The sequence below is a fragment of the Agelaius phoeniceus genome, chromosome 19, assembly GCF_051311805.1.
Source record: "Agelaius phoeniceus isolate bAgePho1 chromosome 19, bAgePho1.hap1, whole genome shotgun sequence".
NCBI classification, from domain to species: Eukaryota; Metazoa; Chordata; class Aves; order Passeriformes; family Icteridae; genus Agelaius; species Agelaius phoeniceus.
This window is the reverse complement of record NC_135283.1, coordinates 10,799,886-11,051,686: the sequence shown is the minus strand read 5'-3', so window position 1 is coordinate 11,051,686 and position 251,801 is coordinate 10,799,886. Positions and strand designations below refer to the sequence as shown.

Sequence of the window (251,801 nt, the reverse complement as noted above, 5' to 3'; positions counted from 1 at the left end):
AAATTATAAGAATTATAAGAATTATAAGAAGTTATAAGAATTATAATGATATCATAGGAAAATTTAAAGAATGATTAAATTAAAAGAATTATTAAATTAAAAGAATGATTAAATTAAAAGAACATATGCTGATGTGAGACCCCACCATGAGCAGAAAGGAAGGAATTCCCAGCCTGCCACTCTGGCCATGCCCAGCCCTTCCTCCCCAGCACCACCACCTCCCAGCAGCTCCTGAGCACCAACAGGGCTGTGGCCAAGCCCAGAGCTATTTCTGCACTGCTGAAGCCCCTTGGGGCCTGTGCCAGCTCCCACAGGAACATCCAGAATATCACAGGACAAGCTCAGGCCAGGCAAGGAAAGAGCTCAGCTGTCACCTTGCTCTCAAGGGCATTTTGCAGCTTTCCCCTACTTAACTGTGTCTCCAGAGCCAACAATGCCAGCCCTCAGGAGATGTGGATCCTCAGGGATCCAGCAGAGTGACAGCAACCTCAGCTGTAATTATGGCCCTGCAATCTGCATGTCATGAATAAATTGGGAGTTCAGCAATAGCTGCAATCACCACCCACAGTTTGATGGGGAAAATGGGCAGCAATTGGGTAAATATTCATTTTTGATCTTTCCCATTTGTCCTGTGGCGGCCCCACACAACAAAAAGAGGGATGGAGTGCAGGGCCTGTCCCCTGCACCCCCAAATCTTCTGCACACATTAGCTGGGCTGGGAAGAAAAGTGGGTAATTTAAAAAATGAGAAAAAACTTCAACCACAGCTAAAATCGAGGCTTTTGTCCTCCTGTTCTTTGAGCCATTTGGTTCACAGATGTTTTTAGGAGCTCTCAGAGTGTGGCAGAGCCAACAGGGCACCCACACCATGACAAAGGGGAAAACTTGCTGGTCTGAGCTCATTTTGGGTGCATGGACTGAATTTTGTGCAGTGAAAACCACCAGAAATGGTGATTTGGAAACTGCAAGGGGCCCCATCCAACCCACACAGTGCAGTGCCAGGCTGGAGGAGGAGAATGAACACCCCTGGCATCCCCAGATCTGATGGAGAAGGCAATCACTTCCAGCTATCCCACAGATTCCTGCTCACCAGCTCCTTCCCTCTGTAATTTATTTTTGATTCTGGAAGTGCTGGAGCCAGCTGGTGCCTCCCCTGAGCTTGGTGCCTTGAGGAGGCTGAGCTGGAGCAGAGGCTGGGCAGAGCTACAGAATAAAGCAGGGATTTATTCAAAGCATCTCCTCCATGGATCCACCTTGGGCAGCACCAGAGCCCAGCCAGGGCTGCACCCAAAATGAACCAAAATGGTCCCAAATTGAACCCAAAATGGTCACAAAATGAACCCAAGAGGGACCAAAATGGTCCCAAAGTACACGACTTCTAAAGTAAGATTATTTTAAAGTTTAATTTTAATTAAAGTGAGTCAAAAAATGAACAATTAAGCCCCTGGAGATGTTTGTTTCAGGTTGGTTCTAAGGCTGGAAGCAGAAAAAGGAGAATTGCCTTTTAAAGTAAGATTAATTTATGTAAAAAAAGGAACAAGTTGGAGATGTTTGTCTCAGGTTTGTTCCATAAGGTGGGAAACAGGAGGAAATCTGGTTTTTGATGCCACGGGGTCTCTCCCTGGGATCAGTTCTGCTCCATTTGCATCTTGCAGTTCATTGTCCCATTCCAGCTTTAGCCCCTGCAGTCCCATCCTTGTTTTTCTCTCTCCAGCCCACGGGGTTTGTGCTCCTGGGCTGAGATTTGGATCATTTGTCCTTGGTGCCCAGCTGGAGCTTGGCAGCAGAGAGCCAAGAGACCATTCCAGCAGCGTGCAGGAGCAGCTGGGCCTTCTCCCACTGCCAATTAAAGAGTTTTCCTGACAGTTTCTTATATAAATATTATATCTAATATTCGATATTAAATAAACATTAATAATATTAAATATCATAATATAATGTAACATCATAAAAATAATATTATGTAATATAATGTAATATAATGTAATATAATGTAATATAATGTAATATAATATAATATAATATAATATAATATAATATAATGTAATATAATATAATATAATGTAATATAATATAATATAATGTAATGTAATATAATATAATATAATATAATATGATAATATCATAAATATAATATAATATAATGTAATGTAATATAATGTAATATAATGTAATGTAATGTAATATAATATAATATAATATAATATAATATGATAATATCATAAATATAATATAATATAATATAATATAATATAATATAATATAATATAATATAATATAATATAATATAATATAATACAATGTAATATAATGTAATATAATTTAATATGATACAATATGATATGATATAATATAATATAATATGTATGATATTATATTATATTAACATAAATATTAAATTTTAAATACACATCCCCACACAGCAGCAGCTCCGCCAGGCAGGACACAAATGACTCCAAGGGCTCCTCAGCTTTGCTTCCCACCATCACAGGAGCCAAGGGCAGCAGGAACAAATCCTCCTCTGTGGTTATTGCACCCAGCAAATGAACAAAGGCACCTCCCTGGCGTTGCCTCTGGATGAGCAGCAGGGGCAGGGGGATGAAAAACCCAAGGACAAGCACAGAACCCCCCCAGAGCCCTTGGAGCTCACTGCAGAAATGGGATCCTCTGGAAATGGCTCGAGCTGCAGCTGAATCCATGTGTGAACAGGAACTGAGTGGAATAATTCACTGTGCACTGACTTTCACCACAGGGCCTGGGACTCAAACCCATGTTCTTTCCAAATGTCTGTAATTTCCAGCCCATCTCCTGTGATGAGGAACACAGCCAGCCTGAAATGCCCCCACGGCGCTTGAAGAAATACTTTAACCTGAGATATAATTTGCTAAGATTTCAATGTGAGCTCGGCAAAATCTATTTCTGCTGCAGGAACTTGTGCTAAAATTGGCACCAGCTCTCTCCAAGGCTTTCTCCATCCAGCACGCTGGGCCTGGGGGGAGAAATCCACCTGTGTCCTTCTGCATGGACTGCAGAGGCTTGAAAATGTGGAGAGAAACAAGGTCAGAGGTGTTTCCAACTCCTGGAGGTGTCAGGAGAGGAGAACAGGGATGAAACACCCCCTGGTCTCTCTTGTTGGTGGCAAAGGGTCAATGAGGAAGGACAGAGCTGAAAAACAGCTGAGTTTTCTGCTGGTAAGAGACCCCTCCTTCTGAGCCCCATTAAAACTATCCTATTTTATTGCTTCAAAAGGAGTTTCCTGGTGTGAAATGAGATGAACCAAGCAGAACTGACCCCTCCAGGAGGGGCAGCTTCAGCCCAAGATCATTGCTCTGGCACAGGAATTCGTGTTTAAAATGCTGGGGGGTGGATTTTACACAGAGATATTTGAACCTCCATGGGGTCCTAGTGCCATAATTCCATTTAAACTTGATCTGGACATAAGCCTGTGCTGAAAACAGATAGAGAACAGCCCCAGGCTTGGCAGGAATTCTGTTACTGCAAGGGATTCATGGATTCTCCTTGGCTTATGTTCTACTGGTGATAAAAACCTCAACATTGGTGCTGCTTCCCAATGAAGTGAGAAAATAGGAAGCAAAGCTGCTGAGCAGTTAAAATCTAAACAGCTTGGTGGTCAGAAGGCCACAGGAGGTGGCAGGTGACCAGGCTGGTGTGAGCAGCCCCATCCTGCACCACATCCAGCCCAGCACCCTCAGGAATGGAGCTGTGGCTCTCTCAAGGCCCTTCCCAGCTCCTCCTTTTATTTTTATTATTTTTTTTTATTGTTCTCTTTCTTAGTCAATGCCACATTTATTGCAGAATCAGCTGCTGGACAAACCCCGACATGAGCACTGTGTTCCAAAATCGTTGCTTTCATTACCCAACCCTGTGTGCACAGAGACACCCCCCCAGAAGAGTTATTGCCACCCCTTCTGTGGCCAGCACTGAGCCAAGGCCAAGGTGACCCTGCTGGCAGCAGAGATTGATAGGGGCAGGAAAGGGAAAAACAAACACTCACATTATATAAAAATACCTCTGGAAAAGCTGAGCAGGGCAGTGGCATCCCAAAATCCCAAAAGCTGCCTGGGAAGTGGAAGGATCTTCCCCCCTGGCTGAGATTGTGCTCACACACACCTGCAGCTTGCTTTTGACCATCCCAATTTATGTGTTAATTAACAATTTCCACTCTGGATTGAGGATGAAAGGGCTTTCCCATCTCCCCTGAGTGCAACAAACACTGGAAAACAATTTGGGATTGACGCATTCACTCCCTTTCCTTTTCTTCCCCTGGCAGTTCTGATCAGGAGGGCCTTTCCCAAAAATCAAGGTGCAGAGAGGTGCTGGAATAAAACAGCAGAGGAGGAGGAGGAGGAGGAAGGGAAAGGGAAAGGGAAAGTGAAAGGGAAAGGGAAAGGGAAAGGGAAAGGGAAAGGGAAAGGGAAAGGGAAAGGGAAAGGGAAAGGGAAAGGGAAAGGGAAAGGGAAAGGGAAAGGGAAAGGGGAGGAAGAGGAAGGTGCTTCCTCCTTCATCCCTATCCAACCCCTTGGCACTTCCAGTGCCATCCAAGGTTCTTCCCAAACCCTGATCTCACCCACAGCGTGCCCCCAGGATACACAACATCCATCCCCACCTCCTTGAGCAGTTCCACTTTATCCTCCCACCAAAACCCTCATTTCCCAGCCTGGGTGTGCCTGTGCTTTCCCCTGGGATGAGATGGGGCATTGTAGGAGCAAACAGCACCCAGGATTGTAGAATTTCCCCCTCTAAATAGTTGAAATCAGTGTTCCTGCAGACACAGAGGGGTCAGGCAGCCTCCTCCATGGAGGGACACAATGTTCAATTCACTCCTGAGGCAACTCATTAGCTACTGGAAATTAATGCTGCTCTTCTCTTTAGAGGATTTGCTTTTGAGGACAAAGGTGTCCCAAGGTCCATCACAGCCTGCCCTGCCCCAGAACTGGAGCTTGGCTGTTTTCTTTTGTGGTCTGGGTGAACTGGGGCTGGGCTGAGAGCTGGAAGTTTGGGATCCATCTGTGATCTCCCCGTCACTGGAAGGAAGCACAAAGCCCTTCATTTTGGTTTGTACACAATCCTTGTCTCTTCCACTGTCCAGATTTTAAATTATTATACAGGGAGTCCCACCCCAGCCCTCAGTGGTTTTACTGAGAAAGTGCTGGGCAGAGGAGCCCAAGATTTGGAAAATGTTACAGCAGCTTCAGAGAGAGGTTCAAACCCTCTGCCCTGGGTTTGGGGACCGGCCCAGCCAACAGCAAAGGAACATCTGTGCCTCTTCCCAGCCCTTCTGCCTGCTAACAATAGACAAATAAAACAATAAAAGCTCCTCTCTTCAAAAGCCATTAAAATAAAATAAAAACCCTCTGCAAACAATCTGCGTTTTATCTTCTTAATGGCCCCAAAGCCTCCACTTGTCTACAAAAACAATTTCACTCAGCAAGGGTTGAGGAATATTCCTTTCAAATGGTGCACCAGCTGTCCCACAGAGACCACTATGCAGTTAACTACCAATAAAAGCAATTCCACAAAGTAAATACTCATTAAATAACGCGTGCGCAGAGCCCGGCAGACGAGGGACGGGATTTGCTGTGATTTAACCTTTAATGGCACCAGCAGGCTGTTCCCATCTCCATGGCAGGAGTCCATTGGAGAGGGACTGTTTTGTTTGTGCTATCTTGGAAATCAGATCCCATAAGCTGAGCACAGGCTGAGCCCCTGCCCTGCCGGCCAAACCCCCGGCGTTGCTCAAGAGGTCGGCGCCGCTTTCCGGCCAATCCCGGCGTGTCCAAGACAAACAGCCCTGTGGCATCTGGGCTCCACGTCACCCCAGCCCTTCAGGGACGTGCAGGTCACCCTTCTCCACCAGCTCTGCCTGCACAGAGCTTCTCCAGGCTCCCAGGCTCGGTGTCCACCCATTGATTTCGGAGAGGAGCACTGAGAGCCTTCCCAGCCCCACACACCACACAAGGGCTCATGGCTCACCCCACCCTCCTGGAAAAGGATGGTTTGGTGTTGGGATTGACCATGGAAAATCCAGCTCCCCAGGATTTTGGTCTAAGCCAGCTGCAGGGATGCTCAGAGGGAAGGAGGGAGGGGGGAAGAAAGCTGTGCTGGAGGCCCCGGCACACAAGAGCAGCTTGCTCGGACCACGGAGGTGCTTTCCTCTTGTTTGTGCTTAGCTGTGCAAGTTCACTGCCAAGAGGGAGAGGATCCACCCAGATTCCCCAGCCCTGAGCAGCTGGGAGCTCGCTGAGGCCAAGGGATGAGCGTGGAGCAGCAGCCAGGAGAGGTGGATGGGAGGAGGGAAATGAAACCACTGATGGGAGCTGCTGCCAGGGATGGGGAAGTGTTAGAGAAGTGTTAGAGGTGTCATGTCTGGGGCACCTCTTCCCTTCTGCCTTCCCTGTCCTGTGGTGAAGGATGCTCCTGACTCATTCCTGCTTTCTGTGTTTCTAAACATTTCCTTTTATACCCTATAATTGCATTTTTGTACCAAAAACCCTCTGGAGGGAACACGCTTCTTCTCTCCAGACTCCTCTCCAATGAGAGCAGAGAGGCACTAATTGCCCTGTCAGGGTCTCCAGGGCTCTCCTCAGTGTTGTTAGCTATCAAAAATGTGTTCTTAATTTGAGCACTTGGCCCAAATATTTCATTTTTAATTACAAGCTGAGACAGAGCGTGAGACAGCCCAGAGCAAAGCGAGGGCTCCTCCCAGCAAACCAGCAGAGGCTGGAAGGGCTCCCACCCCATCCTGGGGGGAAACCCCAGCCCGGGGGGCTCAGGCAGAGGGGAGCCCCCTGTGAGAGGCACCGCCCTCCTGGGAAACAAAAACCCAGCCCCGGTGTGAGGCTGTGCCAGGGTGGGAGGTGCTCTCTGGGGACCATGAGGACAACCAAAACAAACACCGCCATCACCACTTCCATCACCATCACCATCACATCCCCATCACCACCACCATCACCACCAGCACCACCATCATCACCACCACCATCATCATCATCATCACCACCATCACCATCACCACTATCACCATCATCACCACCACCATCATCATCACCATCATCATCACCATCATCATCACCATCATCACCACCATCACCACTACCATCACCACCATCATCATCATCACCATCATCATCATCACCACCATCACCATCACCACCATCATCACCACCATCATCATCACCATCACCACCACCATCATCATCATCATCACCACCATCACCATCACCACCATCATCATCATCACCACCATCACCATCACCACCATCACCACCATCATCACCACCACCATCATCACCACCATCATCATCATCATCACTATCACCTATCATAAAAGCAGGGCAATGCTGACAAAGGCAGGAAATGTCAAGGAGGACTTTATTTTATTAAAAGGTTAATTAGTTACTTTATTATACTATATTATTTTATATTGCATTTAAACTGAATCTGTACAAATATTTAATTTAACTCAACTGCTCAGAATTTTGTGACTCTCTGCTGACCCACAGTCTGCACACACACCTGGCCCTGACAGGCCAAGGAAATTAAACACCATCACTTTGGGTAAGCAATCTCCATTTGCATTTTAATTGGCACAACACAGGAGCAGAGAATGAGATAAGAATTGCTTTGACCATTCTTTTCTCTGCTTCTCTCATGTTCAGAAAATGTGAATCCCACAATCAACACCACCACCACCATCATCACCACCACCACCACCACCATCATCACCATCATCATCGCCATCACCATCACCATCATCACCATAATCACCATCACCACCACGACCATCATCACCACCACCATCACACCCATAACCACCACCACCACTATCACCACCATCACCACCACCATTGCCACCACCACCATCAGCACCATTGCCATCACCAACATCACCATCACCATTACCACCATCATCACAATCACATCACCACCATCACCACCACCACCACCATCACCACCACATCACCATCACCACCATCACCACCATTGCAACATCACTACCACCACCACCATCACATCACCACCATCACCACCATCACCATCACATCACCACCACCACCATCACCACCACCATCACCACCACCACCATCACCACCATCACCACCATCACAACATCACCACCACCACCATCACCATCACAACATCACCACCACCACCATTACCACCACCATCACCATCACATCACCACCACCACCACCATCACCATCACATCACCACCATCACCATCATCACCACCATCACCACCATCACCACCATCACCATCACAACATCACCACCACCTCCACCACCACCATCATCATCACCACCCCACCACCACCACTGCCACCATCACACTACCACCACCATTGCCACCACCATCATCACCATCACACCTTCACCATCATCAACATCACCACCACCAGCACCACCATCACCATCATCACCATCACCAGTATTCCCACCACCACCACGCCAGGAGAAGATGGCCCTGCTGCTCTGAGTCCCAGCTGGAGCAGGAGCAGGAGCAGAGCTGCAGGATTGCTCCTGGCACGTCTGTGCTCTTGGCAGTGAAGCAGCAAATTCAGAACTTGGCTCCCCCAGCTGATCTTTTCCTCTCCTTTGTGATACTGTGTAGCTGCCTTGGTGCTTAATCCTCCCAATTAAGGGCAGTGAGAAAGATAATTCTCATCTCCTCCCTTTTGCAAACATGACAATCTGCAGGGTGGGACCAGACAGCTCTGCAGCATTTCAAGTTAAAAAGACAAAAAGCAGCAGACAGAGGCATTTACCTTTTGGCAAGCCAAAGGCATCTCTAAGGAAGATGGGTTTTAAATCCATACTGTGTGAAAGAATTTAAATTACATACTTAAAACTCCAAATATTGTAAGCTGTTTGTCTGGAAAAACAAGAGGAATATCCTTTGTTTATTAAAAAATGACTTTGAAAAGGACCTGGCTGGCTCCTATCGGAAATACAAAGGAAGTATTTCTTACTCTGAGATGTCATCATACATTTATTTAAAGCTTTAATTATATGTTTTGGGACATCATCTACGCCTGAACATTTATCCACTGCAGTTGTCTGGAAGAAGGAGCTTTTTTTCCCCCCCATCTTTAAATAGTAAATGAGGCAAATTATCTCATGGTAATTCCAAATGGTAATTTGGTTCCTCTGGAGCTGTCAGTGGCCTATCAAAATAGTATTTCCAGGTTAATTTTAGGAACACATCCACCCTTTCCAGAGGGCTGGGATGAGTTCTGCTGAGCCCTGGGGTGGGAAGTGATGCTCACCTTCAGCCCAGGGACCCTGGCTGGGCAGGAAGAGCCACGAGCCAAGAAAGCAGAACATGAGGAGATGAGTGTGGGACAAGCTCCAGCAGGATCCCCCTTGCTCCAAGGGACCCCAAGCCATGGACGAGCAGGGAAGCACCACTGTGGCATTATGGAAGCACCACTGTGGCATTATGGAGCACCACTGAGTTGTTCTAAATAACACCAACAGTGATTTTGCATTGCAGCCAGCTGGGAGCTGGCAGTCCCAACCGCTTTGGGAAGGATTGTAGCACTTCAGTTTATTACACATTAATGGGATTGATTTATTATTTTTTTGTTTCTTTTTAATTAGCCTCATTAAAAGCCAAACAATCTTCCTGCAGAGCATGCAAACAACAGGGGCACGGGCCCAGGCACTGCTGGTTCCTGGTGCCTTTGTCCAGAATTAGCGTTGCAAACCAGGGAAGATTTATTAATGGCCCCTGGGAGAGATTAGCAGTGGGGAAAGAGCTCAGGGAGGATTAGGAGCCAAACAGGTATCAGCCAGTTTTTGGTGGAGTGTTTGTCACAAGTTGTTCTTGGAGCTTGAAGTGGGTGTCCTTCAACAGGCTGGTAGCCACGGAGCAGGGCTGGGGATTCATCTGGGTTTGCTGAATCCTGAGGCAATCTTTTTAAAAATAAGTTTAAAAAATAGAAGAAGAAGAATCCTATTGTCAGTCCCAGGCTGTTGCTCCATCTGGGGTTTATGATGTCACTGTCTGGGGGAGCTGCCAGGTCACCTGGCCCTGGAGGGGCTGAGGAGCAGGGTGTCCCCAGGCAGAGCGTGCAGCTGCACACACCCTTTGCTCTCCCCTGAGCCACCTGGCAGTGAGCTGGCACTCATTTCCCCCTGTTCACATCCAGCTTCATGTCCTGGAAGCTCCTTCTCTCCTCCTGAGAAGGATCAGCTCTGTGGCTTCCCATCCCTCAGACCCCAACCCAGCACCTCTGAGCAGAGCCCCTGCCTGCCCCACACCTTCCCAGTACAGCACCCTAAAATTTCCCCTCTCAACATCTCATGTCTGGTCTGGAGCCTGAAGGCATCCAAGTGCAATCATTTTACCAATTTTGTCCCCAAAGGGCATGGAAGGGGGGCACAGCTGCTGTCCCCAAAAGCCAAGCAGTGTGGGGAGCACATCCTCTCCTCCCACTGAGCCTTGCTGGCCACAGCAGCACCAGCTGCACTTTGTGCTTACAAATCTTCTGTGGAAAACACATAAAATTTGGTATTACGAAAAATAATAAAAAGAAAAAGAAGTTCAGAGCAAAACCCTTCAAACCTGAAACCCAAACTCTTCAAATATCAAAAGACTGCGCAGTTTTGAAATTGTGTTTCTAAAGGAGAGTAAGAACTGTCTGCCAAACACCAGAAGACCGAGAGGACAGGTCTGTCTGAGGTCCCTGCAGCCACCACGCAGCCCAGGGGATTGTTTTATCCCTCCTTCTGGATCAGAGGAGCATCTCAGACACCAGGACATGCTCTGCCAGCAGCCCCTGCCATGTTTTGCTCAGTCCAACCCCCGGCACTTCCCAGAGCCTCCCCTCGCCGTGCTGCTCGGGCCGGCTGAAAACGAAACCTTCTCGCTCTTTGTGCAGTTTATTTTCTGTTCTCCCTTCAGCACAGAGCCGGAGCCAGCCCAGTCTGGTCACGCTCCTCCAGTTTCTCCGGCTCTCCCCTCCTTGGCCGCTGCCTCAGCCTGTCCCTGGCCGGGCTGCACTCCCTGCTCTCCATCCCGCAGGATGCTCCCAGCCCAAGCTCGTCCCCACGGCCCAGCCGCTCCCAGCAAACTGCAGGGAGGAGTTCCCTCAACTATAGGGGTTTTTTTTAAAGAAATTAAAAATATTTTTTATAATTTAAATAATTATATATTTTTATATAATTATTATTATATAAAAATATATAATTTTATAATAATTATAATATATTATGATATATAATTAATCTATTATATTATTATATAAATAGTAATTTATAGTTATTTTTAAATAATTATATCTATATTATATAATATATGTAATATATATTATATACATATTTTATAAATATATATATTATGTATATAATATATATTTTAATTTATATATAAATCTATAAATAAATGAATATATACATACATACATACATATATATATAAATATATATATATATATATTATATATATATATATAAAATGCCCGGGCACCCCGCACGGCGCACAATAATAGATATAATTAATACATTATGTTATTATATAAATAGTAATTTATAGTTATTTTTAAATAATATTATTTATATTTATTTTTAAATAAAAGCGGCCTCTGAACCATCTGCCAGCCCCAGTACGGGGAGGTCAGAGCCCACCCGAGCCCTGCCCGCAGACACCAGAGGGGTTCCAGCACCCCCTCTATCCTCCCCGTTCCACAGAGCCCCCGGCGCCCCAGCAACACCCAGCACCCTCCAGCTGCTGCCAAAGCTCTCCGGGGCTGATTTTCCCCCTTCGGGAGAGGGGACGAGATCCCCGAAGGAGCTGGCGGGGGCCGCGCCACCTGCGCGGGGGCTGCGCTGGGCGGGCGGGCGGCAGAGCCCGGGGCCGTTCGGCTCGGTCCCCTCCGGCACCGGCACCGGCACCGGGCCCGTGTCCGGGGGAGGCTCCCCGGCCGCCGTGCCCCCACCCCCGCTCCCCCTTGCCGGGCCCCGAGCGCCCTGCCCGGTCCCCGCCCCGAGGTGCCCGCACCCCCCGGCTCCGCCGCTCGAGCTCCCCCGTGCGCTCTGCCCCGGGAGCCGCCGCCGCTGTCCCCATCCCCGTCCCCGTCCCCGTGCCCGTCCCCGTCCCCAGCCCGCACCGGCCATGCCGGGCCCGCGGCGGGACCGCCCGGCCGTGCTGCTGCTGCTCGGGGCTCTGCTGGCCGCCGATCTTTACTTCCACCTCTGGCCGCGGGCGCGCCGGGAGCTGGGCAGGGTCTCCCCGGGCTGCCCGTGCCCCGCGGCCCCCGCCGCGCCGCGCCCGCCGCTCTCCCGCGCCGCCCCCGCGCTGCGCCGCCTCTTCGCCCACCCGCTGTACCGCGCCGCCCCGCCGGGCCCCGCCGAGCCGCTGCTGGGCGCCCGCGAAGCTCTGCGCTACTACCGGCGGAAGGCGGCCCGATGGAACAGGTGCGTCCCGCAGCCGCGGATCCCCCGCGCCCGGCACCGCGCAGCGCCCGCGCGGCCGGCTCCAGGGCACCGCGCACCGCGCAGCGCCTCGATACCCCCTTCCCGGGCATCTCCTGGGCACCTCCTTGCTGGGCATCTCCTGGGCACCCCCTTGCTGGGCATCTCCTGGGCACCCCCTTGCTGGGCATCTCCTCCGTGCCCGACACCCCCTTCCCGGGCATCTCCTGGGCACCTCCTTGCTGGGCATCTCCTGGGCACCCCCTTCCCGGGCATCTCCTGGGCACCCCCTTGCTGGGCATCTCCTGGGCACCCCCTTCCCGGGCATCTCCTCCTTCCCCGGCACCCCTTTCCTGGCTGTTTCCTGGGCACCTTCTTGCCCGACACCCCTTTCCTGGGCATCTCCTGCACGCCTCCTTCCCCAGCACCCCCTTCCCGGGTATCTCCTGGGCACCTCCTTGCCAGGCACCCCTTTCCTGGCTATTTTCTGGGCATCCCTTTCTTGAGCACTCCATGCACCAGCGGCTGCTGGCACTGCCTTCCCTTCCCGGACATCTCCTGGGCACTCTTTTTCTGGTCATCTCTTGGGCACCCCCTTCCCGGGTATCTCCTGGGCACCTCCTCCTTCTCCAGCACCCCCTTCCCAAATATCTCTTGGGCACCTCCTCCTTCCCCAGCACCCCCTTCCCAAATATCCCCTGACCACTCTGTTCCTGGGCACTCCCTGCCTGGACAATCCCTGTCCTCGCAGCTTCTGGGCACCCCTTGCATGATCCCTCGCTCCCTGGGCACCTCCTGGGCACCCCATTCTTGAGCACCCACTGCAGGAGAATCTCCTGGCCACCCCCTTGGGTGGGGTTCTCCTGGCACCATCTCCGTGCACCCCAGGGGTGTCTTCTGAGCACCCCTGCATGGGCACCCATGTCCTGGATATCTCCTGAATACCCCTTTCTTTCCTGGGTGCCCCTTGCATGGGCACCCCCTTCTCTGGTATCATTTGAGCACCCCCTGCATGGTCACCCCCTTCCCTGGCATCTCCTGGGCACCCCCTGCATGGTCAGCCCCCCTTCCCTGGCATCTCCTGGGCACCTCTTTTTTGGACTCCCTCATGCATTGGGATCTCTTGAGCACCCCCTTCCCAGGCATCCTCTGTGAGTGCACCTGCTGCATGGGCACCCCCTTTCTGGGCACCCCCTTTCTGGGTACCCCTGCCCTGGCATCCCCTGGGCACCCCCTTTCTGGGCACCACCTTTAAGGGCACCTCCTGCCCTGGCATCCCCTGGGCACCCCCTTTATGGGCACCCCCTTTCTGGGTACCCCTACCCTGGCATCCCCTGGGCACCCCCTTTCTGGGCACCACCTTTAAGGGCACCTCCTGCCCTGGCATCCCCTGGGCACACTCTGGCCAGGCACTCCCTGTATGGGCACCCCCAGGCACCCCCTCTCTGGACACCCCCTCTCAGGTACCCCTCCCTTTCTGGGCAGCTCTCCTGGGCACCTCTGTCCCTTGGGTGTCCCTTGGGTGTCCCTTGTGTGTCCCGTGGGTGTCCCCTGGCATCCCCAGTCCAGCTTGGCCCCCCCAGTCTGGCTCTGTGCGCTCACCCCTCCAGCCCCCCACGGGCTGGGTGAGGGGCTCTGCTGGGATGCTCCTTCCTGGGGTGTCTCCCAGAGCCCCAGAAAAGGGGATCCCCAGCTCAGAGCCCTCTTCCTGCTGCCTCTCCCAGCCCAGCAAGGAGGAAACTCCCTCATCCCCTGCTCCTGGGGTGGCACTGTCCCTGCCCTGTGGTCACTGCCTGGTGGGGACAGTGACCCTCAGTGCCAGCTCCAAGCATTGGTTTTCTGTACCTGGAATCCCTGATCTCACCCCCCTCCCACGAGCATGCAGCACCCCACAGCTGCTCCCTGCACCCCCAGAACTCCTGCACAAACCTGGATGCAGCAGAGCACAGAGCTCCTCATGGCATCACCTCACCCACTGGCCCCTCTGTGGGACAGGACACCTGCCAGGGGGTGACAACCTGTCCTGGGGCCCCCAGGAACCCCTGTCCTGGCACCTCCCCACTGCCCAGGTTTGGTTTCCCCCACTCCTCCCATCCCCTGTGGCTGCCCAGGCAGGATTCCCAAGTGCTCTCTCCACCTCCATCCCTGTTCCTCCTGCTCCTCTGGGACTCTCCCAGCGCTGGTTCCACGTGAGATTTGCTGCAGGAGGTGATGGGAAGCAATAATGGAAGGAACAGGGAATGACCTTCATGGCCTGAGCAGCACCAGGGTCTGGAACCCCCTCAGTGCTCAGCCAGGGCCACCCCTGCCAGGCTCTTCCCTGTGTCCAGTCTGGATCCTGTTGAATCCTTTGTCACAGCCCTTGAAATCCATGGCTGGTGGGTTTGAGTAGCCCTGGCTGTGCCACAGACCCACCCTGGGTGCATCTCAGAGCTGAGCACTGCCTGCTGAAGCCACCAGCATTTGGATACCAAGGTGGATATTTCCCCAGCAAAACCCTGGTGAGAATTGGGGATTTCAACCAAAGCAGCTCACAGCTTGAGGGCACCATCAGAAACCCTGGGCACTTGCTGCAGCCTCCCTTGCACCATCAGAAACCCTGGGCACTTGCTGCAGCCTCCCTTGCACCATCAGAAACCCTGGGCACTTGCTGCAGCCTCCCTTGCAGGAGAGTGAGAAGTCTGCACTCTCCAGTTTTAAAAGATGTTAAAAGATGGGATTTGTGCTGCAGCCATGGCTGCACTTTGCCTCCTGCCCCAAGGTTTGGCTGTGCTGTGACTGTGAGGAGCACTGTGATGCCTTTTGTCCTTGATTGGCTTCACTCTGCACCTCCAGGAAGGAAAGAAGGCAGAGAATTGATTATTCCTCACTCTGAAGTAAAATATTTGATGCTCATAAGTGGGTGAAACCTCCAGAGAGCGCAGGCTGAGGTGACACAACTGCTCCTGCAAAAACCTGCCAAGAACCACCAGTGCTGCAAATTGAACACATAATCAGGGGGCACTCGCCAGAGCTGCTGGATTTTTTAATATTGTTCATTTGCTGTGGGCACAGAGGAATTCCTGCCTCACCTGCAGAGCCCGGGTCCTCTCTGATGTGGCCACAGGGTCCTGGTGGGTCTCAGGAATCACCCATGGCTTTCTCTCCCACTGCATGGGTTCGACCAAGCTGCTGCTGAGGACTGAAGAGCAAAAACTCCACAGCAGCTCCTCGTGCAGAGCCAGGCAGCAGAGACTCAGGGCTGGGTGTGCATGGGGTCCTCTCCTCACCATGACAGGATGGCAGCACATTTCTCCATCAGCCCTGCATGTGGGTGTTGGCAGAGCAGCTCTGGGAGCAGCAGGACTCTGCCCTGAGTGCAACAAGCTGCAGTTTCACCCTGTTCCTCCAGCACAGCCTTCATTTCTGCAGGCAGACGGACATCAGCTGGAGCTCTGTCCATCTGCTCTGTCCAGGGGCTCTGCCAGCTGGAGCAGCCCCAGCACATCCTGTTGGGACACCCATGGCCAGAGCGTGTCCCCCTCCAAACCAGCCCTGTCTGCTCCCAGCACCTCAGGATGCAGAACCAGCTGGGGGTGCAGGAAGGAAACAGAAAAACAAGAAAACATCCACACTTCTTCAACCCCCCCCCCCCCAAAAAAAATCCCTCAAAACTCCAGAGCTTATTTTCATCCTTGAAGGAGCAGCTCCAAAACCCCAGACTCAGGATGCTGGTGGCCTGAGCAGCGTCACCCCACGCTGTGCCTCCCTCCCAGCCCAGCAGAGAGCTGAAAGCCAGGGCAACCCCAGAGCTATTTATGGCAGGCTGGAAATGAACCCTGCTTTTGTATCATTATGCCTTTTGCAGAGATCTGGCTTTTTCCAGGGAAATATTTCAGGAATCCTGAAGGAAGCTGAGAGAGCTGTATTTTGGGTTGAAAGGCTGGGAAAGGACTGGCTCAGCCTGGGCAGCGACCATGTGGATGCAGGGCTGGGATCTGCCTCCCCTTGCATAACCACTGCATTTTTTTCCCCCTCAGTAATGCCTTGCTCACCCTGGGGGAGCAGCCTGTGTGTGTGGCAGGCAGGAGAGCAAATATGGTAAAATATTTGGGCAGCTTCCCTAGGGAAAAATCCTGAGTCACTCCTGTCCATGGCACTGGGTTTGTCATCCCTGGCTGTGCCTGGGTTAACACCTCATTTATTAATTCAGGCTTTATTAATGCCTCACCATTCATTAAGGTTGTGCCTCACTTAGCCATGGGAAGGGCAGCAGGCTGGGGGTCAAGGCATTTCTGCTGGAGCTGATGGCACTCCAGGGCCATTTCCAGGTGCACAGGGAATTTTCTGCTTCCTGTGCATGGTAGTGCTGATGGCATTCCAGGGCCATTTCCAGGTGCACAGGGAATGTTCTGCCTCCTGAGCAGGAGGAGGAGCTGATGGCACTCCAGGGCATTTCCATGTGCACAGGGAATGTTCTGCCTCCTGTACATGGTAGTGCTGATGGCATTCCAGGGCCATTTCCAGGTGCACTGGGAATGTTCTGCCTCCTCTGCAGGCTGGAGCTGGTGGCACTCCAGGGCATTTCCATGTGCACAGGGAATGTTCTGCCTCCTGTACATGGTAGTGCTGATGGCACTCCAGGGCTATTTCCATGTGCACAGGGAATGTTCTGCCTCCTGTACATGGTAGTGCTGATGGCACTCCAGGGCCCTTTCCAGGTGCACAGGGAATTTTCTGCCTCCTGTACATGGTAGTGCTGATGGCATTCCAGGGCCCTTTCCTTGTGCACAGGGAATGTTCTGCCTCCTGTGCATGGTGGTGCTGATGGCACCCCAGGGCTATTTCCAGGTGCACAGGGAATTTTCTGCCTCCTGTGCATGGTAGAGCTGATGGCACTCCAGGGCCCTTTCCAGGTGCACAGGGAATGTTCTGCCTCCTGTGCATGGTAGTACTGATGGCACTCCAGGGCCCTTTCCTTGTGCACAGGGAATTTTCTGCCTCCTGAGCAAAGAGTTGGTCAGGGAGGGCAGTGCTCCAGCTCCCTCTGACCATGCACACGTGGATTTTTCATGCTGGGGCTGGCCCAGTCCAATGGAAAGACAAACAGACTGGGAGAGGGAACAGGCACATCCAGCCTGTCTCTCCAGCTCTGAGAGGTCTCCCAGGATACCACTGTGTAGGAAATGAATTTGTGGAAAACCCTCAAAGCCTGACAGAAGGCTCACATAGTGTGTGTGTGTGTATGTAAGCCTTGAGATAAGAAATGCTGACTTAGAAATTCTGTGGAATAAGACATAATCGAGAGAAAAATACAACTAAAAACAATTTTCAAAGGATAGTATTGATACATTGTGTTATAAATGTTTTAAAGCTAATCATCTAAAATTACTCTTCACAAGTCTTACTACAATGTACCTTTCATATTTCTATTTTTCTAAACTATCTACTTTCATTTGCAAGGCTATCCTTTAAAACTTCTTTTGAGTTCAATTTTTCTCTCAATCATGTCTGTCTTATTCCACAATATTTCTAACATTTCTTATCTCAAGGTTTACATACACACACACACACTACATAAACCTTCTATCAAACTTTAAGAATTTTCTACAAATTCATTTCCTACACCACTGGAACACTTCTGGGAGGGTTCAAGCCTTGCTCACAGCCAGATTAACCCCCCTGCTCAGCCTGCTTGGATGGAGAAGGGTGATGGAAAATTGATGGAAAAATCCCAACCAAGCCCCAGCTGCTGGGCTGAGCAGGGAAATAAAGAAACCCCCAGGAGCCCTTTGCATCCCCAGAGCCATTCCTTGGCTGGTAAATGTCCTGGCCATGGCCAGACCTCTCTGCTCAGGCTCTGATGGGGCCTGGCCAGGCATGTGGCACTTCCCCCTGTCCATCCAGCCTTGGTTAATGTCCTACTCCTTATCAGCCCCCAGCTCCTGTTTGCTTTCCTGCATGGATCCTGGCACTTTCAGTGCAAACTGAGCTTCATTTTCCCTTTATCAGGACTGGCTGCTCCACACACATGGGCTGGACACTGTTCATGAGAAACCAAAGCTCTGTCCTCTCTGCTGGCTGCAATCAGGGACCTTTCAGTTGCCAGCCTTGGAGTCTCTGTCACTGCTGAGCAAGAAATGACACAAATTCACCCCGAGGCTGGTTAGCAGGAGGAGAGCATTTAACACCAAAAATCCTCTCTTTTACAGACAGATTCAACACATTCTACTTGACTGGCTAACTAATAAAACCATCTTTCTCACAAGCAGCCCTTTAGAAGAACAGAAAAGCAGAGGAGGAAGACACCACCTGCAGGTCGTTTATACTAACAAGTTACCATCGTTTTTCTACAACTCCCTAAAAAAGTCTCACAAGCCCACTGTGAGAAAACAAAGCCCATTCTCTCCCTTTCTGGCCAGGCTGTGGCATCCACAGGTCTCCAGGCTGAGGGAAATGCTGATCCAGTGGGGAGATGGTTTTGGGTTATTCCTGAACTTGAGAGGCCCCTTCAGCTCCACCTGCCAAAAAAGGGTGGGGTTGAACCTTGGTTTTTAGAGATCATGGGCAGGATGCTGCCACATGAGCTCATAGCATCCCCGCTCTCTGGGAATTTGGTCACAGAGGCAATTTGCAGCTTTTAGTGATTTTTTTTCCCCCCAAATTCTGGGAAAACCTCTCCCAGAGATGGTCAGAGACTCAGACCATCTCAGCCATTTTTAAGCCCTGCTCACAACCAGATTAACTCCACTTCTCAGCCTGCTTGGGTGGAGAAGGGGGATGGAAAAATCCCAACCAAGCCCCAGCTGCTGGGCTGAGCAGGGAAATAAAGAACCCCCCAGGAGCCCTTTGCAGCCCTCAGTGCCATTCCTTGGCTGATAAAGTTTGATAGGAGGTTTCCAATATATGTGTGTGTATGTAAAGCTTGAGATAAGAAATGTTGACTTCGAAATATTATGGAATAAGACAGACATGATTGAGAGAAAAATTGAACTAAGTTTTAAAGGATAGCCTTGCAAATAAAAGTAGATAGTTTAGAAAAATAGAAATATGAAAGATACATTGTAGTAAGACTTGTGAAGAGTAATTTTAGATGATTAGCTTTAAATACTATCTTTTGAAACTCGTTTTTAGTGATTTTTTCCCCCAGCTTCAGGGAAAAATCTCTCTCAGAGATGGTCAGAGATTCAGTTTCCCCTTCCCCATCCTGTGCTCTGCTCCTGGCATCCCCCAGGCTCAGAGAAGGGAGCCTTTCCACATCCCCATCCCAGCACGCCTCTCTTGCAGGAGTAAGACTTCTGAAGAGTAATTTTAGATTATTAGCTTTAAAATATTTATAACATATCAACACTATCCTTTGAAACGTGTTTTTAGTGATTTCTTCCCTCATCTTCAGGGAAAAAACTCTGTCAGAGATGGTCAGAGACTCAGTTCCCCCTTACCCACCCCAAGCTCTGCTCCTGGCACCCTCCAGGGAGCTTTTCCATCCCCATCCCCATCCCCATCCCTCCTCTCTTGCAGGAAACACAAGCTGTACGAGGAGGAACTGAAACTCTCCCATTTCCACATCTTCATCCTCATCCTCAGAATGTCTCTCTTGCAGGAGGCACAAGCTGTACCAGGAGGAGCTGAACCTCTCCCTTATCCTCATCCCCATCCCTCCTCTCTTGCAGGAGGCACAAACTGTACTGAGAGGAGCTGAACCTCTCCCTTTTCCACATCCTCATCCCCATCCCTTCTCTCTTGGAGGCAGCAGGAGCTGTACCAGGAGGAGCTGAAACTCTCCCATTTCCCCATGCCCATATCCAGAATTCTTCTCTTGCAGAAGGCACAAACTGTACCAGGAGGAGCTGAACCTCTCCCTTATCCTCATCCCCATCCCTCCTCTCTTGCAGAAGGCACAAACTGTACCAGGAGGAGCTGAACCTCTCCCTTATCCACATCCTCATCCCAAGAACATTTCTCTTGCAAGAGGCACAAACTGTACCGGGAGGAGCTGAACCTCTCCCTTTTCCCCATCCCATCCCCATCCCTCCTCTGTTGCAGGAGGCACAGCTGTACTGAGAGGAGCTGAACCTCTCCTTATCCTCATCTCCATCCCTCCTCTCTTGCAGGAGGCACAAGCTGCTCCCATTTCCACATCCCCATCCCCAGAATGTCTCTCTTGCAGGACACCCCAGCTATACTGAGAGGAGCTGAATCTCTCCCATTTTCACATGCCCATCCCTCCTCTCTTGCAGGACACCCAAGCTGTACCGGGAAGAACCAAACCTCTCCCATTTTCACATCCCCATTGCTCCTCTCTTGCAGGACACCCAAGCTGTACTGAGAGGAGCTGAATCTCTCCCATTTCCACATGCCCATCTCTCCTCTCTTGCAGGACACCCAAGCTGTACCAGGAAGAACCGAACCTCTCCCATTTTCACATGCCCATCCCTCCTCTCTTGCAGGAGGCACAAGCTGTACCAGGAAGTACCGAACCTCTCCCATTTTCACATCCCCATCGCTCCTCTCTTGCAGGAGGCACAAGCTGTACCGGGAGGAGCTGAACCTGACGCTGCCAGCCCCTCTCCCTCTGCGTCCCGAGGCCGCCTGGCTGCAGTTCCAGCTGGGAATCAGCCGGGATGGGCTCTACCCCCGCTCCAGCGCTGCCGTCAGCCGGCTGCTGCGGGACCTGCGGGACCTGCCCACCATCAGCGCCGGTGAGAACACAGGGCTGGGGATGGGGATTGGCTCCTTGGAGCCTGCCAGGGTGGCAGCAAAAGATTTTAAAGTCATAGACAATAGAACAATGGTCTGTGTATTAATGCTTGTCTAGAATAACTCCCTAAGCTACAGAAAAGTTTATCTAGTGAGATATTAGGAAGTTTGAAGGTTAATAACGGAGCTCTGTGCATTATGTTTGAAGGCTCACAAGCAGGTATTGTATTTGAAATAAGCAAGCATTGTTTAACCAAAGGCACCTGTGCTTACAGTGGTTGGATAGAACTACTGTCAATGTGCTTCTGCTTTGTGTGATTGGTCAAAACACTCATAAAGTGAGTTGTGACATTAAGTTCTTGCTCTGCTGCCTGAGATGTGAGCTGATGGCACCTTCCCATTGCCATAACCATGGAATGGGGCTGATGCTGGAAAATAAACCAGCTCAAGGCTGTTCCCAGCAGTCCCATCCCATTTGTGATTTGTACAGAGCCCCCAGCCAGGGATGTGTTGGGACTGTGGGCTGACAGTCATGAGATCCTGTGCAGTTGTGTGCAGAGCTGAGTGCTTGGCAGATTCAGTTTAGATGGAATGTAACAGAGTGTAATATAATATAGAATAATATAGTCTATTAAAGTAATTAATTACCCTTCTGATAAGAGGGACTCAGGTGCATCATTCTCTCCCCTCACTGGGGATGCCTGTGGATGCTGGTGGGGTCTCACTGCTCCTCCTGCCTTGCAGACTACAGCCAGGATGAGAAGGCCCTGCTGGGAGCCTGTGACTGCAGCCAGGGTGAGTGTGCCACCTGAGGTCCCCACCTGCCATGCCCAATGCTCCATCCTCAGCTCGGCCGGGGAAACGCCAAGCCAGGCTCTGCTCCCTCCCATTAACCCAGCAGAGGCTGGGACCACAGAGCATGGAATTATTCCAGCTGGAAAAGCCCTCTGAAACCATGGAGTCCAACCCGGGGCCACGTCCAGGCTTTTTTTAACACCCAGGGGTGATAATTGCACCACCTCCATGAGCAGCCTGTTCAATGTGGGTGTCAGGACACCAGGACAGCACTGGTTTCTGCTGGGGAGGGAGGGAAAAGTCCCCAAGGGGATGTGACAGAGGGGCTGAAGGGAAATCTGCTCTGTGGCACAAGGGGGAGAGGAAAATAAATGGGAGAGGAGAGAGGAATAGCTGGAAGGAGTGAGGGGATGCACCCATGGGGTTGGAAAGATGGGTTGTGCTGGGGGTGTGACTGGGGTGTCACCAGGAGTTAACACCCCATTTCCAGGAGTTAACATCTCATTTCCCAGGAGTTAACACCCCATTTCCCAGGAATTAACACCCCCATTTCCCAGGAGTTAACAGCCCATTTCCCAGGAATTAACAGCTCAATTCCCAGGAATTAACAGCTCAATTCCCAGGAATTAACATCCCCTTTCCCAAAAGTTAACACCCCCTTTTCAGGATTTAACATCCCATTTCCAGGAGTTAACACCTTATTTCCCAGGCAGTTATTATCCCATTTCCCAGGAGTTAATACCCCCTTTCCAAGAGTTAATACCCCCTTTCCTAAGTGTTAACATCCCATTTCCCAGGAGTTAACACCCCCTTTCCCAAAAGTTAACACCCCATTTTCCTGGAGCTAACACCCCATTTTCCAGCAGCTAACACCCCATTTTCCTGGAGCTAACATCCCATTTCCAGGATTTAACCCCCATTTCCAGGAGCTAACACCCCTTTTCCCCCCCAAGTGGTCAAGCCCAGCGGTGTGCACCTGAAGCTGGTCCTCAGGTTCCAGGATTTTGGGAAAGCCATGTTCAAGCCCATGAGGTAAGGCCAGCAGAGCCCCCCTGAGCCCCTGCAGGGTGGGCTGGGACCCTCCTTGGCACGGGAAGGTCCCAGCCACACCTTCCCTCTCCTGCTCTCCCTACCTGGGGAGTGAAAAGGTTCCATTATTTTTCATTTTTCTTGGCTGCTCACACCACCCCAGGAGCACACATGGGTAAACACCAACATTCCCACACTGCTGTTGGTGTTGGAAATGTCTCAGTTCATGGGTGCCAGGTGGAGAAGGACCTTGGCACCCTTGTTCTCCTGAGATCTTTGCCATGAGGGACTGCTGCTCCTCCTCAGCAGACTTTGGGGCTTGCCTTGTTTTTCCTTGGATTCCCCAGGGTGTTTCCAAGAAGCAGCCACCAAACAGGGGATTTAAATGCTTTATTTGCAGCTTTATTTGCAGCAAATAAATGCTTTATTTGCAGCCCCTTGGGACTCTTGACACCAATTCCCTCTCACTTTACTGTCCATGTGTGACAGGGCAGCTGGCAGCACGTGGGCTGGGATAATAAATGCTCACCCAGGAGGAGCCAGCTCCTCTCCCCTGGGCTTCCACCCACCTCTGCCCAGGTCCTGGAGGGGAAGGAGAGCACCCATGGCCTGCTGAGCCAGGAGGGATTTCCTGTGTCCTGACCCATTTCCCAGAGTTAACACCCCATTCCCAGGAATTAACATCCCATTTCCCAGGAGTTAACATCCCCATTCCCAGGAGTTAACATCCCCATTTCCCAGGAATTAACATCCCATTTCCAGCAGTTAACACCCCCTTTCCCAGAGGTTAACATCCCATTTCCCAGAGGTTAACATCCCATTTCCCAGGAGTTAACATCCCATTTCCCAGAATTAACCCCCATTTCCCAGGAGTTAACACCCCCATTCCCAGGAGTTAACATCCCATTTCCCAGCAATTAACACCCCCATTTCCCAGCAGTTAACACCCCCATTTCCCAGCAGTTAACACCCCCATTTCCAGCAGTTATCATCCCATTTCCCAGGAGTTATCATCCCATTTTCCAGGAATTAACACCCCATTTTCCCAGGAGTTAAGGCTGAGCATCAAATCCCTGTGCTGCACCAACTGGGGCACTGTGTGCCAGCCAGAAAATGGAATTAAATGGAGCTCCCACCTCAGGGATAGGAGAGCGTCAGACCTGAGCCCTCCTCTGCCTCCAGGGGGATGTGACAAACACCACCTGAAACTTCATCCTAGGAGGGTCTAAGCCCGTGTCCTGTCCCATTTCCCAGGAATTAACCCCCCTCTTTCCCAGGAGTTAACACCCATTTCCCTGGAATTAACACCTCCTATTCCCAGGAGTTAATATTCCATTTCTCAAGAGTTAACACCCCATTCCAAGGAGTTAACCCCCACTTTCCCAGGAGTTAACACCCCCTTTCCCACTGTGTGCCAGCCAAAAAATGGAATTAAATGGAACTCCCACCTCAGGGATAGGAGAGCATCAGACCTGAGCCCTCCTCTGCTTCCAGGGGGAAGTGACAAACACCACCTGAAACTTTGTCCTAAGGGGGTCTAAGCTCTTGCTGAAGCAGATTTAAAGCCCCAGTCAGCTCTTCTGCCTACCCCAGGGTGCCAGTGCTGCCTCCTGGCTCCAGCTGGGCACTGAGCCCTTGGGCTCTGACCCTGTCCCCAATGTGGCCACACAGGGGCTGTCCCTGTGCCACCCCTCAGTGTCCAGGCTGCCCAGGGCTCACCCCCTGCTTTCTCCCAGGCAGAAACGTGAGGAGGAGACTCCTGAGGATTTCTTCTACTTTGTGGATTTCCAGCGGCACAACGCGGAGATCGCTGCCTTCCACCTGGACAGGTAGGGCTGGCACTGCCCTGGCACTGCCCTGGCACTGCTGCTGCTCCTTTGGCCACCAGGGCTCTGGGGAAAGCCCTGCAGAGAAAGAGACAGGGAAAGGAAATTTCCAGGAAATGAAATTTCAAGGAAATTTAAAGGAAAGGAAATGAAATTTCAAGGAAATTTCAAGGAAAGGAAAGGCAAGGCAAGGTGGGGGAAAGGAAAAGGGGGAAAGGAAAGGAAAAGGAAGAAGAAAAGGAAAATGGAAAATGGAAAAAAGAAAATGAAAAAAGAAAAGGAAAAGGGAAAAGGAAAAGGGAAAAGGAAAAGGGAAAGGGAAAGGGAAAAGGAAAAGGGAAAGGGAAAAGGGAAAAGGGAAAAGGGAAAAGGGAAAAAGGAAAAGGGAAAAGGAAAAGGGAAAAGGGAAAAGAATCCTCCAGCAGATCCTCCTGGCTCTCATCTGACACCCCAGAGTCTGCTTTGCCTTGGCCACTGCAAGAGCAGGTGCAGTCCAGGCTGGAACAGGTCAGATTCTCACCTGGCTGTCACACATTGTCCCCCCCCTGCATCCAGGTCCAGTGTGAGCCTGGGCACAGCCTGGGTGTCCTGCTGCTGGGGAGGCACACACTCCATCAGCAATCAAGGTGTGCTTTGGGTTGATAACCTGCAGCAATGCGGTTTTAAGCCCTCAGATAATGAGCAATTAACCTGGCACCTCTTCCCAGCAGGGTGTGTGTTTAATAAAATAAAAAATTTCCTTCTGAAAAGATGAGGGCAGCAGCCTTTCTCTCCTCTGAGCACCAGCTCTCTGATGGTCAGGGTGGGTGGAGATCTCCAGTTTCCATAGGACAAGCAGGACTAAATTAAGTCCTGCAGCTCACACTCTGAGAAAGGGAACAAAGGGAGCTGAATTCCCTTCCCAGCTCTGCCCCAACATCCTCTCAGTGACTCTGCTTGACTCAGCCACCACCACCTCGCCCCCGCAGCTCCACTGCCACAAAAATGAGGCCAGACTGCTTTTGTGAAGTGCTTTGTGGTTTTTAGAGCTGAAAGATGCTGGATAAAAGCAAATATTTTCTTCTCTCTGAACATTGCTCAATAAGTAGCAGGCTAAATCCTGTTCTGTGCCCAATTCCCAGGGCAGGGGGCATTACCCAAGGAGCCAAGCAGAGCATTAGCCAGCTCTCCCCATTTACTGACTCAGCAATCAGCAGCAGCTTCCCATTGACTGCCAGGAATGCTTTCCTGCCCCAGGCTCTGAGGTTTTTAAGAGTATTTTTGAGGAATTAGCTGGGCATGAGTGCCTCTGGAGGAGGGGGTGCCTCCTCAGCCACATTGTACCAGGATCAACATCTTTGCTCTGTGTCAAACCAGCATTGTAGAGGGGCCTGAAGGGCTGCTTTGGCCCTTGGAGCCAAAGTTTGTGTGCAAAGGGTGGGAGAAACCAAGGCAATGTTAGGGAAAGAGACAGGAATGCTGGAGAACATCCAGACTGTTCCAGACAGCAGCTATTAAAATACCAAAATCCAAACAGAGCCACATTACATTTTGGCCCAGGGGGGGTTTTTGCTGGAAAGACTCTGGGTGCAGCAATCCAAAGGCTCCTGGGTCACTGGTGGAAGGGGCAGGGGCAGCACCTGCCACCCCACAGTGCAGCAGCAGCAGCATCCCTGTCCCCTCTGTGCAGGATCCTGGACTTCAGGAGGGTGCCACCCACAGTGGGGAGGCTGATCAACGTCACCAAGGACATCCTGGAGGTCACCAAGAACGAGGTCCTGCAGAGCGTCTTCTTCGTGTCACCAGGTGGGCAAAGGCCGGCTCAGGATGGGGAAAATTATGGCCCCAGTTGGCTTCAGGGTCCCTTCACAGCTGACCCAAAGCTGTGGTGTTCAGCTGTGGGAGGAAGGGCAGGGGCTGCAGGACTTGTGCTGTGGTGCAGAAATTTCTTGGGTTAATTTCTTGGTGAATTTCTTGGGTTAAACGTGGACAAAGACTTGGTTGAAGCAGAGGTTCCCTCCATCTGAAATCACCTACCAGATCTACTCATTTGGCCTTTTTTTCTTAACCTTTCCCTACATTTGGCCTTTTTTTCTTAACCTTTCCCTTAGCACAGGACCCAGATTTGTGATTTGGCAGCTTGACATCCACGCCATGGATGCTTTGGGGCTTACCTTCTTTTTCCTTGGATTCCCCAGAGTGTTTCCATGAAACAGCCATCAAACAGGGGGTTCTAAATTGCTCTGCCTTCATTTGTAGCCCCTTGAGACTCTTCCCATCTGCTCCTCCTCACTCCATCCCTGCCACAAGAAACAATCACTGTCCCATGGTGGGGAAATGTGGCAGCAGCTCTGTGGGCACAGAGAGAAACACAACTTGCCCAAGCATTGTCCTGGGAGAGGCTGTGAGAAGATCAGAGAAAAGAATGGGAAACAATTCTCATCTTAACCTGCTGCACCTGGTATTGTGATCATGTAGGATGTGTTACAGAGATTTGTTTACCAAAGGGTGGTTTCTTAATTAGCCAATGGTGATGGTGTTTTTAGTAAAGGACCAATCAAATACATCTGTAGTGAACTAGTCTATAAAATCAATGGGTTTCTTAATAAAAGATCATCAACCTTCTGTGACACACAGAGTCTATACAACTTCTTACCCAACCAGAGACCTGCTACAAGAGAGGGAAAGACTCAGCCCTGGCCAGCTTGCACCCTGTGGTATCCTCTGAACAGAGAGAGACACACAGACTTTCCCAGGATTTTCCTGAGGAAGGCTGTGAGAATGCTCAGAGAAAGAATTAAAGAAGAATTGAATTAAATTAAAGAATTAAAACAATTCTTCTCTTCATTTGCTGCACCTGTTGTTGTGCACACACAGAATGTGTTATGGAGATTGTTTACCAAAGAGAGGTTTCTTAATTGGACTCTGATGATGGTGTTGTGATTGACAATTAGATTGACAATTAGGTCAAAGCTGTACTGAGCTGTCTGGTGAGGGCAGTGGGTTTTTCTTAGGGGTCAAGTGTAGTATAAAATAATAAAGAATCAATTGCAAGAAAGCAATTGATCAGCCTTCTGCAATCATGGAGTCAATGCAGGTTATTCCCCTTTTAGGGTTTGCTGCCACAATAGCACCTTCCTGAAGACTACAGCCCCTTTTCCCTGTGTCTTGGTTTGGAAAGACAGGTCCTTGCTAAGGAAGGCAGGAGCCTCTCCTGAAATGGAGAATGTGAAAACACTCTCTCCAAATTGCTATAAATTTTAAATTAAGGGGCTCTCAGGTAAAAAATATGAGAGCAGGAATAACAGTTCTTTAATAGGGAAGAAAATAAAAGGATAAAATGAACAATGCAGTAAACTAAAACAGCACTGACAGAGTCAGAACACAGCCTGACACCCTGTGGGTCAGGGTGCTGGCAGCAGAACCATTGGAATTGTGGCTGCAGCCCTCCTGGAGCAGGGATCCTGTAGAAAAGGGTGCAGTCTCTTCCTCTGATGATCCAGTGGAAGAAGAGGCAGCTGCTGTTCCTCTGGAAATCCAGTGCAGAAGCTGTGCTGGTGTTCCAGAATCTCAGATTATATCCAGGTAGGAATGCTTGGCTGCTGTTCCAGAACCTCCAGATTATATCCAGGCAGGAATGCTTGGCTGGTGTTCCAGAACCTCCAGATTATATCCAGGCAGGAATGCTTGGCTGGTGTTCCAGGATCTCCAGATTATATCCAGGCAGGAATGCTTGGCTGGTGTTCCAGAATCCCCAGATTATATCCAGGCAGGAATGCTTGGTTGATATTCCAGAATCTCAGATTATATCCAGGCAGGAATGCTTGGCTGCTGTTCCAGAACCTCCAGATTCTATCCAGGCAGGAATGCTTGGCTGGTGTTCCAGAATCTCCAGATTATATCCAGGCAGGAATGCTTGGCTGGTGTTCCAGAACCCCAGATTATATCCAGGCAGGAATGCTTGGCTGGTGTTCCAGAATCTCCAGATTCTATCCAGGCAGGAATGCTTGGCTCCTCCCTCTGGGCTCACATCTCCCAATGGGATGCTGCAGTTCTTATCAGCCATGCAGGGACATTCAATGGCCTCTTATCAGCAGATGTTCCGCCCCAGAGGGAGGAGTGAGTGTGGAAGAGATAAGGAAACTGCCCTATGAACAGAAGACAACTGCCAGACAGAATAGAATAGAATAGAATAGAATAGAATAGAATAGAATAGAATAGAATAGAACACATCTTGCCTTGCAATCTGGTTCACCCTGTTTTCTGCTCTCCTCCCAGCCAGCAACGTCTGCTTCTTCGCCAAGTGCCCGTACATGTGCAAGACGGAGTACGCCGTGTGTGGGAGCCCCCACCTCCTGGAGGGCTCCCTCTCTGCCTTCCTGCCCTCCCTCAACCTGGCCCCACGCCTCTCCATCCCCAACCCCTGGATCCGTTCCTACTCCTTCGAGGGAAAAGAGGAGTAAGTGGGTAAATGAGGCTGCTCCCCATGTCTGCACTGCAGGGCACGGACATACGGACAGAGCTGCAGAAATAACCCAGGCCAGGGTTCAGGGAGCCCATAATTAGTGTAAGAATTAGTGTAATAACCCTTAAAGCCATTTGCTGTGAGAAGATCAGAGAAAAGAATGAGAAACAATTCTTATCTTCACTTGCTGTGCCTGGTATTGTGAGCATGTAGAATGTGTTATGGAGATTTGTTTACCAAAGGGTGGTTTCTTAATTAGCCAGTGGTGATGGTGTTTTAAGTAAAGGACCCATCAAATACAGCCATGAAAAACATCCACTGGCACACCAGGAGGCACTGTCCAATGGATCAAACCCCTCTAGAAAGTTCTAACAGCTTTTCCCACATTTTTTGCTGCTCCATTGGCTGTGTTTCAAATCCAGTCTCCTGCATGCACAAGGGGAGATTTATTTCCTCCTCCTGTACATCTTCACATGGAAGATGGGGTTTGGGGTATTTCTGGGACGTGGCAGAAGCAGCTGAGGGTGCCTCCTTTTCTCCATCTCCTGCAGGTGGGAAGTGAACCCACTCTACTGCAACACAGTGAGGGAGATCTACCCCTACAGCAACAGCAACCGGCTGCTCAACATCGTGGACATGGCCATATTTGATTTCCTGATAGGTAATGATGGAGGGAAAGTCTTTCCTTTTCCTTTCCTTTTCCTTTCCTTTTCCTTTCCTTTTCCTTTCCTTTTCCTTTCCTTTTCCTTTCCTTCTCCTTTCCTTCTCCTTTCCTTCTCCTCTCCTTTTCCTCTCCTTTTCCTCTCCTTTTCCTCTCCTTTTCCTCTGCTTCTCCTCTCCTCTCCTCTCCTCTCCTCTCCTCTCCTCTCCTCTCCTCTCCTCTCCTCTCCTCTCCTCTCCTCTCCTCTCCTCTCCTCTCCTCTCCTCTCCTCTCCTCTCCTCTCCTCTCCTCTCCTCTCCTCCACTGTGGGGGCACAGGGGAGCCCCCAGACCCACCCCAACAAAGGGAAAGCAGCACCTTGGGCACCTCCAGCATGGCAACAAATACTCCATGCAGAACTGAAAGAAATCTTGGGATAATTTAGCCAATTCCCTGCAAGGAAGGCAAGCTGTGTCCCTCTGTGTGGCCTTTGCAGGGAACATGGACAGGCACCACTACGAGATGTTCACCAAGTTTGGGGATGATGGCTTCCTCCTGCACCTGGACAACGCCAGAGGGTGAGGCAGGGGGAGGTGGGGAGGAGGAGGAGGAGGAGGAGGAGGAGGAGGAGGAGGAGGGCAGGCTCTGAACTCTGCTTCACCCCCCAGGTTTGGGCGGCATTCCCACGATGAAATCTCCATCCTGGCCCCGCTCTCCCAGTGCTGTGTGTAAGTTCCAGCTGCAGATTCCATCCCAGGAATGTCCGGGCTCCTGCTGTCACTGGGGAGGTCACCCTGGCCTGGCTCCCCCCAGCAGCTCAAGAAGGACCCTGCCAGTCCCAGCCAAGGGGGGCTGGATGCTGGAGCAGGGGAATCACAAGTGGATAAACATCCACTGGCACACCAGGAGATGCTGTCCAATGGATCAAACCCTTCCAGAAAGTTCTAACAGCCTTCCCCAGCCCATCAGCATGAGGGGCTCTCAGGAAGCACAGAAATCTCCATCCAGAATCCTGGTGGAACTTTGATGCACTTCATCAAGCTTCCTCTTCTCATGGCATGAAGGAGAAGCTCATAATTTTAACCCTGTGTTCTCCTTTCATTAGTTCACATAAACCAGCAGCTGCAAGTTAAATTTAAGAGGCAGAAGCAGCTGCTCTTTCCTAGAGTTTGTCTTCAGGAGATGTGGAGCCTTTTTCCTTGCTCTACCTGCTCCTTCTCCCCCTCAGGGTGGTAACTGCACTCTCCCCACACACCTTTAATTTCAAGAACTGTTATTTGCACTCAGCAAGTACTTTCATTTCTAATTGCAGGCTTGCAGGGAATCCTTCTCTTGAAATTTTGTGCAGTTTGAAATTAACTCTGCCTCTTAATTTGACCTTTATACCATAGTATCCACAGGTCACAGCATTCCTATTCTTCCAGATCCACCTCCCAGAAGCTCCTCTTAATTTAATAATTGTAAAAGGCAGGACTTGAACACCTTGTCATAAGCAAATAAGGGCCAGGAACAGCATAAAAACAACTTGTGCTGCCTGAGGGAGACACACAAACCCTCATTTCCCACAAGAGCTGACCCATTTGGAGAGGGAGAGCATCTAAAACCACTTGGGAAGGAAGGGAAGAGGTTTTGCTTGAGTAAGCACACAAAGGCCACAAATTTCAGCCTGCCCTGACTGCCAACCTGGACTCAGCCCACCGAGTTTCCTCCTTGCTCTGACACCAAGCTGAGCCATGAGAGCAGGAAAGCTCCTCCAGCCAGGAGCACTGGGAGCACAGGGGTGCTGAGAGCAGGCTGTTAAACCCATCCACCTCATTCCCAGCTGAGTTCTGCTCCCAGCCTGGCTTCCAGCAGATTTGGGTCTGTTTTATCTGCCTCTCCCAGCTCCCAGCCTGTCCCACACGTTGAAGCCTGCACGTCTCCTCTCCCAGACCACGAGTGGCACAAATACACCATGCCATGAGGTGACCCTTTCCCTGAAAGCATCCAAACCCTGCTGCAGGCACAGCCAGGCCTGCAAGCAGCCCCAGGCAGGCTGCTGGAGTCCCTGGAAGGGCTTGGGGTGAAAGGTTCAGCAGTGCAACCCAGCCACAGGGTCACAGCCCCCGCGGGAGCGCAGCGGGGCTGGCGGCAGCGTTTCCATCTCAGCCCCGTCTGTGCTCTGTTTGTTTGTTGTGTAACTGTTCCAGCACTCCATCAGCTGCTCCTCACGGGTCACAGCAGCCCTCTCTCCACCTCCAAGCACTGCTGGGACCAGAGCAAACACAGCTGGTGTTTACCCACAGCAGCTCCCGGGCCGAAGGACAGCGCACAGATCCTCGTTCACATCTGCTCTGGGCACAGCTTCCCCTGGCAGCAGCAGCAGCAGCAGCAGCACCTCACAGCTGGGGTTTAAAGCTTCCTTGTCAGCCCTCACACTTGATCAATTGATTCTTTTACGTTTTTCAGGGATGTTAATGCAGGAAGGGGATGCCTGGCCCTGTGGGAGCAGCATCCTCCTTCCCTTGTGCCGCTGCCCACACACACCTTGCTCCACACACACTCCTGATTTAGATTGGATATCAGGAAAAAAAATTCCTGGAAAGGGTAGTAAAACATACTAGTAGGGTAGTAAAACATTGGCAGAGGCTGCCCAGGGAAATCATGGAGTCACCATCCCTGGAATTCTTCAGGTGATGTGTGGATGTGGCACCTGGGGACGTGGTTTGGTGGTGCTGGGACAGCAGCTGGACTTGATGATCCTAAAGGTCCTTTCCAACCTTAGTGATTGTCCCCAGCACCTGGAACAGCCACAACCCTTTCCCAAACAGCACATGGCCTGTTGGAGCTGCAGAGATCCAGATCAACATTCCCAATGGATGCCCTGCATAAACAACAGCCTAAAAATACAAATTCTTGGGCTGCCTAAAATGGATCTGACTTCACCTTTTTCCACCTGAAAATTCTGATTGGGCTGAATCCAAATGGCTCCATAAACACGGACCACTTTGTTTCCAAGATTCAAAGGGCAATAACTACAGCCACTGATTTATTTCAGTATTATACATGCTGAAGTCAACACATTTCTGCTGAGGATTAAACAAATGATTTCAGAACACTTCATTTCATGCCCAGAAGCATTCCAAGATTGCAGCTTTTCATCCCATTTTCTGTCAAAGCAAATCACATTTGAACCTCAGTACCCCCTAAGGTGAAAAGTCACAGTTACATCAGCTCAGGGAAATATTCCCTCTTTTTGCTCAGAGTTTTGACAGAAGATATTTTCTCATTCATGTCTTTTCATTTACCTCCCCCTCTGCTCCCATCTCATCAATGTCATCCTTGGGGAGATGGTACCACCCTGCAGGAACCTGGGGAACTGGGTCATCTCTGACTCACTCACTACTGAGAACTTCAATCATGTTTTTCCTCTCTGCTGACAGAGATTTGCAGAACAAATACTCTGGGAAAACAAAGGGAGAAGTAGAGGTTGCTGTAAAAAAAAAAAAAAAGAATTCGTGAATTCGTTACCTTCCAAAATTAAAATTACAGAACTTCTGTTCCAAAATTCTTTCAATTCCTTCACCCATCCCTGCCCTGCTGCTGTCAAGGAGCTCAGCTGCTCTTGCTGGGAGGCATTAAATTGTTGATTTGTTGTTGTTGTTTTTTTTTCCAGAATAAAGAGGACGACGTGGCTGCGCCTGCAGCTCTTGGCGGAGCCCGAGTACCGGCTCAGCGAGGTGATGAGGGAATCCCTCCTGCAGGACCCCCTGGCCCCTGTGCTCACCGAGCCCCACCTGCTGGCCCTGGACAGGCGCCTCCAGCTCATCCTGGAGGCCGTGGGGAAGTGCATCCACACCTTTGGAGAGGCCACGGTGGTGGCCAACGACACCACGCAGCCCCAGAGCCCTGCAGTGCACAGAGCCAAGCTGGACACTTAGGGCCAGGAGAACCCTGCCAGGCCAGTGGCAGCTCCAGCACTGCTCATTTCCACCCACAAACACTCCCAGAGACTCAGAGGGGAGATGGCAGAAGATCAAGAGTCACCCGGGCTCCTCTGCTGGTGTTTAAGCAGAGCTCCTGTGCTCAGGCAGTGCCTGTGGCTTCGGCTGATCTCTACACCCCAAACACAGCTCTGGGATGGAAAAGCTGGGATCTCCAGGTCTGGAGCTGGCCATGCCCTTGGGAGGCTGAAGGAACACCTGACCTTGGTTTGCTCAACCTCCACAGGGGTCTGAGAAGGACATGAACTTGAGCTGAGGGTGAGGGTTGAATAAAGAGATGCCAAGAGCATTTTCCTCTTAGTCAGTTTTGTTCTGTGGTCAGAAGTGTATATTTGAGAAATACCTGCCCCTGGCACAAGACAGGGCATTGGTCCATTCTGACTCTGTCAGTGTTGTTTTGGTTTACTGCATTGTTTATTTTATCCTGCTCAGACCAGGGGGCTTTGTGAGAAGCACAGTGAAGGTCAGAAGACTTTCAGAAAGATGTGACAGCAGGCTCAGAAACACAAAGAGCAGAGAACTCAGAGCTGGCTGCAGCTGCAGAGTCTGAAAGCAAAAAAGTTACAACAGTACAGCAAGCAAGGACATGAAACAATAGTTTGAATTTTAGGCTTGGCCAGGATGGATCTTAAGGCACTGCACGTGCTCACTGTCAGGAGCAGTGACACCCCAGGCCACACCGACATGTGCATGTCTCACAAAGCCTCACTGGCACTGAAACCACTTCTCTGCCCTGCCTGAAGGGCCAGTTTGGATATAGAACACAGGCAGGTGCTGCCTTGGATCCCAAGGGAGAAAACCTAAACTAAAAAATCCATGCTGAAAATCAAACCATTCTGAGACACAGGACTGTATTTACAATTCAGGAACCCATTTCTGGGGAAAACATTTTGTCAGAGTAATCTATCTCTATTTTGTCACAGGAATCTATCTCAGGTCATCTCCTCATATCTTTTAAAATAATTTACTCCTCATAGCTTTTAAAATCGTTTAGGTTGTCATAATTAGCTGGAAAATAGAAATGGTATCCCCATCTCTGCCCCTCTCCAGGTCTGTGCAATTTGAGGAGATGCAACAGAAACTGGGGACCAAAACAAAGCATGGGGAGGGAATTTTCATGGGTGTTTCAGTTCCCAGCTGACCCTTCACCTCCCAGCAAGAAGGCTGAAGAATAACTGGATTAGTGAAGCTCTCTTTAATAGCTTTTTCCTTTAACTATTAGGAATTACTACACTGAGCCTTTTGGCAGCCTGGGGGAAATAGTTGAAGAGTTTGTTGATAATTTATCATCCTTAAGGGGGAAAAGGAAGCCAACAAAAAACCCCACACCATAACCAACCTACCAGAAACTCGTTCTGAAGTAACCTTTAAGTTAAACAAAAGTCAACCTACAGCACTGCAAACCTTCCAGAGGATCCCAAATCCCTGCACAAAAGCTGCCAGGCAGGATTTGGACAGGATCCAGCACCACCAGCTCATTGTCCCATGGGCTGGAGCTTTGCCTGACCTAAAGGGAGCTCAGTCAGTGACACCAACAAGTGCCTGGATGATGCAAGGAAGGGACAAAGCTCATCTGGCCACGGCTGTTTGTCCAGGGGATTATGCTGGTGGCTTCATTTAACTCCAAAATATTCTGATAATGCACCTGGCTCCAAACTGCAAAGCCACAGGAGAGGTGCAGCTCTGCTCTGTGTCCTACAGGTGCCCATTTGTGTGTTTGAGGGAGGTTGGAGTGTTTCATAGTGAAGAAATTCCTCCAGTATTCTGAGGCCACAAAGGTGAGCAAAAACCCCACAGAAACCCACCAAAAAACCCCATATAAACCCTACCAAAAAACCCCATATAAGCCCCACCAAAATCCCACATAAACCCCACCAAAAACCCCACATAAACCCCACCAAAAAACCCCACATAAGCCCCACCAAAAAACCCCATATAAACCCACCAAAATCCCACATAAACCCCACCAAAACCCCCACATAAACCCCACCAAAAAAACCCATATAAACCCACCAAAAACCCCATATAAACCCTACCAAAAAACCCCACATAAACCCCACCAAAAAACCCCACATAAACCCCCACCAAAAAACCCCATATAAACCCCACCAAAACCCCACAGAAACCCACCAAAAACCCCATATAAACCCTACCAAAAAACCCCATATAAACCCACCAAAACCCCACACAAACCCTCCAAAAACCCCACATAAACCCCACCAAAAAACCCCATATAAACCCACCAAAATCCCATATAAACCCCCACCAAAAAACCCCATATAAACCCCACCAAAACCCCATATAAACCCACCAAAATCCCACATAAATCCCACCAAAACCCCACACAAACCCTCCAAAAACCCCACATAAACCCCACCAAAATCCCACATAAACCCCCACCAAAAACCCCATATAAACCCACCAAAACCCCACACAAACCCTCCAAAAACCCCACATAAACCCCACCAAAAAACCCCATATAAACCCACCAAAATCCCATATAAACCCCCACCAAAAAACCCCATATAAACCCCACCAAAACCCCATATAAACCCACCAAAATCCCATATAAACCCCCACCAAAAAACCCCATATAAACCCCACCAAAACCCCATATAAACCCACCAAAATCCCACATAAATCCCACCAAAACCCCACACAAACCCTCCAAAAACCCCACATAAACCCCACCAAAATCCCACATAAACCCCCACCAAAAACCCCATATAAACCCACCAAAATCCCACATAAACCCCACCAAAAACCCCATATAAACCCCACCAAAACCCCACCAAAAACCCCACTCCAGGCTCCTTTAGTCTCTCCCAAATTGTGGTTCAGACAAATCCTTGTATTTCCAACTTTTCAACAGTCTCAAGCAGATTCTTGACCTTTTTACTCTTGGGACATACAGACGTTTTTACTCTCGTGGACAGAGAATGATGAAAATAAGAGGATTTGTCTCCTTCTCAGCACGTTTGCTCTGTTGGTTATTTCTGTCAAGAACAGTGAATTCCCAAAGTTTTATCTCCCTCTACCGGTTGCTTTTTGTGCTCTCCCCACAAAGGACAAACCCAGAATTAATTCCATCTTTTGCCATGGAATGGTGACTGCTGCTTCAACAGGAAGCACATGGCAACAGAAGATAAGCTTAAATTTAAAGTTGTAATTATAAAGTGTGTATTTATAGCTATAAGGCTGGAAGTGGAGGGTTTAAAGTTTCATTTTAGGTAATAAAAGTTCTGGTTTCAGCCTGTTTTTTTCAGTGGAGGGGATTGGGAAAGGGAAGGCAGGTGAGGGAAATACCCATGGATATTTAAATGGCTGGTACAGGGTTCTTCTTACTTTTATTCTCCTTTACATGACAAATACATTTTTACTGCTGGGTGACTCAGCTTTCTTGGAGCTGGCTGGAAAACACATCCAAGTCTGAGGTGCTTCAGGTCACTCTTCAAATTGTTTTCCTGCTTTGGAAACCCCCTTTTTTCCATTTCCCACCGCAACTTATTCATGATTATCCATCACATGCTCGTGAAAGGGTTGCAGAGATGGGAGCAGCCAACTTAGAAACCCAAAAATCATGGCTGGGCTGGGAATGAACACCTTGGGAGAGATCAAACAGGACCCAGGTCCAAGTGCAGAGGAATTCCCAGGCTGGCACGTGGAGGCTGAACTCTCCCCAGGCTCCAGGGGGAAGCCAGGACCTGAACTCACCCCTCTGGAGTTTACACCAAGCTTAATCCATTAAGCTGCTTATTTTCTGCTGCCTCATTCATAACACATCCTCTAAAGCCAAAGGAAAACACCATGTAGGGGCAGGGAATAAAATAAAAGAGGCTGATTGCATTTAAGAATTTAAATCATTTTATTGCTTTACCTGCCATTAGGACAATCTATAACAAAAGGAATATAATATAATATATTAGCACATACAGTAAATCAGACTTATAGAGTCAGGTAACAATACAAAAATGGTCCTCTGGTTGACTATAGCTTCCTAGGGCAATAGACTTCATCAATTTGCTGAAGATAGACTAGCAAAAAATTACTTCTAAAGCCCTGAATGTTAGCTAAGGCAAAACTATGCCAATTGTGGTTTCAAACATATTGAAATTGCACACAAAGGTAAAGCTATAACTGTGTTTAATATTTAACTCAGACTTAGCTGATTTATCTTAAAATCTTGTAGGTAAAACTACAAAAGGGAGTAAACAGCAAGCTAAAAAGATGCAGTAGTGAAACTTGATTAGAAAGCCTTATATAAAAAAAATGTGCATTTTTTTTGTGGAGCTCTAACTGGTTTACACAGTTTTTGGTGCTTTAATGTAACACAAAACACATATGAAGAAAAAACCTGCAGAGTCAAAACTTAAGAAAAAAGTTTTACCAAAAAAAAAAAAAGGAGGAAAAAAGAAGAACCAAAAAAAGGTAGCATTTACTTATTCCTTAAGGACTCTGGCAGAAATCCTCTATTCAACATCTCTTGAATAGAGAACTCAAACCACAAGCATTGCAATCCCCTTCCTGGGATTTTAGTTTCAGAAATACCCTGAAACCTTTTGTAAAGGCTTGATACCTTCAGTATTATTCTGCATGAATTAGCAGACTCTTCCTGATTCTGTCCATGCCTGGAAAAACGTTGGACTTGCATCCACTCCACCTCAGAAAGGAAATAAAACAAGGGCTCCATCGCTAAAGTAGTTGCACAACAAATGCCAAACTGCTTGCTGTCACTCCCAAATACAAACCTATGCTACTTGATATAAATTACAGTTTAAAGGAAACCTTAAAAATTGCCTACAATTATTGAACCGTGGAATTCAGTAAAAACTTCTGGGAAGTCTTGGTGAGCACAGAGTAATGGAACACAAAGCTGGGAAATACTGAAATACATTTAAGACTCCGCAACAGATTGAACTTGGGGGGAAAAAAAAAAAGGGATTAAATAAGTGTGGTGGAAATTCCATAAGCAAGAAAAGAGAATGCACCTTTTGGCTTTGAACTAGATTTATAGTGAGCCATTTTTAAAATGATGAATTGACAGCTCTAAAAACTTAAAACAACTGAGTGTTGCAGGAAAGTTCAAACATTCAGTTTTTTGCCTCACATTCTCTACTAATAATGGAGCTCTACAGACCAGCAATCTTGTCACCTGCAACTGATACTGGCCAAAACACTCAGCTTTTATTTTCCCTGGTAACAAAGGGTCACTTGAACTGATGGTGATTCTTTAAAAGTCAACTGAGGATTAACAAAACAATTCACAGGGAAAATCAAATGTTTGCTTTCGACTTCTACGCCAATCTAAGCACTCAAACAGTACTAACAGCTGGACAGCTGCACCATTCTTACACCAATCTATGTACTACAGACCACAGTCAGGCATTTCATGGAGCATTTGGTTCTTGCCACTTGGAACAGGAAGAGTTTTAAATGGCAAATCTATGGCTAGAGAAAGAACAAGTGGAAAAGATCAGTTGCGGCAAGTCAGCAAATGGATCACCAGCTGAAGTAGTTCACCAGGACTATTAACCTGGAAAGCTTTTGATTTACACTTGACAAGAACAGAACTAAGCAATCTTAAACCAGCAGACACAGGAACAATGATACTGGTAAATTCCAGCTGTGGCTTTCTTAGCAGCTGATGCCTCACGATTGAACCTAGGATTACAGTACCCAGAAAATGAAAACGAAACCCAGGAAACCCCAAGCCCCAAGAAGCTCAATTACAAGGGTAGCTCTCATGTGAAAAGAAATACAGCAGGTGATGACCACAGCCTAAAAATCTGTCCAATAATTTGAGAAACACCTTTAAAAGAACTTTTTCCCCCCCTTTACTGTCACCTCCTCACTCTATGGCAATGGCGTGGTGCCAGGAGGTCTCTGAGCACTGGCCTGAGTTGGACACTGGTGCACAGAGAGAAGCAAACGTCTCCACTGAACTTTTTCTATTAATTTAATGGGACAGAGAGCACAGAAATAATATGCTCTAAATTAATGACAGTGCCATGATAAGCAGTTTATTTTTTTTTCCTTTTTTTTTTCTTTTTTTCTTTTTTTTTTTCTTTTTTTTTTGGTTTTTTTTTGTTGTTTTTAACCGGACAGGAAGCTGCAAATGCCAGTGGCGATGTGGCTGTGCACAAGGGGAAGGAAGCAGTCTGCATTCGTGAAGCATGGCTTGGACAGGGAGGAAGGTTTCAGACAGACAGTGATACAAAACTGTTGTACTGCTGGATGTTCCTCTTGAGGATATCCGAGCAGGGGCCCAGCACGCGCTCGAACCGGGGCCGGTCCAGCTTCACACATTTCAAGGGGCCACGAGCCACGACGGTGGCAGCACGAGGACGGTTCATCAGCAGAGCAATCTCACCTGGGACAGCAGAAACAGACAGCAGAGTTAGCAATCAGTGGGAAAAAGAGGCAGAGAAATGACCCTTCTCTGTGCTATTCGCATTTTTTGAAAAATTCCTTCGCCTGGGATTTTTCTCCTGGGAAGCTGAGAAGCCTCAGAGAAAAATGGAAACAATTTTGATCTCATTTGCTTCTCCTGTGTTGTGCTCACGTGGAATGTGTTTGGATTGTTTCACTGGTTTTTGTTTTCACTCTTTGGCCAATCAGTGCCAAGCTGTGTCAGGACTCTGCAGAGAGTCACAAGTTTTTATTATTATCTTTTTAGCCTTCTGTAAGTATCCTTTCTGTGTTCTTTAGTATAGTTTAGTTCATTTCACACAGAATCAGCTGCTTTGCACAAATAACTGTTAGGATGCCTCAGTTCAAAAGCCACTTCACAGTCCTTGCACAGTTCACCCAATTGTAAGAACAACTGCTCCTCTCCTCTCTAAGCATTAAACATCTTGAACATTTACATATCTACAGCATTCTTTAATTATTATAGCATCATAAAATAATAAATTAACCTTCTGAGAACATGGACTCAGATTCATCATTCCTCCCTGCCATGGGAGGACCTGCAAATATATGTATTTATATGTATATACTTGTATATATATGTGTGTAATATATATATAACCTGCAATAACAACATTCTCCACTTGAAATTGCAGAGAAGGTAATTCAGGCTTTAGCACTGCTCAGAACAAGTACCTAAGTAATTACAATAAAAGCAACTGTGAAGGTAGTTTAAAAAAACCTGCTTATGGATTGTTATTAAAAAGCCTGTTCACATTCAAGTCTCTCTGAAAAAAGCCTAAAAAATTTTCAATATGTGTCTCTTTGAGGACAGGTCATGTTTCAATTCACAGTGTAATTTTCCTAGCCAACAAATAGTTATTTTTCTAATAGTACTGCTCAATTCTGGTGTTTCTAGGAAACTCAGGACAACAAGAGCATGGTTTTGAAGTAAACAAACAAATAAAACATTCATGCACCAGACAGAAGCCTTTGACCCATTGCTGGCCAGAATCAAAACTCTGACTTTGTCATGGGGCTGTGGAAAAGGAGCATTTTGAAGTCCCACTGGATCCCATTTCTTAAGTTTTGCCCAAACATGCCAAAAGCTTTGTTTCAACTGCTGAACAACATGTTTGGAAATGAAGTTTTCAACAAGCCTCTGTTATCAGAAACAGAAACAGCCCCTAACATTCCTACAACAAGCATGGAAGAAACCAGAGCAGCAACTCTGGGGTTTTGTTTGCTTGGTTTTGGACTTGAGTTCTTTCCACATTCAGGACTGAGAAACGAACTCTGTGTTCCTTGGAGAACACTTGCCTGCATTATCAGAAGGGATGTTCCAAAGAAATGAGGAAAACTTTTCCTCTGTGCCCAATTAAAACTCCTGAACTCAGCAGCCTCCAAAAGAGAGGCTTGCTAAAGAATGAGGGTCTAAGGGAGAGTTAAACCCCTGAAGGAAAGGTGTCAAAGTCACCTAACACAATGACTGTGACAATATTTAGTTTCAGAGTGGGAAACTCAAGAGAACACAGAGGGAATTATTAGAAAATATGAAATGAGACAGAATGAAGTCTAGTCCTAGATCCTGAGCCAAGCAGGCCTTTGGGCAGAGCCCATGCACTCAAGCCCATCCCAATTCAGGCCTTGCAACAGAGGATTTGCTGCTTACATCATCTACAGAGCTGAAAACCTGGACAACCAAAAGGTTTGAGCAAGAGGAAAGAGAGGAACTACCCAAAACATGAGAAAACTGTTAGGAGTTTTGAGAGGGAGAGGGCTGTGTTCAACCATTGAAGAGCAGGTTCTGACCAGGTTCCTGTCTGACCTGGAGAACAGAAGACCAAGGAAGGAATTTTCTTATTTTACTGCTGTCTTCAGCTGTGTAATGAGTGACTACAAAGACAAACCCAGGCTGCACAGGGAAAGACAGAGAGAAAGCAACAGGCTGCAGAACAGGAAATTCTTGTCAGGCACGAAGGAAAGAACCTCTGCACAACAAGGCTGGTTAGACAGAGAATGAAACTGCCCAGAGAGGCTGTGGGATCTCCATCCCTGGAGACACAGCAAACTCAACTGGACACATCCCTGAGGAATACAATGTCATTTAAAAATTTAGCTCTGCTCAGGGCAGGGAGGTCAGGCCAAATATTCTTTTACAGTAAAGCAGTGTGGAACAATCACATCCTGTGTGCACACCTGAGTGCCAAGTGACTGATACTCACCCAACACTGAGAGCAACCACAGGAGCCCAAAACAGTAATTAAGCAAATCCATCTCATCTCCACATTGACACAGCACAGACAAAATGGTGACAGTGGTGTCTGCAGCCACAGTTGTCACAACATAACTCACCAAAGTAATCAGAAGGTCCCAGTCTGCCCACTTCAACAAATTCCTCATTTTCTGACCGGCGCTGTAACACTGCAGCTGTGCCCTTCAATAAATGACAGCAGTCAAACAACTGCAATTTCCAGCATCACTCCAAACACTGAATTTCACACAGAATCAGCTGCTTTGCACAAATAACTGTTAGGATGCCTCAGTTCAAAAGCCACTGCACAGTCCACCTAACTGCAATTCAAGAACAACTGCTCCTCTCCTCTCTAAGCATTAAACATCTTGAACATTTACATATCTACAGCAGTGACTTCTTCCTGGTTTTCCTCAGAACAGTACATATATTATAGTATGACTAGCAAAAAGCCAGAAAAACCACAAACCACCAGACAGAACACTAGGAAGGCATTACCAGCTATCTAGAACAGGTCTCTACTCTCAGAAAGATAAACTGCTTTCAGTCAGAAACTTGTTACTTTTTTCCTGGAAGTACCATTTGTGAAAACAGCAAAACTAAATCCAAGTTACTGCATGTTCAGCAAGATGATGTTTCTTTAGTGACTCTCTGGAAGTACATTCTTATGTTTTGTTCTTCTCCAAGTGCCTGCTTAGGGACACAACCAAAAAACAGTCAAGTTCTGAGCTCGTAATTTTGAGCTTGCTTACCTCCAAGATAATGAAGAATTCATCTCCTGGCTCTCCCTGGACTACAATCTTCTGCCCATCCTCAAATTGTACCGGTTCCAAGGCATCAGCCACAGTGAGACGCTCCCACTTGTCCAGAGATTCTGGAGAGTTTAGAGTTCATTACTGGAGTGTCTTCCCAAGGCACAAATTACACCTTTTGCTCTGTATTTATACAGAGGTCAGTGTATTTCTGCCTGCATTTGTGCAGCAGTGATCAAGACCTGAATTAGAGCTGTTTTGGATTGATGCAGAGAAGCAGTTGTGATGAGTTACCACAACAGCCTGTAATCATCATAATGCTGGGTTAACAGCTTCATTACAATGTGCCAACTGATTCCACTCCAGAACAAAATCTGCTCACTTACCCAATATAGATACTTTACTAAGGAATTTCTCATACATATTTCTCTTTCTCAAAGTATTTCCCTGTAAAAAAAAAGGAAAGGACACAAAGTAAGTTTTCTGTCTACTCTAAAACTCCAGACACAAACAAATTTAACCAGACACACAGTGTTCTGTCTCACAGACCCCAAACCCACAAGATGAAATGTTTTGAAATTGAGTTCTCTCAGTAATATTCCAGTTGAGCAACATTCCTTAAGTACTCAGCAGTTACTGCAGCCTTATTTCACCCTCAGCTCAGTTTAATACTGGCATTGTTTTGCTCACTAATGCAAGATTCCCCCTTGCCCTGTGCCTGAGAGATGCACGTTGAGTAATCAGCTTTCTGATTACTGAAGAGACAGCAGGATTTGAAATAAATAACTCCAGCAAAGGACAGGCAGAAGGACAGACACCCAGGATACATAACCCCCAAAGCATAAATCCAGGTTTTGAGGGCTACTTGCCATCAGGATCCTTCTGTAGCTGTCCCTGTCAATGCCCCACAACTTGACGTTGGTCTTGGCTTTGACGGTGGCAGCTCGGGGGGTGCCGTAGATGAGGGCGAGCTCTCCAAAGCTGCCACCCTCACCCACGCTGGTGGCCCACTCACTGTTCACATAAACCTGCAAGGCAGAGCATGGTCAGGCACCCCTCAGCTTCCTGCTGCCCTCTACTCCCTTGGGAGTACAAGGGAATTCTCACATCTCTACTAAGGTTGATCATTTCAGGCTTTTATCAACGTTCCCAACCCCAGCACAATTTGAATTTTTGTTGACAAAGGGATTCTCTTCTACATCTCATTCACAGGCTCTACACACAGACTCCTGAGAAACAACACCTCAAAAAGGTCTGTCAGCTATGAATGAGCTGGGCTAGAAAATAAAAGTCTGGTTGTTCTTAAAGCCTGCCCCACACTTCAACTCCACCCTGCATGCTTAACACATTTGTATTGTGTCCAAATAATTTGTTTTTAAACTCAGTCTGTGCAGCCAGACTGAGCTCTTAAGGGGCAAAACAAACTTCTGCAAGTAAGAACTTAAAATGAGCAAAGCTGCTAAAGGCAGGGTCTGTAGAAGAGGCCTATAAATATCAGAGTATTCTTCTTCTAGGAATGAACAGATCATTAATAAACTACCAGGAATGCTTACATCCATTTCTCCTTGATCAACAACATAGAAGTTATCACCTTCATCACCTAAAGAAGAGGAAAAAAAATTGAATATACACTAAACTGAATATACAAAGGAAGTTGGCATCTCTGCCAAATTTGATGTTTAGACTCCAACACGGTTGGCAAATTTTTGCACAGTTTGCAGGGTGAAACATCACATTTTGCTGATTCCACACTCCTCTCAGCCCCATGAAAGGGGACATCTACTGGTGCCCAGGAGATCAGCAGCAATGCCAGGATTACTGGAAAGGCCAACCAGATCCATAAATTGACACAACACTTCTACAGAGTCATCAAGGGACAATATTCCCAACAGATAATCTCTGCAAGGAAGCCTCATCCTCCTCCAGTGGCTCTGACTCCTCACTTCAGTATGAAGTGCTTCAGGGAACACAAGAAGTCGTGTGGCTGCAGTGAGCCTGCTTTAATATGAAAAACTAAACACAAACTAAGAGCCCTAGGCCAGCTGCCCACCCCCAAATGCCTGCCCAGAGCACACAGTGTCACTTGCCTTGCTGGATGACAGTCTCTCCTGCGATGTAAGTGACGGGGAACATCGCATCGAAGATGTCACTGAAGGAGAGGAGAGGACACCAAAATCAGCCAGAAACCTGCACAACTCCACACATCTGTACCCCTAAGCCATCCCCACTGCTCCTGGAGCTCTGTGTGTCCCACTGACCACTGCAGATTTGTGACACATTTAGCTCTTCTGAACTCTGCCCTTCCACAAAGCTTAACCCCACCAAGACTTCCTCCTACCTCCTCTCATTATCATCAAGATGGGTAAACAGCACATTCTTCTCAATTGCTTTTGCCAAAGCAGCCATGGTTTTATAATCTTTTGGAATAACCTAGGAGAGGATCAGAGAAAGCAAATGGTTAATTTTTCTCATGAAAAATTTCTGCATTTCCCATGGTAAATAAACAACTTAAATTGCTACAAAACACTGGCTGAGTTTTTCCATTTTCTTTCAAGCACTATAAATACAACCCCAAATATAGTAAATGTTTACAGACAGTTTGAAAACAAGGAAAATATAATCTTGTATTATTTTATGCAACCAAAAAGCATAATTCCATGCTCAGTTTGTAAGTTTTTTTGCAGGAGGACAAATATCTGTTCAACCTGTGTTTTCCTGGGAACAGCAGCAAGCCTGCTCTGCCATTAGGCCAAATGTTGTTGCAGCTGCCAAATAACTGGAAGCACATTCTATATATCTAAATATATGCACATCTAAATATACATGACTTCAAAGGGAACAGGTCTAAGTAATGCATGAATGGTTTAATTGCATGATGGGTTATTTTGTCCTCCAGTTAAACAGCCACACACACAGGTCTGCTTTTTACAGCAATTAGGAATTAACAGGCTCCAGGAGCTTGGTGCTATTTAATGCCCTGGACAGAAGGTGGGTTCAGATAAACCCTTGGATTGTGGGTGGAATTTTGAGCAAGGTTGAAGAGTCAGAGCACCTTTCTAACATAAGAGGCAGCATCCTCTTCTGTGTAGACTTCTGCACTGATGGCCCCACGTCGTGATCGGTATTTAACCACAGGGTTCAGGGGGGGAGGAGGGGAGATCTCGTCCTCCCGGGAGTCGGAGCGAGAACCAGACTTCAGCTGATTCAACAACTGCTTTGTTTCCTCCTAAACAGGAAGGAAGACATGTTTGTGTCACATAATCCAAAGGGGGGGGGAAAGAAAAAAAAAGCAGTGATGTCTCATGTTCCAGCCCAGCCTGCCAACACCAGGGAGCTTCCTGTGTACCATTATTCCCACATGAAGGCAAACAGGAGACTGCAGCATCTGAGATCAAAGCCCTTTCACAAACACGTGGTGGATGTGCCTTTCATTCCTACCACTCACATCACAATGGTGTTTATTTTATTGAGTTATTCTTCATTTATTCAACTATTGGTGTGAACAAGTTGATTCTGGTTTCTGCCAGTGTGTTCAACAGGTGATGAGGAGATTCCTCAAATGCTGAAGGCACTTCCCCAGCTGCAAACCCCCAGTTCCTCCCCTCAGCTGCGAGGTGTTAAAGCCTTTTTGGAGTTGAAAGACAGAGAAGCAATTCCTCAGAAATCCATGCTACATGAGAAGCTTTTGAAAGAGGTTGAGTCATGGACCAACTTGATACTCATTAACCAGCATTTATTTTGGGAGAAAGAAACATGAACACTGCTTTCAAAAGAGCTGGAGGAAGGATGCTGGAGGCCAAAGTGGGATTTTTTTATGCAAACCACATGCAAACCTTGCATAAGGTTACTTGTTTTCCTCATTTCCTTCAGTTACTTATTGTGTTGGAGTGATACTGTAGAAGAGCAGGGTACTTACAATAACACAAATTCTAACTACCTTGCCACACAGAAATTTGATTCTTCAGAAGATTCACCTCAATCAACTAAAATCAGATTAAAACCAAACCAGCCAACCCTGGAGTCAGAGCACTGACATCACTACAGCTCAAATGACTTTCCCAGCGTTAGGAAACAGGGGTTTGGGACATTCTGGAAAAGAACAAGGACTCATCTGTTCTGCCAGAGCTCCAGCCCTTGTGAAAGCTGGGTTTGTCCCAGTGTCCTTGATCCCAGCTGGGCAGAGGCTCTGGGTAACAGCACCAGCCTGAGGGAAGGGCCATGGGATCCCCATTCCTGGGAGGTTCCACTGCCCCTCTCCCAGAGCCAAGGAGCTCCACAGCCTCACATTTCACTTCCTGCTCTTTGCCCATTGATCAAATGGTGCCACATTTCCCAACCATGGGAGCAAAATGTATTTAAAACTCATTTCTGTCCTCTGATTTTAGAGGAAGGAGTCTCAACAGAGATGAAATTAAAAATAGCCTGAGCAGTAATAAGTGTTTGGTGCAAACTGCCTCACCATCAACCACAGAACATGTTTGTTCACATACAAAATACTTAAACCATTAAAAAAGACACTTTTTAAATAAGTGAACACCAGCTGCTGGGTTTTTTCCAGTATCACATAAAATATTCAATATTGTGATCAGAGATTGAAGCACTCAGCAGCATTCAGTGAGGGAGTTGTTATCAAAACACTCTTCAAGAGACTCCTCAGGGCAATGCCCCACTCAGGGAGAAGGAAACTGCATTAACACAAAAAAATATAAATGGTAACTTCTGTCTGACCCAAAATTTAATATTAACATTTTTTTTAGAATAGTAAGTAGGGGATGGACACAGAAACAAGTTACATATGGGTAAAATAATGTATTAATTTAAAATAGATCAGTTACTCTAAACAGTCCATACACACATTCTCCAATAAGATTCTCCCTGAGATAAATCATAGAATAGAACCATAGAATGAGGTCAAAAAAGACCTCCAAGATCAGCCCCAAACATCACTGTATCAACTAAACTATAAATCTCCAGATATTCATATTGCACTGACAGACAACCCTGTGCCACAACATCCTATAACCTCAGTTTCATCTTTAATACACACCTTTTACAATTTCTGACACTAACCCCCATTTATTACACCAATAGATCAGAGAACAATTACAGAAACAGGACCTAAAGAAAGGGTAGCAGTTGTTATTCCCAGATACCTTTGGATTTAGCCAGGGTTTGTGAGGAAAACTTGTGTGTTCAAGTCTAGAAGTTCCTCACATTAAACAAATCATGGATAAGGACACTCAGTTTGCTCTGTACTCATCACTATAAACATTCCCAGGATCTGAGAAAGATTTAGGGATAATTTATTTATTACATCCAAGTGTTGGCCTGGTCTTTCAGCTGATGAGGCAGTTCACAATTTTCAGTGTCAGTCATGAACTGCAAGCCTTATTTTTTCTGACAAATAACCAATGTTTTTTAATTCCATTTCAATTATTCCACGTAATACTGAAGTGATGACACTTCACATACTCAGATTTAGGTCTATCAGCTACTGAAGACCTTCACAATTTCAGAATTATGCACACTGTAAAACCTGCTAATTGTCATTGCACCAGATACAGTCTCAACTCCTTCTGATAATGAGTATTTCATTTATATCATATTTAAAAAACCCCAAACATTCAGAAGCTATAAAAGCATTTTTAAAAAAGCTCTGCCAGAAATTCACAACTGCACAGGATATCCTCCTAAAGTAGCTTGTTTTGCAAAAGAAACACTGAGGAAAATGGGAAAATATTCAGATATCTGAGCAGGGCAGGTGGTGGGGAACAGGGGCAGTGACTACATGTCCATCACACTTCCTAATTCCAGCTCTCTGTAAAGCCTGATGTGCACATAACTGCATCACACAGAGTATTTCAATGCACTTATTCCAGAGGACAGGCATGCCCACGAGCCAGGATTCACCTGGCAGGCTGCAATAATGATCTCTGCATTCAACTTCCAGAGCTCCAGCTGCACTACACAGCCCAGCCCAGCACTGAAGAGCTATTACAGCTTTTAGCAGGTATTGCTATTACCACACATGTTTGCACAGCAAGGAGAACAGAGGCCTTAGCACACCACAAACAGATCAAATAAACCATTTATACAATCAATGAGTAGTAATTAGATTCATCTAACAGCTTTCATAACCCAGAGGAGGACATTTGAATTCCTATAGTAGCTGTAACCATCTTGGAGGCAGCAATTTTAATGTTTCTGAACAGAAATTCTAAAGCATGTTTAAATTTCTTCAACATATTTTAATAACATGACAGTGAATCAGCTCTGTTTGTGTGCAGTGCAAGAGATGACTTGTCAAGAGAATGAGAGAGAAAATAGCAAGCTCACTTCAGTCTTCAATGGTGCTCCTTCAAAAATCAATCTTATTAAAAAAACCTCAGGTTGAGATTCAGTCAGAGAGAGGAAAATTCAGCAAGCACATTGAAAAGTTGCTCTGCTTTATCACAGGTGTAACAGACATGATTTGGGAGGTGCAGCAGAGTGAGCTTCAGGCACTTTTGCTGTAGCAGAGCTGAGGGCTGGGGTGGAGGTGGTTAATAACATGACTGAGCATTGGTGCTCTCCAGCCAGGGATGTCAGGAGTTCCCTGCCCAGCACAGGATGCTCACTGCTCTGTTCCTGAGAGCTGGGCAGGTACCCCAGCTCCTGGGGACCCTGAGAGCTGGGCAGGTACCACAGCACCTGGGGACCCTGAGAGCTGGGCAGGTATCACAGCACCTGGGGACTCAGAGCTGGGCAGGTACCACAGCCCTGGGGATCCTGAGATTTGGGCAGGTACCACAGCACCTGGGGACCCTGAGAGCTGGGCAGGGACCCCAGCCCCTGGGGACCCTGAGAGCTGGGCAGGGACCACAGCCCCTGGGGATCCTGAGAGCTGGGCAGGTACCACAGCACCCAGGGACCCTGAGAGCTGGGCAGGGACCACAACACCCAGGGACCCTGAGAGCTGGGCAGGTACCACAGCACCTGGGGACCCTGAGAGCTGGGCAGGTACCACAGCACCTGGGGACCCTGAGAGCTGGGCAGGTACCACAGCACCTGGGGACCCTGAGAGCTGGGTGGATATCACAACACCTGGGGACCCTGAGAGCTGGGCAGGTATCACAGCACCTGGGGACTCAGAGCTGGGCAGGTACCACAGCCCTGGGGATCCTGAGATTTGGGCAGGTACCACAGCACCTGGGGACCCTGAGAGCTGGGCAGGTACCCCAGCACCTGGGGATCCTGAGAGCTGGGCAGGTACCCCAGCACCTGGGGACCCTGAGAGCTGGGCAGGTACCCCAGCACCTGGGGATCCTGAGAGCTGGGCAGGTACCACAGCACCTGGGGACTCAGAGCTGGGCAGGTACCCCAGCACCTGGGGACCCTGAGAGCTGGGCAGGGACCACAGCCCCTGGGGACCCTGAGAGCTGGGCAGGTACCCCAGCACCTGGGGATCCTGAGAGCTGGGCAGGTACCCCAGCACCTGGGGACCCTGAGAGCTGGGCAGGGACCACAGCCCCTGGGGAAACTCAGCCCAGCCCAGCCCAGCTGAGTGGGGAAACCACCCAGAGGAAGCTGCAGCAACTTTTAAATCAAAGGAAGCAACAAAAAAATGCTCCACTTTCACTTGTAGCTACAGCTGCACTAGAGGGCACTTGGAAACCATGAGAAAAGACCCTGACCAAAATTGTGAGAGCAATTTGAGGGGAAAAGACATTACCTAACCAGTTTTGTTTTCAGCTTCAGTGTAGGCTGACCATGTACACAAACAGCCAATGTGCACCAGGATAAAATCATCAACTTATTCCATTCCAACATTCATGTCATTAAATTCAGAGCTGGACTTGTTAACTTGTTAAAAAATAAATTAAGTTCCCAAATACTGCGTGTTGACCATAAATCCACTGCACAAAAGCACCCAAATAATCCCATTTTACATCCCCACATATGGACTGGTTTAGGATTTATGCTAAGCACAGTAATGTGGTTTACTTGGTAAAATTTTGTGTATAGATACCTGTGGTGATGCTTTAAAATTCCCAGCCTAGCAGTACCTCAAAACTCAAGAATCCAAGGAGGGGAAGGAGTCATTGTAACAAGCAGGGACAAGGGATTTTTAAGAACCTCATTATTCACTGGTTTGTTGCTGATACACACAACCAAACAAAGTCAGAGCTCTTAATTTCATAAGCAAAATGTTCCCCAAATAAATTAAGAGTTATAGCAGGTAGCCTGCACCCCTTGGTCATTTTCTAGTATTTATCCTGAACACTTCCATTAAAATACAATTTCCATCAGACATATTTGTGATTTCCAATGTTAATTTCCTTCTTCTTTATAGCAGCAATTAGTAACTCACTAGGAAAAAAAAAGATAAATATTTAAGTGCCCTATATAAGTACTGAGAGCAGCACCTGCAAACAAGTTCTGCACAAGGTCACAGCTGCATTATTTACTAATTCCATGTCCTGAGTACAGTTGCATCCAACCTTTCCTCTGCACAAGCCTTTAATCTTCCCATTTCCACTGCAACTCCTTTTCCTACCTGCTTAGTGATCAATAGACACCATTAACAGGTCAGAAGAGTGTGAAATCACTGTTTCAACTCTGAATGCTTTCCATTCCCAAGATCCCAGAATGCTTCCAGCAACAACAAAAGCACCAAAGGGACCTCAGGGCAAACACAAGAGGGACAGCAATACTGAACTCCCAAGAGAAGGCACAAACAGGCTTGCTCTTCCAGAGATCTGCAATGCAAATATTTCATTTATCTTCACTAGGCCTGGATAATACCACTGGCACCACTTCTGTGCTCTGCCCACATTACTGGAAATCAATATAAGAATCCAAATGCCCTCAGCAGCATCCAGCAAGGTCAGCCTCCAGACACACCCATGTATGCTGTGTATCCTCCATGAGTAAGCACTGGGCTGGGATCACACCTGGGTAAGTCTCCTTGTCACCTTATGGTCAGTCCTATAGGCTTTGGTATGACAGAGGTGCACAAACTACTGGGAAACAGGATCTGTTTTCCAAAAGCACCACTTCCAATTTCAAACAGTCAGCACAACTGGTGAAATCTGCAGCTCAGCCCCTAAATGACAAAGATACATTTCAATCTAATTTGTTCCAGCCTGTGTGTTTTTACCTTCTCCAGTCTCTCAAAGTACTCTCTGATGAATCCCATGGGTCGTTCAGGTCTCACTGTGCACAACTGCACAATGCAATCCTTCAGCAGCTGCTGGATGTTGTGTTTCTGGATGTAAAGCTCACACTCCCGAAGGCTCCGCTCCTCCTCGCTGCTGCTGCTGCTGGAAGCTGCCATGGCTGAAGGGAACAAAAAGAGAAGGTTAAATAATACATAACTACTGGAAACTACTTTGGAAACAAAGATGGTGCAGCCTAAAACAAAGTTATGCTGCATTATCTTACTGACACCACAGCAGAAAAACACCTTTACCTAGCAGAGCAGTAACTAAGCTAAAGAAAATGCTGGAAACTTATTTAGCACCTGGAAAGAAATCAGAAATCAAAACTCTGGGGGCTCTACAGCCACAGGCAGAAAAGGAAAAGCTGAGAAAGCTTCAGCAACTCAAGCCCTGTGAGAGCTCCAAGCCAGGGAAGATTCCACCTGAATTTCCTGCTGCTTGAACTGAGGGTTTTGTAGGACTGGAGGCTCCTGTCAGGAGCTGTGTGGGGTCATGGGGATGGACGAGGGCCAGGAGAGAGGTGGGTGGGAGCTGGAAATGTGAGAGGCCAGGCACGAGCAGCATTCGGAAGTGAAACATGCTCAGGTTGAAGGCAAAGCCAAAATGTCAGGGCAGGGTTTGCTATCGGAAGTTATGGATTACAGACATGGCTCCTAAAAAGCTCCTGTGTAATTGAAACCTGCTCATAGCTCATCACTTCTTTCATGGATACACTGCAATCCCAAAATACCTCTGCAACTGTAAATAATGAAGAGTACAGCTTTAAACTTCTGTTATGAGGCCAGGTTTTCTAAAGACTTCAGCTATGACACTTTCAAAAATGTTCTTAAGCAGATTTTTCTCCCCTTTCAAGTTTGTACTGGGTTTCCACTCCAGATTTTGGGGCACAGGGGGGTTCTGTGAGAAGCTGCTGGCTGCTTCCTCCATGCCCAACAGAGCCAATGCCAGTCAGCTCCAACATGAAACTGCCACTGGCTGAGGCTGAGCCATCAGTGACAGTGACACAGCCTTTGGGACAATGGATCTAAGGAGGGAGGAGAAATGGCTACTTCAGCCAGACAGAGTGGGAATAAATGGGAACAACAGGGCAGGAGGTGCTCCAGGCCCTGGAGAATGGATTCCCTGGCAGCCTGTGATACAGCCCATGGTGAGGCAGCTGTGCCCTGCAGCCCAGGGAGCAGAGATCCACCTGCAGCCCCTGGAGATCCATGGGGGAGCAGAGATCCACCCACAGCCCCTGGAGATCCATGGGGGAGCAGAGATCCACCCAGAACCCCTGGAGATCCATGGAGATCAGAGATCCACCCAGAACCCCTGGAGATCCATGGGGGAACAGAGATCCACCCAGAACCCCTGGAGATCCATGGGGGAGCAGAGATCCACCCACAGACCCTGGAGATCCATGGGGGAACAGAGATCCACCCAGAACCCCTGGAGATCCATGGGGGAACAGAGATCCACCCAGAACCCCTGGAGATCCATGGGGGAGCAGAGATCCACCCACAGACCCTGGAGATCCATGGGGGAACAGAGATCCACCCAGAACCCCTGGAGATCCATGGGGGGAGCAGAGATCCACCCAGAACCCCTGGAGATCCATGGGGGAGCAGAGATCCACCCACAGACCCTGGGGATCCATGGGGGAACAGAGATCCACCTGCAGCCCCTGGAGATCCATGGGGGGAGCAGAGATCCACCCAGAACCCCTGGAGATCCAGGGGGGAGCACAGATCCACCCCCAGCCCTGTGGAGGACCCCACACTGGAGCAGGGGAATGCACAGAGTGAGTTCCCCAGGAATCCTGTGCTGGGGTGGTTTTTTGGCAGGAGCATGGACCATGGAGAGCAGCCTGCAGGAAGGACTCACACTGGAGAAGTCCATGGAGGACTGTGTGCCACGGGGAAGGTGTGAGGACCTTCCCTGAGCAGGATGGAGCAGCAGAGACAGCGTGCAAGGAACTGACTGCAATCCCCATCCTCTGAGGGGAGGGGAGGCAGGGAACATCAGGAGTAAAGTTAAGGCTGGAAAGAAGGGAGAGGGCCAGGAAGATGTTTGTAAGATTTGGCTTTATTTCTCATTATCCTACTCAAATTTAATTAGTTTAATTTATTACCAATTTCCCCCAGTGGAGTCTGTTTTGCCCATGATGGCAAGGGCTGAGTGATCTCTCCCTTATCTCAGTCCAGGAACCTTTCCTTATATTTTCCTTCTGTTGTTGAGTTAAAGAGGGCAGTGATGGAGCAGTTTTGGTGGGTGCTTAACATCTAGCCTAGCTCAGCCCACCACAAGGTTTTAAAACCATTTTAAAATACATTTTTTACATATACATGGAAATAGACACACATTTCATGTCATTTTTTTCATAAGAAAATTAACACTGTGAGAGTTAAAGAAACAGGAAAGAATTTCTCAGGGCATTTTTGGATGAAATATAAAGAAAAGTTACCTGGTACAGGGAGTGTGGCAACAGCTTATTTATATGCAGTAAGATATGTTGATCCCGGGATCAGCTTTTGAAAGGGAAAAAACGGATTCAGTCAAAATAATTTTGAGAAATGACAAGTCACTGAAGTCACATCATGGGGTTTATCCTGCTGATGCAGCAGCAAGAAAACCCAGGGCACAGCGGCAACACAACAACGTGCCCCTATGAATTCTGCCGCTGGAGATTACAGAAGGCTTCGAGTTAATACGGAATTACCAACACTTCACCCAGGTGTCGTGACTGTCACACTTAATCCCTGCTCAAGGACACACACACACACACACGTGTATTGTGCGTTGCATAAACACAAAGCGTGGCCTTCCCACGGGCTGACAAAGCGCCCAGAAGTTCTCCAGTCCCTCCTTTTGTTCTGCCAGCCCGCACGGTGAAGGTCAGCGCTAACGGAGCGGCTCCGTGAGGGGACACGGGCCACGCGAGAAGGGCAAGAGCGGGGCAGGAAATGCGGTATCACGGGCAAAATGAAAACTCCGCTATTTATTTCTACAAGCCATTTTTTCGGCACCATCCCAAAGCTTCCCCGAGCTGCCCAAGGCGTGGCTGCCCCGCCCAGCCCAGCCCCTCACGCAGAGCGGGGCTGCGGCCGCTTCAGACCCGGAGCCACCGGGGCGGCACCGAGCCGGTACCCCCGGGGCGGGGGACTCGGAGCCGCGGGGGCAAACCGACCCAAAGCGCGGAAGCGCCGCCGGGCCCGGCCCCAGAGCCCGCGGGGCCTCCTCGGACACCGGCCCGAGAAGGCGCCGCTGCCCCCGCAGCAGCCCCGGAGCCGCGGCCCCGGCCCCGCTCCCTCAGCCGGGCCGGGCCGGCCCCGCCCCAAGGCCGCAGCCTCCCGCTCCGCGCGGTTCTCGCCGCCCCCAGCTCCGCCGCCGCCCCGGGGCCGCCCAGCCGCTACCCCCGCCCCGCTCACCTGCGGCGGCTCCGCCGGGACCCCCCCGCCCGTCCCGGCCCGGCCCGGCCGCGGCCTCGCTGCAGCGGCGGCACCGGAAACCGACCGGCCGGACGGGCCCCGCCCGCCCTGACGTCAATGCGCCTCGCTCTCGCCCGGGCTCGTCGCCGCGGTAACCTTAAAGGGGCAACGGTGGGCGCGGCGCGGGCATCGGCCGGGGAGCGGCGCGGAAGGAGCCTGCGGCTTTAAGGCGCGCAGGGCTGGCGGGAACGGGATGGGGGGGTGGGGTCCGCTAAGGGGTGCGGGATCCCCTGAGGGGAGCGGGAATGGCGAGAGGAGTGGGGAACCCTGAGGGGAACGGGAAGGGGGGGAGGAGTGGGAAAAGCTGAGGGGCACGGGAATGGCGAGAGGAGCAGGATGCCCTGAGAGGAGAGGGAATAGCGAGATGGGAATGGGAAACCCTGAGGGGAGCGGGAATGGCGAGAGAAGCGGGTTCCCCTGAGGAGAGTGGGATCCGCCGGGGCATCAACTCCACACCGACGCGGCCGCAGCAGTCCCCGGTCTGGAAAGGCTTGGTTAAAAGATCAGAGATTGTTATAGGTGGAGGAAAATAAATGATATTCAAGTTTGGCAAAGATTTCACTATAATCGATGTAAATCCACGTGGGAATTATTTCACGTGTCTTTATAGCTGAGATGAGCCCTTTGTCTCCATTCACTTTGTCTCCAAGCTATAAGAAATTATTTACATTGTTTCTATATCCAGGCTGTGCTGGCATGGGCAGAGCTTGGGGAGGAGAAGTGAGCCCTAAAAATGAACCCTGAACTGTGCATCTGCTGATCTTGCAACACAAAACATAACTCAGCTTTTACCTCTAATGTTATGTCATTTCAGCCAGCACTGACTTGTGCTTAACCCACATGGGAAAATCACATAATGTACAATGAAAATTACTCTCAACAGCAACAGTTTAATGTATATTTTGTATAAGAAGATAGTGGTGTTTGTGCAGTGACACACAAGCCATCAGGAACTACCTGCTGAGGGGTTTCTTGTTTATTAGTTCTTTAAAGAAATAAAGGGTAATAACTTGGGTGTAGATCTTGGACCTGCAACTCTTACAGACCCAGTCCAGCTGGGCCAAAGATTTGAGCTGGACTCAAATCTTTGATAATTTCTATCTGATCTGGGTTAATTAGAACCCAGGGTCCAGGATTTTCTGACATTCTGTTCAAAGCTGGTACTTTTATGAAAAATATAAATAAGATGTAATTAATATTTGTGAAACAGTGTCAGAGTACAGCATCAAAATACCAAATTACTTGCTCACCTGGTTATAGAACAGTTCCTTCTGTAACTCAAAACTGCTGGAAGTTTCTGAACACCACAAAAAGTCATCTGCATTCCCACCTACACATTTCTTTCTCAGCTTTTTGCCTCCCCTTTTTTCTTTACGAGCTGCCTGCTAGTGTCACATCTCACTCCTTGTTTGGACAAGTCCCGGTGCTGTTTTGGGATAGATCCCATCTGGAACAAAGCTCTGCCCCTGTGTAAAACCCGTTCTGCAACGTCCTCTTTCTCAGGGAAACAAATATTCCCTTGTGCTTGATGCAATCCCTGCTGGAGTCCTGGAGCCAGGAGAAGGGGAACAGAACCAGCTTCCAGGAGGAGTTTTGTGAAGCCACTGGACACAGTGAGTGAGTCAGCACTGGGTATCTCTCAAAGTTAAATCTCCTGCGTCCCCACGTGTTAATTCTCACACTGCTAAAGACGTAAGGGAAATTAAAAACAAACAATGCCCTCTTCCATTTGGTCTGGTCTGAATTAAAGTCACATCCTGGTCTTAACCATCTAATTAAACATTCCTGAGTAAATAACTGGCATTACCGTCAGCGCTATTCCCACAACTTTGATTTCAAACTTCTTCATGCATCAGTTTCTCATGGAGCAATCTGCTGCCCAGGGCTGTGGCTGCTGGAGAGCAAAGGAGAGCTCAGGGGGAGGGAAGGAGTGTGTGAGCCAAGGTGGGAAATAAGAGCACAGACGTCACCCAGCCCTGCTGTGTGCGTGGAACAGAAAGAGCTGCTGGAAAGGTCAGTGACAGCCCAATTAACAGTGACAGCCCAATTAACAGTGACAGCCCAATCAACAGTGACAGCCAAATCAACAGTGGGGAGCTGGGGTGCTGCACAGTCCCAGGGGCTTCTACTGGAGGTACCACCCAACTCAGGACCATGTTCTGTGAGCAGAGAGTCCTGGAGCAGCCTCTGGGGTTGAAACCAAATGAATCAAACGAGTGGAAGATTGAAGCAGCCAGTGGGTTTGTCACTCACACGCAGATTTAGGTGTTAAATCAGGCACACCCATCACCCATGAGGTACAAAGGGGGTTTCAAAGGGGCAGAGCACAACCTGGAACACTCCTGGTCAGGGAGTGCAGCATGTGTGCTGTCTTGAGGTGGAGTGAATGGGGAAAGAAGAAGTTTTAGTGGTACAAAAAGGTTTCATCCACAAACAGAAGCTGCCATTATCCCAAACAGCCCTGAAATCTACATCAGAAAATCAGGAATTAAAACCTGGGAGCTCTCTGTGGACCACGAGGTGCCAGAGGTAGAGTTCACACTGTATCCTTTGGCCATGGCTCCTTGTATTTTGTTTAAGCTTTAACTAGCACTGAAAAAAACCCTCTCTTACTGCTGCACACCTTGGCTCACAGCACCACACAGTGATTCCTAGGAAGATCCATAGATTAGAAACCCAAACACACAAAAATATATTCTCTTTTAACAATAATGAGGATGTCTGGGTTCCAGGTCAAACTCTGGATGTTGACAGCTTTCGGTGTGACACTTCAGTGTCCCTGCATGCAGGGACAGAAGGACACTCGTCCCTCAGCAATGCAGTGTTTGCCAGGGAGTCTCGGCCTCTGGATGAGTTTTATAGTGTAAAATCTGTGATTTTGCCACATGAAAGTGATAAAGAAACAGAGCAAGGAATTGGTATGATCCAAAAAGAGTCTGAAAGACAGTGCTTGAACTTCCTGCTGCGAGCCCAGCATGAGTCATGGGCTCAGAACCCCCGTGGACCCTGAGAGGTGCTGTGTGCTTCGCTCTGCCTGACGTCAGCTCTGTGGAACAGTCCCCAGTGCAGAACCAGTTTGCTATGGGCAGATCCCAAACCATTTCCATATGTTACTTTGAAGAAGAAAATGACTGCTAAGACTCTAAACAGAGGAAGCAAGCGCTAAGAAAAAAATGCCCTGAAGTGGCCAGATCTAACAGAGAGACCAGTGGGGGAACCCATCTCCATCTGCCAGACGTGCCTGCTGCAGCACAGCCCTTCAGACTCCCAGCTGGAAGGCTCCCAACACCCACGGGGCAACACGGGGAACATTTCACCTCCTGAGTCAGTGCTGACGAGCTCAGCATGAGGGAGGCTGTGATTAGCAGAGCTCTGTCCCACAGCTCTCCTGTGTTGGCTGAACCACAGGCTCCACATTTTGAAAAAGCCAGGATACCCTGGTTAAATTCTGACATTGATAGTGGTGCTCTTCCTGCCACCCAGCCAGGCTGAACTTGAACTCATCGTTCTCTTTGCTAGCCTAGGGAGTTCTGTCCTAGATCAGTGATTAACCTCCACCTCAACAGCAGGCCAAGAAGTCTTTAGGCACCCTCCTGACAATATTTATTGGGAACTCCTTGCTCAGGTGTCTCTGCACTTCAAGGGCTCTCCCTCTCCTCAGCTCCAATGAGGACAGGCATAAATGCAGTGGAAAATAGTTCTAGGTCTGCCCCACAAGACCTGGGAGATAGAGAACAGCACCTGAAGTGGGGCAAAAAAAGGCTCATGGCTCCAGAGAGAAGGAAGGAGATGGGAGAGCAGCAGGTCTGTGCCTCCTGCAGTTTGGATGTCAGCAGGCTTTGTTCTGCATCATTAACTTCAGACAACCTCTGGGCAGCCTCAGCAGTTCATGAACTGCCCAAGCATCTGCAAATGTGATTCTTGACTTTGAGATCTCCCTGACACAAACCAAATTAAAGAGCACTGAGATATTGTGCAGCTACTGCCCACTTCTTTTCCGGGAATGCCTGTGAAATACTCCCAGTGTTTCTTTTGTAACAGAATGTAAATACCCCCATTGAAAAGAATGCTCAGTTCTTGTGCTTTTTACACAGTCTGGGAGAGCTCCCTCTCTGAGTATCATCTGGGACACAGTTCTCCTGCAAGATAAATGCACACATAAAAGCATTCAAAACATTTGAATTTGCTTACGTGCTTTTCTCTGAAAGCAGGTGGCAAAGTAAACACATTGGTCAGCTCCACTCTCCTTGGTCTGGACTGACATCCAAACAATGTCTGGCCTGACATCTAACAAACTGGCTACAGAATCGAGCCATTTCTGCAAGTTGCTGCCTCCCTCCCCCCAAGATAATAGAGCATTTTCCCAGATGGAAGGAACCCACTTGAAAAACAAAAGGTCTTTGAAATGTCAGCTCAGGCTTGCTTGGCCCGCGCTGTGTGCCCACAGGAGAACGATAGAGCCTTTTGTCATTCTCCAGCTGTAACACTTACATCTGAAGCAGCAAGATGGTTAAGAATTGCAGCTCTAGATTCCTGCTCTCCTACTGCTCTCCAGCCTCTCCTGTGGAAGTCATTTAGCCCCACTCTATCTCCAGCACAATGAGGATAAAAGCACTTTCTGGGCTGAGCATGGATCCAGGCTCATGAGAGGTTTGCATGCTGCAGTCATGGGGATCAGTAATTGAACTGCTTGAACAAGCTTCAAGCCAGTCACAGGAGAACTGATCCAATGTGGTTGGCAAAAGAAGTCAGGGCATGGCATCCACATGGATGGGTTGGCAAAAGAAGTCAGGGCATGGCATCCACGTGGATGGGTTGGCAAAAGAAGTCAGGGCATGGCATCCACGTGGATGGGTTGGTAAAAGAAGTCAGGGCATGGCATCCACGTGGATGGAGGCCCCCTTGGCTCTGTGGGCACCACAGTGTAGGTGCTGCCCTGCATTCTCTGTTTGAACTCTGCTATTGATGTATTTATTACACCAACATTTTGTGCCACTTCTCCTCCAAACCCCTCCTTGTCTCCTCTAGCATGGACCAAGAGGAGAAAGTCCCCCAGGTGATAAATCTTCTGTTCTAAGAGCTTGGGCAGTGCCTCACCCAAAGTTCTCCCTCCCAGCTGCTCCCTGCTCTGCTCCCTCCAGGCTGTGTGGGAACCCAACGTTCCTCTGGCTGTTGGGACCTCTGTGTGTTCCCAGTCTCCCTCTCACAATGCAGCTTGTTCTGATCTCTCACGTCAGAACATTTCTTGATCTTTAGATAATTACAGAGGAGTTACAATTCGTGCTGTATCCGAGAGTTAAAAGGAAGGAAAAAGTTTCTCTCTCCCAGTTTTAACTCCTTTGCTCTCTGTGGTACAAGTCTCATGATTCTCAGCTGAAAACACTCCAAGACTCAAGGGTCCAGTGTGCACCCCAGAGAGCCAGGAACATGAGCCACCCTTGGCCTGTGTCACTCCTGTGAGCAGGGTCAGGCCCCCAGGGAGATAACCCATGACCAGGGCAAGTGTGATGTCCTAATGCTACTTAGGGAATGGAGCATTTCCAGAGTGAGGACAAGATAAGGAACATTAATCCAACTTATAAGGAAATGCAACATCCAGTTGTGAGCTCTCCCCTGACCCCATCAAGCACATCTGCAAGGGCTGCTCCCAAGCACAGCTCCCTCCCTGGCAGGATCAGGGACAGGCTCAGCACCTAAAACGGAGAAGGAACAAGCAGCAAAAGCAAAGCTCACAAAGCCTTGGTGACTCCAGACTGGCTGTGGAGTCTGCCATGACTGCTCCTGTTCCTCCCTCACCCTGGCTGGTGCCAGTGCCAGCACATGGCTCTCAGGGTCCCCATGAATCTTCCCAATTTCTGTACCTTAAACAGAGGGCAATGAATTCCCTGTGCTCATGGCACACACATCTCCCCTGTGTCCCCCTTCCCCTCCCCACTCCACATTAGAACCTGTCCAGACAATTTAGCAAGTTAGTCTGCTGGTGACTCTTAGGAATGTGTTCTGTCCATTGTTTTGTACTTTCCCACATTTTTATATTTAATACAGGAATCACAATATTTAAAAAAGGCTTTGAAGTGATGACTTCTGTGGTACCTGCATCTTGTAATCAGGATTCTTCCAAACTCAGAATGGCCTCTGACAACCAATCCAGCTCTCTGCTTTCTTCTCCTTTTTTCATTGCATAAGAGGAAAAATCTCCTTACCTGCCTGACAGAAACAATGAGTAAACTCATCAAAGCATGAGGAGAGTGCAGGTGGAAATTCCACTTTCCCTTCTCTAGCACTCCATTAGCAGGGCTGCTCAACTCTGATGTCAGTGCTTCTTCCTGCAGTGGAGGAAGATAATTGGATTGGATACTCCAAAGAGCAGGATTGAACAATCCCAGTGTAACCCACTGGATACTCCAAGGAGCAATTTAACAAACCCGGTGTAACCCACTGGATGCTCCAAGGAGCAGATTGAACAATCCCAGTGTAACCCATTGGATGCTCCAAGGAGCAATTCAACAAACCCGGTGTAACCCATTGGATACTCCAAGGAGCAGATTGAACAAACCCGGTGTAACCCATTGGATGCTCCAAGGAGCAGATTGAACAATCCCAGTGTAACCGATTGGATGCTCCAAGGAGCAGATTTAACAAACCTGGTGTAACCCATTGGATGCTCCAAGGAGCAGATTGAACAAACGCAGTGTAACCCACTGGATACTCCAAGGAGCAATTTAACAAACCTGGTGTAACCCACTGGATGCTCCAAAGAGCAGGATTGAACAAACCCGGTGTAACCCACTGGATACTCCAAGGAGCAGGATTGAACAAACCTGGTGTAACCCATTGGATAATCCAAGGAGCAGATTGAACAAACCCAGTGTAACCCACTGGATGCTCCAAGGAGCAGGATTGAACAAACCCAGTGTAACCCACTGGATACTCCAAGGAGCAGGATTGACAAACCTGGTGTAACCCATTGGATACTCCAAGGAGCAGATTGAACAAACCCAGTGTAACCCATTGGATACTCCAAGGAGCAGGATTGACAAACCCGGTGTAACCCACTGGATGCTCCAAGGAGCAGGATTGAACAAACCCGGTGTAACCCATTGGATGCTCCAAGGAGCAGGATTGAACAAACCCGGTGTAACCCATTGGATGCTCCAAGGAGGAGGATTGAACAAACCCAGTGTAACCCACTGGATACTCCAAGGAGCAGATTGAACAAACCCAGTGTAACCCATTGGATACTCCAAGGAGCAGGATTGACAAACCCGGTGTAACCCACTGGATGCTCCAAGGAGCAGGATTGAACAAACCCGGTGTAACCCATTGGATGCTCCAAGGAGCAGATTGAACAAACCCGGTGTAACCCACTGGATGCTCCAAGGAGCAGATTTAACAAACCCAGTGTAACCCATTGGATACTCCAAGGAGCAGATTGAACAAACCCGGTGTAACCCACTGGATGCTCCAAGGAGCAGATTGAACAAACCCAGTGTAACCCACTGGATGCTCCAAGGAGCAGATTGAACAAACCCGGTGTAACCTGTAACCCATTGAATGCTCCAAGGAGATTGAACAAACCCGGTGTAACCCACTGGATGCTCCAAGGAGCAGATTTAAGGAGCCCGGTGTGGAGGCGCTGCCGGGTGCGATGCAGTGCTGGCCCGGCTGTGTGCAGCCTGCTCGGGGCACCAGGTGGCAGCATTTATTGTCTGTCTGAGAGCCTAAAGCAGCCGCCACTGGCACTGCAGTGCTCCACACTTTGTGTATTCAAGCTCCTAGAGGTCGGGATGCAGCCCCTTCTTCGTCCTCTACTTGCTCGACACACTCGGGAAGGGTGACAAAAAAGAGCAAAGCAAAGTGTGCCACCTCTTCCTGCTCCTTCCACAGGGAAAAGTGGTTTCCTTGCCCTTACAAACACTTGCTCACCTTATTACACATTCACCTTTTGCCTGTTTTTTCCCTGCAAGGCTGTAGTGCCTGAACAGGCTTCTGGTTATCAGGAATTTCAGTGAAGGATGTAAAGATATTTAACAGATTTAGCTCTGCCAAGACCTTTTTATTTTCCTGCAGCAGATTTAAAATACCAGACCTATCAGTGGGAGCAGGCTTTATCTGAGAGGGAAGAACTGAGCTGGAATTTAAACTCTGAGCCAGGGAAAAGCCTAAAAGCTCTCAAAACCCTTCCCATGTGGAATGGCAGCACACGGGATGCCATGGCTGGGAGAGGCCCTTCTGGGCATAGCACTGGTTTCCCAGCTTCTTCACCTCTGTTTCCTCTTTAAGGCTTCAGTACAAACACCCAGGGTGGAGATCACAAACCAACATCCCTCACACCATGCTTTCTGCACTGGAAAACATTTAAGATCAAATGGTCACACTCTGCACTGGGTTTGGAGTTAATGACTGAGTTGAGGTTGTTACTGTCAATAGTTACTGCAGTCACAGGATTGTCAGGAAAGGGAGGCCAATTCCTGATATATTCTTCCCAGCAAACACATGCATCAGCACAAGGACTGTCCCTCTGGTGCCTGGCAGGGCTCTCTGCTGGCCTTGGCAGACCATTTTCCCCAGGTGTGACATATACTCAGATCCCAGGAAATATCTTGGGATTTAACTACGACCCTAATTATCACCTCCCTCCAATGCTGTATTCCTGAAAAATCCCTTCAGCTATTTCTTTGTGTTTGGGCACCTGACACACCTCATCTCTTACCAGAAATGCCTTGTGAAGGCTGCCCTAGGACAGAGGCTGGGCAGAGTTCCAGAATAAAGCAGGGATTTATTCAAAGCATCTCCTCCATGGATCCACCTTGGGCAGCACCAGAGCCCAGCCAGGGCTGCACCCAAGATGAACCAAAATGGTCCCAAAATGCACGGCCGGGCACGGGGTCTCTCCCTGGGATCAGTTCTGCTCCATTTGCACCTTGCAGTTCATTGTCCCATTCCAGCTTTAGCCCCTGCAGTCCCATCCTTGTTTTTCTCTCTCCAGCCCACGGGGTTTGTGCTCCTGGGCTGAGATTTGGATCATTTGTCCTTGGTGCCCAGCTGGAGCAGGAATTGTTTTGTGTCCCTGCTCTGTGCACAGAGCTCACCACCCCATAATGTGAAGCTCAGACCCACACACTAAAGCAGCACAGAACCTGAAAAATAGAAAATAGGCATCAAACTCAGTTTCCACCCAGAGCATCCCAGCTTCTATTTCACACCCAGCACCCAACTGCTCCAACATTCCAGAGCACAGAACCTGAGATTTACAAGGGTTTCACCACCACACAGCAGCTCTTCCAGCCCAAGGAGCAGCTTGTCCTGACCTCACCCCCATCATGGTGACACAGCTGTACCCAACCTGCTCCAAAGGCCACCCACACTATTTTAATGCTGCAGCAGAGGACAAGAACTCCCTGTTTCTCCCACTTCTGCTGATCAAACAGCCTTTGCAGGCAATGAGCTCAAAGGAGGATTGACCAACATGGTTGCATCAGTCAAACTGCAAAAATAATTGTGTTACCCAAGTCTCGGGTGCTTTATCAAGGTTTCATTTTAAAACCATGGTGATTGCCCAAGCAGCAAACATCCAGCTGTTGCTGTTGCTCAGGAACTGTTTTTTTTTTTTGAAACACAAGGCAATGTCTCCCTGGTTTTGTTTATTGGAGGGCTCTGTTTTGTTTTTAAATTTTTTCCTGCTCCACAACCCCACTTCCTGTCTGACATCCCTGTTTCAAAATCAAACTTTGCTGATCCACAGGGACAGTTTCAGGACATTCAAAAACAGCTTTTCTAGTTCCTGTTTGGGTTTTATTAGAACTTCCCACTAGGCCCCTTCAAAAAGAAGATGTTTTCCCTCCAAACATGATGTCTTGAAAATTATTCCCCTGCAGTGTCACTCATGTGTTTTGAGTCCTAGGGATGACCCACCATCCACCTCCCTCCAAAATGGTGTTTTGAAGATGTGTCTTTTCCTACTTCCTCCCCAAAATCAATCTATCTTCACTGCTGCAGGCTTCCAGCTCCCTCACAGGGGAATATTACGGGCACTCCAAGGCCCCCATGCAGCAGAGGGGGATTAATCCAGGCAGATAAATGTGTCCACATGGAATCTGCCTCACAGGGATGGTATTGCATGTGGCTCTTTTTCCAGAAGTCCTGCGGTGCACACATCAAGTGATCTGGGCCCAATGACTTCAGCACTCACATGAGGATTACTCATCTAATTAGGGGGTTTGCAGGCTCTGCCCCGGCAGAGTTTCTGTGCGCCGGTAATGTCATTGCACTGACTGCTGGAATATCTGTATCTGACTCGGAGGTTTGGTTTCCTTTGTGCTTTCCCCGGTAGATCTGACCCCCCACGGCAGCAGCGGTGTTAAGCACAGGAACGATGCACAAATGCCGTTAGCTTTAAGATAGCAATGCTGTAAAAAGACAAAAACAACTCTTCAAAGCGCTCTTTAGCCAAGGAAGCGGAGAGGCGGACTGGCTTGTTTTCCGGTCAGTGGTGCCACCATCACTTTTCCCCGCCCCATCCCCTTGCCCACCCCTTCCTTAGGGCCACCCCCGGCCCCTCCAGCAGCCCCTTGTCGCCGTGTCCCCCTCGCAGCACCGCCGCAGCCGCGCTCCGCCAGATGCGCTCCCAACATCTGCCCGCGCCCGTCTGATGCAACCACAACATCACCACGTGGCCACGCGCAGCTGTTCCGCGCCGCCAGCCAATGGCAGCCCGTTCCGCCACTCCGGGGGGCGGGCCCGCCCCGCCTGCTCCTCATTCCATAGGTCATCCCGCGCGTCCATCAGCGGCGAGCGAGCCAATGGGCGGCGGCACCGCCCGTGCGGCGGCGGAGCGGGGCCGGGGCGGGCGCGGGGGCCGCAGCGGCCGAGGCGCCGCGCCCGCTCCATGGAGGCCGCGGCCGAGGCCCCGGGGGCGCCCGCGGCGCTCAGCTGCTTCTCCTACAACCAGGACTGCACGTAAGCGGGGCGGCCGCCGCGGGGCGGGGGGGACGGTGGCCGGGCCGCGCCGGGCGGGGTCAGTCCGGCCCCGCGGCCCGGAGCGCTGCGGGTCCCCACGGGGATGGCCCGGCGGAGCCCCCCCTTCACCGCGCACTCACGGGCCAGGATCGGGCTGCTCCAGCCCGGCGGAACCCCCCCTCCCCGCGCACTGACGGGCCGGGGTCGGGCTGCTCCAGCCCGGGGGAGCGGCCCCGGTGGAGGGGGAATTGAGAGCGATGGGCGGACTTTGCCTCCCCCGCAGCCCGGGGAGCGCCTGGGGACGGGCAGGGCAGCGGCGCTCCCCGGGCTTTGTCTGCGGGCGCTGTGTGGGCACTGGGAGGTGGCGGCGTTGCCCAGGGCCACCGGCACCTCCCGGAGGCTCCCGGTGAGCAGCGGTGCCAGAGCACCGCCCCAGCTCGGGATAAATTACAGCCGCGCTCCTCGCAGCCTTCCTGCCCTCCTGGGCTTTAACCTGATCCCATTTAAGAACTGTTCCCAACCGGGACAGCAAATCCCGCCCGGAGCAGCGAGGCACACACGGATGTGGCAGCCCGGAGCCAGCATCGGCCCAGAGATAAGAATCAGAGATATCGGCCTCACTCACACCTGGAAATGCCCTTTCCTTTGCCTTGGTGTGCCCGAACAAAGGGTGCTTTGAGGGATGTGGATGTGCTGCTGACGTGATCCTGCTGGTCGCTGTCCTCAGTGCAAACGCTGTGCGTTGCTGTTACGGGCTGGCTGCTGGTTTAAGACCAAGGTCTCGCTGCTTACCGCATCTGGAACTGGGCAGAGACAGTGTTTGGCAAGACTCTGCCCACCACCCTAAACAGTGAGAGCAGAGCTTCCCCAGCCTGTGTCAGCACAGGTGGATCAGCCCCAGCTGAGGAACCAGCCCCTTCTGTGACCCACAGCTCCTGTCTGCGTCCTCCCAGGTGGATCGGGACCTGTTTGTTCCTCCGGCAGCCACAGGGCTGTAGGAGAGGATGAGTTTGCTCTCTCAGAGGGATGCTTGCCTTCTGTAGGCTGCAAGAGGCTCAGATGGAGAGCTGGATTCCTGAGTTTGTTACTCTGTATTATTTAGGTTGGAATCTGAAGTTGTGCCTTCACAGACCACTGTGCCAGGAACTACTCATTTCCTCAATGTCAGGGTTTAACCCCAGCCAACTCCTCGCTCAGTGAGGTGGAAAGGGAACCAAAAGGGTGAAAGTGAGAAAACTTACAGGCTGAGATAAAGACAGATTAATAATTAGAGCAAAAGCCACACATGCAAACAAAGCAGAACAAGGAATTCCTTCCCCACTTCCCATGACAGGCAGGGGCTCAGCCATCCCCAGGACAGCAGGGAGGACAAAGGCCACCACTCCAAATGTCCTCCCTTTCCTCCTCCTTTGTCCCCTGAGCCTGACATGGGTGGCCTGGGGTATCCCTGGGGTCACTTGGGGTCAGCTGTCCTGGCTGTGTCCCTTCCCAGCTCCTTGTGCCCTCACTGGAGGGGTTTGGAGCAGAAAAAGCCTTGACTGTGCAAGCACAGCTCAACAATAACAAAAACATCCCCAGGTTGTCAACCCTGTGTTCAGCACAAACCCCAAACACAGCCCTGTATGAGCTAATGTGGCAAAAAATCCCCATCCCAGTCAAAACCAGTACACCATCCCTGCAGGGATTCAGCTCTGAACCAACAGGTTTTTGCTTTGTCTCTGCAGCTCCCTGGCCATTGGAACCACAACTGGATACAGACTCTTCTCCTTAAGTTCTGTGGAGCAGCTGGACCAGGTCCATGAAAGCAGTAAGTCTCCTGTTTCCCTGGGAGGAACATTGACCAGCAGCACCTTAAATTTGTGGGAGTCCTTCACCTTTGTTAGAGCCCAGTTCTTTTCCCCTGCTGCCATCCTGACAGCAGCAGTCTGTGCTGCAGCCCAGCACTCAGAGGCAGTTTCCCACTGGAATGTTTCAGGTACATGAGCAGCAGCCCACAGGCTTCCAGCACAGCTGCTGGAGAGCTCCCAGGCCTTTAATCCAGTGTGGTATTTACAAGCAAGATGTTTTTAACAGGTTTTCCATGTAGAGAAGGTCACTCCCAGCAGGCCTGCAGCTCTTAGCTGTGCTCACAGCAGCATGCAGCACACACTGAGCAGCCCAAAACAAGCCTGGCCTCATGGAGCAGGGACTCCAGGCTGCTTCAGCTGAGCTGCACTGAGGATAACACTTCCCAGCTGGGTCTGTTCATCACTGGATTTATTCTCAGTGGCTGCAGGAGGAGCCTCAGCAATCAGACACAGCTGCCTCATCTGGAGCAGGGTCCAGGCAAGGGGAAACAGGTCCCTGCTGGTGACACACTCAGGGTGATGAGCTGAGGCACAGCCAGGCCCACATGACAGTTGTAGGGCAGCAGTTGTTCCTCCAGTGCAGCCCAGCCCAGCCCAAACTGAGCATCACTCAGGGCTGGGTACACTGGAAATTGCAGTCCCTGGGGATTTGGGTGCAGGGCCACCAGCACCATTGCCTGTGTCTTCTCCACACAGCAGCAGCCATCCCAAACACAGTCACTGCAGCCACTGCTTGCTTCCCCAGGGAGGCTGGGAGAAAACAGACCAAGCCACAGCCAGCTCCTGCCTCACCTCAATAAACCCCTCACACGCCCAGGAAACTCCTCTGACCAAAGGGAGGGAGCTCCTCCCTTTATATCCCCTTCCCAAGGATCTAGTGCAGCTGGAGGGCCTGAGGATTGGCTTCAGCTGGGCCCTGCCCAGCAGAGAGAGGCACAGCAGCCCTGTCAAACTGGGCATGTTTATCCAGTGGATATGTTCTCTGGTGCTTCATTTCTGCCTTCAAGGGAAGGTCCTTTTACCCCTTCCTCCTCCCACCTACTTGCTTTGTGCCAGGCATGGGAAGTTGTTCACAGAAGTGATGTTAACACCTTAGCACAGAGCTCCCAACCCCATTCCCTCGTGGGTCCTGTTGCTGCAGTGCAGCCCAGCTGAAGGCTCTGCCTTGCTCTCCTTGTGTGCCCAGATGAAATCCCAGATGTTTACATCGTGGAGCGTCTGTTCTCCAGCAGCCTTGTGGTTGTGGTCAGCCATGCCAAGCCACAGCAAATGAATGTCTACCACTTCAAGAAAGGGACAGAGATCTGCAACTACAGCTATTCCAGTAAAATCCTGTCCATCCGCCTGAACCGGCAGGTGAGAGGGGTTACCCACGCTCAGCCCACTCTGCCTCTCTGCTGCTTTTGCCTTTCCAGCTGGGAGCAGCCTGGGAGGTTTGTGAGTGGGATTGCAGGGGTGGATGCCTGTGCTCTCCTCCCAGCCCCACATGAGAGGCCTCTGGCAGGAGCTGCAGGGCTGTGCTATCAGCTGCCCCCACTGTTCCCTTCAGGAAAATGAAGCCAAGACCTTGCTTTGGTGGCAGTTACACAAAGGCTTTTTGTCATCTGCCTTCTTGCCTGTTCAGGACATAGCTCTGCCAAAAAAACACCTTTTCATGTTGCTCCCTCCCTTGAATTCCACATCCTGACTTCAGGCCCACCTCTGCCATCTTGGTTGAAAATGAGACCTTCAAAGTTGGTTACAAAAATCCAGGAGTAACTTATCTGCAACCCAGGAGTAACTTTTCCACACTTATCTGTGGGTAAGGCAAAAAGCTGCTTTCCAACTGCTGCCAGCAGCCTTGGTTTTGTTTTAAAGGTACAAAACCCACTCAGGCCACTTACAAAGAGAGTTTTAGAGTGTTATTCTCTACAATGAGAGTTTTAGAGTGTTATTCTCTACAAAGAGAGTTTTAGAGTGTTATTCTCTGATGTGACACAGCCTCGTGCAGCCCTGAGCTCTTTTGGAGGATTTTAAGTCATCTTTTCTTTTTGTCCATAATTATTTTCCAAGTATATGCCCTAAGAAGCAGAGGACATTTGACAATGAAGAAATAAGCAGTCTGGGTAATTGTATATAATCAGCCTCTCCTCAGTTAGCAACAGTGAGACCTGCAGTGAGCTCTCTGGGCTGAGCTTCCAGTAAAGCTGTCTTTGACCAGGAGTTCCTGCACTACAATAAATCTGTCCTAAATTGATTTTTTTCACTTAAGCTTACAGTGAAACTGGCAAAAGAGAGACTTCCTTTGAATTGCAGATAGATGTGTGTGTATAAAAATAAACTGGGAGGTTCTGCTGAGCAGCTCCAGGAGATTGGTGTGAATAAAATACATTCAGGCTACTCCCCTTGTGGTGCCTGAAGGTGATGCACAGTCCCAGCCTTGAATCCACATTTCTTGGCTGCATTATAAGCTGGGGTTCAAATTCCTGGGCTGAGCTCATCCTCTGGCTGTGCCACAGACACACCTGAAGGGATTTGGAGATGCCACTGATGTTTAGAAACACAGAATCACAGAGTCATTTAGGTTGGAAAAGACCAGTAAAACATCAAATCCAACCATTCCCCAGCACTGCCAAGGCCCCCACTAAACCCTGTTCCAAAGTGCCACATCCACATTTTTTAAATCCCTCCAGGGATGGTGACCCCACCACTGCCCTGAACATGTTCAATGCTTAATAACCCTTTTCACAAGGAATTTTTTCCTCAAATCCCATCTAAACCTTCCCAATTTGGTAGGTTGGAGGGGAATCATTATTTCAGTCTGCATTCAGGAGTTAAACTGGTGCCCATCAGATCCTGCATGTGACACTTGAACTCTTGCCTGAGCTTCTGTAGGAGAGCTGCACTCCCCTGGAAGTTCACAGAAGGACAAACCCCAGACAAGGCATTAACTCAGGGAAATGGTGACAAATTAACCAGGAGCAGGTCTCAAACAAAAGGTGCATGTTTCAATCTGTTCTCTCTGTGGAAAAGTCCTCATTGTGCAAACAAGCAAACCCCTCAGTTGTTGTTGTGGGAATTCTTAGTTCAAGCTCCATGATAACTCTGAATGTGTGGAGATGAATGCTGATTTGTCTCAGAGTGGGCAATCAGGCTGTGCTCTGGGACTGCTGGGAAGCTCCTGGGTTTTCATTCCCTGCTGAAACCCTGCTGAGCTCTTTGGAGAGGTTTGAGGTGTTTATTTGGCTGTGTCCAAACCCATTTCAGCCCCCAAACACAGCTCAGCTATCTGACCTGATCCATCCAAACTCCAGAACGAGCTGGTGAGCAGTGACATTTTGGACAATTAGCAGTGCCTTGACCCCGTGTACCAATCACAGCACCTTCTCTGAGGCTCTGTCTGTGTGCACAGTGAGGATAAACCCCATCCCAGTGCCCCTCACAGGGCTGCATGGAGGCCAGGAGGGGTCAACCAGCGCTCTCCAGCTCCTGCTGAGCTTGTCCAGACCTCCTCTGCCTCTTCACATCCCAAATTTTCCTGGATTTTGTCCCTGTGGGTGCCAGCATCTCTGGAAACATCTGGAAACCTCCCTTCCTTCACCTGGACATCAAGAGCAGCCCATTCTGGGAAAGCACATGGTGGCTTTGCCCAAATCAGCTGTATAAATATTCCTCTGCTTGCAAGTGGATGGCTCTTACTGTAGAAAAGGCAAAGTCTTCCTGGAAATGCAAAATGGCTCTGACACAGCCCCAGATGCTGTGGTTAGCAGGAATAGAAGTGGGAAAGAGTTTGATCTGAGAGTAATGGTGGAGCAAAGCAGAGATTTTTAATGTGGGTGTTTCAAGTTAGTGACTAAGCTCCACATTTAGATACTAAATAAGTGGCCTCATTTCTGAAGAGGTGGAGGCTTCCTGGACATGGATTTAGGTGCTCCAGGATGGATGGGGTCTGGGCTTAGGCTTTTATTGGGATGTTTGTCGTGCTTCTGGACTCTTGGCACCAAGGGAGGTGAAGCTGTGCACTTGCTGGACTTACAAAGCTCAGCCCTTCAGCCAGACCCAAAGCCTGGTCCCAAAAAAAGCCTCTGTGTAAAAAGCCTCTGTGGTGACACAAAGCTGAGTGGCCACAGAGGTGGGGGCCCAGGGCTAAGGTCACAGCATCAGGCTTCCCTTTGCCTTTCTGCCCTGCCTCCTCCTGGCTGGGTGGATGTTCCTGGCAGGGTCAGCAGGAGAGGCACAAGCACCTGAACTTGGGAAATCCCAGCTCCTCAGCCAAGATGGTGCAAGGGTGACTGTCCCTAACAAATGAGTCTCAGCTCTGTGTCTGTGCAGTTCTGCAGGGCACAGAAAGCAGAGTTTTCCCTGTTGACACCAAAGGGGAAAAGAAACATTGATGTGCTGGGCAGGTGCATTAAGTTTAGCAGCAGTGGCAGAGCCAGCAGCTCCATTTGTGTCCCAAATGAGGAAGCAGTCAGGGCAAAGGGCCTGCATTCCCATCTGGAGGCACCCTGACAAGCAGGACTGCAGCCTCTCTGCTGCCAGGTCTTGGTGATCAAAAAGTAATTTGTTAAGAACTGCAGAGAAAAGTTGGGGTAGGGATGGATGGGATGTAACCCTGGTGGGTCCTTCCTGTTGCTGGGGGTGTGGAAGGTGCAGAGGAGCACAGAAGTCATGGTGTTTGTCTTCTCTCTGAAGCAAGACTGGATGCAAAAACTCTCAAAACAAGAGTTGTACAAACCCAACTGTGAGAGGGGATGGAGAAGCAGAAGAGGTCACGTTGCTGTTCCATTTCAGTGTGTGGGAAATTCCTGTTGGGTTTGTCTGACAGCAAAGGTTTGGGTTTGGGAGGTGTGGGAGCAGCAGCCAGAGGCACTGCTGGTTCTGTGCATGTCCCCTGTGTCCTTGCAGAGGCTGGTGGTGTGCCTGGAAGAGTCCATCTACATCCATAACATCAAGGACATGAAGCTTCTGAAGACTATTATGGATACACCTCCCAACACAACAGGTGAGCATGGCAGAACTGTGTGACAGGGAGCTTTGGAGAGCCACAGCTTTGTTTGAATTTAAGCCAGCCTGTGGCCTGTGCATGCTCAGCCAGCACTGGGAAGTCAGAAATGGATGGAGCAGAGTGTGAAGAGACCCACAAGGATCACTGAATCCAACTCCTTGCCCTGCACAGCAGCATCCCAACATCCCAGCCTGAGCCCAGAGCATTGTCCAGACTCTCCTTGAGCTCTGTCAGGCCTGGGGTGTGACCCAGCTCTGTCCTGAGCAAAACCCTGCCCTGTCTGGAGCAGACCCCTGCTCTGGCCAGAGCAGATGCATCAAAGGAGAGCAGAGATGGGCAGAAGGGTCTGATTTCCTTTTGGGGTGAGCTCCCAAAGTGATCACTGGGGACAGAACACACAGCCAGGCCCAGCCCCAGTCCCTGCCACCTGCTGTTGCTGCAAAGCCCAGGGGCAGGGCAGGTGGCTGCAGCACAGATCCCGTGGGTGTGGCACAGGGGGAATCCGGCTTTCCTGCTGCTGGCAGAGGCTATTTTTAGCAGCAGAGAGGGAAGCTTGGCTGGGTGCCCACGATGCTGTGCTGTCCTGCAGCATCCTTTCATGGCTGGGTGCTCTGCTGATGTGCTCACGCTTGGCCTCGGGGCTTTCAAGGGATGCTCTGCCAGCAGCTCCCCTGACCTACTTCAGGTCTCACCAGATGGGCTCTCTGTGTGGATTAAACATGCTGAATGCTTCAAATATAATTAAAGTTTAAAACCTTCCTGAGAAGGCCCAGCTGCAGGATGGGCAGGGATACCCAGGCCTGGAGCTGTTCTGCAGAAGGGCTGAAGGATCAGGTCATGGTTTAAGAGCAGCAGGGCAGGACTGGGATGCTGCAGATCACAGGCTTCACATGGGCTTAGTGTTTTAAACCCCTTTTACTGCAGCAGCTGTTATTGAAATGAGCTGAGTGACAAGTGCAGTGTCTCTGTTGTCCCTGGGCCACCTGCTTTGGTCCCAAGCTTGACCCCAGGGATGTTGTGTGCAGTAGGTCAGGGCAATCCAGCCTCAGGACAGCTTGTTTAGGCATGGGAATCTGTGCTGGGGGGTTTAGGAGCACATGGGAAATGTGCCACCCCCCTAAAGTGTGTGCCCTGGGCACGGTGACAGCAGCACAGGCAGGACCAGGGTTTGCCAGCCACACTGGCCAGTCACAGTGAGATCTCTGCCTGTTCCTGGCCAGCACCTGGCTCCTGATCCAGCCTCCTCCACGTAGGAGAGGAAAATGCCCACGGTGTCCAAGACAGTTGTTTTTCATGTGATTCACATCAGGGGCAGGATTTGAACCAAGGAGGTCACAGTGCTTGGAGTGACTTGTGTGCTGTGTGGGCACATCTTGGGAGTGACTGCAGCTTTGGAAACCTTGTGGCTCCCCCCAAGCCCTTGATGTGCCTGGACCTGCTGGCCTGATGGCATGGCCAGGCTTCCTGGGCACAGTAGCATTTTTCCCTGCTGCTTGAGGAAGCCACCTGTGACGTGGCACTCTCAGAGATGCCATCTGAGCAGTGCCAGCCTTCCTGAGCCCCATGGCTGAGGGGCTGCTGCTGAGGGGAGAGGAGCATCTTCAAAGGCTGCCCGTGGCCCTGTGATCTTGTTCTTTGTGTGTCCCCGAGGTCAGCCCAGTACACTCACATCTGTGTTTTCCCCTGGCCTGGTTTTCCGGCTGCTCTGCCGGCCAGAGGAGCAGAGGGAGCGGGTGACTCACCCGGCTCAGAGCTCGCTTTGTTCAGCCCCAGCCTTCCCTGATCCTGTCTGAAAGGGCTCTGCTGATCTCCCTGGGCTGGGGGATCACCATCCAGAGGGGGCAGGATGCTCATCAGAGCCGCAGTGTCTGGGCTAGCTTTGCCTTCCTCCCATCCCTCCCCCCTTAATTGCCTTTTACTGGCCCGCCTTTGCTGCTGCCCTGCGTGCTCCTCATGCTCCTCGTGCCTCTCCCGGTGCGCCATTCCTGGATGATGTGCACGCCTCTGGATGGATGGGGAGCGGATCCCTGGGGCCTCTGGCTGATCCTGCAGCTCCTGGCTGTGCTGTGCTCTCTTTGTTTGGTTATAAACAATGACCTAAAACGAGAGCTCCGGCCGATCCTTCCCCGCTGCTGCTGGGCGGGGGCCAGGGCCGTGTCCTGACACGGGGCTTGCACGGCACAGCACGGTACGTCCTGTCCCACTACGTGCTGTGTGGCTGTCCTGCTGTCCCCTTCACTCCCATCCCATCCCATCTACGTGCTGTGTGTGGCTGTCTGCTGTCCCCTTCAGTCCTGTCCCACTACGTGCTGTGTGGCTGTCCTGCTGTCCCCTTCACTCCCATCCCATCCCATCTACGTGCTGTGTGTGGCTGTCTGCTGTCCCCTTCAGTCCTGTCCCACTACGTGCTGTGTGGCTGTCCTGCTGTCCCCTTCACTCCCATCCCATCCCATCTACGTGCTGTGTGTGGCTGTCTGCTGGCCCCTTCACTCCCATCCCATCCCATCTACGTGCTGTGTGTGGCTGTCCTGCTGTCCCCTTCAGTCCTGTCCCATCTACGTGCTGTGTGTGGCTGTCCTGCTGTCCCCTTCAGTCCTGTCCCATCTACGTGCTGTGTGTGGCTGTCCTGCTGTCCCCTTCACTCCCATCCCATCCCATCTACGTGCTGTGTGTGGCTGTCCTGCTGTCCCCTTCAGTCCTGTCCCACTACGTGCTGTGTGTGGCTGTCCTGCTGTCCCCTTCAGTCCTGTTCCATCTACATGCTGTGTGTGGCTGTCTGCTGGCCCCTTCACTCCCATCCCATCCCATCTACGTGCTGTGTGTGGCTGTCCTGCTGGCCCCTTCAGTCCCATCCCATCCCATCTACATGCTGTGTGGCTGTCCTGCTGGCCCCTTCAGTCCCATCCCATCCCATCTACGTGCAGTGTGTGGCTGTCCTGCTGGTCCCTTCCGGGTGTCCCCACTGCCTTTAACCCCACAGTTTCCTCTGCACGTGGGATTAGGTGGGATTCCCGCCACAGGTCAGGAAGCTCAGGTCGTGCTGGAGCCTGGAGTTGGGTTTGGGAGGGCTGTGAGCGCACGGATGTGGGGCAGGAAGCGAGTGAGGCACGCTTGGTGTGTGACAGGATTCACTGGGCTGCATGCTCAGCCAGCAGCGGGAAGGAGGCAGGAAGAGATGCTCTTTTCCGAGGTCACCTGGGGGACAGCGGATGGATGTACCCACACACGTATCCATCCGTCCCTGTCTCATCCTGGAATTCCTGCCCACTTTGAAAGGAGCATTTGGGAACCTTTGTGCTCATGTTGGCACAAAACCAGATGGTGCTTATGGGGAAGAATTCCCCCTGTGCTTGAGATTTCACTACGTTCAAGTTCAAGTTGTTCAAGTTCCTTTTCGGTTGGAAACTCCCAGCACAGCTGGCGCATTTCCTTTGTCTTTCTCTGCCTCCCTTTTCCATTCAGAGCAGGAGGAAATGGCACTGCCTTCAGCTAGGCTGCACCAGAGCTGCACCCACACTGGGCTGCTCCTCTGAGCTTCCAGCCCGGCACCTACACCCTGTGCACATCTGGACATGTCCAGATGTGGCTGGACAGGAGTGCTGTCAGCCCTCAGACCCACATGTGCCGTTCCATGCACCTATTCCTGCCTTCTCCAGGGAGATAATGCAGGAGGAGGAGAGCCCGGAGCGTGCTGAAAAGCCGGATCTGGGTTCCCTGTGCTCAGGGAGGGTGGCAGAGCCCAGCCGCCGTTCTGTCCCGTACCAGCAGATGTCCCCACGGCCGAGGTGTTCCCAGCGCCGGGGCCGAGCGGTGCCAGAAGGAGCCGGAGCCCGAACCCCCGCCGTGCCCCGTGCTGTGCTCCCCCCAGCCACAGCCTCAGCCGTGTCCCTGTCCCCCTGCCAGGTCTGTGTGCTCTCTCCATCAACCACGCCAACTCCTACTTGGCTTATCCCGGCAGCGCGACCAGCGGAGAGATCGCGCTTTACGACGGAAATACTTTGGTAAGTGCGAGGCTCAGCCTTTGGATACCGGCAGGAGCTGAAAACAAACAGAGCCACAGCAAAGCCAACGGGGCCCTTGGGAGGGATGAATAAATCCACTCCACCGAGCTGGAGTGCGAGGGAATTGCCTGGCAGGCACATCTGGACGTATCCCCCTTGCTCGGAGCTGACAGCTCTGAGATCAGGACGTGCATCTCCCAGCACAGGATATTCAGGGAAACGTGACCCACTGCCCTGCAGCCCCAGGGCCACTGCCAGGCTCACGCTGGGGCTGCTGTGGGAGCGTCAGCAGCAGATCCCATGGGAATGATGTGGCCAGCGTGGGTCAGGGGGGTTGGAGCTGCTCCAGGCACAGCACAGGACCTGGAGCAGCTTTGCTGCACCATGGGCTGGAAGGGATGCCTGACCCAAAGTCACAGAGAGGGCAAAGTGTCCAAAGTCCCCTTAGGAAATCTGTCCCTGGCTGGATGTAGGGTCATGATTATCTGCTGTTTATGCCAGGGCTTTGAGTTACATAAGGCTGGTGGCTCCGTACGTGCAGCCAGAGCTGAGGATCTGCAGCAGGGGAGGAGCAGAGCACAGGGAAAATGCTGCTGCTCTAAGAGGTGCTGCAAGGGCTGGGGCTCCCTGCAGGTACCAGGGTGGTCCCATTGCAGCAGGACTTGCTGTACAGCACAGGGAATTGCAGGGAAGGGCCAGGCTTTGGAGAGGGTGCAGGCACAATCCTGAACTCTGGAGAGCTGAGGTTCTCTGCCCCTGGGGTGAGTGTCCTGTAATCACAATGGCCATAATAGCAGAGGAATGAACTCAAGGCAGGGCAGAGGTGAAGTGCTGAGGATGTTGAAGGGATCCCATCAGCACACGATGATCCCATGAATCCATATCAGCAGGTGTGGATAGGCTGCAAGGCAGGAACTTTGCCCTGCTTTCACACAGTCCAAGGACCAGCGTGTCCCTTTGCCCATGCAGTCCAAGGACCAGCGTGTGCCTTTGCTCTCACGTTCCCTTGTGCCCTACAGAAAACAGCCTGCACCATTCCTGCCCATGATGGGCCTCTGGCTGCTCTCACCTTCAACTCCACCGGCTCCAAGCTGGCCAGTGCTTCTGAAAAAGTGAGTGAGTGTGCCTGCAAGTCCCCTCCCTCTGCCCAGGGCTGCATCAGCACCCCTGAGCTGCCCCTTCTTAATCACAGCCAGCAGAGAAGGGCCGCTGACTGGTCATTGTATGGGATCAGATTGAGCCCAGCTGGCAAACAGGAGGAGCCTTTGCACATCCTGAGTTTCCTGGGTGTGTCAGGGAAAGGGCTTGGGCTCCTTGGCCTGCTCCTACGTGGTATTTCCATTTGCATTTTTTGCAGGGCACAGTCATTCGTGTATTTTCCATTCCTGGGGGGCAAAAACTCTATGAATTCCGGCGAGGGATGAAAAGGTCAGTTCATTCTTCTGGCAGTGACAAGTACACAGAGGGCTCCCAGAGCCAAAGTGTAAACACAGGGACACAGGGCAGCGTCAGATCCTGGTGGCTTTGACATCTTTTGCAGAAGGAAAACAAGAGCAAACGTATCAGCTCAAAATGTCACTGTGCCAGGCTGTGCCCAGCTCATTGATTCCTTCCTTCAGTGTGTCACAGAACAGGGACCAGACATGGAGTCACTCAATTTACTCTGTCCTTTCTTTTTTCTTATTTGAAATCATGGAAGTCCCCAAGATTGTCAGAGACCTCATTCTTGCTGAACCTGTGCAGGAGATGCTGTTTGTGTCCCACTGTTCAGCACTTTGGCTATCCTCCCTGGTCTCTGCAGCAGCAGAAGCTGCAATGAGGCTGGCACAGATGTTCCCTCCACAGGCAGCTCTGTGAGCAAGGACATTTCCACCTCTCTGGCTGTTTGTCACTAGCTGGAGGCTACCCCCAGCCCTGCTGAGCAAAGGGATTAGGGAATGGCTCATCAGTGAGCCCACAGGCTCAGCAGCAGCTGTGCAGGGTGATCCTCACCATGGATGGGTCTCCTTCCTGTCCATGGGCTCCTCTGTGAGGCAAACCCAGCAGTTCCCTTTGAGTGGGTTGCAGTGGGAGTGACAGTGCTGTCCTTGGCTCTAGGTATGTGAACATCAGCTCCCTGGTGTTCAGCATGGATTCCCAGTTCCTCTGTGCTTCCAGCAACACTGAAACCGTGCATATCTTCAAACTGGAGCATCTCACAGACAGGTGAGGGCTTAGCTTGGCTTAACCTGCCTGCCCCAGGGCTGGTCTGCTTCAAAGCTCTGTGTTTACACAGCTGCTCTCCACGTCCTCACCATGTACTCTCCATGAGCAATTCCAGGTGCACAGTGTCCTTGTGTCCTGAGGGACTCTCTTTGGAAAGCCACACACTGCACCCCTGCTGTCAGCCCCTCCAGGCCTCTCTGGCTTTATTAGGTGCCACTGATCCCTGTGATCTCCAGCCAGGCTGGTGCACAATGTGAAGGTGCTCCAGAAAACCCCTCACCCGTGTGAGATCAGGTCTGCTCCTGACATTTTGTCCTGCTGATCATGCTAACCCCACTGACCCTGCTTTGTGACCCCCTCAGCCGGCCAGAGGAGCCTCCAACCTGGAGTGGTTACATGGGGAAGATGTTCCAGGCTGCCACCAACTACCTCCCTGCCCAGGTGTCAGGCATGATGAGCCAGGACCGAGCCTTTGCCACCGTCCGGCTGAACATCTCCGGGCAGAGGAACATCTGTGCCCTGTCCACGTACGTACTGACCCTGCTGAGCCCTGGCCAGGCCAGCCTGACCCCATGCCCTGCCTGCAGAGCAGTGGGGTGGGTGCTGCTGTGTCTGTGTGGATGAGGTTTTTGGCCTCAGGATGCTTTTCCCAGCAGGATTCAGAAGCTGCCTCGGCTGTTGGTGACGACGTCGGATGGACATCTCTACATCTACAACCTGGACCCCCAGGATGGAGGGGAGTGTGTCCTAATTAAAAATCACAGGTAACTCTACCTCCACTCACACCTCATACAGAAGCTGATATTTTAAGACATGAAGGGAAATCTCACCTGGCAGCACAAAATGGAGCTGTAGGAGCAAGAAAGTTCGAACTGAGTTTGTGATTGGAGCTGCCTGATCTGACAGGCGTGGCTGGGAAGCACAGCAGCAGGCAGGGACACAGGGCTTCTTGCAGGAGAAACCTGAGACGTCTCAGATGCCATGGCAGCTGTGGGATACCCCAGCTTAGACTGGGCAGGGCTGTGCTTTAGGAGATGCCCCAGCAGCAGAGCTCTGACCATCATGGTGGCACAAAAGCAGAGCACCTTCTCCAGCTTGGAGTGGGTGCTGGAGAGCTGACTGGGGGTGGGATGGTGTGGAGTGACACTGTGAGCTTCTGTGAACAAAGCCCAGTGCCAAAGCAGAGGGATTTCTTTGTGGAAGGGGTTGTTAAGCACTGGAAGGGGTGCCCAGGCAGGTGGTGGGGAGCCCCAGAGCACTGAGGGCCACATGCAGTCATTCCTTGAACGACTCATCCTTCCTGGAGTTGTTCAAGGAGTGACTGGATGTGGCCCTCAGTGCCCTGGTCTGGTGACAGGCTGGTGGTGATCACTCAAAGGTTGGCCTTGATGATCTCAGAGGTCTTTTCCAACCAAAATCACTCTGGGATCCTGTGAAAACAGAGCCTCCCCCGCCGCTCTTCAGGCCATATGCAAATCCCATTAAGCACGTAACCCCCCCGCACACATCTGGGCTGCTTGGCTCCAGATGTGAAGCCTTTGGGGTGGGGTGAGATGTAACATGTGCTCCAGGCCGGGAGGTGGCTGCCAGCCAGGAAAGTGCCAGCAGCTTTTGGAAAAGCCACAAAACAAAAGCACTTCAAAGCTGCGCTGTCCAGCGCGCGCCGCCCGCAGCCCCCAGCCTTGTCATGTGGGCTCCTCTGAGCATCAGAGGGCTGAAAAGGGCCCTTGGGTCATGAGTTACATTACATCATACGATATCTCTGCTCAAACTCCATCCTAAACTAGCCAGGGCTGCTTTTCCCATCTAGTCTGCTCCTGTTGGAAGCCCTTCGGAGCCCCCTCTGTGATTAGAAGCACTGTTTGCCTTTGTAACCTAAAGCTTTTGTGGTCAGTCTGTTCCCTTCTGTTCCCATGCCAGCATTGTCCTCCAGTTGAAGTGGTGCTTCCCCTATCTCCTTCTTCACCCCCTGCTTTCCTTGTGGAGCACAATGCTCCCCTGTCCACAGCACTGCTGGGGCTGCTGCATGCAGTGATGGGGATGGGTGATATGCTTCGAGGAGATGTGGATGCATGGGCTTGTCTTAGCTGGAGCTGGGGAGGAACAGCCAGGGTCAGAACTAACTCTTCTCCCCTCTTTGATCTGTACAATTAGTCTGCTTGGCTCAGGAAAGATGGAGGAGAACAAAGAAAACGACCTTCAGCCTCCAGTACCTCAATCTTATGCAGCAACTGTAGCCAGACAAAGTACAGTGCCTTCAACTTCGACCATGCCAGGTGAGCACCACATGTGCCCTTCCTCAGGAGCCACAAAACCACCTGGGGTAAAGTGGAAAGTGTCCCACATTCCAAGGGCTCATCCAGGATCACCACAGCTGCACTGCACTCTGGGGCAGCAGGACTTTGGATCTCACTGAGTTCATCCCGGGCCACAAAAACAGGGCACGAGTTTTCTGCTCTGCTTCCTGTGCCAGCTCTGCTCCCTGTGCCACAGACAGGCCCAGGGCAGAGCAGGAACCACTCTTTGGCAGACAGCAGCTGCTGCCAGGTGGTTTCCAGGGGTTGTGACCATGGGTGTAGGAGTCAGGGCTCACTGGTTTTGTGTCAGTCACTGACACAGTCAGTCACTGTTTTTATGGTGAGATTGCCACAGTCTCTGAAGCTGGTACACCTTGCACTAAACTGCTGCAGGAAAAGAGTGAGTGACTGTCTCTTTATATCCCCAAGTGTAAGATCCACATCCAAATGCAGATCTTACTCTGAAATTGGTGCTTGGGTTCATGGCTGAGGAGGAAAGCTGCTGCCACAGGAGCTGGCCATGGAGTTTATCCATGGAGACACCTTCCTCTTCCTCAGTCCATGAAGCCAGAGGAAGCAGCTCAGTGCCAAAGAGGTGGTAACAGAGTGTGCTGCTGTGTGCAGCCTCCTGCCATCCCTTGCTGCAGTAACCCTTGGTGTTTTCCCCTGGCCAGGTTACTCGGAGGACGGCGGAGCCCTGCGCGGGGAGGTTATCCCAGAGCACGAGTTTGCAACTGGACCAGTCTGTCTGGATGATGAGAATGAGTTTCCTCCTGTGAGCATTCGGGACCCCTAAACCTGCAGTGCAGTCCTTATGCTGAGAAGGAAGTAGTAACCTCTCCCAGAAGAGATTCCATGTCCCTCTCCTTGTCCCAACTCACTGGGAAGCCTAAAATAACTGGATGGGTTCTAGGGACAGTGGCAGGAAAATGACACCCCCACTAAACAGCAGCTGGGGATGGGGCAAAAGTGATCAAACCTAAGCAGAGATAGATCTGAACAAACCTGCTGAATGGTGTTCAGATCCAGACCTAACCTTTGTGCCTTGAGCACAATTCTTCTTCTAATATTACCAGGAATAGTTTTAATTGGAACAATTTAGAAATAAAAACTTAATACCCTGTTGCATTTTCAGTCAGTTGTGTTAGTTCATGGAATGCAACTGGAACATACCTGAACCTCACCAGTCTCTTCATTTCCAAGGTAACTGAGAAGGAAACTCCTTTTCCAAGTACAAAGATGAAAGGAATAACAGAGTTTTAAACCATTTTATGATTTTTATGTGGCACTTTCTCAGTTACCATTGGAAGGAGCTAGTGGATTTTTCAATCTAACTTCAGCCTGGCAGTGTCTTTCTGGCTCCTTTTCCTATTCCACACTCATTAATTAAGTATCTAACCCCTAATTGGACAAATGTTGGTCTGTGCTATGATCTGGTTGTAATCAGTGGTGTCTTCATAGCAGTAATGCAGCAGAATACTGTAATGGATTTCAGGTTGCAGCCTTGGCAGGCTTCTGGAATTCCTTACTTCATTTTTACATATCCTGCTGTTGGAGTTTTGCCTGAAAAGGAGGAAGTACAAACCTTATTCCAGGATTCATTCCATGTGCTGAGCTGACCTCTGTGAGGCACCTTCCTCTGAGCTGAGGCAAAGTGTTACTTAGATAAAAGGAGGCAGGCCCGTGACTCCCTTTGAGCCAGCACCACCTAAACCCAGCTCAACTCACACAACCCTCAGATTATTTCTTTCCTTACCTGCACCATTCCCTGCTGCAAACTGGGAGCAGGAATTTCCCACTTGTCCAACTCCATTACTCAAGAAGGATATTTAAAATGTCTCCCTTGCTGTGCCCACAGAGAAGGTGATGGCCCAGGCCCCTGGAAGGAGCAGCAGGGACAGACAGAAATCCTTTGTTTCCTTCTGCTAAACCTGCTCTTGAACTCATGGTTTGGGGACAAGCAAATGCCAGCAGGCAGGGATCACGCTGCTCCTGAATGAGGCTTCCTGCTGGGACTGTGCTGGATGAAAGCAGCCCCAAACCCCTGCTGGAGCACAGCAGGTGCTTTATGAAATGAACTTTGATCCCTCCAGATCCTGTCATTAACCTGACAGAGCAGTGGCATGTGTATTGTTAGGGAGGAGGAGGTGTGGCAAGGGAAGGTGCTTTCCAAAAATACTCCCTGATAACGGTGCCTGAGCAAATGGAGCTTCCAGATAAAGCCCTCGCTCCTGGCTTTGGGGTTTGCCCTCTCAGTGGGAGCACTCAGGATGTTTGGATGCTCTGGATTTCACTGAACTTGGCTGTTTTCTCAGCACTTGAGATCTCCAGTCTCAGTGAAGGGGCTTTCAGGCATCGCTCACTCCTGTGCAGAGGAGGAGGGGGAGAAAACCTGACCTTATCCAACAAAAATGTTTTGACAGCGCTCGGCTTTGCGGAAACATGGGAAGGGTTTTGTTTGTTTTCCAGTGTGCAACAAAAAGACTTTTCAAAACCTCAAAACTTGTGACAAAATGGAATATTCACCCGCAGCCCACGGTATGGCTTTGAACTCAGACATGGTTCTGGAGAAACAGCAGTGCTCAAACCCCACAGTTTCTCCCCATTTTGAAACCTCTTGTCTTCCCTTGACCTCAAGCAAGACTTCAGAGGCTCTGCTGTTAAAGACTGAGGAAAACCAGCCTCAGCCTGACATAAAATCTGTCAAACACTGCCTGTTCATTAAGTGGAAGGAGGGACAGATCAGAGAGGAGATGAGGAGCCCAAGGAGGACTCGTAAAAAGTGGCCTCACAAGAGGGGACGTGGATGTTGCTGCTGGTGGTGTCAGGATTGCAGAAGGAGGTTAAACCAGTTCAGTGACAATCCCTGCATGGATGGGGTGGATTCAGCACTCCCAAGTCACTGCTGGTCCTGGGCAGGAAGGACTCAGGTGTCACTGAGGAGGACAGGGGGCTGGAGCCATGGCTGCTGTGCTGGATGTGCAGGGAGGAGGCTGCAGAGCCCTCACCCTGCAGCATAGAAGATCTTAGAGGGTGGGAAAAGCCAAACCAGCTCTGGCTGCAAAATTCTGGCAATTTGGGCTGTTTTCTGCTCACCTGCCTGAGCAGCCACCCCTGTTCTGTGGGTGGAGCAGGGAGTGAGGCTTCCAGTGGTGCAGGGAGATGCTGGGATGTGTTATGGGCCAGGCAGGGCACTGCAGTGGTGCTGTGAGGTTTGGCAAAAGAAATCCTCCATGGTTCTGCAAGCAGCACAGCCTGTGTGCAGCTGGGGAGTGCAACCAGGGGACCTGCCCAGAGCTCCTGGGATTCAGTAGGAAGGAGGATTCCTTTCTGCAGATTGGTCAGTACTTTCCAGACATAGGTGATCCATCCTGCATTTGGCTGCAGGGCCCAGAGGTGAAGCTTTTATCAGGAGGGCCATTTCATTAAGTCAAGTGAGACTGCAATCAGCTCTTCAAAGGCAGCTTTCCCTCACTGATACTCCATCACTCTTAAAAACCATCTCTTTCCCATCAGTTTTTGGCTGCTCCAAAACAGTTTGGGCACTTTCCTGGGCTGCCAAAGGATGCTGCTGCCTGTTGGAGGGAAAAAATCTACAACAGGGCAGAAATCAGTGCCCTATCATGGGGTCCCCACACTCCTCTGCTGCTCCAGACCTCGATGTTGATGTAACAAACACGGCTGCAGATCCATCTCTGGCTCTGTGGAAGCACTATTGGCCCAGATTCCTCCTGGCTCTCTGCTGGATGGTGTTTCCCTCATTCTGTTGCATGGATATGGACACTTAATTATTTTAAGTGATTATTTTTTAACAGCTGGCTGGCAGCAGAGGAAAGGCCACAGACTTTCCACTGAGGCTCTACTTGTAATTATGTGTCATAGGGGATAAGGGAGTTCGGCAGAACCTGGCTCCTGCCCTTGTAGCTCAGAGTGGCATTTTGGGCAGCTGGGGCTTGCAGGATTAAGCCCAGCTTATCAGTACATTATCTGAGGCCCCCTGGGAGCTGTGCCATCCAGTGTCAATGCTTGTGCCTGGAAACCTGGCCACTGATGGTCCTGCAGCTCGTGGAGAGGCAGCCCTGGGAGGAGGAGCTGGCAGAGAGCCTCTGCAGCAGGAATGTGGGGTTCTCATCCCTCCCAGGTCACACCTGGCAAGGCTGGAGCTGGGACAGACCTGTGCCAGCCCTGCCCAGGCCTCATCAGGAGCAGGGGCACATTTCACCCAGCATCTCTGTGGCAGGAGTAGCTGATGGAGGTGAATCAGGCTCTGCTGCTGCCTCTTCTTCTCTGCTCCTGCCTTACTCTTTCACTCAGAGGCTTTGCTGGTGCTTAGGATGAGCTTTCCCTCCCCTAATCCTGTCTGACATGTTGGAGTTGAACTCTGGGATCCATCCAGAGAGCCCAGAGCAATTCAGGGATGCCCAGCACAAACCCTTCCCTCCGGCCACGCCAGAGCTGAGCTTTTTGGGAGCACTGAGTGAGGCAAATGCACTTCATCCCCAGGAACTGCACTCCCCAAAGCCTGGCTCTGCTGAGCCCAGTGCCAGCCAGAGGCCAGACCCACTTATCACTGCTCCAGATGGTTCCTGTTCCCAGGACTGTCCATTTGGGGAGGGGGAGAGCAAATAAATAAACCTCTCCCCAATCTGCCTTTGAATGGAAAGTAAAACACTGCGGGACATCCCTCCCCCTGCTCCTCCCATGTGCGTAAAACCAACTGGAAAAGCTCCCTGGTGCTGGGAAAAGTAAGGCCCTTGTGTTTTGATTTTGGTAGATAATCTTGTGCCGTGGAGGTCAGCCGGGCAAGGCGAAGAGGTCGTGAGGAGAAGCAAAACAGCCACGCTTGGGACAGCTGCTGGGAGGTGCTCTGGAAAAGCCAGGAGTTTCGAAGAACAGATCTGTGAGTCCCCAAGATGAGAAAAAAAAATATATAAATTAAGGTTGGGCCAGGATTTCTCCACTGTGTAAGTGAAGACCTGGCCCTGTTAGCCCCTGTTTTAATTTGTGTCTGGGTGGGGTGTCAATGTACTGTATGCACATGGCTCTATTTAACAAACTCTATGTTAGAACCACAGTGTAAATGCTAATTTAATCAGATTTGTATGTAACCAGAATTTTATATACCCATTTGTCCCTTTTCTAATTTATGCTGTTTTATGTGTATAAATGTACTTATAGGAAGAGATATTAAACTTATGTCTTTGTACAGTATATACAGACTATTTTAACCCAGGCAAAGTATTTTTGCAGTGATATTAGAGAAGATGCCATTTGCTATGTTGAAAGACAGAATAAAGTCACAGTCTGTCCCTGGCAGCTCCTGCTGTTCTTTTTGGGGCCCTAAAGGTGTCAGTCTGGATTAAGTTTGGGGAGTAGAGGGGTTTTGGGGGCTGGGGTGAGGGCAGCACACCTGGGTGAATCCACACAAGTCCTTACAGCCAAAGAAAGATCTGGGTGTGTAAATCAGAATCCAGAATAGTTTCAGAACACCCTCACTCAGCTGCTGAGAAATCCCAGTGGTTTCTCAGGTTTCAGTTGCGCCTTCATTTCTGCCTTTGCAGCTCCCCAGGCCTTTGCACCTGCCCAGGAATGGCCCCACAGGAGCTGTTCCACTCCATTTGTGCCTGCACTGGGATCAGCAGGAGCAGCTCCTCTGCCTGGAGCCCTGATCTGCTGGGAGACCCCAGGGCAGGAGCCCTGACCTCCCAAAACCCCCCAGTGACACCCTTCTGTTTTCTGAGAGCTGCTGGGGAGCAGCCCCAGTTCTCTCCCAACCCCTTGGATGTCCCAGCACAGTCCTGAGCTCCCCCCTGGCAGGACAAGCTGAGCATCCTTCCCACGTGGATGGCAGCCCCCAGGGCCCCTTCCTTCCTTCTTTCCTTCCTTCCTTCCTTCCTTCCTTCCTTCCTTCCTTCCTTCCTTCCTTCCTTCCTTCCTTCCTTCCTTCCTTCCTTCCTTCCTTCCTTCCTTCCTTCCTTCCTTCCTTCCTTCCTTCCTTCCTTCCTTCCTTCCTTCCTTCCTTCCTTCCTTCCTTCCTTCCTTCCTTCCTTCCTCCCTCCCTCCCTCCCTCCCTTCCTCCCTCCCTCCCTCCCTGCCTCCCTCAGCAGCTGTGTCCCACCATGACCCCTCTGAAGCAGCTCAGCAGGCAGCTGAGGGCCAGGTGCTCCCTTTCCCAGAGCACTCCCCTCGTGCCAGCCAGGAATGTTCCCCCTGCAGCCACCAAACTTGCAGGGTCTGTGCAGCAGAAGGGCTGATTGCCCGAGGCTGTGAGCCCCATCCTCCCCTGCCTTGTGCTCCCACAGCTGCTGCTGTAAGGTTTCTGTTTAGGAGAAAACCAAGCAAATGTCCCAGAGGAATCCTCTCCCAAAGCCAACTCTCACAGAAGGTAGTTTTAATCCAAGAGCTGTCTCTTTCCTACAAAGAGCTTTCCTATAAAGAGCCCTACAAAAAGCCATCCACATGCCCAAGGTCCAAAGGGGACCCTCTGTGTGCTCCCCCAAACCCACACCCATCTCACCTCCCTCCTCCCAGCATGGAGCAAAGGGAACTCATCCCTCTCCATGGCCACCTCCAGCCTGCAATTCACAGACACCACCCTTGGGAAAGGAGCAGCCTGAGCAATTATTTGCTTAAAGACAAAGCCAGGGTGTTCTGCTTTCCACATGGGGGTCCCGTGTGGCTCCGTGGGCCCCGTGGCACCGGCAGCCCACGTGCTGCACGTTGCAGCAGGGAATTGCAGCTGGGTCCTGGGAATAATCTGCAACTGAGACATTGTCTGCTGCAATGTCCTGCAGGGCTTGGGCATAAGCCCTGCTGATGGCAGGCAGCACTGCCTGGTACTCCCTGGAGGCCACATCCAGAGGCTCCTGCTCCTGGATGTCACGGTCCAGGTTGAAAATGAGGGGTGGGTGGTGCTGCAGTGCCGGCCCAGTGCTGCCATCACAGGCCATGGCCCCTCCTAGGGAGGAAATGGGAGAAAAACCCTGGAGTCACAGAGGTGCAGGGATCACCTCTGTATTCCTCACCCACCCAGGAAGGCCATTCCCACCCCATCCCAGCTCTTATTCCTGAGACCAACCCCAGGCTGCAGCACCACCCTGCAGACACAGCTCAGCACATCCTTGGGTCTGCTCTTGGCTGAATTAACCTGAGCTGCTTTTCACCTGCATCTGCAGGGATCTAAGAATTCCAGAAGGCTTTTCCTAGACTTTAGACCCTCTGGTAGGGATGCAGTACCTGTGGTGTAGAAGGCCTTGTACTGGGCCAGCCGCAGCGCCTCGACCTCGCCCGCCTTCCCCGCTGCGCCGCTGTTGGGGTGCAGCAGAACCTGCAGGGAGGACAGGACAGTTCCTGTCAGCCCAAGGCAGGGGAAACCTGCTCCATGAAATCCACTCCCTCCCCACATGAGCCACATCCCACCCCTGAACACATTCACAGCCATCATTCAGGCCCTGGACTCTGAGCAACAGCAGAGCTGTGAGTGCTGAAGGTGCTTTGCCTTCTCCTGATTCTGTCTCACAGCAAGAAAATGAGTAAATAATTCTGAAGGGTAGGTGAGCATTTAGCCAACACTGAACCCACCACATGAATTCATTCTTTGGCTGGGAAATCTCAAATTGGTGAACAGAAACCACTACACGAAATTGGTGTTTCTGCCCAGTTTCAATCTGAAACCACCACAGTGGGATGATGGCAGAAGGGCCCCAGGAATCACCAACACCTCCCTTTCCTGGCCCTGCAGGACCCTCTGAATTTACCTCCCAGTTCTATGGCAGGAAAGGCATCACAAAGGCTCTGGGGCTTTCAGCAGAGCAGGGCAGATTATCATAAAATCCCAGAATGGTTTGGGTTGGAAGGGACCCCAAAGCCCATGGGCAGGGACACCTTCCACTGTCCTGGGTTACTCCAAGCTCCATCCAACCCGGCCCTGGACACTTCCAGGGATGGGGCAGCCACAGCTTCTTGGGATAACTTGTGCCAGGGCCACCCTTAAAATTAAGAATTTCTTCCTAACATCCAATCTAAATCTCCCATCTTTTACTCTAAAACCATTCCCCCTTGTCCTGTCACTAAATTATTTGGGAACCAGGGTGGTCCCAGGTGCACCCAGCACCTCTCTGGGTGCTCACAGCTCAGCCAGCAGTGGGGACATCCAAGGGAGCCGAGCCCCAGGCTGGAGCCAGCAGCCAGCCACGAGCTGAGGGTGAGCTCATGGAGCAGAGGGGAAGGTGAGGTGCTGGAACATCACTCCCACATCCCTCCCGTCCGTCTGACTCACCCCGCTGTGCGAGGGCTCCCTTCCCTGACAACAGCCAGGAACGGGGTGAGCAGCGAGGGAGGGAGGGAGGGGTGGCTCAAATCTCTCCCTTTTGGTATTTAGGACACTTGATCCACACAGGATGGCTGCTCTGGCACTGGGGAGTGAGGAGACAAGTGAGCTGGACACTCCAGCAGCTCCTCTCTCCGATAACATCTGCCGCGGAGCCAGTGCCTTCGCTGAGGGATGAGTCACTTGAGGTTTCCTCCCTGGGATTTGAGTTTAAAAGTGATTCAAGAAATTTCCACTGTGCTAAAAAATTAGAAACATCTGCTGGAGTTGTAGGCAGCTGCAGTGCCAAGTTTAGTAACAGCACTCACAGCTGATGAGTGCAGCAGTGCCTGAGCAGGTGCCCGGCACGGAGCCCTGGCCCTCAGGGAGCACCCTGGGCACCCCGAGGTGTGCATCCCACCCTGCCTGGCTCAGGGAATTCCAGGCACCCCGAGGTGTGCATCCCACCCTGCCTGGCACAGGGAATTCCAGGCACCCTGGGCACCCCGAGGTGTGCATCCCACCCTGCCTGGCACAGGGAATTCCAGGCACCCCAAGGTGTCCATCCCACCCTGCCTGGCTCAGGGAATTCTAGGCACCCCAAGATGTCAATCCACACTGCCTGGCACAGGGAATTCCTGTCCATCCACACTGCCTGGTACAGAGAGTTCCAGGCACCTTGGGCACCCCAAAATGTCCATCCCACATTGCCTGGCAGAGTATTCCAGGCACCCTGGGCACCCCAAGGTGTGCATCCCATGTTGTCCAGAATGGAGCACCAATGGGCACCCCAAATTGTCCATCCTACACTGCCTGGCAGAGCATTCCAGGCACCCTGGGCACCCCAAAATGTCCATCCTACATTGCCTGGCAGAGCATTCCAGGCACCCCAAGATGTCCATTCCACCCTGCCTGGCAGAGCATTCCAGGGATCCCAGGCACCCAGAGGTGTCCATCCCACACTGCCTGGTCTGGATGTAGCCACTGTCTCACATGGGACTGGTTGGAAACTCATGCAAGAAATGCCAGGGTTCAGGGTAGGGGGTGATCTCCAAATGCTCACACTTTCTTTTATTGCTCTCTGTTGTAAGGCAAATTATTTGTTTAAAAATCATCTTTTGTAATTTGGTTGTATCTTTTTGTGGTTTTGGGGAAGTAAGAAGGGTGTGAAGTGGGAGAGGTGGTGCAGTGTGAGCCTGGTGCAAGGAGGAAGCTCTGCTGCAGAGTGCCCTTCTGCTGACACTCCTCGGGCAGCATAAAAGAGCTCCAAAGCAGGAATCAGCAAATATTCAAGGCCCTGTGAAGCCAAGGGACCAGGAACTGAACCAATTAATCTGTCTGCAGCCTTAAAGCTTTGCCTACACCTTTAACAGCACAGCTGGGATGCTGCCAAGGGCACTCAAATCTCCCTTCCTACAAACAACCACGTTCCTAAACCTCTTAAAACCCCACACTTAGAAAATCTGTTATAATTTACTGCATAATTAAGGAGCTTGTTTTGATTCAAGAAACATTCCCAGATCTGGAACTCTTCCATTAATCCATGGCTATTATTTTAATAAATAAAAAATAGGGGAGCAGAGGGGTGGGAAAGCCTTTTCCCTGCTGAAAATTCATTGCTTGAACTTGGTGCTCTGGGCTATTCACATTGAGCTGATGGACAGAGGGATTTACAGCCCCTGGTACCCTCGGTGCTCCTTGGAGGATGTGGTTTGTTTTTCCTGCCAACAGCCCTTGCTCTCAGCAGGACCTCGGTGTCACCCCAGCCCCGTTCCCGCCTGTGCCAGCAGCGAGCACAGGCTGGGACACTGGGACAGCCCACACTGGGAGCTCCAGCCACCCCAATTAGGAAAGTGTGGAAATTGGGCATTGGAGTGAGCAAGGAGCTGCTTTCAGGAGGATTTGTGTCAAGGGAAACCCTGCACGGGGTCACTGTCGGCCGCTCACGGGCAGGGGCTGGGAGTGAGGAGCCAGGAGGGAAGGGAGGGAGGGAGGGGGACAGGAGGGGGACAGGAGGGGGACAGGAGGGGGACACGGCTGCTGCCCCCACCCCACGGCGCTGTGGGGCCCTCCAAGGGCAGCCCACCCCATGGCAGGGTGATCCCAGCCCTTGGGGGGAATCCACACAGGAATGAATGGCTGCACCCTGACACCCAGAAAACCACTGCTCCCAGCAAACCAACCATCATTCCCAAAAAAACACCACTACCAGCAAACCATTGCTCCCAGCAAACCATCATTCCCAAAAAAAACACCACTACCACCAAACCATTGCTCCCAGCAAACCATTGCTCCCAGCAAACCATCATTCCCAAAAAAACACCACTACCAGCAAACCATCATTCCCAAAAACCACCATTCCCAAAAAACCATCACTCCCAGTAAACCATTGTTCCCAGCAAACCATCATTCCCAGCAAACCATTGCTCCCAGCAAACCATCATTCCCAAAAAAACACCACTATCAGCAAACCATTGCTCCCAGCAAACCATTGCTCCCAGGAAAACCATCATTCCCAAGAAAACACCACTCTCAGCAAACCATCATTCCCAAAAAACCACCACTACCAGCAAACCATTGCTCCCAGGAAAACCTCATTGCCTGTAAACCATCATTCCCAAAGAACCACCACTATCAGCAAACCATCATTCCCAAAGAACCACCACTATCACCAAGCCATCATTCCCCAAAAAACACCATTCCCAGCAAACCATCACTCCCAGCAAACCATTGCTCCCAGCAAACCATCATTCCCATCAAACCACTGCTCCCAGGAAAATCTCATTCCCAGCAAACCATCGTTCCCAGCAAACCATTGCTCCCAGCAGCCCCCAGTGCCCTGCTCCCAGCAGGGTTAATCTGAGGAGCAGAGCAGAGCAGAGCAGAGCGTGCTGGCCACATCCCATCCCTTTCCCTGCTCCATCTCCCAGTTCAGCAGAGGGTTCCATAAATACAAAGCAAATACCAAACCCCTGATGGACACCGAAACAAATCCAGGATCCCGCTGGGAGCTGGCTCACAGTGCTTGCAGAGGGTGTACTTTAAAAGCAAAATCAGGATTTATCCATGGGGGCTGCTATTAAAGCCACTTTGCTTTTTTTTTTTTTTTAAATCCCATGAACTCCGAGACAAACGTGTGGTCACCCTGCTTGTCCTGCAAACTCTGTTTTTTGGGGTGAAAGGAGCTGTGGGATATGGAGTGGGCTGTCCCAGTGGAACACTTTTTGTGTTTGTTTGTGTTTGATCTGTTTGACCAAGACACGAGTTTGTTGTGTCGTGATGTGGTGCAATAAATAAATGGGCATAAGCAGGTCTGAAGCGCTGGGAGCTGCCCTTGCCCACACTGCTGCTCCCTTTGGGGTCAGGCAGGTGCTGTGCTGGGCACTGCAGCCTGAGCACCCCCAGCTGGGGTCCCTGGGGTCACAGGCACAGCTCTGAGGCACAGCAAGGTGCCAAGCTGCAGGCACAGCCATTTCCACCTCAGGTTTGGGAACAAAGCACAAAACAATCTTCATTAACCCAAAGCCCTTTTGGGCCAGTGAGTGTCCCTGCAGCGCTGATTCAATCCCAGCATCCCATGGGGAGATGCTCCGCCCAGGGGAGGAGCCAAGCATTCCTACCTGGATCCAATCTGAGCTTTGGGACAGCCCAGCAGCCTTTGCCCCCTGCATTGCCAGAGGAGCAGCTTCTGCTGCCCTGCATGGCCAGAGGGAGCCCAGGCCCATCTCCAGCAGCCCTGGAGCTGCAGAGGAAAACTCCCCCCTTGTGCAGGATCCCTGCTCCAGCAGAGCCACAGCTGGCACTGCAGGAGGGCTGAGCCCCCATGGGATGGGGCTGTGCCACCCCTGACACACAGGGGACAGGGACTGCTCTGACTCTGGCAGGGTTTGTGTTCTTGTTTTTGTACTATTACATTTGTATTTTTAATTTCCCTAATAAAGAACTGTTATTCCTGCTCCCACATCTTTGCTGGAGAGCCCCTTAATTTCAAAATTATAATAATTGGGAGGGAGAAGGTTTGCATTTTCCATTTCAAGGAAGTGGAAATTTCCATTTCTGCCTTCCTCAGCTGACACCTGGCTGTTCAAACCAAGGCACCACTCACCTGTTTCACCTCCTGTCAGGAGGGGGATGGCACCGGGGGTGGCTCTGCCTTACCTTGTGCCCCACATCCGACCAGCCAAAGAGAACTGGGGACACATCCAAGCCATCAAAGCGCCTGTTTGGGGGCAGTGCTGCCCCAGCCAGGGCCACCAGCGTGGGGAAGATGTCCAGGATGCTGGGGAAAGAGGAACAGTCACCAGAGCAAGGAGTGAGGATCCCTGGAGGGTCTCCCCAACCTCACCTGTGCCCCACATCCCTCCCAAGAGAGCTGAAAAGGCTGAACCCAGCTCTGGCTCTGGCTTCACAGCCCTGCCACCCCCAGATTCAGCCAGGATGTGCCTCTCCCTGGGGCAGGGGCAGCAGGGCACCGATGCCTGGGCAGTAGGAAGGCAGCAGCTCAGTCACCCTCTGCAGAAAGTGCCAGCCAGGGGTTTCCAGGCCAGTGCCAGCAGCTCCTGGTGCCCAGGAAATGCAGAGTGGCTGTTCCAGGGCACAGCAGGAGCTGCCAGGATGGAACAGCCCCCTCGGCCTCCCCAGTGCCAGCCCCAGCCTGAGCACCCAGGGCTCCCCTCGGTCCCTCCAGGGGCACAGGGACATGGGGAAGGTGACCCAAAGTCCCTCTGGCTCCCTGGGCATGCAGAGAGGGACAGTCCCAGCTTTGTCACCTGCTGCCTGTGCCCTGGGACGGGACTGTCCCCACCTGGCACACCCTGAGGCGTGAGGAGCTGCATGGGGTGGGATGGGGATCCCCCAGCCCTTCACAGCCTGGGCTCCCCCTCTTCTGCCCACGTGTCCCAGAGGGGTCCAGACTCAACTCCAGTGGGATGGGAACATCCTGCTCCCAGCCCCCATGTCCAATCCTCACCCTCCACACCCTGTGGGGCACAGCTTTCTGTCCCCCAGTGCCACCAACAGCATCTGTCCCTCACAGATGCAGTCACAGGGTGACCCCAGACCTCTAAAAGGAACCACCCACACCAGGGTGGGACAGTGGCCAAGTGACACATCTCAGCTGTGCCCTGGGGACCAGGCTGTGACAGCGACAGCTGGCACTGCTGCCAGGGCTCAGCCCAGCACCTCTGGCTACAAAACCCCGTGCCAGCAGCTCAGGGGGCTTGGCTGGGACAAGGAAATTGCTACAGGAGGCAAAAGCACCGGGAATTGGGGTCACCAGGGTGCTGCCACTGTGGCCTTGTCACCATGGCCATGCCACCACCATGGTCCTGCCACTGTCACCATGGCCGTGCCACCACCACAGTCCTGCCACTGTCACCACGCTCCTGCCACTGTCACCATGGTCCTGCCACTGTCACCATGGTCCTGCCACCACCACGGTCCTGCCACTGTCACCATGGTCCTGCCACCACCACGCTCCTGCCCCTGGGTGCCTCCTGCCTGGGCTGTGGTGGCAGCTGAGTGAGCAGAGAAAGGAAAGAGCCCTGGGCTCAGCAGCCCCTGCTCTCCCACTGAAGGAGGTTTCATTCAGCTGCTAAGAGACAGAGAGAACAAATAAGAACAAACATTGCTGGGAGCCAGGAGGCGCCCAGCAAATCCTGGCTCTGCCCTGAAACCCCTGCAGGCACCTTGCTGGGGGCACAGCAGCTGCCCCAGAACAGCAGCATCACCTGGGCAGCCTGGCCCTGGTGCCAGGGGTGCCCAGCACTCCCTGGATCCAGCTCAGTGCTGGGTGTGGATGGTGCCAGGCAGCCCTGCCCCGGTGGATGGGACCTCTGGGGAGCACAGCTGGGCTGGGAGAGCAACATGACTGAGGGCAGGGGTGCTCCCCAGCCATGGGCAGGTGTAACCCATGGACAAAAGCAGGAAAAATAGGATTTTGGTCAAAGTTGGCATCAAAGCAAAGGCACCAGTGGGCACATCCTGGCACCTGCAACTGAGGGAAAGAGAAAGCCACGCTGCCAACCCCTGCCCTGGCAAGAGAGATCTGACACATGAAGCCACTCCAGCATCCTGGTGCCACCTGAACACCAGGAAAAGGGAAAAGGGCCTGGCAGTGCCCAGGGACAGCAGCTCCTGCCTGTGGGACAATGGGCATCCTGATCCCCTGGGCACCAAGGGGCACAGAGCCCTGCCCTGCCATGGTGCTGGGCACCAAGGGGCACCAAGGGGCACAGAACCCTGCCCTGCCATGGTGCTGGGCACCAAGGGGCACAGAGCCCTGCCCTGCCATGGTGCTGGGAACCCTGGGGCACAGAGCCCTGCCCTGCCATGGTGCTGGGGACCAAGGGGCACAGAGCCCTGCCCTGCCATGGTGCTGGGCACCAAGGGGCACAGAACCCTGCCCTGCCATGGTGCTGGGCACCAAGGGCACCAAGGGGCACAGAGCCCTGCCCCTGCCATGGTGCTGGGCACCAAGGGGCACCAAGGGGCACAGAACCCTGCCCTGCCATGGTGCTGGGCACCAAGGGCACCAAGGGGCACAGAGCCCTGCCCTGCCATGGTGCTGGGCACCAAGGGGCACCAAGGGGCACAGAGCCCTGCCCTGCCATGGTGCTGGGCACCAAGGGGCACAGAGCCCTGGCCTGCCTGGCCTGCAGCAGCTCTGCCCACACCCCCAGCCCAGCCCAGCCCAGCCCAGCCCAGGATGGTGCAATCTCCTCCCTCAGCACCCTCCTGACCTAATTCTTCCCTGCCCTACTTCGGGTTGGGGCAGGGAAGGGCAGGAGCACAGCGTGTGGCTCTGACCATAATTAGCCGTAATTAAGAAGAGCAGACGAGGCAGTTTTGAGGCAGTTCTGTGCAGAGCCCAGCGTGCAGGTGCTGGTCTGGGGTGAGGCATCAGCGTTCCTGGGCTGGCTGTAGCTCCCTGGCCCCGGGGCAGGCTCACCCTGCCTCACCCCTGTGCTCACAGGTCCTGAGCAGCTCCGGCGGCCTCTGTGCCCCTGCCAGGTGTTTCCATAACCCCAGGGGAGGAGGAGATCCCTGCAGAGGGGAGAGGCCCTGCCCTGCCCAGCCCTGGCTCTCCCCGGGGATCCCTCAGGGCTCCCAGCCCCTCCTGCTTCACTCCCTCCCCATCCCCTGGGGGGCTTCAATGTCCCCGTGGGGCTGTCCCCGAGGGGGCAGAGGCACAGAGAGAAGCCACCAGTCCTGTGAGCACCCCCGTGTCCCTCTGTGTCCCTCCACACTCCCTGTCCCACCTCAGGCCAGGGCTGGTGACACTTTCCTGAGCTTGACCCATCCCTCTCACCCCCAGGCTGGTTCTGTGCTGCTGCCAAAGAGGGGGTGCCCCCTCCTGATGCCAGAGCACCACCCTGCACAGCTGACATGGCCCTGTGTCAGTGCCAGGGCACCACCCTGCACAGCTGGAATGGGTCTGTGTCAGTGCCAGAGCACCATCCTGCACAGCTGGCATGGCCCTGTGTCAGTGCCAGGGCACCACCCTGCACAGCTGGCATGGCTCAGTGTCAGTGCCAGGGCACCACCCTGCACAGCTGGAATGGGTCTGTGTCAGTGCCAGAGCACCACCCTGCACAGCTGGCATGGCTCTGTGTCAGTGCCAGGGCACCACCCTGCACAGCTGGAATGGCCCCGTGTCAGTGCCAGGGCACCACCCTGCACAGCTGGAATGGCCCCATGGCAGTGCCAGAGCACCACCCTGCACAGCTGGCATGGCCCTGTGTCAGTGCCAGAGCACCATCCTGCACAGCTGGCATGGCCCTGTGTCAGTGCCAGAGCACCATCCTGCACAGCTGGAATGGGTCTGTGTCAGTGCCAGAGCACCATCCTGCACAGCTGGCATGGCCCTGTGTCAGTGCCAGGGCACCACCCTGCACAGCTGGCATGGCTCAGTGTCAGTGCCAGGGCACCACCCTGCACAGCTGGCATGGCCCCATGGCAGAGCACCATCCTGCACAGCTGGAATGAGTCTGTGTCAGTGCCAGGGCACCACCCTGCACAGCTGGCATGGCTCTGTGTCAGTGCCAGAGCACCATCCTGCACAGCTGGCATGGCCCCATGGCAGTGCCAGGGCACCACCCTGCACAGCTGGCATGGCCCTGTGTCAGTGCCAGAGCACCATCCTGCACAGCTGGCATGGCCCCATGGCAGTGCCAGGGCACCACCCTGCACAGCTGGCATGCCCTGTGTCAGTGCCAGGGCACCACCCTGCACAGCTGTCATGGCTCTGTGTCAGTGCCAGGGCACCACCCTGCACAGCTGGCATGGCCCCATGGCAGTGCCAGAGCACCACCCTGCACAGCTGGCATGGCTCAGTGTCAGTGCCAGGGCACCATCCTGCACAGCTGGCATGGCCCTGTGTCAGTGCCAGGGCACCACCCTGCACAGCTGGCATGGCCCCATGGCAGTGCCAGGGCACCATCCTGCACAGCTGGCATGGCTCTGTGTCAGTGCCAGAGCACCACCCTGCACAGCTGGCATGGCCCTGTGTCAGTGCCAGGGCACCATCCTGCACAGCTGGCATGGCCCTGTGTCAGTGCCAGGGCACCACCCTGCACAGCTGGCATGGCCCCATGGCAGTGCCAGAGCACCACCCTGCACAGCTGGCATGGCCCTGTGTCAGTGCCAGGGCACCACCTTGCACAGCTGGCATGGCCCTGTGTCAGTGCCAGGGCACCACCCTGCACAGCTGGCATGGCTCTGTGTCAGTGCCAGGGCACCACCCTGCACAGCTGGCATGGCCCTGTGTCAGTGCCAGCCTCTGCTGGGGGGGACAGAAGTGACTCCTGTTTCTCCTGTGACTCCTGTGACTCCCACAGAGCCACTCCCCAAAGCACCTGGAGTGCTGCACCTGCCTCTGCTGCATTTCCAGATTCCCAGCTGTCCAGCCTGCCAGACTGGAGCTGGGAAAGGCAGGAGATAAGATCTCGGAGGAGATAATCAGAATTCCTGGGCTTGGAGGCAGGGCCAGGGGGATGGGACAGGCACTGATCCTGCACATGCTGCCCCAGCTGCCCGAGGGGGTGGCAGCTCTGCCCCAGAGCCCAGGGATGATTTGGGGGTGAGGCCATGGGGTGCTACGTGCTCCCCATCCCCTCCCCCAGACACCAGTGACTCAGTTATGGCTCAGACCTTCCCCTGCCTGCAAACACCCAGCTCCCAGAGCTGCCCTGGGGCTGTGGAACGAGTGAGTGTCTCCAGCTCATCCCAGGGACCTTGGGAACACCCAGCACTGCCCCAGGGCCCACCAGTCAGGACCTGCTCCCAGCAGCTGGGACATTCTTTCCCAGCACCCAGCAACCCCTCAGCCCCACCACCCTGTGTGCCTCAGGGATGAACGGGGACAGGGCATCCCAAGATCCAACAACCCCCCAGCCCCCCCAGCCTGGCCCCAGCACCCTGGGGACCCATCAGGGATGAACAGGGACAGGATATCCCAATTCCCAACAACCCCAACCCCCCCCAGCACTGTGGGGACCCATCAGGGATGAACAGGGACAGGATATCCCAATTCCCAACAACCCCAACCCCCCCCAGCACTGCGGGGACCCATCAGGGATGAACAGGGACAGGGCATCCCAATTCCCAGTAACCCCCCAGCCCCACCACTCTGTGATTCAGGGATGAAAGGGGACAGGACATCCCAATGTCCAGTAACCCCAAACTCCCCCAGCACTGTGGGGACCCATCAGGGATGAACAGGGACAGGGCATCCCAATTCCCAACAACCCCAAACCCCCCCAGCACTGCGGGGACCCATCAGGGATGAATGGGGACAGGATATCCCAATTCCCAACAACCCCAAACCCCCCCAGCACTGTGGGGACCCATCAGGGATGAATGGGGACAGGGCATCCCAACACCCACCAACCCCAAACTCCCCCAGCCTGACTCCCAGCATCATGAAGATCCATCAGGGATGAAAGGGGACAGGATATCCCAATTCCCAGTAACCCCCAAACCCTCCCAGTGTGACCCTAGCCCCATGGGGACAGGGTATCCCAATTCCCAGTGACCCCAGACCCCCCCAGCCTGACCCCAGCACCGTGTGGACCCATCAGGGATGAACAGGGACAGGATATCCCAATTCCCAACAACCCCAGACCCCCCCAGCCTGACCCCAGCACCATGGGAACCCATCAGGGATGAACGGGGACAGGGCATCCCAATTCCCAGTGACCCCTCAGCCCCACCACCCTGTGTGCCTCAGGGATGAAAGGGGGACAAGGCATCCCAACATCCAACAACCCATCAGCCTGACCTCAGCACCGTGTGGACCCATCAGGGATGAACAGGGACAGGATATCCCAATTCCCAGTGACCCCAGACCCCCCCAGCCTGACCCCAGCACTGTGGGTATCCATCAGGGATGAATGGGGACAGGACATCCCAATTCCCAGTAACCCCCAAACCCTCCCAGTGTGACCCCAGCCCCATGGGGACAGGACATCCCAATTCCCAGTGACCCCAGCACCGTGGGGACCCATCAGGGGTGCACAGGGACATTCCCCCCGCCCTGCTGCCCAGGAGGGCTGTGAGGATGGGTGCAGCTGGCACACGGAGGGGTGCAGGTGCTGCAGGCAGAGGGGCAGTGCAGACCCTCCCCTTGCCCTCCTGCAGGGACTCCTCTCCTCACAACCGCACCCTCCTCCGCAGAAAGGCATTCACAGACCGCAGAGCCGTCCCCTGCTCCGTGCTGGGCAGGGAGAACATCATCATCATCATCATCACCATCATCATCACCATCACCATCATCATCGTCTGTTAATTACCGGCAGCCCTCGGCCACCGCGGCCAGCAGCGCACGGAGCCCGGTGGTGGCTGCGAGCCCCAGCCCTCCAGCCTCACAAAAAGCCCTTTCAGCTCCTCTCAGCTGAAGCATTCAGCCTTGGAGAGGACAAAAGTACAGCCTGGCACGAGGCAGGGCACAACCACAGCTGCCAAAATGCAGGTGATGGCCGGGGTGGCAGCGTGGGGATGGGGGCTCCTTCCAGAGGGGCCAGCCCTGTTCCCAGAGCGGCTCTTACCTGAGGAGAGCCTGGCTCGTCCTCCCGGCAGGGACACGGCCAGGCCAGTACACCAGGGCTGGCACTCGGTGCCCTCCTTCCCAGGTTGTTTGCTTGGCCGAGCTCCCACCTGCAGGAGAACGGGGCAGTGCTCAGCATCCTGCGGATGCTGGGAAACTCCTGAGCCTGGAGCTCTGCTGGGAAAGGAACTGTTCCGAGGCAGAGGTGTGTGCATGACCCCAAAGGAGCGTGGTTCCACCGGGCCAGGGGAGGGAGAGGCACTGCAGGAGCTGCTCACGGGGGTCTCAGCTGGGCACTGGGTTGTGTTTGCTCCAGTGAGTGATGAGAAATGCAGCAGCTGCCAGAGCCATCGCATTTCCATCCCCTTCTGATGCCAGGTGAGAGAATGGAGCAGGCGGGAAATGGAGGAATTCATTCCAGGGGCTCCTGTCCCTTACAGGGCTCAGCACCAACAGCTCCCCCTCCCCTGACCGCTGGAAACCTCATTAAAAATACCATCCTGCTAATAACCCTCCTGCCAGTTAATGAACCTGATCCATCCTTCCCCTGACAGCACCCAAAGCACTGCCCTGCCCTTGGGTTTGAGAGGCTGCCCAGTCCCTGCCTCCACCTGCAGGGCTCAGCACCGAAATCGGGGTGCTGAGCACAAAAATTGGGGTGCTGAGCACCTAATTCGGGATGCTGAGCCCCAAAATCGGGGTGCTAAGCCCCAAAATTGGGATGCTGAGCACCTAAATCGGGATGCTGAGCATCAAAATCGGGGTTCTGAGCACCTAATTCGGGATGCTGAGCCCCAAAATCGGGGTGCTGAGCGCCAAAATTGGGGTGCTGAGCATCAAAATTGGGGTGCTGAGCGCCAAAACTGGGGTGCTGAGCACCAAAATCGGGGTGCTGAGCACCAAAATTGGGATGCTGAGCGCCAAAACTGGGGTGCTGAGTACCAAAATTGGGGTGCTGAGCGCCAAAACTGGGGTGCTGAGCATCAAAATCGGGATGCTGAGCGCCAAAACCGGGGTGCTGAGCATCAAAATCGGGGTGCTGAGCGCCAAAATTGGGGTGCAGAGGCCAAAATGAGAGCCCCAAAATCAAAAGGGCTGGAGGGCGGTTGGAGAGCCTCAGCCTTGGCCGCAGCCCAAAGGGCCCCAGGCAGCTGGAGGGGGAAGGGGTTGGGAATGGGGCAAAGAGAAAATCCCAAGGCGATTCACAAAGTTCCCCGGAGCAGCCTTTGTGCGCTGCCTTTCAGCGTGCACATGGCAACGGCGGCGCTCGCCCTGAGCCATTTCCTGGGGGCACGGCCAAGAGAGCCCCTGCGCTGTCCCCTGCGCTGTCCCCAGCCCTGCCCCAGCTGATCCAGGCCCCCAGGCAATGCTGCCGTGCCCACAAGGACACCCGCGGCACAGCTGCCACAGGGAGCAGCCCAGGGAAAAGGTTTCTGACCCTGGCACACCCAAATCTCTCCCATTCCCCACCCAAAGTTTTGGTGTTTCCCCCAGACCCCCCAGGAAAACACAGCAATTAATATCAAGCCCCATCTCTGCACGTAAATGAAAGAACTCATGCTCCTGGATGCATTTGCAGGGTTTTTCCAGGCATGGTCAGGGCTCTCTGGAAGGACATCAGACGGATATTTCCTGACCAAGCCACCCCAGCACCTCTGGTCAGGTCAGAGCAGCCTGGGATGAGGTCACATTAACACTTTGGGAAGTAAACAGGGCTCAAACACCCAAACCCAAGCAGGGGATTTTGTCCAGAGTGGGGATGATGCAGCCCTGCTGCTGTGGGGACTTTCCAGGCTTTCCAGGAAAGCTGAACTGTGCATTCCCGTGGTGGGATGAAAACCTTGGTCCCACCACACACACAGCAGGTCCTCAGCACAGGGACACCAGCTCTGGAACTTCCCCAACCTGCCTCAAAACATGCCCAGCATCACATCCCCCAAATGTTTTTCTCTCTCCCAGTATCCCTCCCCTTGCTGCACTTTTGACCCCAAGGCGGGAGAGGAATTTTTGGGGGCTGTGAAAGGGAAAAGGGCAGAGAAAGGGGCAGCACACACGGATCTGCTGCTCTCTCCCAGCTCCAGTGACCACCTGAAACCAGAGAAAAACATCCCTGGGATTTAGGGTTGGACCCTAAAACAAAAGATGGAGCTACAGGAAACATATAGGAACACGTAGAAACATAAAAACATGTAGAAACATAGAGGAACATGTAGAAACATATAGGAACATGTTGGAAATGTATAGAAACATGTTAGAAACACATAGGAACATGTTAGAAACATATAGAAACGTTGGAAATTTATAGAAACCTGTTAGAAACACATAGAAATATGTTATATAGAAACCTGTAGGAACATATAGAAAAATGCAGAAATATACAAAAGTATGTGGAAACATATAAAAACACGTGGAAACATATAAAAACCTGTGGAAACATATAGAAACATGCAGGAACATGTTGGAAATGTATAGAAACATGTTAGAAACACATAGAAACACGTTAGAAACATACAGAAGCATGCAGAAACTTATAAAAACGTAGAAACAGAAACATGTTAGAAACATATAGAAACACATAGAAACATAAACATGTTGGAAACATAGAAACATGTAGCAACATGTTGGAAATGTATAGAAACATGCTGGAAATTAATGGAAACATGTTGGAAATGTATAGAAACATGTTGGAAATTAATAGAAACATGTTGGAAATGTATAGAAACATGTTAGAAAATATAGATACATGTTAGAAAAATATAGAAACATGTAGGAACATGTAGGAATGTATAGGAATATATAGAAACATAGAAACATATAGAGACATATAGAAACATATGGAAACATGTGAAAACATATATAAATAAATAGATTTTTTTTTTTTTTTTTTTTTTTAGACAGGGAGAACTGTCTACCCCTGCTCTCCCATGCCTTGGGGGCTTTTCCCTGCCCAGGAACAACAACCCCGGGCTGGGAGGGCCGAGCATCCCAGCCTGGCACCCCTGGGCCAGCTCTGCGAGCATCCTGCAGCCACCAGAGCAGGGATTCCAGCCCACCCTGGCCCCGGGGTGTTTGCAGCCAGCTCAGAGGCTCTGCCAGCCCCATACTTGCATGTAGATACCCAGCAGAAACCAACAGTGAGGTTAGGATAAGTCTTTTGTCCCTTGGGTGTGCGTGGCAGCCATCTTGACATCCTCAGTGCCACGCTTTTTGTAAGCTACAAGAATGTAAAATGTGGTGGGTGACTGGTTGATGATTTATCATCATGGTTTGTATTTTTGTTTGGGTTTTTTTAGGGTGGGGGTGAGTTCTGGGGTTAATTCTATGTTTGTTTGGGGGTGGTTGTGGAGTGATGATGACAGTTGGTTATTGGTTTTGATACTAGGAAATTTAGAGGAACATTAATTCAAAGCATTGATGACAAATGATTTGGATAATGTAGGGATATATGGTTTAATTATTTGACCCAAAAAAATTTTTTTAAAAAATGTCAAGATAAAAAGAAATGGATGCATAAAATGGAATTTAAATACTGGTTCCTCCCTCCCCGCCGGGGGCTCTGCAGGGCACAGGGGCTGGAAGGAGCCGTGGTTTGTGTTCTGTGTTCTGCTCACCCTGTTCTGCACCATCTGCTCGGGCTTGTGACCGGGGGTTGCTCAAGAGCAACAACCCGGGGCCGGCAGCGGGGTTTGTTTACTAGAAAATGAAGGTTACGATTCCATCCCCGGGGCCAGGAGAAGGAAGGGCTCTGGGAATGGGACAGAGCCAGCGCTGTTTGCACGGTGGCGTGGCCAGGGTGTCAGGAAGAGGAGGAGGATGAGCCTCAGCCCTGACCCCGGGACTGGCACGTTAACACCGCGTAATACAAGCAGAAGTGGGAAACGCCTGACTCATGGATGTTTCTGGCTGCCCCGGCCGAAATAAACCCACCAAGCAGATGGCTTGGCCGGAAAAGGAGGAAAGAGTGAAAAAAAATAAGAAACAAAACAAAACAAAACAAAGTTAAAACCCAACAAAACGGTGGAGAGAAAGAAAAGCAAAGTCCCGGGGTGTGGGGAGGGTGGTGGGTGCTCTGCTCTGGGGGCTGTGAGACCCTGATGGGGCAGATCCCAACATCCCATCTGCAAACCAGCACACTCACCCCAAGCTCCGGGGTAATGGGGACCCAAACACACCCCCACAGCAGTTTTGGGGGGAATTTGACTGTTTGGAAGAAAAAAAATAGCACTGGGGTGCATTCAAGCCCAGGGCAGCAGCCAGGGAGAGGTTGGGGTGCATGGAATGATGCCCGTGTCCCCTCGGTGGGCAGTCAGGGCTTTGGGGAGCAGCCAGGGAGAGGCTGGGATGGATGGAATGATGCCAGTGTCCCTTAGGTGGGCAGTGAGGGCTCTGGGGAGCAGCTGGGCAGAGGCTGGGGTGGATGGAATGATGCCAGTGTCCTCTCGGTGGGCAGTCAGGGCTTTGTGGAGCAGCCAGGGAGAGGCTGGGGTGCATGGAATGATGCCAGTGTCCTCTCGGTGGGCAGTCAGGGCTTTGTGGAGCAGCCCCCCCTGTGTCCCCCGGGACAGGGACCCCCCCACGCTGCCAGGTTACCTCTCTGCCTCTGCCAGGCACCCACGAATGGCCCGAGGCGTCCTGCCAGCTCACACTTCTGTGCCCAGGGGCCATTGTCACCTGCAAGAGAAAGAAATGTCCCCATGAGGGACACCAGGAGCACAAGGGACACCCACAGTGGGGGGCAGGCAAGGACAAGTGACCCTTCCATCCCTCTCTGCCCCCCCTGCGATGCCTCCCCACGGGGAGTTGATGGGTTTTGGTTTTTAGCAGTTTGTTTGCAGGGGCTGGAGGGCAGCCAGGGCAGGGCAGGGGGGGCTCGGTGCCACCAGCTCCGGGTGTTAATGAGCGGCCGAGCGGTTCCTGTCATCAGGAGCAAGACATCCTCATTAGGGAGGCTGCTGGGAGACACAGAGCGGATTTGGGCTTCTTAACGAACGAGGATTTGTGGCTTAATTAGTCACGGCCCCACCGCTTCAGCCCCGCAGCCGGAGGGGGGTGGCAGGGTGGGCACCACGGCAGGGTGGGCACCACGGCAGGGTGGGCACCATGGCAGGGTGGGACCCCCATCCAGCCCCGTGGTGGGACCACTCCCCACCCACAGAGCAGTGAGAGCATCCAGGCAGGGACAACGAGGGCAGGGGACACTGAGGGTGGGGGACATCGAGGGCAGGGGACACTGAGGGTGGGGGACATTGAGGGCAGGGGACATGGAGGGCAGGGGACACTGAGGACAGGGGACACTGAGGGCAGGGGACATGGAGGGCAGGGGACATGGAGGGCAGGGGACACTGAGAGCAGGGGACATTGAGGGCAGGGGACACTGGGGGCAGGGGACAAGCACAGATCCTGCCCCCACCTCCAGGTGCAGCCTCCCCAGTGTCACCCCCCCTCTTTGGCACAACACGGGAGCAGCGAGTGAGATCAGAATCGTTTCCATCGTTCTTTTCTCTGCCTCTCTCGTTGCTCCTCTCGGGTTCAGAGGATCCCACAGCCCCGCAGTGTCCCTGTAGTGTCCCTGCAGTGTCCCTGCAGTGTCCCTGCAGTGTCCCTGCAGTACCTGTGAACCAGAGCAGCGTGCTGCCCCTGCCCAGGCTGTCGGCCGCCTCCTTCACCCGTGCCACCAGCGCATCCATCTCCCCCAGGGAGGCTCCATAGATGCCCCTGCCCGGGCCAGGGGGCAGCGGGGGCACCAGCGGGACGTGCATATGGGCCAGGGCCAGGTACAGGAAGAAGGGCTGTCCTTTGTCACTGCACGGGGGACAGACAGAGAGCGTTCAGCCTCCAGCAGGTCACTGGGGTGGTGGCACTGCTGAGCCTGGGGACACAAACCCTTCCAGTCTGCCGCAGCTCCCTGGGGGAAAACACCCCAGGTACATCCCCCAGCTCCAGGCACCCCTCTCCTTACAGGGAGGAGGCTGAGCTGAGCCACTTCTCCCCTGCTGCTGCTTAAACCTCTCCCCACTGTCCCCCTGTTGTCACCTGTGCCCCCATTTGGGATGGATTTGCCCCTTCCTCTATCTCCAGCAGCCAAACTCTCCATGCTGCTGCAGCCACGCACCTCCCTCCCCTCTCTCAGAGGGCCCATTTTGCCCCTTTTCCCCCCTCCCCAGCAGGTGCCCGGCCTGGTGGTGCTGTGGGCAGGGGATGTGGCACAGCAGGGCACCCACAGAGCCCGGCACAGCCCGGGCAGTGCCACCCGCCCCGCGGCACATTCACCACTGCGCGCTGCCCTGGCCAGCACGGACACGTCCTGTTTGCTTGTTTACAGCTATATTTATCTGCCCCAACGAGCTGCTCTTCCTCAGGGAGCTCGGAGGGGAAGGGTGGGATGGCCAGCGGCGAGGAGGGGCCGGATCCTGGGCCGTGTCCCGGCTGTGCACGCGCCCGGCCCCATCTCTGCCTCCTGCCAGCTCTGGGGCCCTTCCCAGTGCGTGTCTGCACTTCCTTCCTCTGCCCGGCACCCACCTGGCCTGGAAAATGAGTAAAAAACCCCATCCTGCCCGGAGCTGCTGGGGGCTGGAGCCCCATGAAGGGTTTTCTCAAAACCCTCGCTCCGACTTTGCTCAAAAACAATGGTTTAAAAACACACAACCCCTTCAGAGGCCACCAGAAGAGCCTCAGTGCCTCCTCCAGCAGGAAGCCAAGCCATGGACACCCCAAATCTGAGCCATGGGGCAGCACCCAAGCACCCATCTCCCCTGGCATCTCCCCTGGCACCCTGCCCATCCCTGCAGGACATGGGGGTCAGGAGGGCTCATGTGCCCCTTGCAAACAGCTGCTGTGAGACCTCTTCCCAAGGGATGCCACAGCCCCTGGAGCAGGGAAAGCTGCTTCCCCTGGCTCCAGCATCCAGATGGACTCGTGGCTGTGATGCTCAGCTGAACATCCCTCCCGTTTGCCACACAGACACCTCGGAATTGTTCTGAAGATCAGGCAAACGTTTAATCAATAACTGAAGACAGCAGTCCCTGACTTTTGCTCCCACGCTCGCCTGTGCTGAGCAGTGCCACGTCTCACTGTCACAAATTGCTCAACCTTGGCTGGTTAAAAAAACACCGAGATGGCAAATCCGGTGTTCTTTTGTTGCCCTGTAATGAATGAGTCAGGCAGGGAAAAACTGGAATAAGCCATCAAAGGGAAGGGAAGAAAAGGCAGGCACCTGCCTAATCCTGTTCTCCATGAACACAGATAACCCCAGCACATTTCTGGGAGTTTAAAGGTTTTTTCTATTAACCCAGAGTTTACACACTCGGTTTCTCAGTCACAGAGCACCCAGGCAGCCCGGAGGGCTGGGGGTTTGGCAGGAGAAAGGGTTGGTGCTACCCCACAGCCCAGAGCCTGGGTACCCTCAGCATCCCAAACGCGGCCAAGCCACCCCACGGCCAATCCTTGGTACCCAAAGGGACAAACTGCAGGTTTTATGCAACAAAACAGCGCCCAGTTTTATAGAGAGCCATTTCCCCATGTGCTGCTCCCTACCCAGCCCTTCTTTCACCTGTGTTACACAAACCTCACCCCAGGAGCCGCCTTCCCCGTGCCTGCGTTATCCCGGGATGCAGGCGGGGATGGGCTCGGGCAGGGCTGCCCGGCAGCGCTTCCTCTGCTCGCTCTGCAGGGAGGCGTTTTGCAAAGTCACAGCTCGTAATCCGCCAATAATGGGGATTAAAATTACACAACCCGTCAGCAGGGCTCGGGGGCCTCGTCCGGAGGAGCCGCTTTGCTCCTCGGGGACAAACGGAGCCGGGCACCTCCCGTGCTCTGAGCCTGGGGGAGGCAGATCCCGGAGCCCAGCGAGCTCCGGGTGCTTTATCCCCAAAATGGATCCAATCTCACACACGGGGCGTGTTCAAACACCTCTGGGTGCTGTTCTGGTCCCACCCTGACACCACTCAGCGCCTGTTGACAGCCCCTGCCGGCACTTCACACCCATGGAGGCACCATTGCCACCCCATTGCCACCCCATCCACAGGGATACAGGCATGGACCGACCTTGATATTGTGCACATTCCCCAGGAAGGAGGGAGGAACAGCCCCACACCCATGGAGGCACCATTGCCACCCCATTGCCACCCCATCCACAGGGATGCAGGCATGGACAGACCTTGACATCGTGCACATTCCCCCCAGGAAGAAGGAGGCACAGCCCCACTCAAAGGCTTTGGCTTTCCCCAAAAAACGATGGTTTTAAAAACACACAACCCCTTTAGAGGACACCAGAAGAGTCTCAGTGCCTCCTCCAGCAGGAAGCCAAGCCATGGACACCCCAAATCTGAACCATGGGGCAACACCCATCTCCCCTGGCACTGCACCAGCATGATGCAAAGGAGTCCTGCAGTGCCCCAGGAGCTGTCCTAGCTAAGGGGACAGACAGGGGACAGTGGGTGGCCCTCACCTGGCCTTCTGGATGAACCTCTCTGCCTCCTCTGCGTAGCGCCTGGCCAGGCTGCCGAGCTCCACGGGCTGCTGGATGATGGTGGTGTTCTCCAAGAGAGGCAGGGCAACCTCTGTGTAACAGTCCTTCCTCACCAGCCTGCTGGGAAAAGCCACCCCAGGCTGGTCACAGAGCAGGCACAGAGCCTGGCTGATCCAGGATTCCAGAAAGCCAAGGGAGGGAGAACAAAGGGAGCGGTGCCAATGTCCCCATGGCACAGGGGGCTGCCAGCCCATGCCCTGCAGGGGGAAACTGGGTGCACAGAGCATGAGGGGAGGTGAGCACAGCCCAGGGCAGCCCTCGGGGCTGGGGACACTCTGCAGACACAGACACAGCCCAGGGCAGCCCTCAGGGCTGGGGACACTGCTGCACACACCCAGCTCCCCGTGCCCATACCTGGCAGTGGTGCTGTGCTGTGGGCAGGGCGGGCAGGGTGGCAGGTTGTAGCCAGGGGTGTCTGTGCAGCCCATGTCGTGGCTGTAGGGGATCCCAAAGTAGTAGTCAAAGCCTGAGAGGAAGGTGAGGGGGTCAGAAGGGTCAAGGTGGCCACAGGGCCCTGAGCCCCTTTCCCCTGGCACAGCCCTTACCACGGGAGCTGGGGTGATGGTGGCCGTGGTGTCCCAGGTGCCACTTGCCTGCATGGAAGCCACAGAACATCATTTCAGAGGTGACACAGCTCTGGCCACCAGCAGCCCTCACCCACAAGGTGCCCACAGTGCTGGGGGCTTTAATCAAGCTACAAGAAAGGTTCCTTGTTTGTGCTGGCTGCCATTCCAGAACGCCGTCTATTTTTGCAGAAAACCCAGAAAAAATGCATAAGGTATCTCATGGCTGTGCAAAGCAAATGTTTCCAGCCTTAAAAGGCTCTTTCATGTGTTTGTGCTCTGAGCAGACAGCTCCCTAAGCCCTCCCTAAACCCAGCTTCATCCTCTGACCTCCAGCACACGCTTGCTCCCACCCAACACTCCAGTCCAAGAGGGAAAACTGCAAAAATGGAGAAACAGAGGGAATTTCTGCCAGCACAACAGCAGGAGCTGCAGATGCAAAGGGTTTGTGCAGGCTGAGGGGGACCCACAGTGACAGGAGGGTGCCCAAAGCCACCTGGCCAGCAGCACCGCCTGTGGTGCAGGATGCAGGATGGCAGAGCCAGCCCTGTTTGCTAAGGAACACCCAGCACATTCCTCAGGAGATAAAGCAATGAGAGATTAAATGGAGAAGTCTGGATTTCCGGCAGCACCCTTGAAAAGGAAGATTTTAAGCTTGGCGTTGCAAAATGCAAGGGGGATGTGTGAAATGTCTCTCACGTGGTCCTTTAGATTTCCCTTTCACTGCCAGCATTTCACCCAGGCACCCCCTGGCACCTCCCCAGCTGCCCCTGGCACTCTGGGCATTACCTATGGCCCCTGTACTGTAGCCAGCCTCCCTCAGCACCTCGGCCAGGGTGGTCTCGTTGCGGGGGAGGCCCCCAAGAGAGGAGATGGCGAAGTTGTGGGTGACCCCATTGCGCAGCCCCAGGCGCCCCGTGAGCAGCGAGGCGCGGGACGGGGAGCACGTGGAGGCAGCTGAGTGGAAATCCACGAACCTGCAACGTGAAAAACCCTTCAGCTCATGACATCCCGTGTGCTCCAACGCTGCCCTGCCCCTCCCTGCTCCCCTGGACACTCCCCCTTTTGCTCTGGGGATGAGGGTGAGGAGTGGCAGATGAAGGCTCCAGCAGGGATGGATGGAGCTGCACCCCAAGGTGCCAGGCTCTGGCTGCCCTCCCCATGCAGCAAAACCCACACCAACAAAATTCCCTCACCTGCCAGTCCCACAGGGCTGAATTCCCCTGTGCAGCAGGGCAGAGTAACCAGGGGTGCAGGGTGAGGGCAGGGAGGGGGACAGACATTACCTTGTTCCCTCAGCAGCCAGCTGGTTCAAATGCGGGGTCTCCTTCGTCTCTGCCCAGTTGGCGCCCAGATCCCCCCAGCCCACATCATCAGCCAGGATGACAATGAAGTTGGGCTGCCTGCTCACCACACAGGGAGCCCAGAGCCCCACCAGCACCAGGGTGGGCACCAGCAGAGCCCACGGGGACAGGGGTGGGGTCCCCATGGTGCCACACGTCCCCTCCTGCCCGCGGTGCAGCTCTGCTGGGCTTCCCCAAACTGCCCCTGCTGTGTCCCTGTGGATGCAGCAGAGCTTTCCAGGGGCTCTGTCCCTTCCTCAGCTGGTCCTGTGGGGCTGGGGCAGGGCTGGGGTCTGGGTTTGGAGCGGGGCTGGGGTCTGGGTTTGCTCCCTTGGCTGCCGACCGAGCTGCGACACCTCCTCCGCCTTTCACACCCAGGCACAGCCGATATTCCCGAAACCAGCGCCAGCAAAGGTGTTATTCTTAGAAGTCAAAAAACACCCTTTGAAGTCACTGTCACCCTATTTATATCTTTCCTTCCTTCCTGGTAAATATCTAATTAGACACCAAACTGAAGTGGTATTTTCCCCTCCAGGAGCGGGTTCGATCCGCGGCAGCTCCTCTCAGCTCCTCTCCCCTCGCCGCAGCCAGAGCGATGTTTGTGTCCAAAACTGGCTCCTTCCCTGCAGGCTGAGCCCCTCAGCCTTGGGTGGGGCCTGCTGGGGGTCTGTCAGTCCATCCTTCCCCTGGTTACAGCATCCCCTGTGCAAGGGAAATGAAATGGTCAGGACAGGGGAGTGCTCCTGCACCCCAGCCCGGGGCAGAGCAGCTTCTGCAGAGATCAGGGCAGAGCAGCTTCTGCAGAGATCAGGGCAAAACACCTCCAGAGACCAGGACAAAACAGCCTCTTCAGACAACAAGACTTTGCCTTTGAAGTTGTTCTGCTGCCTGGTTCACAATGGCTCAACTGGAAAGGATTGGGATGCAGAGAGCCCCTTTCCTGCACCCACTGCTCAGGCTGGGATGGTTTCCTCTGCTCCTGCCATCCCCAGCTCCTGCCATCCCTGCTCCTGCCATCCTCTGCTCCTGTCATCCTCTGTTCCTGCCATCCCTGCTCCTGCCATCCCTGCTCCTGCCATCCCCTGCTCCTGCCATCCCTGCTCCTGCCATTCCTGCTCCTGCTATCCCCAGCTCCTGCCATCCCCTGCTCCCTCCTGCTTGCCAAGGGCTTTCTCCCAAGTGCTGCAGCCCCACAAGGGGTTCATACAGGGCCCTGCCCTCGTTTGTCACAACTGGCAAGTGTCTGAAGCTCATTGTCTCAATTTAGTTCTGCTCCCTCTGCCCCACAGCTGCCAGGGCAGGAGCTGCTGGAGGGAGCTGCCCCAGAGGTGAGGAGGCAGGAATCCAGATCCAGAAGGCAAAAACGCCCAGGAACAGCCAGGATTAAGCACATCCAGCTGCTTAGAGCAGGATTTGGCCTCCAGAGATGGAAAGGGTCAAGGACAAAGGCTCCAAGGAGTGATGGCAGAGAGGGAGCTGTGGCAGAGCTCCATGGAGCAGATGGAGATGTGGAATACGATGTCTTGAACACCAAGTTATGGCCAAAGGGAGATGGAGCTGTGCCAAAAACCTGCTGAGTCCTGCAGCAGGAGCTCTGCACTGGCTGTGGGGATCTGTGCTGGGCTGGGATGGCCAGGACCAGCTGTCCCCAGAGGTGCCAGGAACGTGGCAGGAGGGATGCAGCTCCCATGGGATGGCCAAGCAGGACAACACCCATGAACACAGAGAAGGAGAGCAGAGAAGACAATACTGGGAACAAAAGAGAAGAACAGGACAGGAGGAGGCAGGAGAGGGAATAGGATGAGCCCCATCTGTAGGCCAAGCTGTTTGTAGCTTGCAAAGTGAATTATTCCCAGGTTTTGCTGTTCACTTCTTTAAAAGCTTTGGGCTGTCACTTGGATCAGCAGCTCCTGGGCTGTCAGCAGAGCATTGCAGTGATCAGAGATGTGGCTCCATTCATAATTCATAGCCCAGAGTGTTAATTTATGAAGGCTGGAGGCTCTCAGTACATCAGCTAATGGGGGTGGGTGCTGGGGCTGAGCTGTGGGAGGGGGCTCAGCTCTGGCAAAGGCTGCTCAGCCCTGCCCCAACAAAGCCCACGAGCTCAGGTCCTGCTCTGCACCCTCTGCATCCCCACAGCTCCAACAATCCAGCTCAGGTCTCTGGACATGTTTGATGGCAGCTAATTTGCCTTTACTTTCAAAACAAAAATTCCTTTGCAATTTCTTTGGATTTCCTCATGGATGGGGACTTGAAAGGAGCAGCAGCTCTGCCTGGGTCTGAGACCCCATGCCCAGGGGCTGAGCCCAGCTGGGCCAAGGACAGCACAGAACTGAGCCACCAACACCACAGTGGTCAGGGAGACCTCAGCCCATCCCAACCCCATCCCAACCCCTTCCCAATCCCTTCCCAATCCCATCCCAGCCCCATCCCAGCCCCATCCCAGCCCCATCCCAACCCCTTCCCAGCCCCATCCCAGCCCCATCCCAGCCCCATCCCAGCCCCATCCCAACCCCATCCCAGCCCCTTCCCATCTCCTTCCCAGCCACATCCCTTCCCCTTCCCAGCCCCATCCCAGCCCTATCCCAGCCCTATCCCAGCCCCATCCCAACCCCTTCCCAATCCCTTCCCAGCCCCATCCCAGCCCCATCCCAGCTCCTTCCCATCTCCTTCCCAGCCACATCCCTTCCCCTTCCCAGCCCCATCCCAGCCCTATCCCAGCCCTATCCCAGCCCCATCCCAGCCCTATCCCAGCCCTATCCCAGCCCCATCCCAGCCCTATCCCAGCCCCATCCCAGCCCCATCCCAGCCCTATCCCAGCCCTATCCCAGCCCCACCCCAGCCCCTTCCCAGCCCCATCCCAGCCCCATCCCAGCCCCTTCCCAGCCCCATCCCAGCCCCATCCCAGTTCCCTGTCTGGGACTCTCCACAATGGAGCAAGGTATCACCCTGTGCCAGATCTGGGGTTTGGGAGAAAACAAAGCCCCAGAAGTGGAGCTGATCTCCTCAGGCAGGGGTGTTCAGGCTTTCTGGGAAGACACACCAGCTAATCCTGCCCTCTGGCACCTGCCCTGGCATCCAGCAGCTCCCAGCCCCTCCCAGGCTGAGCTGCTCTCTGTGCCAAATCCCAGCCTCTCCAAGCACCCTCCCAGCAGCACCATCCCAGTCCCAGCTCCTGAGGGGCTGCCCTGAGCCCCCAGAGTGCTCCAGGGCTCCCCCCAGCTGCACCTGCAGCCCCACAGAAAAACCCAGCCCACCTCAAAGCAGCCGAACCCACAAACCTCTGTCCCTTCCATTTACTCTGGGGAGGGATGCCAGGATGACACAGCTAACAAAAACAACCCAAACCATTTTCAAAGGACACTCTCTCCTCCCTAAATTACAGGGAAGGTCTTTCAGGGCTCAAATTCATGCATTAGCATCAAACAAAACTTGCTGATCCCTGATGCTCAGAGCTGTTTGAAGGCGAGGTGGAACACAGCTTGTGGAGTGCCCACATCCAGCCCACATCCATGAGTGTGAGGCCATCCCTGGCACCAACTCTGCACTCTGAGCCCTCTCTGACCCTTTCCAGCTCAAATTCCCGGGGAGTCCAGGCTGTGCACATCCCCCTGGAGGGGGTGGGAGCCCCCCTGGGATCCCCTCTGCAGCCAGCCCCACCCAGAGCCGACCCCACCAGCTTCCAGCTCTTTCTGCAAACATCAAAATGACTCAGGAGAGATTCCCCAGGCTGGCAGGAACACTGTGGCACCTGTGCCAAGCAGGAAATGCTGCCCAGGTGGCTGCAGCTGCAGGAGTGGCTGGGAGGGATCACTGGCCTGGGGATGAGCGGCGTTGGCGGCGCTGGACGTGGCACACCTGGTGGCACAGCACGCACCTGGGACCAGGGCAGCCCTGAACAAACAAATAACCTGCCTTCTGCAGGCCAGGCACACGGCTCACAGGAGCCTGGAGAGGTCCAAACCAGACAAACCAGTTTAGAAAAGCCCCAGAGCCTCTCCAAGCTGTGTAGATGCCTCTCTGGGATGTCACCCCTAGCAGTGCCACCACAGAGGGGTCACCCTCACTGTGCTGGCATTATCTGTCATGTATTTATTACACATTAACCAGAAAGTTTACAAATCTTGGGGCCAGCATGATCATTTTCACATTTTTCACATTCTTTCACATTTTCACGCCTGCCTGGAGAGCAAAGCAGTGGCTGGAGCCCAGAAAAACCTGAGCCCTTTGAAGCACACCCGGCTGTGCTGAGCCACCCCCTGCCAGCTCCTGGGGCTCACAACCCACCCAGGGGCTCCCAGCTCTGATCTCCAGCCCAAACCCCCCCGTGGTCCTGCTGAAAGTCCCAGCAGGATTCAGGATCCCAGTGATCCCCAGCAGGATCCCCCACCCCAGCCACGAGGAGCAGGGAGAAAAGGACACAGCAAAGGATGAGAAATTCAAACTGAAGTGGGTACCTGCTGTTATCCAGGAGCTCCCAGTGTCCCCCCTTGTGCCAGCAGGGGAAACTGAGGCAGGCAAGCAGGAGTGATGGCTCAGCTGTGCTGGCCCCACAGCTGCTGAGTGATGTGGGATGGGGACATAGCCCCAGGGTGCTGACCCCACTGGGAGATGTCCAGCCACAGCCTGGGGGGCATGGATGGCAAGGCAGAAAAACAAATCTATGGGTTTTTTGCAACAATCTATGGGGTTTTTTTGCAATTTAAGATTCCAGAGATTTTGATTTGAGCAGAGAAGGGCAGCAGGTACCTGGTGAGGAGTGGGGCAGAGGGGCATGAGCTCTGTGTTTGCCCCCCTGGGCCTCCCCAGGGCTGACATGTTTACCAGCAGAGCTCCATTCCCAGCACAACTGTGCTGACAATGCTCTGAACACAGTCAGGACTTCATTCCAGGAAAAAAGGTTTTCTGCTGGCATAGTTTATACTCGTTCTCCTCACAGAACAAGCAGCACCGACAAAAACATACTTCTGCAGATTTACCAGGATTTCTGCCAGCTCCTGGGACAGGAGAATGTTTTTCACCCATCTCACTGCTGGGTCTTTCAGAGAAAACATTTCACATGCCGAGCAGGGCTGGGCAAACCCCGGCAGAATAACTGAACTGGAAGTGCCGGAGCCACCCGGCCAGGGGCCCGCGCTCCCCTGCCTGCCCAGCCCGCCCTCTTTCCCAGCTCCTGGCTGATTTATCTGATTCATGCCCACAGCCAGCACTCCTGCTCTGCTTCCCTGTGCATTTCAGAGCCCCCAGCCCCCAGCCCTGCTGCTGGAGTTGCTGGGATGATGGAGAGGCACGTCCCACTGCAAGCGCTGCCAGGCACGGGACTGACCCAGGATGGATGTGCCAGGGAAAAGGATCCCAGCCAGGCCAAGCAGCAAACTGGGAAATTTGGGAAATTACCCCAAAAATATGGGGGAAAAAGGGTTTTACCCCAGCCCTGCTGCTGGAGTTGCTGGGATGAGGGAGAGGCACATCCTGCTGCAAGAGCTGCCAGGCACGGGATGGACCCAGGATGGATGTGCCAGGGAAAAGGATCCAAATCAAGCCAAGCAGCAAATTGGGAAATTTGGGAAATTCCCCCAAAAATATGGGGAGAAAAGGGTTTACCCCAGCCCTGCTGCTGGAGTTGCTGGGATGATGGAGAGGCACGTCCTGCTGCAAGCACTGCCAGGCATGGGATGAAGCAAGGATGGAAAAGGATCCCAGCCAGGCCAGCAGCAGGGAAATTCCCCCAAAAACATGGGGGACAAAGGGTTTTACAGTTGGGCTGGAGAGGCTGCAGCCACCATCCCTGTCCCCCCACAGAGCCCCCAGGGCTCAGCCCTGCTGCTGGAGTTGCTGGGATGATGGAGAGACACAATCCCACTGTGAGCACTGCCAGGCATGGGACTGACCTAGGATGGATGTGCCAGGGAAAAGGATCCCAGCCAAGCCAAACAGCAAAGTGGGAAATTTGGGAAATTACCCCAAGAATATGGGGGAAAAAGGGTTTACCCCAGCCCTGCTGCTGGAGTTGCTGGGATGATGGAGGGACACATCCCACTGTGAGCGCTGCCAGGCACGGGACTGACCCAGGATGGATGTGCCAGGGAAAAGGATCCCAGCCAGGCCAAGCAGCAAACTGGGAAATTTGGGAAATTACCCCAAAAATATGGAGGGAAAAGGGTTTTACAGTGAGGCTGGAGAGGCTGCAGCCACCATCCCTGTCCCCCCACAGGGCCCCTGCAGCCCCCTTGGCTCCCCAGAGCCTTATTGCTCTTGGAAAGCCCAAAGGAAAGGAATGGGAAGGTGAGGCAGAGACAGATGCAGAGCACTGACAAGAAATACCGAGGAGCAAATCGCTTTGGGGTTTTTCATGCCAAAGATATTTGCGTTCCTTTTTCTCCCCTGGAGGCACAAAACTCTTTTGTTGTCCCACAAGCACTTGCACTGTGGTTACCAGGAAGAATTTCAGCATGGGGAGGGTGCCCCATTCCCAAGGAAAAGCTTGGATAACGGGATTTTGGCTCTGCAGGGCCAGAGAAAGGGTGGTCACCCTTTATCTGCACCTCTAAAAGGCAGGGCATGAGTACAGGACAGCCACCTCCAAGGCCCCCTCAAAGGAAGGGGTTTCCTGTGGGACAGGGAGACAGGAGGCTCTCAAGGACACACAGGGTCCTCCCATGGCTGAGGACCCAGATTTCTGATGGATTTCTGATGGATTTCTGATGGATTTCAGAAGGATTTCAGCTGGTTCAGGAGGGGACTGCAGAAACCTCCCTGAGAGCCCCAGCACTTGCTGGAGGCAGCAGCTGTTGGGCCAGCATTGCCAAGAGAAACCAGCAGCAGCTTTCCCAAAGTTCCCAAAAACAAAAAAAAAGCAACAATTCGCCTCATTTTGAGCAATCTGGAGAATTTTGCCCCAGCTACCTGCTGCCCTGGCTGTGTTGTCCCACTGGGATAAAGGAAGGGAAAAGCAGCAGAAGGGACCGTGGCCAAGCCAAGCACAGCAGCCCTTGCAGTGCAGGGACATTTCAGCCTGGCTGCTTTTTGCAGGGGTGTGAAGCAGGAGCAGCAGGTGCCACATCAACCCAGCACACTGTGCTGGGCTCCTGGGCCAGCCCAGGGGCAGAACCCAGGGGAGCAGAGGTGAGGAGTGTGGCCACTGTTCCCTGCAGGCAGAAGCCAGAGGCCCACAGGGAATGGTGCAAACCCTCCTGGCAGCACCCATCTGTGCCCAGCACACCCAGAGCAGGAGCAGCAGCAGAGAGCTGAGGCTGCCAGAGCTCCAAGAGAGCTTGGGCAACACTCTCAAGGACAATGTGGGATTTTGGGGTGTCTCTGCACAGCCAGGGGTTGGGCTCAAGGATCCCTGTGGGTCCCTTCCAGCTCAGGATGTTCTGTGATTTTAGGATGACGGAACCCCTGCTCCCTCCCTCCTAATGCCTCTAAGTGGTGAGTTGGTCTCTCCTGCTTTGCTTGACTCACAAATCCCTACTTTTTAAGCTTCCTACATAAAGGACATGTTTTCCCTTAAAACTCCAACTAAGGAGTTGGTTTTCCCTAGGAAATGCAACCAATGGAAATGTTTTCCTCTTATAATTTAACCAAGGGACATGTTTTTCCCTTATAATTCAACCAAGGGACATGCTTTTCCCTAAAAAAAATGCAACTAAATGAGATGTTTTTCCCTAAAAATGCAACAAAAGAGCATGTTTTATAATTCAACCAAGGGACATGTTTTTCCCTAAAAAAAATGCAACTAAATGAGATGTTTTTCCCTAAAAATGCAACAAAAGAGCATGTTTTTCCCTAAAAGTCCAACTAAAGGAGATGATTTCCCCAAAAAAATACAGGTAAGGGAGATGTTTCCCAAAAAATGCAAGTGACAGAGACATCTCCCCCTAAAAATTTAACTGAGGGAGATGTTTTTCCCTAGGAATACAACTAAAGGAAACGTATTCCACAAAAATACAACTGAGGGATGCGTTTTTCCCTAAGAAAAAAGAAAAAGGCAACTAAGGGAGATGTTTTCCCCTAAAAATACAACCAAGAGAGATGGTTCTCCCTAAAATTGCAACAAAATGAGATTTTCCCTAAAGAAAAGGAGGTTTTCCCTAAAGATGCAACTGAAGGAAGTGGCTTCCCCTAAAAACACAACCAAGGGAGATGTTTTTCCCCTAAAATTGCAACAAAATGAGATTTTCCCTAAAGGAAAGGAGGTTTTCCCTAAAGATGCAACTAAAGGAAGTGGCTACCCCTAAAAATACAATGCTTTTCCCTAGAAACACAACTAAAGGAGATGTTTTGTCCTGGAAAATCCAAACAAGGGGCATATCATCCCCTTAGGGAAAATATGGGCAGCACCCAAACCTCGAAGGGGACAAAAACACCGGCGGGCAGGGGGAGGCTCCGGCATGTGCTCCCTGCATCCCACCCGCACAAAGGGGGTGCTCCGGACCCCGAATCGTGGGGATGATGCGGACCCCGAATCGTGGGGATGATGCGGACCCCGAATCGTGGGGATGATGCGGACCCCGAATTGCGGGGATGCTCCAGACCCCGAATCGTGGGGATGATGTGGACCCCGAATCATGGGGATGATGCGGATCCCGAATCGTGGGGATGATGCGGACCCCGAATCGTGGGGATGATGCGGACCCCACACCCAGGGGATGCTCCGGACCCCGGGAATACCCTGGACCCCGCACCCGGGGATGCTCCAGACCCCGAATCGCGGGGATGCTCCAGACCCGAGGGATGCTCCGGACCCCACACCCGGGGATGCTCCGGACCCCGGGAATACCCCGGACCCCGAATTGCGGGGACGCTCCGGACCCCGAATCGCGGGGATGCTCCGGACCCCGCACCCGGGGACGCTCCGGACCCCGCACCCGGGGATGCTCCAGACCCCGAATCGCGGAATACCCCGGCCCCCGCACCTGCCGGAGCGCCCCGTGCGGGGCAGGTGCGGGCCGGGGGCTGCGGGGGCTGCGGGGCTGCCGGGGATGCTCCGGACCCCGCGGGGCCGCCCCTGCACCGCCCCTCCCGCACACGCGGTGCCGCCGCTGGGCGAGCCGGGCCCGGCGCCGCGCACATGGGCGCTGCGGAGCCGCCGGCGGAGACCGGCTCCAGCCGGTATAAAAGGGCTGCGAGCGAGCACCGAGCAGCAGCAGCCGCCGCCGCGGGCAGCGGGAGCAGCAGCGGCCGGAGGCCGGCGGGCAGCGGGGCCGCCTCCTCGCCGAGGGTCGCCCGCTCGCCCTCCCGGGCCATGGGCAGCCCCTGACCCCGCCGCAGCACCGGGTGAGTGGGGCTCCCGCCCGGGGATTCCGGGGGAGCTGGGTGGGGGAGGGCTTTGTTTCCCTTTTTTTTTTTTTTTTTTAATTTTTTCCCCTTCTTTTGGGGCGCTTTTTAACGTCATTTTTTCGTTTTTTCCAGCGTTTTCCTTCCCCACCTCCCCTCGCCCGCATCCCTGTATTTTTAGCCCGCGGCCCCGGCGATGCAGGAATCAGGGCTGAAATGTTGGGAAAGTGATGCAGGGAAGGGGGGGCTACGCCGGGCCCCTGCGCTCCGGCTTCTTCATTTTCAATTTTTTCCCCGGCCATCATTATTTCTTTTAATCTTTAAATGTACAAAAAACACGCCCAGGTTTGCGGTTTCGCTGGGTTGTTTTTCCTTCCCTTATCATTTTTTTTTTTTTTTTCTGTTCCCTAAGCGTGCTTCCTCCCGATCAGCTTTTCCCCCCCTTGCAGTGACACAGGAATTCGTGGCAGCCCCGTCCCCTCCCTCGGGGGGTCTCCAGGCACTTCCCGCAAAGTTCGGGGGTCCCGCCCGTGCCCCTCGCCCTGCCCGGCTGCGGCAGAGCCCGGCGCGGGCAGCGGCAGCGCAGGGAGGGATGCGGGAGCCCCCGCCTCGCTCCATCCCCGCCGGAGCGGATCCCCCGGGAGCCCTGCGGCACCGCAGGAGGGGCTGCGGGCCTGGGGACCCCCACCCTGCCCCGCTCGGGGACCCCCGGCGTGGGCTCGCAGCCCGGCCGGGCTCCCGTGCACTCGCCTGCTCCGCCGGGCGAAGTTCCGCGGTGGGCTCGGAGCGCGGGGCCGAGGAGCCGAGTCTAAAATGGAGGAGGGAAATGCCGGGGACGGCGGCGCGGGGGGAGCCGCAGGTCCGGGCGGGACGGGGCGGCCACCGCGGCCACCGCTCCGTGCCCGGCCGGGAGCCAGCGCCGGGGCTGAGCTGCGCTGTGTCCCACGGTGCTGACTCCGGCACTGGCACCGCCGCGCGGGTGGGGCGCTGACCCCGGCACTGTCCCCCCGCAGCGCACGTGCGGCGGTGACCCCGGCACTGTGCCCTGCACAGGTGTGGCGGTGATCCCAGGACTGTCCCCTGCACAGGTGTTGCAGTGACTCCGGCACTGTGCCCTGTACAGGTGTGGCGGTGACCCCCGGCACTGTCCCCGTGTGGCAGTGTCCCCCTTTACAGGTGTGGCTGTGACCCCGGCACTGTCCCCCCGCACAGGTGCGGCGGTGACCCCAGCACTGTCCCCTGTACAGGTGTGGCAGTGTCCCCCGGCACTGTGCCCTGTACAGGTGTGGCAGTGACCCCAGCACTGTCCCCCCGTATAGATGTGGCAGTGACCCCAGGACTGTCCCCCATACAGGTGTGGCAGTGACCCCAGGACTGTCCCCTGTACAGGTGTGGCAGTGACCCCAGCACTGTACCCCCGTATAGGTGTGGCAGTGACTCCAGGACTGTCTCCCTGTACACATGTGGCACTGTCCCCCCGTACAGGTGTGGCAGTGACCCCAGGACTGTCCCCTGTACAGGTGTGGCAGTGACCCCAGCACAGCAGACCCCCCTGCAGGTGTGGCGGTGACCCCTGGCAGTGTCCCCTGTCCAGGTGTGGCGGTGACCATGGCATAGCAGACCCCCCTGCAGGTGTGGCGGTGAGCCCAGGGCTGACCCCCACACTGCAGGTGATCCTGTCGCTGTCCCCTTGCCCCGGTGTGGTGCTGCAGTGGCCTCAGCTCAGTGCTCCCCCCCTGCAGGTGTGGCACTGACCTGGCACTTGTCCCCCTGCCCAGGTGTGGTGCTGGCCCCGGCACAGTGGGACCCCCTGCAGGTGTGGCAGTGAGCCCAGGACTGTAACCCTGACATTGTCCCCCCTGGGTGGCTGTGGCAGTGACCCCAGCACAGTGTCCTCCCCCTGACTGTGACACTGGTGCTGTCCCCCTGTGCAGTGCCGGGGTTCCATGGGGAGCTCCATGTGGGACCCACAGCCCCAGGTGACACGGGGCAGGGCTGAGGACACCCCATGTCTTATGGGGTGATCCCATCCAGCCCCCCTTGCCCCGGGGGCTGACAGAGGTGCCAAGGGCTGCAGAGGACCTGGTGGTAGCGGGGGTGTCCCCACCCCCTGTTTTGAGGCGTGGGCAGCCCTGAGCTGCTGTTTTGGGGCCAGCCAGGCTGGGGACGATGGGTGCCCGGGGGCTCCTGCGGCTCCACCAGCCCGCGGTGGATCTTTCACGAACTGCATCCATCCGCCCCCGTGCACCGACAGACAGATGACAGCTCCCAGCTCCCGGGCTTGGCTGCTGGGAACAGCTCGCCCGGGTGCTGAGCTGGGAGTTTCTGGTGCTGGGCTCACAGGGCAGCAGCAGGAAGGAGCCCACGGAGGGACAGAGGCAGAAACACCAGCCCAGCTCCCGCACTTGGCAGCACAGGGTCCGGCTCACGGTGCCTTAGGGGTGCTACAGCTCCCAGGCTGTGCCTCTTCCAGCAAGATTCAGCTTAAACTGATGCCTGGCTGCCTGTCCCCTCTTTTCCCAGATCCAAAATGACGGTCAAAGCTGTAAAGATGCCGTGCACCTCTGCAAACGTTTATACTAAAGTGCCTGACGGAGGATGGGGCTGGACGGTCGCCTTTGCGTTCTTTGTTGTGGAAGCCCTGACATACGGCATCATAAAATCCTTTGGAGTCTTCTTCAACGACCTGATGGAAAGCTTTGACGAAACCAACAGCAGGATATCCTGGATAATATCCATATGTGTGTTTGTACAGACCTTCACAGGTAAGAGGAGCGGGCGCTGGGCCCAGGTGCAAGGGGCAGTCCTGCTGCTGACTCAGCACACAAGGACCTGGCACCTGTGACTTTTGTGCCTCTAATGGCTCCATTATAAATTAAATCACAGCCATAAAGCTCAGAGGCTGCTCCTCAAATGCCAAGAAATGTCTGTCTCATCCTGGCAGTCCCTTTGAGCCCTAAACCATGTCTGTGGGTGGTGCAGGGACAGGGTCCGTGTCACTGAGCCTGACCCAGTTGTTCAGGTCTCACCAGCAAGGGGCAAAACCCAGAGTGTTCAAACCAAACTCTGCAGTGAAAAGGATTAGAAATAATTTGATCCTTGCTGAAATCCAGTGGTATTGCTGAAATCCAGTGGTATCCAGGCACGTGGCTGGAGATTTGTCCCAGGCTGCCATGTGCATTCTGGTGACTTTGTAGCACGTCCTAAACCCTGTGAGATGTTATAGGGTAGTTATAGGGTATTTACATCGACTCCTGAGTCTATGGACTCTATTGAGGTGCATGTTTGTTCATTTTCAAGCACGTACTCTGTCTCTGTGCTCTCCTCTGGAGGCTGTGCTTTCCCTTCTTCCTGCTCTCTGATGACGATGGGGCGCAGCAGCGAGCCGCAGGCGGTGATGCCCAGCTGCAGCACCCCGACAGCACGGGGGTGGCTCCAGGGTGACGCTGTGCTGTGCAGGGAGGTGGCACCTCAGGGAACCCGGGCAGGAGGAGCATGAGGAGAGCCTCTGCAGGAGGTGGTGGCTGTGCAGTTCTGAGGTGGGTGCTGACCACGTCTCTCTCCCTCTGCAGCTCCTCTGTCGACGGTCCTGAGCAACCGCTTCGGCCACCGCCTGGTGGTGATGGCCGGGGGACTGCTGGTCAGCGCTGGCATGGTCATCGCCTCCTTCGCCCGCAGCGTGGTGCACATGTACGTCACCATCGGCATCGTCTCCGGTGAGCCACCCTCCTGTCCCCTGCTCCGTGTGCTGCCCCTCCTGAGCTGATCCCGCGGCGAGGATGGGCCCCAGGCTTGGCTTTGTGCCTGCGCCACCCCGGGCACCGCCCTGGGCTCGGCCCTGAGCTCGTGCAGCAGCACCGGTGGCTTCTGATGAGCTGAACAAAGCTCAGAGAAGAGCAAAGCTGCACCTGGGATCAAATACTCTAATGCTCCCTCTGTCCCTGGTTTCTTCTCCTGATGCTTTTCCCTCTCCAGCCTGGCCTGGGTGTCCTGTTCATGTCCATGGCCAGGATCTTGCCTTGCTTAGGGGAACAGTTGCTACAGGCTCAAATACTTTAAGCAGATGAGGTCCTCAAAGTGGACCCCACTGGCTGTTTGGGAGCAGAAGGCATTATCTAGCAGGTTCGGGAGGCTGGGTCTCTTGGTTTGGGTTTCTACTCTCCTTTTTCTCTTTTTTTTTTTTTTTCTTTTCTTTTCCCCCTTCCAATTTACAAAAAAAAATAACATTCTGGTTTCCCCAATGATTTTCTTCCAGGGTGACTTGCTGAGTTGGCCGAAATGATACTGTAATGACCACCGGGAAAGCCGACTTAACGTGTTCTTGCATCGGTGTTTCCCCCTCCTTTACTTGTTGTTATGGCAATTTTTGGCATTTATTCACAGGCCTCGGATACTGCCTCTCCTTCCTCCCGACTGTCACCATTTTATCACAGTATTTTGACAAAAGGCGCTCGCTGGTCACAGCGGTGGCATCCACAGGGGAATGTTTCGCCGTCTTCTCCTTCGCACCAGGTACGGTGCCCACGTGCTGGGAGGGCCAAAGGCACAAATCCTTTCCCAAGCAAACAGCCAGAGGCCAAGTCAGTGCCCACAAGTGGTTGCCCACACGCCTGTGGCACCCAGCAGGCAGAGTGACAGCAGTGCCAGGGACGGGTGTGACACTGCTGAGCCCCCCCGGTGCCATGTGCCAGTGCAGGACATGCCTGGCTGATATGCAGCCCGCCAGGCTCCCTATATAGATCTGGCAGGCTAAAAATAAGCCCGAGAAACTTCAGCTATTTAAAACACACAGTGCCCAGAACTGCTCCTAAAGGTTACTGGGCTTGTGCTCAGCATGGGCTGCCAAAGTGCTCCAGCCCTTTGGGGAGCTGTGCTCAGGCTGTCACAGCCCTGTCACCTCTGCCCTTGGAGGTTTATGTGGTCTGCTATGCTGGTGTGCTCTGGGCTAATCCCCACTGCAAAGCTGCTTTGGGTGCAAAGGAAGGCTGGTAATTAGGCAGTGACGTGCACCTTTGAGCAGAGCTGAGAGACTTCCTCTGCTGGCTGGTTTCAGGGTGGGGGCAGCTGAGAGAGGACACTCAAGCACTGAGTTTGCCCTCCTTCACTTCCTTTGTCTCCAGACCTGCTGAGACCTCGAAAGAGGCTACCATGAGGGTGGCATCTGCTAGCAGATGGTAAAAGCCACAGCTTTTAGCTTCTGTCTGCTGCAGCAGAGGGGAGGAATTTGGGTGCCAGACCCCAGGGACCCCTGCTCAGCCTTTTCAAGAGGCGCCTGGAACCCTCCAGTGCAGAATCTCCGCTCCCTTCCCTGGCTGTAAATTCAATTCCTTGGTGTGCCCACAGGCTTTCCCAGTTACACTTCTCCTCTTCCCTCAGCAATCACGGCCCTGAAGGAGCAGATTGGCTGGAGGTACAGCATGCTTTCTGTCGGGGTGCTGCAGCTGGGCATCACCGCCTGCGGCTCGCTGCTGCGCCCCATCGTCATCAGAGAGCAGGAAGAAGTGAAAGCACAGCCTCCAGAGGAGTCCACAGAGACAAAGTACATGCTTGAAAACGAACAAACATGCACCTCAATAGAGTCCATAGACTCAGGAGTCGATATAACTACCTCACCCAGCAATGTGCCTGGAAAAACCAAAGCAGAGCCGAAAAGTGAAGAACCAAAGCAACACGGACAGAACCCCATTGACAATAACAGCACCCCTCCAGAACCAAAAACCAAACTACTGGACTTCTCTGTGATGAGAGACTATAGCTTTATCTGTTATGCATTCTTTGGCCTGTTTGCAACCCTGGGCTTCTTCGCTCCCTCCCTCTACATCATCCCCCTGAGCCGCAGCCTGGGCATCGGCAAGGACCACTCTGCCTACATCCTGTCGGCCATGGCCATCGCCGAGGTCTTCGGGAGGATTTTTGCAGGCTGGCTCCTCAACAAGAAGCCCATCCGCAAGATCTACATCGAGCTCATCTGTGTCATCCTGCTGTCTGTAGCCTTGGTTGCCTTCCCTTTTGCCTCTGGATTCTGGGGCTTGATGATATGTAGCGTTTATTTTGGGTTCATGCTCGGCACGGTGGCGGGCACACATATTCCTCTCCTGGCTGAAGACGACGTGGTTGGCATTGAGAGGATGTCCTCTGCAGCTGGAGTCTATGTCTTCATTCAAAGCTTAGCTGGGTTGGCTGGACCACCCCTTGCAGGTAACACAAACTTTGGTCTTGGTTTTGTTTCGGAGATGTTTGACAGCTGTGGGTGCTGATCTCTGTCTGGAAGGTATTCTGGCAGCACTAATCACAGCCCTGCAACCACTACTGGGAGTCTCCCAGAGCCAGAAGACTGCAATGCAGCTCTGCAGAGTCCCACGGATGAGGCACTGAGGAACCTCAGAGGGAAGGGAAATACTGCAGTGCTCCCCTGATCCTGTTAGAAACCCAAAGCTGGCACCACTTCAGGCACAAGCAGAGGCGAGTCCCTCTCGCTGTGCCTGTGCCACGCACTGCAGATAGGTGAAGGCTGGCAGAACAAACAGATGCCTGCTGCATCTCGGGCTCAGCATCCCTGCAGTGCCCAGGGGAGCACTGGAGATGACACTGTGTACCCCAGAACACAATGGGGTTTGTTTTTTAACCTGGCATCCAATTGTCACCAAGTTTTGGCTGCAGATAAAATGCAGATTAAAGCCCTACAGGAGGGCAGGGCAGGGGAGGAGTGGGCTGTGGCTAACTGCTGTAAATGTGTTTTTTTCCAGGTGTCTTAGTGGATACGACAAAGAACTACAGCTCAGCCTTCTACTCCTGTGCTGCTGGCATGGTCCTGGGGGCCGTGTTCCTGGCCCTGGTGAGGCCGTGCAAGACTGGGCTGTGCCACCACCACCAGCAGCAGCAGCAACAGCAGCAGCAGGTGGAGGAGAGCACGGCAGGGCCACCACCAGAACTACCAGATGACTTTATAGACATGGATATTGGAAAAGCAGAAAATTCAGGAAAAGGCTCTGACAGCGTGGTATAAAAAACCCTGTTCCTTCTCCATCTAATGTACTCAGTGTAAGGCTGGGGGAAATGTCAGCTCTGCTCCACGTTTTAAAACTCCATTCTAAAGGGAATGTGAAATTTTAAATGTGAACAGTTGCTACCAACAATTATTTTTTTTTTTTAAATATTAGACAGAATTTTTTTAACCAACAATGGAAAGCTCCATAGAAAATACGGATAGTCACATAAGAATAACTTCTGTCTAGCATGAAGATGTGATGCACACTTGCTTTCCTGATAACAAGCATAGGTAAAGGTCCAACTGATCCATAAATACTGACAACAGCAACAGCAGAAGCAGCTCAGCCTCTGACTGTCACCCATCCCTTACCACAAATTCCACACAGACCCGATGATACGAACTGGAGCATTTCATACACCACCAGTAGCCAACTGAATCTTCTTCTGGAGGGACACAGACTCACTTTTTAGCTTGGAGGAGGAGGAGGCCAGGCTAGATAGCTGACAATTAGAAACCATTGCTAATGATCTTAACTTGAATGTCACATAATGCTGGGAAATCAAAGGCTCCGTGTGTCTTTATGGCCAGTTATTACTGCACATATTTCATAAGATCATTTTTCTTCTCCCAACTGGGATCCTTAGAACTGTTTTCTGTTGATAGTCAGACCTGATGTACTGTTTCTAATTTAACTAGTATTTATTAATTTATTCTGAGATTGTTAAAGGAGGTTAGCTTAAATAACTGGAGAGGAAAAATGATCTTCTACATAACGGAAAGCTGTCTTTACATCAATCTCTCCAATGCCTATCTTGTATTGCTTGTGAAATTGTTGGGAAAATTACTCTTACAGCATAAAGTGTAGCTGTTTTTAATAGGTAAGTCTTAAGTAACCCAGTTATTTAAAAAGGAAAAAAAGAAACAAACAAACAAAAAAAAAAAGAATTACAGATCCAGCCTCTCTTTCCATGGAAAAGGCTCAGCTGGTGCCCACGGCTGCTGGAACCAGCCCACCCCACAGGGAGGATTTGGCCCAGGATGTCTTAATGTACCCAAGACCTCGGCTCCCAGGTGCACAGGGAATCTCTGCTGCAGCCCCAGCTGCCCCCCAGGCCCTTCCCCTGTCTGTGCCCCCCAGCCCTGCCAGCACGGGGTGCTGGGGGGCCGGGCTGAGCTGCACCCCCTCCCCAGCTCTGCCCTCAAGTCAGCAAGGGGCTTTCATTTTTTGCTGCTGACTTCAGTGAGAAATGAAGTGGAGCCTGTGCATGAAGGGAAGAAGACAGCACTGGAGCTGTTCATTCAGTCTGAATGGGAGAGATTCCTGCTCACAGTGACACGAGCTTGCTTACCCCACCTATATGCATCTTCTCGCCTCTAGGCAACTCAGGGGGACAAATCAAACAAGTCTGTTCTGGTTTGGGGGGAAAAATAAACCCCAAACCACCATTTCTGTGTACTTAAGTGGAAGTGGCATCATCCATTAACTGCTACACTGACCTGTCTGTGTTTTACCAGCCATAGAAATGTGGGACAATCTGTAAAAGAAAAAAAAAAAAAAAGAAAAGAAAAAAAAAATAGAACAACCTCTTTTTGGGAAGGTGCTTGGTTTGTTTTTTCTGTCTTAGATGTCCAAAAAAAAAAAAGAGAAAAATTTTAAAAAGAAAAAAAAAAAGAAGAAAAAAGAAGGAAAAATAATAATAATAATAAAAAAAAAAGAAACGGGCACTCTTGCAACCAAGTGGCTGGAGCAAAAATTCATCCTCACTGCCCGGGACCTGCGGTCTCGTGTCCTTCCTCTGCCTCAGCACTTTATCACGGCCAGCAGAACCTCGCTGTGTTGCACCCAGGACTGGAAGATCCCTACAGAGAACCAGAGTTGTGTGAATCGGTGATCAGTGAACAAATAGCCACGTTGCATTACGATGTACCTTTAATTTATTGTTAATTTATGATACTTCAAGCGTTCTGGTAAATGTTCTGTAGCCTATCCTTGTCAGGTTGTTGAAGTCTTTGTGATTGATACAAGACCTCACTACAGCACTTTGCTATTACAACTGCTTGGAAGTGGAATTAAGGCCTCCAGGTTTTGCGTGTGTGTGGAAGCTCCCTGTTCTGCAGATTTGCGAGGTTCTACTGTATTTAGTTTGGGGTTTTTTTCTCTTTTTTTTTTTTTTTTTTTAATTTTAATGACCAAGTTTCCAATCCAGATCAAATGCTCTGTTTGTCACTGACCTCACAGTCCATTGTTTCTGTTCCTGTCGTGGCACGAGCAGGGGAGCGAGTGGTGAGTGTGTGTGTGTGAGGGCACAGCACAAGCAGGATTTACTGATTTGTTTGTAACAAAGTGGACTCTGGAAATACTCTTAAACACTGAGATTTGCAATAAACTTTTTCCTTTGTTTTTGGGGTTTTCTTTTTTCCTTCTTTTTTTTTTTTTTTTCCCTTTATTTTTAAATAATAACCACAGGGAAGGAACTTCTCCTCTCGCTGGGTTGCAGTGGGAGCTGTCAGATGCCATTCCTGCAGCCTGGAGTGGCTTTCCCTGGAGCTGGGCAATCCCAGCTCTCTGAGGAGCTGCCTGCAGGCTGTGGCTTGGTGTTGAGCTCCAGGGTGCTCCTGTGAGCCCTCAGCCCTGATTACAGGGAGCCTTTTCCTCTCCTGCTGCCTGAATTGTGGCACCTGGGAGCGTTCCCCTCGTGTCTTCACGGGGCACACAATCATGGAATTATTTTATCATGGCTGAATTGCTGAATACTTTCTCCATGCCAGGCTGAACAACTCGTGTATCAGAAAAATTTACTTTAAATTACTTTAACACCCCCCCCCCCCCAAAAAAGCAAGCCACTAAATAGCAGATTAGTCATGCTAAAGAGCAATTTTCAGTCCCTCCAACCTAATTTATTGATTTGCCTTTCCCTGCTCACCCTGTCCAGCATGCCCAGACCCTAGCAGGAGCAGTGCTGCCACGTCCCAAATCCCTCTGCGTGCATTAGGTTTGCAAATGCTGAGGGAATCATCACCACACTGATGTGCATTAGGTACAAGCTGTTTCCATTCTGCCTGCAGGAGTGAGCCCTGCATGCCAGCAGCCTGGAACACCAACACCAAAGTCCAGGGAAGATAATCTGTCTCCAAATTCGACTCTGGCTCACTTTCAGCAGTGAACAAACATTATTTGCAGCAGTTTCCTCAAAAACAACCCCCCCAAAAAAGGCATTGCAAAGCCTGCACACAGTTCACGTAAATAAAAGCACATTTAACTGGAGCTCTATCAGATGTCTCCCTGCACAGAAAGATTTTTAAGAGTCATTTTTCCCACCTGGTTTGAATTAATTGCCTGTGACCTTCTCTGTTATCCTGGCACAAAGGCATTAAAGCAAGAACAAAATAGGATAAGGAGATATTTATTCAGCAGCACTGTACATCTATTTAGCAGCCCAGTAAATAGGGGAATGTGGGCAGGACGTGCCTCAGCAATCCCTGGTATTCCTCTCCAAAGGGGTTGTATAAACCCTTGCAGTCAATGAGGCCAGTGCTGGCCAAACGTAAATAGAGGAAATTGCACAAGGTCAGCTTGCAAGAGGCCAGGAGCCCTCAGATCATAGGTATCTGTCCTTGAAGCAGAAAGGAAGTTGGACTGGGGGGTTCTGTTTGCTGTTTTGGGGCCTTTAAAAAAAACAAAAACAAAACAAAAACCAAAAAACCCTCAAACAAACAAACAAAAAACCCCAAAACAAACAAACAAAAAACCAAAAAAACCCAAACAAACAAAAAAACCTCCCACAAATCCAGCCAAACAAAAAAAAGACAAAACCATTTTTCCATTTGAAATCAAAAGGAAGGGAAAAGCTCTTTTTCACTTATTTCAGCAAGATGACACCAGGTTCTTAAGGGGACAAATGAATCCTTTGCAAATAGCCAAACTGGGCTTGGAAAGAAAGCAAAGTAGGTGCTTACAAAACAGCTTGAATGTTTTAACTCGTCCCCTCAGATGTTACTTGTTACCATCTGAGATCATCGTGTTCCAGCTGCCTGTAGTAAACATGACCTGAATTCTCACAGTGATGCAGGCCCGGCTGCAGCCTGCCCTCCTCACCTCCTTCCTCCCCAAAACCTTCCTAAAGATGCTGCACAGGCTGGAATTCAGGAAAAGGCTCGGGTTTAGGAAAAGTCTGGGGCTTAGGAAAAGTCTCAGGGTTTAGGAAAAGTCTCGGGTTTAGGAAAAGGCTCAGGTTTAGGAAAAGTCTGGGATTTAGGAAAAGGCTCAGGTTTAAGAAAAGTCTGGGATTTAGGAAAAGTCTGGGATTTAGGAAAAGGCTCAGGTTTAGGAAAAGTCTGGGATTTAGGAAAAGTCTGGGATTTAGGAAAAGGCTCAGGTTTAGGAAAAGTCTGGGATTTAGGAAAAGTCTCGGATTTAGGAAAAGTCGCAGGTTTAGGAAAATTCTCAGGTTTAGGAAAAGGCTCAGGTTTAGGAAAAGTCTCGGATTTAGGAAAAGGCTCAGGTTTAGGAAAAGGCTCAGGTTTAGGAAAAGTCTCGGATTTAGGAAAAGGCTCAGGTTTAGGAAAAGGCTCAGGTTTAGGAGAAGGCTCAGGTTTAAGAAAAGTCTTGGATTTTTTAGGAAAAGTCTTGAGTTTAGGAAAAGTCTCGGATTTAGGAAAAGGCTCAGATTTAGGAAAAGGCTCAGATTTAGGAAAAGTCTCGGGTTTAGGAAAAGTCTCGGATTTAGGAAAAGGCTCAGATTTAGGAAAAGTCTCAGATTTAGGAAAAGTCTCAGGTTTAGGAAAAGTCTTGGGTTTAGGAAAGCATCCCTTGGATTGTGGCTGGGTTTGAAGGCTGAGGGAACAAGCAGTGCTGTTTTACACCTGATGCTAAAAGGCAGGAAGAAGCTCAGGATGGATTTCTCCATGGAAAGGGTGCTCAGGCATGGGAAGGGGCTGCCCAGGAGGGTTTGCAGTCCCTGCAGGTGTCCAAGGAGCAGCAGGATGGGGCACTCAGTGCTCTGTTCAGCTGATAAGGTGGTGTTTGAGTAAAGGTTGGGCTCAATTTTGGACTTTTTCCAACCTTAATGGTTCCATTCTGTGATTCCATGGGCACACACACAGGGAGGGCTCCAGGCCATGCCCAGCTGATGCTGGTGCCCAAATCTGGCTGGCAGCCCCTGTGCCCCCTGCAGGTCCAGGCCTCCTCCTCTGGACACAGTGACAGCAAACCATGGAGATTTTCCCTCCCCAGCCCCTTTCCCATGGACTTTTACTTGCTGGATTTGCACATCCACGGCCACACCAGCACAAAGCTCACTCTGCAAATGGCACTAAATCATCCAATAAATCAAATGCAACCCCTCCCACTCCTTCCCAGTGCAGTCGTCGAGCTCCAGTTACAACAATTTGTGGTAAAATATTACTCAGCAGCACTTTGGGCTGTGTGAGCAGCTCTGCCTCGGAGCAGACAGCCCTTAAATCACAGCTTTGTCACAGAAGCCACAAGCATAACCAAAAGTCTCATTACACGCAGACGCTGCGAGGAGAAGGCCAAGGAGACAATGGTTCCCCTCGTTCCCTTTGTCAGAGCTTTCATTCACGTTGTGAAGGCTTTTTCTGCTGCATCCATTGCTGGGGGCTGGCAGAGGAGCAGCCCCAAGCACCCCAAAGAGCCTGGGAGCAGCAAAATGGGGCAAGAGCATCACCCTGTGCTGCTGCTGCTGCTGTCCCAGCACAGCTGGTGCCTCCCCTCTGCCCCTCTGCTTTATTTTAATCCTCAGCAATGTAGGAAATTGTCACAGTTTGGGGTTTCAAACACTTCTGGGCTCTTGCCTTTTGCTGTGATAGGACAGGTGGTTTTATTTTTCATGTGCTGCAAAATGAGACAAAGACCCAAATCCTGCAATGATGAGCAAAGGACTTTTGTGAAGCTACACCTGAGGATGGCAGGGGACAGGCATTGCTGGGGATGGGGGGTTTTCCATTCCATTTCCATTTCCATTTCCATTTCCATTTCCATTTCCATTTCCATTCCACATGCACAGGGCAGAGGGATGGGGGGACCTCCCCTCTGCTCCTCTGCTTCACTTTAATCCCCACCAGTTTGGGCTTGGGCCATAGGAAATTATCACAATTAGGGGTTTTAAACACTTCTGGGCTCTTGCCTTTTGCTGTGTTTCTATTTTCCAAGTGCTGCAAAATGAGACAAAGACCCAAATTCTGCAATGAAGAGCAAAGGGGTTTAGTGAAGGGACACCTGAGGATGGCAGGGGACAGGCACTGCTGGGGATGGGGGGTTTTCCATTCCATTTCCATTTCCATTTCCATTCCATTTCCATTTCCATTTCCATTTCCATTTCCATTTCCATTTCCATTTCCATTTCCATTTCCATTCCACATGCACAGGGCAGGGGGATGGGGGGTTTTCCACTCCCACCATTCCCATTCCATCTCCATTTCCATTCCCCCATGCACAGGGCAGGGGGATGCTCCTCCTAAACCCTGCTGGGCACCCTCCCAACCCCTGTCCTGGGGATGGAGGGAACAGCCCAGCTCCCCTCACTGTGCTGGTGGGAGGGGAGGCCTCCCTCAGTGGCTATAAACTGGAAATTAATGGCATGGACTGGAAATTAATGGAATGAACTCGAAATTAATGGAATTAACTAGAAATTAATGGAATTAATTGGGAATTAATTGAATGGACTGGAAATTAATGGAATAAACTGGAAATTAATGGCATGAACTGGAAATTAATGAAATGAACTGGAAATTAATGGCATAATCTGGAAATCAATGGAATGGACTGGAAATTAATGGAATGGACTGGAAATAATGGAATGGACTGGAAATTAATGGAATTAACTGGAAATTAATGCAATTAACTGGAAATTAATGGCATGAACTGGAAATTAATGGAATTAACTGGAAATTATTGGAATGAACTGGAAATTAATGCAATTAACTGGAAATTAATGACCAAACAAAGCAGTGATGGATGAGCATTCACAGAAAGGTCTCCAGTTCTGCCCCTGGGACACTCCTGCCACTGGAGCCCTTTCTCACCCATCCCTCTGGCTGCCCAAACCCTCACAGGTCCCTGGAGCCTTCCCCTGCTGGCTGTGACCTTCCCATGGCTCTGGGTCCTGGCCAGGGCAGGGTGGGATGAAGCCCTGGGGGTGCAGGAAGGGATGAATCCCTGTGGATACAGGATAGGATGAATCCCTGTGGATACAGGAAGGGATGAATTCCTGGGGATGCAGGATAGGATGAAGCTCTGGGAATGCAGGAAGGGATGCAGCCCTGTGGATGCAGGATGGGATGAATCCTTCAGGGTGCAGGATGGGGTGAATCCCTGGGAATGCAGGGTGGGATGAATCCCTGTGGATACAGGAAAGAATGAAATCATGTGGGTGCAGGAAAGGATGAATCCCTGTGGTTGAATGATGGGATGAATTCCTGACCCTCAGCACATCCCCAGCCCTGTGGATGCAAGATGAGATCAATTCCTGTGGGTGCAGGAAGAGATGAATTCCTGTGGATACAGGGTGGGATGAATCCCTGGGAATGCAGGAAGGGATGAAGCCCTGTGGGTGCAGGATGGGATGAATCCCTCAGGGTGCAGGATGGGGTGAATCCCTGACCCTCAGCACATCCCCAGCCCTAGAGATGCAGGACGGGATGAATCCCTGGGAATTCAGGATGGGTGAATCCCTGGGAATTCAGGATGGGATGAATCCCTGTAAATGCAGGATGGGGTTAATCCCTGGGAATGCAGGGTGGGATGAATCCCTGGGAAGGCAGGGTGGGATGAATCCCTGGGAATTCAGGATGGGATGAATCCCTGGGAATGCAGGGTGGGATGAATCCCTGGGAAGGCAGGGTGGGATGAATCCCTGGGAAGGCAGGGTGGGATGAATCCCTGGGAAGGCAGGGTGGGATGAAACCCTGTAAATGCAGGATGGGTGAATCCCTGGGAATGCAGGGTGGGATGAATCCCTGTGGGTGCAGGATGGGTGAATCCCTGTGGACAGAGGATGGGATGTGCCTCTGCTGCTCCTACAAAAGCAGTGCAGGGGGACAAACCAGCCTTTTCCAAGGACTGCAGCACTGGGAGCAGGGAGCAGGGAGCAGCAGCTTGGAGAGCAGCCCCAGCAGAGCCATCTCCTGCCCACAGGCTGCGCCTCCCTGCCTGCCCTGGAATCACTCCCGTGCCCTGGTGGTGCTGCCAGCCCCGAGCTCACCCTCCCTGCACCCAGCACAGCCCCAGAACCTCCCTGGGCCGGCGTCATCCTCACCCCCAGGGCTGCTGCCACAGCCTTATCAGCCTTATCAGCCTTATCAGCCTTATCAGCCCCAGGCAGGCACAGCCCTGCCCGGCCTGGGGCTATCAGGGCCACAAACCCTGCGGGGCTGGCCCCACCAGGGTGACACTGGGTGGCACTGGGGACAAACTCTCTTTATTGGCCCTTTTCTGCCCAATTCCAGCTGCTCAGAGCCCAGCCAGGGCTTTGCTCTGCCCACAGAGACTCACTGGCCCTGCACAGCTCCCCCTTCTCAGCAACTCCCCACCCAGATGAAAAATATATTAAATAAACTGTACCTGTAAAAGGAATTTCTCTGTTTCTTCTCCCTTTTGCTGCCTCCAGTGACAGAGGTCAGAGCTTTTCCCAGCTTTGGCCAATATAATATAAATAATATATTAATAATAAATATATATAAAAATAATAATACATATATCATTTATATAAAAATAATATATAATATAATATATTCATAACATATAATATATATTATATATGATATATTTATAATATATAATATATAATATAATATATAATACATAACATATTTATATATTATATTATATAGTATTATATATGTTGTATATATTATATTAATATTTATAATATAATATATTTATAATATATAATATATTTATATATAATATATAATATATTATATATTATACATATTATATTTTAATATATATTATAAATATAATATATAATATAAATATATATTATATTATATAGTATTATATATGTTGTATATATTATATTTATATATATTTATAATATATAATATGTTTATATTATAATATATATATAATATAAATATAAAGTTGGACTCGATGATCTTAGAGGTCCCTTCCAACCTCATTATTCTGTGATTCTGTGAACATCACAAAGAACCCAGCAGGTGAATCCACCCCCCCATCAGCACTTACAGCAAACCCAGGTGCAAACCCAAATAATCAAACCCAGATCACCCAAATAATTAAACCCAGATCACCCAAATAATTAAACACAACCCCCTCCTCAAGCTTTAGCTCACAAAGTGTTTTCATGGAGACCCCCCCAGAGCTACACAGGCAGTGTCACATCTCAAAGGGTTTTATTCACCTTTTCTATTTATTTCATTTCTTTGCAAAGCTCTGAGTGAGTCAAGAATCCCAACCCCTGTGTTTGTCTTCAAGGATGAGAATCTGACCCTGCAGCTGACCCACCTGTGGAGCTCTACCTGGTTCAAAGCCCCTGGAGCACAGCAGAGAGGCCAAACTGCTCAGTGTGCAAGTGGGAACTGCACACAAACCTTGTCAAATTCTACTCTGTGGACCAAGGAAACAATTCCAGTAAATATTAAAATGCATAAGAGGTTCCATTTCAAAGGAGTGATTTTTAAAATGCATCTAGATGTGCTCTGGTGTGGACTTTTAATAGCGAAATTCGGGTGTTTTAGAGGAGTTAATTGCTCACAGTGTGTGAGGGCAGGAAGGGAGAACAAAAGCTGATCTGTAAAGCTGAGAGCAAAAATTAGCCCTGAAAATTGTGCACAGTGGGAAATGTGCCCTGTCAGCCTGAGCTGGGGCCCAGGTACAGGGGAGACAATTTGCCAGCACAGAGCAGGAAATGTCCTACCTGGGAGAGGTAAAGAACAAAACCTGCCCAAATCCTGGCTACAGGAGTTACAGGTGAGGTAAAGAACAGAAACCTGCCCAAATCCTGGTTACAGGAATTACAAATAAGGTAAAGAACAAAAACCTGCCCAAATCCTGGCTACAGGAGTTACAAATAAGGTAAAGAACAGAAACCTGCCCAAATCCTGGTTACAGGAGTTACAGGTAAAGTAAAGAACAGAAACCTGCCCAAATCCTGGTTACAGTAATTACAAATAAGGTAAAGAACAGAAACCTGCCCAAATCCTGGTTACAGGTGAGGTAAAGAACAGAAAACTGCCCAAATCCTGGTTACAGGAATTACAAATAAGGTAAAGAACAAAAACCTGCCCAAATCCTGGTTACAGGAGTTACAGGTAAAGTAAAGAACAAGAACCTGCCCAAATCCTGGCTACATGAATTACAAGTAATGTAAAAAACAAAAACCTGCCCAAATCCTGGCTACAGTAATTACAAACAACATGCTGACACAGGAAATTAAACCTCTCACACAAAGCACCCACTAAAAATGTGAACCTGATTTTAATTATTTAAATAATTATATTTATATAATATTTATATAAATTATTTATATATAAATATAAAAAATAATTTATATACAATATATTATATTTATAATATATTATAATATAAATTATTTATATAATATTTATATATTTATATAACATTTACATAAAATTACTGGTTGCAATAATTACATAAATAAAATACATTAAATTAAAAAAGAGAAACCTGCCCAAATCCTGGTTGCTGTAATTACAAACAACATCCCGACACAGGAAATTAAACCTCTCACACAAAGCACCCACTAAAAATGTGAACCTGATTTAAAAAAAAAAAAAAAATTAAAAAGAGAGAGGAACTATGTAAATAACCTGGATTAAATTCAAGGCATTTTCTCCAGAACATCATGAAATATCTGAGATGCAGCCAGACTTGTCTGCTCTCCCTGGGCAGATCCCAGAGCACTCCCCAGCCTGGATTTGGGAGCGTTCAAGAGTGATGAAGACAAAGATTCCTGGATCCAGGCAGCTTCAGCACACACCAAACACTGAGCATCATGCTAGCAACCAGTGGCAGCCAAGGGATACAAACATTAGCTTTCCAGAGAAGAATTTTTAGTGCACTGGTAGTTCCCTGTCAGACAGCAAATTTTAAAATAGTCCATAGTCAATGGCAGAGAGTAACCCTTGGAATGCACAAATCTTCCTGCAGCAATTGTGCTTCAAGCACCCCAAGGCACTTTAATAACCTCTCATGGTTCTCCTTGAGCACTTTAGGGGTTTTGGTGAGCACATTTGGGGTTTCTGCCACTGCTTCACTCTCACCTCTGGGCAGTCCTTGATAATAAGGTTCTCAAGTTGTGACACACAAAGTGAAAATGAAAGGAGAATGCTGAAAGGTTTTTAATCTTTGTGTTGAAAGACTGAAGGAAAATCCTTCTCTCTTTTGCCTGCATTCTGCTGCTTGTGTCTGAAAACAACAGCTAACACTGGTGAGAAGGTTTTCAAGCCTCTGAGCAGCACAGCCCTTCTCCTCTTTCCCCAAATACCCTCTGTGACACCTGCTTCTACTTAGCAAAACAAATAAACAGTCACTAACCACAAGTGTAACTCTCCACCACTGACATTTCTTTGCACGTCTCAGACCACAGCTTCCTTTGGAAACCCTGAACTTGTGTGCTTCTACAGTTTTTGTGCCTGCAAGGCCGTACAAAGATGAGAAAAACAAGCAAACACACCGAGGCAGAAGCTGCTGGTATCTACAGCAACAGAGACACAAACCAGGCAGGGGTTGTGAAACACATCCTGCCAGGAGCTCAGAGCCCAGGGCCAGCTCAGGGGCTGAAATGCAGGTGAGAGGGGGTGGTTTGAGGCACAGGTGACACCAGCAGGGGCCAGGAAACTGCTCCCAGGGCCAGCAGGTCTGGGCTCAGCACACACCCAGCCAGGCACGAGGTTGCACAGTGGCCAAAAACCTGCCCAGAGCATCCTGCTGGTCCCAGTGTGCTGCAGGATGTCCCCAGGACAGCTCAGATGTGGCACTGGTGGCACTGGTTCCTGCAGGGGCTGGGCTCTGCCCTGGCTGTGCCCAGCACGGCCCCAGCACTGCAGAAGGGAGGAAGGAAGAGGTTGGTGCAGCTTCTGTCACTGCCCAGGCTCCCTGCCCTGGGCTCTCTGTCACCTTGGGGCCACGGGCAGCCTCAAGCTGGCTGTGTCAGCAGAGCTCAGGATGGATTTCAGGAATGGTTCTACCCCCAAGGGTACCCAGGTATCCAGGGAACAGCCCCGAGGCTGCCAGAGCTCCAGGAGGGTTTGGACAGCGCTGCCAGGGTGGGATTGTTGGCTCTGGGCTGGACTTGAATGATCCTTGTGGTTCCCTTCCCACTGAGGATCTCTTTTCTCTTCTCTTCTCTTCTCTTCTCTTCTCTTCTCTTCTCTTCTCTTCTCTTCTCTTCTCTTCTCTTCTCTTCTCTTCTCTTCTCTTCTCTTCTCTTCTCTTCTCTTCTCTTCTCTTCTCTTCTCTTCTCTTCTCTTCTCTTCTCTCTTCTCTTCTCTTCTCTTCTCTCCCATCCCATCCCATCCCACCCCACCCCATTCCCCCTGGGCAGGCTCCAGGGGTGTCAGTCCCACTCCCGGGGGTGGCTGCACCCCGGTTTGGATCCTGTGCCGAGCCCCAGCCCCGTTCCAGGTCCCCAAAGGAGGGGATGAGGAGCCGGCTCTGGGGGAGCCACCGCCCCCCGCCCGCATCGCCCCCACCCTGCTGGGCTCGCACCTGGAGCCACCGGGGGCGTTCGGAGGTGACAGCGGCGGAGGGACCGGGGAGAGGGGGCAGGCAGGGGGAACGTGCCCGTGTCCCTCCCCTTGGCCCCTGTCTCTGTCCCCTCCGTGTGTCCTCTGCCCGTGTCCCTGCCCGTGTCCCCTGTCCCTGTCCCCTCCCTGTGTCCCCTCCGTGTCCCTGCCCTGTATCCCCTGTCTCTCCATGTGTCCCCTGTCCCTGTCCCCTCTCTGTGTCCCCTCCATGTCCCTGCCCGTGTCCGCTGCTCCATGTCCCCTCCCTGTGTCCCCTCCATGTGTCCCCTGCCCCATGTCCCCTCCCTGTGTCCTCTCCGTGTCCCTGCCCTGTATCCCCTGTCCCTCCATGTGTCCCCTGTCCCTGTCCCTACCGCCCTCGTCCCCTCCGTGTCCCCCCCGTTCCCTCAGCACCCCCCGGCTGCGCGGCCCGCGCGCGCCCCCTGCCGGCCCCCCTGGGGACTGCGGGACCGGACACACGGACAGGGACAGGAGGGACATGGGGACACACGGACAGGGACAGGGACACACGGACAGGGACAGGAGGGACATGGGGACACACGGACAGGGACAGGAGGGACATGGGGACACATGGACAGGGACAGGGACACACGGACAGGGACAGGAGGGACATGGGGACACACGGACAGGGACACACGGACAGGGACAGGAGGGACATGGGGACAAACGGACAGGGACAGGAGGGACATGGGGACACACGGACAGGGACACACGGACAGGGACAGGAGGGACATGGGGACACACGGACAGGGACAGGAGGGACATGGGGACACATGGACAGGGACAGGGACACACGGACAGGGACAGGAGGGACATGGGGACACACGGACAGGGACACACGGACAGGGACAGGAGGGACATGGGGACAAACGGACAGGGACAGGAGGGACATGGGGACACACGGACAGGGACAGGGACACACGGACAGGGACAGGAGGGACATGGGGACACACGGACAGGGACAGGGACACAGGGACAGGAGGGACATGGGGACACACGGACAGGGACAGGAGGGACACGGGGACACACGGACAGGGACAGGGACACACGGACAGGGACAGGAGGGACATGGGGACAAACGGACAGGGACAGGAGGGACATGGGGACACATGGACAGGGACAGCCGGGTCATGGGGACGGACGGGACAGGGACAGGCGGGATGGGGACACAAGGGACAGGGACAAGGACAGGGACGGGGACAGGCGGGGCATAGGGACACAGGGGACAGGGATGGGCGGGACAGGGACAGGCGGGATGGGGACACAAGGGACAGGGACATGCAAGACAGGGACAGGGACACATGGGGACATACGGGATGGGACACAGGGGCTGGGGACAGGCTGGAAGGGGACACACGGGCTGGGGACACATGGGGCAGGGACATGCAAGACAGGGACAGGGACACATGGGGACATACAGGATGGGACACACGGGCTGGGGACACGGGGACTGGGTGTGCTGCACTGGTTCATTCCAGCGTGAACTGACAGCAGGATTGCCATGATTAATTTAAAATGTGGGCACGAGAGAGATGGAGCATATTTTATTAATCCAGCTCATTTAAAAGCTTTAAGAGACCTGCAGGAAAGCAGCAGTGAGGGAAGGAGAACTTTGAGGTCTTGGTAATGAGAGCATCACCCTTTCTGGAGGAGATTTTGGGTAGAATTTGCAAAAAGAAAAAAAGCATTGTGAGTGACAATGCACCATGACCACACTGTGAACCCCGAGCTGAAACCCCTCAGGGATTTTCCTGCCTCCTTGCATTTTTCCCAGGAACATTTTCCCTCTCTTTTCCTTCTGACCAGAGGCATTCTGGCTTTACTGGTTTGTACAGGTGTCCCAGGAGCAGCATTTCCTCCACACACCCAACAGCTCTTTGGGGTTTTTATTGAATCCAAGCGAATAAAAGCTCCAATATTTACACTTGTGTGATGCTTTTTGTGTTTGGGAGCTTTTACAAGCACTGGTGAGGTTTGCTGGGAGGCAGGGAAGGAGTTTAGCCCATGGTTCCTATATTTATATATTAGCCATGTATTAATGTTCTATTTTCCCCCCTGATAATTTCATTACTTTCTCCAGAATTTCAGAGACATAAACCAGGGAAAAGAGGGATCCTGGAATTCTCAGGAGGTGTTGCTAATGTGATGATTGAGGCTGAATTTCACACCTCCCCTTAGGCCTGCTGAGCAAGCACAGCTGCTGCATTTAGTGCTCTGTTGTTCCTGGGGTCCACCCTGTGCTCAGATCATGGCACAGAACCACCAGCATCAGTCCTGGTCCTCCCTCTGCCCCTCCAGCTCCTCCACAAAGCCTTGGTGTGAACTTCAAACTGAGCTGGCTGCAGACAATGATCTTGCCATGTCAGTTAAGCCAAGATCTGTTTCTCCCACTGACACATGCAGCTCTGAAGTCTTTCTCACAAACATTGCATGAGCAGCTCTTCCCAAACTGCCTGGCACAAAAGGATGGGGGGACATTCACGTCCCATCAACAGGAATCCCATCTGAGCAGAAGATGGAGGAAAAAATCAGCCTGTGCTAAAGAAATGTGAGATCCAAAGAGCCGTGGAAATGGGGAATTAGGTTCAGTTTTTAGTTTCATTTCAGATGTTTCAGTTGTTCTTTTGCTTTACAGGAACTGTAAATATCTGGGGTTATGTCCCCCACCACGGCCAGGAGCTGTTCAAAGGAGGAGGAGCTCTTTCAATGCAAACAAAGAGCAAGGTTTAGGTTTAAATGCAAAGGTTTAAATTTGGGTTTAAATGCAAAGGTTTAAATGCAAAGATTTAAGTTTGGGTTTAAATGCAAAGGTTTAAATTTGGGTTTAAATACAAAGGTTTGTGAGTGTTACAAATGTGAAAATGGAGATGGGACAGGTGAAATCCTGCCACAAATGGGAGAGTCCAGCCCTGAAACCCCCTCAGCAAGAAGCCAACCTGGACCTTCCCTGCAAGGATCTCCAGCCCCTGCACTCCCACACTCACAGCAGCCTGCTCTGCCAGGGCTGGGGCACAAAGGAGAGGGGAACAAAGGTGTGGGCACAAAGTGGGGCACAAAGCTGTGGGACAGAAAGGAGTTGGGCACAAAGTGGGGCACAAAGGAGAGGGGCAAAAAGCTGTGGGACACAAATGAGTGGGGCACAAAGGAGTAGGGCACAAAGTGGGTAAAAAATATGCAGGGCACAAAGGAGAAGGGTACAAAGGAATGGGACACAAAGGAGTGGGGCACAGAGTGGGGCACAGAGTGGGGCACAGAGTGGGGCACAGAGGTGTGGGGCACAGAGTGGGGCACAGAGTGGGGCACAGAGGTGTGGGGCACAGAGGTGTGGGGCACAGAGTGGGGCACAGAGGTGTGGGGCACAGAGTGGAGCACAGAGTGGAGCACAGAGTGGAGCACAGAGTGGGGCACAGAGGTGTGGGGCACAGAGGTGTGGGGCACAGAGTGGGGCACAGAGTGGAGCACAGAGGTGTTGGGCACAGAGTGGGGCACAGAGTGGGGCACAGAGGTGTGGGGCACAGAGTGGGGCACAGAGTGGGGCACAGAGGTGTGGGGCACAGAGTGGGGCACAGAGAGGGGCACAGAGGTGTGGGGCACAGAGGTGTGGGGCACAGAGGTGTTGGGCACAGAGTGGGGCACAGAGGTGTGGAGCACAGAGGTGTGGGGCACAGAGGTGTGGGGCACAGAGGTGTGGGGCACACAGCTGTGGGCTGGAGCTGGTCTCACTCCCCTGGCAGTGCAGCCAGGTGCTGACACACCTGGCAGTGACCCCTCCCACCAGCCTGGGACACCTCTCCAGGCTGGGCACGGCTCTCTGCAGGTGCTTCTCTCTCCCTGCTGCTGCCCCTGAAGCTGCCAGTTCCCAGAACGTCTCCTCCATGTGATTCCCAGCCCAGGCTCCCCTGGCAGGGAGGGGATGTGCCAGGCTGTGTTTCCCTCCTCTGCCCTCTTCCCTTGGCATCATCCCAGGTGTTGGTTGTGCTAGGGGGAGGAGGAGTGGGAAGCCTGGTTCCAGGGGAAGGCTGCAGGGCTGCCAGGTGCTCTCCTATCCCATCCCTGCTGCTGTGCAGAGGGGAGAACAACAATTCACCCTCCAGCCTTTAGGAGAGGAGCTCCCTCTGGCAATTCATTTGAATAATAAATGGCTAAATACTCTCCATGTATCAAACCTTCCTGTTCAGCCAGCTGGGGTTATGTTCTTAAAGGGAGAAATCGTGGAATGCTTTGGGTTGGAGGGACCTTGAAGCTCATCCAGTGCCACCCCTGCCATGGCAGGGACACTTCCCCTGTCCCAGGCTGCTCCCAGCCCTGTCCAGCCTGGCCTTGGGCACTGCCAGGGGTCCAGGGTGGGCACCCTGAGGGCCTCCCCACCCTCCCAGGGAAGGATTTCTTCCTGACATCCCATCTAACCCTGCGCTCTGTCACTTTAGTTCCCCCTTGTCCTTTCACTCCAGGCCCTTGTAAATGGTTTTTTTCCATCTTTCTTTCAGGCTCCCTGCAGGGACTGGAGAGCACAATTAGTCCTTGCAGTGGTGTCAGTCAGCTGAGCAAGGCTGTGATTCACTCAATCACAGAATCACAGAACTCAGAGAATTCACAGAATCACAGAATCCACAGCAGCAGCCACAGACCTGCTGCTTTTGCACGTGCAGAAATGTCCCTTTGCCCAGTGACACCCCCAGAGAACACCAGGGGTGACTCCCCAGTGCTTCACTCCAGCACAGTGAGAGCCAAATTTCACTGGAAAAGAGAGGAAGATTTAGGATTTGCCACAAGGGAAAAAAAAAGTGTTTAATAATATTTCACCCTGAGCACTGCAGAGGTGAGAGGAGCAGCAGCAGAAGGGTTTCCTGCTGGGGGAGAAGATGCAACACCATCAACAGGGAGGCCTCAGGCTGCTGCTCCTTCCCCAGGCAGCTTGTGGAGCACAGCAGGGGATAAAATGAGAAATAAAATAAATAAAAAGAGAAATAAAATAAAAGAAGAGAGAAATATCCCCTCTTCTCCTCAAGTTTTGTAAGTGGGCATGGGAGAGAAAGGGTAGGAGAGTCTGTGTGGGTCGTCTGCAAGGACAAAAGAGGAAGTTTTGCCCTTAATTTTAGACAATTTTTCAGCAAATGCCAGACATGATGTAAGAAGGCTGGTGCTGCTGAAGCCTTGCTCAACTTGTACCCCTGCAAATCCTGGTGTTAGTAACACTTTGGAAATGCTGATTTCACTGAAGTTCTTTCGTTTGCTTCCCTTTTCTTCAGGGAAAATGGAGGCTACAGCAGGAACCAGTCATCAATTCCCAGCTGCTGCCACTCTTGGATTCTGGATCAATAAAAGAGAATCAGCTCATCCAGCAAAAATGCAAAATATTCTGCCTAGGCAACCCAAGAAAGATCTGTATCACTGATAGATGCTGGCTTTTCTTCCAAGAAAAGCTGAAAACAACAACCAGGCACAGACTGGGGGTGCACAGAGGGGCCGAAGCTCCTGTGGGGTGGTGGTGGCACTGCAGGGACAGTTTGGGGGGCCAGTCCCTGGAGGTGAGTTATTCACAGCTGCTGTCACCCCCCAGACTTCACTGGCTGGAATATGGTGAGCTTGGAAGCAGTCACTCAGCCCCTGAGCAGCACAAAGGCTGCCTGGGGCAATGGGGATGTTAAATTCCATGTCCTTCTCCCTTTTTCCCCCTCTGGATCTGATAGAGGTGGCTTTTTGCCATGTCAGAGAAGTTGGTTGTGTTCCAGGCTGCAGGTGACAACAGAGAGGACAGGACAGCACCTGCAGCCTGGCCAAGAGCCACCAAAGCTGGCCTGGTGCTGGGCAGGACAGAGATTTGGACATCAGCAGATTTGGGCTCCATGATGCTGCCTGTCAATGGGCAGGACCCTGGGAAGGGCATCAGCATCTTTTATACAGGCAAGATCCACTAATGAATACTGGGAATGGGAAAAACTCACTTTGGGTGCTGCTGGATGCACAGGATCCCGTGCTTCCTCCTGCTCTGCAAGTCCTAAATTAATAAAAACCACTCTGCACTGATCAGCATTGTCTTGGTTTGGAAAGACAGGAGTCTGCTAAGGAAGGCAGGAGCCTCCCCTGAAATGGAGAATGTAAACCCTCCCCACCCCTCCCAATTGCTATGAATTTTAAATTAAGGGCTCTCAGGCAAAAGTATGGGAGCAGGAATAACAGTTCTTTAATAGGGAAAGGAAAAAAACAAAAGGATAAAATAAACAATGCAGTGAACTTGAACAACACTGCCAGAGTCAGAGCCCAGCCTGACACTCTGTGGGTCAGGAGCAAGGGGGGCCTGTAGAGAAGGATGGATTCTTCCTCTGAAGATCCAGTGGAAGGAGAGGCAGCTGCTGTTCCTCTGGGGAATCCAGTGCAGAAGCTGTGCTGGTGTCTCCAAACCTCTGGATTATATCCGGGTAGGAATGCTTGGCTCCTCCCTCTGGGCAGAGCATCTCACACTGGGATGCTGCAGCTCTTATCAGCCATGCAGGGACATTCAATAGCTGTTATCAGCAGATGTCTCCTCCCCAGGGAGGTGTGATTGTGGTCACTCAAAGGCAAACTGCCCACTTGACAAAGGTAATCTGCCATACAGATGGTAATGGAAAACATCCTGCATTGCAATCTTCAACAAGAATCATCTTGGTGGGTCACTTCATTTCCAGCCATCCAGGCAGGGAAATGGGATTGATTCAGGTCCTGGATCTGCTGACAAACATCTTCCTGCCTCCCCCTGCAGGCCTGGGAGCCCTCCCTGCCCCAGGAGCAGCAAACACAACCTGCTGCTCACAGCTTGGGACTGCTCAGCCTTTCAATATGAACTGTGTGCAGCTGCAAGCAGAGCCCCAAGCCCAGGTTTGTCAGATCCAGTGCTCAGAATTCATCAAAGCCAGAGCTGGGCAGAGGCAGCAGCTCAGGGCAGGGGCTGCTCTCCCCTGCTCTCACTGGGGATGTTTGGATTCCTTATTTTAGAGCCATCTGATGCCTGTTTATGAGCCCAGGCCGAGCACTGCTCTGCCATGGAGCCCTGCACAGCCTGCAGCGTGGGAATGGCAGGAGCTGCTCTGAGCAGGGCACTGAGCAGGAACCCAGAGCCCAGGGAAACGCTGCTTGTGGGAGCTGCACTCCAGCAATGCCCTGCTCCTCATGGGCAGAAAAGAAAGCAGAGAAAGGCAATCCAAGAGCATCTGAAATTAGGCACAAATGAAACACTGCTGCAAAACTTGTGGGACTCTATCCACGTGGGTGACAGAATAACAGAATCACAGAACTCACAAAAGTCACAGAGTCACAGAATCACAGAACTCAGAGAATCCACAGAATCACAGAACTCACAAAAATCACAGTCACAGAATCACAGAACTCAGAGAATCCACAGAATCACAGAACTCACAAAAATCACAGAGTCACAGAATTTACAGAATCACAGAATCCACAGAATCACAGAACTCACAAAAGTCACAGTCACAGAATCCACAGAATCACAGAATCACAGAACTCACAAAAGTCACAGAATCACAGAACTCAGAGAATCCACAGAATCACAGAACTCACAAAAGTCACAGAATCACAGAATTTACAGAATCACAGAATCCACAGAATCACAGAACTCACAAAAGTCACAGTCACAGAATCCACAGAATCACAGAATCACAGAACTCACAAAAGTCACAGTCACAGAATCACAGAACTCAGAGAATTCACAGAATCACAGAACTCACAAAAGTCAACAGAATCACAGAATTTACAGAATCACAGAATCTACAGAATCACAGAAATCACAGATTCACAGAATTCACAGAATTCACAGAATCCACAGAATCACAGAATCCCAGAATCCCCAGGTTGTCAGAGACCTCCAAGGCCATCGAGTCCAGCCCAGCCCCAGCCCCTGACCCAAACCCTGGCCCCCAGTGCCACATCCAGGCTTTGTTAAACACCCCCAGGGATGGGGACTCCCCCACCTCCCCGGGCAGAACATTCCAGAACTTTATCCCCCTTTGTGTCAAACACTTTTCCCTGCTATCCAGCCTGGATTTCCCTTGGTGCAGCTCGGGGCTGTGTGCTCTGGTAGTGTCAGAGCCCAGCCCCAGCTGAGCACAGGCACCTTTCAGGGCATGTAGAGAGTGATAAGGTCCTTCTTATCAATTTAATCAAGTAATTCCCATTTCACACACACTGAGAACAGTTCAGCTGGTGTCAAGACAAGTGGACAGTCAGGTGGAGGGGCCAGAAGCACCTCCTGCCATCACCTGTCCTGTTTTAGAGGGCAAACCCAGCAGGGGCTGTGCCAGAGAAGATTCCTGCCCCATTTCCAAACAGAACAGATTCCTGTCCCACTTCCAGCCCAAACAGATTCCTGTCCCATTTCCAGCCAGAGCAGATTCCTGCCCCATTTCCTGCTGGATTCCCCATGGGATCTCTCTCCTGGCAGCTGCTCCTCAGCACTTTGCCCTCCATGGGCACCTCTGCTCCCCAGGAAAGGGCCCAAGGTCAGCTCTGAACTCGGCTCCTGCTGCCAGGGGACAGCCAGGGACACTTTGGGCACAGCCCCAGTGCATTTTTAATCCCTCCTGTCAGTTATTGTGCAATCACTGAGTTACTTTAACAGGAAGGAAGAGGCTTGAACACCCAACCTACATTCAGGACTGCAACGAGGTGTTTTGGTAAATCAAAAGTGTTGCAAACGTGAAGAAACTTCATTTCCTCCTGGAAATAAATCCTGGAATGTGCTTTCTTTTCCACTTCTGCTCTTCCCAGCACTTCAGTGTGGGGAGGTGACCAGAGCCCAGGATGGTCCAACATCACTGACCCATTCCTAAGAAGAAATGATTAGTTATTAATAGGTTATTAATTATTTAATAGAATTATCATGTAATCACGGAGTGGTTGGAGTCAGAAGGGACCTTAAAGCTCACCCAGCTCCAGCCCCCTGCCATGGGCAGGGACACCTTCCACTAGAGCAGTTTGCTCCAGGCTTGAGTCCCCAAAAGCTTCACCAGCAGCCCAGGTGAAGGCAATGCAATCACACCTGAGATATTTGCATTATAAACCCCAACAAACGTCACTTGTTAAGCTGAGTTCTGGATGGGCTTGGTTTTACTCCTCAGGAGGCATCTCAGGAAACAGGATGCAAAAAACAAAAAGGAAAAAAAAGGCTTTAAAAAAACCTGGATTTCAAAGTCAGAGGAACATCACAGCATTCAGCTGGAGTGACTTTTCCAGAGTGAAAAAGGGACAGGCAGGACCTGGAAACCACAGAGAGCTGAGTCCCAGGACATCCAGAGGGTTTGGAACTGGTTTCAGTGCTCAGAGGTGGCTCTGGGAGCCTCCAGGCCCCAGCTCAGCCAGGAATTCTGCACTCCTGGTGCCTGTCAGCAGTGCTGAGCTCCAGCTCTGCAAACAGGGATGGCCTGGGCTCAGCATTGCTGGGGATTTCTTGCCAGAGCGTGCCAGCCAAACCCAAGGGCTCCTGTGGAAAATGAAGCATTTCAGGCCTATAAAAACTGATGAGAAATCAATGTTCTGCTGCAAAATCCTGCTTCATACTGCAGCCAGTGAGCCTCTTCTCCAGGAGGCAGAGGCTGGCTTAGTCAAAAAGAGCTAAAAAAAAAAAATAAATCAACTCTGCTATATCAAGATCCATAATTCATAGAGCTTTGTCGCAGAACACACCCAAGTGCCATCAATATTTTAAATATTGAGCACAAAACTGGCTGTCAAGTGCAAGTCAGCAATTCCTGGTGCCTCCCTGCTGGGGACAAAGCCCTGAGCAGAGTTTGTTTGACTCTGTTACATATTTTATTTGAAACACAAGATGTGTTTGCAGGAGCAAATCAGCCAGGCTCTGCCAACCAACAAAAAGAGTCAGCTGGCTGCCTGTGCTCATTAATAAACAGAAAAAATGATTTCATCACACCAACATGAGGCTGTATATGTTTATTCATCGTCAGTACTTTTGTACACAAGGCAAATATTAATAGCTGAAAGGCAACACTTTTGGGGAGTATGTACAGAGCAATGTACAGGCAAGTGTAAGAGGCTTGAAACTATGAATTGATTTAACTGTTTTATAAAAAAGAAGTGATGCTTTTTCTTCTATGACCTCCCTTAGAAATAATTTATTGCCAATCTCAAACTAAAGCAAGGAGAGAAAAAAAAAATTTACAATAAAAAGTAGTCCCTGGAAAGTTTATAAAAAGTTAAACATATAAAATTGTAAGCCACAAACATTTATACAAAGCTAATACAAATCTTGGTTTTGTTAAAGATCTATGAGGTTGTTATAAAATATATTTTTACATAAAGGCTTCACATAAGGTAAGCTCTCACTGCTACTGAAAGCGCAGGAAAGCAGTTTTAAATAGTCTGCAATTCAACTTATTTTCAAGTACAACGCAAAGAAATTGCAAAATGGCACTGTATTGCAATGCTGTGTAATTAAAAACTACATTAATGGTACCATCAGAGAGACAAGAGCTGTAAAGTGAACTGGTGAACCATTTGCAGGAGACTTCCCCAGGGTGTGGAACAGGAGTGGGGCTGGAAAATGAAAATGATGAGAATGAACCTTCTGCAGGAGGAACTGCCAGGGGTGCTCTGGGGCATGGGCATGAGAGACTGCTCAGATCCACCAGGAACACCCAGAGTGTGGAAGAGGAGTGGGGCTGGAAAATGAACATGATGAGAATGAACCTTCTGCAGGAGGAACTGCCAGGGTGCTCTGGAGCATGGGGACAGCTCAGATCCACCAGGAACCCCAGGGTGTGGAACACGAGCGGGGCTGGAAAATGAAAATTATAAAAATGAACCTTCTGCAATCTCTGCAGGAGGAACTGCCAGGGTGCTCTGGGGCATGGGGACAGCTCAGATCCACTGGGAACCCCCAGGGTGTGGAACACGAGTGGGGCTGGAAAATGAAAATGATGAAAATGAACCTTCTGCAATGTCTGCAGGAGGAACTGCCAGGGGTGCCCTGGAGCATGGGGACAGCTCAGATCCACCAGGAACCCCCAGAGTGTGGAACACGAGTGGGGCTGGAAAATGAAAATTATGAAAATGAACCTTCTGCAGGAGGAACTGCCAGGGTGCTCTGGGGCATGGGCATGAGAGACTGCTCAGATCCACCAGAACACCCACCCACCCACCCCATCATCTGCTGGATAATGCTGAATTTAAAGCTACTCACAAACAAGCCCCATGAACACCTTTGAGATCAATTTGACTTTTTTTTTAAGAGCAGTTATTCTAGAAGAAAGCTGAAGTTTCACACAAACTGATGGCTTATGCTCCCACATACAATATATATTAAAAAAAGTAACATTTTTAAAGCCCTGATGAACAGCCACAGTTTTTAGGTATCAATCATCTCAGCTGAACACTCTGCAGCAGGGAACAGTTGCTAAAACACCAATTTCACCTTCAAGTACAGCTTGTGCAGGACAGTGGTTTATCTCCATAGGGTCAGTGATCTTTAGAACACAGCTCACTCCAGCAAAGAGAACTGAAGAATTTTGGGAAATTTGATTTTCTGGGACATTTCACTTTCTATCTGCTTTCCCACCTTCACTAGGAATACATCCCAACCTTGTACCACAGACTGGTTTCCACGAGGAAGCTTCACTCTCACCCAGCAAACTGCAATTCTGGTTGTTTCAGGACAAAACTCAGCCTGCTCAGAGCATCAACCCTTCAGCTCTTGTACCAGATTTATGTCCTGCAACAAAGAAATGCTTTGTAGGAACAAATCTAACAGGAAATACAACAGCCCAAGGTGTGAACCAATGAGGCAGGGCATGAAGAGTGAGCCTGAAGATGGGCAAGGCTGCTGCTTTGGGGTTTTTGGCTGTAGGGTAACACAGGAACCATGTAAACAGAACATCCAGGTGCATCCCCTCACCCCTGTCAGCACTGGGAGTGGGAACCCCGAGTGATTGGACTCAGTTATTTCATTAAAATAATTCATTTCTGCCTGAGATTCATGGAGTGCTTTATCCACCAGGGCCCACCAGGGACCCAGCACTGGGGTCCCCCTTGCTCTCTCACAGGCCCTGGGCTTCACAGGGAGAGGCTCTGGAAGGATTCAGAACAGGGTTTTTTGTGGTGGTTCTGGGCAATTTCCCCCACTTTAGTCAAGGTCAGAAGTGCCCAGTGCCTTGGTGACCCTGGTGCATCCTCAGACTGACATCAGTTTGGAGGATCTTCAGTAAATTAACAGGTTCCATTGACAAAAAATTCATCAGTACTTCACATAAATTAGTTCAGACAAATCCCTGGTACTCACCCTATCATCCACTACCAGTCTTTAGTCTTTTCTGCCATCATCTGGTCTGACACCCTCCAAAGCACCTACTGCAGACCTCTCCAAATCAATTGTTTTAATCAGATGCAAGTCTCTGTTTTGAAAAGACACTTGTTCAGACAGCAAAGCAAAAACCAACCCAACTCCTCCTCCTGTTGACAACCAAGGGCAGGAATTTATTTTCTGCTTTCCAAGACTGGACTTGGAGGCCAGCAGAGGTTTGAGTCTGTTCTTGGAGCATTTAGAGCCCAAAGGAGAACTTCTGCTCCCATCACAGGTGTGTTGCTCTGTCCTTGAAAGAGCCTCACCAGCCTTTCCTGAGGTCTCTGCTTCATTCTCCTTCCTGAACTGCTCACATATAACCTGAACACACCAAATCAGAAATAATCCGTGTCCAGTAGAGGCAAAATCTACATTAAATATCCCCATCCAAGATTCTTTTAACCCTCCTGACATCAGTGCTGCATCCAGACTTTAGGATTATGTTTAGATTCTGCACTGTGACTTCTCCCAAGCTCTTTTCAGAATTCTTTCCTCCCCAAACAGTGCCTGATGGCCAGAATCACAGACTAACCTATGACTATTCACTGGATAATATAAAAAAATAGAGGTCTTTCCAAGCACCTAACTAAATAAAAATACACTATTCCCCTTCTACTGCCAGGAGAACGAGGTACAGAGATGTTAATAAACTTACAGTCACAGTAAGTAAAGGCTAAGTTCAGGAGACAGGCAGCTTTCCTATGTCCTGGCAGGGCCACTGCTCCCAGCAGTGACACCACCACGTCACCCCTGGCTCGTGGGATGAGAACAAAGAAGCATTCAAGGATTGGCCACCAGCATGATCCACAGGAATTGGCCAATTCCATGGGGCAGAGTGGCAGCTGAGCTGCCCACACCACTACAGCCTGGGGGAAACCTGGTAGGGACACTGATTTTTGTATCACAATCTCACTCTCTTTTTGCAGTGTGCTGTGGGGTACATCAGGATTGCTTTATTTTCACTATTTTTCATTATTATTATTATTATAATAATTTCTTCTTTTAATCACATGGCAACGCTAACAACTCCCCATAAGAAATGAAACAAAACTGCAAAAGGACTTTGGGTAAAATAGTCACAAGCAGCACTCTGGAAGATGCTGTGCAACATATTTGGCTCAAGTACACTTAGGATTGCTTAGACCCAACTGGAAAGTCTCAGAAAGAACCTCATCAGCTCAAGCACATTTTGCTGGGACAAGGTCTTTAATTTTTTCAGAAGAAAACATTCATCTGCATGGTGTCAGCTACACAAGGCCTCTGCTGGGAATTCATAAGGCCACTGAAAATACCAGAGGAGGACAGAACACAAGGAGGCACTTAGGTTTGCAAGTCCTTCTCTCCATCAGCAAATGCTCCTGACTCAGAGGAGGCACCTGGCAAGGAGGCAGGGAGTTCAAATAAAGCAGTGCTAAGTTAAAGAGCTTCCAGAACAGGTGACCCACAGGTAACATCTGCTCAGTGAAGGTAAAAAACACAAGCTGGGCTTGCTCCCCCCTTCCCACACCAGAGTGCCAAGAGGATTGATCAGAGTGCTCTGTGCTTTGCCATGGCTCCAGGACACCTCTGGAGAGAATCTGTGTACTGTGCCAACCATGAATCCCTCATCACTGCACTCAGCACTTCCTGATAGATATGTCTGAAACTCCTGATTTTCCATATTTTTGAAGCATCTCCTATTCCATCCCAATGCCATGATTTATACTTAAGCAGGGAGTACGTTACACCCAGGAATGGGCTGCAAAGAGATGATTCCAGCAAGGGATCTGATGGGATTTCTAACCAAAAACAGACCTGAGAAATCATAAGTCAGCTATGGTATCACAGTCTTCACAATGAAATCAGATGTGAGAAGTTTCTCTCTCTCCCCCCCACCTTAAATTACTGCCACAGTCTAATAATTGCAACAATTTCATTGACGTTTTGACTTGGAATTCTGGATTTTCTAGGATAATACATATGTTGGTAAAAGGTCAAATTTACCACCTTACAGGTAACTTAGATATAGGTCTGCTATGAAATTACAACTTGAGTCAACTTGAAGCTACACTGGAAGAGATTAAGCCTGAATTTCTGCAGAAATTGGCAATAACGTGTTCAGCAGCAGCTTTCAGCCACATATCAAGAAGTCTGACAGGATCTGGATTTCTCTACTCCTGCTGTAAACTTCTAGTTAAAAAAACAACACACAAGAGTTACTGAAGTAAAGCAGTCTTTTTGCACATCACTGTAACATCAGCTGCTTGAGGTTGTCGTGCAGGATGGTATCTTTAACATCACGGAAAACTAGCCGGATGTTCTCTGTGTTAATAGCAGTGGTGAAGTGGTGGTACAGGGGCTTCTGCTGCTGGTCCCGGCGTTTCGTGCGAAAACAATCCACCAGGAATTTTTGGACATCTGTTAAGCAGTGGGGATCCCCTTCAAATTCTGGGAAATAGTCTTTGATGCTGACTTTCTGTACTTTTTCCTCAAGCAAGTCCGTTTTGTTCAAGAAGAGGATGATGGAGACGTTGCTGAACACCCGGTTGTTGACTATCGTTTCAAAAATGTTCAGGGACTCCGTGAGGCGATTCGTCTGCCTGTCCTCCATCAGCACTTGGTCAAACTCACTGGAGGACACCAGGAACAAAATTGATGTGACACTGTCAAAGCACTCGAACCACCGCTTCCGTTCCGACCTCTGCCCGCCCACGTCCACCATCTTGAAAGGGACATTCTTGATTTCAAAGTCGTACTCGTGAATCCCTTTGGTGGGCCTTCGTGCCAGCAGGATGTCTTGCTGGGAGGGAAGGTAATCCTAGAAAAATAAGGAGAGTTTTGTGATTAGGATGTGATGATGGGTATGGGCACAGCTGAGCTGCAGTGGAGAGAGCAGCTTGCAAGGGAACAGGACAAAGTTTGCAATAAGAAGACACGGATGTGGATTTTCCATGGTAACGTTGGAGCTTTTGGGAAAGAGCTGGAGGCCAAAGCAGGAAACACATCCAATATTAAACCAGAACATGTACCCCAAAGAACTTCAGCTTTCCTTCTGGCACGTGACAAGGATCCATAACCAATTTCAGAGGTGAACCAGCAATTCCTCCTGCCAGTTTCCCTCATCTGGATCACCTCATGCTTCCTTCACTCCCTTCCCACACCAATGGCTGCCAATAGTTTGTGATTAGGATGTGATGATGGGTATGGGCACAGCTGAGCTGCAGTGGAGAGAGCAGCTTGCAAGGGAACAGGACAAGGTTTGCAATAAGAAGACATGGATGTGGATTTTCCATGCTTTTGGCAAAGAGCTGGAGGCCAAAGCAGGAAACACAGCCAGTATTAAACCAGAACATGTACCCCAAAGAACTTCAGCTTTCCCTTTGCCATGTGAAAAGGATCCATAACCAATTTCAGAGGTTAACCAGCAATTCCTCCAGCCAGTTTCCCTCATCTGGATCACCTCATGCTTCCTTCACTCCCTTCCCACAACATTGGCTGCCAACAGTTTGTGATTAGGATGTGATAATGGGTATGGGCACAGCTGAGCTGCAGTGGAGAGAGCAGCTTGCAAGGGAACAGGACAAGGTTTGCAATAAAAAGACATGGATGTGGATTTCCATGCTAGGAAACACACTCAGTATTAAAGTAGAACATGTACCCCAAAGAACTTCAGCTTTCCTTCTGGCACGTGACAAGGATCCATAACCAATTTCAGAGGTGAACCAGCAATTCCTCCTGCCAGTTTCCCTCATCTGGATCACCTCATGCTTCCTTCACTCCCTTCCCACACCAATGGCTGCCAACTCTACCATGGGTTCTAAACCAGCTTTCTCCAACCAGTAACTATGGGATGGATATCCCATGCCAGCTGTGGGTTCTCCATTCCTCCCATGCTCTCCTGCAAAGTGCATGACTGCTTCCAGAAACAAACCAGCTGCTCCACTAAGTAACTCTGAAGCAATCAATTATGCCTGAAAACTAAAACCTAAGTTAACTTCCTGTGTTTGTGCCATGCATCTTTGCATCCTGCTGGATCAGTGCACACTGGTGAGCTCACACTGCCTGACCTTGCCCAGAATTTACTGTGCAGTGAGTAGAACAGGGGAAGAAACTGAGATCTGGGTACAGCTCTTTCCAGTTCAGTTCTTTCCAGCCTGGGGGGCACAGAGAGCTGTATCCTGAAGTTCTCCAGCCCACCTCTCCCCAGAATTTAAGAGGCATTCAAGAGACTATTTTTTTTTAGATTGTTATATGAACATCATCAATGGATGCAGATGAAGAGGAATTCTTATTAGTCAGCTTTTAACAGCATGAATTCAACATTCAGATTGGGGATTTCTTCATTCCTAGAATTACACTTTGGTCTATGGTCCAAGTCCTTCTGTTATCTGCAAAGTGCATCTCTACCACAGCTGCCTGTGCTGGACTTTAAAACCTTGTTGTTCCCTTGTTATGGAAACTCTTCCTCATATTTTTCCAGCATTTCTCACCCTTTCAGAGAGCGCTATTTAGGTTTTGGAATTTCAGTCTCTTGTTAAAAAGTGAATGATCTATGATCTTCCTTTGACAGTGCCAGTTCCCACACTTGGAGCTTTTCTAAAGACATGTAAGAGCAAGGTTCAGAAAGTCTGATTCAACCAGTCAGCTGGGTGGGGGAACAGGCACACCATGGCTATTGCAGTAGCTGTATCCAAGCTTAAGGCAACTGGGCAAGCTCAAACCACAAAAATAAAATTTAAAAATCATGAAGTGAGCGCAACATTTCAAAAGCTCAAGGATCACTTTGCTTTACCCTGTTAAGTTCCAAAGTGAAACCAGAGAGGGAGGGAGGGCTTTGTGTGAACTCTGGCTTCCTCTTCACAAGCTGCCCATGACTAAGGCACTGATTTTTATCGTGGCACAAATTACAAAGCAGCTCTGAAGCACAGGCTCCCCACCCTGCAGCCTCTGCTGCAGCACTGTACACAGCCAAACCCCACAGCACCAAAGTCTGGAGGGCAGGAGAATTCCTAAAGCAACATCAAGCTCCCTCCAAACTGACCAAAAGAGCTGCTGTCACCCCCTTGTCTGATTAATAGACAACTTGAAAGGGTGATAAGACTCTTCCCTTGGTTAAATCTTGGGTCTTTTCTACTGAAATTAGAGAGAGGAGAACAATCAGCAAATCAGTGCAGGGACTGTATGAAATGTCACTGGGCACATGTGAAGGGATTTTGAGCAAAGCTGACTGTCAACATGTAGGCAAGAGTGTCACAGGTTCAGCACTCATGCCAGCTTCCAAATGGGAATGTATATTCTGTTGTTTTTCAGGAAGTTTGTCTCAGCTTCTCAGAACAAAAGCAACAAGTCTTAGGAAAGCTCAGGAGTGAGTGAAATTATTAAATTATGTAAATAAATAAAACCAACTGATATAGTAGGCAAAACCACATGCACCTTCAATATTGAAACAAGGGCACAAAGCAAACTCTCCTGGGAGCTGGCCTGTAATGTTTATTCAGTAAAGCTTTCAGGAACAAGCTTCTCCCCAGAATTCCTGACAAATTCCCTCTCGAGCACTATTACTCATTGAAAATTCCTTCCACACTTGCAGTCACAAAGAGAATCCTTTCCAGTGCTTTCTACTTCTACATTCTGCCACAGAACTGGGTATCTTTAAGGTCCCTTCCAACCCAAACACTCCATGTTTTATCCTGGCTATTGCCTACTCTGATCCAACAGGCAGCACATGAGGGTTCTGTGAGTTCAGTGCTGGTATCCAGCCACCTTCTGGCTACAGGAGACCAAACACAACAACTCCCAGGAACTCTCCCAGTATTTTAGTTCTCTTTCTGAAGGACAATTATGTTTTCTCCCTCATGCTCAGGTCCTTGGAATACAAGCAGCTTGTCCCTGTCTCAGTGCTGATCCCATTCTCCACGTGTGAAGACAGCAGCACCAGGTGAGTATTTTCCTTGAATGACACTGAGTATTATTTTCCAAGTTCTTTCAATGCTTTGCCATTGCCAATAAGTGTTTTCTTCCCCTCAAGCATCCTCACATTGATACTGATTTGGAACACGTGCTTTCTTCCTGATTTTCATATCTCCTTTCCTCAAATTCACTGCAGTCTGCTTCTTCTAAAGGAGTTCCTTTGCTTATCAGCAGCACTTTTGGCTATCACATCACTGTTTGCCTAGCTCAAATTACAATTTAAGGCATGACTAAGATCCAATCACAAGATGGAAAGCCAAGTCTCTCTGGGAGGTATTTTGGATACACAGAGTCTGCACTGGCAGTTGAAATAGCAACACAGAGCTGCAAGGAATCCAGGAGATCCCACGCACGTCTGCCTGTCAGACACTCTTATTCTGCTGATCTGATTCAATCTGAACATTAAGTTCTTTTCTCTCTTATCAGCTCCCTTTTGGCAAGGGGCACGTGAATTGCAGATCTATGTGTTTATAAGCAATTTAGTTGCAAGTCAGCCCAGTTGCATCAGATAAGAACAAACACTTTTATTTACAATTTGGGGAAAACAATCATGAGATAATCTTGCATATAGATAAGAATAAACCAGAAGAACCTATCAAATCTTTCACTAACAAAACCTAGCTAGTGCTCTTTCCCTCACAGATTTAACATTTTTTACAACAGCAGATCCTGATGAGTCTCTGATTCTCAACACCAGAAAAGCTGTAATTCACAGCACTGCCACAGAAACATCAGACCTGCAGTGTGTTTATGTCTAAAAATATTTAAAAAACCCAACTGCTGACCAAGTTTCACACTTTAATCAAAGAATAAACCAACGTTTCTCTGTTAAGAACTTTGAAATGGAGCTACAAGACTCTATCCAATATTGTTGGGGAAAAATCCAAGTCCTTTGAAACTGAAAGGCACTGGATGCAAAGACCATGAGAAATCCCCCACTGGCAGAGAGTTCAGCAGCTCATTACAGCAAGTGCAGACCCCCTAAGTGAGATATAGCTCATTACAGCAAGTGCAGACCCCCTAAGTGAGATATTAGGGGATATAATGCACTAAGTGCAAGTTTCATATCTCAATACCAAATCCAAATTCAGAGATCAGGTGCTGGAGTTCTCAAGCCAGAGATCTGGGAAGCACAATGCCCACCAGTGCTTTAGTTACAACAATGACAGTTCAAAGCAGAAAAGTAGTCTGGTTTAAAATTTAATCTGTTAAAAACAAAAATGAAATTATGCATGATGTAACAGGGTTTCACTGAAGTGGTTTGGATTCCTTCATTTGTTACCATCAGCTGGGAATGACCATGGACAAACTGCCTTCCCACAGAGCTCAAGCACCATATTAGAACTCCTGCTTTAAAGGCAATTTTTCCACATGCCATTGCTGCAATCCACAACTGATGAACATCAGCAGATACCTTCATTATTCAAGTGCTAATTAACAGTTCTATAAAAAAGTATTCTACAGAAATGTCAGGGTTTTCTCCAGAGAAAACAAGACTTTATTCTTTATTGGGTTTATGTTCAAGTAGATATTCCTGGAAGGTACCACTGACCTGGGACTGATTTAACTCAAGAGTTCCTAACTGGACATGTAACCCCAAACCCAGTTGTTTTCAGATGTCATTTAGTCTTGAAAAGCTACTCTAACAGTCTCCTGCCTGGCCAAGTATTTGTAACTTGTTTTTTGTTGGATTTTGACAGATGGTTTATTTCCAGAAAGTCTCCTGGCCCTTGCATTGCCCTGTGTTTTTGACATGTCAGTGATGAACTGCTGAGATAATGTGACAGTCTGAGTTAACTAAAGATAAAGTCATTGGAGTAGACACTAATTACATTTCATCTATTTAAAACCCAGAGATCACAAAGACTACTTCAAACTCAAGACTGGAAAGAAAAATAAAAAAGGACTTACTTGTTCTCCAAGTTTATCCAAGTTGTCCAAGAAATACTTTACAGATTCCCCCTAAAAACAAATCAAACAGTTATTTAAATAAGCGACATCCTTGATCCCAACAGTTTACATTCTGAAGTCCAGATAATTTATCAGAAACCTACATTTAAGCATTGTAAGCTTTAATCACTGCCCTTTTTAAAAGCAGCTATCCTAAGAACACAACTGATGATTTATTCTCAGGCCAGTTAATATTTAAGCTTAAAAGCATAAAAGGCACATTTATAATAGTCACATTCTTTCCAAGTTTAGACTTGATAAATAAATCCAAGTGTTATCCACAGGGAACATCAATGAAGCAGCCACACCTTCGTTATGAAAAGAAACATTCAATTCCTCTGAGGCTTAGCAGTGTGCACACACAGGCATTCAGGTGCAGGGATTAACCACCAGAGAAAGTTCATTTCTACTGCAGTGCCACAGGACTTGTGCCCACAGGGATGAGCAGAGCAAGGATGAGAAACCACAGCACACAAAGCATTTTACTCAAGCTTCCCATCACACACCAAGCTGGACCAGAACATCTTACTCTGAGTGATGAGCAGAGCTGCTGTGCATGATATCACATTTATAATCCAGGTTTATCTTCTGGGTTCAACTCATCCCTGTCCTGGCAAAGGGTAACTGCAGCTTTTAATCCCTCCAGTAATGCAGAACTGAAGGTTTTTTCATGGTAAACCTGAACCACAGTCAATCCTGCAGAGCTCCATCAGGGTGCTGGGATTAAGGAGGAATTCTGCCATGGATACTGCTGCACCTGAGTTCATTTGCAATAGGAGTGTACTGATGGAATTCCCTGCAGAGGAAAACACCTTTTTAAGGTTCTCAACATCCTCACAGAAACACAAATCTGCTTCCTTTTGGAAACTCTTAATTACCAGCTGTAACTTGCTCATTTTACAGTAAGTGCAGAAGAGAAACCACCTGTGTTTTCACTCTGCAGGTGGAAGAGCAGGAATTCTGAGTGAGCTTTCTTGATGAGAGAATCAAACAGCATCTGAGGCTGGGGTGACTCCACCTAATCCAGACAAGTGAATTAGGACAGGAGCTACACCCTGATAGTGACTTCCCCTCACTTCAATCTGAGCTCTGCAAGCTCATCTAGGGAGAATATGAACCTCACAATTCAACTGTGCCATCTAAGCATGTACCCTGAGCAGAGCAGGGTAAATAAAGGCCAAAAAGGGTTCTGGCAGACACATCAGCAAGGTACCTCTGCAAGGTTTTCAGGCACTAAAATAAGTTACATAATACAAGTAGATGCCACACCTTTAAGTGTGCAATTTGAACATCAACATTTAATGAGGCAAAACTGGGTTCTGGTTGGAACATGCCTCCTGCTCAACACATCTGCAGGAGAGAGCCTAACACACCTCTATGCCTTATTTTACCTCCTGTTTGCCTCAGCTGTCCTGATTTTCTCTGGGGTGACAAACTGCAGCAGGAACAGCATTTTAAGTAGTACACAGCAGCAACTGCTTGCAATGACAGCAGTATTGTGTCTTTTCCATCATCTGTTCTAGCCTCAATCCTCTAAGGAAGGTACACAGGGAAGAGCATTCCTATTTCACAGAAAATAAACAACCCTGATGCATGAATCCATCAAGCTTCCCAAGAAGGAGTAACAGGATCAGAATTCAGGCCTTCCAAGTGCTAAAGCCACTGTCTGTAGCTGAATACTAAGGCAAAATAAATTTTAAGGTCAGATTTAATTTCTTTTTTAGGTGCCAATAGGAGCTGGCAAGCTTCCCTTCCCCACAGGGCTGGCTACATACCAATCAGGCAGATTTCAGACTCACTAAGTGCAGGCATTTACTCTGGAATACCTGGGCCTCAGAGGCTGAACTTGTGTGTGTGTGTGTGCATACAAACATGCATTTTAATCTTAGACAGCTTTTTATACAACTTGCAGCAATACCTACTCCCTAAAGAAGCATTAACTCTGCAGTTAATGTGGAAGTTACTACCTCTCCCTCTCCTTTAAATCCCAGGGCTTGCAGCTACTGCAATGCACGGAGCAGTTGGAGCAGACAAGCAAACCACAGCCTGGAAAGGTCACAAAACATCCCCACAGGCAGCTTTCCAAAAGAGGGGATTTCCTGAAATCACAAATGCAAAATGCACAGGCCTGCAGCGACAGCAGCGCTCCAGAGCCACCCATCCAACAGCAAAGTCACCCAGGGAGCACTGAGATGCCAGCTCCACTCCTGGGCTGGCACCTATCAGAGTCAATGGCACACAAGCATCAAGGTGGCCAGAAACTGAACTATTAAATCCATCAGTTCCAACATAACCCAGCTCATTAAGCTGAGACATTCCAGCTTCCCTCCTCCACACCGTGGGCTCAGCTGCTTGGGCTCTCCCCTCATAAAAATCTGTTCAGACAGCAAGTGCTGAGGATATGACTCAGCTCTGTAACCAAGGACAGAAGTTGTTCATTCACTGTTTTTTACCTGCATACCAATTAAAAACCTAGAACAGCTTCAAACTCATCATCTCTTCTCCCATCCCACTCCAGCCACAAACCCTGACCAGTGGTAATTTTCTGTCTGCCCTGGACATGTTGCTATCAGCAGGATGAGCTCTGCTAACTACAGACACTCCTGAACAGATCTTTATCAGAATGCACTACTGGAGAACCAGAGAGTTTTGACCCATTTAAACAAGCTTCAAAGAGGCAGCATTACAAAGCAGCCAAGCTTCAATCCCTTCCCAAAGTGTGAAGTTTTTTATTTCAGCCAATAATGAAGAGAAACACATTGAAAAACTCAGCACACAACAACTGAGGAAAGCCTTAATGCCACCTATTTTTAAAAATCAGTTAGAAAAGGACCCATTCACATCCCTGCAGCCCCAAAGGCAGCTTCTGTGTTAGGCTGCTTTTCCTTGGTAGATAGAGAACCAGATCCCACTCAGTAAATCCATGACAGGGACCAGATTGAAACAGCTGTATTCAACAGCTGTCACCTAAAATTTCCTTTCTGACAAACTGCAAACTCTCTGGTTTACCCAAGATGACTAGAAAAAAGAAACTGGGTTTCCCCACTGTGTGCCACTAATGCCTGTGTGGCTCACCATGTCCAGCCCTGCCACGAGGCTGCTCAGCAATCAGTCTGTGGTGTCACACCACAAAGGAGCCACACCAAGGGCAAAATCTAGACAGGAATGAGACAACTGAAGGATCTGCCCCCATTAAAACCCCCACAGTTCTCCATTACACTCCTGATGTCTTCACACCCACGTTCTGTGAGTACATAGGACGGAAATTTAAAGATTAGCTAAAAATACAGAGATGGCCCCAGGACAGGAAGGACCTTGACCTGTTGGACAGAGTCCAGAGGAGGCCACCAAGTTGATTACAGAGATGGAGCACCTCTCCTACGAGGAAAGGCTGAGAGAACTGGGAATGTGCAGCCTGGAAAAGGGAAGACTTTGGGGTCACCTAACTGTGGCCTTCAGTACCAAAAGGAAAGATGGAAAAACTATATACAAGGGTCTGGAGTGAGAGGACAAGGGGGAATGGCTTCACACTGACAGAAAGTAGGTTTAGATTGGTTATTAGGAAGAAATTCTTTACTTTGAGGATTCTGTGGCACTGGCACAAGTTGCCCAGAGCTGTGGATGCTGCATCCCTGGGAATGTTCAAGGCCAGGCTGGACAGGGCTTGGAGCAAGTGGGATAGTGGCAGGTGGCCCTCCACAGCATTCCATGGCTCTGTGTGACACTCTCACTTCAGTCCCATGTGAACCTTCTCTTTTAAATGCAGATGAACCCTCTGAAGTCACTTGCACAGTTGAGCAGTTTGGAAATGCAAATCTCTGAAGGCTGCAGTGACACTGCAGGAACCAGCCATGCCATGGAGCCCAACTCATCCCCTGCACTTCAAGTACAGCCCAAAGATGCCAATACAAGGACAAAACCCAGCACAGGCTTGGGCACACATCTCACATGAATATTGAGGTACTGCAATAAAGCAAATTTCTTGAGCACACCCCAATATAGCAGAATGAACAACCTACACATCAGCTCCAAAGGCCTTCTGGGGTTACAGGAGGGGGCTCTGGCTGTTTTAAACTTTGTTAAATTATATCAGGGTATTGGATTTTTAGGCAGTGCCTTTTGAAGCTTGAGAAAGATGCCCTTTTTTGTTCAGATGGACTATACATGTCTCAGCTGTGGCCCTTCAGCCTCCTCCTGATTCAGAAATGCATGTAAACCACAGGAAGTTGACTGTTAAGTAACTTTATTCATAACTGTCAACTATTCCATTTTCAGCAAGGTTTGAGTCAAACCAGCCTGTGTCTCCTGGAGCCCTGTGATGCTCCCTGAGAGAGCCAAGCCACTTCACCATGAATGTACAAGAAAACACACCAATCTTACTCCTATCAAGGTGACTGACACTACAGCTTTGCATTAAACTACTTGTTAAATGAAATATCTCCAGTTCTAGAATTCATTCTTTTTACTAAGACATTTTACAAATTTCTTTTTACAAAGCAGAGGTGGTCATTTAGTTGTAGGCCAACACCTGCTGGTGTGGTCATCTGCAGTAAACCAGAGCAAGTCTCTTTTCTAAGCAAAACACAGCACAAAGATCACTGTCAGCTTACTGCCTAAAGCAAAGTAACCACAAAAATATTTTGGGGGAGGGAAGAAAAAAAAAAACCTACATGAAATACACACTAGATGAACACATCTTTTAAACCCAGGAAGCACCAATTTATTTGGTTTCCATGAAAACAATGTCAGCAATCTAAATATGATTTGTTGAAACCTTAGCACAGCCAAATGGCTTTTTAGCTCTTCAAGGGGATCAGGGCCATTGCATTTTTTCCACTAGCAATTGCTTAAAAAAGAAAAAAGAGATAGAGAAAAAAGCATCAAATAAAAATTTAGTCATCACAAGGTTTAAAGAAAGAAACAATTTATCAAACCATCTAGGTTTGGCTGCAAGTTCAGTGGAACATACTGAACTGACAGGGCTTATTAAGTGTCTGAAATAATAAATGTGATACTTTAGGAAAATAGGAGATATAACTTAGTAGCTCTATATTAGAACTCTAAGAACCATCAAACATTTTCTCTTCCTGACCTTACTTGAATTTCTTGAAATAGAGAAACAAATATTTCCTATTTTATTTAATTAAAAACCCACAGAAACACTAGAAACAAAAACACCACCAAAAATAAGCTTTTTTACAAGCCTAGTTTAGAATAAGAACAGGTAATTGCAGTGTTGTTAGGCTGGTGTGTACATGCCTAAATATGCAAACCAAACCATCCATAACTCTGGAGAATCAGCTTGAAGGAAGATGATAGAGACATAAGCAGAGTCTGAAAATTCTGCATTTTACAGCAGCCTTGTAATGCTTATGGCACACACTTCATTATGCACAGGGTGTTTTTCTGTTAGGGGCTTAATCCAGGAAAATCCATATCTGAGGATTTTGGCAAAGGAAAGAATCTGTAGCAACCTTTTTTCCTTGCCACCCCACCCTAAGCTGATTTAAAAGAAGACTGAGTACAAATCAATGGTGCTGCCACTGCAGGTTTAGCAGATGTCTCCTGACATGACAGTAATAAACAGAGGGATAATGAATGGAGAAACATTTCAATCAAATCAATCAATGCAGATTCCCAGAGGAAGGGAGATTACAGGGCACAACCTCCTCCACCCAAACAGGGAACATCCTCAGCACTGCACAAAGGAGGAGATGATCCAGATGATACATTTATGCCATGAATGCAGATCCTAATTACATTAATGAGCTCAAAGCCACAACTGGCTTGACTGTTAGAGCAGCAGGTTTAACCAAGTCTCATGTCCTGACATTCAGCTGGTTTGGGCTCTTTTGCTGGTCTCACACTTGGAGGTAAATAAAACAATCTTGGGCCCTTCACAGCTTTCAGGTTTCTACAATTTCTCTTTGCAGTCACTTCTCTCAGTGCTTTTTGAAGAGGATTCGTCTTTTAAAGATGCCCCAGTCAATAGACTGGGACAAAACTTCCTCAAATCATACCTATAACCTGTTTACTCAAGGAACTAAACTTTAAAAATACACTTCCCCTGTTTTACAGCAGCAATCCAGCAACTTGATTGGTCTCTCCTAAACTGAAGGAAACAGTTTCTGAATTGCCACTCCATACTCTAATATTGATTTAACACTCATTCTTCAAGCAGTATTAGCAGCATTCTGCTAATACTAGTAATTTAGTATTATTATTAGTATTAATATAGTAATACTAGTATATTATATACAATATAATAATACTAGTATTATACTATATAGTATATATATACACTATATATTATATATAGTATATATATTATATATATTATAATAATATATATATTCTATGTAATATATATAATATATAATATGTATAATAGATATAATAGTATTATATAATACTAGTATTATATTATATACTATATAATAATACTAGTATATTATATACGATATAATAATTACTAGTATTAATATTCTGATAATACTAGTAAATTAGTAATTTTACTAATGGTGCTGCTGAAGGTATTTGGGGAAAAAAGCCCAGGTAAGCAGTAGTATATTTACTTCCCAAACTGAAAACTGGGGTCAAAATATTTGAGTGCGCACTAACACAAAGCACATTTCCCTGTGAGAGGTTTCCTTTCCTTAAGTGTTAATTATGGCCCAAGTACAGCAGTCTCCATTTATGCCCACATGAGCATTGCTGTGGCCATGTGCAGAGCAGCCAAGTGTTCCATGTGAAATTAATCCTAAACTCTCCAAAACCAAAGGGCAAACTGGTGGGAAATGGCACCATGAATGGAGCAGCCTTACAAGGGCTGGGGTCAGGATCTGCTAGTACAAGCTGGGCTCATGGTGGTTCATTAACTGATCTCAGAGTGCAAAAAGGGAAACTGATTTTTGTATATGTGTGAGTTTGGACTGCCTGGGAAGGAAGGGACAAGTTGAAATAACTAAGAAGAACCTCCCAGGCAGATTTTGTCTCTTCACCCACCCAGGGAAGCAAAGGGACACACAGCAGCAGTGTCTCTTAGAGGCTGAAGCACAGACTGTGTGTCAAGAGCAGACATCTCACATCTCCCAGCTTCTCTCTCCAGCATGAATGGAGCAGCCTTACAAGGGCTGGGTCAGGATCTGCTAGTACAAGCTGGGGTCATGGTGCTTCATTAATTGATCTCAGAGTGCAAAAAGGGAAACTGATTTTTGTTTAAAGTGTGAATTTGGACTGCCTGGGAAGGAAGGGACAAGTTGAAATAACTAAGAAGAACCTCCCAGGCAGGGAAACACAGCAGCAGTGTCTCTTAGAGGCTGAAGCACAGACAGTGTGTGTCAAGAGCAGACATCTCACATCTCCCAGTTTCTTTCTCTCCAGCTCAACCATTTGAATAGTCACTAAAACCTGATCTGCCCATTTCCAGAGATAAAATTCAGCACATTGGGGAGGGATCAATTCCTGTTTCTCTGCAAGAACAGCGAGTTCAGACACAGTTGCTGATACAGGGTACAAAATAATGCTGCTGCTGATCAATCCACATCACAAATGCGTCACAGCTCAGCCCAGCTCTCAGAGCTCAGCCCCATTTCCCCTTTTCAGTGCTTGCTGTGTGCAGCTCGAGCTGGGTTTGCCTTTTCTCAGAGCCATCAGAACTGTGTCATGCGGGGTAGAAGTGAAACCTGCCTGGTGTTTGGTCCCACAAACTCAGTACCTGGCCTAAAAAAAGGAAAGGTTCAAGTCCTGACTCATAGAAGGCATCTTTTGTAAAACCTGTTGGTGGCAGAGCAGAATCTATGTTTGCAACACCTGGATCACTTTGGCTGGAGGGTGCTCAACTCCAAAAGCACCACGAGAGGAGTCAGCCCAAGTTTAATTCATGAGTGACATTTTTATCTTGCATAACAGCATTAACAAAGAAAGGTGAAGGGGTTTAAGAAGGGCTTTAACCCAATAATATCCCTTTAATCTATTATCCCCTATTTAGTGTAATCCAATTAATCCATAATTCTCAAAATGTGGATAACAAATGGAGGCAGACAGAGCACGCCAAGCTGGGGCCTGCACTGTGACACCCTGGCAGCACCTGCAAGCTGGGGACATCTGCCATGTCCTGACAGTGACAGAAGGATGTCACCAAGCCAGCCTGGAATTAAATACTCCAAACAAGGCTCCAGCATCAGCTGCTGCTCCTTCCTGCACCCAGTTCAGCAGTGCTCTCCCTTCCAAGTGCCAGACTCACAACTCACACAGATTGTCTCCCATCAGCAGAGCATTTACACAGTCTCATATATACCATGCCACACCAATTAAATTAATTAAAACATGATTGAACTCTAAAAAGAAGTTAATCTGCATACCAGTATACCACAGAGCAAACTGTTCCAGTTTTCAATTGCTTTCCTAAGAGGGAAGAAATCCATTTCAGTTTTCTTAGTTAGGTATCCCTCCCCTCTCCTGGTGGAATTTAATTGCTGAATTCTTAATTGCTCAAAAATATGCAAAGTCACTACAGCTTTTAGGTAGGAAACAGCATTCCACTAAAGCCTAGAAAAATACAATTTCTCCACACCAGGCATTCTGCTATTGTATTTCTAATTCTGAAAGACTGCTTGGAAACCAGGATGTGACATATTCTAGAGACAGCTGAGACTCCTTCCAACAATTAAAAACCCTCAGAGTCCACAGCATCAATCCTGGAGTGGAGAAATTTTTCTCTGTGAGGTCCTGGCACAGGCTGGCCCAGCCCTGGAATGTCCAAGGCCAGGCTGGACAGAGCTTGGGGCACTCTGGGAGAGTGGAAGGCTGGGAGAGGAACAAGTTGAGCTTTAAGGTCCCTCCATCCCAAAGCATTCTGTGATTCCATGATTTCCTTAGGATCACCATCAAATAGGAAGCAAACTCAAGGTTGTTCAGCCCCTTCTGAAGATCAGAGCCAGGTTGAGGAACACATGAAGTGGCACATGGGACAAGCACAGACCCAGAGCATCCAACCAAAAGGCTGCTGCTTGCCAGAACCTGAACAGAAATTAATCCATGAAAGCAAGGATTAGGTGAACTTTGTTTCTTCAAAAGTATTTTTACTCCCTCCCTAAGTATTTACAATCCAAACTCTTCTTCCACAAAGTTGACTTTAGGAAAGACACCAATACCTTGCAGAAGATTTTCAAATTTCATTGATGAAACCAATCCTCCAAGGCCCAGAACACACAGCCCTAGAAATCCTATGAAAACATGCACTGAGCAAGGAGAAACTGCCACCTCCCAGTTCCTATTTACACTCTGGGCAGCATCTCTATAAACCTCAGATGTTTTGCACACAAAACAGATTGGAACCAGACTGTAAACATTTGCTCTTCTTTCAGAGCACTGACCCACTGGCTCCATGACTTCATGTGTTTGCAACTCCAAGTGCATTTCATCTAATGCTGGAGCACTGGTGAGTCTGCAAATCTGCCATCCATCATTTCCAGCTTTACTTGCTTCCAAGTTGTACGAGACCAGCAAAGGCTCCCAAAAACATGACAAATATTTGGCATGTGGAAATGGATCAGCACTAAAACTGGCCATACTCAACTTGAAGATGCTTGAAAAGTCCATTATTGCATAAACTCTGCACTAAATCACAACATTTCAAAATCAGAGCCCTGAACTGGATCCCAATGCACTTCTCTAGGATTCAGTTTTAAAGTACATTTGGTTCCTATTTCAGCCTCATGAGAAATCCAGATGACCAAATGCTTTTTAGTTCCTTCCTCTGTCTCAATTAGAAGAATCCATTTCAATTAAGTTCTGGTATTTCTGTTTGCAGCCAGTGATGCACTCACAACCAGCTCTCCTTCCAAGCTGACAAGATCCTGTGATAATTTACTGGGTCTAGTGAAAGATCTACCTGCATCATTAGCTGAATATTGGTTTTAAAAACTACTAAAAGTTGTGTCTAAAAGAGCTCAAAGTACCAGTGAAGTACACAAGACTCCCTAAACAGCAGCAAGAGGCAGAAAACATCTCATGTCACTTGTAGAATTTCATACTATGAATTAACTAAAACTGGAAAGAAATAGAAATTAATTACTAGAGCAACTATATTTAAGAGTCCCAATAGCAGCCACTTCTAAAATTTTAATAATCACCCTGCATTACTTTTTTCCCCCATAACTTTGTGTAGATATTTTGAAATACAAGTGGTACCAGTGCACTGTTTCCAGCCCTGGAAATTCTGCATCCTCTTGATTTGGTCACCAGTGGGTGATAAAATATCATCATGTGCCCAAAGAGAGAAGTGCTCCCAGGCTGGCTGCAGAGATCCCAGCATTTTGTTTAAAATTATTTCCCCAGCATCTTTAAACAAAGGAAAAAGAAACAAAAACTCTTGTGGTATTGCACATTCCTGTACCCTTGAGCCATAAAAAGAATTTGGGGTCTTTTCATTTCCTTGGTTAAGTCTCTGAAGAGGAGAATGATATTTCACTTATGAACTCTGAAGGAAAAGAAATGTAAGGCAGGAATGACTATGATGGAAAGGTGTGCAACATGGTACAGTGAATTGAGTGCTGTAAAATACAGCTCACTCCTCATTACTGTTCAGAAATTTTCTTTTCTGAAGTAGCTGTTGTCAGTTGCTGTGATGATAATTCAGGCTGTTTTCTGTATTTAAAATTCCTCAGCTTTTCCAGCTGTATTGCCTGATGTTTGTTGTTAATGCAGACATGCAAGTTAAAAAGATACAGGAAGTAATTTAGGACTTTCTCAGCTGCTGATGTACTCTTTAAACATTTTCTTTATCACTATTTAAATTCAACCCATCAGGCAACTCTGGGATAAAATGGAAGTGTTAAGTCTCTGGGACTATTCAGATTTTTATTTGAATGAAACACATTTTATTTACAGTTTGAGGCTGCCAAATTAACTAATATCATGTTCTATGACTCATTCATTCACCTTTAAGATATAAATAAAGGTTTCATATTCCAGAGTAATACAAGATGCTATTTGGTATCCAGCAGCCTCCATCAGCACTGTGAGCACACATCTTGTTGTTCTGTACAAGGGCAGGTTCTGCAGCCTCAAACTTCTCAACTGAATTTGATAATTCAGATCCTTAGCAAAGGAAAGTGCCAGCAGACACAATGCTGGCACAGAGATTATCTTGCTTTCCCACAACTACAGTTATTCTACTGCTTTTCTGACGCAGTGAGTGAGGTCAGCTGCACTTGGTTTTCTCACATTTTCTTAAGCAACTTCCTCAGCCACCACAAGCTGAAGTTTCCTACTCCTTTGCTAGTTCTGTGTAAGAGGTGCAGCCTGAGCCCTGAATATATCAATGCATTCAAGAACTGAAATCTGGGACAATAAACAGCCAAAACAGTCACCCAGTACAACCTAGGTACAATAAATATGTGCTTGGTGAGAGCAGACTTCACCAGCCTCTAAGGCTGAAGCCTTGCTACAGCAAACTCAAATTAGGGAAGAGCAGCACAGATCTGCAGTGCCTCTGGCAGGGCAGCTCAGTGCTGAAGGATCCCACATTTACACATTTACACATGAAAAGATCCCTCTCTGCTGCTTGCCCCAGGTGCAGAGCACAGGCATGGAAGCTGACACTGCATTTACCCCACAGGATCTGCTGACAGCCACCAGCCCAGGGACTGTGCAGGGTTTGTGTTCAGGAAGTCAGTTCTAAATGGACCCAGAAGGGGAGCAGCCAGTGCTGTTTAAATTCCAAAGGTTGTAAGGAGACAGCTCTGCAGGTACCAACATGCAACACCTTGCAGGTGAGTAGAGAGCACGGAAATGAGGGTGCAATAAATGCCTGTACAAGGGCTCCATTTACACTGCACAGCACAAGCAGCAAAAGCTCCTCTAACACATTTGCAGGGATTCAAAACAACCTGCTGAGAAAAAGTTCACACACTCAAGATGTGAATATTCATATTCAGAAGGGCACTTGTATTTTATATTTATTTCACCATGGCTTGGTTAGAGAAATTCCCTTTTCTCTCAAGAAGTAGGTCACCTTCCAGTCTCCTGCAATAAAATGTTTAGGAAACTAAGGCACATGACTATCAACAGGACACAGCTTGCTGGAGATGGCATATGAATAAGAACACATCCCTCTGCTCCCACACTGCATTGTACCAGTCTGCATGTTAAAAGCAGTGGTTCCCCATAAACAATCACAGAACCCCAGAATGGTTTGGGTTGGAAAGGACCTTAAAGATGCCCTTGTTCCAACCAGGCCCCCTTCCACTGGACCAGGTTAGTCAGTGTCTGGATTGGGTTGAATTAAGAATTCCATCCTGAGAGATTGCACTGAAACCATGCAGAAAATATAGGCTTGAACAAGCCAAGTGTAGCACACAGGACTCCAGCTGGTGGGAAGACAACTCATCTGCTTCAGTCTGGCATAACCTGTCCACATCAACACAGCTCCTCCTGAAAGACCTCTCAAGTCCAGAACCATATTTGTGCTTAACAGCCACAAAAAATAAAAAATATAAAAAAATAAAAATATATAAAAAAGAAATATAGCAACATTCTGAAAAAAATACAGCAAAGAGGTTCTGCATTAAAACCAGACCAGCACCAACTGGAAATAAAGACCAGTCCACTCTCCAAATGCTCCAAGATTTTGCTGCTAATAAGAAAAGTTAGCAGGCAAGAAAGGAAGAGTGGTGGGAAGGGAAGAAGGCAGTCCCAGAAACAGCATTTCAGCTCTCAGAGGCTGAAACAGAAACCCTAATCCCAATTTGGAAAAGGATAAAAAATGGCACTTTGTGCCATTTTAGTATAATTCACCTGGAGATCACTCAGCTTGACTGAAATATTACAGTCAATCCCCAGTACCAAAGCACTGGCATACAATGAAGGGGTTTTGGCCACAAATCTGGAGTAAGGACACTCAAGCCTCTGCTGCTGGACTCTAGAGTTAATCCCTATAAGGAGTCTTATTAATGCCAACTCAAAACCAGCATTATCTTCTCATTGGGGCTGGAAAAACAGCAAATCTTCAAAAAATCCAAGTCTCTTTTGAGGATCTGAATAGCTCATTTTAAAGTATAAATTTGTAAATCACTTTTCTTTCCATATTTATAGCAACAATCTTGGATAACTCTTTTCACCTGAAGACCATGAGATGGAAAGTAGCCTTTTCCAAGGGCTTTTTAAGGAGTCATGCTCACTGTACACAGGCCATCCTTAAATCTGATCTTTGGCAGAGTACTGATTAGAGAAAGGGGAAAAAAATGTTCATACTTCAACATTTATAAAGCAGCAGCTTTTTGGGTTTCCACTCAGAAATTTAAGCAATAGTCAATGTAATTGCAGCACTGTGTTTCAATAAACTCTGAATTATGTGATTAAATGCCCAAATAGTCAATGTTTAGAGGAATGCTGGGTGAGTGGATCTCATGTCTGTAATGAAGATTCTCCTGCCAGTGTCAGAAACCTCCTCCCAACAGTTCATGCACTCAGTCATGTCCCAATAGGAGCAGCTCCTGCACCCTTCAGGCAGAGTGGGAGCACTGAACAGCCAATCCCAGGTGCAAGAGGAGATCCAAGGGGAAAGCCATGACTACTTGCTAAGGTAGGGGGGTGGGAAGGTTAAAGAGATGAACATGGGAGGAAAACCAACACAGTGCAGAAGCTGCTGAAAGGCCTCTGAAAGCACTGGCACAAACACAATGTGCACACTCCCATGAATGACAGTAATACACTCTTTTTCTACTCTTGTGACTTCAGGGGGACTTTGTGCACTGACCTCACAGCTGTTCCATAAGATGGGAATCCACCCTCCTAACGGGGAAAACCTCAACATCTGGCAACTTAGCCTGGCTCCACACACAACTGACCTCTGCAGGATCAGGATCTATCATCAGGCACATTTCAGGATGTGTTGAAATAACAATAAACTTTCCTAATATTCTGCAGTGTCTATTTGAGGACTCATCCTCTCAGTAGAGCTTAATTAATATTCTTGTGTGTTCAACAGCCCCACTAATATTCAGACAGAACTCTGAAAAGTCCAAGGACAATAAGGAAAATACAATACAATCTTCCAGTAAACTGATCAATACTTGCCAAAAATACTTGTCTGCAAAAGAAAAATGCTACATGGAAGCTGCTGCAAAGCTATCAGTGTAACTTCAAGCAGAACACGCCTTTTCCTGTCTTCTATAATCTGATCTAGCAGACATGTCACAGAAAAAGCTGTGATCCAGAGGTGAGGGCATATCCTATAATCCTTATTGTGTCATCTGTGCCTGCAGCTCTATGCAAATATGGACAAAAAGAAAGTGTCATCTCACATCTCTGCAGCTTTCTGGCTTTAAAATACCCAACAACATTCCCTTAAACTGCAAGTAGGGCATTAAGTATCTGTCTGAAGATCAACAGCTGCTGGTAACAAAGATCAAAACCCACCCAAAAGTTACCTTCAACAAGAACAAACCCTGAACACATTCAAAGCTTATCACACATCTGAGCAAGTTGGCTCTCATCACACTCTTCCATTCTCAGAGAACAATGAGACTCCTGGAAAATACTTCAAAATGCTTCTCTGTTAACAGCTCTCACAGCAAGTTCAAGAAATGACTGACATGAGAGGAGGTACAAGGCTACTCTTACTCACAAGGGCCCTGCTCAGTGTTCCACAGCACCAAAGGCTGCTCCAGGAGAACAGCAAATCCTTAGAGCACACACTGCAAGCTCAGCAGCACAAACAGAACAAGCAGGAAATGCTCAGGTAAGTGTGCTGCAGAGCTGACAGAATGGCTGTGTTTATCTAAGTCACTTCAGATTTTTACCGGAAACCAAGCACTGAGGGGAAATGTGAAATGTTAATGAGGTGCCAGGTGCTGGGCTGATTCAGACTCAATGTGTAACTCAGCCCTGCAGCCTCCTGAGAGGCCAGAGGAGGAACCAGCCTGGGGGATGCAGGAGAGGAGCCTGAGATGACCAGAACCTCCAGTGTGAGTTACAGAACTGCCTCAGCTGCAGAGCCAGCAGCTGCCTGTGCTAGCAGAGCACCTGAATGAGGCTGGTTTGCAAGAAAATGTAATAAAATTATAACATCAACCACCTGGGAAGCACTGAAGTGGCACATATTGCACTAAGCTGTAATTAGCTGTTTCCAGGTTTAAAGCAGTACACAAGCATGACCTAATGAATTTTCATAAATGCTGCTGCTAGTGGCCAGAAGGCCCCTATTTTTATACCAAGGAAAATAAATCATATTGGCTATCCCATGACCACTTGAGTTAACAAAATGAGGAAGGACACTCCAGTGAACTAGACATGGAAATGCTGATTCCTAATTCCATTAAAATACAACCAAGCTCTTTTTTTTTTTTTTTTTTGCTGCTATAAAAAGATCTCATTGTTTCCTTAGGCTCCCAACATCATCAGTAAAAGATCCTGGAGAAAAACAAAAAAGCAAGAGCAGCTTTACAAGCCCTCACAAACGTACATATGCATTGAAGTTTTAACCATAATCTTGCAGAAATCTCAATTTTAAACCCTTTTTCTCTGTACTTCCTACCTGCCCAAGTTACAAATGGCTTCTACACTACACATTCTTGCTGCCTTTCCTCCAGAATTTAGATGTAAATTTTGACATTTTCACTGCTTACCCATCACTGCTCCATTTTCCATTTGCTCACCTCTCCCTCTGTCCCAAAGTGGCCTATTCCCATGGCAAACACTTCCCCACTGTTTCTGCCTGTGCTCTCTTAGTATGAGCCATGGTTTTCAGTCCAGTGAAAAGTTAAACTCACTCAACAGTCTGAAAAGAAGTTAGAGCAGATACAGCCCAATAATGCTCATCTTCCACATCACTCCAGACTTTACACTATTTATTTTTGTGCCACTTTTCCCTCTCTCCTACTCATCTAATCACTGCTGCTATCCCTCATCATATTTTTTTTTTTTGCCACAAGCAGCTAAACTGGAAGCAGAACAGTATTTTCCTCTTTTTCCCCATTCTACAGTGTTAGAAGTTTTTAGTCTGGAGCCTTCACTCAAGAGTCAGTCGTTGACACGCCTGAACTGTCTGTGTCCCTCCCAACTTCCCCCTGCTCTACCTCCTGACAGGGACACGCCTGTCACTCCCTCCTTAACCATTTGTGTCCTCCTCTCCTGTCACAGCACAGGAACTCCCTGAGCACTCTCCTGCAGGTACAGCAAGAATCCACATTGCTCCAGGAGCTTCCCTCTGCTCTGCTGCCCACATGGAGCTCTGGCAGAAGTTAAGCTGAAGCTTACTGGGGTAAAACTGAGACTTCATGCTTGGCCAGCACAGATCACAGTGCCTGCACTCAATACAATGACATCATTCAGCTGCCTTTTTTTTTTTTTTCTTTCATGTTTATAACTTGGCATAAATATGTCCAGCTGAGATTTTGAAAGGATTTAGGAAATAAAGTAATATAAGAATAAATGAAGCAGTTACCTTGCTTTCAAAAATTATTAGGATAGTACTGAACTATTAAGAGCAGCTAAAAATATTCCTGAGTTTTACCTAAAGCACAAAATGATAAATATATATTTTTGCAGATAATTACACAGATGTAGGGATTTACAGAAGAAAGCAATAGCTTTCTTTCTGTAAGGTTCAGAGGAACAAATTCTTCACTACTCTCTTCACAACCCACTCAAAGTGAAACTCTGCACATGTTTCAGTTATGGAAAGAACCCACTTCCCAGGGCCTCAAGATGACAGAACAGTAATTGCTCCCTTCCCTTTGCTACACAGCCTCAAGTCACTAAACATGTTTAATCGAAGACAAAACTGCTTTATTGAACAGATTTTAAGCAGATCCCTCCAGCACAGCAATTACACCAGTAGAAGTCACATCTGCACCAGAATCTTGACTACAGAAGAGCAATTACTCTTTTATGATCACTTGAAGGTGAAACTCAAGGAGCAAGAGGTCTCCTTAGGAACTTATTTACAGAGCTCAGCCCAGGGCTGGGCAGGTGATAGGCCACTGCAGCACCTGCCCATTCTGCAATCTGCAGAAGACATTCCATGATCAGGGCAATACATATTTATAGAATATTTACACAACCTCTTTAAGTCAGGCTATGATTACACAACCATTCATAATAGCTCAACAGGAGACATCATGAGCTATTGTTTGGATTCACACTAACACAAAGGTTATTTTTAAGACATAAAAACACAAAGCCACTTATGTTTGAGAGACCTACCAGAACAGATCTTATCTATTTTAAGGTTCTCAACCCCTACCCCCACAAAACCCTATGCCACTGGTATACACAAGTCTATGAACCAACAATCAAATTTAACTCAAAATTTTTCATTTCTTTTTGCAGCATTTGCACGGGAATGGAGCAAAGGGAGTTCAGCTGTCACACACAGTTCGAGCTGCTGCTCAAGAATCAAGAGGTTTCTTTTTCCTTTCCAACCCCACTACTGAATTGTGTACTCCATCTCTACCCCACTAAAATAAAATTGTGTATCCCATTGTATTTCCATTCCATTTTGTTACATTGAAGCTGAGAACTTCAATGCAACAAAAATCTCATTACATGAGAATTAACACAGACATTCAAAATTAAACAGGAAGTATACAGAGGGAATGTTTGCTAGATTGCTCAAACTGGAATAGAGAAGGGAGTGGTTTTTAAATTCTTCCCATTAACCCATGCATATCTTTTCTTAAAAAATCACATTACTATTAAGCCTGTCTTTTTTTGACAAACCATTTTTTTTTGCTTGGCTTGTTTAAGTTGATGCACCAGTTAATAAAAGGGTGGTAATAATCATACAGTAAAAATACTGTGCAGGTACCAGCTTTGTTACAAAACTTTAAAGCCCTCAATACCTCAGCTTTCCCACATATGAAATGAGGACGATTACGTCAGAATCTCTTTTATTACTATTAAAAAAAGTGGGGAAGTAGCTAAATGCAGCTGTGTGCAACACCACAGAGTAACAGCCAAGCACTCAGAAAAGCATAGGGAAGCGGCTGCTCAGCGTTTCACAGAGAAGCAAGGCAGGAACAAAATCCCACAGGGCCACTTGAAGACACTGAAAGGCAAATCTTACCAGCTGGAACTCCCTGCGCCTGTCATAGGCGTGCTGGATGCCACTGTCTGCCCACAGGGCTCGGATGGCAGGCAGGTAGTCCAAAAAGACCCCGGTCTCCACCATGCCCTGCGCCACGGTGACGGCGCGCGTGTCGAAAGCCATCACCTTGTCACCGTTGCTCTGGTTGGCAGGATCCCCCCAAGGGATGTGCAGCTTCTCTCTGGCATCCACCAGGACTCGCACACCTGCAATGACAAGGAAAGGCACTGTGAGCATTTCTCAGCATCTCCTGTTTCACCAGCCCACAGAGGAACAATGCACCTACTCTGCACAAAGATCAATAGGAACATCCACCCGTAGTGTCCCAAAAACTGACCCAAGCCACTACACTCACAGGTAATAGCAAACCCCAGATTTGCTACCTCAAGAGCATCATAACATCAACAGGATTATCCCCACAGTGTCAATTCAATTCCTGAAAAAGCCTTATTTTTAATTACTAACTTTATCCAACCTGTACTCTCTTGGCTTGAGTACAAAGTACACTTAAAAGTTGATTTCAAAATATGTTAAACCTCCTCATTTCTTGAAGGTTCTCTATGTTTTTTGTTCTTATCAACTTGGTATCCAGTTCTACCAAATTATACAAAGAATCTCTATCACTGACAGTATTTCTATCACTGCCCTTAATACTTTAAGAAAGACTAAAACATGTATTAAAGTCATTGCACTTGCTAAAAGTATGTTTCTTTAGCTCAAGTGCAGAGGAATTGTATCATCTAAAGGCTTTCCTGTACTTCTGTGGCTGTTTTGGTAAATATTCTCTAGAAGAAAAAGAGTATTTTAAACTTCTTTTTAAAGTCCTTGTGAAAAATATGAAAACTCACTGTGCTCATATTGATAAGGTAAACGCAGGGGAATTATTTCTAGTACTAAATTTACTGATGAAAAAATAAAAAGAAAATTTCAGAAAGAATAAGCAACTATAATGTCATAGGAAGAGATATAAGGAAATTAAGATGTGGCAACAAATGACTGTTCAGTAACACACTCATTCAGTGCCAAGGTGTTTTGTCAAGGTTCACCCCCTTTCCATGGTTTTTCTCTCTGTCAAAGGCAGGTATCTGTCAGATCTATCTGTGACTGCAGGAAAACAGCCTCCCAGACAGATGTGCAGTTCCTACGTGTATACCTTCACAGAGTAGCAAGTAGCTTTAACGATAAACTTTAACCTGGCTGAGATACATGCAAACTTTAACCTGGTTGAGATACATGTGTGTGATTTCTCCTGCCTTCTACTGCTATCAGTAGTTTTTCCAGGCTTGATTCATCAGCAGGTTTGTAAAACAACTCTCCTTGAGAATTGCTGGATTTTCAGGGGCTGAGTCTGGCAACACTTTGCTGTTTTGAGAAACCACATTAAGATTTTGTCCAACTATTACACAGTCCAAACTGAAAATCCAAGGAGCAATTTAGATAAGAGAGAAAATGAGAGAGGATGACCAATGAAGTCAGGATGACAGCAGTGAAATCAAGCATCCACTACTCCCCTAAACCATGTGTGGAGGTTTTGGCAAAGCATCTGTGAGAGAGGCTCTGCTTGCGGGTTGCAGTTAATTGATGTGTCAGCCGAGTTTCCAACACTACGGCAGCGATTCCTCCACTGCAGTGAAATACTGAAAGCACAGGGCTGAGCTCCTCCTCACGCACTTCCAGGTGCATCTTCCCCCCATCCATTACCGCTCATTACTGCACTCGCATTACCAGGAAATCACAGAATCACGGAATCAATTAGATTGGAAAAGACCTCTGAGATCATTCAGTCCAACCTATGACCGAACACCACCTTGTCAACCAGACTTGCCATTAAGCGCCACGTCCATTCTCAAACACCTCCAGCGACAGCGACTCCACCACCTCCCTAGACAGCCCATTCCCGTGTCCGAAGTGAAGAAATTCTTCCTAATGTCCGGCATAAAGCAGCTTTAACATTGTCCCCTCATCCTATCTCTGACTCCCTGGGAGCAGAGCCCGACCCCACCTGGCTACCACGTCCTTTCAATAGTTGTAGAGAGCGATAAGATCACCCCTGAGCGTCCTGTCCTTCAGGCTGAGCCCCCCCAGCTCCCTCAGCCGCCCCTTGCGCTCCAGCCCCTTCCCCAGCTCCGCTGCCCTTCTCTGGCCTCACTCCAGAGGCAGAACCCGGCACCTCCGGGGCTCAAACCGCTGCTCCCAGGGCCGGGCGCCGGAGCCGCCCCGCGGGCCGCACCCGGGCGGCGCGGTGACAGCCCCGCGGGCGCGGAGCGGCTGCGCGCCGGCCCCGGGGGAGGCTGAGGCGCCGGGACAGTGCGGGAGGAGGCGGCGGCAGCCCCGCGGCTCCCCCGGCCCGCGGGACCCGCCCGAGCCGCCTCTCCCCGCCCCGGCCCGGCCGGGCCCGGCGCTCGCAGGGCGGCCCGTGCCCGCCGCCCTCACCCACCCTTGATCACGTTGCTGTAGATGGTGGCGCGGAACTCCTCGCGGGCGGCGCGGTCCCAGTCCTGCCCGTGGATGATCCGCATCTGCTTGAGGAAGGTGGACTTGCCGCTCTCGCCCGCGCCCAGCAGCAGGATCTTGACGAGGCGCTTCACGTAGGTCTTCTCGCGGTTGAGGCACTTGTCGATCTCCTTGGACTTGCGCTGCTGCTCGGCCTCGCCGCTGGTGAGGAGGCAGCCGGGGAAGCAGCCGGACAGCGCGGAGCGGGACGGCAGGAAATCCGCCATCTTAGCGAGCGCTGCCAGCGAGGGGAGCGCCCGCCCGCCCGCCGCCCAGCGCCGCGCGCGCCCCGCACCGCGCCTGCGCGCCCCGCCACGCCCGGCGCGTGACGGGAGCGTGCCCCGCCCACAGCGCCGACTCCGCCCCCTCTCCGGCCCCTCACAGGAAATGGCGGGAGCGGAGGGCGGCGGGTCGGTGACAGGGACCCTGGGGGTCGGTGACAGGGACCCTGGGAGTCACCGAGCCGGGACCCCCGGCCCTGCACACCCCACCCCATCCCTCAGGAGGTGCCTCACAGCCTTGTCCGAACGCTCCTTGATGTCTGGCGGGCAGGGCGCTTTTTAACCAGACTGATGATTTACTTGTAATACTCTGCCTTTTCCTCAAGAAATGCCCCGAGCTGCTTTGAACTTGAGCTTGAAATTGGGATTTTTCAGCACCGTTTGGAGGACATCCAGGTTGTGCCTTTCTGGGGCGTTTCTGAATCCTTTCTGTACCCCTGTGGCTGCTCACCAGGAAACAGTGAAAGAACATTCAGGAACAGGGTGCTGCTGTGTAATGGAGTTAAAGGTTTATAGATGCACATGATTATAATTTTAACGTGCTTTGTAATGGGAAATAAAGTTAAGGTGGAGAATGACTTCATGGAGTCATAAAGGTTTGGAAGAGACCTTTAAGACCAAATCCAGCCATCCACCCAGCATCCACAAACCCACACCACCCACCCAGCACCAGGTCCAGATGTTTCTCAAACACCTTCAGGGATGGTGACTCCACCACCTTCCTGGGCAGCCTCTTCCAATGCCAGACCACCCTAACAGTAATTTTTTTTTTTCCCTAATCTAATCTGGATCCCCCATATCTCATCTTGAGGCCGTGTCCACTGGTCCTCTCACTATAGACAGGCAGAAGAAACTAAATCATAGAAACACCGAATCAATTAGGTTGGAAAAGATCTCTCAGATCTTTTCCAATCTGTGACTAATCACCTTTGTCAACTGGACCATGGCATCAATTGCCACATCCAGGCTTTCCTTGAGCACCTCCAGGGTGTCTCCACCACATCTCTGGGCAGTCCATTCCAATGTCTAATTACCTTTCTATGAAGAAATTTTCCATAATATCCAACCCCAACCTCCCCTGGAGCAGCTCGAGGTTGTTCCCTCGTGTCCTGTCCCTTGTTCCCTGGAGCAGAGCCTGACCCCCAGCTGGCTGCACTCTCCTCTCTGGGGTTATAGAGTGAGAAGGTCCCTCCTGAACCTTCTTTTCTCCAGGCTGAGCCCCCAGAGTTCCCTCAGCAGCTCCTGGTGCTCCAGCCCCTTCCCAGCTCCATTCCCTTCTCCAGACACGCTCCAGCCCTTGATCTTCTTCCTGAACTGAGGGGCCCAGAACTGGACACAGGAACTGACACTCCTGTCCCTGTCCCTGTCCTTGTCCTTGTCCCTGTGCCTGGCTTCTCATGGGTATGTTCAGGAGAGAAGACTGAGAGGAGATCTCATTAATGCATATAAATATCTCCAAGGTGAATGCCAAGATGAAGGTCCCAGACTCTTCAGTGGTACCCAGTGACAGGATGAGGAGCAATGACCAAACTAAAACATGAGAAGTTCCACCTCACCATGAGGAAGAACTTTCCGTGGAGTGGGCAGAGCCTTGGAACAGCTGCCCAGGGAGATTGTGGAGTTTCCCTCTCTGGAGACATTCCAAACACACCTGGACCTGTTCCTGGATGACTCTGCTCAGGCAGGGGGGTCGGACTGGATAATTTTGGGAGGTCCCTTCCAATTTTCACCAATCTGGATCCCACGGAGACGAGCCCCAGGCTCAGCTGGCCCATGGCTGCGGGGAAGCTGCAGGGCAGGCGGCCTGGGGAGGTCAGCCCCGGGTCAGGGGGGCAGGATGGTGCTTGCCAGCTAAGCAGGTTTTGTCCTGGCTGCAGAAAGAGACTCGTTTTATTAAAACACTTGGAAAAATCGGCACGTCCTTCCTCTCTGCCGGGCTGAGAAGAGCTCCCCGGTGCTGCAGGGCTGAGCAAACAGCCTGGGGCCGAGCTCTCCCAGGCACAGTGAGCTGAAGAGAGTGGGACTCTTTATCTGACACCGGGTTAAAAGGAGCAAAGACTTATTTTCAATGGTAACCCTTTATGTAAGGGGTAGAACAACTCATGGGCTGAGGGACCTGACCAAGGACTGAAAATCCCACACTTCATTCAACCCAGCCCTAAGCACAGATGTTCTTTTAGTCATTTGCTTAATAAATTAGCTACCATCAGTTACACCATCACAGTGCAGCATAAAGCTCCTCTGGTGCAGCTTAACACTGTCCCCTCATCCTATCTCTGGTTCTGGTTTCAAAGACTGCATTAAACACTTGTGTCTCCTTACATCTCTAGTCTTTATCTGCTGAGTTTTCCTCTCAGTTTTTTTTTCTGCTTTTTTCCCCAACATTAATCATAACTTAGAAAAAGGAAGAAATAAATGTGAAAACTGTGAGGTGAGTTTAGAACAAAGAAATGTCACTTGGCCCCAACTGGAAGGACCTTCAAAATCTGAAATGGGTAGCAGTGTTCTGAAATGGGTAGCAGTGTTCTGAAATGGGTAGCAGTGTTCTCACCTTAGGTTGGTCCCACACAGTGGTAAACTGTGTGGGAATTATTTCACAGGGCCTTACCAGAAATAAAAAAAAAAAAAAAAAAAGAAAAGAATTTCTTGTAGGAGAACAGGATGTGGTGTAAAATTAATATAAAATTAATACAAGGAGCACATCCTGGTGTTCTTGGTACAGATGTGGAAGCCAATCATTCCTGAGCTCTGGTCTCAGTTTTAAAATGAAGTTTTAAGATATTTGACTCAACCCTCATCTCACCTCCCTAGCTGCAAAGGACTCCTGAGTTTCTACAATCGAGTCAGTTAAGTGGGGAGTCCTTGACCTCCCTTTTGCTCTCCCCTTCACTGGGGAGCTCTCCAAAGCTCCATTTCTGTGTGCTGGCCCAGCAGCCTGGATCTCTCTCAGCATGCTGCCTTGCACAGGGGCTGTTCCTGCCCTGTGGAAGGGTTGTTCCTGTCCTATGGAAGGGGCTGTTCCTGCCCTGCCCAGGGGCTGTTCCTGCCCTATGGAAGGGGCTGTTCCTGCCCTGCACAGGGGCTGTTCCTGCACTGCCCAGGGGCTGTTCCTGCCTTGCACAGGGGCTGTTCCTGCCCTATGGAAGGGGCTGTTCCTGCCCTGTGCAAGGGCTGTTCCTGCCCTGCACAGGGGCTGTTCCTGTCCTGTGCAGGGGCTGTTCCTGCCTTGCACAGGGGCTGTTCCTGCCCTGCACAGGGGCTGTTCCTGCCTTGCACAGGGGCTGTTCCTGCCCTGCCCAGGGGCTGTTCCTGCCCTATGGAAGGGCTGTTCCTGTCCTGTGCAGGGACTGTTCCTGCCCTGTGCAGGGGCTGTTCCTGCCCTGTGGAAGGGCTGTTTCTGCCCTGCCCAGGGGCTGTTCCTGCCCTGCAGAGGGGCTGTTCCTGCACTGCCCAGGGGCTGTTCCTGCACTGCCCACGGGCTGTTCCTGCCCTATGGAAGGGCTGTTCCTGCCCTATGGAAGGGGCTGTTCCTGCCCTGCCCAGGGGCTGTTCCTGCCCTATGGAAGGGTTGTTCCTGCCCTGCACAGGGGCTGTTCCTGTCCTGTGCAGGGGCTGTTCCTGCCCTGTGGAAGGGCTGTTCCTGCCCTATGGAAGGGCTGTTTCTGCCCTGCCCAAGGGCTGTTCCTGCCCTGCATGTCGGTGTTTCCTGGAGAGGCTCAGCACCACCCAGCTCAGCTGTGAGGCCAGCTGCATCCTCCCACCCCATAGCCAGGCTTCAGCTCTGAGGCAGGGTGCATAAGGTCTTTCTCTGCTTGGCTTTTTTCCTTCCTCTTCGCCACTGCTTTCCTCGGCTTTCCTGGAAAGCCCGGGAATGACGGGAAACAAATGCTGCCCGTTTGTGCTCGCAGCTCTTCCCATGAGGCTGCTGAGGAAACTTCTCATTTTGAGTGCTTGTGCCCCACCAGGCAGGACAATGGACTCTGGAGATATTCCTTTAACCATTGCCGTGCTGGCAGAGCTGAGCTTAAGTCACGCCTCTCTGTATGCCACAGTTCACACATTTTTATTTTTATTTTTGGCAAACTGCTTTGAAATCTTCCTGGAAGGAACTGCGTGCTAAAACGGAGCCCCCACTTGTCACTTGCTTCACTTACGTTACCCCTTCCTTCCCCTCAGGGCGTCCCCAGCTTCCTTACATAGAAAGGTGGCTTACTCACCACATGCCTTTTGTGTTGGATGATTCAACTTTCTGATGTGTGAAAAAGGGGCAACCACGTAGGAAATGTGACCTTTTAAAGACAAGGGGGGATTCCCTCGGCAGTGCTTTCCACAAGAGAAACTCTGGAGAATTGAGAGTGGATCTGCTGAGAACAATCACAGCTTGTGGGGCTGCGCAAGGAGACCAGAGGGGTAAAATGCAGCTTTCAGCAGACTTTCCCCAGCCTGGACACGCTCTGTGTGAGAGGCTGGCAGGGATCTGTGGGCTCTGGGGAGCCCATGGACACTCAGCATTGATGTGATTGATGTGATTGATGTGATGTGATGTTTGTATTTCCACTACAGCATCATTCACCCTCTGTGTGGGGTAGAACACCCGTGGAAACTTGCAGCTACAGAAATACCACTGCATTTACCATGCAAAACAGGAGGTCAAGGGGACTACCCAGGGAATGTCTTTCTGCGTTATCTGGGGGGCAGAAAGGCCAGGGTGAATGTGGGGACTCAGAAATCTGGAGGGAGCCTGCATGGCTGCTGCTGGTGCTCTCCACCACTCTTCCTGCTGTTCAAGTCCCTTGTTTTCTTCACCAACAAATTCACACATCAGCCAGCCAGGCTGTGTCAAGGACTGGAGAATTCTTTGCTTTCCACAAGTGTGGGTTTCGTGATTAGAGGCCCAGGAGTGTCTGCCCTAGACAAGCCTCTATAATCTGATTTAAATGCCTCGTGCTTCATGTGGCAGATCTGCCAAGAGCATTAACTGCTGGGGTGGTTCACCTGGGCACAGGTGAAATCTCAGTTCATGTGTGTTTGGTGCTGTGGGTCACTCACTGATGTTAATAAAGCTGAATTTACCTTGGACATCTTGTGGAAATTACACAAAGTAGCTTTATAATACAGGAATATCCATAAGCTTCATCATAGCTTGTAAGAGAAGACTAGAAATAGAAAAACCCCACACCTGACCTGTGAGGGGGTGTTTGGGGGATCGGAAGGATTTAAAATTATCGGAATCTTTGGAGCTCAGCGAGGCTGAAGAGCTCACACCTCAGTGTGAGCTTCTCAGAGCTATTTTTCCTGGATCTCCTGCAAGACCATTTTATTTTTGAACTCACTTGAAGACCCAGATTTCAAATGTGTCTCTTATATTCCTCAGTGGAACTGTTAAAGTCAGCATTTTGGGATGAAATGACCATTTTTATTCCTTTAAGTATGTGGGACATGGGAAGTTGTTGATAGTTATCCTTTACTTAGACCAGTGTTAGCACCACACCTGGAGAATTTCTGAGTCCTTTTACCACCACTTGTGTAACGGACCAAGTTTGGTTTTAAACTGGAAATGGTTCAGAGGAATCATTGTAGACTATGACAAGTTTTCCCATCAAACCAAGAAAATGAGCTACATCTTTTTATGTGTTCCTTATGCTGATATTAACTCCCAAAGAATTCCTTGCATGTACTCCTGCCAGTGTCTGTCTGTCTAAGAGATGGAGACACTTTAGTTCACTATCATCATCAAAATGCTTGCTTGCCTTTGCTGTCCTTTCTCTTGCTTCCTAACTGCCCTCTGAACTCTCTTTTTCCTCCCTTTTGCCTCCAGGACCATCTGTGCTACTGGAGTTTGTCACCCTTGGCCTTTCAGAGGGGCACCAGGATCTGAACTTGCTTTGGCAGAACAAAACAGCACTTCAGACCCTGAATCATGAGACACTGCAAACATGAGGAGCTCCCCTTCTGCTTATTTGGCCATCAGCTGATGCCTTGGAGCATGAGGAAGAATAACTTGGGTACCAGTGAGGGATGACAGGTTACTCATCTGAGAGGAGCAGAGTGTCTGATCAGCAGCTGCTGTGACTTTCAGGGGAATTCCACATGGGAAGAGCTGAGGGGAAAGGCCTTCCAAAGCACTGGCTTGTCTGGGTGCCATGAAAGAACAGAGCTAAAGATAAAACATTTCCACAGAACAGCAAAGCAATTGGGAAAGCAGCCTGTGCCTTCAGGGCATCACTGTTCATGGAAAAAGCTCTGCTCCAGCTCAGAGCCAGCCTGTTCCCCTCAAGTGTGAGAACCACAGATCCCAAATCCAGAGCAGTCACAAACACCCTGGTGGGGAAGGCACTGCCCTGAGAAACAGCTGCACACGTGTGGGGTGTGAGTGCTCCCCATGTGACACAGCAACGTGGGTGTGAGGTGTGTGAGGCACACAGGGCTGGGGGTACAAATGTGCCTGTGCAATCTGTTCCTGTACATACACACATGGCTGGGGGTACAAATGTGCCTGTGCAATCTGTTCCTGTACATACACACAGGGCTGGGGGTACAAATGTGCCTGTGCAATCTGTTCCTGTACATACACACATGGCTGGGGGTACAAATGTGCCTGTGCAATCTGTTCCTGTACATACACACAGGGCTGGGGGTACAAATGTGCCTGTGCAATCTGTTCCTGTACATACACACATGGCTGGGGGTACAAATGTGCCTGTGCAATCTGTTCCTGTACATACACACGTGGCTGGGGGTACAAATGTGCCTGTGCAATCTGTTCCTGTACATACACACATGGCTGGGAGTACAAATCACAGAATCACAGAATCACAGAATCCCAGAATCACAGAATAATGAGGTTGGAAGAGACCTCTAAGATGATCGAGTCCAACCTATGCCTTAACACCTCACCTAGCCTACAGCACCCAGTGCCATGTCCAGTCTTTTTTAAACACATCCAGAGATGGTGATTCCACCACCTCCCTGGGAAGAGCATTCCAGGACTTTATTATTCTTTCAGTGAAATACTTTTCCCTAATATCTAACCTATACCTTCTCTGAGGCAGCTGGAGATGTGTCCTCTGGTTCTCTCAGTGCTGCCCAGTGGAAGAGACCAACCCCACCTGTCTGCAATCTCCCTTCAGGAAGGTGTAGAGAGCAATAAGGTCACCTCTAAGCCTCCTCTTCTCCAGGCTAAACAACCCCAGCTTCTTCAAATGTTCCTCACAGGGCTTGTGTTCCCAGCCCCTCACCAGCCTTGTTGCCCTCCTCTGGATGTGCTCAAGCACCTCAACATCCTTCCTGTGCCTGTGCAATCTGTTCCTGTACATACACACATGGCTGGGGGTACAAATGTGCCTGTGCAATCTGTTCCTGTGCATACACACGTGGCTGGGGGTACAAATGTGCCTGTGCAATCTGTTCCTGTGCATACACACATGGCTGGGGGTACAACAGTGCCAACAGTGTTGGGTAGGATCAACAGCTCACAGAGAGGGAGGTGTGAGTGCCCGCTCAGGACGTGCACAGGTGGCACTCTGGGCACACACAGGTGTGAGCACACACTCCTGTGTGGGTGTTCTCTGGGGTGTGCAGGAGGTACTCACACAAAGGGCTGTGCCTTTTGGCTGGCAGGAATTCCTGGGAATGCATCATCCGAGCCCTGGCACAATCAGGTTCTGTGTGAGTGAGGACTCAGCCTCTCCTCCTGCCCAGCTGTGCTGGCAGCTGAGCTGGGGGCAGCAGAGGAAACTCTGCCACTTTCTGGAGGAACTAGGCAAAATCTTGCTGGAGCTCCTGGTTTCCAGTGCTGCCAGTCAGGCACTGTTCACCCCCCATCCCCTGGCATGAGGCAGTTCCACTGTGAGGAAGAGCTCTCACCCCATGGCCTTCCTCTGGTCACTCTTCATCACAATTTCCCCGTGTGAAGAAGTCACCAACTCCCCAAACCGCTCATCTGGCTCCTGCATCCACAGCTGAGCTGTCAGAGGCTGGTGGCATCCAAGGGGCATGTGCCCAAAGCACTGCTCAGCCCTCACACACACAGGACACTCAGCCACAGCACCTTGGTCCGAGCTTGTTTAATGTGACTGCATAAATTCCAGAGTGATCTTATGCCTTTATTTTCTCTGTCACTTCAGCACAAGCTGCCCCCCAAGCCTGACCCCTGGGGTCTATAGGGCTCTGCAACAGGTCATGACCCAAAACCCTGCGGGATGGGGCTGTCATTCCTTGGACCCTGCGTGCCCTGGGGAGCCGTGGCCCAGCAGGATGCTGTGACCATGGATCATCTCCTGAAATGCTGCCCCAGGCACTGCAGCACCCTTCATGGGCAGTGAGCCTCCAGTGCTTTCTGTGCCTGCTCCAAACCCAGGCCCGAGAACCTGGCCATTCCTTCCCATTCCATTCCATCCTGTCCCATCCCGTTCCATTCCATTCCACTTCATCCTGTTCTATTCCATCCCATTCCGTTCCATTTCATACCATCCTGCTCCATTTCATCCCATCCTATCCTGTCCCATTCTGTTCCATTTCATCCCATTCCATTCCATCCCATTCCACTCCATTTCATACCATCCTGCTCCATTTCATCCCATCCTATCCTGTCCCATTCTGTTCCATTTCATCCCATTCCATTCCATCCCATTCCGTTCCATTTCATCCCATTCCACTCCATCCTCTTCCATTCCATTCTGTTCCATCCCATTCTGTTCCATTTCATCCCATCCCATCCTGTTCCATTCCATTCCGTTCCATTCCATTCCGTCCCATTCCATTCTGTTCCGTTCCATCCCATTCAGTTCCATTTCATCCCATCCTATCCTGTCCCATTCCGTTCCATTTCATCCCATCCTATCCTGTCCCATTCCGTTCCATTTCATCCCATCCCATTCCATTCCACTCCATCCTCTTCCATTCCATTCTGTTCTGTTCCATCCCATTCCGTTCCATTTCATCCCATCCCATCCTATCCCATTCCATCCCATTTCACCCCATCCCATCCCGTCCCATTCCATTCCATCCCGTCCCATTCCATTCCATCCCATTCCATTCCATTCCATTCCATTCCATTCCATTCCATTCCGTTCCGTCCCGTCCCATTCCATTCCATCCCATTCCATTCCATTCCATCCCGTTCCATCCCGTCCCATTCCATTCCATTCCATTCCATTCCATTCCATTCCATTCCATTCCATTCCATTCCATTCCATTCCATTCCATTCCATTCCCTCCGCGCTCTCCCACGAGCGCCCCCAAGCGGCCGCCCCACCGCCTTCATGCAAATGAGCTCGGTGCGGCGGGTGCTGATTGGCTGCGGCGCGCGGCGGTGGCGCCGCCCCCGGCGTGTGGCGGTGTGGGCAGCCAGGTGCGCCGGGCCGCGGCCGCTCCGCTCGCACCGCCACCGGCACCGCCACCGCCACCACCGGCACCGGCACCACCGGCACCATGACCGTCACACGGCTCGACCAGGGGCAGCGCTACCGCCCGCGGATGGCCTTCCTCAAAAAGGTGAGGGCTCAGCCGCGCCGTTAAGGGCGAGCCGGGCGATGCGGTGCGGTGCCCCGGGCAGCGCTGGCGGTGCTCGGGGCGATGCCGCGTTCAGAGCATCTTGCTCGGCCACCGCTGCCCGGGCACCTCCGGGCGGGTGGCTCCGAGGGGGGACAGCCCCTGCCCGGGAGCTGGGAGCCGTGACCTGTTGCAATCTGTTGAATCTGTGGAGAGCGCCGTGGATCCCAGCTGGCTCGGGGGGTAGCGTGTGCTGTAGTGATGGAGAAAATAGGACTGTAATGGTGTTTATCTTTTGTAGCTTATCTCAGCTGAATGGTGAGATAAGCTACAAAGGAAGTAAAGAGGGTATTTTCTGTGGTGCTATGTCTTGCCCTGACACGTTTTCTCTCTCTTCCATTATTTGTTTTTAAAGTCCCTCAAATCTGCGTCGTTCCCAGGGAAAAACCCATCACCTGCAGTGCCAGGCCACTCAGTGTAACTCTGCTCCAGTGTGTGCTCCCAGTGCTTTCAGCTGATGTCCACATTCAGAGCGTGTATTACAGCCTGCTCTCTGCCTCCTTCCAGTTTTTCAGACATGAGTGCATCTGTGGCCAGAAGCAGTAGAAGGAGTGGGATGGTGCATGCCCACGTTTTTGGGTGTAATGTGTAATTTTGTGCAGCATTTGGTGGGCTTTTCCTGTAGCATTCATTCAAAGCATAGGCAGTTGTAGTGTAGCTGGTACTGCAGATTTTGAAAAGCAGAGTGTTAAGCTAGCTTTTCTTCCACCCACCTCTCCTGAGTGTGGCTTATCCTGTTGGATGGAATTAACTGAATTTCCAGTGACAAGTACAGCCAGCAAGTTGCTGTTTGAATTGTAGTTAGCTTTCCTCAACACCCACAACCTAAGGAGGATTCCAGGGGTAAAGAGAGGGGAATTTGGGGATATTCCATGCTAAGGTATAAGCCTGGCAGTACTTACTACACCAGAGGAAGTAAAGAGGGTATTTTCTGTGGTGCTATGTCTTGCAGGGTAAATTTGGCTGGGGAGCCCTGCCAAGAGAAATACTCCAGGCCAAATTCTGTACTGAGTAATACTCGGTGGAGTTGTGTGCGGGGGTGCAGAGGAGGAGAAGCTGTGCTTTGAGAAAACAACTGCCTGCAGCTGTGCTTCAGCTGCTCCGTGGGAGTGCAGCAGGCTCTGCACAGCACTCCCAGTTCCTCAGGTGGGAAGATCAGTCAAAACACAGGGAATGCTGTACAGAGTGTGCACCACTCACTCACACTGAGAGCAGCCGGGGGGCTGAGCACTTCCAGTGCTTTGCAAGTCCAGGACCTGTTAGCAGCAGGAAGGGGAGCTCCTGGTGGTCAGTGAGAGCCCTTGGCTCTCAGCTCCACTTTCATTCCTGCTGTTTTTTCCAGACCTTGGAGCAGCCATGGAGCCTCGGCAGCTCCATGGCAATGTGGTCTGTGTGCAGCCAGCCACATCCTCAGAGCTCCTGGGAACACCAGGCACCTTTACTGCTGCCCATGATGGGAGCTGAGGATGCTCAGCCTGCACCCAGCGAGCACCTTACAGGCTTAGACCCATGAGGAGCTAAAATCCTGGAAAGAAGCTTTGTTAATTGCTTAAGCCTGGGCTCACGCTCTGCCCCCAGCTGACACACGCTGTGCCTGGGCTGCTGTGGGTGCAGGGAGGGATCCCTGCCATGCTGCCATCCCTGTGTGCACCCACAGCTGCAGGGAGGGATCCCTGCCATGCTGCCAGCCCATCCCTGTGTGCATCCACAGCTGCAGGGAGGGATCCCTGCCATGCTGCCAGCCCTGTGTGCATCCACAGCTGCAGGGAGGGATCCCTGCCATGCTGCCATCCCTGTGTGCATCCACAGCTGCAGGGAGGGATCCCTGCCATGCTGCCAGCCCTGTGTGCACCCACAGGTGCAGGGAGGGATCCCTGCCATGCTGCCATCCCTGTGTGCATCCACAGGTGCAGGGAGGGATCCCTGCCATGCTGCCAGCCCTGTGTGCATCCACAGGTGCAGGGAGGGATCCCTGCCATGCTGCCAGCCCCTGGGCCCTGTGTGCACCCACAGGTGCAGGGAGGGATCCCTGCCATGCTGCCATCCCTGTGTGCATCCACAGCTGCAGGGAGGGATCCCTGCCATGCTGCCAGCCCATCCCTGTGTACACCCACAGGTGCAGGGAGGGATCCCTGCCATGCTGCCATCCCCTGGGCCCTCTGTGCATTCACAGCTGCCAGCCCCTGGGCCCTCTGTGCATTCACAGCTGCCAGCAGCCCCCTGTGCTGCCCCTGCAGCAGGAAGATGTGCCCACAGCAGCAATCCTGCCATGGAGAGCACAGGGGGTGCTGTAGGGGTGGTGGGCAGTGCCCTGCCCTTGCTGTGAGGCTGTTCTGAACGACTCAGGCTGGATGTGCAGGTTGGTCTTTGTGGCTGAGCTATGAGGGATCAGAGGGGCCTGTAACACCTGCTCTTCATGCTAGCACTTAGGTTGTTTTATTTTATTTTTTCCTCCCCTTCTAAACCATCTTGGCTGGAAGAAGAATGACCCAAAGGTCTTTTGGGATAGCAAGGAAGCTTCTTAAATGCATTTTGGCTGGATGCACTTGGCTGGATGCTGTGAGAGCTTGAATGAATCCAAGCTCTTGGTGCCTGTGCCTGCTCCAGCAGTCAGGCCTGGCTCTGCTGGGCATCAGCTGGCAGAGCTGGGCTGTGCTCTCAGGAGCTCCTGGGCTGGGTATTTTTCCTTGCTGAGCTGCACAGTGACTCACACCTTGTGGGTAGGGCTGATGGATGCCTTCTTCCCTGCCTCCTCCTCACTCTGCTCCCTGCTGGCTTCTCCCAAGCTGTGCAGCAGCCAGGGAGGGGCTGCTCCAGGGTCTGGGGGCTTTTCCAGCCTGGCTTTGCTTCTTCAGGCTTAGATTTTCCAGCAGCTGCTGGGCCTCATCTTCCTGGGCATTTCCAGAAGCGTGTGAGCAGCTGAATTGTGTTTCTGCTGGAATCCAGCAGACTCCTGCTCTCTGAGGCCCTGGGTATGGCTGAAACTGAGCCTTAGGCCAAGCTCAGCCTCATCCCATCCTCCCTTTCCTTGTTCCAGGCTGGGAGATGCCAGTGCCACATCTTGTTGGAAAAAATCCCGTCCAGACTGGGCAGAGCCAGCTACAGCCCTGCCCTCCCCACTCACAGATTCGCTTCCTTTAGCTGAGGCATCACTCAGTGGGAACAAGCCACTTCCTCTCAGCTTTAATTAGGAAAAAGCAGGAAGTTTTAGCTGGTTAACAATGGATTTTTTTCATTTCTTCTTTTTTTTCTGATCATCCATCAACGTGCAAAGCAAGGCTGGTAGTTGTAGACCTAGGAAACAATCGAGTGAGCCTTCAGAGGCCAGAGTGGGGACAAGGACTGTGGTGTTACCTTGGAAATCAGAGCAGGTAGGGCTGACCCTTGCAAACAGCAGCAGGCAGTGAGGGAGGCTAGAACCAGGCAAACAGCATGGAGAAAGCAGCAGATGTTTAATTACAGCACCAGGACTGTGAACTCAGCTGGGAACTGGAAATTCCTGCTGGGAAAATCGATTTTTCTTCTGTCTGAAGCAAAACTGCCTCTGTCTGGGTTGATGCTGAGAAGGACTGAGCTCCTCACCTTGGCAATGTTCTGCTGTTGCATTTGTGAGTCTCAGCACCTGGAGTTTGGTTTTCCTGCATTGTGGATGCCCTGATCCTGGGGAGCTGGTGGGTGCCCAAAGGGTAACAGGGATGGGACCTGCACCCAGGGTCACTCAGCCAAGCCATCCATCACTGCCCACTGCTCCATGCTGCAGCAAAGCATCCATCCTCCTCCTCCTCCTCCAGAACCATGGGCACCCCATCAGTTGGTGGCCATTAGCCTCTCTGTCTTGGTTTGGAAAGGCAGGTGTCTGCTAAGGAAGGCAGGAGCCTCCTCTGGAATGGAAAATGTAACCCCCCTCTGTCCAAATTGCTATAAATTTTAATTTAAGGGGCTCTCAGGCAAAACATATGGGAGCAGGAATAACAGTTCTTTACTAGGGACGAAAATAAAAAGATAAAATAAACAATGCAGTTAACTAAAACAGCACTGACAGAGTCAGAACACAACCTCACACCACGTGGGTCAGGGTGCTGGCAGCAGAACCATTGGAATTGTGGCTGCAGCCCTCCTGCAGTGCCAGGGGTGGCTCTGCTGGAGCAGGGATCCTGGAGAAGGGCGGAGTCTCTTCCTCTGAAGATCCAGTGGAAGGGGCAGCTGCTGTTCCTCTGGGAAATCCAGTGGAGAAGCTGTGCTGCTGTTCCAGAATCTCCAGGTTATATCCAGGCAGGAATGCTTGGCTGGTGTTCCAGAATCTCCAGGTTATATCCAGGCAGGAATGCTTGGCTGGTGTTCCAGAACCCCAGATTATATCCAGGCAGGAATGCTTGGCTGGTGTCCCAGAATCTCCAGATTAGATCCAGGTAGGAATGCTTGGCTGGTGTTCCAGAATCTCCAGATTATATCCAGGCAGGAATGCTTGGCTCCTCCCTCTGGGCTCACATCTCCCAATGGGATGCTGTAGTTCTTATCAGCCATGCAGTGACATTCAATGGCCTCTTATCAGCAGATGTCTCCCCAGATGTGGAAGAGATAATGAAAACTGCCCACTGAACAGAAGACAGCTGCCATCCAGATGGTACATAGGGTACAATTTGGTTGGCAATCCAGGACACTCTCCCTGGGGCTTCTCAGAGCTCCTGAATCCAGTGATGGTTTTTCTTGATTTATGGGAGTTTGAGTTCTGTTTTGCTCTCAGCAAGCTGAGCCCTGTGACTCTGTGCAGTCACAGAGGGGACAGACAGCTTTCCTGTTGTCTCCTCTGTGGCTTTCAGGGTGAGTTCACCTCCAGGCAGAGATCCCAGCTGATCTGAAGGGAAATCTCCAGGGGGCTCTTGCCTTGTGGTTCTGTGTGTGTGAGATGAGCTCTCCCTGGAGCCTGGCTCACTCAGCAGTCCTGATTATTTACCTCTGTGTGCATCTCCACCCATCAACCAGTCAGGAAGTGGCTTCTGGCTCTGCAAAATTCAAACCAGACAGCTCTTTCCTGGCTGAAAGCGTGACAAAACGTACCAGAGCCCTCAGCAAAGCAAGGAAATGTTCCTGCTGTGTGTGAAGCAGCCCTCCTGGCCTCCCTCTGGCAGCCTGGTGCTGATGGCAGCTCCTGAGCCTGTAATCCACTGTTCCCTTGGGAGAACAGACACAGACAGGCTGAGGTTTGATCAGCAAGGTGCAGGCTTTGCAGCCAGGGCTGCCTGGCTTTTTAATGCATTTGTCATTTCTCCAGTGACAAGAGAGAGCGTGGCAGAGTGTGAACACCACCTGAGTTGAAGAGCTGCTGGTTAAAGGAAGGGAACATGCTGTGCTGGAGGGGTTTCTGAGCCAATTCCTGTTGTTTTATATGCCAAGAGTTCTCTTATCATTATAGTACAAGGATTCCATATCACCAGAGCCTCAAACCTCCTGCATGTCTCCTGCAGGCAGCTCCTCTCAGCACTGACTCTTCTTGGTCCTTGCAGCAGCCATTGACTCCTGTAACTCCTGATCCCACCAATCTGCTCTTTTATACCCCTTGTTCTTACTGCCTACAGGTGTGGCCTGTTCAGATCAGGCCTGCTCCTAATCTTTAGTAATTGGTCCAGCTGTGACTCGTTGGTGGATAAGATTACATTTTATACCACCTTCATACTGGATCCCCCTACAGATTCCCTGCTCTCAGCTGTTGAAGATGTCTCTGGAGCCCACGTGGAGGGCAGCATGTGCTGTGCTGCCTGCCCAGAACACAGATCCTGCCTGGGTCTGCCAGGTGCTCACTGCACAGGGACAGGGGCATGAGCAGGGCTGTGTTTGCCCCCAGGATCTCTGTTCTCTGGGAAGGGACTGTGCAGTCACAGGGGGTGACTTCCTAAGGCACCTGGGTTTGCTTAAAATCCCAGTTTCCTAAAGAGTGCCCTGCCTGCCTCACCTCATCCCACACATGATGAGGGATGAACTTTCTGAGGTTTGAACTTTCTGAACTTTCTGAGGTTGAAATTATGAGTTCTGTTAAAAGATCTAAAAAAAATGTCTTCAAATTCCATTACCTCTGCTCTGGTTTTGCTCTTTTAAAATATTTTATAAGTATTTATACAAATATTTATGTTAAATTTTACCAGGCTTCTCCCTTTTAGCATTAATTTGTCAGTGCCTTTAAAAGCAGTTGAAAATCCAGTTTTACTGACAAGCCCAGAGTGTATCCTGTCACTACAGCTTAAATCCTCACAGAACTTGGCAAGACTTGGGACCAAAGTCACTGTGGTGCCTGTGAAGACAATACCCTCCATTATGTGTGGGTGTCATCAGCTCACACTGTTAAATCCTCTGCTCTCAGTTAAAAAGCTACAGCCTCACCCAAAACAAATGTGTGGAGAGACCAAATTGGTCCTGTTGGGCCAGTTTTGATTTAATAGCCCTGGAAGCAGAAGACAGAAAGAAGAATATCTTCCCCAAAGCTCTCATGGCACTTAGATAGTCAAAAACGAGGAGATGAGGGGGGTGCCCCAGCTCCATCCATCTGAGCACAGATCCTGAGTGAAAGAAAAGCTTTGTGCTTTGGGAATGGTGCTGGTAGGAAGTCAAAGAGGAGCAAACTACCTTTGAAAATCTTTATCTTTTAAAAAAGAAATAAAGGTAATTGGAAATGAGGAATAAAAGATGTCTGGCCCTGAGTGTGAGACTCATCCTGTGTTAAAGATGAGTCACCAGGGTCCCTGAGGAGTCCCAGCTGAAGATGCTGCCAGGGAGGAGGATGTGCCTGCCCCACCCCTGGAGGGGCTGAGAGCTGGGTGGGGAGTGCAGCCCTGCCCAGGACTGGTCACAGAGCCCCTCACACCCCTCCTCTGCACCTCCCAACACAAGCACAGATTTTATTCCCTCCCCATTTTCCTTTCTAAGTGCCCAACGAGCCAGAGAAGAACCTTTCTGGGTATAGTGGGCTCTGGGTAGCAGAGATTCTATTTATTTATTTTTTCCTTAGCTCTCATTGAGTGGCTCCATGCTGTCCCTCCTGTGCCAGCCCTGGCTGTGTGTGTGTCCAGTGTGAGCTGCCATGGGCTGGAGGTGGCACCTCTGGTGCCAGGGGAGGTCCAGAGAGGGCTGTGGCCACTGCAGGCATTGCTGTGGCACACCAGTGGGGTGGGGTTCACAGGGTCCCAGGACCAGGGAAGAGATGACAATGTTGACTCCATGTTTCTGAAGTCATTATGTATATCTATTTTATTTATATATATTTATATATATATATATAAATAAAAAATATATTATTTATATATATATTTATATATATTTATTATATATTTATATATAATAAATATTTATTATATTTATTTATTATTATTTATTTATTATATATTTATTAATTTTTATTTATTATTATTTATTATATATATTTATATATATTATTATATATATTATATACATAAAATTTATATATGTATATAAAATATATAAATAATAGATATAAATATATATTGTATAAAATTTATATATATATAAAATTTTATTTTTATACACATATATTTTATTTATTATATGTATTATTAAAATTGTATTTATTATTATTTTATTATATCTTATTATTTTATTATATCTTATTATTTTATTATATATAATAATATAATAATATATAATAAAATAATAAGATATAATAAAATAATATGTTATTATATATAATTTTATTAGATATATATTATTAAAACTATAGTAAAAGAATAGAAGAAAGGGTTTCATCAGACGGCTAGCAAGGAAAGAAGGAATGGAATGATAATAAAATCTTGTGACTCTCAGACAGTCCAAGCCAGCTGGGCTGTGATTGGCCATTAATTAGAAACAACCCCATGAGACCAATCCCAGATGCACCTGTTGCATTCCACAGCAGCAGATTATATTATATTATATTATATTATATTATATTATATTATATTATATTATATTATATTATATTATATTATATTATATTATATTATATTATATTATATTATATTATATTATATTATATTATATTATATTATATTATATTATATTATATTATATTATATTATATTCCTGAGGCCTCTCAGCTTCTCAGGAGAAAAAATCCTGGCAAAAGGATTTTTCGTAAAATGTGTCTGTGACACAGCAATGCTCACCCTCTGGAGTGCAGGCTGCCCTCCTGCCCACTCCTGACATCCATCCCTGGTAAATTTGCAGGGAATGCCTTGAGGAAGGATGGAATGATGCATCTGACTCCATCTTATCAGAAGGTTAATTAATTATTTTATTATATAAATTATAAAATATTAGAAAATTATAAATTTATATTTATAATTATTACTATATTTATATTTAACAATATGTATTAACATCTATATTACATTACATCTAAACTGAATCGACCAAGCACTCAACTCTGCTCTGAATCTCATGACTGTCAGCCCACAGTCCTGACACACACACACACCTGGCCCTCATAGTCCAAGGAAACAAAACACCATGAATTTGGGTAAACAATCTCCATATTGCATTCTACTTTTGCACAAACAGAGGCACAGCAAGTGATAAGAATTGTTTTTCCTTTCTCTGAGGTTCAGAGAATGTGAATCTCAGAAATACCCTTGGGAAGAATTGTGCCTTGCTTTTCTCTGTGAGGAGGAGAAATGTGGCTCCAGATCCCATCCCCTCCCCTCCCTGCTTTGCAGATTGAAGCTCTCATGATGGAGATGCAGAGCCCAGACACAGGAATCAAGACCCAGCCCCAGCCAGTGATGGTCACCAGCATCCCCCACGCTGTGACAGGTAAGAGCTGCTCTGGGGGAAGGGGCTGGGCCCAGTTCAGCCCAGAAAATCTGCCTGTGGATGGACCCCATGGCTGTGTGCTGGAGATCTGCCCCCAGTAAATATCAGCTGCACATCATTTGAAATGTTCCTGCTCCCTTGATCTCATTCTCACTCCTGTCTCATTTCATTCCTACCCTTTGAAGCAGACAAAAGTTGATCCCCAGGCACTCCCAGCTGTCTCCTGGGGTTAACTCAAGTGACCTTGCCTTAGCACAGAGGTGAGGACATGCTGCAGCCTCCAGACCTCTCATGCTCCCAGTGAGGCTGCATCACAAATAAAGATAAATATTAAAATCCAATTAAAACAAGCAGCCTGGAGGCAGACTGAAAGATGGTACTTCAGAAACGAGCAATTAACAATTAGTCTTCCTTTTCATGTTTACTGCTAGTTATAATTCTTCTTGAGTAGGCAGGAAAAGAACAAAATATTCAACCCACTTGTGTGCCTGTAAATGACAGCTTTGCCTCCCTCAAGGAGGCTGGAGGAGCAGCAGACAGGAGCTGAGCTGTGTCATGTGCAGTGTTCCAGGCAGCTCTTATCAGCCTCCTTGTGCCTGCTGCTCCTTTCACCAGGCACCAGCAGTACCCTGCTCTCCAAGCCTCCACAAAAGCTCTTGTGAGGAATCCCCTGCTATAAATATTCACACATACTCCATATCCTCCTCCTGCTTCCATCTTTCTCCAGCACTTGGAAATTCAGAACAAAAACTCCCACTGAAACAAAGTGAGTTTGCTCCAGGCAAGTCAAGAGAATTCCCCTACTGTGTTTGCAAAGCCTGGCTGGCTCAGTGTGTTGTTTGCCCCAATTTTATTTTTTTTAAATGAGGCTGCAGAGGCACTGAAGTCACTTGCCCATGGGAAGAGGCAGTGAGTATAGGGATTTTTCATAAAATATCATGGTGACAGTTAAATTCAGTGAAAGTCAGTAAAATGGCTCACAAATAAACCTCAATGTTAGATGTGCACCTTTGGGGGAAAGTCACCACTGCAATTCAAGAAAGGTCAACACCTCAGTCCTGGGGGAGGTTTGGAGGAAAAGGCCAGTAACTGGTCAGGGAACAAGTCCCTTTTTGCCCTCTTTAAATGGAAGGAGGTTCTGAAATTTGCCCCCCCAGAATGTAAAACTAAAACTGCAGGAGGTTTATGCTGCCTGTGGTGGGTACAACTGCTCACAGTCCAACAAAAGAAGTGGGAGAGATAAAATGTGTGTGAATTTGATAAATCCTGTGACCACTGCAGCTTGGATCTGAGATTTGGACATCCCTTCTGCCCATTAAGGGACTCTTAGAGGATTCATTTTGATGAGGGTGTGTGGTGAAGATATTGGAGCAGGAGACACAGATCCATTGGAGAGAGCCTGGCTCTCCTGTGCAGGAAGCTAACAAGTTAAATGTGGTGTTGTTGGGTTTCTAGGATGAGGTGAGAGATGAGAATCTGTCTTTAAGTTCTCAGAAGGCTGATTTATATTATATATATTATATTATATTATATTATACCTAATATAACTAGATCATACTATATTATATCATACTATATCATATATTATACTATATTATATTATATACTATAAGAAATGATATACTAAAACTATACTAAACTATAGAGAAAAGAATACATCAGAAAGCTTGGAAAAGAATGAATAATAAAAACCTGTGACTGACCAGAGAGTCCAACACAGCTGGACTGGGATTGGTCATTAATTAAAAGAATTCACATGGAACCAATCAAAGATGCACCTGTTGGTCAGCAACCTCCTGACCACATTCCAAGCAATCAGATAATTATTATTTACATTTCTTTTCTGAGGCTTCTCAGCTTCTCAGGAGAAAAATCCTGGAGAAGGGATTTTTCAGAAAATATCATGGTGACAGTTAAATTCAGTGAGAGTCAGTAAAGTGGCTCACAAATAAACCTCAATGTTAGATGTGCACCTTTGGGAGAAAGTGCTTACAGAGGGAGCTGTCTAGAAATGAGTGATGAGATAATCCTTTAATTTCATCTATTTCAGGAAGCAGGCAGTAGGATAAGAGCTCTGAGCCCCTATTAGAAAGTTAAGTCATCACTGCAATGTCAAGAAAGGTCAACACCTCAGTCCTGGGGGAGGTTTGGAGGAAAAGGCCAGTAACTGGTCAGGGAACAAGTCCCTTTTTGCCCTCTTTAAATGGAAGGAGGTTCATGAAATTTGCCCCATAAAACATAAAATTAAATACAAAAACATAAAACTAAATAATAAATAATACTAAAACATAAAACTAAAACTGCAGGAGGTTTATGCTGCCTGTGGTGGGTACAACTGCTCACAGTCCAACAGAAGAAGTGGGAGAGATAAAATGTGTGTGAATTTGATAAATCCTGTGACCACTGCAGCTTGGATCTGAGATTTGGACATCCCTTCTGCCCATTAAGGGACTCTCAGAGGATCAGGCACTGGTCTTTACAAAACTGAGCCAGGACTGTGTGTGACCGTGGGGTCTGAGGATGAGGGAAGAGACGAGGATCTGGCTCCATGTTTCAGAAGGCTTGATTTATTATTTTATCATATATATTTTATAAAAACTATACTAAAAGAATAGAAGAAAGGATTTCAGCAGAAGGCTGGCTAAGAATAGAAAAAGAAGGAATGATAACAAAGGCTTGTGGCTCAGACTCTCTGTCCGAGCCAGCTGGGCTGTGATTGGCCATTAATTAGAAACAACCAACATGGGCCAGTCACAGATGCACCTGTTGCATTCCACAGCAGCAGATAATCAATGTTTACATTTTGTTCTTGAGGCCTCTCAGCTTCTCAGGAGGAAAAATCCTAAAGAAAGGATTTTTCATAGAAGATATCTGTGAAAACTGTGCTCTGTGCCTCTGGAGCTTCTGTGCAGTGAATCTTTCCAGGCAAGCTGGAGCAAAACCTCCCCTTCCCTGGTGAGAAAGCTGCTGCATCCTTAAGCCCTTTCTAAGCCCCTGATGGGGTGTGGGTGCTGCTCAGGCCACGTGAGCTGGTGCCACTCTCTCTGTGCCATCCCAGGGTCACTGCCTGGTGCCCTGGGGTGCCACCATGGCCAGTGGGGGCCCAGCAGTGCATTTCACCTGGGCTCCTTGCATTTGAATTTACAGAAGAGGGGGCTGTGACTCTGTTCACAGGGCTCTGAGGATGAGGGAAGAGATGAGGATCTGACTCCATGTTTCAGAAGGCTTGATTTATTATTTTATCATATATATTTTATAAAAACTATACTAAAAGAATAGAAGAAAGGATTTCAGCAGAAGGCTGGCTAAGAATAGAATAAGAAAGAATGATAACAAAGGATTGTGGCTCAGATTCTTTGTCTGAGCCAGCTGGGCTGTGATTGGCCATTAATTAGAAACAACCAACATGGGCCAATCCCAGATCCACCTGTTACATTCCACAGCAGCAGATAACCATTGGTTACATTTTGTTCCTGAGGCCTCTCAGCTTCTCAGGAGGAAAAATCCTAAAGAAAGGATTTCTCATAAAAGATGTCAGTGACACTGTGCCCTCATGGGATCCAGAGCACAGTGAGGGGTGAGCACTGCAGAATCTCCTTTCCTGGATTTGGGGACACTCCTGATTTCAGTGCCTGACCTTTGCTTTGTTTTGCAGGTAATGATATCATGCAGTGGATCCTTCAGCGCTTGAAGATCACTGCAGAAGGTGGGTAAAAATGTGAAAATTGAGCCTTTCCCAGCTTCCAGTCATAAAACCAAGACCTCAAGCAGCAAAACCTTTTAGTTGAATTCTCCTCTGCATAAGAGCTCACTTTTAATTCCAGTGAAGTGTTTCTGTGCAATGAGAACATCTGCATTCTCCATTTTCAGAGGCACTCCACCTGGGAGACCTGTTTGTCAAATATGGATATATCTACCCTCTTCAGGAGCCAAAGAACCTCACCCTGAGGGCAGATGGCAGCCTCTACAGGTTTCAAGTGAGTTGCAGCTCCTCGAAGCTGTTGAGAGGGAGTTCAGCACTGGTTTTTATTAAAAACAGGCAGCTGGGGCACTTCCCAGGAGCTGTGTAGCTGTGCAGGTGGAAGGAAAAGACTCAGAGAAGTCTGAGATTGCAGTTTACAGGGAAACTGGGATCGTTTCTTCAGTGAAATTAGTGTATTTGTTCAGCCTAAAAATAGCTGTGCATTCCTCCAGAGAGTGTTCCCTTCAGATCTTAAAGCAGCAAATGGAATTGCTGGTTGGACATAGATGACGTGGGGGCACTGAATAATGAATATTCAAAAAGCACAGTAAGAACAGGATGGTATTGAGGTTCATGGCTGGACTCTTTCCACTGCTCTCAGTGGGAAATCAGGATATTCCTGGTACTGGGAATGAGGAGTCCATGAGTTCAGGGCCTGTGTGCACTAACAGGAGGCTCCTTCCCTTGCAGACTCCTTATTTCTGGCCAGTGCAGGGCTGGGCTGCTGATGACACTGACTATGGTGAGTGGTGGCACTGCATGTGCCCAGGGTGTGGGTTTGTCACACAGTCCAGTGTGGTGTTGATTGCAGGGGTTTCAGCACAAGGGAAGAGATGAGAATCTTGACTTTATGTTTCAGAAGGCTGATTTATTATTTTATGATATATATTATATTAATATAATATATATTATAATATATATTATATAATATATATATAATATATATTATATTAAAATAAAATTATATACTAAAACTATACTTAATATATATTATATTAAAATAAAATTATATACTAAAACTATACTAAAAGAATAAAAGAAAAGATTTCATCAGAAAGCATGAAAAGAAAAGAATAATAATAATAAAATCTTGTCACTGACCAGAGAGTCCAAGACAACTAGACTGATTGGCCATTAATTAATTAACCACATGAGACCAATCAAGATGCACCTGTTGCATTCCACAGCAGCAGATAATTATTATTTACATTTCGTTTCTGAAGCCTCTCCGCTTCTAAAGAAAAAATATTCTAATGAAAGGATTTTTCATAAAATATGTCTGTGACAGTCCAGGGATGCCCGGGGGTGTGGGTTTGTCCCAAAGTCCAGGGGTGCCCAGGGGTTTCCAGGGGTGTGGATTTGTCCCAAAGTCCAGGGGTATCCAGGGGTATCCAGGGGTGTGGGTTTGTCCCAAAGTCCAGGGGTATCCAGGGGTGTGGGTTTGTCCCAAAGTCCAGGGGTGCCCAGGGGTATCCAGGGGTGTGGGTTTGTCCCAAAGTCCAGGGGTGCCCAGGGGTTTCCAGGGGTGTGGATTTGTCCCCCATCCAGGGGTGCCCAGGGGTGTGGGTTTGTCCCAAAGTCCAGGGGTTTCCAGGGGTGTGGATTTGTCCCCCATCCAGGGGTGCCCAGGGGTGTGGGTTTGTCCCACAGTCCTGCTCCACACCTGCTCTTCCTGTTCTTGCATCTCCACCCACAATGACCAACCCTGGCAATTTTTTTCATGCTGTTTTGTGAATAATTCTCAGTAATGGTGAATTGAGGGTGTGAGCATCTTGTGGTGGCCTTGATGAGAGAAAGTGCTTAAGCTCTTCTGTTCCACTAAGATCCATCACACAGGAGCACATCTGAATTACCTTGCTGGGAGGGAAGGCTTTAAACACAAGATTAGATTTCCCTGAGCAGTTAAGTGTGTTCCTGGATCTGAGCCCAAGGCTGCCTTCCTGTAGGTTTGGCTCAAGCTCTGCATTCAGAGATGGTTCTTTTCTATTTTGTAGAAAGCACAGTGGCTTCCAATATCTCCTGATGGTTTTTTTCCATACAAATCTCTTGTTGCCTTTATGATGCTTTTTGTAGTAGAGCTGATCATGAATCTTGGGCTGATCAGCTGGCTTTGCTCCTGTGAGCTGTGCAGTTCACAGGCTGATTTGTCCATGCCAGGGTTGTCCTCTGTGGCTTTCACCTGCATTATGCTGTAGATTTTCCAAGGAAATAAAAAAGCCTGATTTAGATTGGAATGTTTTTATTAAAACTTGAGCAAAACACACGGGCCTGTGCTTCAGAAAACTTGGAGCTCAAGCTCTGAGGAGCCTCAGAAGGTTTGGTCCAGTGTCCCCTGAGCCATGGAAGCCTGGCTGAGCTCCCCAGGGGAGGTGGCAGAAGGCACCCACTGCCTGTCCTGCCTGGGCATCAGTGCCATCCCAAAAGCACCAAGTCCTTTTCACTGAGCTCTTGTGAGCTTGGAGCTCATGCCTGGGAAGATACTGTAGCAGACAAAGGCTCCTGTGTTTGCAATGTGGGTAAATTTATAATTATTCTTGGACTTGTATAACTGATTGCTAATTTGCTACTACCTCCACAGCAATTTATCTAGCAAAGAAGAACATTAAAAGGAAAGGGATTTTGGAAGAATATGAAAAGGTGAGGAGACATTGCACTTGTTCCATTACAAGACCCTCATTTGCTACAACTTAAGCCCTTTGTTGCTAATGAGTGGGGCACAGCAAAAAAAAAATCACCTCTTCAACTGCATGAGGTGTTCCTGCAGCTGTATCAAAAGCCAACATTTTGCAAGTGAAAAAAACAACCAGTACAGAAAACTCCTGTGAAGTCAATTATAATTTTAGCAGGGGTAATTGCTCTCCTTGCAATGGTATTTTTGAACTGTTGCAATTCTTGTAATTACGTGCAGAACAATCCAGATTTCTTGGCTCAGTGGCCAGCCTGGCCTCGTTGAACTATGGAGAGTCAAGAAAACCCCAGCATGGGAGTGCCCTGGTCAGAATTTTCACACTAAGCTGCTTTTTTATTTTTATTCCAGGAACATTACAACATGCTCAATCAAAAAATAAACTACAAGTGGGATTTTGTCATTATGCAGGCCAAGGAGCAGTATAAGTGAGTTGAATTGCATTCCCTTGTTTGCATCACTGGGGAGGGTGTGAGGAGCAGAGCTTGGCTGCCTTAGTGCACATTTCAATCACACATTAAAAACACCAAAATGCCTTTAAAATGGCTTGGAGTGGAGGTTTAGATTTTGCACTTGATGTGGTTCTGTGAAGAAGCTGGGTCCTAATGCTGCAAGCCCTAATTAGAAACAACTTCATTTAGCTCAGTGTTCTCCATGAGGATTTGTGGATCAGGCCCTGGACTTTGGGCCTGTTGCTGGTCTGGGTCAGGAGTTTCTGGCCCATCTCTCAGCTGAGTGGAGAATCAAGAAGCAGTAAATAGTCCCAGCAGAGACTTCTGGAGAAAACTGAAGTGCATAATTCTGTACCCAGCTAAAATAACTTGATTTTAGAACTGAAACCTTCAAATTCCCAGAACATGAGATGGGAATACTCCTTTAGAGATCTCTCCTGCTTCTGTGGACCCCTGTCACGTTCCTTTACCTGCTGGCAGGGCAGGCAGTGCCTGTGCTGCTGAGCAGCCTCTGTGTTCCCTGGGCTGGCAGCCAAGGCCTGGGAGTGCAGCTCATCAGATAACTCTCATTAAACACGAGACTGTTGTTCTTGTAAACTGAGGTCAGACTCGGGCTAGGAGATGCCAAATGCAGTTTCAAAGTCAGATCCCCAGCCTGTGTCTGAAGCAGCAGATTAAACTTGTCTGAGGCTGTTTGATGGTGCTGCTGGGGCAGACTGGTGCAGAGCACCCACCCTGTAACCACAGCAGGGAGGCCACATGCAAACAGCCTGTTGGGAATGTTCCCTTCCCCGTGCTAAATCCCAAATTGTGCTCAGGACTTTTCTGGGAAAGAATTCGTTGGTCCAAGCCCAAACCATGCTAGTGCCTCTTGTGTTTAATTGTGGAGGTGATTTGGGTTTTAGTGCCTGGGAACCCTCCTCAGAACCGTTTCCAAGCAGTTTCTCTGAGAAATGCTTCTGCTTTACTGAGAGAAAGGGATGAGGCATGTCCAGGGTGTATCTCTGGGTGGCACTCCTTGGGGACGTGGGACAGGGACAAAGGTGAAGCAGCAGGACTGGGGGCAAGTCAGCAGAGAGGCTGTGCTGTGCCTAAGAAGGGTGTGGGGGTGTTCACAGGGGTCCCAGGATGAGGGAAGAGACAAGAATCTGAACTCCATGTTTCAGAAGGCTGAATTTTATTATTTTATGATATATATTATATTATTTTATGATATATATTATATTAAAACTATACTAAAAGAATAGAAGAAAGGATTTCATCAGAAGGCAGGGAAAGGAAAAAGAAAAGGAAAGGAAAAAGGAAAAAGGAAAGGTAAAAGGAAAGGAAAAAGGAGAAAGGAAAGGAGAGGGAAAGGAAAAGGAAAAGAAAGGAGAGGGAAAGGAAAAGGAAAGGAAAGGAGAGGAAAAGGAAAGGAGAGGGAAGGGAAAGGAAAGGAAAGGAAAAAGGAAATCTTGTGACTGAGCAGAGGGCCTGAGCCAGCTGACTGTGATTGGCCACTAGTTAAAAACAACCAATCCCAGATGCACCTGTTGCATTCCACAGCAGCAGATAACCATTGGTTACATTTTGTTTCTGAGGCTTCTCAGGAGACAAAATCCTAAGGGAAGGATTTTTGATAAAACGTGTCTGTGCCAGAAGGGGATGTGCCTGCTCCCAGCTCAGCTCAGGAAGATGATGATGATTTCTCAAAAGGCAGAGTCATGTGTGGCCGTGTGAAGATGATGAGCAGCCCAGAATTAGCCAGGACAGGATGTGGGCAGGGCTGGCATCAGGGCAGGGATGGCTCAGTCAGGCTGGGACCCACGGGGCATGGCAGGCTGGAGGTGTGCCACTGATTTAGGAGGGCAAAATTGCTGAATTCCCCTGTTCTTGGCTTTGCAGGGCAGGGAAGGAGCGGAAGAAGGAGGACAGGTATGCCCTGGACTGCCAGGAGAGAGCCTACTGGCTTGTGAACAGAACTCCTGTGAGTAGGGGGGGACAGGGTGACTGCAGTGACTCGTGGTGCCCTCCCTGCAGCCACCTGCGACAAACTCCCATGTGGGAAGGGCTGAGTGCCAGGGCAGGGCCAGCCCAGAGCTGCCCTGAGTCCCCACCACCTTCCCTTGGTATTGCTGGCCAGGTCTGTGTACAATCACAGCTGGGATGGGACTGCTGGGAGCAGCCTTGAGCTGGTTTATTTTCCAGCTCAGTCTCATTACATGGTTATGGCAAAGGGAAAATGCCACCAGCTCACATCTCAGGCAGCAGAGCAAGAACTTAATGTTACACCTCACTTTAAAAGTGTTTTGACCAATCACACAAAGCAGAAGCACATTGACAGTAGTTCTATCCAACCACTATAAGCACAGGTACCTTTGGTTAAACAATGCCTGCTTATTTCAAATACAATACCTGCTTGTGAGCCTTCAAACACAATGCACAGAGCTCCATTATTAACCTTCAAACTTCCTAATATCTCACTAGATAAACTTTTCTGTAGCTTAGAGAGTTATTCTAGACAAGCATTAATACACAGACCATTGTTCTATTTGTCCTTGCTTTTCTACTTTTTAAATAATTTTTTTGCTGACCAATCTCATGGCTGCTGCTTAGCTCCAATCACAGTTTTACAGTCTCTGAGGCTGCCTTTTGCAGCTTTCCCAAACCCCTCTGATTTTGTGGATTCTCACAATTGGCTGTTCCCAAAGCTGCAAGGGACAGAGGTCCAGCTGCAGCTTCAAGAGGGGCATTCCCAAATCTGGGGGTTCCCAAGGCACTGCTGGCTGGGAGCTGCTGCCAGTGGAGGCCTGGGGGTCTCCTCCTGCATTTGTGCCTTTAAACCAAATGAGTAACAAAGCTTTGTTTGTTGTTCACCACAGCCAGGCATGCTGAGCGCCCTCGAGTATGGATTAGACCGTGTCACAGATCCCAATGAAAATAAGGTAAACCAGGTGAGACAGGGCTGGGTTTTATTTACACACCTACTGAAATGGCCTAGGAGGACCCAGAAAATGTCCCTGGGGTTGTCATTTTTTGGGCACTGCAGGCTGAGTGTGTCAGCTCAGCTCTAGCAGCTGAACAGGCCAGAGGCTGAGGCTCTCTCAGCCAGGAGGTGAGGCCCTCAAAATAGGCCTTGGCAGCTTCTTCTGCCTTGAAAAGACTTTGTCAGCTTTCTTGCCACACCAGTTAGTGTGAGTGCTTGGCTGCAGGACATGTTTTCTCTGCTGGTGAAGCTGAGCTGAGGAATCCTCTGTCTCCAGGTGCTCCTTGCTGCCTTTGTATGAGGGCTGAATGAACTTTGTGGGGTGTCAAGGGTCGGTGCAAAGATCCAGGTTGAAAATCAAATTCCAGAGTAGCTCCCAGAGGGTAATTAATGTGTGGTAAGAAGATGAAGAAGTCGGTGTGGTGGAGACAACAAAATGTTTTGGAGACACAAAATGTTGCCAAAAATGCATATTGTAGACCATAAAGATACAGAATCAGTGAATGGAGGAGAATAGAATCAGTGAATGGAGGAGAATAGAATCAGTGAATGGAGAAACAGCGTGAGGGCTGTGACTGGGTGAACTGGTCTGAAATCACACAGATCCAGTCAGTGGATGAGCAGCTGGAGCTGCTCTTCCCTTTCTCCATCAGCCCTCTGAGGTGATCCTGTCTTTGTGCCCTTAGCAGTGTTCATTTGGAAGCAAAGTCAAAACATCTCTCAGCAATTCAATGCAAATGTTTCTGCCATCACCCTCACAGGGCTCCCACAACTTCCCATTCCTGCAGCAGCCTTTAAACATCTCCAGCCAAGGCAGGATAATTGCTTTGGCCAGCTGTGTTCTGTTGCTATAGAGACTGAAAAGGAGCAAAGTGTAGGCTTGGGGTGTATTTTATTTTTTTTTCTTGCTGTAAGTAGCAGCTGCTGAAAAGCCTTTTTCTCTTTTTCTTTTTTTAAGAGTAAAGAAGTAGTGGAAAGGGAGAGGGATAGAAAGAGGAGTGAGCCAACTTCTCACCCACAGTTTTACAGCTGACATGGAAGGGATTTTGGGTTTGCAAATGGCCTGAAGAGCTGCCAGTGCTGGGTAGCACGGGGGGAGGGAGCTGAGGGATCTCTGCCCACTTCCCCCCTGGCCATGAGAGGCAGGGGAGGCTCCAAGGAGGGCAGAAGCCCAAGGACACAGTTTGGGGTGACTTCCCTGCCCTTCTCCTTCTCTGAGGAGGGAAGGTTCTCCTTGCTCCTCCTTTTGCTTTTGAAAGAGTGATGGAGAATACAAGAGACAGCCCAGAGCCCTCATGGAGCCCCTTTTGGACCAGCAGCTTCATTTTTGTCCTCTGCAGGCTGCTCTCAGCAACACCTGTGGCTCAGCAGCCTTTGGAGGAATAAATGGGCCAAGCTCTGGTTTCTGTCCCTGCAGAAAGAATGGGCCAACCTCTGATTTGTGTCCCTGTTCCTTCTCAATCTGCCCTCACTTTGTTGGCCAAATTATGGAGTTTTTTATCTTGGCAGTTGAGAAGGAAAGAAAAGAATGAATTCCTGATTTCTTTGAGGCTGACATTAGCATGAACATCTCTCCTTCCCTTGCTCAGACCCTTTGGTGGGATTCTCCTCCCTCACAGACGGGGTCCTCTGGGGATAAACAGGTGTTCAACTCCTTTGAAGGGCTTTTATTGCTAATCCATGGGCAAACCTCGTGCTTACAATGAGTTAGGGGTTGTGGATGGGCAGGAGGAGTCAGGTAGAAGTAGCCACCCATTGAACAGCTAATTAAGGGATGTTTTAGCCTTTTTTTGCTGGCTCCCAGCTCACACCAAGCCTCAGTGCTTGAGAATGCCCCCTGAGTGCCTGCAGGAGTCTGCACAGCCTCTGCCTCTGGAGCCAGAGTCTTCCTGAAAGAGCTTTAACTCCCCCCAAAATCCCTGTACTGCACTCAGGGGCTGCTGAATGAAGTGTCCTGGTTTGGGTGCAGCAAATCAGCCACAGATCAATGAGTCACTGCTGGCCTTTAATTTCATAAATCCCTGCCAGTTTGCCTGATAAAGTTCTGCTGCATCATCACAAGTTTGGAAAGCACAGGGAGATAAACAGGGGCAAAATGGCCATTTGAACAAAGCTGGGGGCAGCATTGATTTCCAGCTGCAGGGCTGGATGCACCAGCACAGTGGAGATGAATGTTGGGATAATCCAATGCCAGAGTCAGGATTTGCCTCTGCAGGAAGAGTGGAAGAGCAGGGCTGCACTGAGCAGGGGTGTTGGGATGGGCAGAGACAGCTGGGCTGCACTTTGCAGGGTTGGAGAGGCTGATCTTCCTTACCCAGGGCAGATCTTCCTTGCCCAGGGCAGATCTTCCTTACCTAGGGCAGATCTTCCTGTCCAGAGTCTGATCTTCCTTACCCAGGGCAGATCTTCCTTACCCAGGGCAGATCTTCCTTGCCCAGGGCAGATCTTCCTTACCTAGGGCAGATCTTCCTGTCCAGAGTCTGATCTTCCTTACCCAGGGCAGATCTTCCTTTTCCAGGGCAGATCTTCCTTACCCAGAGGCTGATCTTCCTTACCCAGGGCAGATCTTCCTGTCCAGAGTCTGATCTTCCTTACCCAGGGCAGCTCTTCCTTACCCAGGGCAGCTCTTCCTTACCCAGGGCTGATCTTCCTTACTCAGAGGCAGATCTTCCTTAGCCAGGGCAGATCTTCCTTACTCAGAGGCAGATCTTCCTTAGCCAGGGCAGATCTTCCTTACCCAGGGCTGATCTTCCTTACCCAGGGCAGATCTTCCTTGCCCAGGGCAGATCTTCCTTGTCCAGAGGCAGATCTTCCTTACCCAGGGCAGATCTTCCTTGTCCAGGGCAGATCTTCCTTAGCCAGGGCTGATCTTCCTGCCCAGAGCTCTGGAGGGAGCCTGGGCTGCTCTGCCCTGCTCTCAGTGACCAATTCCCTGCACAGGATTCCAGGGATCAGCCTCAGCCTGCCAAGCTCTGTGCATGGAGGGCAGAGTGAGGCTGGAACTGCAGTGTCCTGGTCCCAGACAAGCTCTGCAGAACCTTCTTCACTCCCAGCTCCTTCCAGGCATCCACCCACAGCTGTTTCCAGGTGTTGATGAGCTCTGGAAACAGGGAGGCAAAACCACCATGAGCATCATCTCCCCAGTGTGGGCAGGAAATCTCCCATGGGCAGAGGAGCAAACAGGAGGCTGGCAATGAGCAGAAATCCCAGCTCTTGTAGGAGCTGCTGGCCTCAGCCATGGGCTCAGCTCCAGGCAGGGCTCTGAGCAGCTCCTGGCTCTGCAGTGCCCAGGAGCACAGAGCTGGTGGCACTCAGGGTGTCCCAGTGCCAGGGGCTGTCTCAGGGCTGTCACAGGATGTGGCACAGCTCGTGGCTCTCACTTGGGACAGACTGAGGCCTTGCAGTAATTGCCACGTTGGTTTGGAGGCTGCAGTAATTGGGATAAGTCACTCATTAAGGGCATTGCAAAATTAATCTCATTATGAGAAACCACTCTTTTGTTCCAAAGATGATTTCCTTCCAAATGAGGCAGGGTGGGTGGGTGGTGCAGGGCACTTTGGCACGGCTGCAGTCAGCAGTGGGGGTCAGGGAGGGTGGGCACAGCTGGCAGTGCTCACTGGGACATGGAGGGTGCTCAGGGCCACTTGCAGCAGCTCTGAACTGGGAACTGGGGGCACTGGGAGAAAGGGAAATGAAATTGTGAGCAGCTCTGGGGTGAAATAGCTGAGATTCCTCCCAGTTTCTGCTGATTTGAGAACTGGAAGGGGCTGAGCACAGGCAGCACCTGCAGCCTCCCAGGGTGTTCAGCACTGGGCTCCCCTTGGATTTGCTGCAGTTCAGTTTGTGCCACTGCTCAGAGATGCTCAGCCCCTCTCTGGGGCAAATCCCCTCCCCACCTGGAGCCCCCCAGCAAAGCCCCCCTTGTTTTGCCAGGAGCAGCTGCCCTCCACACAGACTGTGCCAGGAGGGCATCCTTGCTGTGTGGGGCACTTAAAAAAAAAAAAATCTTGCCTTGTTTGCTGATTTTTCTTCACCCACATATAATTTTCCTGTTGTGATGGCATTTTAATTGACCCCTTTGTGTCTCTGTATAACATTTCACTCACTGTGCTCTCTTTCTCTTTCCCACAGCTGTTTGTCTCGTGTGTGTGTGGTGTGCTGCCAGCCCCTCAGGCCCCTCTAGAAGATAACACCACTTTCCTGCCACGTGAGCTGCCTTCAAGCCACTGTGCCAGCACCCACTTCTCCTTCCCCACTGCACCAGGCCTGCCTGAGGCCCCAGCTGACAAAAAAAGTGGAAGAAAATAGGGGTTTTTAAAATGATTTTAACGTGTTGAAATCACTGCTCTAGCCACAAGTTCCATCAAATGGAGCCCTTCAGCTGGCACTTGTAGATCTGATGAGGCCTGGTTTGTGTCTCAGATTCCCCAGGGAGACAGTGAACTCCTGTTGTGCAGGAGGGCACAAACACAGGTCTCCAAACAGGACACTTTAGGGCAGTAAATGCAATAAATCTCTCTGTGCAAGCAGGTGATTTTTCCCTTCCATTTCTGCAGTCTGTCTGAAACAATGACACTCTGGAAATGAGGGGAAGAAATGGAACGTGGCCTGGAATCAGGGATGCAGCTGAGAGCAGAGAAGGCTGAAAAGCTGTTCCTCAGCTCCTCCATCATTTATCAGGGTGTCCTAGGAGCTTGTGAATCAGCAGGGGAGGTTGTACAGCCCTGTGAGCAAGGATCCTGCTGTCCTAGAGCTTGTTCTGTGCCCTGATGTGTCCCACAGGGGCCAGCACAGCATCACTGCTGGGTTTTGCTGCCCTGTTTGTCCCTGCTGAGATGGGCTGTGCTGCCCCTCAGAGCTGCTCATGGTATTCCCAGCAGGAAAAGCTTCCTCCCCTCACAACACCACTGGGAGGGCTTTTTTTGGTGGCCAGGCTGGGTCAGAGTCAGGGCTGGCTCTGAGGTGGTGCTGTAGGGATTGGGCTCTGCTGCATTTCTGGCTGCTGAAATGGTGAGTTCAGAACCAAGTGTCAGCAAAATTGGGGTGTTTTTCTGCCTTGTGGAGAAGAGTTTCTCCCTCCTGAGCAGGACTGGTGATGGTTAAAGTGCAAAAGCAGATCAGTGTCCCCACAAAGCAGCCCTGGGGGAGCATCCTGCCTTTCCCAGAGCAGGGGCAGTTTGGGGTCTCTGGGGAGGTGAGGGGAGAGCAGAGCTGCCTGTGCCATTCAGTACCAGAATCTTCATCCCTCATCCCTCACAAACTGCACTTCTCCAAGGCACTCTGCAGACCCCCACCTGCCACAGGGTTTGTTTGATAGAATAATTTTGGGGTGCAGGTCTTGACTGAAACAGGAGCTGAGCAACTGAAACCCTGCCTGAGCCTTTAAAGGTTTGCTGGGAGCATCCCTGACTTAGCCTGTCTTGCCTTCTCCCTTCTGCAGTTTATTCCACACAAATAACTGTGCTTCAAAGGAAGCTGTGTGAACAAACACCCTGCAGTTAATTCCTTGCCTTCGATTGCCTGCTCATTTGTGGATGACATGTAACATAGGCTGAGTTATTCAAATCACAACCTAAACACCCTTTGCACAGCAGATACTGCTTCTGAGGCTTTTAATTGTGGTGTTTATATTTTGCAATGTGTTGGTTCCTGTCTCCTTTAGCTAATATTGAATGATCTAATCTGTGTCTCGTAAATGAATCTATTTTAGCTCCATTAGAATAACCCCTTAATTGAAGGCATACAGGCAGCCTGTGATGGGAGAAGCAATGCTAAACAGTAAATACAGCTAATGGGACAATTTACCGTGTGGGGATGCTCTTAGCTTTGATGATACCCTGATTAGCTCAGCTGCTGTGTTTGATTTTAATTGTAATCAGAATTAATTGGAGAGCGCTGCACAACGGCAGCACTGCAACGGTGTTTCCATGTCTAAAAAAAAAAAAAAAAAAAACCAAGTGTAAGAAGCACCCATCCCAATGTAATGATTCTTTTTTTTTAATATATTTTACAGAAAAATACTATGGAATTCTACAGGAGAGAGGTGAGTGGTGCTTCCCTCACTTCTCAGTGTTCATCCTGTGTGGCTCAAGGCCCTCTGTGCAGGGCATTGGCTCTTTGAAAAGCAGAATCCCTGCCTCATGGAGCTTTTATCAATGTAATTTCAGGACATTCCCTCCCACTGCAGCTCTCCCAGTGACGGGAAGGCTCTGGCAAGGACAGACACCAGGGCTGAAATCCAATAGATCAAAATTAGTGGTGGGGAAATCACGGTGGCGCCAGCACAGAGACAGCCAGGAATCAATGATAATTACATGCTAAATCATCCAGAGCATTTGTAGGTGCTGAGGATGGGAGCTATTATTCAATTTCTATATAACATGGGGAGTGCTTTTTAATTACTTGCACATTGCAAAGTGAGTTTCTGATGTTTGCAGTGAGCTCAGTGAAAACAGACATTTTACTGAGCCAATTCAGGGATCCTGGGGTTCCTTGGACATCCAGCAATTAGAGAAGAAGCAGTCCCTGCTGTAATTAGCCCCACTATGTGGGAGAGAACCTGTCTGAGGTTTAGATAGGCCTTATCTTCAAGCCTCCATGCTCCTAACCATGGCCATGTCTGATCCCCTCAGATCATGTACTATCAGCAGGCTATCCTGAAGACCAGAGTGAAATCTTCTGTCTCTCTTGGAGGGTAAGTCCTGATTTCCTTCTGTCCACACATTAATTAGTCTGCAGTGCTTATCTCCTGATGAGCTGATGAAGCTGTCTGCTCTGGCAGCTGGTGACTCAGCCAGGGGATCCATGTGGTGGCCCAGTGCTGTCTGGGCTGTCTGGGAGGAGGAGGGGGGATCAGAGTCCCAGGAGGATGAAGAGGCTCCCTGGGAGCTTTGCTGCAGAGCAGCACCAAGCCCTGGGCTGAGAATCCCACTGAGATCAGGAGGTGCTGACACTGCTCTGGTCAGCTGTGATCCCAGGGGAGGATCCAGCAGTGTGTCTGTCCTCAGGAGGAGCAACCAGCAGGACAGACTGACCCTCCTGTCACTGGTCCCCACCCTGGCTGTCCCTGCCCCATGCTGGTGCTCATCTCTGGCTGTGTAACCTGCAGAGGGAAACAGCCTCCCCACGAGCATCCAAGCAATTAATTAGCAATTCCCCTTCCCAGTGGGAGTGTTTCCTGATCACATTCTTGGTGAAGCCTCCAGCCCTGGCTTTAGGCACTGGTGTGTTTGTCAGAGGCATTCCTCCTGTGCTGACCAGGCTCCTTGAGGTGCAGCCTGAGCATCTCCTGGTGCACTGCCATTGCCACCAGGTATTCCTGTCCTAGCTGACATAAACAAGGTGCTCAGAGCAGTTCCCTGGGGAATCATCTTGGATGAATGGAATGGGTGGAAGAGAGAGTCTTCTGAGAGCCACCACTTGCAGGGCACCAGCAGCTCTGCTCATTTTGTCACTGACTTCCAGCTCAATTAAAACTCTGCTGCCTCAATTCTCCAGACTGTGAGCTGGAGCTGGGGACCCCTGGCTGCTTTCCAGGAACTTTGTGGTGTTTCATTTTTGGCAGTGGGGCTTTTTCTCTCTTTAGTTCTGGTGGGATGATGCTTATCACCTAGATCAAAAATCTCAGGAACTTTGGAACTCCAAAGTGTCAGCTGCAGGGTTGGGTCCAAATCAAATTATTATCAATGGGGATATGAGCAGCAACTGGGCAGTGTGCATGCTTCAGAGTATTGCAGTGATTTAGGAGAAGCTGCAAAGCTCTTCAAGATTACACAGCAGTGGTACCTGAGCTGACAGGTTTAGATTTGCTTGATCATGGGCTGGAGTGCCCAGTGCAGGTGCTGGATGCCTTGGCATTCCCAGTGGGAAGGGAGGATGGAGCAGCTGTGTGCCAGCCCTGTGGTTTGCTCTGGGCAGGAGCATTTTATAACTGCAGGATGTGTGCCAAGGTGCCTGTTAGCAATGGGCTCCTGGACCCTGCACTCCCAGCTCTGAGCACATGAAAGCATTTTGGCCTGGAAGGAATTTTAAATGCAGAAACCAGAGGATTTTTTTTTTTTTTCAAGAATGAAAAAGGGAGGCTGGAGCTAAAATTCCAGGACATTAGTGAAATCAGTTGTAATTAGAAGCCTGGCCAAGTTAGAAGGTAGCAGAAGTGTTTGTCTGGTTCCTGATGGGAGAGAGACAGCTCTGCTCTGTGCCAAGCCCTCAGAGCCACTCACAGAGGAATGAACCCTGTGGTAGGTGATGGAGGAAAGGAGAAGCTGGGATGAGCCCTCAGCATTCCCTGACTTTCCCAGAGCTCCCTGAGTTCTCCCATGGCCCATGGGAAGGCTGCAGAGAACCCATCTGGGTGAGCACAACCCCTGTGTTCCTTTCCCTGACACTTTCCCCCAGAGCAGTGCAGGATCAGGCCCTGGCCAGCTGAGAACAGGAGACAGAAACTCTCCTTAAGAGAGTCCTAAATCTCTCTTCCTTAAAATGAAAAGGCAGAAGGAGGTGATGGAAGAGAGTCTTGTACCTCCTTGTATTTGAATTGACAATTTCACTGTTTCAAAAGGAGACTTCTGCTGGGAAATGGAAAAGATTACCTGAGCTAATGAATTGATTTTTCTAGGAAGGCAGGGGCCACCTTCCAGATCCCTGTGCTGAGAGTCCTGCACCTCTGAGGAGATCTGTAATCTGGTTTTTGGCTATAATGGGGCTGGCTGTAATTCTGCCTTCCAAATTCATATTTTGGTTTTGGATTTGTTGCAGGGTTGTGAAGTACTCTGAGCAGTTCCTCTCCAATGATCCCATCCTATCTGGATGTCTCCCCAGCAACCCTTGGATATCAGATGACCCTGACTTTTGGGACCTCAATGCAAAGCTGTATGTATTTCTGTTGTTTTGCCTGCCTGTGGTTTACAGTGACCTTTATACTGATAGAAATCAGGAAAGGGAACCACTGATTTTTGTTGTGGTATCTGATCTCTGCTCACAAGTAGAGATGTGTTCCCTTTCAAACTTCTTTTGAAATTGGGAATACTCCATGCTGAACTTTCTGCACTGCTTTCTTCAAGTGGATCTTTCCTTAACATCACAGGAATTGCTGAGCTGATGATGGGAGTGTGCACTCAATCCCTGCTGATGGGTCTGATCCTCCCTGGGATGAGTGGAGGATGAGTCCTGCTCCACCTTGAGCATCCCTGGAGTGGAACAGGAGCAGCTCAGGGTCCAGCTGCTCCCCTGGCTCTCTGCTCACCCCTCAGGCTTCCTTAGGAGAGGCTTTGGGTGGGAGGCACACACTGGTGCTCCATCCCTTCTCTGGGGCCTCCCTTGGTTTTCCCTTTGGATAGGGTTTGCTAATTACATGGTGGCATCTCAGGGCTTGGAGCTTCCAGCATCTCAGTGGTTCTGAGAGCAATCCTGGACTCACTGTATCCCAGCAGACATGCCCAGGGGATGCCTGCACTGAGTGCCTTCATGAGAAGCAAAGCTCTGGGCAGCCACCAGTGCCTCCTCCAGGATGGGACTGAGTCAAACCTCAGGGCAGGCCTGGGCTGTCACTGTGAGAGCTGCAGAAATCCCAGTTAAATCCTCATCCCACTGCAGCCCGAGTTGTTTAATTACAACTTACTTAGTGGGTTGACTTCAGGAGCTCATTACACCACTCTGGAAAACAAGAGAATGCTGAGAAGCCCCTTGGCCCCAGCTAAGGGCATTTTGGTTTTAATTAATCTGCTGATCAGAGGAAGCAGCGGTGCTGTGTGTGCTCTCCCCACAGGGTGGAGGTGCCCACCAGGATGCGCGTGGAGCGATGGGCCTTCAACTTCAGCGAGCTGATCCGGGACCCCAAAGGCCGCCAGAACTTCCAGATCTTCCTGAAGAAAGAGTTCAGCGGTGGGTGGCAGTGTCCCTGTGTCCCCAGGCTGAGGTGACACGGCTGCTGCAGGCTGTGCAGCCAGGGCAGGCGGTTCCATCTAGTGGCACAGGACACACGGTACAGCCCGGCGTGTCCCCACCTGGGGACAGCCCCACAGGGCTTACATTGCATTTTAGGAAGGAATTCTTCCCTGTTAGGGTGGGCTGGCTCTGGCACAGGGTGCCCAGAGAAGCTCTGGTGTCGCCCTGCTTTTTTAAGATTTTCTAAGCCTTCTGATGTTTGCATTCTTGTAGCAAACTTTCTCACACACTTTCTGTAAATAACTTATTGTTTTACATTCTTTTATGGGAGAAGAGAAATTTGATAGACTGTTAGTTTGTCCAGTGTCATTGGAGAGGTGGCACTGTCACTCTCCAATCCACTGTCACTTTTGGAAAACTATAAATGTTGGAGTCAGAAAATAAACTTCCCTTTTCTTCACCTTGAGAGCAGCGGTGTGTGCGCTCGTGTTGTTTCATGTCCTATAGCGACACTCGGGCTGCCCCTGCATCCCTGGAGGTGTCCAAGGCCAGGTCAGACAGAGCTTGGAGCAGCCTGGGATATTTGGAAGGTGTCCCTGCCCATAGGACTGAGATGGACTTTCAGGTCCCTTCCACCCCAGAGCATTCCATGATTCTCTGACTGCTCCCAGAGGAGCTGGAACTGGCTGAGCTCACACGTTCTTAGAGGTGTCAGTGGGCAGAGAACAGGGGAAAGCTGTTTTCCTCTTTCAGTCAATTGGAAAGACTGGTTTGGGGCCAGCAAATTGTGCCAAACAAATCCAGGAGTTAATAAATGGGATTGTGTTTTCCTCAATCTCACTCTCTGCTGATTGTGCCCATGTCATGCAGGAGAGAATCTGGGTTTCTGGGAAGCCTGTGAGGATCTCAAGTATGGAGACCAATCCAAGGTCAAAGAAAAAGCAGAAGAAATCTACAAGTGAGTGTGAAAATTTTCCACTCTTTAACTCTTTGTGCATGAGTCCCATCACCTTCCACAGGTTGTCATTCTCCAAATGATTTATTCCTAAGATTTTTACATGCAGGCTGTTATCAGATGTGGCTGTCTTTTGTCCCCACACAGGAAAGGAGCTTTTGGAGATGAAAGTAGAAATGTTTTTTAAGTATATATTTACTTTTCCTCTCTGTTCTCTGTTATATTTCAGTCTTAGGATGTAATTTAAATATTGGTATGGAATAGCAAAGTTCTTGAGGCTGCCACAAGCAAAGTGGGGAGAGGTTTTTTGCTTCCAGTGACCTAAAGTTTGGCTTATATTATGTACAAGAGGAAGTGAGTGCACTGAGTCTCTGATGAAGAGAACATTGATTGCCCAAGATCAGGACAGCAAACTGCAGCAGGGAGCTGAAGGGACTTTTTCATTCATGCATAGACAGGAGTCTGTGAATTCTCCAGCTGCTAATGGCACTGTTGATTCCTCCTCCTGGCAGGCTCTTCCTGGCTCCAGGAGCAAGGCGCTGGATTAACATCGATGGCAAAACAATGGGCATCACAGTCAAGGGCCTGGAGCACCCTCATCGTTATGTTCTGGACGCTGCTCAGACCCACATCTACATGCTGATGAAAAAGGTTTGTTATTTGCTGCCAGAGCCTGAGGGGGATTCCAGCCCTCTGGGCATTCCAGAGCCTTTGTGTGCTATCAGCTGTCCCTTCCAAGGGGCTTTTGTTTGAAATTCCCTCAAATTTGCTGAGTGAAGCAAGTGCTGCTTCAGGCATTGGTATTTTGCTGCTGCTCCTTCCCTCTCAGCCTGTCCCCAAGGTGGTGGGGGTCAGGTGGCTGCTGCAAGTCCTGCTTTCAATTCCAGCTTCCATGCACTGCAAGCAGCAGAACTGGACTGATTTTCACCCACTGATGAAAAGTTTGGCTCCTGGAACACAAGCTCCTCACCTTGCAGTGACTCTGAGACCCTGCTGGCCCAGGCTAAGCTTCATTCAGATCTTTTGATCTGGGTCTTACCTGTGAAGCTTTATTGTGAGATGGAAAATCCTGGGAATTTTACAGCCAGATGAAAGGATATTGGTTTAAATAGCTACATTTGCCTGAAAGATGCAAAGTCCCTTGAGCTGCTGGGGGAGATTATCCAGTTCCCAGCCTCCCTGGCTCCTGAGCAGCTGTATTTGGTGGTGATTTTAATAAGGGTGTTTGCAGCCCATAACTACCAGTGTCTCTTTTTTCTCCTAGTAGGACTCCTATGGCCGCTATTTAAAGTCTCCAATATACAAGGAAATGCTGGCCAAGGCTGTTGTGCCACAAGAGGGTGTCAAAAAAAGGCAAGTGAAACTGGCTGTAATTGTGGGGTTTGTTTTTCTTGTTGTAGCAAGGGTAGAAAAAGCCCAAGTTGCAGCAAAATTATGATGATTTAGATGTTCTCTTAATTAAATAAAATGTTGCACTTCGCTTTGAGACTGATGGTGCTGTTTATTCATGAGCCCTTTGGAAAAGGCTTGTGAACAGGAGTGGAGCTGCTGATTGCTCAGCTGCCTTCTCTGCTGGGTCTGCTGAGAAGGGCTGGGATTGTTGAATTAGTTCAGGGCTCCTTTCCTGGAAGGAGACAGCACTGGTGTCTGAGCATGGGAAAACTTCTGCCCACCAAACATTGGCTGCCAGAGCAGAGACAGACCCAAGGTCTGGGAAAATCCATGGGATTTGTGTGGTAGTGTTTGTAGAGGTTTCAGGATGAGGGAAGAGATGAGAATCTTGACTTTATGTTTCAGAAAATGGATTTATTATTTTATGATATATATTATATTAAAAGAAAATGATATGTTAAAACTATACTAAAGTAATAGAAAAGAAACATCAGAAAGCTAGCAAAAAAAAAAGAATAGAATGATAATAAAATCTTGTGACTGCTTACAGCTTCGACACAAGTAGCTGTCATTAGTTATCAAGTAAAACCAACTCACATAGACCAATCAAAAATGCACTTGTTGCATTCCACAGCAGCAAATAATTATTGTTTACATTTCGTTTCTGAAACTTCTTAGCTTCTCAGAAGAAAAAATCCTGTCAAAAAGGTTTTTCATAAGATGTGTCTGTGACAATCTGCTCATCTCTGCCTGGACAAAGCTCACCCCTGGTGTCAGGGAAGGTGGCATTTGGGAACAAGCAGCACCTTGGGAGTGACAGCTGGCACAAGGTGCATGGCCTTGGAAATGGCTTTTTCCCAGCAAGATGAAGGTTACACAGCAAATTCAGGCCATTTGAGCTGCAGCTGCTCCTAAAGCTGAGCGTGCAGTGCCAGCCTGTGTGGTGTTTGTTTCTCTGTTCCACTCACCAACCTAGCAGGCAATAAAGAGGAATCATGGACTTTCACACTGTTGTTTCATCTAAAGCCTGTGTTAAGTCAGTGGGAAAAGCCCTGCTGCTGCCTGGCCTGGGGTTAGGTCGGTTGTTCCCTGAGCCACACTGGCAGAACCTGGCTGATCCCAGTGATCCTGCCTTGGTGTTTGTCTGTGCTGGTTCTGGACCCCCCAAATCTCAGCATCCCATTAAGCTGATCCTGCCTTGGTGTTTGTCAGTGCTGGTTCTGGACCCTCAAACCTCAGCATCCCATTAAGCTGATCCTGCCTTGGTGTTTGTCAGTGCTGGTTCTGGACCCCCCAAACCTCAGCATCCCATTAAGCTGGAGGTGGTGCCTCATGCAGAGGTGGCTTGGCACCTGTTCCCACTGCTGGGTGCTGCTGGAGCAGGCAGTAGGTGTTTTTTGGGGACATCACAGACACCAGGAGCACCCACACTGGTCCCTGCCTTGATCTTCCCGAGGGCACTGGAGAAAACTCCATGGATGGGAGGAGTTTGGCTTCACCCTGAGTGTGAGTTATGTGCAAACACAACAAAGGAGTGATGTGGGTGTGACCATGCTCACAGGGGTCTGAGGATGAGGGAAGAGATGAGGATCTGACTCCATGTTTCAGAAGGCTTGATTTATTATTTTATGATATATATTATATTAAAACTATACTAAAAGAATAGAAGAAAGGATTTCATCAGAAGGCTAGCTAAGAATAGAATAAGAAAGAAGGATAACAAAGGCTTGTGGCTCGGACTCTGTCCTGTGATTTGCCATTAATTAGAAACAACCACATGAGACCAATCCCAGATGCACCTGTTGCATTCCACAGCAGCAGATAACCATTGGTTACATTTTGTTCCTGAGGCCTCTCAGCTTCTCAGGAGGAAAAATCTTAAGGAAAAGCTTTTTCATAGCAGATGTCTGTGACAATGTGGGTCTGCTCTGAGTGATGAGTGTCTGTGTGCCCTCAGCAACAGGCCTTGGACACTTTTAGCAGTCCTGCAGCTTGTGTGTGACACTGACTCACCCCGTGCTGTTTAAAGCACTTTGCACTCCTCTGGCCATCTCTGTGTCCCAGCTTGTCCTGCTGGGTCACTCTGCTTGCCTGGGGGAGGTTTTGGTGCCCTTCTCCTCAGTAACCCTGTCCTTGCCCTCTCTCTGCCCAGCACGGGTTTGTTCGGACGCCGCCACCTCCGCTCCAGCCCCAGCCCCATCATCCTGAGGCAGCAGGAGGAAGAGGCCAAGGCCAGGGAAGCCGCCAACACCGTGGACATCACGCAGGTCATGAGCAAGCTGGATCGCAGGAACCAGCTCCAGAAGGAAGCTCCTCCCAAGTAGGCTCTGAGCCCCGCAGGGAAAAGACAAGGCGAGGCTGTGCTGAGCTTCGTCTCCCCTTCCTGAAGGTGTCAGTGCTGCTTTAGCTTTCCCAGGCCGGCTCTGCCTCCCGCACGTTGCCATGGCTGCTGGAGAGCAGATGTCCCTTCCCGGGCATGCCGGCTGCTGCTGTGCCAGGCTCGGGGGGCAGCACCCCGCACACCCGGGGGGAGATGCTTCCACAGCCCCGGGAGGCTGCAGAGCCCGGCCGCCGGTCCCTGCTGCTCCAGGAGTGGGGTGGCACCGGGCAGAGCTGTGCCCCAGTGGGTTCAGACCAGCCTGCCTTGGCCCTAAGGGGATGAGCCTGCAGGGAGCAGGGTGAGGTGACCCAGCCCAGACTGTCCCTGCCGGCCTCCATCCCATGGGGGGCTCTGCACCCTCCCAGGGGCTGCATCTGGCACCCCCTGAGAGGAGCACACCCCCACTCCAAGAGTCCTGCACCTCCAGCCAGCACCACAGGCACAAGAGCTGCTCGTGGGAGCAGTAGCAGGAGCATTTCTGAAGGTTTAGCTGACCTTCTGAATTTGAATGACACTCCCACATCCCCTGGCACGCTGGAGATGATCAGCAGGAAGCTCTGCTCTGCTCTCCCTGTGACTCCCGTGCTGTGAGCTGGGTGTGCAGGTGCAGAGAGCTGCTCCTTGCCAGAGCCAAGAGAGATTTTATCCAGTCCTTCCCACCTCTTGTCTTGTCTTTTTCCTGCTCTTCTATTTTCTGTTGTTAAAAATCCAGCAGGAGGTAGCTGCAATTGTCACTGGCTTGTAGCCCAGAGGCAAGGGAGAACAGGGTAGAGGTGTTAAGAGCAGATTTCAACTTTAGGTAGTATTTTCTTTTTCTTTTGCTCCGTAGAATAAGGCAAGCTGAAATACCACATTAGTGCTAAAGAGCTCAGGGATTAAGATTCCAGGCTTTGCTGGAAAAGCCCAGCATGCCTGGACCAGGCCAATGGTTACCAGAAGTGAGAAGATTCCTGCAAAGCCCAGTAAAGGGAATTGAAGGGACAGAAAGGGTTCCTTGTTTTTTAAAATTCTGGGGAAGGAAAGGAACTGGGTGGAAGCACTGAGGTTTGGGAAGCTGCCTCTCTCCAGTTCACATTGTTCATCCCTTTTTAATACTGGTAGGATTTTACAGAAGAGGGGAGATCACAGAATCCCAGAATGGTTTGGGGATTGGAAGGGATCTTAAAGCTCATCTCATTCCACCCCTGCCATGGGCAGGGACACCTTCCCCTATCCCAGGGTGCTCAGAGCCACATCCAGCCTGGCCTTGGGCACCCCCAGGGATGGGGCAGCTTCTGGAGAGAGCTGGCAGGGAGTGGGAGCCCTTGGATAGGGGGGTGCATGCAGGCCCTGGAGCCCTGGGGTCCTTGCAGGGCAACTCCCTGTGAACAGGGGACAGTCATGATGTCACTGTGTCCCCAACAGTGACTCTGGCCCTCCTCGTGGCAGGATCAGGGCTGGACACTCTGATCTGGTGTCACTCCTCTCCTCCACTTGTGGCTGAGCCACAGAGGTTGTCCTGCCCTTCCTTCCCCCATCAGTGATAAACCTCAGAGGAATTCAAACTGAGTCACCCCAGGCCTTCCCTCTGATGTGTGTGCTGAGGCTGTTCTCACTCCTGCTGGAAGCACAGGCACATTCTGCACTGCTGGACAGGGGAGCAGGCTCAGGCTGCCTTTTTTCAAATTTAAACCCCGAGGCTTTGTTACATCAGGTGCTGAGCACCCTCAGCATACTTGGACATCAGAGCACTGGAAGACTCTCCAGAACCTGGCAGGGTTGGCCCAAAGGCACTGGGCTGTGATGAGCTCTGGAGTCTCTGCAGAGTTTGTGTAACATGGAGCACTGAGCATGTTGGGATTGCCAGGATGTAGTAACATGTGGAAGATCAAGTCAGGGTGTAAATAATAAATAACAAATCTGTGTGTTCCCGTCAGTCCCTCTGATTCTACTTCTATTTTGTCTGCTGCTTTGCTTGTTATCCATTCCTTTCTCTGATTTTTTATCATCTCTGCTTGGCATCGCTGCTCCCCTGCCATGGCTTGTGCTGCATGCTCGGGAGTCACTGTGCTTGTGGAACACCAGTTACACCAGGAACTGGTGTGGAACACCAGTCAGTGCTTGTGGAACACCAGTTATTGTGTGGAACACCAGTGAAAGCATGTAGAACACCAGTTACTGTGTGTGGAACACCAGTCAGTGCTTGTGGAACACCAGTTATTGTGTGGAACACCAGTGAAAGCATGTAGAACACCAGTTACTGTGTGTGGTATACCAGTTACTGTGTGGAACACCAGTCAGTGCTTGTGGAACACCAGTTACTGTGTGGAACACCAGTTACTGCATGTGGAACACCAGTTATTGTGTGGAACACCAGTTAGTGCATGTAGAACACCAGTCAGTGCTTGTAGAACACAAGTTACTCTGTGTGGTATACCAATTACTGTGTGGAACACCAGTTACTGCATGTGGAACACCAGCTTTTGCATGTGGAACACCAGTTTTTGCATGTGGAACACCAATTTCTGCATGTGGAACAAGCAGCCATCCTTCACACCCAGGCAGGAGCTGTCTTTGCCCTGCCACAGGCTGATGGAGCTGTCACAGCCCAGCTTCTGCTCCTCATCCTCTGCTGCTCAGTCCCCAAAGAGGAAAGTTGCTTGGTACAAGCTGAACTTCACTTTGTGCCAGCTGAGAAATTGTTTTTTTCCATGTGTTGTTTAATTTTTTTTTTTGGCCATGGCTTCCATGTGTTCATCTGTCTAATAAAAATAAATGTAGAAAATAGAAAAAGATCCGAGTTCATCTTTCTCTGTGGTGTCTCAGTGTGTTCATCCTTCTCTGTGCCATCTCTGCATGTGTGTGTGCATGTCCTGTATGTGCCTCTGCTCTCAGCTCCTCTCCCTGGACACTTGAGCTGCATTTCATTTTGCTGGGACTAAGTCCTTGAGAAATGGGAGGGGACGTGGCATGCAGCATGTGCTGTCCTTGTCCTGTCCAGTCTGTGCTGGGGCTTGTCCTGAGGGCTGGCTGAGCTGGGCTGGAGCCTCCCCAGCCCCAGCCAGGGACACTGGGGTTCCATCAGGAGAATTGGTACTACATTGGTACTACATTGGTACTACAAGGTGGGCTGGGGCTCAGGGGCTGTTCCCGGCCCTGGTGCTGCCGTGGGTGTGACATGGTTGTGCTGTCCCTAACCAAGATCACATTCCTGGCATGACAGCCTCCTCCATGCCTGCAGCTAATGGTGGTGAGCAATGACACAGGCTGGTGGCCCCTCCAGCATCCTGGCAGGTGCGGGGCTGGATCTGTCAGCACTCGCTGGAGCTGTGGTGGCAGCAGTGACCCCGCAGGCAAGGTGTGACAGCCCAGTGCTCTGGCAGTGGGAAGGGAAGGGGACAGAGCTGCAGGACAGGGGGACACCAGCACAGGCATAGCTGGGGGGACAGAGCTGCAGGACAGAGGGACACCAGCACAGGTGTGGCCGGAGCTGCAGGACATAGGGACACAGGCACAGGCATCACTGGAGGGGACAGAGCTGCAGGACAGGGGGACACAGGCACAGGCATCACTGGAGGGGACAGAGCTGCAGGACAGGGGGACACAGGCACAGGCATGGCTGGGGTGGCTGGAGCTGGAATGGGAGGGGCAATGGGGTTCAGATTGAGATTGCCAGGAGTAAGGCCAGTATTGGGGTTGCAATGAATAAGATTGGAGAGGATGTTGATGGTCGAATAGGCTCTTTGATGAATAGTTTCACACCATCTGCCAGGGGTTGTAGGAGCCCGAAAAGGCCAACAATGTTTGGGCCCTTTAGGCCTTGTATGTAGCTTAGGATTTTGCGCTCTATTAGCGTAAGGAAGGCTACTGTGATTAAGATTGGAAGGGCATAGGAGAGGGCATAGGAGAGGGCTGGGGGGGACAGAGCTGCAGGACAGAGGGACACGGGCACAGGCATGGCCAGAGCTGCAGGACAGAGGGACATGGGCACAGGCATGGCTGGGGTGGCTGGGTCTGCAGGACAGCGGGACATGGACACAGGCATGGCTGGGGTGGCTGGAGCTGCCTCCCAGCTGAGCCCTTCTCTCCTGGCAGCACCAAAGAAGGAGCGGGATTCTCCTCATGAAGAAGCCTGGGGAACCCCGGGTGTCACTCCAGACCTGACCAAGCCTCTCTCCTTTTCCTCCCCACAGCCAGCCCACCTCGCCTCCTGCTCCCCCGGCCCGGCTGCCTATGCCGGCCCCGGCCCCGGCACCCCGGCATCGCCCCAGGCCGTGCCTCCCGTGTTCCCCGAGCCCTCAGCCCTGCCCCGGGGCCCCGCCTGTCCCTCACCCATCGGCCGGGCCCTGGGCAGCGCCGCGGGCACCCGGCCGGACCCGCGGGCAGCCGGCCCCGGCCCCTTCCAGTCCGGCGGCCGGAGATCCCGCCTGGCCGCCCGGGCCTGGGCGCGCTTCCTGCGGAGCGGCTGCCGCAGCTCGGGCAGCCCGGGCTCGCTGCCGGCCCGGGGCCCGGCCGTGCCCCACGGCAAGGTGCAGCCGCTGGGCGGGCGGGAGCGGCGGCTGCGGCCCGACAGCAGGACGGTCAGCAGGTGAGCAGCGCACGGACACACGGACACACAGCCGGACAGGGCTCGGCTCCGGGCCGGCTCGGTTTGGGATTAGCCAGAGGGAGAAGTCCCTGAGAATCTGTCTGGGAGTCACCTTTGCCACACCTGCCCCAAACCCAGGCCCTTCCCTGTCTCCATTCCTGCAGTTTTCCGATGGGAGCGGGCCAGGAGCCCGTGCTGGCTGTGCCTCTGCTACTGTCGCACCTCCTCGTCAGCGTGCAAAACCCCAGGTTTTACTTTTAATCCCTGAATTTGGAAAACCTCAGTGTTCTTGAGCACTGACTCAGGTTTGGTTTCGTGATTTCCAGTCAGAGGAGAACCAGAAGTGACGAGGGGAAATCTTGAGCGACAGTCGCTAAGTGTCTGTCATTCCAGGGCAGAGATGGGGAATTTCTGCCTGGAAAGGCGGCCCCTGCAGGAACCAAGCCCGGGCCATGTCCCTCACCAGGAGCAGCATGTCCCTGATCCCGTTTAACCCACCTCTGCTGCTGGCCGAGTGGATGAGTCCACATTATAAATTCCAGAGCACAAACCTGAGGGCTCCTGCTCTACCTGGCTCCGGAGCTCTGTCACGCGGCCTTGCAGCTTCAAAGCAGTGGCAGCGCACATTCCCCTCGTCCTTCCTCTCCATGGGCTCATGCCCGGGAGTTTTGCTTTGGGATTTGGGGCTGGAGCAGTGGAAATCTCAAAGCCAAGCTCGCTTGCCGCCTCGGAGCACATTAAAAAGCGCTGTGTGTGTGTGTGTGTGTGTGATGAGTTTGTGTTTCCCAACGCAGCTTCTTCCAAGTCAGAACAGCCGCGCCTCCGGAGAGCCCGGCCTGCCCCGGGAGCTCCGGGCAGGGAGAGGACAGGCAGCCCCGGGCTCGGAAGAACTCTGCAAAGGAGCTGATCTGCCCCTGGGAGACCCCCACGGGGCAGGGGAGAGCAGGGTAACCCCGACATGGACACTCCTGCCAGGCCTGAGACTGCAGTGTTTGCCATGCATGGCTCAGCACACGCTGGAGAAGTGTGTTGGAGCCATCCTCCAGCAGCAGGGACACCCAGACCACCACAGCTCCGGATAACAGCCCCTGGTGTGCCCAGCTGTCTGTGATCCAAGAGCTCCAAGCCTCTCTGGACTGGTTTTCTTTCCTGTCTTTACTGTGTTCAGTTCTGCTCATGACAAACTCATCGATAAACCAGCCTGGTTTCATGCCTTGGAGCAGATGGAGGACGTGTGGGTGATGTCCTGGGAAACGGGCTCTTATCAGAGTTTCTGCCTCGGCCATGAGGTGTCAGCACACTGAACACAGCACAGCTGGAGCTGGGCTGGAGGGGGCTGGCAGGGCAGGACTCAGACTTCAGTGCCAAAACTGGGGCGTGTTTGTGTCCCCAGCCTGGGCCCACCTCCTATTAATTACAAATTTTTAATTTGAAAACGTGCTGATTAATAGGCTGGGGAAAATGGAGTGCCCCTCATGAGATGCTGAGTGGCAAAACATCTTTCCTTCATCCAAACCAAACATGATCCCAGAGGCATCAAGGAGTGCAGAGCTCTCCTGCATTAGCTCCAGCTTCCCAGTGCATGGGTTTGAAACCATGGCTCGACCTGGGAACCCCTGGGGAGATCCAAGCCAAATCCCTGTTGGTGTTTTGGGCCCCTCCAAACTGGGATTGATGCTGGGATATCAGCACTGCCTGTGGCATGATGTGTTGCCACAGGCAGTGCTGATATTGAGTGTTGGATTGTTGCCTCCCTTGTGTCAGTGTTTGAAGGTGGTTGTTTTATTCCCTGGATGAGTTTCCTCAGTGTGTGTGTGCTGTGGGTCCCTGTTCTGTACCTTGGCCATGACCTGTGACTTCTGATGTTGCTGTTTTGTACTTTCTGATTATAAATGGAGTCTTTCCTGTGTGGCTGATGTGGTTCCACACGCTCAGTCCTGCTGTGGGATTTAAATCTGTCCTCACACACACTCAGTGCTCCCTGTTGCCCCCAGGTCTGGGCTGACACTTCCCATCACAGGGCAATTTGGGAAAATCAGAAGGCTGCTTCTGTCTCCAAAGAGTCTTTCCCAGGCTGCTGGCCCTCACTGCCATGGTGCTCCTCTTGTACAAACACACATTGGCTCTCGGTGGCTTTGCTCTGTCAGAGGGACCTGGGCCTGCTCTGCTGCCACTGACAGGGACATCTGTTATTGATGAGAGACAAATCTGGTGTCTTCTGCAATTTTTTGTGTGAGTATTGTTACTCAGCCACTCCTGGCAGGATGCTGGTGATGTGTAATCCAGGAGACACAACAGGAAGACATGATTTGTCAGAGAAAAGAATATTATATTTAGTATTATGTACATATGATAAGAGCCATCCTACTGTAAATACTTCTCTCATTGGTTTCAGGCTTCTCCTGGGCACCTCCTTGCCTTTGAATACTCCTTGTGCTCATCTTCCACTCCAGAGGAAAGAGTTCAGATGCAAATCTGCTGCTCTGCCAGGGCTGGGACACCCAGTGCAGCCAGGTACACACCTATCCCAGAGGCCAGCACTGGCTCTTCCCAACATTTATCCCTTCAGGGCATTGATTTTTATTCCCCAATATCTTCTAAATATCTTTTCCCTCAATATCCTTCAACCAGAGCCCTTTTCCCTGGGAGCACAGGGCATCTCAAGCCTGTGCTTGGTTCCCTTCCCTTTTCCTTGGCTCCTCCAGTTGGAAATGACAGCTCCAGAGGCCCCTCCTGCCCCCGTGCTGTGACATCTGAGGCTGTGTCCCCTGCTGGAGGCCTGGCGTGCCGGAGCTGGGAGCGCTTTCAGCTCTGGCACTTCAAACCCCTCGCTGTGCAGGAGCCCACTTATCACTGCCTGGAGTCACCTGGAGGAATTAGCTCTCTGCAGCAACTTAGACATCCAAGGTATTCCTGTAATGTGAGGGATGTGGAAGGTTAATGACTGGAAAAAGTGATCGCTCCCTGTGGGCAGTTTCTCAGAAAACTCCCTGCTGCTTGGCTGCCAGAAGAAAGGAGATTCCAGCAGCAGCAGCAGCAGCAGCAGCAGCAGCGAGGGAGCCTCGTGTCCCCTGCAGAGGCTCCTCTCTCCAGCCTCCCATGGCTGCACAGACCCTCCCACTCTGTCTCCTCGGTGCTGGAGGAGCTCCTATGGCCCAGGTGCTGCTGGATGGGCTGCAGTGGTCCAGCTTTGGACATCCACAGAATGAAGCTGGAAGGAGATTCTTACCTGAGTGGTTCTCCAAGAGCTCCACTGCCAGGTCTGGAGGTCCCACGCCCACTGTGGGGTGGGCTCCTCCAGCATCCTTCACTCAGGCTGATCCACAGCTGCTGGGATTTGTTGTTTGGAGCAGCTTCTGGGGTTCCCCTGCACCTCCATGAGAGCTCTTCCCAGGCTGCCTCAGCCACCAGCCTCAAGGGGACACTGTTGGGATAGGATGGGAGCGAGTCCCACGCTGGTGATCCTCATCCTTCTCTGCAGAGATGGGGCTGCCAGTTTTGGGAGTCACACCTGTGCTGGGGAGGAGAGCTCTGTGTGGGAGCATGTCCAGCTCAGAGAAGCTGGCTGAAATCTCCAGGTTATGGACCTGTTCTCCAGGCATCTCTCATATCTCCTTCAAGCCTGACATTTCCCTCTCCTCTCCAGCTGGGCCGAAGTGCTGAAAACACCAGGGAGCTGTTTCTTCCCCGGGCTCTGGGATTGTGCATTGCTCGAGCCTCATTAATTTAAAAATGGAACAAAGAATGCTCAGCATCCAGCAGGATCAGGCCTCAAGAGCAGGAAGTACCAGCTGGCTCGGGAGAGGGCTGGTTCCCATGGGATTCCCAGTGTGGTTTTGGCAGGCAGCGTGGTTGGGATGGTTCTTCAAGCAGGCTCTTCCTGCCTGGAATGCCAGCCCTGGAAGAACAGCTGACTCAGAGCGTGACAGCTCCTCACAGCATCCCCTCCTGAAAGGAGCTGTCAGGGAGGGTTCCTGACACCGCTGCCGCTACATTTTGTGCGGGTGGCTTGAAAGCCGAGCTGTAAGCCGAGCCCACGTCATGGTGCTCTTGGAAACGCCTGCCGTGGGTGGAATTCAGCCCTGAGCAGCGCCTGGCAGCCCACCCTGCTCCCAGAATAGGATGCCAGCACAGCCCAAGTGCTTCGTGCTGCATCCACCCCAACATCTGAGAATCTGAGCTGAGATAAACACACAGTGACAGAATCACCGTGACTTGGCTCTTTGGGGTGCAAAGCCAGGCATGGAATAATTTTCCCCTTGCCACGAGGGATATGTTTTATGCATTTTTCAATACACCTGGCCCAGAAGCAGAGGTGAGCACCTCACAGGATCCCTTTCAGGTAGAGAGTTCCCAGATCTGTTCTGCACCACACTAAAGAAGAAGAGATAAGCTCTTGCAAGTCAGTTTATTTTTTAAAATTCATGTTGCCATAGCAGCTCAGCACACTGTCTCAAGTCCTCCTTCTTGCAAAACTTTGATTACCATGAAAACAGAATTATGTTGTTCTCCAACACATCCTATACATAAATATGTTGAAGTTCCCATAGTTCATGCCTCAACACCTCTGCAAAGACTTCTTTTAGTTCATGCTCACAAAGAATTTCTCTGGCCAGAGGTCAGTGTTTTAAATCTTGGTTTAAAGGCATCTCCTCAGCACCTCTGTGGTCCTGCTGCTCGTGTTCCCGGCCAAGGTTCTGGTTCCAGTGGTTTCTAACACACTCTGGTACACCACAGCACTGAGCCCAGGCACCAGCTGCTGTCCCCAAGATTGCAGGGATACCCTTCTCCCTTGGCTCTGCTCCAGCCTCTCCCTGAAGTACCAAAAGAGCACAAATCCCACTGAAACATCCACTCGTTTGTTGTGATCCAAGAGAAGCACGGAGCTGCGTTATCCTCGCTCCCCTCCAGTCCCATCCTGCTGGGTTCCCTCTGTCCCAGGGAAGGAGTCTGTCACCCCTCTTGGGATGGGATGAATCAGCTGTGGGAATGGTTTATTTTTGGCTTTAGGGGATGAGCTCCAGGCTGGACAAGAGTTCTGTGTGGGTAGGGCTTGGTGACAGCTCTGGGTGGGATCACCTGACACCAGTGGCTTTAATGAGAGTTCCTGCATCCAGCACCAGAGTGCAGGCAGCTGCTGCAGCCCCAGGGCTGAGGTCTGGCCCTCTGTAAGCTCTGCTTTCAGCCTCAGGAGTCCTGGAATCATGGAATGCTTTGGGCTGGAAGGGACCTCAAAGCCCAGTCAGTCCCACAAGGACACCTTCCACTATCTTAGGGTGCTCCAACCTGGCCTTGGGCACTTCCAGGGATGGGGCAGCCACAGCTTCTATGGAAAACCTGTGCCAGGGCCTCCCCACCCTCCCAGGGAAGGACATGTTCCCAATATCCCATCTAACCCTGCCCTCTGGCAGTGGGAAGCCATTCCCCTTTGTCCTGTTACCACTTGCTCTTGTAAATAGTGTCCCTCCACCTTTCTTGTCAGGTGTCCCATTTTTCCATAGCAATACTGGAAAAGACCAAGGGGAAAACAAAACAAAACAAAACAAAAAAAAAAGAAATTAGGCTAAATATAGACAAATTTGGAATAAGAGCCTACAGAGTCATTTGATTAAACAGCACATTACCCTGAGCCCCCCTTCTGCTGTTGTTGTTCCCATTAATCCACCTCCTCACACAGAGAAGACCCTCCCAGACCAGGACTGGGAAAGGTCAGTGGAATTTTTATTAATACTCACAGCCAGACTTCTCCCAGTCAGCTTTTCCCCCCACCCCCCCAAATAACTGAAGGGAAAAGAAAAAAAAAAAAAAAAAAGAAGAGGAGGAAGAGGAAGAAAAAATTGGGGTAAAAGTTGAAGAACACTTTAATTTATAAGAAAAAGAACTAAATAATTGATGTAGTCATGGTGCCAAAGGTAATTTCTGCTGCTCCCTCTATCTCACAAAGACATTTAGCATTGATTGAGATCAAAGTATCAAAAACCCCTGCTGCTGAGCTGAAAGGCAAAACTTTCGGCTGCCTTTCTCCGCTCTAATAATATCGTCTTTATGTAGTTAATAAACTGCACACTTCAGTCAAACTATATCATTACAGAAGACTTAGGGAGCTAATAATTTAAAAGCAAAGAATTGCCTCTGTTCTTTGCTTTGAACTAAACAACATTCTGTTGAATGAGGGGGACATCAAAGCTTTGTTACTATTACCAATGTGGCTGGAGCATGGGGCCGCACAGAGTGTGTACTTCAGTCATCAAGAGAAAAAAAAAAAGATTAAAGATATTGGCTTATCAACCCACAGGCAGAACCAGGTGTTTTCTTTTCTGCTGTGCAAGCATCAGGTGGTTTGCTTATCAATGAGTTTTCTTGTTAAATAGATGTACATGACTTAGGCTGATCCCGCCGATCCCGTGGCCCTTTTCTTTCCTGAGCCATCTTTGAAAAAGTTGGGCTGTGGGGATGTTTGTTTGCAGGAGAAGCTTTAACTGGGCCTTTTGTCCAGGGCCAGCTCCTGCTCTGGCACTCCCCTGTTGTGCCAGGCCCCTCCCTGCTCCCACCTTCCCCTCTCCCACTTGCCCCTGGCATGAGGGGCAGCCTCATCCTCTGGGGGTGCACCAGGGTGGGATTAGGTCGGAGATTTACAAAAATTATTCATGGGAAGGGTTGTAAAGCATGGAACAGCCTGGAACCCAAGGCAGACAGTGACCACCCCTGGAGGTGGAGTCACCACAGAGTCACTGATGGAGTCACCACCCCTGGAAGTGCTCAAAACCCACATGCATGTGGCACCTGGGTTAGTGATGGTCGTGGTTGGACTTGATGATCCTGAAGGTCATGATTCCATGGTTCACCCCATGCCTGCCCTCAGCACTTCAGCTCCTGCCAGGGCAGAACTGTGTCCTGGGCAGCCAGGAGGAGCCTCTGGCGTGGCTGGGGCTGAGGGAGGCCCGTCCTGCTCCTTTCCCTCTGCGTGGGGAGGACAGGGAGCGCCTGGCTCCTGCTGCTGCCTTCTCCAAGAGCTGCTTCTTCCCTCTCACCCACCAGGCAGTGCCTTGGGGAGCTCTGGCACTGCCAGGAGTGGGTGTCCATGGAGAGCTTGAGTGTGGAGATCCCCAACTCCTCGGTGGGTGTGTGAATCACTTGTGTTCCTCCCTGTGATGGTCCCAAATCATTCTTTGCTAGAAGATTTTTTTCTCCAAATATGGCCTTTCCTTATCAATCCCACTGAAACACAAACCCTTTCCTGGGACATTGGGCAGGGGTAGGATCAGTAAAACAAGTCCAAGGAACCTTCAGGATCAGTAAAGGTCAGTAAAACACGTCCAAGGAATTCATCCCTTCCCTGCATGGCCACATCTGCCTGTCAATGTCTGGATCTGACTCCAGGATGGAATTTCTGTGTTTTTTGACTGGAAACAGTTGAATGTGGGGCTGTGGTGGGAGCCCTGAGGCCTCACCAGCACAAACCAGGTCAGCCATGAGTTCAGGGGGCCTCTAAGCCCCCCTGCTCTGGTGTCCCAGGCTGGATGGATCCCTGGAAGCTCCAGGCAATGTGGTGTGGGCTCTATTATGGGATACTTGCACTTCTTAAATGCCGCTTTTCATTTGCATCAAAAACTCTCCTTGGTTCTTGGCAGTCTGGGTCTCATCCCCTATTAAAGACTGGAATTTAAAAAAGCAGAAAATAATGGCTTATTTCAAAGTAACAATTCGAGTGCTTTTTGAAACGCTGTCCTTATTCAAAACCACTTAAATTTATACATATTTCTAAGTCGTTATTATCCTCAGAGGCTGAACCAATTTGGGTCTTGATTTCTCCAAGTATTCTCCTGGATTTCTGTGTCAGAAAGTTGAGCTGCCATGTGAGCAGATTGGACGTTAACCACAGGTAACAAATTGGTCCCTGGGAATTATTGCTGAATTGTTCTTTAAAATACTTTGCAAAGCCTTTTACTACGAGGAGAAAAATCGTAGCAAAAGGACTTTGGGAAAGGGATAATCTGATTTTATCCTGTTCAGGTGCAGGAGTGTTTGCCTGAGTGTGCTTGTAGACGTGTGCACATGTGTGCTTTTGTGGGCTCTGCTCTTTTCTCAGTGGAATTGGCCTTGGCCTTCCTTCAGAGTGGCATTTTAGACCTGCTGGAGTGCTCTCTTTGCCTTTAATTTTGGCAAGATTAGATTATTGCAATAATATAATAATGGGACCAGGGAGGAGTCGTCCATCACAGACACCACATGCAGGTCATGTGTGTTGTTTGAGGACAGAAATAATCCAGTGGGAAGGTGGGAAAAGCTCTTGTACCCTCTGTGGCCCTGTGGCTCACACGCAGGCATGGAGCCACAGCTCTCAGAACTCACAGAAATGTTGTTCTCCTCTGCTGGGAGGCTTTGAGCTGCCCTGAGCTCATCAGACTGATGCCAGCCTGGACTGTGTCACACCTGAATCGACCCCGTTGTTCCTCAGTGGCAACTGCCAATCCAAGGGGGACTCTGGTGTCCTCTGCTTGACTTATTTGGGCTTCCACTATCACAGAATCATCACAGTGGGAAGGGACCTTCAGGATCATCCAGTCCCACCATCACCCAGCACCTCAACCATAACCCCAAGTGCATCCAGATGCCTCTTGAGCACTTCCATGGTGACTCCACCACCTCCCTGAGCCCAATATCCTCATACCTGATCACTGACAGGCTCTGTTGGACACAACACCCAAGATTTGTGTGAATTCTGTGAATTTGCACCCAGAAATCAGCCTGAAGTGGGTTGTATTGAATACAGCTTTCAGGGCAAAGTGCTTAAAGCAAACCCTACAGTGCAGTGCCTGCCTGGATGTCCATCTGTCTGTCTGTCTCTCTCCAGGCAAACTCATCCTTGGAGTGGCTGTTTCTGCAGGATTTGTTCACAACAACGCTGAGAGTGAGGAGAGAGGTTCTGGCTGGACAGAGCTGCAGAGCTGGAGGCTCTGGAGCCAACCTTTGCAAGATGTGGTAGCACAAAGATAACAAAGCGCCTCCGATGGAGTGCAAGGCACAGGGAAGCTGTCTTTAGCCTTTACCAAAACCACTGTCAGTCCTTTGCCTTTGCAGGCACAGCTCTAGCAAAGCTAATTGGGTTAGTGCCTTGCAGGGGGCTCTCAGTGTCTGCAGGAGGTAGGCTGCTGCAAACACCTTCCCCTTCAAGGCACACAGCATTGCCTTTTTCACACCACAGCTCTCTCCCTGGCTTCTGTTCTCCAAAAGCAAAAGTCCCAGGCTGTTCTTCAGTATCAGCCATTACAGTGTTTCAGCTCTTTCCTCCCAGCCATTTTCAAATGTTCAACTTAAAAGGAAAATGTTTCATTTTAGGCCAAATCCCCCCTTCCTCTCCCTTTTCCCTCTCTTCTCCTTCGTCCCCCCCCCCCTCCCCTTTTCTCTGGAAGAAGAACAAAGTCATTCAAATCAGGAAGCTGAGGAACTCCATGTATACTTTCCACTGGGACCTCAATCCCTACTGGTTTGGCATGATTTGATTGAAGTGTAATTTAATCCTTCATCATTTGTCATAATGTCATTTATATATAAAAACAACACTGCATCCAAACTTCAGATCAGCACCAAGGAGCTCTCCAGGAGGGATGGGAAGGAGCTGAGGAGCTGTGCTGATGGAGAGGGGGGTGAGGAGCTGCCAGGCAGTGTCCCCCTCTCTGAGCAGGCACCAGGATGGAGCATGACATAGTTAAGGTCAGAGGAGAAGGGTTTGGACTCCCAGGGAAATGAAAGGATGGCTGTGAGCACTTCTGTGTGAAGGGGTTCAGGCTGGCTGGGTGAAATACCTGGGCACAGGTGAGCAACCTGGCTGTCAGCATGGCTGGAGTCTGGGCTGTGTTTGCTCTGGACAGTGTAGTGATGATGGTGTCACTGCCCTCTGCCACCAGCTGTGAGCCTGCACACCTCAAACCTCTGCCTGTGCTGCAAGGGGAAAACACACAAGAGCCCTTCATGGTAGGAGATTTTTTCCCAGCCTTGCTCTGCCAGCAGGTGCAGATTCCTCCATCCCCTCCTCTTCTGAGTGACCTCTGCATTGTTGCTGTTCACCTCCAGGTGCTGGGGTTGGGGTTGCAGCAGATTTTTGTCACTGAGCCCCCCTCATGGATCCTGTCAGTGAGGAGCAGAAGCACCAGACTGATCCCAGGGCTGCAGGAAGCTGAGTCTTCCTTTTTATCAAATGTTTAGCTAAGCCCAGCTCAAATACCAACCACCTTCACCCGGGAGAGGGCAGGCAGGGGTGACCCTGCAGATGGGATCTGGTTGATCAGGCAGGGAGGCACTTCAGGCTTAGGGGGCTGCTGGCTCCTGCTGCTTTGGCCTTGCTGCTCACAGATGGTGATCATGGGCCAAGCCCTTCATGGGCTGCCCTGTGGAAGCTTTTCCAACCCCCTCAGTGTTCCCCCAGTGCAAAGGGAGCTCCATGGGCTGCCCTGTGGAAGCTTTTCCCCCCTCAGTGTTCCCCCAGGGCAAAGGGAGCTCCATGGGCTGCCCTGTGGAAGCTTTTCCAACCCCCTCAGTGTTCCCCCAGGGCAAAGGGAGCTCCATGGGCTGCCCTGTGGAAGCTTTTCCAACCCCCTCAGTGTTCCCCCAGGGCAAAGGGAGCTCCATGAGCTGCCCTGTGGAAGCTTTTCCCCCCTCAGTGTTCCCCCAGTGCAAATGGAGCTCCATGGGCTGCCCTGTGAAGCTTTTCCCCCCTCAGTGTTCCCTCAGTGCAAAGGGAGCTCCATGGGCTGCCCTGTGAAGCTTTTCCCCCCTCAGTGTTCCCTCAGGGCAAAGGGAGCTCCATGGGCTGCCCTGTGGAAGCTTTTCCAACCCCCTCAGTGTTCCCCCAGTGCAAAGGGAGCTCCATGAGCTGCCCTGTGGAAGCTTTTCCCCCCTCAGTGTTCCCCCAGTGCAAAGGGAGCTCCATGAGCTGCCCTGTGGAAGCTTTTCCCCCCTCAGTGTTCCCTCAGTGCAAAGGGAGCTCCATGGGCTGCCCTGTGGAAGCTTTTCCCCCCTCAGTGTTCCCCCAGTGCAAAGGGAGCTCCATGGGCTGCCCTGTGGAAGCTTTTCCCCCCTCAGTGTTCCCCCAGGGCAAAGGGAGCTCCATGGGCTGCCCTGTGGAAGCTTTTCCCCCCTCAGTGTTCCCTCAGGGCAAAGGGAGCTCCAGGATGGGCAGGAGGCTGGTGGAGGGGCAGGATCATCCCTGTGTTACTGTTCCTGCTCTTCCCTGCAGCCCTGCAGAATAAAAACATTTTCTGAAGCTTTGGTGCAATATGGACCAAAACTCTGCAGAATAAAAACATTTTCTGAAGCTTTGGTGCAATATGGACCAAACCTCTGCAGAATAAAAACATTTTCTGAAGCTTTGGTGCAACATGGACCAAAAACCAGCCCAGGGGTAGCTGAGAGGTGTCAGGAAAGCTCTGCCCTGCAAAGCCCCAGGGGATTTTGTTTCCAGATCCTCCCAGCTCAGGCAGGGTGAGCTCCCCACAGAGGCACCCACCTGGCTCTGCACCTGGGCACGGTGGCTTCTCTTCCCCTCTCAAGCTGCCTCCTCCCTGCTCCTTGCCTGAGTATTTTTGGCATGGTCTGGGCTCACAGGGAGGCATGTCCTGGAATGCACCATGGCCCATCCTGAGGAGAGCCTCTGCACAACAGGGAGGTTATGGTTAATCTGCAAAACACATGAGGTGCTTGACTGGGGGATTTTTTGGAGAGAGATGTTGAACATCTTTACTTCCCCTTCCTATCTGTTCACTGAGCACCCTAAAAGGAAGTAGGAGCAAGGGGAACAGATAAGCCTTATCCCTCAGAAAGAAAACATTCCTGGAGTCAGGGTATATCAGCCAGACACTGCCTGCCTTCCTTCAGCCTGAACTGTGCAGGGATCTCAGCAGCCAGAGCCTGGGTATCCATAATCCAGAGCCTGGGGATCCCAAAATCCAGGGCCTGGGGATCCCAGAGCCTGGGTATCCCAAAATCCAGGGCCTGGGGATCCCAAAATCCAGAGCCTGGTTATCCCAAAATCCAGGGCCTGGGGATCCCAAAATCCAGGGCCTGGTGATCCCAAAATCCAGGGCCTGGGGATCCCAGAGCCTGGGTATCCCAAAATCCAGGGCCTGGGGATCCCAAAATCCAGAGCCTGGGGATCCCAGAATGCAGAGCCTGAGTACCCCAAAATTCAGAGCTGGGGTACCCCAGAATCCAGAGCCCAGAATCCAGAGCCTGGAGATCCCAGTGTCCAGAGCCTGGGTACCCCAGAGTCCAGAGCCTGGGTACCCCCGAATGCAGAGCCTGGGGATCCCAGAATCCAGAACCTGAGTACCCCAGAATGCAGAGCCTGGATATCCCAGAATCCAGAGCCTGGGTACCCCAGAATCCAGAGCTCAGAATGCAGAGCCTGGGTACCCCAGAATCCAGAGCCTGGGTACCCCAGAATCCAGAGCCCAGAATTCAGAGCCTGGGTACCCCGGAGTCCAGAGCCTGGGTACCCCGGAGTCCAGAGCCTGGGTACCCCAGAATGCAGAGCCTGGATACCCCAGAATGCAGAGCCTGGGTACCCCAGAATGCAGAGCCTGGGTACCCCAGAATCCAGAGCCCAGAATGCAGAGCCTGGGTACCCCAGAATGCAGAGCCTGGCTATCCCAGCACCCTGAGCACCCCAGCAGCCAGAGCCTTGCTCTCTGCTGGGGTCAGGACAAGAGCCAGCTGTTGGAGGCTGCAGGGGGACAGCACCCAGCACCCTCAGAGCCCTCCCTGCCGTGCCTCCCTCCCCCAGGCACCAAGCTGCCAGCTCAGCTGCAGTCTGTGTGCTCTACCCTGCTGTAAAACACCCACCAGAGAGGGCTGGGTGAGGCTGGGACCCCCACTGACCCCCACCAGGCTCCTGTTGGGGCTGGGGCTCTGCCCCATCCCTCCCCTCTCCCAGCAGAGCAGGGTGTCTATTCACAGCACTTGTCAAAAATTAAAGCAGAACCTTCTTTCAAATGTTCCATCTGTGCTTGGCTGCCAGAAAAGCGATTCTTCCTCCAAAAAAAATTTGCATTTAAAATTCCAAATATGCACTTTTGCTCAGACCAAAGAATGTGTGTTCCTGCTTTCAAGTCGGGCTCCCTGTGACCTCTAGGTTTTAATAATTTCAGCAAAGTGTCATTTGACAATTCAAATACAGGCCGTAAGCACAGGAAAGTAAACGTCCTTTAAGATAAGCACACATTATATTGAGAGTTGATGATGAGAAGATTTCACCTACAGCTAGGAACTTCAGAGCAATGTGTATGACACTTCTGCATATTAAAAACCTCTTTGGTGAAATATTGGTATTTCCAGATTTCAGCTTTGCCAGCTCTCAAGCATTTCCACTGTTTAATTCATAAGAAGGTGTGATGGCCTTGTGTATAGAGGGTTCACTGTTTAGCTTTTGCTTCCCAATTAAAAATAAATCAGTGCTCAAATCCTGCTGGCTGCTGATCCGAGGGGGTGAAGGACCACAGCTGGGATGGCAAAAATCTGTGCTGCCAACCCACTTCTGGCCCAGGGATGTGCAGGGATGTGAGGCTGGGCCCCCCAAGGCTCTGAGCCCTCAGGATCTGCTCACTGGGGCTCCCCCCTCTCTCTCTGGTTTCCCCAGCTCCCCTGGGTTCTGCTGTGCTGCCCCAGCCCCGTGCACAGAGAGGTCTCTTATCACCCCAACACCCAGCCCAAACCCCAGATCAGCGTGTCACCAGAATTAATAACCCTCCCTGTGCTCCTGGTAATCCATCCCAGGGCTGCACAGCCCTGCCTCTGTTTGCTGAGGTGCATGGGAGCCTCAGAGCTGCCCCAAACAGAGCCTTTTTCATGAAAACTGCTTCATTCAACACCTTCTAAGGGCTGCGGCCGCAGGGAGGGGGCAAGTTTACACAGATGCTTGGGTCTCAGGCCTTGCTAGCAGGTGTCTCCTAACTTTACCCAGACCACCCTCACACTAAAGGGACTCCTTTGCTTTGAGCCTGTTTGAGTTACATGGCTTTGGTCTCCAGGTTCCTGCCCTGCAGGCGATTTATGGCTCTGCAGGCTGACAATGCTCCCCGAGGGAGCACAGGGATGGGGCAGGGCGGCTTCCACAGCACCCTCCGAGACCTGGGCTCCCCTGGCCGTGAAATCCTCAGGCTTTCCAGGGAAGGGGAAACAACAGCAACACCCCTACGGGGCTGTAGGGTCTTTCATTTGTTTGTTTGTTTGTTTAAAATGGGTCGGGGGTGTGGGGGAAGAATTAATGGTAGGCTTGGGCAAAGAATTTCCTCTGAAGCTGGCCACGTTCTGTTGCTGAGGTCGTGTGACAGCTGAGATTGCACAATTAGAAATGTTTTGAGGCATTCCTTCAGCCTCGAGAGGGGAGGAGGGAAGATATTTAGGGTTTGCTGTCTGTAGTTTGGGGAGCAGACACCTGGAGAGCTCCTGTGTGTAGGGATGGTGATGGAGAGCACTGCCTCCTTCCCAAGGGATGCTGCTGAGCTCCAGCTGCTGCTCCCCAGGGAGAATTTGGGGCTCCTCAGGCTTTGGGAAGCTTGGGTTGGGCTGTTGCAAGGTTTGTGTCCCTTTTTGCAGTTCTCTGAAATTTCTTTGGTTCTCATTGGGAGTTAGTGGGGAGGAAATGTTATTGGGGTGAAGGGTTTGGGATGGAGGGGACCTTAAAAATCCATGGGCAGGGACAGCTTCCAGTATCCCAGGGTGCCCCCAGCCCTGTCCAGCCTGGCCTTGGGCACTGCCAGGATCCAGGGGCAGCCCCAGCTGCTGTGGGCACCCTTGCCAGGGCCTGCCCACCCTCCCAGGGAGGGATTTCTCCCCAAAATCCCATCTCTAAGTGCAGCCCAGCACCCCAGCAGTGCCTCCCAGCTGCTGCAGGAGCAGGGATGGGTGCTCAGAGATAGAAATGGCATTTCTGGCTCATGTCCTTATCTGGTGCAAGGAGGAGTAGCCACAAGATCCATCTCCTTCTCCTGCTTTATCAGCTCCCAGTAGAAAGGAAAGGAGGACAGTCTCCTGCTGATCACAGGGAGGTTCTTGGCTGAGTTTATTCTTGGCTGCTTGATAAGTCCAGCCCTCACCCCTCTGGTCATTTAATATTTTGCTCCTGACAGGGCTGTAGAAGCACCAGTTGGAGGCAGCTGAAGTGTCAGGCACTGGATTGTCCCTCCAAAGGCAGCTGGTGCCACTGGGAGGGTCCCAGCAATCTCTGAGGATGATTTCCTGTGCCCCCAGCCCCTGCCTCTCCCACACAAAGCTTTGTAAAAGCTGTAAGGGATCAGTTTGGAGAGGCACGATAAAAAATAAATGACTTTGTTGTGCTTTTGGAACAAAATAATGCTTTAATAGCAGAATCCTTTTCAAAGTTAGCAGTTAAGAGTAAGCAGTACTTTAGGCAATCCAGGCATCTGCTGCAGGGACTTTCCCTCATAATTAGTTAATGAGCTTGATGTACTTTTCCCATCTAATTAAGATGCCATCCTTTTAGCCTTGTTGGGAAAGGTGAACTTGGGAGACAGGTCCCCTGGCTGGGGCAGGGAGGTGTGTGCCAGTCTGTGTGTGAGAGCTGCCCAGACCTGTGTCCCTCTGCAGCCTGGCCATCCTCCTGGCTGTGAGAAAGCTGCTGAGGAGGGCCCCGAAGCAGGGCAGGGGTGGGACAGCCCTTTCCCACCTCCCTGCAAAGGGGGCACTTGTGAGTCCATCTGCACGGGCAGAGGGGCCGTGCACACGTGAGGAAACACCCCAGAGCCAAAGGGAAGCAGCAGATCTCACCAAAGCCACTGGTTTCCCCCAAACTCAAAAGAAAGAGCTGCTTTGAAAGGCCTCTGAGGGCTGGGAGTTGCAGGCCTGATGGTTGGTCAGAGCTGTGGGCTCAGAGTTTTCTCTGGCAGCAAATGAAAGCAGCCACAGCTCCAGTAGCTGGAAGCTGCCTGTGTGCTGGAGTGCCAAAATGCAGGAGAGAGCATTGGGATAAAAATCCAAGAGGGGCAGGGATGGGAGTGCCAAAATACAGGAGAGAGCATTGGGATAAAAATCCAAGAGGGGCAGGGATGGGAGTGCCAAAATACAGGAGAGCATTGGGATAAAAATCCAAGAGGGGCAGGGATGGAGTGCCAAAATACAGGAGAGAGCTTTGGGATAAAAATCCCAGAGGAGCAGGGATGGAGTGCCAAAATACAGGAGGGATCACTGGGAGCAGGGATCCAAGCAGGGATGGAGTGCCAAAATGCAGGAGAAAACACTGGGGTAAGGATTCAAGAGGAGCAGGCATGGAGTGCCAAAACACAGGAGAGCATTTGGGATAAGGATCCAAGAGGAGCAGGGATGGAGTGCCAAAATACAGAGGGATCACTGGGATAAGGATCCAAGAGGGGCAGGGATGGAGTACCAAAATACAGGAGAGCATTTGGGATAAGGAGTCAAGAGGGGCAGGCATGGAGTGCCAAAATACAGGAGGGATCACTGGGATAAGGATCCAAGAGGGGCAGGGATGGAGTGCCAAAATACAGGAGGGATCACTGGGATAAGGATTCAAGAGGAGCAGGGATGGAGTGCCAAAATGCAGGAGAGAGCCCTGGGATAGGGATCCAAGAGGCTCCTTCACCAGGGCAGCAGGAGGGGCAGGCACTGGGACCACAGCCCCCTGGTGTGCCCTGGCTGAGGCAGAAATCCCTTGGGATGGCACAGGAGACCACATTCCCAGCCCTCCAGGAGCTCCCATCCCTTTTACAGCTGCACCCAGCTGTGCCACAAACCACCTGAGAGCCCAGGGTTTGGGGTCTGGCTCTCGTGGGGATGAGGGAGCAGCTCCTGCTCTTTCATGGAGCATCTCGAGCAGCAGCCCCAGGTCAGGATGAAGGAGGCTCAGTAAAGCAGAGTGACTTCTGCCTTTCACAGCCAGACACTGAGCTGGTGGCCACCCTGGGATGTCTGTCAGCCTCTTTTCCCAGCTGACCCCATTTTCATGTGTTCCCCCTTCAGAGCTGGGCTCCAAAGCCTGGATACATTTCCTCCTGGCCTGCCATCGTGCTGATGGGATTTAAATATGAAAAGCATTGCTCTCTGTGCAAGTTAAGCCTTTGGTTAAAAGTGCAGGATGTTAAGAGGTGTAGGATTTTTTTTTAGTCTCTTGTAAGGTCTTTTTCAGTGTTCCTTATGAGATGGTGTTGAAAATCTCAGTAATATAATGATCCCACACTTGAATATGCAATATCTCTCCTCCCTTTATGCAGAGTTTTCCCAGCTAATTTCACAGTTTACTCCCTTAAATCCTTGCCATCCTTTGCCATGAACTGTGGAGGTTTTGCTGCCACATGGTGCATGTGGCTGCTGCTTGTGTATCTGCCTGGAATTAATGTGGGCAGCCTTCATCTCCTGCAGCCTTTCTGCAAAGATCAATGGGCTTAATCCTTGGCCTCCAGGATCTACTGAGCTCTCTGCCTCTTGCCCTGTGGTCCATCTTTCCCTTGGCAGCCTTTGAGTAAAAGTTTCACAGAATTACAGGCTGGTTTGGCTTGGGGTGGACCTTAAAGATCATTTGTTCCACCCCTGTGCCACGTGCAGGGACATCTTCCACTAGAACAGGTTGCCCAGAGTCCCATCCAGCCTGGCCTTGAATATTCCCAGGGATGTGATGTGTTTGGGAAAATTCAAGTGATGGGAAGTCTGACCTCCCTTCAGGTTTTGAAATGCCAACTCCCAGAGACTCAGAGCACTGAGCTGAGGGGTTTGAGGCAGGAGGTGGCAATTTAGGAGTTGAGGCAGGAGGTGGCAGGACCCTTTCCTGAGCCACAGCCCCCTTGGGCTGCTCCTGGGCAGCTGCAATTGGGAACCATCCCACACCTTCACTATTGCTCATCCCCACCCAGGTTTGGAAGACTGGTGCTGCAGACAGCTCCTTTTTACCCCCAGAATCTTCAGAATAAGAGTAAAAAGGTAGAAAAGGGGAGCAATCGAGCCATCCAGCCTGGCCTTGAATATTTCCAAGGATGTGATGTGTTTGGGAAAATTCAAGTGATGGGAAGTTTGACCTCCCTTCAGGTTTTGAAATGCCAACTCCCAGAGACTCAGAGCATTGAGTTGAGGGGTTTGAGGCAGGAGGTGGCAATTTAGGAGTTGAGGCAGGAGGTGGCAGGACCCTCTCCTGAGCCACAGCCCCTTGGGCTGCCAAGGCTGGCCCTGTTCCTGGGCAGCTGCAATTGGGAATTATCCCACACCAGCTTTGGAGGACTGGTGTTGCAGACAGCTCCTTTTTACCCCCAGAATCTTCAGAATAAGAGTGAAAAGGTAGAAAAAGGGAGCAATCGTGGGTCCAGCTGCAAATTTACAACTCGTAATTGTCTTTACTCAGATTTTCCTGCATGGGCCAGCCCAAGACTTCATGCACAGCCCAGCTCTGTCAGGGTTATTCTTCCAATTGTCCTTCATGGGCCATAAATCCTGCAGGTGCCCCTCAGCTGCCCCCTCCCTGAGCAGCAGGCACCCCTGGTCCCTCTGGGCTGGCATTCCTTGGCTCGGCAGCCTTGGCACAGGGCAGGGACAAGAGGGGACACTCGGTCAGGCTGCAGGCTCTGACACACAGACTCTTCCTCTGCCCAGCCCAAAAGAAGAGAAGACAAAACAGGGATGAGAAGACAAAGAAACAACAGCAAGGCAGGAAAGCAGCACGAGGGGAAGGTTATGGCTGTAAAACCCATTTTGGCACGAGCTTTCCCCATAAAGCGCAGGCACAGCACAGCGGGGCGAGCGGGGACGCAAACTCCCCATTCCTCCCCAAAGCACACACACCTCGCTGCTGGCACTGTCACTGCTGCCACCTCGGGGTCCCCGGAGAGGGGCTGCCAGTCATTCGGGGGTGCTTTGAAGCGGGCACAAAGGAACAAGTCATTTGAGACGCTTCCTGCCTGGTGGCCTGGATCAGCTCGTGAATCATCCCCGCCGCTCCCGCCTAATCCGCTTGTGCATCTTTGAAGCCTTTTCTGTCTCGCAAACAAATGATCAACTGCAACTTATTTTTTTTTTAATCCATTAAAAGGTTCCAGATATTCCCCCCTGTAAAAAAAAAAAAAAAAAGAAAACAAACTAAAATAATACCCAGCCTTGGAACCTCAGGGAGGAGGGAGTTTTGTGAGTATTGACTGGGTCTCTGCTGAGCATAGCCAAATATTAGCATCAATTTGTGAGTTGCTTGCAAGGAAGAAATGTCAAAGGTTCAGCTTTTGCTGTGAGCTAATCCTGGCTATTAAAATACCAGGATCTCAAGGAAAGTAGCTACAAGATGGTGTTAAAATGTCTTGGATGCAGCATTGTGTATGGCACACTTGATCCAAGGGACCACAGAGTCAGGTCTGGTGTTGGGAGAGAAAGCCAGGGACTGTTGTCTTCCATTTGCAGCTGGATGTACCTGGAAGGACACTGCTCTGCTCCCAGACATTTATATAACTACCCTCCCATTAAGTTTGATGTGAATTAATTGATGCTTTCCATTCTTTCTTTCATGTTTTGCTCTGAACAAAAAAAAAAAAACCCTAAAATTACAAAATCCAGCTGAAACTTAATTGAAAACAACAAGTTCCATCTGGCCTCACATAAATTATGGCCAAAGTTGCCATTTTAAAGAACAGTTGTTGTTGTTCTTGTTGTTCTTGTTGTTGTTGTTGTTTAATGCTGAACTATAAATCAGCTCAAATGGAGTTCAACTCAAAACTGGGACCAGGTTTGCTCAAGGGGGTTGAAAACTTGAGCAAAAGGTTTTGGGAACATCTCAGCTGAGCTCTGGACTTGCAAGGATCCAAGAGAACCCAGGATTTTGTACTGGGCTCCCAACATCTGAAGGGGCTCTGAGAGAAATGGAGAGGGATTTTGGACAAGAGACAGGACCAGGGGAATGGTTTCAGACTGACAGAGAGCAGGTTTGTGTGGGATTTTGGGGAGAAATCCTTCCCTGTGAGGGTGGGCAGGCCCTGGCACAGGTGCCCAGAGCAGCTTGGCTGCCCCTGGATCCCTGGCAGTGCCCAAGGCCAGGCTGGACACTGGGGCTGGGAGCACCTGGGACAGTGGAAGTGTCCCTGCCATGGGACTAAATGACCTCTCAAGGTCCCTCCCAGCCCAGCCTGTCCCATGGTTCTGTGCCAGGCACTGGAGCAAGAGCAGCCCAAGGGCTCTGCCCTCCTCTTGTCACCTGCTCCTTGATTGAACCTTACATTATGTTGCTCTGAGGGTGGTTTTAACCACATTCTCTAAAAATCCCTCCCATGGCACTGAGTTCTGGGTGTGCAAGCAAAGCAAATCTGTGTTTCACACCCTTCCCTGGCTGTCCTGGCACTGGGGAGGTGCAGGAAAGCTCCTTCTCCCCACAGCCCCAGTCTGGGTCCTGGTCTGTGAGCTGCAGGTGCTTGTGCTGCTGAAATGTGGGCTCAATGGTGAGGATACCATCCCTAGACCCAAAATGAGTCTCCACAGCTCTGTCCAGCTGTAAACAGCACAGGAGAGATGCTGGCTGCTGAAATGTGGTGAAATGTGGGCTGAGTGGTGAGGATACCATCCCTAGACCCAAAATGAGTCTCCACAGCTCTGTCCAGCCATAAACAGCACAGGAGAGATCCTGGCTGCTGAAATGTGGTGAAATGTGGGCTCAATGGTGAGGATACCATCCCTAGACCCAAAATGAGTCTCCACAGCTCTGTCCAGCTGTAAACGGCACAGGAGAAATCCTGACTGATGAAATATGGGCTGAGTGGTGAGGATACCATCCCTAGACCCAAAATGTGTCTCCACAGCTCTGTCCAGCTGTAAACAGCACAGGAGAGATCCTGGCTGCTGAAATGTGGGCTGAGTGGTGAGGATACCATCCCTAGACCCAAAATGTGTCTCCACAGCTCTGTCCTGCTGTAAACAGCACAGGAGAGATGCTGCAGGATGTGTTTGGAAGAGGAACTGGGAGGGAGATCCCTCTGACATGAGGGATGAAAACAGCTCTGAAGGTTGTGTAAAATCTGTGAGTTGTCTGAGTGTAAGGTGCTGCTGCCCTTGGGAGGCTGACTGGGCTGTTTTTTGGTATTTATTTAATCACTGAACATCTTTAAGACACAAATGCTCAGCTGATCCTCCTTCCTTTTGGGCTGACTGCACCTCATGGAGCTGAGCATCCTCCTGTGATGTGTAAATGACCAGTGACTGCTGGTGATCAAAGAGCACTGGCTTGATAGACACATTTCAGCCTCCTGTTGGATACCCAGGTAGCATTTCCTCTCTCATATCCCAGGGTATCTTTTCCAGAACATGCATTTACTGGATTAATTCTCTCCAGGCAGCCAGTTCAGGGGGAGCCATCCCTTCTTCCAGCTTGCCATGGCAGTGCCTCTGCTTCTGTGAGTAACTGCAGGCACCCCAGGATCCCCTGGGATGTCACTCAGATGTGTAAATTCTGTTCTGAGCAGGAGTGGGGGATTAGGATGGAGTTACTGGGAAAAGTGTTAGTCCTGTGTGGTGGCAGCACCAACAGAGCAAACCCCAAACTCCTGCCATGTGTAGGGGAACACAAATTGTCCCTCTCTGTGTGCTGGGGAGATGCCCCAGCAGAGGAGCTGAACAGGGCTGGTTGTTCATCACACCCTCAAACCCTTCAGCCAGAAATGCTTTGAGTCCAGGCATTGCCCTCCATGCAGATCTCAGGTGTGAACTGGAGCATTTCTGCTGCAGCTTATTGGGAAACTCACAGCAATTCAAAAAATCCACAGCAGTTCAGAAAATCCACAGCAATTCAGAAAATCCACGGCAGCTCACACCAGAGGGGGGAAGATCCTGTGTTTTATATTATTTTTCATTTTTAAAAAGACAACTGGAATTACTGTTGTACTTTTGTCAAAGGAAGGCACCAGTCCAGTGTGTGGGAAGTGCTTCAGCCTTGTCCCTCTCTGACATTTCCTTTTGCCTTTGGTCACAAAGAAAAAGCAGATCAGCCTCTGCCCCTGCCACATCCTGGAGGAAGCTGCTCCCTGTGTGCAAACCTGTAGGAAAAGGGAATTAATTATAGGTGGTTTGTATTTGGATCCAAAAGGTTCTTTCTGTTGAGGGGGAATCGATCTGCAGGAGCATCTCCCACTTCACTTTGCTTTTGTTCCTGTTTTTCTGGGAGCTGGAGCTGAGGTCTGAGGTGTGGGCACAGCCTCTCCCATCACTGGAGGGTGAAGGGTCCAAAATGTGGTGGGCAAAAGCCAAACTGGAGGAAAGGGATGGTTTGAAATGGGGTCCTGAGCCCAGAGAGATGTGTGTCCTTCCCAAAATGACAG

The 251,801-nt window shown here is 50.4% G+C and overlaps 7 protein-coding genes and 1 long non-coding RNA gene across 21 annotated transcripts; 5 read left to right on the top strand and 3 right to left on the bottom strand.

Moving 5' to 3' along the window:
• Positions 1–11,925: 11,925 nt before the first annotated feature.
• FAM20A (FAM20A golgi associated secretory pathway pseudokinase) lies at positions 11,926–34,121 on the top strand. The gene is made up of 11 exons (XM_054645117.2): positions 11,926–12,437; positions 20,934–21,115; positions 21,858–21,908; positions 22,862–22,940; positions 24,674–24,766; positions 26,433–26,548; positions 29,021–29,201; positions 29,759–29,868; positions 30,344–30,425; positions 30,516–30,575; positions 33,503–34,121. The coding sequence occupies exons 1-11, from the start codon at positions 12,136–12,138 to the stop codon at positions 33,765–33,767; spliced, it is 1,521 nt and encodes a 506-aa protein (XP_054501092.2). The 5' UTR covers positions 11,926–12,135; the 3' UTR covers positions 33,768–34,121.
• A 3,550-nt stretch (positions 34,122–37,671) lies between these two features.
• On the bottom strand, positions 37,672–55,991 carry PRKAR1A (protein kinase cAMP-dependent type I regulatory subunit alpha). 2 transcript variants are annotated; one of them, XM_054644872.2, is made up of 12 exons: positions 55,855–55,984; positions 54,891–54,954; positions 52,384–52,562; positions 46,297–46,470; positions 45,583–45,674; positions 45,332–45,393; positions 44,798–44,844; positions 44,114–44,272; positions 43,631–43,691; positions 43,245–43,366; positions 42,594–42,675; positions 37,672–40,200 (listed from the first exon to the last, which is right to left on the bottom strand). In XM_054644872.2, the coding sequence occupies exons 3-12, from the start codon at positions 52,558–52,560 to the stop codon at positions 40,028–40,030; spliced, it is 1,149 nt and encodes a 382-aa protein (XP_054500847.1). In that variant the 5' UTR covers positions 52,561–52,562; positions 54,891–54,954; positions 55,855–55,984; the 3' UTR covers positions 37,672–40,027. The 2 variants fall into 2 exon arrangements, with proteins under 2 accessions (XP_054500847.1, XP_054500848.1); XM_054644873.2 differs by lacking the exon at positions 54,891–54,954 and having other exon boundaries at positions 55,855–55,991.
• A 10,725-nt stretch (positions 55,992–66,716) lies between these two features.
• Positions 66,717–87,526, top strand: WIPI1 (WD repeat domain, phosphoinositide interacting 1). 2 transcript variants are annotated; one of them, XM_054645102.2, is made up of 13 exons: positions 66,717–66,873; positions 68,598–68,680; positions 69,907–70,076; positions 73,608–73,704; positions 77,611–77,708; positions 78,728–78,820; positions 79,066–79,136; positions 79,806–79,913; positions 80,276–80,440; positions 80,570–80,677; positions 82,068–82,189; positions 82,885–82,985; positions 86,985–87,526. In XM_054645102.2, the coding sequence occupies exons 1-13, from the start codon at positions 66,803–66,805 to the stop codon at positions 87,030–87,032; spliced, it is 1,335 nt and encodes a 444-aa protein (XP_054501077.1). In that variant the 5' UTR covers positions 66,717–66,802; the 3' UTR covers positions 87,033–87,526. The 2 variants fall into 2 exon arrangements, with proteins under 2 accessions (XP_054501077.1, XP_054501079.1); XM_054645104.2 differs by having other exon boundaries at positions 82,885–83,038.
• Positions 87,527–88,584: 1,058 nt separating this feature from the next.
• Positions 88,585–122,267, bottom strand: ARSG (arylsulfatase G). 5 transcript variants are annotated; one of them, XM_054645095.2, is made up of 12 exons: positions 122,025–122,264; positions 111,939–112,697; positions 111,442–111,629; positions 110,635–110,682; positions 110,444–110,555; positions 110,009–110,149; positions 107,174–107,364; positions 106,153–106,233; positions 101,564–101,672; positions 94,677–94,797; positions 89,447–89,537; positions 88,808–89,168 (listed from the first exon to the last, which is right to left on the bottom strand). In XM_054645095.2, exons 2-12 carry the CDS (start codon positions 112,139–112,141, stop codon positions 88,840–88,842), a joined length of 1,614 nt encoding a protein of 537 aa, XP_054501070.2. In that variant the 5' UTR covers positions 112,142–112,697; positions 122,025–122,264; the 3' UTR covers positions 88,808–88,839. The 5 variants fall into 5 exon arrangements, with proteins under 5 accessions (XP_054501069.2, XP_054501067.2, XP_054501068.2 ...); XM_054645096.2 differs by having other exon boundaries at positions 110,009–110,146; positions 122,025–122,262; XM_054645094.2 differs by lacking the exon at positions 94,677–94,797 and having other exon boundaries at positions 88,585–89,168; positions 122,025–122,267.
• On the top strand, positions 121,042–130,666 carry SLC16A6 (solute carrier family 16 member 6). Of its 2 annotated transcripts, XM_054645100.2 has the most exons (6): positions 121,042–121,274; positions 123,798–124,039; positions 124,847–124,990; positions 125,658–125,786; positions 126,651–127,472; positions 128,021–130,666. In XM_054645100.2, exons 2-6 carry the CDS (start codon positions 123,805–123,807, stop codon positions 128,278–128,280), a joined length of 1,590 nt encoding a protein of 529 aa, XP_054501075.1. In that variant the 5' UTR covers positions 121,042–121,274; positions 123,798–123,804; the 3' UTR covers positions 128,281–130,666. The 2 variants fall into 2 exon arrangements, with proteins under 2 accessions (XP_054501075.1, XP_054501076.1); XM_054645101.2 differs by lacking the exons at positions 121,042–121,274; positions 123,798–124,039 and having other exon boundaries at positions 124,854–124,990; positions 125,530–125,786.
• A 5,919-nt stretch (positions 130,667–136,585) lies between these two features.
• Positions 136,586–137,914, top strand: LOC129128188 (uncharacterized). Its single transcript, XR_008535247.2, has 2 exons — positions 136,586–136,900; positions 137,679–137,914. It is a non-coding gene; the product is annotated as an uncharacterized LOC129128188 (long non-coding RNA).
• A 16,634-nt stretch (positions 137,915–154,548) lies between these two features.
• GNA13 (G protein subunit alpha 13) lies at positions 154,549–182,152 on the bottom strand. The gene is made up of 4 exons (XM_054644958.2): positions 181,792–182,152; positions 179,334–179,560; positions 161,222–161,272; positions 154,549–156,158 (listed from the first exon to the last, which is right to left on the bottom strand). Exons 1-4 carry the CDS (start codon positions 182,072–182,074, stop codon positions 155,586–155,588), a joined length of 1,134 nt encoding a protein of 377 aa, XP_054500933.1. The 5' UTR covers positions 182,075–182,152; the 3' UTR covers positions 154,549–155,585.
• Positions 182,153–191,459: 9,307 nt separating this feature from the next.
• Positions 191,460–231,434, top strand: RGS9 (regulator of G protein signaling 9). 7 transcript variants are annotated; one of them, XM_054645331.2, is made up of 19 exons: positions 191,460–191,623; positions 200,380–200,476; positions 204,132–204,182; positions 204,347–204,453; positions 204,909–204,960; positions 206,797–206,855; positions 207,256–207,332; positions 209,241–209,322; positions 210,218–210,280; positions 216,335–216,364; positions 216,954–217,015; positions 219,079–219,192; positions 220,088–220,203; positions 221,077–221,164; positions 221,674–221,812; positions 222,429–222,514; positions 224,706–224,820; positions 229,106–229,500; positions 230,295–231,434. In XM_054645331.2, exons 1-19 carry the CDS (start codon positions 191,561–191,563, stop codon positions 230,449–230,451), a joined length of 1,953 nt encoding a protein of 650 aa, XP_054501306.2. In that variant the 5' UTR covers positions 191,460–191,560; the 3' UTR covers positions 230,452–231,434. The 7 variants fall into 7 exon arrangements, 6 of the variants coding, with proteins under 6 accessions (XP_054501306.2, XP_077044278.1, XP_077044277.1 ...); XM_077188163.1 differs by having other exon boundaries at positions 224,706–224,873; XM_077188162.1 differs by having other exon boundaries at positions 224,706–224,873; positions 229,106–230,436.
• The last annotated feature ends 20,367 nt before the right edge of the window (positions 231,435–251,801 follow it).

Bases quoted from the DNA above. Each gene is read 5' to 3' on its own strand.
- WIPI1 (XM_054645102.2), top strand. From the start codon at position 66,803: ATGGAGGCCGCGGCCGAGGCCCCGGGGGCGCCCGCGGCGCTCAGCTGC. The intron at 68,681-69,906 runs GTAAGTCTCCTG...TTGTGTGCCCAG, and splicing joins GGACCAGGTCCATGAAAGCA to ATGAAATCCCAGATGTTTAC. The intron at 78,821-79,065 runs GTGAGTGAGTGT...CATTTTTTGCAG, and splicing joins TGGCCAGTGCTTCTGAAAAA to GGCACAGTCATTCGTGTATT.
- FAM20A (XM_054645117.2), top strand. From the start codon at position 12,136: ATGCCGGGCCCGCGGCGGGACCGCCCGGCCGTGCTGCTGCTGCTCGGG. The intron at 29,869-30,343 runs GTAATGATGGAG...TGGCCTTTGCAG, and splicing joins CATATTTGATTTCCTGATAG to GGAACATGGACAGGCACCAC. The intron at 30,426-30,515 runs GTGAGGCAGGGG...TTCACCCCCCAG, and splicing joins CACCTGGACAACGCCAGAGG to GTTTGGGCGGCATTCCCACG.
- GNA13 (XM_054644958.2), bottom strand. From the start codon at position 182,074: ATGGCGGATTTCCTGCCGTCCCGCTCCGCGCTGTCCGGCTGCTTCCCC. The intron at 179,561-181,791 runs GTGGGTGAGGGC...TTGTCATTGCAG, and splicing joins CTACAGCAACGTGATCAAGG to GTGTGCGAGTCCTGGTGGAT. The intron at 161,273-179,333 runs GTAAGATTTGCC...ATTTGTTTTTAG, and splicing joins GGCGCAGGGAGTTCCAGCTG to GGGGAATCTGTAAAGTATTT.
- SLC16A6 (XM_054645100.2), top strand. From the start codon at position 123,805: ATGACGGTCAAAGCTGTAAAGATGCCGTGCACCTCTGCAAACGTTTAT. The intron at 125,787-126,650 runs GTACGGTGCCCA...CTCTTCCCTCAG, and splicing joins CGTCTTCTCCTTCGCACCAG to CAATCACGGCCCTGAAGGAG. The intron at 127,473-128,020 runs GTAACACAAACT...GTTTTTTTCCAG, and splicing joins GGCTGGACCACCCCTTGCAG to GTGTCTTAGTGGATACGACA.
- ARSG (XM_054645092.2), bottom strand. From the start codon at position 112,141: ATGGGGACCCCACCCCTGTCCCCGTGGGCTCTGCTGGTGCCCACCCTG. The intron at 110,683-111,441 runs GTAATGCCCAGA...GCTTCCATGCAG, and splicing joins CTACAGTACAGGGGCCATAG to GCAAGTGGCACCTGGGACAC. The intron at 107,365-110,008 runs GTGAGGGCCACC...TCCCCCGTGCAG, and splicing joins AGGTTCATCCAGAAGGCCAG to TGACAAAGGACAGCCCTTCT.
- RGS9 (XM_077188162.1), top strand. From the start codon at position 191,561: ATGACCGTCACACGGCTCGACCAGGGGCAGCGCTACCGCCCGCGGATG. The intron at 204,454-204,908 runs GTGAGTTGCAGC...CTTCCCTTGCAG, and splicing joins GCAGCCTCTACAGGTTTCAA to ACTCCTTATTTCTGGCCAGT. The intron at 209,323-210,217 runs GTGAGTAGGGGG...TGTTCACCACAG, and splicing joins GGCTTGTGAACAGAACTCCT to CCAGGCATGCTGAGCGCCCT.
- PRKAR1A (XM_054644873.2), bottom strand. From the start codon at position 52,560: ATGGCAGCTTCCAGCAGCAGCAGCAGCGAGGAGGAGCGGAGCCTTCGG. The intron at 45,675-46,296 runs GTGCTCTGACTC...ATCCTCTCCTAG, and splicing joins CTGCCTCTTATGTTAGAAAG to GTTATTCCAAAAGATTATAA. The intron at 44,273-44,797 runs GTAAGCATTCCT...TCTGCCTTGCAG, and splicing joins TTGATCAAGGAGAAATGGAT to GTTTATGTGAACAGTGAGTG.